The sequence below is a fragment of the Heptranchias perlo genome, chromosome 17, assembly GCF_035084215.1.
Source record: "Heptranchias perlo isolate sHepPer1 chromosome 17, sHepPer1.hap1, whole genome shotgun sequence".
In the NCBI taxonomy this organism is placed as follows: Eukaryota; Metazoa; Chordata; class Chondrichthyes; order Hexanchiformes; family Hexanchidae; genus Heptranchias; species Heptranchias perlo.
This window is the reverse complement of record NC_090341.1, coordinates 48,554,758-48,761,966: the sequence shown is the minus strand read 5'-3', so window position 1 is coordinate 48,761,966 and position 207,209 is coordinate 48,554,758. Positions and strand designations below refer to the sequence as shown.

Sequence of the window (207,209 nt, the reverse complement as noted above, 5' to 3'; positions counted from 1 at the left end):
GTGGGAGAACCTTCACCACACGGACTGCAGCAGTTCAAGAAGGCGGCTCACCATCACCTTCTCAAGGGCAATTAGGGATGGGCAATAAATGCTGGCTTTGCCAGCGACGCCCACATCCCATGAACGAATAAAAAAAATTGCTGGAGTGGAGGGAGGGGAGAATCAGAGTCAGATACCAGAGAGAGATGTAAGGTTGGAGAGGTAGCCTGAGGTCAGGCCATGGAAGCATTTGTAGATGAAGGCAATGATTTTGAATTTAATGCATTAGGAGATAGGGAGCCAATGTAAGTCAGCAAGGACGGTGGTGATGGGCAAGCAGGACTCAGTGCAGATCAAGAGGTGGAATTTTGGTCGATTTGAATTTTCTGGGGTGTGGAGATTTGGAGTCCAGCATGGAGGGGTTTGGAAAAAAATCGTGTCTAGAGGTGACAGAGGCTTGGGTAAGGGTTTTCAGTGGAAGTGAGGTAGGGGCAGGGCAGGCTATAGTGTGAAAATGGAAGAAAGCAGTATTGGTGATGGATAGGAAAACTGCTTGAAGAACACCTCAGATATGATGCCAAGGTTTGATATAGTCTAGTGCAGCCTGAGTGAGGAGCCAGGGAAGGGAATGGAAGCAGTGGCAATGTTGAGGGCTGGAAATTATGGCTTCCTTCTTCCCAATGTTCTGGTTCATTAATGGGTCAATGTCAGACAGGCCGTGAGACAGCACAGAGATGGTCGTAGCCCGGGGTGAACAGGCTCCCCTGAAAGGGTGTGAGATTCTCACAGAAGAAGGGGGAGGCGCCAATAATACAGCTCTATGGAACCATTCATGGGTAGCACTTGAGAAATCTCAGGATTTGCTGTATGGCCAGTCCGCCCCTGGTCATGGGGACTCTGGATATGTTGGCAAGGTAGAGTTGGGTGATGTCAGGATATGTATAGATGCTGACTCTGTGCCGACAGATGATGTCACCAAGGGGTGGAATGCAGAGAAGAAAGAGAAGGGGACCAAGGATAGAACGTTGGGAAACTGCGGAGGTGACTTTTTCTTTATTTGTTCATGGGATGTGGGCGTCGCTGTCAAGGTCAGCATGTATTGCCCATCCCTAATTGCCCTTGAGAAGGTGGTGGTGAGCTGCCTTCTTGAACCGCTGCAGTCCGTGTGGTGAATGTTCTCCCATAGTGCTGTTAGGAAGGGAGTTCCAGGATTTTGACCCAGCGATGATGAAGGAACGGCGATATATTTCCAAGTCAGGATAGTGTGTGACTTGGAGGGGAACGTGCAGGTGGTGGTGTTCCCATGTGCCTGCTGTCCTTGTTTGGGAGGTGCTGTTGAAGAAGCCTTGGCGAGTTGCTGCCGTGCATCCTGTGGATGGTACACACTGCAGCCACAGTGCATTGGTGGTGAAGGGAATGAATGTTTAGGATGGTGGATAGGGTGCCAATCAGTCGGGCTGCTTTGTCCCGGATGGTGTCGAGCTTCTTGAGTGTTGTTCGAGCTGCACTCATCCAGGCAAGTGGAGAGTATTCCATCACACTCCTGACTTGTGCCTTGTAGATGGTGGAAAGGCTTTGGGGAGCCAGGAGGTGAGTCACTCGCTGCAGAATACCCAGCCTCTGACCTGCTCTTGTAGCCACAGTATTTATGTGGCTGGTCCAGTTAAGTTTCTGGTCAATGGTGACCCCCAGGATGTTGATGATGGGAGATTCGGCGATGGTAATGCCGTTGAATGTCAAGGGGAGGTGGTTAGACTCTCTCTCTCTTGTTGGAGATGGTCATTGCCTGGCACTTGTCTGGCGCGAATGTTACTTGCCACTTATCAGCCCAAGCCTGGATGTTGTCCAGGTCTTGCTGCATGCAGGCTCGGACTGCTTCATTATCTGAGGGGTTGCGAATGGAACTGAACACTGTGCAATCGTCAGCGAACATCCCCATTTCTGACCTTATGATGGTGGGAAGGTCATTGATGAAGCAGCTGAAGATGATGGGGCCTAGGACATTTCCCTATGGAACTCCTGCAGCAATGTCCTGGGGCTGAGATGATTGGCCCCCAGCAACCTTTGTGCTCGAATGAAAAATGAGCTGTCATTTAACGCACATCAAACACATTAAGAGTACATTAAGCCCCTTTGAGTATTCATTTAAAAATCTCTTGGTATAATGTTTAAAAGGTACAATTATTTGATCGTTGCACTGTTTATCATATTATTAAATTGTGTGATATTATTAATTAAAGAGTCACTTTAATCTGTGTTTCATCATTTCTCCTGCAATCACCATGCAGGATCTCATGTGTATTTTACTTCGTGCTTTGAAACCACCTGTACGCTAATGTTATTTCCAATAACACTTTGTGGCAAAGTAGTTATTTAAGACAAATCTCAGAGTTCAAACCACATTTAGTTATAGCAATCCAACTCTTGGATACACATCAGTATCACACTGTTCTTAATAGCATTCAACAGTCACCACTTCACTTGATTCCCCTGTGAGTATGGTAACTGTTTCAACATCCTTTGAAGGCCTTAGTGTTCCATTCCATGAGGTACTAAAGTGACATTTTTAAAGTTCCCAGTGTGCGTTCACATGATGTAATGTCTAAAATTGCTCTGCCCCATCAATCTCCATTGATAGAACAGCTCCAATACTTCAACTGATGAACATTTATGATGTTCATTTTGAGAACTCTTAGAACCAAAGGTCAAAAGTCCACAGATTGCTGAAGCCAATTGTAGCGTGCCTATTGCTGCCCTAGCTGAGATCAGCTAGTCAGTCTCCTTTCCCCTTCTCTCTTGTGTTCCTGTCTCACTCTGTCCTGTGTGTGTCTAACTCAATGAGGGACCATTTGGCCCATCCTTCCAGAGAAATTTATGGTTCTCCCAGCACAGCATTTAACTGCTTGCTGAATGAATCCAGAGTTTTTGCTTCCACTGCTCTATCCAAAAGCATTCCAGTTATTGGTCACTCTGTATGAAGAAGTGCTTACCGGACATCAGTCCTGAACTTGTCTTTTGCCAATTTATACCCATGGTCACTTGTCCTGCAGTTATGGTCTAACTTGAAACAGTGTTCCACTTTTTATTCCATTTAATGTCTTATGCACTTCTATAAAGTCCCCATTCATTCTCCTCCATTCAAGTTTGAAGAATTTTTCTAACTTTTCCTTATAAATTAGTGCTCTGACTGGCCCTTCCCTGCACTGTTCATAAGGCTCATGTCCCGTGACCAGAAAGGTACATCCAAGAACTAAACAGTTTCAGCATGGCAGCCACAGACTTACACTCTACCGACTGGGCAACGTGGCTTGGCATTTTGTTTACTTTGTTGTTTGTGGTTCCCCAATGACTGGGCATGGTCAGTGTTGAGTTTACTAATGCCCCCAAATTTCTTAGCCTCTCCTCTAGTTAGTTCAACGCCACTCACTGAGTAGGTGTGTCCTCCATTTTTGTTCCAATGTGTAGCATCTTACATGTGTCTGTATTGAATTTCATCTGCCACAGTTCTGCCCATTTACAAGCATTGTCAAGGGCCTTCTATAGTCCTTTGGCACCACTGCCCTCTATTTTACTAACAGGTGCAGATTTGATAAATTTGCATTGCGTTTCTAAATCCAGGTTGCTTTTGTAGATCAGAATCAGTAGAGCCCAGCACCAGCATGAAAGGAGCTGTACCACTCCACTCAGTGCATCTCCCCATCCCACTGCTTCTTCACCTTCAGCCAATTCCTTATCCCCCTACTCCCAGGTTTTACCTGGGATACCTCATGCCATAAGCTTGTGTAGCAACCTTTCATGTGTAACTTTATCAAAGATTTTCTGGACGTCTGGGTACATTACATCATAAAGCTTTCCAAACGGCTATTTGGGATGAAATTCCTATCTGTGTCCTTCTTCTTGTCTCTGTCTACTTATCTCTCTTTCTTTGTATCTGCCCCTGTCTCTCAGTTGCCTTCTTGCAGTATGTCTTTCCAATATAGGTGTCTCTGTCTCTCTCTACCATACTGCTCAGCTCTTCTTCTGGCCCCTTTTATGCCTCTGTGATCTTTTGGTGCTTTTCTGGAACGTGATTCTCACAACCTGGAACTGTATCCACTCCTGTGGACATCAATCCCACAGTTTCCTTTGCCGTCCCTCATACTGGATGAAACTGAGGGCCCAGTGACTTCCCAACCTACATGGGAGTCAAGAGAAACTGGGAAGTCTTCCTTAACTCTACATGCATTCCCATATTCTACCCAAACATGGACACAGGAAAGATTTCCTACTATCTGGTAGCTGATGCAGGGTCAGAGGTTGCGGGTTCAAGTCCCATCCCAGAGGCTTGAGCACATAATCTAGGCTGACACTTCAGTGCAGTACTGAGGGAGTGCTGCACTGTCGGGGGTGTCGTTTTCGGATGAGACGTTAACTGAGGCCCCTTTGCCTTCTCAGGTGGAGGGCAAAGAGATCCCATGGCACTATTTGAACAAGAGCAGGGGAGGTCTTCCTGGTACCCTGGCCAATGTTTATCTCTTAACCAACATGACAAAAGCCAGATTATCTGGTCATTTATATCATTGCTATTTGTGAGATCTTGCTGTGCACAAATTGGCTGCCATGTTTCAATGACTATACTTCAAAAATAATTCATGGGCTGTGAAGCACTTTGGGACATCCTGAGGTCGTGAAAGTCCCTATATAAAAGCAAGTCTTTCTTTCTGATTAGGACTAACAAGGCATCTCAATGACTTTGGACAAAGAGGAGTGAATAGAAAAAAGAAAAAGGAACAGGCAGCCATGCAAAGGATAGATGAGAACCCTTAAATAGAGACATATGAAGAACCAAGAGAGACTCACAGCACTGAAAATATTTTCTTTGAAGTAAAGGCTGTTAGGGGGATAAGAACCAGGACTTTAAAATGCTGAGAAGCAAGATGTAGATGTGAGCTGGTTTTTTGACTAGACTGTGGGTGCAGAACCGGAGGACATGGCTTTAAAAGGAACAAGCCTCTGGGGATGAGAAGGACCCTTTTTCACAGAATAGCAGATACATGGAATAGAGTCAAAGCAAACCCAGCTGGTGCTGTGTCACACTAACTCTGTCAGAAAGGAGCTGGACAAGTATCTGGATGGGAATGGGATTGGAGATAAACTGAGATGATCGAATACTCCACAAGACAAAATGGTTTGTGTGCGGCTGGGGTGGAGACACATTCTTTGTGGAGTGGAGCAGGGCAAGGTTTGATGGTGGAGATGTGAAGAGAGATGGATATTCTGCAGTTTTGTTTGATTACCTTTGGGAGGCAGGGAGTATTCATGTAGAACTTTCCCTCAGGAGACTAAACACATAGGGTAGAGTTCACAATAGGGTGGATTGGACGTGGTCTTTAGAAGCAATGGAATCATTGGACCAAACAGTCCTTTTTTGTTCCATGTTTTCTTGATAGGATATTTTTATTGATGGAAGATTGAAACAAATATGAAAAAGAAAGATTGTGTTTACATAGTGCTTTCACAGCCTCAGGATGCCCCAAAGTGCTTTACAATGAAGAACATTTGAAATGTAGTCACTGTTGTAATGTGGGAAATGCGGCAGCCAATTTGCGCACAGCAAGATCCCACAAACAGCAATGTGATAATAATCTGTTTAAGTGATGTTGGTTGAGGGATAAATATTGGCCAGGACAGCAGGAAGAGGCACCAGCCCAATGAAAGATCTTCAAGTTCCTTGTACTGTTCTTCAATTTGTTTACACACAATGCAGCAACATAAATTACATCAAAATGTATTATCTCACCACCTCACAAAAAGTTACATCTAGCTTCTCAGGCTCTGCTCCTTCCCCCCAAAAAGCATTAGTCATGAAAACAGTGACCCTTTAAATGGAGAAAAGTAAACCCTTGTAAACGATTTGGGTGGGTTACATCTCGATAGCACAAATAGCCTGTAGACCCAAAGAGGGGACACAGAAGGAAAGGTAAGGAGCAAGCCAGAGAAACGAGATTAGAGCAGAACCTAAGTCTACATAAATCATTCCTAAATATAAATTAATCTTTAACAGTTAGAATAGCAAGGGGAAAATGGAAACCTGACTTCAGCACAGAATGGATAATTATAAACCACTTCAAATTCTCTCATCAGGCATTCATCAGTGCTTTATCAGTTTAGACAGGCTGGGGTTTATAGTATGTACTGGCAGTCCAACCCCCCTTTCTAATACTGAGGTTTCTAAACAGGCTTATCTTGCGGTTCAGTCGGTAGCCCACTTGCCTCTGAATCAGAAGGTTGTGGGTTCATAATCCTACTCCAGAGACTCAAGCAGAAAATCTAGGCTGACACTTCAGTGCAGTGTTGAGGGAGTGCTGCAATGTTGGAGGTGCCATCTTTCGGGTGTGATGTTAAACTGACGCCCTGTCTGCCCTCTCAGGTGGATGTTAAAGATCCCATGGCACTATTTCAAAGTAGAGTAGGGGAGTTCTCCCCTGTGCCCTGGCCAATATTTATTCCTTAACCACATTACTAAAAAACAGATGATCTGGTCATTATCACATTGCTGTTTGTGGGACCTTGCTGTGCGTAAATTGGCTGCTGCGCTTCCTACATTACAACAGCGGCTACACTTTAAAAGTACTTCATTGGCTGTAAAGTACTTTAGGACATCTTAAGGACGTGAAAGGCGCTATATAAATGCAAGTATTTCTTTTTATATCACCTAATGGGGATTGACTGTCTTTTGGAGTTTGCAAACAATGCACCCAATTTCACTTATACGTACGAACATATCAACATACAGATTAGGCCGGAGTAGGCCATTCGGCCCTTCGAGCCTGCTCTGCCATTTGATACGATCATGGCTAATCTGAATGTGACCTCAACCCTACTTTCCCGTCTACCCACTATAACCTTTGACTCCCTTGTTAATCAGGAATCTATCTAACTCAGCCTTAAAAATATTCAATGACCCTGCCTCCACCGCTCTCTGGGGAAGGGAGTTCCACAGACTCACGACCCTCTGAGAGAAACAATTTTGCCTCATCTCCGTCTTAAATGGGAGACCCCTTATTTTTAAACTGTGGCCCCTAGTTCTAGTCTCTCCCACAAGGGGAAATATTCTCTCAGCATCTACCCCTTCAAGTCCCCTCAGGATCTTGTAAGTTTCAATAAGATCACCTCTCATTCTTCTAAACTCCAAAGTATACAGGCCCAACTTGTCCAACCTTTCCTCATAAGATAACCCTCTCATCCCAGGAATCAGTCGAGTGAATCTTCTCTGAACCGCCTCTAAAGCAATTATGTCCTTTCTTAAATAAGGAGACCAAAGCTGCACACAGTATTCTAGACGTGGTCTCACCAATGCCCTGTGCAACTGTAGCAAAACATCTCTACTTTTATATTCCATTCACCTTGCAATAAATGACAACATTCCATTTGCCTTCCTAATCACTTGCTGTACCTGCATACTAACTTTTTGTGATTCATGTGCTAGGACACCCAGATCCCTCTGTACCTCAGAGTTCTGCAATCTCTCCCCATTTAAATAATATACTGCTTTTCTATTCCTCCTGCCAAAGTGGACAAGTTCACATTTTCCCACATTATACTCCATCTGCCAAACTTTTGCCCACTCATTTAACCTATCTATATCCCTTTGCAGACTCCTTGGGCGCTAAATTGGGCCGTGTAGCGCCCGTTGTTTCGGCGTTGCACGGCCTCTCCGACATGCGCACGCACGTTTCCTGCGTGACGTGTGCCAAATGCCATCTTGGTACAGGAGTTAGCGCAGGCGCAGATAACGAATGCTGGAATCATGTAAAGTAGGGAGAAAATAGCTTCAATCAGTGTGCAACGCTGATTTAAAGTGATAGATACCATTTTGGGACTTAACACTCAACTCAACGCACAGTCTTAACCCCAACCATCTGAACATGTCTTAGAGTGCCTGGAGGACCCCCCACTGGCGCCATTTAAAGGGACCATGCAGGATTTACAGGTTAGTGACTGGATTATTGTCTCTGGCTGCCGAGACATTTGTAACTGTTTTTGGAGGTCTCCTAGACTTCGATACTAGGACGCGGGGACGTGGCCTAACATTTAGAGCCAGGACGTGCAGGAGTGAAGTTAGGAAATGCTTCTACACGCAAAGGGTGGGAGACGTTTGGAACGCTCTTCTGCAGACAGCAGTTGATGCTAGCTCATTTGTGAATGTTAAATCTGAGATTGATAGATTTCTGTGAACCAAGGGTATTAAGGGATATGGGGCTAAGGTGGGTACATGGAGTTAGGTCACAGGTCCACCATGATCTCACTGAATGGTGGAACAGGCTCGAGGGACTAAATGCCACTGCCACTTGCTGCCTCTTGATATGCGCCACCTTCTCCTGCAAGAAAGCGGGATCTGTGCCTGGGTGATGTGCCTGTCATGGTTGAATAGCTGCCTGTGTGTGAGGCCTGTGAGTTGTGGGAGGGCGGCTTGAAACAGTGGTAATGTGTAAGGGTGAGAGGAAGCATCTGATTGGAAGAGTTGAGTACTGATGGAAAGAGTTTATTGGTATCTGGGGGATGGGGGGTGTAGTGCATGGTGCAGTTAGTAGGAGACGCCACTTGACAGTTGACCTCACTCACCTTGACCACTCATGTCAAAGCATTGAACTTCTTCCTGCACTGCATCCATGTTCATGATGATGTGCGCCTGGCATTGACTTTGTCCCCACTTCCTCCCACTGTCTTTTGAGTATATGTCTGGGGGGCCTCTTGCCCCCTCCCCACTGCGGATATAGGATGACCCTCCTTCTGTCCTCCTCTTGCACCCAAGGTCTCTAGTGCATGCACTCTCGCAGGCCTGGTACCAACTCAGATTGACAGATTCGTGAGGTCTGGCGTGCAGATTGGAGGATGTGGGATTTAGTAGTGTGCAACCTTTATTCAATGTTTTAACATAACTCATCAGTGTGTAAACATAGGGATGGGATCTGCATCTGTGTTTTACGTGTGCGATGTCTGATCTCTGTTCAGACTCCATGCAGACAGTAGACTGTTATTTTCAGCAAATAACAGGTACCAGCTACCTTTAAAAGATATCTGAGAAACATCCTCCTGGTAAGAGATTGAGCTCCCTCTGGTGGTGGAAAGTGTGAATTGCATTGATTCCATGTGCGAGGCCCAGAAAGGAACACTGATTGCAGGTAAGTGTTCCCTTGGGTCCAAACTTGTGTCCTGCCTGCGCAGGGTCCGTCGGGCGCTGGGTGGTAGCACATCGCGCTACCACCCCCAAAACGGACCCTTATTGAATTTTTTTCCCCTTTATGTCCTCTTCACAACTTACTTTCCTACCTACTTTTGTGTCGTCAGCAAATTTAGCAACCATACATTCGGTCCCTTCATCCAAGTCATTGATATAGATTGTAAATAGTTGAGGCCCCAGCACTGATCCCTATGGCACTCCACTCGTTACATCTTGCCAACCTGAAAATGACCCATTTATGCCTACTCTCTGTTTCCTGTTAGCTAACCAATCCTTTATCCATGCTAATATATTACCCCCTACACCATGAACTCTTATTTTGTGTAGTAGCCTTTGATGTGGCACCTTGTCAAATGCCTTCTGGAAATTCAAGTACACCACATCCACAGGATCCCCTTTATCCACGTTGCTTGTTACTTCCTCAAAGAGCTCGAATAAATTAGTCAAACACGATTTCCCTTTCACAAAGCCGTGTTGACTCTGCCTGATTGCATTGAGATGTTCTAAGTGCCCTGTTATAACCTCCTTAATAGTAGATTCTAGCATTTTCCCTATGACAGATGTTAAGCTAACTGGCCTGTAGTTTCCTGCTATCTGTCTCCCTCCTTTCTTGAACAGAGGAGTTACATTCACTATTTTCCAAACTGATGGGACCCTTCCAGAATCTAGGGAATTTTGGAAAATTAATACCAATACATCTACTATCTCTGCAGCCACTTCTTTTAAGACCCTAGGATGAAGTCTGTCAGGACCTGGGGACTTGTCAGCTTTTAGTTCTAATATTTTTTTCAAAACCCTTTCCCCAGTGATTGTAAATGTTTTAAGTTTCTCCCTCCCTTTCACCTCTTGATTCACAATTATTTCTGGCATGTTATTTGTATCCTCTACAGTGAAGACGGATGCAAAATATCTGTTCAGTTCTTCCGCCATTTCCTTATTCTCCATTATTCATTCCCCAGACTCACTCTCTAGAGGACCAACACTCACTTTACTTACTCTTTTCCTTTTTAAATATCTGTAGAAACTCTTACTATCTGTTTTTATATTTCTAGCTAGCTTTCTCTCGTACTCTAATTTCTCCCTCCTTATTATTCTTTTAGTCATTCTTTGCTGTTTTTTATATTCTGACCAATCTTCTGACCTGCCACTAATCTTCACGGAATTGTATGCTTTTTCTTAGTTAGCCAGGATGGTAAGTCCTTCCACTAGAATCTTTCTCACTGGAATGTATCTTTGTTGAGTATTATGAAATATCTCATTAAATGTCTGCCACTGAATCTCGACTGACCTATCCCTTAACCTAATTTCCCAGTTCACTTCAGCCAGCTCTGCCTTCATGCCCTCATAATTGCCCTTATTTAAGTTTAAAACACGAGTGTGCGGACAACACAGTGTGAACTGAGAGTTTGGTAAGTGTGGGAGTTCGGTGAAGTGGGGGAAGGAGGTGCTGCTTTGCCTTGCTTTTCCCAATTTTTTTCCCAGAGCGGCAGTGGACCTGAGAGTAGAAGACTGAGATTGTGGAATAAAAGCAGCAGCAGACCTGCAACAAGAGACAACGACTGTGCGACGTCACAGGTGAGGCAGGAGAGTCCAAGAAGTGAGCATAGTATAAAAGGAGAGACCTAGAGCGGGAGGAGAGTCTGAGAGTCTAAGGCAAGTCATGGCAGCACAGCTCGCACTCGTGATATGCTCCTCCTGCACTATGTGGGAAGTCATGGACACTACCAGTGTCCCTGGTGACCATGTGTGCAGGAAGTGTGTCCAGCTGCAGCTACTGGCTAACCGTCTTTCGGAGCTGGAGCTGCGGGTGGATTCACTGTGGAGCATCCGCGATGCTGAGACTATCGTGGATAGCACGTTCAGTGAGGTGGTCACACCGCAGGTAAAGAATACGCAGGCAGAAAGGAAATGGGTGACCGCCAGGCAGAGTAAAAGGACTAGGCAGGTAGAGCAGGAGTCCCCTGGGGCCATCTCCCTCTCAAATAGATATTCTGCTTTAGATACTGTTGGGGGAGATGATTATCAGGGGAAAGCAGCAAGAGCCAGGTTCGGGGCACCACGGGTGGCTCTGCTGCACAGGAGGGGAGGAAGAAGAGTGGCAGGGTTATAGTGATAGGGGATTCAATTGTAAGGGGAACAGATAGGCGTTTCTGCGGCCGCAAACGTGACTCCAGGATGGTATGTTGCCTCCCTGGTGCTAGGGTCAAGGATGTCACGGAGCGGCTGCAGGGCATTCTGGAGGGGGAGGGTGAACAGCCAGTAGTCGTGGTCCATATTGGTACCAACGACATAGGTAAGAAAAGGGATGAGGTCCTGCAAGGTGAATTTAAGGAGTTAGGAGATAAATTAAAAAGCAGGACTTCAAAGGTAGTGATCTCAGGATTACGACCGGTGCCACGTGCTAGTGAGTATAGGAACAGGAGAATAGACAGGATGAATGCGTGGCTGCAGGGATAGTGTAGGAGGGAGGGATTTAGATTCGTGGGACATTGGGACCGGTTCTGGGGAAGGTGGGACCTGTACAAGCCGGACGGGTTACACCTGAGCAGGACCGGGACCAATGTCCTCGCGGGGGTGTTTGCTAGTGCTGTTGCGGAAGGTTTAAACTAGAGTGGCAGGGGGATGGGAACCTGAGCGGGGAGTCAGAAGGGAATAAAGTTGAGAGCAGCAAGAGAGGGGAAGACCCAGGGGAAATCTACAATACAAATAGTACAAACAGTTGTTGAAGAACAAGTGAAAGGGAAAAGCGTAGAGCAGCGGAATGAAAGTGTACTTTAGGCACGACAGATAAAATAAAAACTAGAAGGCGTAAGGCGATTAACCCAGCATCAAAGCTGTGGCAGGGGGTTGGGAACCTGAGCAGGGAGACAGAGGAAAGCGTGTCAGGAAGGGACAGAAGGTATGGAGTAAAAGGTAAAGTTATAAAAAAGGAAAAAGCAGGAACTAAGTGTCACAAAACATATTGGAAAGTTCTTTATCTGAATGCACGTAGCATTCGTAACAAAATGGACGAGTTAACGGCACAAATAACTACGTATGGGTATGATCTTGTGGCCATTACAGAAACATGGCTGCAGGGTGACAACGACTGGGAATTAAATATGCCAGGGTATTTAACAATCAGGAAGGAATCACTGTAATACAGAGAAATTATATTGGGACAAAGGATCAGGACAATGAAACAGTTTGGGTAGAGATAAGGAATAATAAGGGGAAAAAAACACAAGTGGGCGTAGTATATAGGCCTCCTAATAGTTGCAACTCTGCTGGAAGAAGTATTAATCAGGAAATAGTCGGGGCATGTAATAAGGGAACAGCTATAATTATGGGGGATTTTAACTATCATATTAACTGGACAAATCAAATTGGGCAGGGCAGCCTTGAGGAAGAGTTTATTGAGTGTATTAGGGATGGATTTCTTGAGCAGTATGTAACTGATCCGGGGAACTACAGGCCAGTGAGCCTAACATCAGTGGTAGGAAAATTATTGGAAAAAATTCTGAAGGACAAAATTAGTCTCCACTTGGAGAAGCAAGGATTAATCAGGGATAGTCAACATGGCTTTGTCAAGGGAAGATCATGTCTGACTAATTTGATTGAATTTTTTGAGGGGGTGACTAGGCGTGTGGATGAGGGTAACGCAGTGGATGTGGTATACATGGATTTCAGTAAGGCCTTCGATAAAGTCCCCCACAGGAGACTGGTCAAGAAGGTACGAGCCCATGGAATCCAGGGTGCCTTGGCACTTTGGATACAAAACTGGCTTAGTGGCAGAAGGCAGAGGGTGATGGTCGAAGGTTGTTTTTGTGACTGGAAGCCTGTGGCCAGTGGGGTACCACAGGGATCGGTGCTGGGTCCCTTGCTGTTTGTGGTCTACATTAATGACTTGGATATGAATGTAAAAGGTATGATCAGTAAGTTCGCTGATGATACAAAGATTGGTAGGGTGGTAAATAGCGAGGAGGATAGCCTCAGTCTGCAGGACGATATAGATGGGTTGGTCAGATGGGCGGAACAGTGGCAAATGGAATTTAACCCGGAAAAGTGCGAGGTGATGCACTTTGGAGGGACTAACAAGGCAAGGGAATACACAATGAATGGGAGGACCCTAGGCAAGACAGAGGGTTAGAGGGATCTTGGTGTGCAAGTTCACAGATCCCTGAAGGCGGCGGAACAGGTAGATAAGGTGGTAAAGAAGGCATATGGGATACTTGCCTTTATTAGCCGAGGCATAGAATATAAGAGCAAGGAGGTTATGATGGAGCTGTATAAAACACTGGTTAGGCCACAGCTGGAGTACTGTGTGCAGTTCTGGTTGCCACACTACAGGAAGGATGTGATCGCTTTGGAGAGGGTGCAGAGGAGATTCACCAGGATGTTACCAGGGCTGGAGCGCTTCAGCTATGAAGAGAGACTGGGAAGATTGGGTTTGTTTTCCTTGGAGCAGAGGAGGCTGAGGGGGGACATGATTGAGGTGTACAAAATTATGAGGGGCACAGATAGGATGGATACTAAGGAGCTTTTTCCCTTCGTTGAGGGTTCTATAACAAGGGGACATAGATTCAAGGTAAAAGGCGGGAGGTTTAGAGGGGATTTTAGAAAGAACTTTTTCACCCAGAGGGTGGTTGGAGTCTGGAACTCACTGTCTGAAAGGGTTGTGGAGGCAGGAACCCTCACAACATTCAAGAAGCATTTGGATGAGCACTTGAAATGCCATAGCATACAAGGCGACGGACCAAATGCTGGAATATGGGATTAGAGTAGACAGGGCTGATGGCCGGCGCGGACACGATGGGCCGAAGGGCCTCTATCCGTGCTGTATAACTCTATGACTCTATGACTCTATGATCCTACAAGGGGGCAGGCAACCTTGGATCTGGTTCTGTGTAATGAGCCAGGATTAATTAATAATGTCCTAGTTAAGCATCCCCTTGGAATGAGTGACCATAACATGGTTAAATTCCATATCCAATTAGAGGGTGAGAAGGTTGGTTCTCAAACAAGCGCACTGAGCTTGAATAAAGGAGACTATGATGGTATGAGAACGGAATTGATTAAAGTGGAATGGGAAAATAGTTTAAAGGGTAAGATGGTACATGAGCAGTGGTGTTCATTTAAGGAGTTATTTTACAACTTTCAAAAAAAAAATTCCACTGAGGAAAAAAGGGTGTCAAAGAAATGACAGCCATCCGTGGCTAAGTAAAGAAATTAAGGATAGTATCCGACTAAAAACAAGGACATATAAGGTAGCCAAACTTAGTGAGAGGATAGAAGATTGGGAAGTCTTCAAAAGACAGCAAAAAGTAACTAAAGGATTGATTAAGAAAGGGAAGATAGATTATGAAAATAAATTAGCAAAAAATATAAAAACAGATAGCAAGAGTTTCTACAGTTATATAAAAAGAAAAAGGGTGGCTATGGCAAACGTAGGTCCCTTAGAGGATGAGACCGGGAAATTAATGGTGGGAAACATGGAGATGGCAAAAATGCTGAACAAATATTTTGTTTCAGTCTTTACGGTAGAGGACACTAAGAATATCCCAACACTGGACAAACAGGGGGCTCCAGGGGGAGAGGAGCTAAATACGATTAAAAATCACTAAGGAATTGGTACTCAGTAAATTAATGGGACTCAAGGCGGATAAATTCCCTGGACCTGATGGCTTACATCTGAGGGTCTTGAGGGAAGTGGCAGTCGGGATTGTGGATGCTTTGGTAGTAATTTTCCAAAATTCTCTGGACTCGGCAAAGGTCCCGGCAGATTGGAAAACTGCTAATGTAACACCCTTATTTAAAAAGGGTAGTAGGCAGAAGGCTGGAAATTATGGACCAGTTAGCCTAACATCTGTGGTGGGTAAAATTTTGGAGTCTATTATTAAGGAGACAGTAGCAGAACATTTGGATAAACATAATTTAATAGGACAAAGTCAGCATGGCTTTATGAAGGGGAAGTCATGTCTGACAAATTTGCTTGAGTTCTTTGAGGACATAACGTACAGGGTGGATAAAGGGGAACCAGTGGACGTAGTGTATTTAGACTTCCAGAAGGCATTCGACAAGGTGCCACATAAAAGATTATTGCTCAAGATAAAGAATCACTGGATTGGGGGTAATATTCTGGCATGGGTGAAGGATTGGTTATCTAACAGGAAGCAGAGAGTTGGGAACAATGGTTCATTCTCAGACTGGCAACCAGTAGCCGGTGGTGTTCCGCAGGGGTCGGTGCTGGGTCCCCAACTCTTTATAATCTATATTAACGATTTGGAGGAGGGGACCGAGTATAACATATCAAAGTTTGCAGATGATACAAAGATGGGAGGGAAAGTAGAGAGTGAGGAGGACATAAAAAACCTACAAGGGGATATAGACAGGCTGGGTGAGTGGGCGGAGATTTGGCAATACAATATTGGAAAATGTGAGGTTATGCACTTTGGCAGGAAAAATCAGAGAGCAAGTTATTATCTTAATGGCGAGAAACTGGAAAGTACTGCAGTACAAAGGGATCTGGGGGTCCTGGTGCAAGAAAATCAAAAAGTTAGTATGCAGGTGCAGCAGGTGATCAAGAAGGCCAATGGAATGTTGGCTTTTATTGCTAGGGGGATAGAATATAAAAACAGGGAGGTATTGCTGCAGTTATATAAGGTATTGGTGAGACCGCACCTGGAATACTGCATACAGTTTTGGTCTCCATACTTAAGAAAAGACATACTTGCTCTCGAGGCAGTACAAAGAAGGTTCACTCGGTTAATCCTGGGGATGAGGGGGTGGACATATGAGAAGAGGTTGAGTAGATTGGGACTCTACTCATTGGAGTTCAGAAGAATGAGAGGCGATCTTATTGAAACATATAAGATTGTGAAGGGGCTTGATCGGGTGGATGCGGTAAGGATGTTCCCAAGGATGGGTGAAACTAGAACTAGGGGGCATAATCTTAGAATAAGGGGCTGCTCTTTCAAAACTGAGATGAGGAGAAACTTCTTCACTCAGAGGGTAGTAGGTCTGTGGAATTTGCTGCCCCAGGAAGCTGTGGAAGCTACATCATTAAATAAATTTAAAACAGAAATAGACAGTTTCCTTGAAGTAAAGGGAATTAGGGGTTACGGGGAGCGGGCAGGAAACTGGACATGAATTTAGATTTGAGGTTAGGATCAGATCAGCCATGATCTTATTGAATGGCGGAGCAGGCTCGAGGGGCCGATTGGCCTACTCCTGCTCCTGCTCCTATTTCTTATGTTCTTATGTCTTAGACCTACTCTTCTCTCCCTCAAACTGAATGTGAAATTCAATCATATTGTGATCACTGCTACCTAGAGGCTCCTTTACAATGAGGTCTTTAATTAATCCTGTCTCATTACACATTACCAGATCTAGAATAGCCTGCTCTGTTTGGCTCTAGAACTTGCTGCTCTAAGAAACTGTCCTGAAAGCACTCTATAAACTCATCTTCCAGACTACCTTTGCCAATCAGATTCTTCCAATCTATGTGTCGATTAAAATCACCCATGATTATCGCTGTTCCTTTCTCACAAGCCCCCTGTATACCCTGTCCTACAGTGTGATTACTGTTAGGGGGCCTATAAACTACTCCCACAAGTGACTCTTGCCTTTACTATTTCTTATCTCAACCCAAACTCATTCTACATCTTGGTCTTTAGAACCAGGGTCATTTCTCTCTATTATACTCATGTCATCTTTAATTAACAGAGCTACCCCTCCACCTTTTCCCAGCTTCCTGTCCTTCCGAAATGTCAAGTACCCTTGAATATTCAGGTTCCAGCCTTTGTCATCTTGTAGCCATGACTCTGTAATGGTTGTCAGTTTGTACATATTTATTTCGATTTGAGTTATCAATTCATCCATTTTGTTATGAATGGTACGCGCATTCAGATACAAAGACTTTCGTGCTGTCTTTTTACTATTTTTGCAACCTCTAGCCTTATCTGCTGGCGCACTTTTAAGTTTGCATGCTCTGTCCCTTCCTGCCACTCTCTGATTATCATTATATAACCCCTCAAGATCATTTTGTGCATATTGATAATGCATAATACAATATCCTGATCGAGTGAAACTCCACTCCCATGGCTAATCTTTCATTATTTTGGGTTTCCAACATCAATAGAAACCAATGCTTCCAATCAGAAAGATCTTGAGCGGCTGAATTCTGAATTCCGGCATTCATTCCAATTCAGGAAATAAGAAATGGTCGTGATTGCAATTATTTTTTTTTGACCAAAAAAAAAGCTGTCATTTTCTGTTCAGACTCAGAACATGAAGCAGCAACATGGTGTAAAAGAAAATCACACTGTTAAGGTGGTGGCAGTGGAGGGAGATTTAACCTGAATCTTTACGCTACAAATGGCTATGGGAGTGCTGGACGCTCACAGAGGCAAAGTGTTCCATTCCCCAGCAATGATGCCCATTTCTTTAATGAGCACATTTGTTAGATTGTCAATTTAGTGCTAAATTTTGTCCTGTCTACTAAGAGCTGGATTAAGCCTACCCAAACTGATTTTACTTCTGATTCTTAAAGCCAGTATAGAGAGAGGAGTTTATCATCCGGTCAGTCTGGGCTGTTTTTTTATTCGTTCATGGGATGTGGGCGTCGCTGGCGAGGCCGGCATTTATTGCCCATCCCTAATTGCCCTCGAGAAGGTGGTGGTGAGCCGCCTTCTTGAACCGCTGCAGTCTGTGTGGTGAAGGTTCTCCCACAGTGCTGTTAGGAAGGGAGTTCCAGGATTTTGACCCAGCGACGATGAAGGAACGGCGATATATTTCCAAGTCGGGATGGTGTGTGACTTGGAGGGCAACGTGCAGGTGGTGTTGTTCCCACGTGCCTGCTGCCCTTGTCCTTCTAGGCGGTAGAGGTCGCAGATGTGGGAGGTGCTGTAGAAGAAGCCTTGGCGAGTTGCTGCATCCTGTGGATGGTACACACTGCAGACACTGTGCACCGGTGGTGAAGGGAGTGAATGTTTAGGGTGGTGGATGGGGTGCCAATCAAGCCGGCTGCTTTGTCCTGGATGATGTCGAGCTTCTTGAATGTTGTTGGAGCTGCACTCATCCAGGCAAGTGGAGAGTATTCCATCACACTCCTGACATGTGCCTTGTAGATGGTTGAAAGGCTTTGGGGAGTCAGGAGGTGAGTCACTTGCTACAGAATACCCAGCCTCTGACCTGCTCTTGTAGCCACAGTATTTATGTGGCTGCTCCAGTTAAGTTTCTGGTCAATGGTGACCCCCAGGATGTTGATGGTGGGGGATTCAGCGATGGTAATGCCGTTGAATGTCAAGGGGAGGTGGTTAGACTCTCTCTTGTTGGAGATGGTCATTGCCTGGCACTTGTCTGGCGCGAATATTACTTGCCACTTATCAGCCCAAGCCTGAATGTTGTCCAGGTCTTGCTGCATGTGGGCACGGACTGCTTCATTATCTGAGGGGTTGTGAATGGAACTGAGCACTGTGCAATCATCAGCGAACATCCCCATTTCTGACCTGATGATCGAGGGAAGGCCATTGATGAAGCAGCTGAAGATTGTTGTGCCTAGGACACTGCCCTGAGGAACTCCTGCAGCAATGTCCTGGGACTGAGATGATTGGCCTCCAACAACTACTACCACCTTCCTTTGTGCTAGGTATGACTCCAGCCACTGGAGAGTTTTCCCCCTGATTCCCATTGACTTCAATTTTGCTAGGGTTCCTTGATGCCACACTCGGTCAAATGCTGCCTTGATGTCAAGGGCAGTCACTCTCACCTCACCTCTGGAATTCAGCTCTTTTGTCCGTGTTTGGACAAAGACTGTAATTTTGCTGCTGCTGATGGCCCACAGCGCCTCATGGATGCCCAGTTTTGAGCTGCTAGATCTGTTCTGAATCTATCCCATTTAGCACAGTGATGGTTGGATGGTGTCCTCAGTGCGAAGACAGGACTTAATCTCCACGAGGACTGTGCGGTGGTCACTCCTACCAATACTGTCATGGACAGATGCATCTACGACAGGTGGATTGGTGAGGACGAGGTCAAGTAGGTTTTTACCTCGTGTTGGTTCGCTCACCACCAGCCGTAGGCCCAGTCTGGCAGCCATGTCCTTCAGGACTCGGCCAGCTCGGTCAGTAATGTTGCTATCGAGCCACTCTTGGTGATGGACATTGAAGTCCCCCACCCAGAGTACATTCTGTGCCCTTGCTACCCTCAGTGCTTCCTCCATGTGGTGCTCAACATGGAGGAGGACTGATTCATCAGCTGAGGGAGGACGTTAAGTGGTAATCAGCAGGAAGTTTACTTGCCCATGTTTGACCTGATGCCATGAGATTTCATGGGGTCCGGAGTCAATGTTGAGGACTCCCAGGGCCACTCCCTCCTGACTGTATATCACTGTACTGCCACCTCTGGTGGGTCTGTCGTGCCAGTGGGACAGGACATACCCAGGGATAGTGATGGAAGATTCTGGGACGTTGGCTGAAAGATATGATTCTGTGAGTATGGCTATGTCAGGCTGTTGCTTGACTGGTCTGTGGGACAGCTCTCCCAATTTTGGCACAAGTCCCCAGATCACCCCATTAACCAATGTCTGCAAAGTTTCTTTGTTGTGATCAATAACATTCCATAACCTCCGGTTTATCAGTGTAAAGAACATGCAGATCAGTAAGTAGGCATCACAGATAGTTACCCAGGTGGTGAATATAAACATTACCGTTGAAGTTTATCAAGATAGAATTAAGTTACGAAAAACTAGAGACTTGCAGTTTTCAAATAGAAAACGATCACTGAAAAAGATCAATCAAGATTTTTATTTCAAGTGTAAAATATTTCAAGGTTCAGTTGTGTCTATTTCTCAGTGAAAGAATAGAATTGATCGTCAGTTTCTGGGACATTCCTGAGTTACCCAGTTAGACAATAATTTAAGCTCTGGGATGGAGTCGATCTTGCTCACAGATAGCAACCAGTATCAAGGCTTTAAGAGATGTTTCATCTGCTGTAAACATTTTTTTCCCTGTACAGTTCTGATTACGTTACAGTGCAACATGATTTCTGTCCCGTGGTCCCCATTGTCGTTACTGGTTGGGGTGAAGTAGGAATAATTCACTCCTCATGGCGTCACAGGAAGAGCACAAGAGGGAAGTCCAGCACCGAATGAGATATGGCAAAAGATGGAACGTAGCGCTAAGGTAAGGAGTAGGTCTTGTCCGTGTGTCCGAGAAGATTAAAGATTCTGTCATATTAAATACCAGAAAGTTTGGGAGTAACCCAGACAATGTTGACTTAAGACCACCATCCACATATGGAATCTACACTATAGAGGCCCTCATAGAGATGTCTTATATTGGGGGGGAGAAAGACGGGGGGAGTTAAAGAGCTGAGCCACCTCACAAATATACATTCTGGGACATGGAGGGAATGACATGAAACAGAAATCACTGGTTAAATATCTATCAGTCTGTCTGCCCATCCAATTAAAAGCCTTGCATCGAGTGCACACAACTTTCAAAGGTATCACACCAGATGCCCACCGTCCACCCCCAATAATGAAGATATTCTTCTGTGCCACCACTTCCCAGTCCCACTCCTGTCACTACCTCACCAGTCTGGGTCCAATCTGTGCCCTCCCCCAACCACCAAACTGCTAGTCTTCCTGGCCTCTTGTTGCTCACCCCTGCCCTCCCTGCTGCCAGGCTCCAGCATCCCCATTGTCTCAGACTCAGCGGTAGGCCTCATCCTTCTCCCAGAATCAGTGCCTCTACTTGACACCAGGTCTGCCTCTGCTACCAGGATCTGGGCCTGCTGCACCCGGGAATGGGCCGAAGGCATTTCTGTGCTGGGGAAATGGAGCAGGGGCCATGGAGACTGGGAGATGGTGAGGACTGATGCAAAGTCCAGGAGAGAAGGGAAAATGGGTCTTGAGTCCAGGAGAGCAGAAGGCTGGGGGAGAGAATGGAGAGTGTGGCCTCTGCTCTGCTCAAGGTTAAGGGCCTGTCTCTGCTCTAGGATTCAAGATATGATTATTTAAATGTGTGCATGAGTGGCTTGACTTTATTTATTTAAATAGAGTGGGTGAGGGGCTTGAATTTATTTATTTAAATAAAAGAAAGAAAGACTTTCATTTCTATAGCGCCTTTCATAACCTCAAGACGCCCCAAAGCGCTTTACAGCCAATAAAGTACTTCTGAAGTATAGTCACTGTTGTAATGTTGGAAACACAGCAACCAGTTTGCACACAGCAAGATCCCACAAACAGTAATGAGTCAATGGTGAGATAATCTGTTTTAGTGATGGTGATTGAGGGATAAATATTGGCCAGGACACAGGGGAGAACTCCCCTGCTCTCCTTCTAGGGATCTTTTACGTCCACCTGAGAGGGCAGACAAGGCAGACGTGGATTAACGTCTCACCCGAAAGATGAAATAGAGTGAATGAGGGGCACCGATTTATTTATTTAAATAGGGTTAATGAGGGGCAGAGATGCATTGATTCACTTATTTCTTTAATTCCTATTAATGAGCAGTTCGATCCATCTTGCTATAATGAATATCCAGTCGGTAGAAGGCAGCATTTCTGAGGTTACTTTTGTTTTCTTTTACTCCACTGGTTTCTGGAAGTGAGCCAGATTGGGTTGGGACTTACACAGTGAGAACCCTCTGAAAAATTCTACACGGTTCATTATCTCTTAGCTTTATTTAATTAAAGTGTTGAATAACACAAACGCAATTTGTATTGGCCAGATTAAATAGGGTCCTCATCTAACATGACACTTGTTGCTGATATCAAGGCCCACTGTCCCTGGAGATGTTCTCTCTCTTCATCAGCTTCCAGTATTATTTCTGTTAAATTAATGGCCAAGAAAATGCAGCACAGAAGGTTTGAAGGAGCTGTCAATAAAATGGTCCACTCCTTAGTGAGGCTGTTGGTCATTGAGTATGACAAATGCATTCTACACAATGAAGTTAGATAATTGTTTGGCAAATGCTTATTTAAATACACCAAGGTCTTTCAAAGTAATGGCCCGTAATTTGCTCTAAAAATAACAGAGAGCCAAACAGCATTCACCGTTATTTAAGAGCAAATGGAACAGCAAACGCGCAGTCAAAAGCGCAAACCTGGAAGTTGGTTTACTAGATGCCCTGCTTATCCGAAAGCTGCGTGGGAAGGACAGATCGCTGGCAGGATCCCCGCTGGAATGGCTGCAACAGCGTGAAGTTATTCTCCTGTCCAGCTGGAAATTAACTAATCTACACAGAAAAAGGTACGCTGGTATTTTAGATCTAAGCTAACTTTTAACGGCGTGGTAAGTCTTAATAAATGCCGAATAAACGCTTTGGCACTGAAAATTAACTTTTAAAAATGTGGAATTTCATTCCTTCTGATTTTAATTGCTATTGGACATTTTTAAAAAATGTTTTAATTTTTATTTTTTTACTTTTTCTTTCTGTTTCTTTTATCCCTGTCTTTTAATTCAATATTTCTTATTGCGCTTTCTCTAACTGATTTTACATTGAATTAACTGTTATGGCTTTTACTTCCTGGTTCTGTGTCTGCGCGGTTCGTCAAGGATGCTTCAATCTGATTGGATGGGGGGGACGTCCTTTCCCCGCTCACGCAGCTCACAGATTTCCTGGGAGAGGACGCTGCACCTTTTCACCATTAGAGGAAGATCCCGCACTAAAGCCCCTGGATCGTTTGTGGGTAAGTTTAAATCTAAGGAACGGCGGCTGCCAGTCATTCCCGCTCAGAGCAAACTCCGGGCCACTAAATCTACAGCAACTGTAGCAAATAGACACCGGCTCTGTGCTTTTTTTTTCCTGTTAAGCCCTGATGTTATTATAAACTGTGGATCGGTCCATATAGATTATTATGGTCTGTCCAAAGCTCAATTTTACAGCACTGTAAAGTTTTTAGGAACGGGGAAACACCATTAGGGTCCAGCAAGCCTTTTCCTTGTTAATAAACCAACCCCACCTATCTGTCTTCTTTTTTTTATTCGTTCACGGGATGTGGGCATCGCTGGCGAGGCCGGCATTTATTGCCCATCCCTAATTGGCCTTGAGAAGGTGGTGGTGAGCCGTCTTCTTGAACCGCTGCAGTCCGTGTGGTGACGGTTCTCCCACAGTGCTGTTAGGAAGGGAGTTCCAGGATTTTGACCCAGCGACAATGAAGGAACGGCGATATATTTCCAAGTCGGGATGGTGTGTGACTTGGAGGGGAACGTGCAGGTGTTGTTGTTCCCATGTGCCTGCTGCTCTTGTCCTTCTAGGTGGTAGAGGTCGCGGGTTTGGGAGGTGCTGTCGAAGAAGCCTTGGCGAGTTGCTGCAGTGCATCCTGTGGATGGTACACACTGCAGCCACAGTGCGCCGGTGGTGAAGGGAGTGAATGTTTAGGGTGGTGGATGGGGTGCCAATCAAGCGGGCTGCTTTATCTTGGATGGTGTCGAGCTTCTTGAGTGTTGTTGGAGCTGCACTCATCCAAGCAAGTGGAGAGTATTCCATCACACTCCTGACTTGTGCCTTGTAGATGGTGGAAAGGCTTTGGGGAGTCAGGAGGTGAGTCACTCGCCGCAGAATACCCAGCCTCTGACCTGCTCTCGTAACCACAGTATTTATATGGCTGGTCCAGTTAAGTTTCTGGTCAATGGTGACCCCCAGGATGTTGATGGTGGGGGATTCGGCAATGGTAATGCCGTTGAATGTCAAGGGGAGGTGGTTAGACTCTCACTTGTTGGAGATGGTCATTGCATGGCACTTATCTGGCGCGAATGTTACTTGCCACTTATGAGCCCAAGCCTGGATGTTGTCCAGGTCTTGCTGCATGCAGGCTCGGACTGCTTCATTATCTGAGGGGTTGCGAATGGAACTGAACACTGTGCAGTCATCAGCGAACATCCCCATTTCTGACCTCATGATGGAGGGAAGGTCATTGATGAAGCAGCTGAAGATGGTTGGGCCTAGGACACTGCCCTGAGGAACTCCTGCAGCAATGCCCTGGGGCTGAGAAGATTGGCCTCCAACAACCACTACCATCTTCCTTTGTGCTAGGTATGACTCCAGCCACTGGAGAGTTTTCCCCCTGATTCCCATTGACTTCAATTTTACTAGGGCTCCTTGGTGCCACACTCGGTCAAATGCTGCCTTGATGTCAAGGGCAGTCACTCTCACCTCACCTCTGGAATTCAGCTCTTTTGTCCATGTTTGGACCAAGGCTGTAATGAGGTCTGGAGCCGAGTGGTCCTGGCGGAACCCAAACTGAGCATCGGTGAGCAGCTTATTGGTGAGTAAGTGCCGCTTGATAGCACTGTCGACGACACCTTCCATCACTTTGCTGATGATTGAGAGTAGACTGATGGGGTGGTAATTGGCCGGATTGGATTTGTCCTGCTTTTTGTGGACAGGACATACCTGGGCAATTTTCCACATTGTCGGGTGGATGCCAGTGTTGTAGCTGTACTGGAACAGCTTGGCTAGAGGCGCAGCTAGTTCTGGAGCACAAGTCTTCAGCACTACAGCTGGGATGTTGTCGGGGCCCATAGCCTTTTCTGTATCCAGTGCACTCAGCCGTTTCTTGATATCACATGGAGTGAATCGAATTGGCCGAAGACTGGCTTCTGTGATGGTGGGGATATCGGGAGGAGGCTGAGATGGATTATCCACTCGGCACTTCTGGCTGAGGATGGTTGCAAACGCTTCAACCTTGTCTTTTGCACTCACGTGCTGGACTCCGCCATCATTGAGAATGGGGATGTTTGCAGAGCCTCCTCCTCCCGTTAGTTGTTTAATTGTCCACCACCATTCACGACTGGATGTGGCAGGACTGCAGAGCTTTGATCTGATCCGTTGGTTGTGGAATCGCTTAGCTCTGTCTATAGCATGTTGCTTCCGCTGTTTAGCATGCATGTAGTCCTGAGTTGTAGCTTCATCAGGTTGGCACCTCATTTTTCGATACGCCTGGTGCTGCTCCTGGCATGCTCTTCTACACTCCTCATTGAACCAGGGTTGATCCCCTGGCTTGTTGGTAATGGTAGAGTGAGGAATATGCCGGGCCATGAGGTTACAGATTGTGCTGGAATACAATTCTGCTGCTGCTGATGGCCCACAGCGCCTCATGGATGCCCAGTTTTGAGCTGCTAGATCTGTTCTGAATCTATCCCATTTAGCACGGTGGTAGTGCCACACAACACGTTGGATGGTGTCCTCAGTGCGAAGACGGGATTTCATCTCCACGAGGACTGTGCGGTAGTCACTCCTACCAATACTGTCATGGACAGATGCATTTGCGACAGGTAGATTGGTGAGGACGAGGTCAAGTAAGTTTTTCCCTCGTGTTGGTTCGCTCACCACCTGCTGCAGGCCCAGTCTCGCAGCTATGTCCTTCAGGACTCGGCCAGCTCGGTCAGTAGTGGTGCTACCGAGCCACCCTTCTGACCACATCCCAGTTCTGGAGTGGCACTGAAGCCACAGCATTTTGACTCCGATGCGAGACTGCCAGATAACTGAGCCAACCTGAGGTACACCTGAGCTGGGAAAACTCAAAGCTGACACTAGGGGGCATGTTGTCCACTTTTTTATTTTAACAGCTGACTTCCAATTGCACTGGACGAGTTCATTCAGTAAGATTTTGTTACCTTCAGCACAGGAAACCTGGTCCAACAGCAATCGCCGCATAATAAACAGCCAGTTATTGGCTCAAGGCCTGTTCCAGCCTCAGTTTTCCACCTGTCTCTGTGGAGGTTGCTGTCAAACACAGGCCACAAGGTGCCAGACACAGTTAGGAGTTCCATTCCTCGCCTGAATGCGCATGGAAAAGTTTTAATAACGTAATAACGATAGCCTGGCCAACAAAATCACTTCTAAGGTAATAAAGTTATTAACATCGGTGATTCAAATATAACATCAACTTGCATTTATATAGCGCCTTTAAATGCCGCCAAGGCACTTCACAGGAGTGCAATCAGGCAAAAACAGAGTCAGAGCCAAAGAAGGAGATATTAGGAAAGGATGATCAAATGCTTGGTCAAAGAGAAGGGTTTTAAGGAGGGTCTTAAAAGGGAGTTGGAGAGTTGGAGAGTTTTGGGAAGGAATTCCAAAGTGTGGGCCAATGTTCCGTCTAATTATTTTCGACTATGCGCGGAATGAATTTGGGTTTGTGCCACCGTAAAAAAATAATCACAACTTTGAATGGAAGATCTTTCTAGAAAACATTATCAGGGTAAATAACAAACAAAACAAATGTACAAAATAATAGATAATTGTAACAAGGCAAGCTGTCGAGGATTTTTAATTAAACAAAACTGATTATAGTAATCTCAGAAGTAAACACTGTCACCAGAGGAATGGGGACATCCTGATTGAGATGCAGAGTCTGTATCAGTTAGTGTGAATTTGGAGATAGGGAACAGTTTAATTAAACATAAGAAATGGGAGCGGGAGCAGGCCATTCGACCCCTCGAGCCTGCTCTGCCATTCAATAAGATCATGGCTGATCTTTGACCTCAACTCCACTTTCCTGCCCAATCCTCATATCCCTTGATTCCCCCAGAGTCCAGGAATCTATCTATCTCAGCCTTGAATATATTCAATGACTCAGCATCCCCGGCCCTCTGGGGTAGAGAATTCCAAAGATTCACAATCCTCTGATTGAAGCAATTCCTCCTCATCTCAGTCTTAAATGGCCGACCTCTTATCCTGTGACTATGTCCCCTAGTTCTAGACTCTCCAGCCATGGAAAACAACCTCTCAGCATTTACCCTGTCAAGCCCCCCTCATAATCTTATATGTTACAATGAGATCACCTCTCATTCTTCTAAACTCCAGAGAGTATAGGCCCATTCTACTCAACTTTGCCTCATAGGACAACCCTCTCATCCCAGGAATTAATCTAATGAACCTTTGCTGCACTGCCTCTAAGGCAAGTATATCCTTCCTTAGATAAGGAGACCAAAACTGTACGCAGTACTCCAGGTGCCATTTGCCTTCCTAACTACTTGCTGTACTGGCAATGTAAACGTTTTGGCCCCGATATTACCAGGGAGGTGGGATGCCAGGGGGGGAGGTGGGGGGAGGCGACTGGGCACATGGGTAACCTGCCCAGTAAAATCCGTCCGTTCCCCATGCGATCACAGGTAAATTAAAGGCACTTACCATGGCTTCCGGGTTTCAAACCTGCGCAGCGGGCGGACTGCACATCCGCATCACAGGCTGTCAGCTGGAGGAGCCCTATTTAAAGGGGCAGTCCTCCAATGCTGCTCCTGCAGCAACCAACCAAAAGTACAGCATGGAGCAGACCAGGGGAAAGGCTGCTCTCAGATTTAACGACACCTCACTCCAGGTCCTACTGGATGGGGTGAGGAGGAGGAGGGATATTCTCTACCCAGCGGATGGGAGGAAGTGGCCTGTCTCTGCCACCAAGAAGGCCTGGCTCGAGGTGACAGAGGAGGTCACCAGCAGCAGCAACGTCTCCTGAACCTGGATACAGTGCAGAAAGTGCTTCAATGACCTAACTAGGTCAGCAAAAGTGAGCACACTTACTCATTCTCCTACACTCCGTCTTCCACATCACCGCCCCCACCCCACAACTCCTTCTGCACTGCCAACACTACTCTGTCACATCACTCCTCACACCCACTCAAACCTCATCCTCAACTTACCTGCACTTACTCACTACTTCCTCACCTCCCCAGTACTCATCCCACCACTACTACTCAACCCAATCCTCATACAATGTCATGGCTCTGTCTCATACTCACCCTCTGATGCATCTCTTTCATGGTCAGCCTCACTCAAACCAATGCATTCATCGGTTGGCCACGTCACCATCATTCACTCAAGCCTCTCTACTTTCTCCCCTTATAGGAGAAGAGAGCCCAGAATGCACGGGAGAGGGCGAGGACCGGAGGGGCGGGGCCGCAACATCAGGTTGTCCTCACGGACGCGGAGCAGGAGGCTCTTGAACTAAGCTGTACCCTCGAGTGCCTGTCCATCGGGGACGCCGAGACTGACGCCCGACAAACGGCTGGTGACAGAACTTTAACATTCAGCACTCACAACAGCAAATGATTTTAACATGCCTTGCCATCTTCAGCACCTCAACATCTGTGATCATGCTTAATATTGCCGTACGTTCTCTTACAGGGCCTTCAGTGACCGCTGTGACGGCGGAGGGCGATTCCTCAGAGGACCTGCCGGCCTCTGAGGGGGCACCGTCACATCTGAGCGAGCCATCCACCAGCGCAGATGTGAGTCACCACACACGTAAGCACGAGCAGACACTGGTGCAGGGGCAGCTGTGGAAAGTCCGTGTCGGTGGTAGCACTCTTCTCCAGGCTCTGCTCAGCTGGACACAGATGCTGAACACTGGGGACCGTCCTTTAAAAGGAGAATGATTGAGGGGCAGCAAAACATTTGCGAGGTGCTGGAACAGGTGCCACACACACTCTCCACAATCGCGCAGAGGATGGAGGAGTCCAACTCCTGCATGAGTGGAATGGTGGCACAGGTACAGGAGGGAATCTCTGAGATACTGTCACAAGGATGTGAGGGCATCTCTGAGATAGCGTCGCGGGTAAGTGCGGGAATGTCTGCAATGGAGAGAAGGCTAGCCTCCATCCAGCATCAAGCACGGCTCACCAATGAGTCCATTGAGGCCCTGACAACGGCCCTTCGGACTCAGGGTGAGCAACTTTCTGCCACCTTAAACAGGCAGGCAGATACACTGGCACTGGTCTTACAAGGCTTCACACATGTCCTCCAAACTGTCGTCCAGCAGGGTGGTAGGAGTGATGTGGGCCTGGCCCAGGAGAGGGATGACCTGAAAAGGGACATGGAAGTGGGGACACCACTCAAAGCGCTCCCACGTCTCACCCATTGCCCCCCTTCTCAACCAGTACCCGCAATGCTGCCTCCCCTCCAAGTGGTCGAGTCTGCCCCTGCACAGGTGCAGGTGGAGCAGTCTCTGGAGAGGCTCTCACGGGCACCGAAACCCAGCGGGCGTAGGCCCAAAGCATCTAATCAGTCAGGGCATGAACAAGAGCAACCTGCCACTGCCTCTGCTGCAGCCACAGGGGAAGCACCACGTAGGAGTAGTCGGAAGCGAAAGGCGAAGGTTTTGTGAGCACAAATGGGATGCACAAGGGTGTTTGACGGTTTGTCATGTTTTGTATTTATATTTGACTTTTGTTAATGGCACATTAAATATTATTATTGTCACCACTACTGCCATGTCTTGGCCATTCTTGACAGGCTTGTGTAATAAGTCCCTTTCATGAGGTTCACCATGAACACCCACACTTGATGCCACCCATTGGGTCACTACAGTGGGTGTATGTGTAGTTGAACGACTATTTTGTGCAGATGCCGGTGGCGCAGCACTGTGTTGTGGAGCTCCACGTGGCAGAGGTGGACACCGTGCCTGGCGAGGCCGGTGATGTTGCTCGTCCTCGGATGAAGTGGTGAATGCAGCCATGGCGCCCCCCCATCCTGACGGTGTGAGTTTGAGGGGGTCCGCAATGTAGATAAATGTGTTTGCACAGCAGAGTTTAGGGTATAAATTAATAATTTTGAGCGGAAAGACAGAGGTGTTGCAGCCAAAACTTTGTCTGAAGTGACGGAGTGCCCTGCTGCAATAAATGAGGTTTTCCCCCAATCTGTCAAATAATCCTTTGCATCTCCCGCTGGCTGCTGGCTGAAACACGTCTGCTCCAACAGGGAGTGTTTCCCACAGCACGGGAAACTCACTGAGGATCCTTCAAAATTGCACCCCTGCCAAAATCTCCCCTCAATGAGGTCTGTCAAATACCTCAACTATCTAAATAACTATGTAAAGCAGCATCCCGCCGGCTTTAATTGCCAGTGGGAGCTCCGCATGCGGGAGCAGCGCGCGCACCCGAACGTTTCACTGGGAAACCCGGAAGTCAGCGGGTTGGAGCCGGGCTTCGAACCCGCTCCGGGATTCCGCCATTTTAGGAGCCCCCCCGACCCCAACACACCTGCTCGGCCCACTGAAAATCAGCTCCCTTGTGTTTCTTGTACCAGGACACCCAAGTCTCTCTGAACACCAACATTTAATAGTTTCTCACCATTTAAAAAATATTCTGTTTTTCTATTCTTCCTACCAAAGTGAATAACCTCACAATTCCCCACATTTTGGTTTTATTAACTAATTAACTTATCTAGTTTAAGTTATTGATTTAAGCTTTTAGTTAAACCCCTGCCCAGAGAGAGAAAAAAAAGTGACACTGACCTACCCGCTGACCTGTGATGTCACTCTTTCAATTTCTGCCTGTGTGAGTTGACGCTAAAACTGCAAGGACCCTCCCCTCCCTCTCCTCCCACTCCCACTCCTCCCTCCCCTCCCTCCACTCCCACTCCTCCCTCCCCTCCCTCTCCTTCCCTCCCACTCCTCCCCTCCCTCTCCTCCCACTCCCACTCCTCCCTCTCCTCCCACTCCGCCCACTCCCACTCCTCCCACTCCCACTCCTCCCTCTCCTCCCACTCCCACTCCTCCCTCCCCTCCCTCTCCTCCCACTCCCACTCCTCCCTCTCCTCCCACTCCTCCCCTCCCACTCCTCCCACTCCCACTCCTCCCTCTCCTCCCTCTCCTCCCACTCCTCCCACTCCTCTCCTCCCACTCCCACTCCTCCCTCTCCTCCCACTCCTCCCCTCCCTCTTCTCCCCTCTCACTCCTCCCACTCCTCTCCTCCCACTCCTCCCCTCCCTCTCCTCCCCTCCTCCCACTCCTCGCCTCCCACTCCTCCCACTCCCACTCCTCCCTCTCCTCCCACTCCTCCCGTTCCTCTCCTCCCCTCCTCCCACTCCTCCCACTCCCACTCCTCCCGTTCCTCTCCTCCCCTCCTCCCACTCCTCCCACTCCCACTCCTCCCACTCCTCCCCTCTCACTCCTCCCACTCCTCCCGTTCCTCTCCTCTCACTCCTCCCACTCCTCACGTTCCTCTCCTCCCCTCCTCCCACTCCTCCCACTCCCACTCCTCCCACTCCTCCCCTCTCACTCCTCCCACTCCTCCCGTTCCTCTCCTCTCACTCCTCCCACTCCTCCCGTTCCTCTCCTCTCACTCCTCCCACTCCTCCCGTTCCTCTCCTCTCACTCCTCCCACTCCTCCCGTTCCTCTCCTCTCACTCCTCCCACTCCTCCCGTTCCTCTCCTCCCGCTCCTCCCGTTCCTCTCCTCTCGCTCCTCCCACTCCTCCCGTTCCTCTCCTCCCGCTCCTCCCGTTCCTCTCCTCCCGCTCCTCCCGTTCCTCTCCTCCCACTCCTCCCACTCCTCCCCTCTCACTCCTCCCACTCCTCCCGTTCCTCTCCTCTCACTCCTCCCACTCCTCCCGTTCCTCTCCTCTCACTCCTCCCACTCCTCACGTTCCTCTCCTCCCCTCCTCCCACTCCTCCCACTCCCACTCCTCCCACTCCTCCCCTCTCACTCCTCCCGCTCCTCCCGTTCCTCTCCTCTCACTCCTCCCACTCCTCCCACTCCTCTCCTCTCACTCCTCCCACTCCTCCCGTTCCTCTCCTCCCGCTCCTCCCGTTCCTCTCCTCCCACTCCTCCCACTCCTCTCCTCTCACTCCTCCCACTCCTCCCGTTCTTCTCCTCCCACTCCTCCCACTCCTCTCCTCTCACTCCTCCCACTCCTCCCGTTCTTCTCCTCCCACTCCTCCCGTTCCTCTCCTCCCACTCCTCCCGTTCCTCTCCTCCCACTCCTCCCACTCCTCTCCTCTCACTCCTCCCACTCCTCCCGTTCTTCTCCTCCCACTCCTCCCGTTCCTCTCCTCCCGCTCCTCCCGTTCCTCTCCTCCCACTCCTCCCACTCCTCTCCTCTCACTCCTCCCACTCCTCCCGTTCTTCTCCTCCCACTCCTCCCGTTCCTCTCCTCTCGCTCCTCCCGTTCCTCTCCTCCCGCTCCTCCCGTTCCTCTCCTCCCACTCCTCCCACTCCTCTCCTCTCACTCCTCCCACTCCTCCCGTTCCTCTCCTCTCGCTCCTCCCACTCCTCCCGCTCCTCTCCTCTCGCTCCTCCCACTCCTCCCACTCCTCTCCTCTCACTCCTCCCACTCCTCCCGTTCCTCTCCTCTCACTCCTCCCGTTCCTCTCTCACTCCACCCGTTCCTCTCCTCTCACTCCTCCCGTTCCTCTGCTGTCACTCCTCCCACTCCTCCCACTCCTCTCCTCTCGGGCCTTCTGCTGACCGTGCTTTTTATCCTGGCCGTGCGCGGACGGAGTGCCAAAGTGTGCGGCACTCAACGGACTGCTGTGCAGTCGTGCAGGTACGCAGCTTACAGGGAACGGTGGTGTGGGGCCTAGATGGCTGAAGAGATTTTTTTTTATTGGTTCACGGGACGTGGGCGTCGCTGGCGAGGCCAGCATTTATTGCCCATCCCTAATTGCCCTTAAGAAGGTGGTGGTGAGCCGCCTCCTTGAACCGCTGCAGTCCGTGTGCTGAAGGTTCTCCCACAGTGCTGTTAGGAAGGGAGTTCCAGGATTTTGACCCAGCGACGATGAAGGAACGGCGATATATTTCCAAGTCGGGATGGGTGTGTGACTTGGAGGGGAACGTGCAGATGGTGTTGTTCCCATGTGCCTGCTGCCCTTGTCCTTCTAGGTGGTAGAGGTCGCGGGTGTGGGAGGTGCTGTCGAAGAAGCTCTGGCGAGTTGCTGCAGTGCATCCTGTAGATGGTTCACACTGCAGCAAATGTTTAGGGTGGTGGATGGGGTGCCAATCAAGCAGGCAGCTTTGTCCTGGATGGTGTCAAGCTTCTTGAGTGTTGTTGGAGCTGCACTCATCCAGGCAAGTGGAGAATATTCCATTACACTCCTGACTTGTGCCTTGTAGATGGTAGAAAGGCTTTGGGGAGTCAGGAGGTGAGTCACTCGCCGCAGAATACCCAGCCTCTGACCTGCTCTTGTAGCCACAGTATTTATGTGGCTGGTCCAGTTAAGTTTCTGGTCAATGGTGACCCCCAGGATGTTGATGGTGGGGATTTGACGATGGTAATGCCGTTGAATGTCATGGGGAGGTGGTTAGACTCTATCTTGTTGGAGATGATCATTGCCTGGCACTTGTCTGGGGCGAATGTTGTCCAGGTCTTGCTGCATGTGGGCACGGACTGCTTCATTATCTGAGGGGTTGTGAATGGAACTGAACACTGTGCAATCATCAGCGAACATCCCCATTTCTGACCCTATGATGGAGGGAAGGTCATTGATGAAGCAGCTGAATATGGTTGGGCCTAGGACACTGCCCTGAGGAACTCCTGCAGCAATGTCCTGGGGCTGAGATGATTGGCCTCCAACAACCACTACCATCTTCCTTTGTGCTAGGTATGACTCGAGCCACTGGAGACACTCGGTCAAATGCTGCCTTGATTTCAAGGCCAGTCACTCTCATCTCACTTCTGGAATTCAGCTCTTTTGTCCATGTTTGGACCAAGGCTGTAATGAGGTCTGGAGCCGAGTGGTCCTGGCGGAACCCAAACTGAGCATCGGTGAGCAGGTTATTGGTGAGTAAGTGCCGCTTGATAGCACTGTCGACGACACCTTCCATCACTTTGCTGATGATTGAGAGTAGACTGATGGGGCGGTAATTGGCCGGATTGGATTTGTCCTGCTTTTTGTGGACAGGACATACCTGGGCAATTTTCCACATTGTCGGGTGGATGCCAGTGTTGTAGCTGTACTGGAACAGCTTGGCTAGAGGCGGGGCTAGTTCTGGAGCACAAGGCTTCAGCAATACAGCTGGGATGTTGTCGGGGCCCTTAGCCTTTGTTGTAGATAGGGAGAGATGAGGCCATGAAGTAATTTAAATACAAGATTGAGAATTTTAAATTGGAGGCACTGGGAGCCAATGTAGGTTAGCAAAAACAGGTTGGTTGTATGCCGGAGTCAGGTGTAGGGTAAGATAGGGACAATGGAGTTTTGGATAATCTGAAGTTTACAGGGCAGAGGATGTGAGGTTGGCTAGGACAGCATTAGAATCGTACTGAAATATAATTGTACAGAATGTTATAATCTTGTCAGTACTTCTAATTCGGACTCTTTTGAAGTACGACTCAAGTGTGAAATAAACAATGAGAATTTCAGAATGATTTTTTAAGCTGCTTAATTTTGGCTCAATCTGCACAGCAGCCAATTGACAAGACACAGTTCCATCTTTAAACAATCCTCTGCTCCTCCTGCTCTGTATTAGTCCTGACAGAACTAACATTAATCACATCCAATATCTCATCAATTCGTTACTAATTGATCTACTGCTGCTTCTTCCACTGCAGGTTTCATGAAACTGACTGTAAATTACGATGTCACATGAATGCAGAAATATAAAACTATTGTAGGTCACGGCCAATGACCCTGGCAGATCTGTGACCAAGTCCCAAAAACCAAATCACAGAATCGCCATAGAAAAGTCACCAGCAATGGCAATGCAAACATCCAGGACTAATGGCAATGCAAACATTCAGGTCCAATGGCAGTGCAAACATCCAGGTCCAATGGCAGTGCAAACATCCAGGGCCAATGGCAGTGCAAACATCCAGGTCCAATGGCAGTGCAAACATCCAGGGCCAATGGCAGTGCAAACATCCAGGGCCAATGACAATGCAAACATCCAGGACTAATGGCAGTGCAAACATCCAGGTCCAATGGCAGTGCAAACATCCAGGGCCAATGGCAATGCAAACATCCAGGGCCAATGGCAGTGCAAACATCCAGGGCCAATGGCAGTGCAAACATCCAGGGCCAATGGCAGTGCAAACATCCAGGTCCAATGGCAGTGCAAACATTCAAGTCCAATGGCAGTGCAAACATCCAGGGCCAATGGCAGTGCAAACATCCAGGTCCAATGGCAGTGCAAACATTCAAGTCCAATGGCAGTGCAAACATCCAAGTCCAATGGCAGTGCAAACATCCAGGGCCAATGGCAGTGCAAACATCCAGGGCCAATGGCAGTGCAAACATCCAGGACTAATGGCAGTGCAAACATCCAGGTCCAATGGCAGTGCAAACATCCAGGGCCAATGGCAGTGCAAACATCCAGGGCCAATGGAGTGGTGAGGTAATTAAATTCCAGCAAATATTTTTGATCCAATAAAATTGTACAGCAACAAGCTGTCCAATAGCAATCATGCCAACAAAATCATGAAAAACAGCTTACAACAACATCGCTAATTAATAACTCAACCAATACGGTTCAAAAGAAAATTAGATTAATTACCTGTCAAAGTCCAGTAATTTAAAACCTACACCCTCTGTTGCTCAAGGCTTGAGGTTAACTGTGGAATTGAATTAATTGAAATCCTATTAGCTTAAAACTAATTTCCCATTGAAATCTCAGTTATATTTATGCTTTTGCCGTTTACATTTTGTTTCAGTTCTATGTAGGGTCAGTTTCTCAGTCCCTTGACTGGTTTATCTCATCACTTTCCTCATGGTCTCCCGCTCTGATCCCATTTGACTCTTCGGGGGTCGGTTTTATCTCTTGAGCCGGCAGTCCAGCCGTGCCGATAGTGAGGAGGTCCAGGCCTCACTTAAATAGAACCGGCAAGCTGCAGGCACCAAACGGGCATCCAGAAGCAGTTAGTTGGATCCAGGCCAGCACAATGTAGGGTGGCCTGGAGATTGCCCAGCTGGCAGCAAGGTAAGTCCGGGGTCGGGGGGGGGGTGGTGGGATTCGCGATCATGGAGGGGTGGAGCCCAGGGCGGCAATGGCCTACATTATTATTGTGCGGTGTTTGACTACTCATGCTCCTCCTGGCCCCACAAAAATAATCTTTTTTTCTAGGGCCTCTTCGGCCCTATCGCCAGTAGAACTGGTCGGACAGCGCACGGTGCAGGCCCCAACTAGTTCTGTCCTAAAATGACTATCGGGGTCCTATCTATGTCACAGAAACTTGGTTTGCATATTAAAAGGGGCCTACTGCCTGAAACAGGCAGGTCCATGTAAAAGTGGCAGTGGGCATAGTGTCGGCATTAAAAGGGCGGTAAGTCTACCAACCCTGTTGGAGGCCATTGCTGCCACGTTAACCGTGATTTTGCCAAGTTAAAATTGACCCCTCTGTCCTTCAGATCCTCCACCTCTTCTCCCACTAGTACACATGGTCTTGGCTAACACCCCAACACAGTACTGGAAGCATTGCATTTTTTGGAGGTGCTCTCTCTTTTGGTTGAGACCTTAAGCCAAGACCCCATCTATCTGTTGTGGTGGAGGTTCAGATGAACATTAAAGACCCAATGGCACTATGCGAAGAAAAGCAAGAAGTCTCCCAATGTCCTGGCCAACATTCTTCCTTCAACCAACACCACACAAATAAAAAAACAGTTTACCGGTCATTCATCTCATTTACTGTTTGTGGGACCTTCTTGTGCCCAACTGGCATTTGTCTACATAACAACAGTGACTGCACTTCAAATGAAAATAATTGGTCAGAAAGCACTTTAGGACATCCTGAGGATGTGATAAGGTGCTCTATCGATATACGCTCTTTCGCTCTTAGTGTTATCTTTCTGTCTCTTTTGGTTCTTCTCTTGGTCATTCACCTTAAAAACAAGTTGCTGAAGATTGGCTGGCAACTAGGAAGCTCTGCTTGAGCAAAAACCTACACCTTTGAAAGAGGAGAGAGAAAACTGTAAGGGAAGAGGGAAAGAAGAAAGAAAGAGAGAAAGAATGGAAGGAAAGAAAGGACTTGTGTTTATATAAAGGAAGGAAAGACTTGAATTTCTACAGAGCCGTTCACGACCTCAGGACGTCCCAAAGCGTTTGACAGCCAATGAAGAATTTCTGACTTCAATGGAAATAAAAATGGGGAGAGATATAAAACGGGCTGCCGACTCGCTATCACCCGTTTTACACTATCGCCCAATGTTTCTAACCGCTCTTCACAAACCCTGACTCCAGCCTTTTGTGCATTCCCTCTCTCTTCGCTCCACCATTGGCGGCTGTGCCTTCAGTCATTTAGACCTCACGTCCTGTAATTCCCTCCCTAAACCTCTCCCCATCTTCCTCCCCTCCTTTAAAGACCTTTTTAGATCCCACCTCTTTGACCAAACTTTTGGCCACCTTTCCTTACATCTCCTTCTTTGGCGCGGCGCCCACTATTTCCTTCTGGCTCTGTGGCGATGGAAGCTGCCGAGTGTCATAGAAATGCAACTGGTTGACCAATGCCCTTCAGGAAAGGGAACCTGCCAACTCTTCCGAGTTTGGCCTATGTGAGACTCCAGTCCCACACTCCGTGGTTGACTAATAATGGCCTCTGGGTAACTAGGGTTGGGCAGTAAATATTGTTTTGCCAATGTTACCTACACCCCATGAACAACTTAAAAAATAACATGACCTCAAGTGCTTTTGTTGTCCCCTCAAGCTCTTGTCTAAATCAGGCAGCGCTATAGGTGCTCCTGAAAGGTCTCCCGTCCTCAGCATATTGTTTGCTGTAACTTACCTTGCAGCAGCGAGCAAAATCGAGAGAAAGTCTTGTTAAAACAGATGGAAAAATAGCTCCCTCCGCAATGCAGGGAGGGCATAAACAACTAAACATCAATAGTTTTTTTCAAACAAACCTACAAGTTAGCCAATAAAGTTAGCCATTGCAAACCTAACTTCAAGAATCCAACTTCAGCAAGGTCAGGCTTTTGGATTAGTCACATGCCCATTCTACATGGACATGGGCATGTAGGAGGAGCATGAAATTCTGGGCCGATGGGACAAGGAACAATTTTTGAGGCTGTAGTGAGGCTCACACTAGTCAGCAGCTCGGCCTCCTGAAAAGCGGCCAGTTCCTTCCTCACAAAGCGCAGCACGTGACCTTGTGGGCCCGATTTTCCAGCTCGCACTCACCCTCAGGCGCGGAGCTGCGCACTGCCAGTGGGGCTGCAATGCACGAAACAGTCTTGGTTCTACGGCAGCTAACTCTGTCAGACGCCCGGCTTTTTATTTGCATTCGCAGGTTTTTTTCAAAGAGGGAAGGAAAAAGATTGGCTTTCTTATTAAATAAAGCAGACACGTTGCAGAGGTAGCTCGGTGCTGCTAATGATTTTCCAGGGTGGTATAATGACATGTACGCTAAGTCTTCCTTGATTTCATTATATCCTTTGCAGAGTATCAGATCCCTATCCTGATCTATGTTTCACCTCCTGCCTCTTTTCTTCACTGCAGTCCCAGTGTTTGCGTTGTCAGTCCAATCATTGGCTAATCATTTATTCCCTGTCAAATGGTATGAAGCTCGGGCTAATGCTGCAGGGATCCAGCTACATTTAGATCATTCTAACAAATAAAATATGTGCTTCAGCCACACATATATGCAACGAGACTGCTTGTCAATTGTCCAGCCTGATAAGCACCTTGCAGATGAGATAGGGTCAAATATCTTGAGTTGTTAAAGCACAGTAAGGACAAAAAATGTACTTTATTTGTTTTCACCAAATAGGTGAAAAACAATATGGGGAAATCCAACGTCTTCCCGCTCTGCGCCCACTGCCAGCGTCACTCGTTCTCAGGTCTAGTACGACATATATTATATGCAAGTTAGAGCTCCTCCATGCTGTTCCCTCTCGCCTCTGAGTTAGAAGGTTGTGGGTTCAAGTCCCACTCCGGAGACTTGAGCCCATAATCCAGGCTGACGCTGCAGTGCAGTACTGAGGGAGTGCTGCACTGTCGGAGGTGCCGTCTTTCGGATGAGATGTTAAACCGAGGCTCTGTCTGCCCTCTCAGGTGGAGGTAAAAGATTCCACGGCATTATTTTGAAGAAGAGCAGGGGAGTTCTCCTGGTGTCCTGGCCAATATCTTTCCCTCAAGCAACGTCACTAAAACAGATGATCTGGTCATTTATCTCATTGCTGTTTGTGGGATCTTGCTGTGCGCAAATTGGCTGCCACGTTTCCAACAGTGACCGCACTTCAAAAGTACTTCATTGGCTGAAAAACTCTTTGGGATGTCTTGAGGTCATGAAAAGGACTATATTTAATTGATCAGCCATGATCTAATTGAATTGCAGAACAGGCTCAAGGGGCAGAATGGCCTACTCCTGTTCCTATGATCTGATATAAATGCAAGTTCTTTCTTTTTCCTCTTCAGCTCAACGCTGTACTCTTGCCTCCAGGAATCCCTACTGCAGCCGCTTTGCACTGCATTTCCCCACCATCCATTCATATAGATTATCTGAATGCGATTAACCAATTAGTACAGAATCATTATTAAATTCACACTGTGGACCAGCTGTCTGGTGCCTGGATTAATGTCATCCAAACTAGGTCCATTGAATAGCCTTACCACCGGAGATGATATAAAGGGAAATACCTCCGCAGTTATCAGTGACTCTCAATTACCCCTTGGTACTCTGTTCTACAGTTTAAAACTACTGATGAGAAAGACACTGTGGGGAAGGCATTCTGATTCGAACTCCAATTTCTGTCATACTGCGAATGAGAATTCCACTCATAATCCATCATCTCCATTCAGAAGGAGTGCAACTCAGGAGGGCTGATTCCCCGATTGTGTGTCCATGGTGAGGAGTAGCTCTCAGAGGGAGCACTGGTTGAGAAATCGCGGGTCTCCAGTCCAATTCTCAGTCGATTTAAATGAATAGCTGGGAACACCCAATCTGGGGTCACCCGATCTAAGTGCTTGCTCCCAAGCTGTCTGTAATTATGTTTTAAATCAGGGTAACTAAGATACACTAGTAACGTCTACAGATACCTCCATATCTACATTTAGCGAATTTAACCTTTCAGGAGAATACACTATTTAAGGAGAAAGGCAAAGAGAGAGAGAGAAAGAGGAGGACAGGGAGAGCGAGATAGAGAGGGAGAAAGAGAAAGACATAAACTTACATACAGTTACTATCCAATGATGTTTAGTTGCTGAACTTTGTAAACAGTTTGTTATCAGGATAAAAACAAAGCTTATGGCTTACAAACTGAACATTAGAACAACCTATCGCCCATCAATCTATAGACCCGACTGACTCGGTTGCAAAATTCACAAGGGAATTGGGTTGATTCCTGATCAATGCGCTAGATTCTGCAAAGTGAAGTAGATTTTGGACTGGCGTGCTGCATGATGTAAAAGGGGATCCTTCGAACTTTAGGCAGATTTACTGCCCATTCCCAATTTACTCTACAATTTAAATCATGGGCAATGTTAGTTTTTTCTGAGTAGTTACGGTGATGTCACTAGGATTTCTGGAAGGTGTGATGGTGAGCGTGACACTTTCCCACTGAGCCCGCCTGAACTGTGAGAAACATCCGGCCATACAAATATTGATATTTTTGCCTGGTACCTAAATATAGATAGAAATAGATTGTCTTGCAGCCAGCAAGCATCTGTTACACTTCAGATGTCGCACAGCAGATGTCACATTTTATTACAGATACAAACCAATATTTAAAAAACAAACAGAAAGAAAGCCAGTCACTGACCTTGAGACTGAAATGTGCAAGCCCTTTTCAATCTGCAAAGTTCCTTCACCAAGCAATTAAACTCTGATTGACCCGAGGCTGTGTTTACTTAATAACAATTAGATTTTATAACCTTCAAGGCATTTTAGCAGCAGAATAATACATTGTCCGTTACATAGTATGACATTCCTGTCCTTATAAAACAGCATCTCATCCGACTTAGTGAGCAATGAAACAGGAAATGAGCTAGCATGCTAAATAAAATTAATGATAATAGAGTCAAGAACCAATTTGACAAATAATTAGCAGCAGAATATCCTCCGTACCACCAATTTGCTCCACATTTTCGAGCATTAAACATGAATAAGATCAAGGGTTTGAGCTGGAGAGTGATACTTTCATTTGATTAAAAAAGTGCTTATAGAAAAATCATTTAGGCTCCTTCTGTCGCATAAAGAAAAATTTGTAGCTGCTCCTCCATGGAGAAATTATTTGAATGGTCTGTCCGTCAGGGAACAAGTAATGGGTTTTTAGGGTTTTCAATTATTTTGATTGTCACAATGCAAAAAGTACTTTGAGGTCTTAAGGTACAGCGGCCAATGGTTGATGGAAGTAAATGGTACATACCAAAAATAAACTGAATGGACTGGTATAAACCAGACCAACTTGTGCAGTGACTCAGACTCAAAGGTCCAGTGCATGTAACAGATTTCTCATGAAAGTATAGCACACAGGGCCAACTCACAGCACAGCCTCCACAACCAGGTTGCATTTTATTTTCATTTTCACATCTTAACACAGTTTTCCAGTCCCAAGGAGAAAAAAAAAAGATCTGGATAAAGTGATGAGGTCTTTTTTTTAATTTACTAATTTGTTAATCCATTTTGTAATCCTCTCTCCCTCAAACCTGTATCAGTCATAAGCTTCAAGGCGTGTATGTAGCTTATTGCTAACTAATACAAGTTGAAATGAACCATAAGTAATTTGTGAGGGAATTGACGAAACCAGATCTTATCCCCTAAATACTGGACTCAACTTCAGACCATGTGTTCGCATTGAAAAAGCTGTGTAATGAGAGCTCTGGAGTCAATATATATATTTTTGAGTTGCTTGGTGAACTTTGTGTTGGTCAAGGTGTGAGATGTCAGCATCAAGCACTCGCAGATCAGGTATGGCATGGTTAGATACAGAGTAAAGCTTTCAGTGTTCGACCCCTAAATATGCACCTCACCTTCATCCCCGCTGGGGCACCTCCTATTGCACCAGTGAAGAAAGATCTTAAGATATATAACCAGAGGGATAGAGCATGACTATCACGGACTGACAGTAAGGTTGTGCAAAGCCCTAGTCTGGCCCACGTGGACTACTGTGTGTACAAACACTGGTCACCATCCTAGTGGGGACTTCCTGACTTTATTACCTACATTACAACAGTTGACTACATTTCAAAACTATTTCATTGGTTATAAAGCACTTTAGGGGCGCCCTGAGGACGTGAAAGTGGCTATACAATTGCAAGCCTTTCTTTTTTCTTTCTTTGGCGAGTGTAAGGAAAACTAAACATACCTTGGATTAGGCACCTGAGCTAAGAATCAAGGCTATGGGACTAGAGAGAGAACTTACATTTATATAGCACCTTCCATGACCTCACAGCCAAAGAATGATTTTTGAGGTGTAGTCTTTTGTTATGTAGTCAAACATGTGAGTTAATTTGTGCACAGCAAGGTTCCACAAACAGCAATGACATGAATGATCAGTTGGTCTGTTTTAGCAATGTTGGTTGAGGAATAAATAGTAGCAAGGACACCAGGAGAGCTTCATTGCTCTTTGAATAGTGCCACCGGATCTTTTACGTCCACCTGTGAGGGCAGACGGGGACTTTGGTTTAACGTCTCATCCGAAAGACAGCACCTCCAACAGTGCAACACTGAAGTGTCTAGATTATGGACTCAAACCTCTGGAATGGGGCTTGAACCCATGATCTTCTGACTCAGAGGCAAGAGTGCTACCAACTGAGCCAAGGCTGAAGATGGGAATGCTTACAGTGGGAAACAGTGGCTCAGGAAATATTTTATTCAGGTATTCAAAATTCTACGAGGTGTAGCTAAATTGAACCCTAATACTATGTTTGACTTAATTGCAAACTCTGTAGATGGGTCAGCGATTCAAGTTCATAAGAGGGAAGGTGGACAGAAAGATGGCTTTGAATGTGCAGAGCAGATTGTCTGGGGAAGAGAGTGGAGGCGGCTTGTGTCAGCAAATTCAAGAGGGAGTTGGATAGATTGTTGGATGGGAAAGTGACTGAGGGGTGCAAGAGATAGAATGGAGGATGGTATTTTCTGAACTTTGGGGTCAGCCAGATGGAGAGCAAAGGTCTCCTCCAGTCCTAACCCTCCCCACCCCCGATGTTCAATGTATGTCATAAACATAGGCACAACCACTGGTGGGTGTGGAAGAATGAGGGAGACTTGTTCTCCCTCCCAACATTTTTGGCATGGATTATGCCCTTCCTCTGCTGCTCACACCAAATCAATTGTCCCTGGTGTCTCCCTAACTCTTTATGATTGGATGCATCTCTACACTAAGCATTGTTTACGAGGTCACTGGCTGCAGTGATATTTTCCATTTCCAACATCAGCTAAGCTGTGGCCTCTCCAAATGGCATTGCCAACATGGTGCCAATTAATGGCGGTTTATGCTCAATGGGAGGCAAGTAGAGACTGCACCAAACTCATTTCATGTAGTATCCTTACAGCCAGTAGGCAGAGGGACCTTTCATCCCATCAGCTTGGCGCAGTGGTAGCACTCCCATCTCAGTCAGAAGATTATGCACCCAAGCCCCACTCCAGGACTTCAACACAAAATCTAGACTGACACTTCAGCGCAGCACTGAGGGAATGCTGCATTATCGGAGGTGCCATCTTTTGGATGAGATGTTAAACTGAGCCCCTGTCTGTCTGTTCATGTGGGCTTAAAAGATCCCATGGCATTTTTTTAAAGAAAAGTATGGAGTTCTCGTGGTGTCCTGTCCAACATTCATCCATCGACTAACAGTTCTAAACTAGATTAACCAGTATTCATCTGTTGCTGTTTGTGGTTCCTTTCTGTGCACAAATTGACGAACGTATTTGCCTACATAACAACAGTGACTACTCTTCAAGAGTCATTCATTGGCTACAAAGCATTTTGGGACATTCCAAAGATGTGAAATCCACTACGTAGATGCAAGTTCTTTCTTTCATGCATCAGTCTTATGAATGTTCTTATGAAAGGCCAGTGTTCTAACCTAGTATATCACCCAGTTATTCCTCCGTGCCTCTCCCCTGGCCCCCTGCTCCCCCACACACCACAAGTCGACAGGTGCTTTTTTACATTGCTGCTGATTTAGTTGGATTGCAGAAGAGGGGCATCTGTCCACGGCCTCCCTCATTCTGGCGACAGAACTGTAGATCCCTGAAATTGTAAGAGTGTAAAAAGTAGGGGGCTGGTCCCTAAATGACACTGTCCCATGATTCAAACTGAACAAGCACCCAATATAACTGGAATTGACAAGCCGTGATTGAAGTGGGAGTAATTAAATTCTTGTTGCAAATTCCAGTCATCATTGCCTCTATCACAATTTGTAGAAAGCACCAAACACACAATTTTAAGAAAAGATGCAAATCTCATTAAGCAATTGAGTCATTAAGAAGACAAGACACAGGAACTGTAGCAAATCCTTTGCAACGGATCAAAAAATTAGTCAAGCGTAAATTGCGTTGCATTTATTCCACGATTCCTGTTGAAGCCGGCACAATTTGTATGCGGATTTCTGGAGAGAAGCAGAATAATTGGGCATGGAGAAACGGCTGGGTGAAATCATTTCAATGATTAAAAATTAGCATCTTCAAATTAACATAATCACTGAATTAACAGAGACAGGGTCTAATGAGGAATAATACGGTCAATTGTGGGGACGAAAATTAAAAGTATGTCCGTGGAAACAGCAAACGGCACACTGTGACCCTCAAACTATTCATAAGGGGCTTACCTCTGGCCAAATCCAAAACCGGACAGGAGTGGGAATTGTGGCTCGAGATCTGGCTCCTTTCTGAAAGTTCATTTTAAAAATGCATCCATATTGATTTTAGTTTTTAAATTTTGGTGTTCAGTTTACAAAATTCCACACAACCCATCCAAAAATTGGTTCAATTTTTAAAAAATCATTCTCGTGATGTGGGTGTTGCTGGCAAAGCTGGCATTTATTGCCTGTCCCTAGTTGCCCTGACTAGGTCCCTTCAGAAGGCAGCTAAGAGTCAACCACATTGGTGTGGGACTGGAATCACATGGGCCAGACCAGGTAATGATGGCAGGTTTCCTTCCCTAAAGGCCATTAGTGAATGAACCAGTTGGGTTTTTACAACAATCCGACAGCTTCATAGTCACTTTTACTGGTACCAGCTTTTTATTTCCAGATTTCAACTGAATTCAAATTCTCAAGTTACCATGGTGGGATTGGAACTCACAATTACTCTGGATTATTAGTTTAAGACCTCTCTTGTTTACTGGTTCAGTTACATAACCACTACACCACCGAAACCAATTGTCAGGGGAGAACACAGATAACTAGAACCACTGCATCAATGTGAAACGCCACCAAAATATCTAAAAACATAAGAACATAAGAGCAGCAGTAGACCATACGGCCCCTCAAGCCTGTTCCGCCATTCAATAAGATCATGGCTGATCTTCGACCTTAACTCCACTTTCCCGCCCGATCCCCATATCCCTTGTTTCCCCTAGAGTCTATTTAAGCTGCCTATTGAGGAGGGTAGGAATTAGAAACATGTAATCACATGAGGAAAAGGTCCTGTGAAGACCCAGATAAGTACCAGATAACATGATCTTCAACTTCTTCCAGATAAAACTGGGAACATATTATTTTTAAATGTTATATAGAGTCAGTGCCGTCGACACAAAGGGAGAAAAATGGCCCAAAATAGAAAAAGATTTACAATTATATACATCTTGTCTTGTCAGACTAGTTCATATTCAATGAATTACCTTGAAGTGCAGCAACTGTTCTTATGGGAGTCATTTTGTACACGGCGAGGTCCCACAGACAGCAACGAGATGAACGACCAGTTAACCGATTGTTGGTAGTTTGGGTTGAAGGAGGAATGTTGACCAGGACACAGAGAGAACTTCCTGCTCTTCTTCGAACAGTGCCAACCTGAACCACCAGTACAAGCTCCACTGACAGTGCAGCACTCCCTCAGCACTGCGCTGGAGTGTCAGCTTAGATTTAGGCGCTCAAATCCCGATTACGCTAACAAAAATTGCCTAAAGGTCTCACTGAAACGGAATTTTGAAGAACAATAAAACTGTAATTAAAGGCATGTCCTCGCCAGTGTGGGAATCAAAGCGAAGTATTTTCACTAAGCTTATAAATGGACTTGGAGGCTTACCACCTCCTGTCAGTGCGATTCCCAGAACAAGTTCCCCAGGCTGAATAGAATGCAGTTTTGGCGCCATCTATTGGAAAAGGAGCAATTTAAACTTTAAATAAATCTTTGCCTGCAATTGACTGGTTTAAATTATAAACAATTTTACAACACCAAGTTATAGTCCAACAATTTTTATTTGAAATCTACAAGCTTTCGGAGGCTTCCTCCTTCGTCAGGTAAATGTTCAGGAGCTCCTCGAAGCCTACGCATTTATACATATAGAACAATACATGGTGTTTACAGACTGCCCCTGCAACTGCCCGTTGCCAAGGCAATCACCGTGTTCAGACAGAGAGGTGTCACCTACAGAACCCCCGAATACACATTCAACAAAAAAACAAACAGGAAAAAAAAACAGAGAGAGGCAGAAACATCCAGAAGGCAGAGAAAGCCAGCAAATGACCCATTATATTAAAAACAGATAGCTTTTGTTCGCTGGTGGGGTAACGTGTAGCGTGACATGAACCCAAGATCCCGGTTGAGGCCGTCCTCATGGGTGCGGAACTTGGCTATCAATTTCTGCTCGACGATTTTGCGTTGTCGTGTGTCTCGAAGGCCGCCTTGGAGAACGCTTACCCGAAGATCGGTGACTGAATGTCCCTGACTGCTGAAGTGTTCCCCGACTGGGAGGGAACCCTCCTGTCTGGCGATTGTTGCGCGGTGTCCGTTCATCCGTTGTCACAGTGTCTGCATGGTCTCGCCAATGTACCATGCTCCGGGGCATCCTTTCCTGCAACGTATGAGGTAAACAACGTTGGCCGAGTCACAGGAGTATCATGGTTTAAATTAATTCATGTGTAATTATGTGTAAAGGAAAGAGCTTGCATTTCTATAGCGCCTTTCATGACTTCAGAACGTCCCAAAGCATTTTACAGCCAATGAAGTGCTTTTGAAGGGTGATCACTGTTGTAATGTAGGAAACACGGCAGCCAATTTGTGCACAGCAAGATCCCACAAACAGCAATGTGGTAATGACCAGATAATCCGTTTTAGTGACGTTGGCTGAGGGATAAATATTGGCCAGGACACCAGAGAGAACTCCCCTGCTCCAGTTCAAAATAGTTCCTAGTTCCCTCGGTATTGTACTGAAAGAAGCTGTCCTTTTATCACACAATAATGATTCCTTACAGCTGGTTAAGGCTGTGAGCCGCACATCCGGAAGCTTCCAGCTGCAGTCCTAGCCTGCGCTGAGTTAGCGGACCTCAGGGTGGCTACTGTTCGTAGAAAATGAAAAAAAAAAAACAATTTTTTAATGTCCTTATAATGTTTCTCCCCGGGTTTGCTCGCAGCAGTGTCCAGGAGGTTAATCTTTAATTCCTGGAGACTCCAGGACAATCCTGGAGGGATTGGCAACTCTGGTTCAGAAGTGAGGATGGTGGTTGGGGGAGAGACAGGTGGGAGGAGGGAGTTAGCAATCAAGAAGATAAGTTTGTGCTCATTCTTACCACTCAGGACATATCAGGAGGATGTGGTCATGCAAGGGGCAGTGGCCATACTCCCTAAGACGGTGAAGTTAGATCCGGCAGTGGACAGCCAGGCCAGTTGAACGCCACATGCACTCATGTCTGCGGTCCATGAATTTGAGTCCTTGGAGTTGGCTTGTGTACTGGGGGAAACATTGAAGGTGGCAGCCCATCCAGGAGTTAGTGGGGATGAATGTGTTGAATGTGAAGAGGCAGTTGTGGAGTAGATGGAGAGAACCATTCATGGCAGAGCAAGAGGTGAGTCAGAGGAGAGGGTGGTGAGATGCTGCAGAAGGCAGCTGTTGCGCAGTTCAAGAGTAGTTTTATTCAGGTAGCATAGTAGTTATGTTACTAGACTAGTAATCCAGAGGCCTGGACTAAAAATCCGGAGTTATGAGTTCAAATCCCAGCATGGCAGCTGGGGAATTTAAATTCAATTAATTAAATAAAATCTGGAATTAAAAAACTAGTATCAGTAATGATAGCCATGAAACTACCGGATTGTCGTAAAATCCCATCTGGTTCACTAATGCCCTTTAGGGAAGGAAACCTGCCGTCCTTACCCGGTCTGGCGTATATGTGACTCCAGACCCACAGCAATGTGGTTGATTCTTAACTGCCCTCTGAAATGGCCGAGCAAGCCACTCAGTTGTAAGATCTCGCTAAAAAAAGTCAAAATAAGAATAAAACCAGACGGACCACCTGGCCTCGGACCACAAGGCACCGGACATAACAAAGGCAAACCAAGCCCAGTCGAACCTGCAAGGTCCTCCTCACTAACAGCTGGGGACTTGTGCCAAAATTGGGAGAGCTGTCCCACAGACTAGTCAAGCAACAGCCTGACATAGCCATACTCACAGAATCATACCTTACAGCCAATGTCCCAGACTCATCCATCACCATCCCTGGGTATATCCTGTCCCACCGGCAGGACAGACCGACCAGAGGTGGTGGTACAGTGAGATACAGTCAGGAGGGAGTGGCCCTGGGAGTCCTCAACATTGACTCTGGACCCCATGAAATCTCATGACATCAGGTCAAACATGGGCAAGGAAACCTCCTGCTGATTACCACCGACCGTCCTCCCTCAGCTGATGAATCAGTCCTCCTCCATGTTGAGAACCACTGAGGGTAGCAAGGGCACAGAATGTACTCTGGGTGGGGGACTTCAATGTCCATCAACAAGAGTGGCTTGGTAGCACCACTACTGACCGAGCTGGCCGAGTCCTGAAGAACGTAGCTGCCAGACTGGCCCTGCAGCAGGTGGTGAGCGAACCAACACGAGGGAAAAACTCACTTGACCTCGTCCTCACTAATCTACCTGTCGCAAATGCATCTGTCCATGACAATATTGGTAGGAGTGACCACCGCACAGTCCTCGTGGAGACGAAGTCCCATCCTCGCACTGAGGACACCATCCAACGTGTTGTGTGGCACTCCCACCGTGCTAAATGGGATAGATTCAGAACAGACCGAGCAGCTCAAAACTGGGCATCCACGAGGCGCTGTGGGCCATCAGCAGCAGCAGAATTGTATTCCAGCACAATCTGTAACCTCATGGCCCGGCATTTCCTCACTCTATCAATACCAACAAGCCAGGGGATCAACCCTGGTTCAATGAGGAGTGTAGAAGAGCATGCCAGGAGCATCACCAGGCGTACCTAAAAATGAGGTGCCAACCTGGTGAAGCTACAACTCAGAACTACATGCATGCTAAACAGCGGAAGCAACATGCTATAGACAGAGCTAAGCGATTCAACAGCCAATGGATCAGATCAAAGCTCTTCAGTCCTACCACATCCAGTCGTGAATGATGGTGGACAATTAAAAAACTATCAGGAGGAGAAGGCTCTGTAAACACCCCCATCCTCAATGATGGCGGAGTTCAGCACGTGAGTGCAAAAGACAAAGCTGAAGCGTATGCAACCATCTTCAGCCAGAAGTGCCGAGTGGATGATCCATCTCGGCCTCCTCCTGATATCCCCACCATCACAGAAGCCAGTCTTCAGCCAATTCGATTCACTCCATGTGATATCAAGAAACGGCTGAGTGCACTGGATACAGCAAAGGCTATGGGCTTGACAACATCCCAGCTGTAGTGCTGAAGACTTGTGCTCCAGAACTAGCTGCGCCTCTAGCCAAGCTGTTCCAGTACAACTACAACACTGGCATCTACCCGACAATATGGAAAATTGCCCAGGTATGTCCTGTCCACAAAAAGCAGGACAAATCCAATCCGGCCAATTACCGCCCCATCAGTCTACTCTCAATCATCAGCAAAGTGATGGAAGGAGTCGTCGACAGTGCTATCAAGCGGCACTTACTCACCAATAACCTGCTCACCGATGCTCAGTTTGGATTCCACCAGGACCACTCAGCTCCAGACCTCATTACAGCTTTGGTCCAAACATGGACAAAAGAGCTGAATTCCAGAGGTGAGGTGAGAGTGACTGCCCTTGACATCAAGGCAGCATTTGACCGAGTGTGGCACCGAGGAGCCCTAGTAAAATTGAAGTCAATGGGTATCAGGGGGAAAACTCTCCAGTGGCTCGAGTCATACCTAGCACAAAGGAAGATGGTAGTGGTTGTTGGAGGCCAATCATCTCAGCCCCAGGGCATTGCTGCAGGAGTTCCTCAGGGCAGTGTCCTAGGCCCAATCATCTTCAGCTGCTTCATCAATGACCTTCCCTCCATCATAAGGTCAGAAATGGGGATGTTCACTGATGATTGCACAGTGTTCAGTTCCATTCGCAACCCCTCAAATAATGAAGCAGTCCGAGCCCGCATGCAGCAAGACCTGGACAACATCCAGGCTTGGGCTGATAAGTGGCAAGTAACATTCGCGCCAGACAAGTGCCAGGCAATGACCATCTCCAACAAGAGAGGGTCTAACCACCTCCCCTTGACATTCAACGGCATTACCATTGCCGAATCCCCCACCATCAACATCCTGGGGGTCACCATTGACCAGAAACTTAACTGGAGCAGCCATATAAATACTGTGGCTACAACAGCAGGTCAGAGGCTGGGTATTCTGCGGCAAGTGACTCACCTCCTGACTCCCCAAAGCCTTTCTACCATCTACAAGGCACAAGTCAGGAGTGTGATGGAATACTCTCCACTTGCCTGGATGAGTGCAGCTAACAACACTCAAGAAGCTTGACACCATCCAGGACAAAGCAGCCCGCTTGATTGGCACCCCATCCACCACCCTAAACATTCACTCCCTTCACCACCGGCGCACTGTGGCTGCAGTGTGTACCATCCCGACTTGGAAATATATCGCCGTTCCTTCATTCTCGCTGGGTCAAAATCCTGGAACTCCCTACCTAAAAGCACTGTGGGAGAACCTTCACCACACGGACTGCAGCGGTTCAAGAAGGCGGCTCACCATCACCTTCTCAAGGGCAATTAGGGATGGGCAATAAATGCTGGCCTCGCCAGCGACGCCCACGTCCCATGAACGAATAAAAAAAAAGACGTTTGAGGATGATGAGCTTTGAAGATGAAGATGATGAGAAGTCTGAAAAGACCTTTGCCAACTAGCTTTGCTTCCCCAACCCCAAAGTCTGACGATAGTGTTATTGGAGATCTGATAAATTGCTGATGTTGCATTGGCAGCAGAAAGATTCTTGAACTCGACCCCATGGCCTGTATTGATGTCAGGTGACCACAAGAGGGTGCCAGATTGTCTCTTTGGGGTCAGACAACACTGGGTCCTGCACATCACCACCAAACATCAACAGCAACAACTTGCATTTATATAGTGCCTTTAATGTAGTAAAACATCTCAAGGTGCTTCACAGCAGCGTTATCAGACAAAAATTGACACTGAGCCATGTAAGCGGCTATTAAGATAGGTGTCCAAAAGCTTGGCCAAAGAGGTAGGCTTTAAGATGCGACTTAGAGGAGGAGAGGTAGAGAGGTGGAGAGGTTTAGGGAGAGAATTCCAGACTTAGGATGTAGGCAGCACCGTCCTCTATCTCTGTATATTCACCTTGGTGGGTTTACAGTCTGTAGTGCAGTGATATTCAAACATTCTGTGTGGGAGACCCCTGCAAATGCTGTCACTCTCAGGGAGACCCTACCCTACCTTCTGAAAGAGGGTATCATCTGCTCAAACAGGGGCAGCGACCGGGGAAAAGGGACGGACACTTGTTACACCAGCTCCCTGCCCCCCACTACTCCATGCCAGGATTTCCCCGGGGTTCCCCAAAACGGAATGGACTCAGGCCCAACATCACCATTTAAATGAGGGGGGAGAGGGTGTTCACAACCTCCCAACGTTGCAATGATGAGGCGAGGAGGGGTTCCCGCAGAAAGCAGGTGTTGGGGCGTGCACCAGGACCCCCACAGATCGGTGAGACTGTGGGCGCCCCAAAGTGGGGGTGTGGGGGGGGGAGACACACACACATCGAAGGTCAACGCAGCACAACGATTCTTCTTATTTAAACTCCACCCTCCTCTCCCCCATCACCCCCCTCCCCCACTCCGATCCCGCCATGAACAATCTTAAAGCCCCAATGCTGGCAGTCAAGATGGCAGCTGCGAGCCTCTCACTCCTGCTGTCAGGTTCCAGGCCTTCTCAGGGGCCAGGCCTGCACCAGGACTGTGTCAAATGGCAGATGGTCCAGGACAGCAAACTTGGGAAGACCTCTTTCCTTGCAGGCATGGTACGCTGGAGCTGCCGGGACCCAAACAGGGAGATTGGCCCTCATGTGGCCGTAAGTCAACAAATCAGAATGTATCGGGGCTAAAAGGGTTAAATTATGAGGATAGTTTGCATGGGCTAGGCTTGTATTCCTTCGAGTATAGAAGATTACGGGGTGATCTAATTGACAAATGTGAGATGATTAAAAGATTTGATAGGGTGGATAGAGAGAAACTATTTCCTCTGATGGGAAAGTCCAGAACAAGGGGGCATGACCTTAAAATTAGAGCTAGGCCGTTCATGGGTGATGTCAGGAAGCATTTCTTCGCACAAAGGGTCATGGAAATCTGGGCCTCTCTCCCCCAAAAAGTTATTGAGGCAGGGGGTCATTTGAAAATTTCAAAACCGAGATTGATAGATTTTTGTTTGGTAAGGGTGTTAAGGGTTTCAGAACCAGATGGTGTTAAGATACAGATCAGCCATGATCTAATTGAATGGCGTAACAGGCTCGAGGGGCCGACTCCTGCTCCTAAATGTGTTGTCCTTGAGTGGTGTTGAGCCATAAGGACAAGGTGGTCAAACACTGCCCTGTGCCAGGTCCCCTGATCTCAGCTGGGGCAGAAGGTTAGAAGTTGGCCTCGACACCCATGGGTGAGGAAGGTGGGGGGGAGTGGGATAGCAGCAGCCAGGCCCTGCTCTTGATTCCTGTTAAATCAACTCTACTGGAAAATATGCAGCTGTCAAATATGTGCTGCACTTCACAGTTGAATAGCCTGTTGTCATCACTGCCTGGGCTGACACATGAAGGAGAGCGACTTGGGTGAGGTGACTGAGGTTGCTAGCGTCCAGGGAGCCTTCAGGAGAGAGAACATTGATGGGAAAAATATCCAACAGCATCCAGTAGTTCTAGAACTTTCTCTACCCCTACCCCAGAATAAACGTTTGATCTGGCCTGTGAATACCATTGCTTTTGAAAGAATGTCTGTGTAAATATAAGTACATAAATAAAGGAAAAGCTTTTAATACAGCTTTTTAATTAAAATGTCTCAGTTTTGTGAAGAGTGGATTTTGGGACACAAGAGGCAATGTCTCCCCGTAATTGAAAATTCATTAACTACGCACTCAATTCCACCGCTGAGATTGTTGTTCACAAACCATTATCGTTTAATTTAACTAAGCAATTGCAATGTTAAGTTTATTTTCTCTCTCTCTTTTTCACTGCAAAGTTGTTTCTAATGGACTCCCTCCCCCTTTCAATGAGCAGCAAGTGTCTCCAACCACTATTAATATTCAAATTTGTTCAGGGGGCCAGTCGAGTGTGTTTATTTGGGGGACTTGGTGATATTGCGGCTCTCTAAGCAACTGTTTGGGCGATGGACAGTCGAGTGGAGAGATGGGGAAGGGGCCTGGTTCTCAGTATGGGTTTGCTCCATACTCTACGCCCTCAATCTGATCATGGCAGGTAAGGCCGAGGGATCTAGAAGCATCTCTGGTGACTGGAGCTCGTTCCCGTCAAGTGTCTGCCCCTAATGTTACTTCCGCGATTGACAACCGACCTTTATTTGGGGTTTCTTCATGCACGTCTACCTGTGACTTTAACATCTCTTGGATCTGAACCCCGAAACCTGCTGACTCGTTGTGAATGTGTGTTGGTGCGCCACACATCTTGGATCACAGCCTAAAAACTCCCTAACTAAAGCTTTCAATAGAACATGGTAGTCGGACAGAGTAAAGCATTTCCCCTTCTCTTCCTTTAAGTCGCCTCCCATCCCTGGTGTCTGCCTATAAAGTGAAACACACTGCTTTTGTCTTCTATTTCCCCCCTCTCCCTCACAAGAGCCCTCCACAACAGCTCCCTTGCGATAGAGCTGCCCACTGCCGTCCATGACTGCACGAGTTGACCTGTCAGGAGTTTCTCGAAGCAGCATGTGAAGGAAGTCCCTATCCATCGATGGAGATTAAACTGCTTCCCCCTTCCTCCTGGTTGCCGGTCGTTCTGTCCTCTTGTGTTATACTTACCTGGCGCACAATTTCATGTTACATTTTTTTTGTTCACCTGTAGTTCCACAAAAATACATGCCACACTCCTACTTGTACTCAGGCCAAGAGGTGGATCAAACAGCCATGGAAGTGCCCTGAGCAATCTATCTTGTAGAGCTGTGAATGGGTCTACAGCAAATGTTCACCAGATACAGACTAAAATTTCTTTAAGACAGAAGAACCAACCTGATGTAGACATGTGCCCCTTCATTTTGGGATGGAGAGATTCCCTGTGGTTTTAACATGAACTCCAAGACGTTCGTTGTCATTCATGAGTGGAGTGTAGGTAGCCTGTGTAATTCTCTGAGTGTTAATAGTGTTGCTCTTGCACCTAAGTGGGGTTAAGAGTGTGGTTAGGCCTCAGCTAGGGTATTGTGTCCAATTCTGGGCACCGCACTATAGGAAAGTCAAGGCCTTGGAGAGGGTGCAGAGGAGATTTACCAGGATGATACCACGGATGAGGGACTTCAGTTATGTGGAGAGACTGAAGAAGCTGGGGTTGTTCTCATTAGAATAGAGAAGGTTACAGGGAGATTTAACAGAGCTCAAAATTGTGAAGGGTTTTGACGGAGTAAATAAGGAGAAACTGTTTCCACTGGGTCGGTAACCAGAGGACATTGGCAAAAGTACATGGGGGGAGATGAGAAGAATTTTTTTTACACAGCAAGTTGTTATGATCTGGGATGCACTGTCTGAAAGGGTGGAGGAAGCAGATTCAATAGGAACTTTCAAAAGAGAATTGGATAAATACTTGAATAGGAAAAAATTGCAAGGCTGTGGGGACAGAGCAGGAGAGCGGGACTAATTGGATAGCTCTTTCAAAGAGCCGGCACAGGCACGATGAGCTGAATGGCCTCCTTCTGTGCTGTAAGATTTTATGAAGAGAAGAACTGCTAGTCTAGACTTGCATGTGGAAGGTCAATACCGAGCAGGACTGTGACAAAATACAGGAACACATTAATAAACTTGCAGAATGGGCGTGTAATTGTCAAATGAATTTCAATATTTGTAAACAATTTTACAACACCAAGTTATAGTCCAGCAATTTTATTTTAAATTCACAAGCTTTCGGAGGCTTCCCCCTTCGTCAGGTGAACGTTCACCTGACGAAGGGGGAAGCCTCCGAAAGCTTGTGAATTTAAAATAAAATTGCTGGACTATAACTTGGTGTTGTAAAATTGTTTACAATTGTCAACCCCAGTCCATCACCAGCATCTCCACATCATGAATTTCAATATAGATAAGTGTGAGGTATTACATTTTGGTAGGAAGAATAAGGGGGCCACATACTGCTTGGATAATAAGAGTCTTAATTGGGCAGAGGAGCAGAGGGATCTGGGGGTACAGATACACAAATCACTAAAAGTAGTGACTCAGGTTAATAAGGTCATAAAAAAAGCAAATCAAGCACTAGGGTTCATTTCTAGAGGGACAGAATTGAAAAGCAGAGAAGTTATGTTAAACTTGTATAGAACCTTGGTTAGACCAGACTTGCAGTACTATGAACAGTTCTGGTCTCCACATTATAAAAAGGATATAGAGGCATTGGAGAAGGTACAAAACAGATTTACTAGGATGATACCAGAACTGAGAGGTTATACGTATCAGGAAAGATTGAATAGGCTGGGGTTCGTTTCTCTAGAAAAGAGAAGACTGAGGGGTGACCTCTTAGAGGTCGTTAAGATTATGAAAGGGTTTGATAGGGTAGATGTAGAGAAGATGTTTCCACTTGCGGGGGAGACCAGACCTAGGGGCCATAATATAAGATAGTCACTAATAAATCCAATAGGGAATTCAGGAGAAACTTCTTTACCCAGAGAGTGGCAAGAATGTGGAACTTGCTACCACAAGGAATAGTTGAGGCAACTGGAATAGATGCATTTAAGGGGAAGCTAGATAAACACATGATGGAGAAAGGAATAGAAGGATATGCTGATAGGGTTAGATGAAGTAGAGAGGGAAGATGCTCGTGTGGAGCATAAACACCGGCATGGACCTGTAGGGCCGAATGGCCTGTTCCTGTGCTGTACGTTTTATGTAATTCGATGTAAAATATTTTGTCAAACTTTCTTCGTTTTGACTTTACTAGTATAGTGGGGAGGTGGGAAAGAACACAATTCTATATTCAAGCAACAGAGTGCACACTGGGCTGGATATGTCAAGTACTCTCTATAACCGAGAGAGCCCAGTTGCGGTCTCAGCCAACCTTTTCCATTGAGCAACAGGGTCAAATCCATGTGCTGCTCCAGACAGTGGTCACTGGGTCCTAGCATCTACTACCCAGGAGACCATCATATGGTGAGTCCCCTTTACCCAGAGCTAATACCTACCGGGATTTTAAATTTGTAATATCCCATTGCCCTGCATCTTTTAAGACAAAAATAATTGTTCAAGCAGGATTGTATTCTCAAAACAGGGAACAATGAGATGTCCCTCCTCAAAATGACATCAAACCTCCTCTTTACCCCTTGCCTCAACTGGTGGCAAATGGACTTGAATCTCTTTTTTCTTCCAGGAGGATGCCCGTTTCTCTCCACAGAACATCCATCTCCTTGGCCACAGTCTCGGTGCCCATGAGGCTTGGTACAGAAGAGTTGGCATAATAACGGGTAAGGGATTTACCAGTACTAGAAAAATCCCAAAACCTATGGGATATGATGGAAAGAGAATATTGTCACTGAAGTGAGACTAAAATAAATTGCCTGAAATTTAAGACTTTTGCCATTAGTACTCTTGCTATTAATACTCTGCTACAAATGAAACAGGTGCTGTCACAGCACAAAAGAGCTATGGATTAATGTTGTAGCAAAGAGTTGGCACAGACACAATGAGCTGAATAGCCATCTTATGCTGTAAACTTATATGGTTTGATATCCTTCACTACTTTATTTAAGTATTAATGGGTTTGAATGGGGAAGGCACATGCATCTGATATCTCCTTTCACACTTTTAGAGCTGAATTATGATCAAGCATTTAAACTGACTCCTTTTGAAACTCTTTTTGAGGTCTTGTAATGGGTAAACTTCCTAGTACATAAGTGGAAAAGGACCACATGGCCAAACAAACCTGTCCTTTTTCTGATAGATCGCAACCCCAATGACTTGCCTGCTCACCACAGCTTTTCTCTCTGAACCAGTTAGATCCATTTCCATTTAGTACAGTTTGCATCAGTTGCTTTCCTATTTACTTATTCCACAAGTCTTGCACTGCATAGTACAAAAATTCACTAAAATATTTTTCCACTATGAATTTTTCACTCTAGCTTCTGAAATTTACCAAGAGCTTTATCAAAAAGGACAGAAACACCCTTTCAGATCAGGCAACAATTAAACCTGGGTTCAATCTCCCTCGCCTGGTGTGCACTATTTGGGGAAACATGCAGTCCTTCCCAAGTAAGGAATTTTCTTGCTTGTCCTAGCAGAGCAAAGGAGACTATTCAGAAATTTTGCTTATTATTTTACCACAAAATCTGTTCCCTTTCCACTGACTCCATCCCTCTCCCTGGCCGCTGTCTCAGGCTGAACCAGATTGTTTGCAACCTCGGCGTCCTATTTGACCCTGAGTTGAGCTTCTGACCCCATAATCCGCTCCATCACCAAGACCGCCTTCGTCCACCTCCATAACATTGCCCGTCTCCACCCCCGCCTCAGCTCATCTGCTGCTGTAAACCTCATCCATACTTTTGTTACCTACATACGCCATTAAACCAATGCTCTCCTGGAGCTAAACTTGAGCTCATCCAAAAATCTGCCGCCCCTATCCTAACTCTACCGAGTCCCATTCACCCATCACCCCTGTCCTTGCTGACCTACATTGGCTCCCGGTCCAGCAATGTCACGATTTTAAAATTCTCATCCTTGTCTTTAAATCCATCCATGGCCTCACCCCTCCCTATCTCTGTAGCCCCCTCCAGCCCTACAGCCTTCCTAAAACTTGTGTTCCTCCAATTCTGGCCTCTTACGCATCCCTGATTTCCTTCACTCCACCATTGGCGGCCGTGCCTTCAGCTGCCTAGGCCCTAAGCTCTGGAATTCACTCCCTAAACTTCTCCGCCTCTCTGTTGTCCTTTAAGAAGGTCGCTAAAGCCTATCTCTTTGACCAAGCTTTTAGTCACTCGTCCGAATATCTCCTTCCTTGACTCGGTGTCAAATTTTAGGATGTTTCACTGTGACAAAGGCACTATATAAGTACGAGTTGTTGTTGGTATTGCTAGATTTTTTTATCCCCCCACAAAGCTCTTGCAGATTATTTCTAATCAGGTGGCATCTTACTACTTCTACATGGTGGAGTTGCTAAACGTAAACCCTGCACGTGATGTGGGGAGTTTTACAACTACTCCTTTCTCCCTCCGGCCTCATCCCACCCATGTTCGGAGGCTGGTAATTCAGGTGTACATGTCGGATAATTGGACATTGGAAGACTTCTAACTAGGGTCCTATATGAGATATTTTGAGGAACCCTCTTGTAAAAATGAACACAACAATGATTCTGTACCTTAATTGCCTTTCTCTTGAGTCTGGATCCAGCTGGCCCAGCCATTGAAGGGGTAATAGAGGGTCCTAGCCTGTTGCCTGATGATGCCGAATTTGCGGATGTTTTGTACATGGCAACTCAAGGAGGTCTTGGCCTCAGTCTTGCAATCCGACAGTCAGTAGGACACATGGACATTTACCCAAATGGTGGCCTTTTGCAGCCAGGCTTTAACTTCAAGGAAGCCATTAACAACCTGCTATCCATTGGAATCTATTGTAAACCAATTTAACTTTGTCTCCATATTTCTCAGAAATAGGTTTAATTGGTGACGAAGCTATCCGATGAGGCACATTGGAAGGTGCACCTACAAGGGATATCCACTACACACTTACTTTGGTCACATTGGCTGGATGAATAGAGAAAGCACCTTTATCTAGTGTAAAGTAATGGCAGAGTTTCTGTATGTAGTCACTGCATTTAACTGTGCCTTCCTCCTGACAACTTTCGTGAGGGACTTCATTTGGTATAATTGGACTGAACCAAACATTGTTAGTTAAATGCAGCCCAATGTCCAAGTTCCCTATTCCCCAAACTGAAACTAACTAAACCCAACAGAACTAATTTAACTACCTTGATGTAGGTCACTGAGAGGTGGGGGAGGGACTTGTAATTAATCTCCTAGTTGCCTGTTAAAAGGGGTTAACTACCCCACTCTAGTGTTCTCATTAAAGTTTGTGTATTTTAAAATTAACAGTAAGGCCTAATGGGATAGGTACCTGTCTTTGTGAAATCACTCGAGTTTAAATCAATGACCAATGTTAATCTAGTTCACAAAAGGGAAGGTGTTGAATTCGAATTGGGATTGCTCATTCTTGTTCATTCTTGAACTTGAGTGGTCACAGATTCTGGAATTGTCCATGTATCACTGTGCAGTTACTTCAAATAAACAATCCCTAATCAAATTTGACTCCTAAATGTTCAACACAAGTTGTGTACATTCTCTCAGTGGATGATGGCATGTTGTTTTTGTTCGTTCATGGGATGTGGGCATTGCTGGCAAGGCCAGCATTTATTGCCCATCCCTAATTGCCCTTGAGAAGGTGGTGGTGAGCCGTCTTCTTGAACCGCTGCAATCCGTGTGGTGAAGGTTCTCCCACAGTGCTGGTAGGAAGGGAGTTCCAGGATTTCCACCCAGCGACGATGAAGGAACGGCGATATATTTCCAAGTCGGGATGGTGTGTGACTTGGAGGGGAAGGTGCAGGTGGTATTGTTCCCATGTCCTTCTAGGTGGTAGAGGTCATGGGTTTGGGAAGTGCTGTCGAAGAAATGGGCTGCTTTGTCCTGGATGGCATCGAGCTTCCTGAGTGTTTTTGGAGCTGCACTCATCCAGGCAAGTGGAGAGTATTCCATCACACTCCTGACTTTTGCCTTGTAGATGGTAGAAAGGCTTTGGGGAGTCAGGAGTTGAGTCACTCGCCGCAGAATACCCAGCCTCTGACCAGCTCCTGTAGCCATAGTATTTATGTGGCTAGTCCAGTAAAGTTTCTGGTCAATGGTGACCCCGAGGATGTTGATGGTGGGGGATTCGGCGATGGTAATGCCATTGAATGACAAGAGGACTTGGTTAGATTGTCTCTTGTTGGAGATGGTCATTGCCTGGCACTTGTCTGGCACGAATGTTACTTGCCACTTAAGAGCCCAAGCCTGGATGTTGTCCAGGTCTTGCTGCATGCGGGCACGAGCTGCTTCATTATCTGAAGGGTTGCGAATGGAACTGAACACTGTGCAATCATCAGCGAACATCCCCATTTCTGACCTTATGATGGAGGGAAGGTCATTGATGAAGCAGCTGAAGATGGTTGGGCCTAGGACACTGCATTGAGGAACTCCTGCAGCAATGTCCTGGGGCTGAGATGCTTGGCCTCCAACAACCACTACCATCTTCCGTTGTGCGAGGTATGACTCCGGCCACTGGAGAGTTTTCCCTCTGATTCCCATTGACTTCAATTTTACTAGGGCTCCTTGGTGCCACACTCGGTCAAATGCTGCCTTGATGTCAAGGGCAGTCACTCTCACCTCACCTCTGGAATTCAGCTCTTTTGTCCATGTTTGGACCAAGGCTGTAATGAGGTCTGGAGCCGAGTGGTCCTGGCGGAACCCAAACTGAGCATCGGTGAGCAGCTTATTGGTGAGTAAGTGCCACTTGATAGCACTGTCGACGGCGCCTTCCATCACTTTGCTGATGATTGAGAGTAGACTGATGGGGCGGTAATTGGCCGGATTGGATTTGTCTTGCTTTTTGTGGACAGGACATACCTGGGCAATTTTCCACATTGTCGGGTAGATGCCAGTGTTGTAGCTGTACTGGAACAGTTTGGCTAGAGGCGCGGCTAGTTCTGGAGCACAAGTCTTCAGCACTACAGCTGGGATGTTGTCGGGGCCCATAGCCTTTGCTGTATCCAGTGCACTCAGCCATTTCTTGATATCACGTGGAGTGAATCGAATTGGCTGAAGACTGGCTTCTGTGATGGTGGGGATATCGGGAGGAGGCCGAGATGGATCATCCACTCGGCACTTCTGGCGGAAGGTGGTTGCAAACGCTTCAGCCTTGTCTTTTGCACTCACGTGCTGGACTCTGCCATCATTGAGGATGGGGATGTTTACAGAGCCTCCTCCTCCCGTTAGTTGTTTAACTGTCCACCACCATTCACGACTGGATGTGGCAGGATTGCAGAGCTTTGATCTGATTCATTGCTTGGGGAATCACTTAGCTCTGACTATAGCATGTTGCTTCCGCTGTTTAGCATGCATGTAGTCCTGAGTTGCAGCTTCACCAGGTTGGCACGTCATTTTTAGGTACTCCTGGAGCTGCTCCTGGCATGCTCTTCTACATTCCTCATTGAACCAGGGTTGATCCCCTGGCTTGTTGGTAATGGTAGAGTGAGGAATATGCCGGGCCATGAGGTTACAGATTGTGCTAGAATACAAATCTGCTGCTGCTGATGGCACACAGCGCCTCATGGATGCCCAGTTTTGAGCTGCTAGATCTGTTCTCAATCTATCCCATTTAGCATGATGGTAGTGCCACACAACACGTTGGATGGTGTCCCCAGTGCGAAGATGGATCTACGTCTCCACGAGGACTGTGCGGTGGTCACTCCTACCAATACTGTCATGGACAGATGCATCTGCGACAGGTAGATTGGTGAGGACGAGGTCAAGTAAGTTTTTCCCTCGTGTTGGTTCGCAGGCCCAGTCTGGCAGCTATGTCCTTCAGGACTCGGCCAGCTCGGTCAGTAGTGGTGCTACCGAGCCACTCTTGGTGATGGACATTGAAGTCCCCCACCCAGAGTTCATTCTGTGCCCTTGTTACCCTCAGTGCTTCTTCATGGAGGACTGATCCATCAGCTGAGGGAGGGCGGTAGGTGGTAATCAGCAGGAGGTTTCCTTGCCCATGTTTGACCTGATGCCATGAGATTTCATGGGGTCCAGAGTCAATGTTGAGGTCTCCCAGGGCCACTCCCGCCTGACTGTATATCACTGTACCACCACCTCTGGTTGGTCTGTCCTGCCGGTGGGACAGGACATACCCAGGGATGGTGATGGAAGAGTCTGGGGCATTGGCTGAAAGGTATGATTCTGTGAGTATGGCTATGTCAGGCTGTTGCTTGACGAGTCTGTGGGACAGCTCTCCCAATTTTGGCACAAGTCCCCAGATGTTAGTGAGGAGGACTTTGCAGGGTTGACTGGGCTTGGTTTGCCTTTGTTGTGTCAGGTGCCTAGTGGTCCGATGCCGGGTGGACCGTCCGATTTTACTCTTATTATGACTTTTCGTAGTGAGAGTTTTACAACTGAGTGGGTTGCTAGGCCATTTCAGAATCAACCACATTGTTGTGGGTCTGGAGCCATATCTCGGCCAGACCAGGTAAGGACGGCAGGTTTCCTTCCCTGAAGTACATTAGTGAACCAGATGGGTTTTTATGTCAATCCAGTAGTTTCATGGCCACCATTACTGATACTAGTTTTTTTTTATTCCAGATATTTATTTAAGCTGTTCCTGTGCAGCTACAACACTGGCATCTACCCGACAATGTGAAAAATTGCCCAGGTATGCCCTGTCCACAAAAAGCAGGACAAATCCAATCCAGCCAATTACCGCCCCATCAGTCTACTCTCAATCATCAGCAAAGTGATGGAAGGTGTCGTCGACAGTGCTATCAAGCGGCACTTACTCACCAATAACCTGCTCACCGATGCTCAGTTTGGGTTCCGCCAGGACCACTCGGCTCCAGACCTCATTACAGTCTTGGTCCAAACATGGAAAAAAAGCTGAATTCCAGAGGTGAGGTGAGAGTGACTGCCCTTGACATCAAGGCAGCATTTGACCGAGTGTGGCACCAAGGAGCCCTAGTAAAATTGAAGTTAATGGGAATCAGGGGGAAAACTCTCCAGTGGCTGGAGTCATACCTAGCACAAAGGAAGATGGTAGTGGTTGTTGGAGGCCAATCATCTCAGCCCCAGGGCATTGCTGCAGGAGTTCCTCAGGGCAGTGTCCTAGGCCCAATCATCTTCAGCTGCTTCATCAATGACCTTCCCTCCATCATAAGGTCAGAAATGGGGATGTTCGCTGATGATTGCACAGTGTTCAGTTCCATTCGCAACCCCTCAGATAATGAAGCAGTCCGAGCCCGCATGCAGCAAGACCTGGACAACATCCAGGCTTAGGATCATAAGTGGCAGGTAACATTTGTGCCAGACAAGTGCCAGGCAATGACCATCTCCAACAAGAGAGAGTCTAACCACCTCCCCTTGACATTCAACGGCATTACCATCGCCGAATCCCCCACCATCAACATCATGGGGGTCACCATTGACCAGAAACTTAACTGGACCAGCCATATAAATACTGTGGCTACAAGAGCAGGTCAGAGGCTGGGTATTCTGTGGCGAGTGACTCACCTCCTGACTCCCCAAAGCCTTTCCACCATCTACAAGGCACAAGTCAGGAGTGTGATGGAATACTCTCCACTTGCCTGGATGAGTGCTGCTCCAACAACACTCAAGGAGCTCGACACCATCCAGGACAAAGCAGCCCGCTTGATTGGCACCCCATCCACCACCCTAAACATTCACTCCCTTCACCACTGGCGCACTGTGGCTGCAATGTGTACCATCCACAGGATGCACTGCAGCAACTTGCCAAGGCTTCTTCGACAGCACCTCCCAAACCCTCGACCTCTACCACCTAGAAGGACAAGGGCAGCAGGCACATGGGAACAACACCACCTGCACATTCCCCTCCAAGTCACACACCATCCCGACTTGGAAATATATCGCCGTTCCTTCATTGTCGCTGGGTCAAAATCCTCGAACTCCCTTCCTAACAGCACTGTGGGAGAACCTTCACCTCACGGACTGCAGCGGTTCAAGAAGGCTGCTCACCGCCACCCTCTCAAAGGCAATTAGGGATGGGCAATAAATGCCAGCCTCGTCAGCGACGCCCACATCCCATGAACGAATTAAAGAAAAAATTTAATTCCCTATCGTGGCAGGATTTGAACTCATGACTCTGGATTACTAGTCCAGTAACATAACCACCGTACTCGTCGAGGGATATCCACTGTGTTACTGTTTCTCCTTCTCTTCCATGCCATGCTCCAATCCACCTCTCTATTCCTGCTTAATCCAACGGGAGCCCACTAGCGCACCAGTCAAAATCAGAGCATTTAGAAAAGTCTTTCCTCTATGTTAAGCACATGACATTGATCATTTCAACTGGCAGGAATCATATACCAAACACCCTATTGCATTGCATGATCCAATAATTAATCTTGTAGCTCGAACATTGCCTCAATTGCCTTGTATTCAGCATCTTGCCAACATATACTATGTTCATCTATGATCATGCCACTAAATATTGGCATTTAAACCTGTGTATTACAATGAATTGTTGTGGAATGTCAGGTGAATGAGGTCGCTTTGAAGTCAAGGACTCTTCTGTCAAGTTTCCTAATAAGGAATTAATTAGCAATGTGTTCGAGATATCTCGAATAGATTGCTCTATGTATTGTTTAATGTGGTACCGCCATCTTGTTTGCTTAACATATTTCAAAATTCTGACTCTTCTAGTTGATGATGAAGCAGTAAAATGCAACCATGAGCACTCCACCCACCTCTTTATAGACTCGCTACTTAATGAAGCCCTTTGCAAAGTATATCGCTGCACAGAACTGAACTGTTTTCAGCAAGGTCGGTACCTCCATTGCCACAAACACCGTTCTACCACTCTTAGAGCTCCTCTAGTACAGAAAATCTGGTTAAGACACAGCGTCAAGCACTACACGAGCACCAGGACAGTGTTGCTATTTAAAGGTAGATGTGTGTATGTTTTCGTTCAAGATGAAAATCTGTAATAGGAACACAGAATGTCCTACTTCTCACCAAACCACATCAAACACTTCCAGGTTTGACTGCTGAGATGCAGTTCAAAGTCCTTCCCCTGTTGCTTCCTGCCCAATATGACTTTTTAGTTTCACAAGCTACGTAGCTTCTGATTTGTATTAAAGCAATACTAACTGTATCTACTTTATCTAGATGGAATAAGTAATCTGCAAGACAATCTTCCATACTGCCTCATTCAAACATCCTTGAGTACAGTGTTTTATGACCACTGTCCAGCTGAGACTCCCACACAAAGCAGTATTCTGTAACAAACAAAAAATGGTGAATTTAATGTTTCCCTGAAGTGTGCACGTGGTAACAATGTAAAAATCGTGTCTGAGATGCAGTCATATTGGCAATGACGCATGCCAATTTTTTGCAGCTTAGGATCTGAGCATGTATAGTTGAGCTATGAATCATCACCAGTTTTGCTGTTGCCTTCCATATTCCTTGCCAGAAAGGAGCTAGTTGGGGAGCAAGGTGATTGGGTTATTGTTAACTCTACCAGTGGGAGGCCCAATACAAATGGGGCAAGCTGATTGATTGGCCTATTTTCTCATGTCTGCTCTAGCTCAAATTCAATTTCTTCTTCTCCAGCCAAGAGTGAAACACACACCAGTGTTAACGTAAGGTAATGTGATCAACCCTGAGGTATACTGAGGTATCTCACTTTTTAAAAAAAATTTGGTTTTAATTCTTGGCATCTTGTAACAATGTTTTTCTATTTATTGAAATGTCATCAATCAACAATCTGAGTGTATATTAATTCTCTAATTTCCTTCCTCTAGACTATTGCTGTATATGATAAGACGGGTCTGGATAGCGTATACAGTCACTGAAATATAAAGTTTTAAATGTATTTGTTAAAAATCTGAATACTTGAGTATGCTGTGCAACTTCTCTTCAGTTAGGTGTTAGAGACTGAACTGAGGATTTTTTTAAAAATTCATTTTTGGGATGTGGGTATTGCTGGCAAGACCAGCATTTATTGCCCATCCCTTGTTGCCTGAGGAAGGTAGCAATACAACAGAGTGATTTGTTAGGCTACTTCAGAGGGCAGTTGAGAGTCAACCATGTTGGTGTGGGCCTGGAGTCATACATAGACCAGACTGGATAAGGATAACAGGTTTCCTTCCTTCCCGTAAAGGGCATTAGGGAACCAGTTGGGTTATTATGATAATCCAACAGTGTTCTCTTTCCAGATTTTTTTAACTGAATTCAAATTTCTCAAACTGCCATGGTGGGATTTGAACTCATATTCTTCTAGATTATTAGTCTAGACCTCTGGATTACTAGGCCAGTAACATAACCACTACACTACCATATCCTTCAGAGGATCTTGGCACTTTCCCAATTCAAGCTTTGCAAAATCAGCATCAAGCTCTCCCAAATCAGTTGAAGTACAGCTCACTGCAGGGTTGCTGACATTCTGCGTCGACAGTGTTCCTTAGACCCAACCTCAAAAGGACACCACTGACATTTAACACCAACCAGAATGGTGGTGGACAATTAAACAACTAACGGGAGGAGGAGGCTCTGTGAACATCCCCATCCTCAATGATGGCAGAGTCCAGCACGTGAGTGCAAAAGACAAGGCTGAAGCGTTTGCAACCATCTTCAGCCAGAAGTGCCGAGTGGATGGTCCATCTCGGCCTCCTCCTGATATCCCCACCATCACAGAAGCCAGTCTTCAGCCAATTCAATTCACTCCACAAGATATCAAGAAACGGCTGAGTGCACTGGATACAACAAAGACTATGGGCCCCGACAACATCCCGACTGTAGTGCTGAAGACTGGTGCTCCAGAACTAGCCGTGTCTCTAGCCAAACTGTTCCAATACAGATACAACACTGGCATCTACCCGACAATGTGGAAAATTGCCCAAGTATGTCCTGTCCACAAAAATCAGGATAAATCCAATCCGGCCAATTACCGCCCCATCAGTCTACTCTCAATCATCAGTAAAGTGATGGAAGGTGTCGTCGACAGTGCTATCAAGCGGCACTTACTCACCAATAACCTGCTCATCGATTGTTTGGGTTCCGCCAGGACCACTCAGCTCCAGTCCTCATTACAGCCTTGGTCCAAACATAGAAAAAAGAGCTGAATTCCAGAGGTGAGGTGAGAGTGACTGCCCTTGACATCAAGGCAGCATTTGACCAAGTGTAGCACCAAGGAGCCCTAGTAAAATTGAAGTTAATGGGAATCAGGGGGAAAACTCTCCAGTGACTGGAGTCATACCTAGCACAAAGGAAGATGGTAATGGTTGATGGAGACCAATCATCTCAGCCCCAGGACATTGCTGCAGGAGTTCCTCAGGGTAGTGTCCTAGGCCCCACCATCTTCAGCTGCTTCATCAATGACCTTCCCTCCATCATAAGGTCAGAAATGGGGATGTTTGCTGATGATTACACAGTGTTCAGTTCCATTTGCAAGCCCTCAGGTAATGAAGCAGTCTGTGCCCGCATGCAGCAAGACCTGGACAACATCCAGGCTTGGGCTGAGAAGTGGCAAGTAACATTCGTGCCAGACAACTGCCAGGCAATGATCATCTCCAACAAGATAGAGTCTAACCACCTCCCCATGACAATCAACTGCATTACCATCGCCGAATTCCCCACCATCAACATCCTGGGGGTCACCATTGACCAGAAACTGGACCAGCCACATAAATACTGTGGCTACAAGAGTAGATCAGAGGCTGGGTATTCTGTGGCGAGTGACTCACTTCCTGACTCCCCAAAACCTTTCCACCATCTACAAGGCACAAGTCAGGAGTGTGATGGAATACTCTCCACTTGCCTGGATGAGTGCAGCTCCAACAACACTCAAGAAGCTCGACACCATCCGGACAAAGCAGCCCACTTGATTGGCACCCTATCCACCACCCTAATCATTCAGTCCCTTCACCACCGGCACACTGTGGCTGCAGTGTGTACCATCTACAAGATGCACTGCAGCAACTCGCCAAGGCTTCTTCAACAGCACCTCCCAAACCCGTGACCTCTACCACCTAGAAGGACAAGGGCAGCAGGCACATGGGAACAACACCACCTGCACGTTCCCCTCCAAGTCACACACCATCCCGACTTGGAAATATATCGCCGTTCCGTCATCGTTGCTGGGTCAAAATCCTGGAACTCCCTTCCTAACAACACTGTGGGAGAATCTTCACCACACGGACTGTAGCGGTTCAAGATGGCGGCTCACCACCACCTTCTCAAGGGCAATTAGGGATGGGCAATAAATGCTGGCCTTGCCGGCGATGCCCACATCCCATGAATGAATAAAAAAAATCCTTACAGCCCTTCAGGGGGGTTACCAATAATGGTCAGTTTTGATACATTGGACCCATGCACACTAAGAAGTGGGACAATCCAAACTTGTAGGACTTTTCCTTCCTATCTTCATCGAACCTTACAGCACAGAAGGAGGCCATTCAGCCCATCATGCCTGTGCTAGCTCTTTGAAAGAGGTATCCAATTAGTCCAACACCCCTGCTCTTTCCCCATAGGCCTGCAAATTTTTGCCTTTTCAAATACATATCCAATTCCCTTTTGAAATCTGCTTCCACCACCCTATCGTGTACATTGCTGCCAGCTCTCGGTGTGGAGGCTTCACAACCGACATCACCACCATGGTAAACGTGCTGGATTAACTAAGGCTAGCGGGTGGGGACGACCCAGTTTTGAAAAAACATGGGGCTTCCTGGCTGCTGGACGTGGTGAATCTGCCAAGTCGACTTTGTTGCTGCCAGCTGTGTACCGTCCAGGCATCGGAAGCCGGAAGCACAGCCTCGCGTGGCACTTAACCCAATGTAACGACGGATTGCTTACAGGCTGCTTTTCAGCGGCTGCAGGCTTTTCCACTTTGTTTATTGATACTGTCTGTCTCGATTTAGATTCCAGGGGACTGACGCCCATTCAACAACAACAACAAAAAATGGCTTTATGAGTGTCCTGCTGGGATAAGGAAGCTGCATAAGTGTTGGGGATCAGTTTATAGATGCAGGTTGCCTAGAGTTAGAAAAGACTGTGCCAGTATAAAAGTGGCTCATATGGGATCTGGGATGAGACTGAATTCAGCATTTGAGCTGAAACACTAGTCATAAATATTACATGGGAACATCTGCATGAATTTGCTTGCACCCTTCTTAAATAAAGGTCAGATCACTTGCTTCTGCTGTTTGAAATAAGCAGAATTTCCTGTATTCAGAATGAGCTAATGGTTTATCCATTGTGTTTTGCAACATAAAGTAAATTGAGCTAGGTGGATTCAGTGGGTAATTTGTTTTTGTGTTTAGTTGTTTATAGATACCTATAACTGTATAGATATACCTAGGAAGCTTTGTATATTAGAAGTGTGATTTGGTTAAGTACTGTTAGTTTGTATTTCTGGACGTGACTGTGTTATCTGATCACCCAACTTTGTTAATTGTATCCATGAATTTTAATCTCACTGGAGACCTGATTCCTAAAGAAATGTTTAGGAGGATCTGGCTGTCGTTCATCTCTGAATTGAGATGGGAGTTGGGCTTGTGTTTAGAATCATAGAATCATAAAAAGGTTACAGCACGGAAGGAGGTTATTCGGCCCATCGAGTCCGCGCAGGCTCTATGCACGAGCAATCCAGCTAATCCCACTCCCCCATCCTATCCTCGTAGCCCTGCACATTTTTTTGTTTCAAGTACTTATCCAATTCCCTTTTGAAGGCCATGATTGTATCTGCCTCCACCACTCCCTTGGGCAGTGCATTCCTGATCCCAACATCTCGCTGTGTAAAAAAGTTTCTCCTCCTGTCACATTTGTTTCTTTTGCCAATCACCTTAATTCTATGCCCTATGGTTCTTGACCTTTCCGCCAATGGGAACAGTTTCTCTCTGTCTACTCTGTCTAGACCCTTCATGATTTTGAATACCTCTATCAAATCTCCTCTCAAACTTCTCTGTTCCAAGGAGAACAATCCCAGCTTCTCCAGTCTATCCACGTAATTTAAGTTCCTCATCCCTGGAATCATTCTAGTAAATCTCCTCTGCACCATCTCTAAGGCCTTCACATCCTTCCTAAAGTGTGGTGCCCAGAACTGGACACAATACTCCAGTTGTGGTCAAACCATCGTTTTATAAAGGTTCATCATAACTTCCTTGCTTTTATCCTCTATGCCTCTATTTATAAAGCCCAGGATCCCGTATGCTTTTTTTAACCGCTTTCTCAACCCGCCCTGCCACCTTCAATGATTTGTGCATATATATCCCCAGATCCCTCTGTTCCTCTACCGCTTTTAGAGTTGTGCCCTCTAGTTTATATTGCCTCTCCTCATTTTTCCTACCGAAATGTATCACCTCGCATTTTTCTACGTTAAACTTCATCTGCTACGTGTCTGCCCATGCTACCAGCCTGTCTATATCCTCTTGAAGTCTATCACTATCCTCCTCACTGTTCACTACCCTTCCAAGTTTTGTCTCATCTGCACATTTTGAAATTGTGCCCTGTGCTCCCAAGTCCAAGTTATTAATATATATCAAGAAAAGCAGTGGTCCCAGCACCGATCCCTGGGGAACTCCACTGCACAACTCCCTCCAGTCCAAAAAACAACCGTTCACCACCACTCTCTGTTTCCTGTCATTTAGTCAATTCTGTATCCATGTTGCTGTTGCCCCATTTATTCCATGGGCCGCAATCTTAATAGCAAGCCTACCATGTGGCACTTTATCAAACGCTTTTTGAAAATCCATAAACACCTCATCAACTGCATTGCCCTCATCTACCCTCTCTGTTGCCTCATCAAAAAACTCTATCAAGTTGGTTAAACACAATTTGCCTTTAACAAATCCATGCTGGCTTTCCCTAGTCAATCCACATTCGTCCAAGTGACTGTTAATTCTGTTCCAGATTATCGTTTCTAAAAGTTTCCCCACCACCGAGGTTAAACTGACTGACCTGTAGTTACTGGGTTTATCTTTACACCCTTTTTTGAACAAGGGTGTAACATTTGCAATTCTCCAGTCCTCTGGCACCATCCCCGTATCTAAGGCTGCCAGGAAGATTATGGCCAGTACCTCCGCAATTTCTCCCCTTACTTCCCTCAGCAACCTAGGATGCATCCCATCCGGACCAGGTGACTTATCTATCTGAAGTACAGCTAGCCTTTCTAGTATCTCTTCTTTCTCAATTTTCAGCCCATCCAGTATATCTTCCTTTACTGAAACTCTGGCAACATCTTCTTCCTTGGTAAAGACCAATGCAAAGTACTCAATTAGTACCTCAGCCATGCCCACTGCCTCCATAAGTAGATCTCCTTTATGGTCCCTAATCAGCCCCACCCCTCCTCTTACTACCTGTTTACTGTTGACAAGACTGTGGAAGACTTTTGGATTCCCTTTTATGTTGTCCGCTAGTCTATTCTCATACTCTCTCTTTGCCCCTCTTACTTCCTTTACCACTTTCCCTCTGAACTTCCAAATTCTCTCTGGTTGGCATTTGTGTTATCAACCTGACACCTGTCATATGCTGTTTCATCTTACTCTCTATCTCCTTTGTCATCCAGGAAGCTCTGGCTTCAGTTGCCCTACCTTGCTCCCTCGTTGGAATGTACCTTGTCTGTACCCGAATCATCTCCTCTTTAAAGGCCGCCTACTGTTCAATTATAGTTTTGCCTGCCAATCTTTGATTCCAATTTACCCGGGCCAGATCTGCTCTCATCCCACTGAAATTGGCCCTCCTCCAATTGAGTATTTTTACTTTAGAGTGGTCAGAGTCCTTTTCCATTGCTATTCTATCCTAAACCTTATGATTGCTGCTCCCTAAATGCTCCCCCACTGACACTTGCTCCACTTGGCCCGCCTCATTCCCTAGAATCAAGTCCAGCAATGCCTCCTTCCTCATTGGGCTGGAAACGTACTGGTTAAGAAAGTTATCCTGAACACATTTCAAAAATTCCTTCCCTTTTTTGCCCCTTATATTATTGTTATCCCAGTCTATATTAGGATAGTTGAAATCCCCGTTATCACTACTCTAAGGCTTTTGCACCTCTCTGTAATTTCCTTGCAAATTTGCTCCTATATATCTTTCCCGCTAGCTGGTGACCTATAGAATACACCCAGTAGTGTAATGGCACCTCTATTGTTCCTTAACTCTAACCAAATAGATTCTGTCCTTGACTCCTCCAGGACATCCTCTCGCTCTAGCACTGCAATATTCTCCTTAATCAATACTGCGACCCCACTCCTTTCTTTCCTTCCCTATCATTCCTGAACACCTTGTATCCAGGAATATTTAGTACCCAATCCTGCCCTTTTTTGAGCCAGGTCTCTGTTATCGCCATGATATCGTATTCCCACGTGGTTATTTGTGCCTGCAGCTCACCAACCTTGTTTGCCACGCTTCGTGCATTCACACACATGCACCGCAAACCCATCTTAGACTTTCTCGTACTCTCTCTTGGTTTGACCCCACCTAATACCTTACTATTTCTTACTCTAGCGATATCCTTCTCTCTTGATCATCTGTGCCCCTTGTTTCCCCTTTCCAATGCTACATCCTGGTGCCCATGCCCCTGCCAAATTAGTTTAACCCCCTCTGCCCCCCCCACAGTACTAGCGAACCTCCCCTGTTTACTTTAAAGGTACAAATGCACTAAAACATACCAAGGTCCTTCAGAGGATAAATACCCAAAGGGTACTGGAATAATTAGTTGTACTAAATGGACAGCCAGATGATGTTTTGCCGGGAGTATTTAAAGGTGAGGAGGAAATCGTGGGACTGAGATTTAAGGAGGGAGTTTCAGGTAGGATCAAGACAACCCAAAGTTATTCATCCAAGTGAGCAATGTTTTGGCAGAGGAATGCATGGGATAGTGTTAGAAGACCATCATGCAGGTAGGGTATAGAGCTGTGGGAGGTTGTGTATGTAACTAATGACTGTGTGTTTGTGTGTGTGTGTGTGTTTTGGAGATTGTCATGTGACTAACAGCTTAGTTGCTGGCAAGGCCAGCATTTATTGCCCATCCCTAGTTGCCTATACTGAGTGGCTTGCTAGGCCATTTCAGAGGGCAGTGAAGAATCAACCACGTTGGTGTGGGACTGGAGTCGCATATAGGACATTGGTGAAGCAGTTGGGTTGATGTATTCTTAACCTGAGTTTTGTGTGTCATGACTCATTTTCTCCCTTATGGCAAATATTTTTAGTTTACTCTGGTCTACAATTGATATTCCACCAAGTTGGCAGTGAGAATCTATCCACCAGATTACCACTATAGAGTAAGTGATCCTATGTATAATAAGAGGGGGGGGAGGGGTGGAGACAAGGCCTGCTAATTGGGAACTCTGCAAGACATACGGCTGAACTTGTTAAGTTTGAATGACCATGGTGAGCAGGATCTTATGGGTTACAGATAATCTCCCACTCCTTTAGAACTACGGATGCAACAAAATCATTATTGCAACTAGCAGTATGTCTGAGCCTAAGGTAGCACAGAAGCTAGCTGGTTTGAGTGCACTACTGTATTAAGCATTTAAATTGCCCGTGGCAGGATCTGTTCAAACTTTTTTGATTAAAAGAAAATTACAGCATACTTGTGTCAGGTGTTAAAAATGTATCTTTTGTTGCGGTTTAGAGAGGATTTGCTCCAGTCACTGTCAATGCATTAGGAAAGAATGTGTGTATGACAGCACTACACACAAGCACCAAAGGAATTTTTTCCACTCTCTCCTCTAACCTCAGAGGGAGGGAACAGACTCAAACTAGGTACTCATTACATGGCAGTACACCAACGACCTTTGTACCACCTCAGCCAATTTTGCCACAGATTTCTCACGTTTTTGTTGCATTAATATTGACATGAAGTACATCGTCATCAATTGTGCCCAGAATACTTGGCCTGAAAATAGTTCACTTCTATCCAGCCTTCATAGCTGGCTAGGAGTTTCATGGTAATTTCTCACAGCCCTTTCGATTAATTTATTGCTGCCTGCCTGCCTTTGAGACTTTCTGGACAAGCTGGAAGGTAACCAACCCTTTCAAAATGATTTGAGTGCTTGAACTCCTTAGATCTTTTGGCATTGTTCTACATTGACCTCATTATTATTCATGGTGAAATGGAGGGAAACTTATACATTACTCTTGGTGTTCAACAGCAGCCTATTGGTGCCTGGACTTGGGCATACTGTACTTTTTTGGAATGATGCAGGAAACCTAGTGCAGATGTGCTTTTGGTGCATTTAGTGAAACTGAAGCAAATATAGCAAGCATTATATGCAATGATCATGTCAATGATTGTTAATGGACTGTTGCATTCTGCACAATATTTAAATATCTTGCTGTCACAAGTAGGGCAGCAGTTTATTTTGATGCATAAAGTGTATTGCACAGGTCAGTACCAAAGAGTGCAGTGTAGAACCACAGGACAGCTAAAGCCACACTTGTGTAAAACTCCAATTTGAGCTTTTGCCCTCTTTATATGCTTATTGTAGTGTGTTTCCACCTTCATTTGCTTTCTGTATGGTGAACTATGCTTGGCTGTTGCTTTCTCCCCCTGCCCTGGAGATAAACCTGCAGACAGTTTGATGGAGTTGATTTCATTTTACTGTGTTTCTTGTACGCTTAATACAGATAGCCTTTTCTCTTGCTATTTCCTGTATGTTCAGTGACTAGTGCTGACTGGTACCAATGCCTTAAATTTCCAGGTCCCCTGCAAATGAAAGGTCCAGAAACTGGTTGGCTTTGAGAACGGAAAATATTTACCTGACTACAAATATTAAGCCAACCTACACTTTTAGAAACAGTTTGGCCCAGTTTTGGTACTGAGAAGTTCTTCAAAATGAACTTATTCTTCAGAAGGGGGAAAATTAATCTGCCTTTATAACTGTACTATGCAGGATACCTGCAGCACCATCTATTACAATACTTTCATTTGCAAGCATTTTACCTTCAGTGAGGGTAGCAGGCTTCATGAAGAATTTCACTTTAAATGTGTGACCAAAAATATTCAAGTCTTTTGTCCTTGGTTTCTCTCTTTTCAGTATGAAGTTCTTAAAATAGCAGTGACTAGAGGCTGCACATCATTAATCTAATGTATTTGTCCTTAGTCAAATTGCATGGTGTTGGCTGTAATGAGACAAAATGGCCTTAATATGCAAATATTTCAGTTGCAACCTTGTTTGCCCATATGTGCACTGAACACTTTGAGACACCAGCCATCTTTGAATCCCCACTGTGATTGACAACTTTAACTGTGAAATGTACCTTTTGCATCTGGTGCAGGGGTTGATTGACAGTTCCTTGCCCAGGCCAAGAGATGCATGGCTGCTTTCTGCTAGGTTAGCAGCTCATATTTTCATTTCCCCATCAGTGGACCAAGTAGACAATCTCACATTGTTAAGAGATGGCTTGGGGTTCAATGCTACTAGGAGGTAGCAAATTGTCACATTTAGTTTGTGAACAGGAGTTAAATGTTGTAGCCAATGCTGATTTTTGTTACTGTAGTATCTACTTTTGGTGAACCTGTCAGTGATATTTCTTCCATTATCTGAATAACTAGATGAGAAGTTGTCATTTCCAGTAAGCAGTTTACAGTGACAAGGGTTTCAGTCCTGCCCTGCTCAATGCTACATTGCCGGATATTGTGCATATTAGGTCACAGTTAGGTTCACACAAATGGTCCTTCAGGTCGAACACAAAAGAATTATCTGGTGAGCACACAGAAATCATAATGGGTTCCAGCCAATAATCATACTGCAAAGAGCTCACGTGACTAAATCATTTCCATCCCATGATTTCTAACCTATACAAGAGGAGGAAGGTCCCACATGTTTTGTACCAAACTAGTTGATCTCAGCCAGGGCAAGTGTAGAGATGCTACAATTAGCTCTGGGGAGGGGGGGGGGGGGAGAAGAGGAGGGAAGAGAGCCAGAATTTCCTCTCCTGATTACTATTCAGTGACCATGGAGAGTGCGAGGACATGATTGAGCTTGGCTGCTTTCAGGATCTTTTCTATCCTGCTTGCTCTAGATTTCCACCGTCTTGGCTCACTTATGGGGTTGTGGCCATTGATGCAAATGACTCCCTTTTAGAAGGGAAGAGGAGGCTACAGTATATACACCACTTTCCCCTCGTGGTATTCAAGAACAAGATACACAAAATTCAGAGACTCACTGGGAATTTTTATTATACGGAATGAGAAAATTAAAACACGTGAACAAAAAAAGTCATTCATAAATAACAAAACCTTGCAACTAATCAACTTTCATAGATATGCCATTATATTTACTGCTGATCACTGTGCAGATGTGTATATACAGAACACAAATGTTTAAATACCCCTGATGACTGCATTAAATTATTAAAGCTGCTATTTACATTGTTTTTAAACATAGGTCACAGTAATCTAACACAATTACTTAAAACAGCACAAGAGTTCTCCTAGTGTACATGTGTACTGTGACTGGGCTTATAAATGAATTAGGATAAATTTTCAACAGATTACTCTATAGACATTGATATAGAGGGAACGTTTGAGAGTTTGGCTTGTAGCAGAAAAACTACACGCAAATGAAACAGACACCACACGCTCATTGGGCCAGTCACCACCGACGAAATGAAGGACCAAGGAGGGTTCAGCATCTGGCAGTCACCTATAGTGCATCAGTCTTATTCTGATGGAAACGTCCATTTCGGTCACACCTCACATAAAACCACTGGGAAATCCACATGGATTCGCGGATGGTCCAGTTTAACCATCCCCTGTCAAAACAATGAACATAGATCAGCCAATTGAGGGGGAGGGGGGGGGGAAAAGAGCATCCAGTATGTTTATGGACTATTCAACACATTGCTACCAATTCTACTGTATTTAGTGTTGTACCAATGCATGTCCTGTGATGTTCTGAAATGAAGATTCCAAATTGCTCTGACCACTACCACCTGTAATCATCTACACTTGGCATTATGGAGCTCAAACTGTCTTCTTAATTGGATAGCTTTCGAAGAGCTGGCAGAGGCACAACGGCCTCCTTCTGTGCTGTATGATTCGCCACACAGCCCATATTTGGAAAGATAAGTTCCACAATTGCACTGTTGGGTGGCTTGAGCACTTCAAATGCATATAGTGCAAAACGTTTACAGAAATTCTGATAATACTGGCATGGGGGGGGGGGGGGGGGGTGGGGAAGAACAGTGAAACCATTTATGACGTTGCACTATAGAATGATGGAATGGTTACAGCACGGAGGGCGGCCATTCGGCCCGTTGAGCCTATGCTGGCTCTCTGCAAGAGCAATCCAACTAGTCCCACTCCCCCGCCCTTTCCCTGTAGCCCTGCAAATTTTTTCCCTTCAAGTACTTATCCAATTCCCTTTTGAAGGCCACAATTGAATCTGCCTCCACCAGCCCTTTTGGCAGTGTATTCCAGATCATAACCACTCGCTGTGTAAAAAAGTTTCTCATGTCACCTTTGGTTCTTTTGCCAATCACCTTAAATCTATGTCCTCTGGTTCTTGACCATTCCATCAATGGGAACAGTTTCTATCTACTCTGTCTAAACCCCTCATGATTTTGGATACCTCTATCAAATCTCCTTTCAACCTTCTCTGCTCTAAGAACAACCCCCAGCTTCTCCAGTCTATCCACGTAACTGAAGACCTTCATCCCTGGAACCATTCTAGTAAATCTCTTCTGCACCATCTCTAAGGCCTTCACATCTTTCCTGAAGTGCGGTGCCTAGAACTGGACACAATACTCCAGTTGTGGCTGAGCCAGTGATTATTATAAATGTTCATCATAACTTCCTTGCATTTGTACTCTATGCCTCTATTTATAAAGCCCAGGATTCCGTATGCTTTCTTAACCGCTTTTTCAACCTGCCCTGCCGCCTTCAATGACTTGTGCACATATACCCCCAGATCCCTCTGTTCCTGTACCCCTTTTAGAATTGTACTATTTAGTTTATATTGCCTCGCCTAGTTCTTCCTACCAAAATGTATCACTTCGCTTTTCTCTGCATTAAATTTCATCTGCCATGTGTCCGTCCATTCCACAAGCCTGTCTACGTCTTCTTGAAGTCTATTACTATCCTCCTCACTGTTTACTACCCTTCCAAGTTGTGTTATCTGCAAATTTTGAAATTGTGCCCTGTACACCCAAGTCCAAGTCATTGATATACATCAAGAAAAGCAGTGGTACCGACCCCTGGGGAACAACACCGTAAACCTCTCTCCAGTCCCGAAAACAACCATTCACCAGTATTTTCTGCGTCCTGTCACTTAGCCAATTTTGTATCCGTGCTGCCACTGCCCCTTTTATTACACCAGATCAAGAACAAAGAAAACTGTTCCTGTAATTGATCATCAGACCAACATTGGCGTACTTCGATTGCTATTATGGAAACTGGGAGAGGGAAGAGAAACAAGCTTCAGTTGTTGAGGAATGTTTCCCTTTAAGATGTAGTGCAAACTAGCCCTTTCCACATTATCACCATTTTCACTTTTAGTTAAAAATCTGAAAAATATTTTAACAAGAAGTATGCAATGTAGAAGTTCATTGAAGTTTTTTTTGGATGATTCAAAATATCCATTAAAAAGACTCCAAACAGTCATGACTAGGTGTCTACCCAAGACATTAATGAGTAGGTGTAATATATTTGAACTTTCAAAAGGCCTTCAATAAAGGTACCACATAGTAGAATCATGACTAAGGTCAGGGCATGTGGAGTCAGGGGACAAGTAGCAGAATGGATAGCAAGCTGGCTACAAAACAGAAAACAGAGAGTAGGGTTAAAGGTAGTTACTCAGACTGGCAAAAGGGAAGTAGTGTTCCACAAGGATCTGTGCTGGGACCACTGTTGTTCACTATTTACATAAACAATTTGGACTCGGAAATCAGAAGTACAATTTCAAAATTTGCAGATGACACCAAATGGGGGGGGGGGGGGTATAATTAATACCGAGAAGGACTGAAACAAAATACAGGAACACATGAATAAACTTGCAGAATGGGCGTGTAATTGGCAAATGAATTTTAATATAGGTGTGAGGTATCACATTTTGGTAGGAAGAATAAGAGTGCCACATACTGCTTGGATAATAACAGTCTGAATGGGGCAGAGGAGCAGAGGGATTGGGGGTACAGATACACAAATCACAAAGTAGCGACGCAGGTTAATAAGGCCATTAAAAAAAAGCAAACCAAGCACTGGGGTTCATTTTTAGAGGGATAGAATTGAAAAGCAGAAAAGTTATGTTAAACTTGTATAGAACCATGGTTAGACCACACTTGGAGTATTGTGAACAGTTCTGGTCTCCATATTATTACAAGGATATAGAAGCACTGGAGCAAGTGCAAAACAGATTTACTAGGATGATACCAGAACAGAGGTTATGCGTATCAGGAAAGATTGAGCAGGCTGGGGCTCTTTTCTCTAGAAGAGAAATGAGAGGTGACCTAATAGAGATCTTTACATCTACCCTTTCAAACCCTTTCATAATTTTAGAGAAGATGTTTCCACTTGCAGGGGAGACCAGAACTAGGGGCCATAATATAAGATAGTCACTAATAAATCCAATAGGGAATTAAGGAGAAACTTCTTTACCCAGAGTGGTTAGAATGTGGAACTCATTACCACAAGGAGTAGTTGAGGCGACTAGCATAGCATTTAAGGGGAAGCTAGATAAAAACATGAGGGAGAAAGGAATAGAAGGATATGTTGATAGGGTTAGACGAAGTAGGGAGGAGGCTCGTGTGGAGCATAAACACAGGCATGAACCTGATGGGCTGAATGGCCTGTTTCTGTGCTGTACATTCTAAGTAATTCGATGTAATTAATCTCCCCTTTCTTTCAGAAACTGGTGGATTTCCAGTATTTCAAGTTTTGATTGCAGTCCTCAGTCCAACCACTGGTCTTTATCAAGTTAGCTTGGCAGTGGTTGTGTGTCATAAGATTATTGGTCAGTGCTCTCACTTCTGACCAACAGCCAGTGACTCCTGTTTAAGGTGCACGAGAATAGGATAGATGAAGGGCCCATGGTGAATTTCCCTGCCAGAACTCACTGTCTAGCCTTACACATAACAAATGGACACTGGGAAGTAGTACTATCACCACAAATGGAATTATATCCCAGTCATCACATGCAACTCAGAGGGAGCATGAGAGGAAGAATGTATGTTACTGGTTGGGACTGGCATGCAGACATCACGACTTTGCCGGCAGCTACTGCAGACTCGAAGCTTATTTCTTTCATCTAGCTTCAGAATCGTAAGATAGATACTGAGGAATTAGAACCACGTGGTTGGTGTAGACTCAAGGATGAAAACTTCCACGTGGAGCACCACAATAACTTGTCTGCTCCACAAGGAACATATCAAAATGGCACGGCACTTTGTCCAGAAAGAAAGACCTGGCATTTGCAAAGTTCTATTTCACTTTCTCTCTCCTTGTCTTCCCAAGAAGTCAATGAATCTTGCCTGGTACAATTCCATGGTCCAGTAGCGTTCAGGTACCTCACTCAAATGGCCATTCTTCATACGGCCCAGGTAGGAGTTTAGTGGTCTATTTGACCACTGGAGGTAGAAGAAGGACTTCACTGCCATGCCCAATCTCACAACATTCACTCACAATAGCAAGGATCATTGGATAGTAGGCAGGAATCAGAATTTTACAGCAAAGGAAACCCCAGCCGTTCACCCCATCACAACTGTGCCAGCTGACTGAAGGAACTGTCTACTTAGTCTCGTTCCCTTCTCCATTCCTTATGCCCTTTTAAATTTTTATTTTTCAAATGGTTATCCACTTCCCTTTAAAAATATATTAAAAAATGGATTCTGTCTCTACCACTGTTTCTGATATGGCAATCCACATCCTAACTACCTTTTGTGTAAAAAGAATTTCTTGGCCCTCCCTTTGTTCTAGTTTCCGATTCACCAGGCAGCGGAGTTTCTCCCTATTCGCCTGTTTGAAACCCCCTCAATCGTGAGCACCTTTACAGATCTCCTCTTAACAGTCTCTCCTCAATCTCTCATCCCTGCTACGATCTTAGTGAATCCCTTCTGCAGCTTCCCCATGGCCTTCACATCCTTCTGGTAGAACTGGCAACCTCGGCCGATTTTTCCACCTCCAGGGGTAGTGTGACTAATTGTAGAGCCCCGACTACCACAACAGGTTAGTAGAACAGCTAACGTAGCATGTATTAGGGATCAAACTGGAGAAACTCACTGGTCTGTATGGCCCAGTACAATACAGGGCAGTGCATTCTACGGGAGAGCTTAAGTTCCAATTTAACAGGACCTCAGAAGTTTGAGAAGGACTATCAAATTTGAAAAACTGAAAAGAGTCAGTCTCCGAGGCCAATTTTAGTGCCCCAAATGCGAAACTGTCAAGATTGGACAGTTCACTAACAGGTTATTTCTACTGAAGATGGAAGACAATGACTGGGTATCACTCGCTACATTAACTAGAAAACAGAGTGCTGAAGGTGTGGAAATAGACAACAGCCTTTTGTCTCCCTCACCCTCTCAAATGGAACAAGTTGAAAAGATTTGTTTTGGAAAGATTAGTGTTAGTTTAGCTCAGTTGGTACCACTCTCTTGTGGGTCAGGAAGTTATGGGTTTAAGTATCACAGCAGGAAGGCAGCACATAATCTAGGTGGACATTCCACTGCCATACTGAAGGAATGCTGTAGTCCAATTATTGTGGAATACTACTTGCACAGAATGGTCACCGTACTTAGCTACATAACAGCAGTCAGCGCACTCGGTTAGGTGAACGGGTTTGAGGCATTTCAACATAGAAAATATAAATGCATCCATTCTTTATTCGACTGGAGGTAAGCCAGTCCTCCTCTGCCCTAAGAAAATAAAAGGGCATCCAAATTTTTAAAAGTGCAGCGCCTGTCTGTCTCTCACCTGAGGTATTAAATTTTTATGAATTCTTTTCAGTTTTGCTTTTTTCCTTCCATTCTTTGTGACAAACGTTTCTTCGTAGAATTCATGAGCCAAATCACCATCTTCATCATAGTACATCGAGCTGCAAGGGCAAAAAAAAAAATCTTAGCTAAGCTGTGAACAAATATGTAGTCTCGCTCTGTAGCTACATGCTATTAAATGAACATTTGTTAAATGACCTACAGCTGAAAATCCAAAACTCTCCCTTTCTGTATTCACAGATGATCTCCCTTTTAAATAAAAAAAAAATGCTGCTATTATTACATTTTGTTTGTTGGGCCCACTATGAAAGGCCTATGAAAGTGCCTTTGCATCTAAGCATGGCAAGCCTCTTGAGTAATTATGTGTAGCAAACAGAAACATACTACTGCTACTATGAAAACAGAAAACTCCCTCCAGAATGGGTTCGGTATGTTTGCTTTGGAAAGTGTGCAATCAGAAAAAAAAACTAAGAGGTACTGATCTTGATACAAGGTTTGGTGATCATTTCTAAAGTACTACTATAGGTGTGCTATAGTTCATGGGCTGAATGCCCAAGCTAATTGAAGTCCTGATCCCCTGGGAATATTACCAGCTCTCCTGGTGGCCTTACAGGGATGTCAGCTCAATTATAAAAGAAGAATGGTGATGCGTTTGCTAGGTTCTTTGAATTACAAATGTAATAGATCTTTGTAACCAAATCATCTATGCATTCATGTTACGCAGGTTGGTTTACTGACTGAACTTTTGTCATATGGAATATTTTCAGAAATAAGGTTACAAAATCTAGATTTTAATATACTTAGTTTCAAGTTTTGCATTTCCATACTTTGCTAAGTGACACCAAATTCCAACGACTGAACTGTTTGGAATTTCTTTTCATCATAATTAAAAAGGCAATCCCAGGGGCCTGATGAGTAATGGTACGATTCACTGTAGTATTCACGCCAACCAGAATGTCCCAGATTAGACTCCTAGTCTGTGTTGAGTTAACTGATTTTGGGGGAAAAAAAATCAGCCAGATTTCTGCTCCCAACTGCTATCCAGTTACTTATACTGACGAGTGCATGTACTGGATACCAGATGAGGACAGGATCAGGCTTGCCTGTGATACCCTCCACGGTTGAATAGCCTGGAACACTCACTGTCTAGGCTCACACATGAAGAATGGCCACTTTGGCGATGGCTGCCAGCACTCATTGAACCGCGCCCATCAAGAGTTAGCACCTTCAGGAGGGAAGAAAACTGGAAGGAAAATTAGGGAAAAGAACATTTCTTAAATAAAAATACTCAAAGATGTTGTAACAAACAGATGTTAAAAACCTAATATATAGTCAGATTCCCCAGGATTTCACTGACTTTAGGTCGTGTTGTACTTAAGTTGGTTCACGCCTCAGGATGTATTAGATTATCTATTTGACGTCAAACGTGAGACAGGTGTTTAGATGAAAGAGGGGTTGTTCTGAAATCTGACCAAACTGAGTTAATATGCACTGCTCCTATAGCTGTACAACAAATTTAAGTTAGTCTCTGCAGCACAAATATAGATGAGCTACAAGTCACTTAGCACGAAGTGACTGGATAATTAACTGAAATACACATGCAAGTAAACAAATCTCATTACTGAGGTGCACTTCATATTTGACACCTCGGTCACAATGACCCAATTTCAAACGCTGGAGTCCAAGTTACTTCATCGTCGCTGGGTCAAAATCCTGGAACTCCCTACCTAACAGCACTGTGGGAGTACATTCACCACACGGACTGCAGCGGTTCAAGGCAGCCGCTCACCACCACCTTCTCGAGGGCAATTAGCGATGGGCAATAAATGCTGGCCTTGCCAGCGACGCCCACATCCCATGAATTCATTTTAAAAAGTTGCAAATGTTGCCTAGTGTCAGGGTTCAAAATTGTTATAACAGTGACTTCGACACAAGTGATTTTAATGTACTTTGGGCAGAAGGTTGCCTGGTAGGGAGTTTACCCAGACATCTCCAAATGGGTTGGCCGTCCATAGGCAGACAGGAGGCAATTTAAATGCAGGATGGGCAGTTGTTTTGCACACATCCTAAACAATAGCCCAACTATTAGCAACATCTGGTCATTCAGGATACATCTAGCACCTTGCTTTTAAAAAAAATTTATTCATGGGATGTGGGCGTTGCTGGCAAGGCCAACATATATTGCCCATCCCTAATTGCCTTTGAGAAGGTGGTGGTGAGCCGCCTTCTTAAACTGCTGCAGTTCGTGTGAAGGTAATCCCACAGTGCTGTTAGGTAGGGAGTTCCAGGATTTTGACCCAACGACAGTGAGGTAACGACGATATATTTCCAAGTCAGGATGGTATGTGACTTGGAGGGGAACGTGCAGGTGGGGTTGTTCCCATGCGCCTGCTGCCCTTGTCCTTCTAGGCAGTACAGGGCGTGGAGTTTGGGATGTGCTGTCGAAGAAGCCATGGTGAGTTGCTGCAGTGCATCCTGTAGATGGTACATACTGCAGCCACGGTGCGCCAGTGGTGGAGGGAGTGAAAGTTCAGGGCGGTGGATGGGGTGCCAATCAAGCGGGCTGCTTTGGCCTGGATGGTGTTGAGCTTAAGTGTTGTTGGAGCTGCACTCATACAGGCAAGTGGAGAGTATTCTATCACACTCCTGACTTGTGCCTTGTAGATGGTAGTCAGGAGGTGAGTCACTCACTGCACAATACGCAGCCTCTGACCTGCTCCTGCAGCCACAGTATTTTTGCGGATGGTCCAGTTTAGTTTCTGGTCAAAGGATGTTGATGGTGGGGGATTCGGCGATCGTAATGCCGTTGAATATCAAGGGGAGGTGGCTGGACTCTTTCTTGTTGGAGATGCTCATTGCCTGGCACTTGTCTGGTGCGAATATTACTTGCCACTTATCAGTCCAATCCTGGATGTTGTCCAGGTCTTACTGCATGCAGCCACGGACTGCTTCATTATTTGAGGGGTTGCAAATGGAGCTGAACACTGCAATCATCAGCGAACATCCCCATTTCTGACCTTATGATGGAGGAAAAGTCATTGATGAAGCAGCTGAAGATGGTTGGGCCTAGGACACTGCCCTGAGGAATTCCTGCAGTAATGTCCTGGGGTTGAGATGATTGGCTTCCAACAACCACTACCATCTTCCTTTGTGCTAGGTATGACTCCAGCCATTGGAGAGTTTTCCCCGATTCCCACTGACTTCAATTTTACTAGAGCTCCTTGTTGCCACACTCGGTCAAATGCTGCCTTGATGTCAAGGGCAGTCACTCTTGCCTCACCTTTGGAATTCAGCTCTTTTGTCCATGTCTGGACCAAGGCTTGTAACGAGGTCTGGAGCCGAGCGGTCCTGGTGGAACCCAAACTGAGCACTTTGAGCAGGTTATTGGTGAGTAAGTGCCGCTTGATAGCACTGTCGACGACACCTTCCATCACTTTGCTGATGATTGAGAGTAGGCTGAAAGGGCTGTAGTTGGCCGGATTGGATTTGTCCTGCTTTTTGTGGACAGGACACACCTGGGCAATTTTCCACATTGTCGGGTAGATGCCAGTGTTGTAGCTGTATTGGAACAGTTTGGCTAGAGGGGGCGTGGCTAATTCTGGAGCACAAATCTTCAACACTACTGCCGTGTTGCTGTCGGGGCCCATACCCTTTGCTGTATCCAGTGCACTCAGCCATTTCTTGATATCATGTGGGGTGAATCGAATTGGCTGAAGACTGGCTTCTGTGATGGTGAGGGTCTCGGGAGGAGGCCAAGTGGTGTTGACAAACTTCTTTAATTGTGGCCGATCTTTAAAGAGAGACTTTTTAAGAATTAACAGACATCAGAAGTCACTCAGCTAAGGCAGCAGGTGAAGTGAAAAAGTAGGAAAGCAGGAGCAAGGCAGAAGATGGCAGAGCACATCTATCTTTCCATGTTAAGCAATCCCCCAAATCATAGAATCTTACAGCACAGGTGGCCATTCGGCCCATCATGCCCATGGCAGCTCTCTGAAAGAGCTATCCAATTAGTCCCACTCCCCTGGTCTTTCCCTACAGGCCTGCAATTTTCTCACCTTTAAGTATTTATCCAATTCCCTTTTGAAAGTTACTATTGAATCTGCTTCCATCACCCTTTCAGGCAATGCATTCCAGATCATAACCGCATGCATAAAAAAAATTCTCATCTTACCTCTGGCTCTTTTTACAAATTACCTTAAATCTGTGTTCTCTGGTTACCAGATCCTTCTGCCAGTGAAAACAGTTTCTCCTTATTTACTCAATCAAAACCCTTCATGTTTTTGAATGCCTCTATTAAATCTCCCCAAAACCATCTCTGCTCCAAGAACAATCCCAGCTTCTCCACTCTCTCTACGTATCTGTAACTGGCCAAGTATAGATGTGTGCATTTTTGTAACAGTATGTGGAACTGTACCAAGTGACTTTCAGCATACTCAGTGCGCTGCATGTTTTGGCTACCATGGAATAAAGCAGTTTACGAACTGAACTAAATGATGCCTCATTTAGCCTTAACTCATTCTGCCTTCGTAGAGATTAAAGGAGCACATGTGCTTAAGATGTGGGGATTGGGTCCAGATCACTGTTACACTCATGGGCCCTGGTACTAGACTAGCAGCTATACAGCAGTGGCAGTCAACTTCCGTAAAAAAAAATAAACAGGCAACCAGACCACTTAAGGAAACAACTGACAACTGAACTCGAGTAGATACCTGCGGCAGACCCGAATTTGCAACACCTAGCATGCAAGTCACCTATAAAAGTTGATATCACACTTTGGGAGCAGTGAAAATTGACAACTTTGTTAAATTAAGTTTTGAAAATGTTAACAAAAGGATGTAGCATGAAAATGCTTTTCAGTCATGCACAATTTGCCCATCATAGACTCCAGATCAATTTAACGTAATAATCTACAATGTGCCTCAACCTTTTGCATTCACAGATGATACAATCCCATCAAAACTTCAGCTGTATTGGTTAATTAAGTACCCGTTCATCTATGTCTATAATCATAAGCTTTAACCCATTTTTAGATATTAATCCCTCTTAACAGGTACCATTAATTGACTTATTGGGAGACTATTCATTCATCTACTACTCAGCAGGAAACAAAATTCAAAATACTTTTCATCTAACCTCATTTGAGATTTACCAGTTTTGTACTTGCATTATCGTTTTGCAGTCAACAACAACTTGCATTTATATAGCGTCTTTAACATAGTAAAACATCCCATGGCACTTTACAAGAGTGTAATCAGATAAGAACTGACACAGAGCCAAAGGAGACCTTAGGACAGGTGACCAAAAGTATGGTGAAAGAGGTAGGTTTTAAGGAGAGATGGAGAGGCAAAGAGTTGTCAAGAGGGAAATCCAGAGCTTAGGGTGTAAACGGCTGATGACACAGCCGCCAATGGTGGGGTGAAGGAAGTGGGGGATGCACACGAGGCCGGAGTTGGAGAACACAGAGCTCTCTGAGGGTTGAAGGGCTGGAGGAGGTTACAGAGATAGGGAGGGGTGAGGCCATGGAAGGATTTAACACAGGGATGAGAATTTTAAATGTGAGGAGTTGGTGGACTGAGAGCCAATATAAGTCAGCGAGTACAGGGGTGACGGGTGAACGTGACTTGGTGAGAGTTAGGCTACGGGCAGCAGAGTTTTGGATGAGCTTAAGTTTATGGAAGGTGGAAAGTGGAAGCCCAGCTGGAAGAGCATTGGGATTGTCAAGTCTGGGGGTAACAAAGGCACAGATGAGGGTTTCAGCAGCAGACAAGCTGAGGCAGGACTGGAGAAGGGCAATATTATGGAGGTGCAAGTAGATGGTCTTTGTGATGGAAAGAATATGGGGTCAGAAGCTCAGCTCAGGGTGAAAGAGGACACCGAGGTTGTGAGTAGTCTGGTTCACAGCCTGAGATAGTGGCCGGGAATGGAATCGGTGGCTAGGGAACGGACTTTGTGGCAGGGGTCGAAGACAAGTCACATTAAATGCCCTAACATCTACATTATCCATGCCTTTCAGCACGAGTTCAATTCAGTCACACTCTTCTCATAACCTAAGAGCTCCCTCCTTCTTTATGTTGCTCTTCTCTCCATCAACACAGAATGTCACATTGAAGGTGATTACACATAATATTCCAAATGTACTCAGCAAATTATAAAGGATTAAAATAACCTGTTTCAATATATATTCTAATGCAATTATGATGTAACTCAGAACTTGATACTTTGATAACCTCAGATTAGGTAGATACTGCCAAGGCACAGGGACAGTAGTTATGGTACTGGACTAACAACTCAGATGTTGAGATTTAACAATTATAGGTTAGCACCGGAAAAAAAAGACCATTAAAGCTGCCATAAAAACTCAACTGGTTCATTAATGTCCTTCAGGGGAGAGGACCTGCCACTCCTATCACGTCTGGCCTACACGTGATCCTGTCCCGCACTATGTTATTGCCCCTGAAGTGGGCAGGCAAGCCACTTTGTAAAGCAATCGCTAAGGAGGTAGCTCTCCACCACCATCTCAGGACAACTAACAATGGCCATTAAATGTGCCCTTTCCAGTGCTGCCGACATCAAATAAAATAAAACAATGTTTCACTTTTCCAGCAATCAATGCATTTCATACATCAATATGCACGGTTATATTTGCCCACACTAATCCAATTTAAAATAAAAACAATGAGAAAAATAGATCACTATTCTGGCAAAGCTAAGAGTGGTGGCAATGTGCTACAGAGCACGAATAATCAACATAAATAACTGACGCTCCAATGCTCTTATTCCTGCTGCATGGAGATTGTGCAAGGATGTGTGGAGGTCATTTTTGATTAAAAGTGAATGAAATACCTGGAACTCTCAGGTTACAAGACTTCAGACAGGAAACATTAGGGATTTTTTTTAAAGACATTTGGAATACATCTCAACATAGGATCTCCTATAAGTTGGAATCAATTTCATCTAAAGTTCCCTACCATTTCTTATACCTAAACCCAAAGTTCCCTGTTAACTTTAAGCTTCCATCCAAAACTGATTCTGTAAATAATTAACAATGGTACAAGTGGGAAAACCTGCACCACAGCAGAAATGCTCCAGAACTAGCTGCACCTCTAGCCAAGCTGTTCCAGTACAGCTACACCACTGGCATCTACCCGACAATGTGGAAAATTGCCCAGGTAGGTCCTGTCCACAAAAAGCAGGACAAATCCAATCCGGCCAATTACCGCCCCATCAGTGTCCTCTCAATCATCAGTAAAGTGATGGAAGGTGTCGTCGAGAGTGCTATCAAGCGCCACTTACTCACCAATAACCTGCTCACCGATGCTCAGTTTGGGTTCCACCAGGACCACTCGGCTCCAGACCTCATTACAGCCTTGGTCCAAACATGGACAAAAGAGCTGAATTCCAGAGGTGAGGTGAGTGACTGCCCTTGATATCAAGGCAGCATTTGACCGACTGTGGCACCAAGGAGCCCTAATAAAATTGAAGTCAATGGGAATCAGGGGGAAAACTCTCCAGTGGCTGGAGTCATACCTAGCACAAAGGAAGTTGTTGGAGGTCAATCATCTCAGCCCCAGGGCATTGTCCTAGGCCCAACCATCTTTAGCTGCTTCATCAATGACCTTCCCTCCATCATAAGGTCAGAAATGGGGATGTTTGCTGATGATTGCAGTGTTCAGTTCCATTCGCAATCCTTCAAATAATGAAGCAGTCCGTGCCCGCATGCAGCAAGACCCCGACAACATCCAGGCTTGGGCTCATAAGTGGCAAGTAACATTCGTGCCAGGCAATGACCATCTCCAACAAGAGAGTGTCTAACCACCTCCCCTTGACATTCAACGGCATTACCATCGCCGAATCCCCCACCATCAACATCCTGGGGGTCACCATTGACCAGAAGCTTAACTGGACCAGCCACATAAATACTGTGGCTACAAGAGCAGGTCAGAGGCTGGGTATTCTGCAGCAAGTGACTCATCTCCTGACTCCCCAAAGCCTTTCCACCATCTACAAGGCACATGTCAGGAGTGTGACAGAATACTATCCACTTGCCTGGATGAATGCAGCTCCAACAACGCTCAAGAAGCTTGACACCATCCAGGACAAAGCAGCCCGCTTGATTGGCACCCCATCCACCACCCTAAACATTCACTCCCTTCACCACCGGCACACAGTGGCTGCAGTGTGTACCATCTACAGGATGCACTGCAGCAACTTGCCAAGGCTTCTTCGACAGCACCACCCAAACTCGCGACCTCTACCACCTAGAAGGACAAGGGCAGCAGGCCAATGGGAACACCACCACCTGCACGTTCTCCTCCAAGTCACACACCATCCCGACTTGGAAATATATCGCCGTTCCTTCATCGTCACTGGGTCAAAATCCTCAAACTCCCTTCCTAACAGCACTGCGGGAGAACCTTCACCACACGGACTGCAGCGGTTCAAGAAAGCGGCTCACCACCACCTTCTCAAGGGCAATTAGGGATGGGCAATAAATGCTGGCCTCATTAGCGACGCCCACATCCCATGAACGAATAAAAAAAACCACAGCAGACAATGCCACTTATACCGTCTGCAACTGCATTCTAGGAAATGGCAGCTCTTAGCTTTAGAAAAGAAACAGACAGGGCATCAATCTCCCTGGCAGTCAAGTGTACCTTCACTTTAGGTCCCTGGCCAGATTATGCTCAAAAACATTTAGCACAACATTCCCTACCTCTGTCTAAAAAAATGAGAACTGTACTGTCAACTTTACTGAGGACAATCAGGCCTATCTGCTTAACATGCGGCTGGGTACAAAACAGTCACAATGGAGACCCTTAAGTTTGAGACCACTGCTTATGGTGCAAGTATCATAGGGTCAATATCTTCTGAAACCTACAAAAAGCTGAAAGGAGACATAATTGGGAAGATGTACAATATTTCATTAAAAAAGTCTGCTGCATTGATGATTTAGTGCGTAAAGGTAGCGTTAATACAGACCAGAAGCTTACAGTTTCAATTCCAAATCTTGCTGAGTTAGCCGATTTCAGCTTGGTCATAACTACTCCAAACACCATTCTAGGGAACTAAGAGCCAGGTTGGCCACTCCTGATCTCTATCCTGAGAGCATTGCTGGAAAATGTGGATATTGGACGAGATAGGGATCAGGTTCAGCTGCCCTCCATCGTCAAATAGCCTGTTCAGATATTATCTAGGTACATATATTTAGAATGGCCATTTGGGCAATGTACTGGAGGGCTGCTAATGCGAGCGGAACCCCACCTCAGCGGGGTCTGCTCTTTCAAGAAAATCTGCAAAAAGAAATTCAAAGAATATCTGTCGCTCTCTCACCTTTCTATTCAATATCATACCTGCAGTTGCAGTTCTATTTTCCAGTTTTGAACCTCTACATGAAACTTAAATTTGGATTTAAATCTGATTGCTGAAACTGTATTAAATTAGTAATAATGGACTCTATTTGCCAGGGAATGAAAGACAACAGGTTGATTAAAGATGCAGTCTCTATTTCCAAGTATAGTAAAGGAGAAATTCCCATTGTTAACTAAGCAAGCAGTGTTCTATGCAAACAAACAGATTATACAAGAATAAACTGCTGCAGTAAAACAATTGTGTAATCTTTAACAGGCGCAACATCAAAAGCAGCAGTATTTGGGCAGCTTATTTTCTAATACAACCATTGTCTGTCTAAACCAGCACCAGATAACCATTCTTGGTTTTTTTCAGTCTCTTGTTTAAAGGAAGTACTTTTCCACAGGAGTTTTTTTTAAAACATGTAATGAAAACAAAAAATCTCAAATTATGTGCACAGAAACACTCCCCTCTTTCAACTATGCCAGCTGCGTTATATAAAAACAGAGTATTGGCAGCGTGGATAACCAGCATGCTGCACCATGGAAAAGCATGATGTGGTTTGATGCTCATGATTCCCCATGGCAGTTTCTCAGTCTTGAAGTCATCAAGCACAGGGGCCAAGGGACATTAAGTATTTCTCTATGGATGCGTACAGGGGCAGAGCAGGTGGATGGGAAGGGGAGAGATCAGATAATTGGTTAACCACGCACACTGTTGATAACTGGCTCAATTATGGGATTAGCATGGCTTGGCATAGGTATGAAGCAAATCACCTGCCTAATTTATTGGGCATGGAATGGTGTAGTGTGCGTGGGAGCTAAAAGAGATAGAGAAAAACCATTTTTAAATGGCGTTTAAACAAAAGTAAAATGGCAAATCTCAAAGTTGATTAAATTCAAGTTGGAAAAATTTCTAAATAATTAGATCTCGCTCATTAGAGTACTGTCTTGGCCTACCGATATATTTCTCTTCAGATTCGGAATACAGCACCCCAGATGGGTGAACTGCTGCCTGGGTTTTCAGCCATTTGGATCAACGGGTTCAATCCCTGCTCTATGCCACTTAGCTGATCTTAGATAAGGTAGCAAAAGGGCACCACAATTGGCTTCTGTGCCAATTGACATGGGAGGGGATAAATCAGCTAGGGTTTCTGTTTGTGATCTCTGCCTTGGAAATGGATACACAGGGATGTTGACAGAGCAGGATCAAAGTCCAGCTGTGTTTCCCCTCCAAAGGCGAATACCCTGCTGACAATCACTTTCTTGGCTCACATACAAGGGCGGGCCACTTTGCTGAAGATCAGATCATAGTAAAACCATACTCCAACATGAGTCAGCATCTTTAGGAGAGAAATATAAAAGATACTGAACTATTTTTGATCAGTGCTTGTGAGGACAGTTTGAAAAATTCTACATTCAAGCCTCACACTATACGCATTTGTTACAAGACTAAAACTTCAAAGCTACTAATTTTTGTGTCTAAAAATAAGGGTTCTGCTGCTACCACAGCCCCAGATCAAATATGCACAGTATAGTACCAGAATCATACCAGCAGCATCAATAACCTAGTGATTTGTTGATAACATCTTGTAATTCTGGTTAAGATTTATGAGCATTTCTATCACAGCCAGAACTGTTAGTAAACACCAAGGCTATTTGAAGTAGCATTCCAGGGGAAAGCAAGTCTGGTGTGACTGTGTTCAAAAAACATCAATCCATGAGTGGGCTAGTCTATTTACATTAGTGAATGCAGTAGAGGAATTCTACTGCAAATAATTGGGGAGTGAACTTATAACAGCCAACCAGCCTGAGCAAACATTTCTACGGCTGTAAATTCCCAGCTAGTCTGATTTCTCAGGGTCAGGTGGTCCAAAGGCAACTCTCACGCGACTGAAGTCTCCCCTACCTACCACCACCCAACTACTCATGATGGAGCAACACCGGAACAGTCCTTTAATTGACGTCACTGTGCGGCATGGAGAGGAACAAGTACCTACTCTAGGGTCTCCATGGAAGCACTAAAATTCAGATGCTTAAAAAAAGTGGTGTTCGAAACAAAAAGACTCACCAAAAGCACTCCCCCAAGACTTTGTTTTCCCTTTAACTGTCAAGTGGGCTAGTGCTAGTGCTTTCACCTCCGAGTCAGGTCATGGGTCCAAGCTCCACTACAGGCGTCAGCCTTGGCTCTGCAGTAACACTGTTGTCTTTGAGTCAAAAGGTTGTGGAATCAAACCCCTCTACAGAGTCTAGAGCACATAGCTAGGCTGACACTTCAGTACAGTACTTAGGGAGTGCTGCACTGTCGGAGGTGCCATCTCTCAATGAGACATTAAACAGAGGCCATACCTGCCTGTTCAGGTAGTCGTAAAAGATTCTGGCACTATTTGAAAAGGAGCAAGGAGTGCTCCTGGTGTCCTGGCCAATATTTATCGCTCAACTAATCACCAAAACAAATTAACTTGTCATTTATCTGATTGCTGTTTGTGTATATAACAGTGACTACACTTCAGAAGTAATTCATTGGCTGAGAAGTGGTTTGGGACAATGAGGTCACGGGAGGCGCTACATAAATGTCCGTTCCTTAAGTTCCATGATACTTGTCAAGTTACCCAAAAATTTCACTTATTTTAGGAAGGGACTCCAAATGTAATGGAACATTTTACAGATGGCATTCATGACTTATTTGCAAGTACTACAAATCCTTCTACCACAAATGTACAACACAGTATGTGAAATAGGGAATGAACACAATAACTTGATACTATGTGCAGTTTTGAAGTACCTTGTCAGCAAGTCCCAGAGGGAGAGATGCTGAAACAACCGACATGCACCACTCTTTTCCCATTTTCCTTAGTTGGAGCCACTGCTCCAAATCAAAGGCCCTCGGAGGCCTTTTTGTGCAGCTAGGCACATGTATAGAGGTGTTGATGCAACGATTGCTAGTGATTTTGTTTTGTAGTTTTAAACAGCAAAACTATAAAACTGTCATGTGAAACTCCAGAAGAGGTGCTTTATTTCAGATAAGATGTTAACAGTGCCCTGTCTGCCTGATGGTAAATTATCCCATCGCGCTATTGAAAGAGCTGCAGAGAGTTGCAATGATAAACTTGGCAATCTCAGTAAACATACTTTTAAACAAAACACGGAACCAATCCTGTGTATCTGCACACTTGTACCGCGATGAGAGATAAAGTAAAGCATAAAGTCAGTGACCTTCGGGGCCAGTTCAACGGAAAATATCCAGGGGCATCAGGTACATCCAGTGACCATTATTCCCTTGATGGTGTTAGGGATTTTGCCCAGTTTTCCCAGAATCTTTTTGCCTCCCTGGGAGGTAGCATTACTACAGCTGGGGAGGCCGATGAATCAGGTTGCATGGTCTAACAAAGGCTTCTCTTGCCCTTTTTCACAGCACAGAACTGACTATCTGTATAATGGATCTCCTTTAATATTTCGATGTGCGACCTGAGAACTGTGCAGTTACAGGCAACGGTAACCATCAAGGGAAAGTGTCTTTACATTGAGTAGCAGTGACAGCAGTCTAAACAATCCAATGGCATCAGTCACAGATTTCATTGGTCTTGTGAACTGCTGTCGGTCTCCACTTACAGCTAAATGTGCAGAGCCGGATTCCCTCCCTTTTAACTAGGGGTTTAGTGGGTCTCCAATGGGATTTGATCAGAGAGGCAGCAAGAAGAAGGATAAACAGGAGAGTGAGGCAAGGAGTCTCAGTTTGAGCGCTGCTCCCCCGAGGACTCCTTATGACAATGTAAAAGGCTGTTTAAATATCATCGAAATGACTAAGGTTAACGGCTGCATGAAGTAGTGAGGTGTTGAGTTTCGATACCACCCAAGGCGGCCGACGCAAACAACAACCTATCAGGACAAAGGAACTCAGAGGTGCTCTGTCCCCACTGGCTGTGTTACCCCACATCCAACGTTACACCCTCATTCATACTCACTATTCTGTCTCCCATTCCCTCTTCCTTTCACTCTCCTCTTCCTTCCTATTCATTCTTCAAACTTTGCTCCACTCCCTTCCCAGTGATTCCACATTTCCTAATCTTTTTCCCCTTGTGCTCTCCTAACACCCTGTTCTGCTCTCCCCACCCCCAGCTTTCCTGCATCCATCCTGTTCCTGACAACCCCCAGCACTTCTGGGCCCTGATCTCTCCCCCCCCACCCCCCGCTCTCCCCCCTAACTCTCCTGACCGACCTCCTCCTCCTCCTCCTCCTCCCCCCCCAACTCTCCTGACCGACCTCCTCCCCCCCCTCCCCCCCAACTCTCCTGACCGACCTCCTCCCCCCCCCTCCCCCCCAACTCTCCTGACCGACCTCCTCCCCCCCCCAACTCTCCTGACCGACCTCCTCCTCCCCCCCCCCCAAACTCTCCTGACCGACCTCCTCCCCCCCCCAACTCTCCTGACCGACCTCCTCCTCCCCCCCCCCCAAACTCTCCTGACCGACCTCCTCCTCCCCCCCGCTCTCCCCCGACCGACCTCCTCCTCCTCCCCACTCTCCCCCGACCAACCTCCTCCTCCTCCCCCCCAACTCTCCTGACTGACCCCCCCCCCGCTTTCCCCAACTCTCCTGACCGACCTCCTCCTCCCCCCCCGCCCGACCTCCTCCTCCTCGCTCTCCCCCGCCCGACCCCCCCCCGCTTTCCCCAACTCTCCTGACCGACCTTCCCCCCCCCCCCTCCCCCTCAACTCTCCTGACCGACCTCACCTCCCCCAACCGACCTCCCCCTAACTCTCCTGACCTCCCCCCCGTTCTCCCCCCAACTCTCCTGACCTCCCCCCCGTTCTCCCCCCAACTCTCCTGACCGACCTCCTCCCCCTCCCCCATAACTCTCCTGACCGACCCCCCCCCTCATCCCCCATAACTCTCCTGACCGACCCCCCCCCTCATCCCCCATAACTCTCCTGATCGACCCCCCCCCCCTCATCCCCCATAACTCTCCTGACCGACCCCCCCCCCCCTCATCCCCCATAACTCTCCTGACCGACCCCCCCCCCTCATCCCCCATAACTCTCCTGACCGACCCCCCCCCCCCTCATCCCCCATAACTCTCCTGACCGACCCCCCCCCCTCATCCCCCATAACTCTCCTGACCGACCCCCCCCCCCCCTCATCCCCCATAACTCTCCTGACCGACCCCCCCCCCCTCATCCCCCATAACTCTCCTGACCGACCCCCCCTCATCCCCCATAACTCTCCTGACCGACCCCCCCCCTCATCCCCAATAACTCTCCTGACCGACCCCCCCCCTCATCCCCCATAACTCTCCTGACCGACCCCCCCCCCTCATCCCCCATAACTCTCCTGACCGACCCCCCCCTCATCCCCCATAACTCTCCTGACCGACCCCCCCCCCCCCCCTCATCCCCCATAACTCTCCTGACCGACCCCCCCCTCATCCCCCATAACTCTCCTGACCGACCCCCCCCCCCCCCTCATCCCCCATAACTCTCCTGACCGACCCCCCCCCCCCTCATCCCCCATAACTCTCCTGACCGACCCCCCCCCCCCTCATCCCCCATAACTCTCCTGACCGACCCCCCCCCCCTCATCCCCCATAACTCTCCTGACCGACCCCCCCCCCCCTCATCCCCCATAACTCTCCTGACCGACCCCCCCCCCCCCTCATCCCCCATAACTCTCCTGACCGACCCCCCCCCCCCCTCATCCCCCATAACTCTCCTGACCGACCCCCCCCCCCCTCATCCCCCATAACTCTCCTGACCGACCCCCCCCCCCCTCATCCCCCATAACTCTCCTGACCGACCCCCCCCCCCTCATCCCCCATAACTCTCCTGACCGACCCCCCCCCCCTCATCCCCCATAACTCTCCTGACCGACCCCCCCCTCATCCCCCATAACTCTCCTGACCGACCCCCCCCCCCCCCCCTCATCCCCCATAACTCTCCTGACCGACCCCCCCCCCCCTCATCCCCCATAACTCTCCTGACCGACCCCCCCCCCCCCCTCATCCCCCATAACTCTCCTGACCGACCCCCCCCCCCCCCTCATCCCCCATAACTCTCCTGACCGACCCCCCCCCCCTCATCCCCCATAACTCTCCTGACCGACCCCCCCTCATCCCCCATAACTCTCCTGACCGACCCCCCCCCTCATCCCCCATAACTCTCCTGACCGACCCCCCCCCTCATCCCCCATAACTCTCCTGACCGACCCCCCCCCTCATCCCCCATAACTCTCCTGACCGACCCCCCCCCCCTCATCCCCCATAACTCTCCTGACCGACCCCCCCCTCATCCCCCATAACTCTCCTGACCGACCCCCCCCTCATCCCCCATAACTCTCCTGACCGACCCCCCCCCCCTCATCCCCCATAACTCTCCTGACCGACCCCCCCCCTCATACCCATAACTCTCCTGACCGACCCCCCCCCTCATACCCATAACTCTCCTGACCGACCCCCCCCCCTCCCCCATAACTCTCCTGACCGACCCCCCCCTCATCCCCCATAACTCTCCTGACCGACCCCCCCCCCTCATCCCCCATAACTCTCCTGACCGACCCCCCCCTCATCCCCCATAACTCTCCTGACCGACCCCCCCCCCCTCATCCCCCATAACTCTCCTGACCGACCCCCCCCCTCATACCCATAACTCTCCTGACCGACCCCCCCCCTCATACCCATAACTCTCCTGACCGACCCCCCCCTCATCCCCCATAACTCTCCTGACCGACCCCCCCCCCTCATCCCCCATAACTCTCCTGACCGACCCCCCCCCCTCATCCCCCATAACTCTCCTGACCGACCCCCCCCCCTCATCCCCCATAACTCTCCTGACCGACCCCCCCCCCCTCATCCCCCATAACTCTCCTGACTGACCCCCCCCCCTCATCCCCCATAACTCTCCTGAATTCCCCCCCCCCCGCTCTCCACCCCCTTCTCCCGATGCCCCCTTTCCTATTCCCCCTCCCGGTCCCCAGTCTCTTACCTCCTGCGGGTGAACACGAAGGGAGTGGCCCCCAGCCGGTTGGTTCTGTAGCGGGCCAGGCTCTGCTCGGAGTCGCCGTTGGCCGAGTCGCTGACTGCGCCCGATCCGAAGGGCCAGAAGATGCGGCCTTTGGAGCTGCTGCCGCCCATATCAGCGGGAGACCATCCCCGAGCGACGGGGCTCGGGGACAGGGACAGCCGCCGAAGGTTGTCTCTCCCCTACGCGGAGAGGCCCGGGGGTGGGGGACAGACGTTGCGGGGCCGCTCTCCGCCCGGACAGGTCTTTGGGTGGGTGAGGGGCGGGGGGAGATCTGGGGCCTGGGGCCTGGGGCCGTTCGAACAGGCCCGGTGGGGGGGGGGGGGGGGGACGGAGGCCGCTCTCCCCTCTGTCAGGCCCGGTGGGGGGGGGGGGGGCCGGAGGCCGCTCTCCCCTCTGTCAGGCCCGGTGGGGGGGGGGGGGCGGAGGCCGCTCTCCCCTCTGTCAGGCCCGGTGGGGGGGGGGGGACGGAGGCCGCTCTCCCCTCTGTCAGGCCCGGTGGGGGGGGGGGGGGCCGGGGGCCGCTCTCCCCTCTGTCAGGCCCGGTGGGGTGGGGGGGGGGGACGGAGGCCGCTCTCCGCTCGGACAGGCCCGAAGCCTGCGGCTCGCGTAACCTCGCTCGCGCCGCTCCGACCGTTACAATCACCAGCGCGACAGCGAGGACCCCGCCTGCAGGACTCGGGGCTGTCTCCGCCGCTGCCTGACACCCAACAACAGCCACTTCCGCTTCAGCGAGCGGATATGACGTTTCGCGGCGGAGGGACCGGACTGACTGCCACGTCACGTGATCAGGTTGAGGTTTTGCTGTTTCTTCATTTAAAGAACGTTCTGGTACCAAGTGCTGCCTCTCCCCACTTTATAGAGAACAGTAATGTATATAATATATAGAAAATATTCATGTATATGCATAGAATTTACAAAACCAATAGAATTTTTAAGATATGGGTTTAAGTTGGAGACCCTGAGGTTGGGTTCCCATCCCTGCCAGGCCAGGCCAGGCCAGGCCATCCCATCATATCCCCAATGGGAAGCACCCCTTCCACTTTAGAGAGACTCCATTATAAATAGCAGGGTACGTTGCCTCTCCCAAAAGTGCAGTACCTTGAACAAAAAGTACTCCCAGTTGAAGCAGTCCCTGAAAATACGGAGAGGAAGAGGGACGATGAATAGTGACTGATATTCAAACGGTGAGAAAGCTTGAAACCAGAAAAGGCCATTCAGCCCATCAAGCCTACTCCTTTAGCCGAACCGTTTACAATCTCACGGACTCGTAGAAACATAAAAGCTGTCCCTTTTTAATAAATCAAACCCGTGTACCTGCTCTATCCAGAAACACAAATTGTTCAATCCATCTATACTGTCTGCTGCAATGCCCTTCCTCGTAAAGCTATTTGATGTCTATTATCATTTGTGTGAAATAGTTCTGCCTCATTTTTAAATTATATTCTCTAATGTTGCCAATGTGCACAATTTATCTGGTTCCGTTTTTATTGATTCATTTTATAATGATTGGGTACGATAGTCTAGTGGATCTGATCCTGCACTGGCGATGTAAAGCGCTTTGGGACATCCTGAGGTCATGAAATGCACTATATAAACACAAGTCTTTTATTTGCTATCTACTGGCCCCGTGTCCTTTGAAATCCAATGATTCTGAATCTCTCAGCTCCGTTCCTTATGGTGTTCCCTGCCTCCAGTGCTAATATCATCCCCAAGCTGAGGATCTTACTTTCACTAACCTCATACAAATGAATATATAGAGAAAATTGGAAGTAACAGGAGTTCCAAGACCAGCCCCCAATGTTTCCATTCACCACCCTTTTTCAACTTGAAAGGTTTATAAACTACACTCTTTTCCCCAGTTTCATGATTTCATGGCAGTAATAACTGAAAATCTGCATGGCCTCTCCTTTTTTAGAATTTTTTGAAAGAAAAGAAAAACTCGCATTTCCACAGCACCTTTCATAATCTTTACAGCCAATTAATTACTTTTGAAGTGTAGTCGCTGTTGTAATGTAGGAAAATGCAGCAGCCAATTTGCCCACGGCAAGGTCCCACAAACAGCAATGACATAATTGCCCAGATAATCTGTTTCAGTGACGTTGGTTGAGGGATAAAGACCAGCTGGGATACCAGGAGAACACCCCAGCTGTTCTTTGAATGGGATTGTTTACATCCACCTGAGCGGGCAGATGGGGCCTCAATTTAACGCCTCATCTGAAAGACGGCACCCCTGACAATGCAGCATTCCCACAGCACTGCACCGGAGTGGCAGCCTAGATTATGCCCTCGGGTCTTGAACCCTCAACCTTTGGACCCAGAGACGAAAGTGCTACCACTGAGCCAAGGCTGACACCTTTTGGTATGTGATGAGCTCCTGAAATCTTCCATCGGGCACACAATATGTGGAATACCTGGAGCACCCAATATCAGCGATGGACGCTCAGTATTGGGCATAATTCAGCACAGCCACTGCTCTGGAGACCAAGTGAAAACAATCTGACGCCAAACACAAACAAATGTGAACACTGCAGGAAGACTCTAGAATTCTTCAGCTATTTCACATCAGGAAAAGGTGCATCAGCTGACCTAAAGGAGCATGGCGGATCACCACAGAGGTACAGCATCTGTTAGGCCTCACCAACTGTTGTGGATGCTTTATCTTGGAATTCAAACCATAGTGCAGCCACTTAGAGAATTAACCAGGAACGTGGGAGCGGATGTAAACAACACCTTGGTACAGGAGGCCATTCAAGTGGGGGTAGTAAAAAGAAATGTGGTAGTGGTAGGGGATAATATAGTCAGGGGGATAGATACTGTTCTCTGCAGCTGCGACCGAGCATCCCAAAGGCTGTGATGCCTGCCTGGAGCCAGGGTTAAGGATATCTCCTCGTGGCTGGAAAATAACTTGAAGCATGAGGGGGAGGATCCAGTTATCGTGGTCCACATAGGAACCAATGACATAGGTAGAACTAGGAATGAGGTTCTGCTGAGGGAGTTTGAGGAGCTAGGATCTAAATTAATAAGCAGAACCTCAAAGGTAATAATTTCTGGATTACCACCTGAGCCACGCACAAATTGGCATAGGATCAAATAGATCAGAGAGTTAAATGCTTGGCTCAAAGAGTGGTGTGGGAGACGGGGGTTTCGATTTATGGGGCACTGGCACCAGTACTGGGGAAAGAAGGAGCTGCTCCATTGGGATGGGCTCCATTTAAACCAGGCTGGGACCAGTGTCATGATGAATCGAATAACTAGGCTTGTAGATAAGGCTTTAAACTAAAAAGGGGGGGAGGGTTCAGGTAAAGGAAAATTTATAAACCTAAAGAGAAAAGTCAAGGCCATAGTGCAGTGTAGCGTTTCATGTAAAGATAATGCAGAGTGTGACAGGAAGGGACAGAGTGCATCAACAAGTAAGGTCAAATCAGGGAAAAATAGTAAAAAGTTAAAATCAAAAGTGCTTATTCTGAATGCACGAAGCATTCGTAACAAGATAGATGAGTTAATGGCACAATTAGAGATAAATGGGTTTGTTCTAATATCCATTACTGAGTCATGTTTGCAAGGTGACCAAGGTTGGGGACTAAGTATTCCAGGGCACTTGATTTTTCGATGACAGACAAAATGGAAAAGATGGGGGTGGGTGTAGCCCTGATAATAAATGATGAGATAAAGACAGTGGTGAGAAAAGATCTTGGCTCGGAAGATCAGGAAGTACAATCAGTGTGGATGGAGATAAGAAATAACAAGGGGAAGAAAACACTGGTGGGAGTAGTTTATAGGCCCCCTAACAGTAGTTATAGAGTTGGACAGAGTATTAATAAAGAAGTAAGAGGAGCTTGTAACAAAGGTAATGCAATAATCGTGGGGTCTTTAATCTTCATATAGACTGGGCAAATCAAATTGGCAAAAGTACTTTGGAGGATGAGTTCATGGAATGCATTTGAGACAGTTTCCTAGAACAATACATCGTGGAACCAAACAGAGAACAGGCTATTTTAGATCTTGTCTTGTGTAATGAGAAAGGGTTACTTAGTAATTGCACAGTAAGGGATCCTCTGGGGAAGAGTGATCATAATATGATAGAATTTCAGATTGACTTCGACATACTTAAGTCTGAAACTAGAATCTTAAACTTAAACAAAGCCAAGTACATAGGTATGAGGGACGAATTGGCTAAAGTTGATTGGGAAATTAGATTAAAAGATATGATGGTAGATAAGCACTGGCAAATATTTAAAAAAATATTTCATAATTCTCAACAAATATACATTCCATTGAGAAATAAAAACTCCATGGGAAAAGTGATCCATTTGTGGCTAACTAAAGAAGGTAAGGATACTATTAGGTTAAAAGAGGCTTATAATGGTGCCAAGAAGAGTAGTAAGCCTGAGGATTGGAAGAGTTCTTAAATTCAGCAAAGGATGACCAAAAAATTGATAAAGAGGGAGAAAATAGAATGAGAGTAAATTAGCAAGAAATATAAAAACAGATTGTAAGAGCTTCTACAAATATATAAAAAGGAAGATTGTAGCAAATGTAAACGTGGGTCCCTTGGAGGCTGAGGCAGGAGAAATTATAATGAGGAATAAGGAAATAGCAGAGACGTTGAACAGATATTTTGTGTCTGTCTCCACAGTAGAAGACACAAAAAAATACCAGAAATAGTGGGCAACGAAGGGTCTAATAAGAGTGAGGAACTTAAAGTTATTAATATCAGTAAAGATAAAGTACTGGAGAAATTAATGGGACTAAAAGCCGACAAATCCCCTGGACCTGATGTCCTACATCCTAGGGTTCTAAAAGAGGTGGCTGCAGAGATAGTGGATGCATTGGTTGTGATCTTCCAAAATTCTCTAGGTTCTAGAACAGTCCCAGTGGATTGGAAGACAGCAAATGTGACCCTGCTATTCAAGAAAGGAGGGAGAGAGAAAACAGGAAATTATAGGCCAGTTAGTCTGACATTAATAGTCGGGAAAATGCTGGACGTGGTGACATGGCACTTAGAAAATCATAATATGATTAGGCAGAGTCAACATGGTTTTATGAAAGGGAAATCATCGGTGTGCGGATATTACACAGTGTGCTGAGAGTTCGGTACGTGTGGGAGTTGAAGGGTTGATCTCTTTAAATCTAGTGCATATTGCTTCAACTGTTTAAGGTCAATTTAAAAGTTTAAATTTCTAAGTTTCTGTCAGGTGTGGGAGTTGAAGGGTTAATCTCTTTAAATCTAGTGCATATTGCTTCAACTGTTTAAGGTCAATTTAAAAGTTTAAATTTCTAAGTTTCTGTCAGGTGTGGGAGTTGAAGGGTTAATCTCTTTAAATCTAGTGCATATTGCTTCAACTGTTTAAGGTCAATTTAAAAGTTTAAATTTCTAAGTTTCTGTCAGGCTTCAGCAGAGAGCTGCTGTAGCAAGTTAATTGGTCAGCTAGATTCAATTGGTCCCTGAAGGTGGGGCAGGCCTGACTCATCTGAGTCTCAACTGTAGAAATACAGGGGCCTGTCAGTGCGGACTGCACGGTGTGCGGATATTACACAGTGTGCTGAGAGTTCGGTACGTGTGGGAGTTGAAGGGTTGATCTCTTTAAATCTAGTGCATATTGCTTCAACTGTTTAAGGTCAATTTAAAAGTTTAAATTTCTAAGTTTCTGTCAGGTGTGGGAGTTGAAGGGTTAATCTCTTTAAATCTAGTGCATATTGCTTCAACTGTTTAAGGTCAATTTAAAAGTTTAAATTTCTAAGTTTCTGTCAGGTGTGGGAGTTGAAGGGTTAATCTCTTTAAAATCTAGTGCATATTGCTTCAACTGTTTAAGGTCAATTTAAAAGTTTAAATTTCTAAGTTTCTGTCAGGTGTGGGAGTTGAAGGGTTAATCTCTTTAAATCTAGTGCATATTGCTTCAACTGTTTAAGGTCAATTTAAAAGTTTAAATTTCTAAGTTTCTGTCAGGCTTCAGCAGAGAGCTGCTGTAGCAAGTTAATTGGTCAGCTAGATTCAATTGGTCCCTGAAGGTGGGGCAGGCCTGACTCATCTGAGTCTCAACTGTAGAAATACAGGGGCCTGTCAGTGCGGACTGCACGGTGTGCGGATATTACACAGTGTGCTGAGAGTTCGGTACGTGTGGGAGTTGAAGGGTTGATCTCTTTAAATCTAGTGCATATTGCTTCAACTGTTTAAGGTCAATTTAAAAGTTTAAATTTCTAAGTTTCTGTCAGGTGTGGGAGTTGAAGGGTTAATCTCTTTAAATCTAGTGCATATTGCTTCAACTGTTTAAGGTCAATTTAAAAGTTTAAATTTCTAAGTTTCTGTCAGGTGTGGGAGTTGAAGGGTTAATCTCTTTAAATCTAGTGCATATTGCTTCAACTGTTTAAGGTCAATTTAAAAGTTTAAATTTCTAAGTTTCTGTCAGGCTTCAGCAGAGAGCTGCTGTAGCAAGTTAATTGGTCAGCTAGATTCAATTGGTCCCTGAAGGTGGGGCAGGCCTGACTCATCTGAGTCTCAACTGTAGAAATACAGGGGCCTGTCAGTGCGGACTGCACGGTGTGCGGATATTACACAGTGTGCTGAGAGTTCGGTACGTGTGGGAGTTGAAGGGTTGATCTCTTTAAATCTAGTGCATATTGCTTCAACTGTTTAAGGTCAATTTAAAAGTTTAAATTTCTAAGTTTCTGTCAGGTGTGGGAGTTGAAGGGTTAATCTCTTTAAATCTAGTGCATATTGCTTCAACTGTTTAAGGTCAATTTAAAAGTTTAAATTTCTAAGTTTCTGTCAGGCTTCAGCAGAGAGCTGCTGTAGCAAGTTAATTGGTCAGCTAGATTCAATTGGTCCCTGAAGGTGGGGCAGGCCTGACTCATCTGAGTCTCAACTGTAGAAATACAGGGGCCTGTCAGTGCGGACTGCACGGTGTGCGGATATTACACAGTGTGCTGAGAGTTCGGTACGTGTGGGAGTTAGGTGAAGTGGGGGAAGGAGGTGCTGCTTTGCCTTGCTTTTCTTGCAGAGCGGTAGTGGACCTGAGAGCGGTGAGCGGCGGGAGAGAGCGAGACCAGAGCGGGGATATAAACAGCGCGGAGAGAGCGAGACCAGAGCTTACTCTGAGAGCGAGACTCTGAGACCAGCGGCAGTTCGGGGTGACGTCACCAGTCAGAAAGTGACGCGGCACAGGGGAGGCAGCTGATTGGTGAGTAGGTTCAGGTGAGTATTTCTACCATTTTACTGTAAGTAAAGTAATAAGAAAGGGAAGATCTGCAGGTTTTATAGCAGATAGTGTTTTTTTTAGTGAACCTAGGTCCCTAGTATAGTTAACATTTTCTAATTTCAACGTAATTTAAAAGGGGTAACTCAGCTAAGGCAAGTCATGGCAGCAGACCTCGCACCCGTGATATGCTCCTCCTGCAAGATGTGGGAAGTCATGGACACTACCAGTGTCCCTGCCGACCATGTGTGCGGGAAGTGTGTCCACCTGCAGCTACTGACCGATCGTATCTCGGAGCTGGAGCTGCGGGTGGACTCACTGTGGAGCATCCGCGATGCAGAGAAACTCGTGGATAGCACGTTTAGCGAGTTGGTCACACCGCAGGTAAAGGGTATACAGGCAGGAAGTGAATGGGTGACCACCAGGAAGAGTAAGAGATGCAGGCAGGTAGTGCAGGGGTCCCCTGTGGCCATCCCCCTCTCAAACAGATATGCCACTTTGGATGCTGTTGGGGGGGATGACTTATCAGGGGAAGGCAGCAGCAGCCAACTTCCTGGCACCACGGGTAGCTCTGCTGCACAGGCTGGGAGGAAAAAGAGTGGCAGAGCTATAGTGATAGGGGACTCAATTGTAAGGGGAATAGACAGGCGTTTCTGTGGCCGCAACCGAGACTCCAGGATGGTGTGTTGCCTCCCTGGTGCAAGGATCAAGGATGTCTCGGAGCGGCTACAGAACATTTTGGAGGGGGAGGGCGAACAGCCAGCTGTCGTGGTGCACATAGGCACCAACGATATAGGTAAAAAAGGGGATGAGGTCCTAAAAGCAGAATATAGGGAGTTAGGAGGTAAATTAAAAAATAGGACCTCAAAGGTAGTAATCTCAGGATTGCTGCCAGTGCCACGTGCTAGTCAGAGTAGAAATAGGAGGATATTTCAAATGAATACGTGGCTAGAGGAATGGTGCAAGGGGGAGGGATTCAAATTCCTGGGACACTGGAAACGGTTCTGGGGGAGGTGGGACCAGTACAAACCGGACGGTCTGCACCTGGGCAGGGCCGGGACCGCTGTCCTAGGAGGAGTGTTTGCTAGTGCTGTTGGGGAGGGTTTAAACTAAAGTGGCAGGGGGTTGGGAACCTGAGCAGGGAGAGAGAGGAAAGCGTAACAGGAAGGGACAGAAGGTATGGAGTAATAGGTAAAGTGTTAAAAAAGGAAAAAGCAGGAACTAAGCGTCACAAAACAGATTTGAAAGTTCTTTATCTGAATGCACGTAGCATTCGTAATAAAATGGACGAGTTAACGGCACAAATAACTACGTATGGGTATGATCTTGTGGCCATTACAGAAACATGGCTGCAGGGTGACAACGACTGGGAATTAAATATGCCAGGGTATTTAACAATCAGGAAGGACAGGCAGGAAGGAAGGGGAGGTGGGGTGGCTATGTTAATAAAGGAAGGAATCACTGTAATACAGAGAAATGATATTGGGACAAAGCATCAAGATAATGAAACAGTTTGGGTGGAGATAAGGAATAATAAGGGAAAAAAAACATTAGTGGGCGTAGTATATAGGCCTCCTAATAGTTGCAACTCTGCTGGAAGAAGTATTAATCAGGAGATAGTCGGGGCATGTAATAAGGGAACAGCCATAATTATGGGGGATTTTAATTATCATATTAACTGGACAAATCAAATTGGGCAGAGCAGCCTTGAGGACGAGTTCATTGAGTGCATCAGGGATGGATTTCTTGAGCAGTATGTAACTGATCCTACAAGGGGGCAGGCAACCTTGGACCTGGTCCTGTGTAATGAGTCAGGATTAATTAATAATGTCCTAGTTAAGGATCCCCTTGGAACGAGCGACCACAACATGGTTGAATTCCATATCCAATTAGAGGGTGAGAAGGTTGATTCTCAAACAAGCGTACTGAGCTTGAATAAAGGAGACTATGATGGTATGAGAGCGGAATTGATTAAAGTGGACTGGGAAAATAGATTAAAGGGTAAGACGGTACATGAGCAGTGGTGTTCATTTAGGGAGTTATTTTACAACTTTCAAAATAAATATATTCCACTGAGGAAAAAAGGGTGTAAAAGAAATGACAGCCACCCGTGGCTAAGTAAAGAAATCAAGGATAGTATCCGACTAAAAACAAGGACATATAAGGTAGCCAAACTTAGTGGGAGGATAGAAGATTGGGAATTCTTCAAAAGACAGCAAAAAGTAACTAAAGGATTGATTAAGAAAGGGAAGTTAGATTATGAAAAGAAATTAGCAAAAAATATAAAAACAGATAGCAAGAGTTTCTATAGTTATATAAAAAGAAAAAGGGTGGCTAAGGCAAACATAGGTCCCTTAGAGGATGAGACCGGGAAATTAATGGTGGGAAACATGGAGATGGCAAAAATGCTGAACAAATATTTTGTTTCAGTCTTTACAGTAGAGGACACTAAGAATATCCCAACACTGGACAAACAGGGGACTCTCGGGGGGGGAGGAGCTAAATACGATTAAAATCACTCAGGAGATGGTACTCAGTAAAATAATGGGACTCAAGGCGGATAAATCCCCTGGACCTGATGGCTTCCATCCTAGGGTCTTGAGGGAAGTGGCAGTAGGGATTGTGGATGCTTTGGTGATAGTTTTCCAAAATTCCCTGGACTCAGGAGAGGTCCCGGCAGATTGGAAAACTGCTAATGTAACACCGTTATTTAAAAAGGGTAGTAGGCAGAAGGCTGGAAATTATAGGCCAGTTAGCTTAACATCTGTGGTGGGTAAAATTTTGGAGTCTATTATTAAGGAGACAGTAACGGAACATTTAGATAAGCATAATTTAATAGGACAAAGTCAGCATGGCTTCATGAAGGGGAAGTCATGTCTGACAAATTTGCTTGAGTTCTTCGAGGATATAACGTATAGGGTGGATAAAGGGGAACCAGTGGACGTAGTGTATTTAGACTTCCAGAAGGCATTCGACAAGGTGCCACATGAAAGATTATTACTTAAGATAAAAAATCACGGGATTGGGGGTAATATTCTGGCATGGGTGGAGGATTGGTTATCAAACAGGAAGCAGAGAGTTGGGATAAATGGTTCATTTTCGGACTGGCAACCAGTAACCAGTGGTGTTCCACAGGGGTCGGTGCTGGGTCCCCAACTCTTTACAATCTATATTAACGATTTGGAGGAGGGGACCGAGTGCAACATATCAAAATTTGCAGATGATACAAAGATGGGAGGGAAAGTAGAGAGTGAGGAGGACATAAAAAACCTGCAAGGGGATATAGACAGGCTGGGTGAGTGGGCGGAGATTTGGCAGATGCAATATAATATTGGAAAATGTGAGGTTATGCACTTTGGCAGGAAAAATCAGAGAGCAAGTTATTTTCTTAATGGCGAGAGACTGGAAAGTACTGCAGTACAAAGGGATCTGGGGGTCCTAGTGCAAGAAAATCAAAAAGTTGGTATGCAGGTGCAGCAGGTGATCAAGAAAGCCAACGGAATGTTGGCTTTTATTGCTAGGAGGATAGAATATAAAAACAGGGAGGTATTGCTGCAGTTATATAAGGTATTGGTGAGACCGCACCTGGAATACTGCATACAGTTTTGGTCTCCATACTTAAGAAAAGACATACTTGCTCTCGAGGCAGTACAAAGAAGGTTCACTCGGTTAATCCCGGGGATGAGGGGGCGCACATATGAGGAGAGGTTGAGTAGATTGGGACTCTACTCATTGGAGTTCAGAAGAATGAGAGGCGATCTTATTGAAACATATAAGATTGTGAGGGGTCTTGATCGGGTGGATGCAGTAAGGATGTTCCCAAAGATGGGTGAAACTAGAACTAGGGGGCATAATCTTAGAATAAGGGGCTGCTCTTTCAAAACTGAGATGAGGAGAAACTTCTTCACTCAGAGGGTGGTAGGTCTGTGGAATATGCTGCCCCAGGAAGCTGTGGAAGCTACATCATTAGATAAATTTAAAACAGAAATAGACAGTTTCCTCGAAGTAAAGGGAATTAGGGGTTATGGGGAGCGGGCAGGAAATTGGACATGAAGCTGAGTTCGGATCGGTCAATGCCCTGTGGGTGGCGGAGAGGGCCCAGGGGCTATGTGGCCGGGTCCTGCTCCGACTTCTTGTGTTCTTTAGATTTGTGGTTGGGATCAGATCAGCCATGATCTTATTAAATGGCGGAGCAGGCTCGAGGGGCCGATTGGCCTACTCCTGCTCCAATTTCTTATGTTCTTATGTTCTTATGTTCTTATGTTTGACAAACGAGTTTTTTGAGGATGTAACTAACAGGGTAGATAAAGGGGAACCAGTGGATGTAGTATATTTGAATTTTCAAAAGGCATTTGATAAGGTGCCACACGAAAGGTTGTTACACCAGATAAGGGTTCATGGGGTTGGGGGTAATATATTAGCATGGATAGAGGATTGGTTAATGGACAGAAAACAGAGAGTAGGAATAAAAGTATCTTTTTCAGGCTGGCACACTGTAACTAGTGGGGTGCCACAAGGATCGGTGCTGGGGCCTCAGCTATTTACAATCTATATTAATGACTTAGATGAAGGGACCGAATGTAATGTACCCAAGTTTGCTGATTACACAAAGCTAGGTGGGAAAGTAAGCTGTAAGGAGGACACAAAGAGACTGCAAAGGGATAGCGACAGGTTAAGTGAGTGGGCAGGAATGTGGCAGGTGGAGTATAATGTGGGGTTATTCACTTTGGAAGGAAGAATAGAAAAACAGAATATTTTTTAAATGGTGAGAAATTATTAAATGTTGGTGTTCAGAGGGATTTGGGTGTCCTTGTACAAGAAACACAGAAAGTTAACATGCAGGTACAGCAAGCAATTAGGAAGGCAAATGGTATGTTGGCCTTTATTGCAAGGAGGTTGGAGTACAAGAGTAAGGAAGTCTTGCTGCAATCGTACAGGGCTTTGGTGAGACCACACCTGGAGTACTATGTACAGTTTTGGTCGCCTTACTTAAGGAAGGATATACTTGCCTTGAGGCGGTGCAACAAATGTTCACTAGATTAATTCCTGGGATGAGAGGGTTATCCTATGAGGAAAGAGTGAGTAGATTGGCCCTATATTCTTTGGAGTTTAGAATAATGAGAGGTGATCTCATTGAAACATATAAGATTCTGAAAGGGCTTGACAGGGTAGATGCTGAGAGGTTGTTTCCCCTGGCTGGAGGGTCTAGAACGAGGGGTCATAGTCTCAGGATAAGGGGTTGGCCATTTAGGACTGAAATGAGGAGGAATTTCTTCACTCAGAGGGTTGTGAATCTTTGGAATTCTCTACCCCAGAGGGCTGTGGATGCTGAGTTGTTGAGTATATTCAAGACTGAGATCGATAGATTTTTGGTCACTAGGGGAATCAAGGGATATGGGGATCGGGTGGGAAAGTGGAGTTGATGTCAAAGATCAGCCATGATCTTATTGAATGGCGGAGCAGGCTCGAGGGGCCGAATGGCCTACTCCTGCTCCTATTTCTTATGTTCTTATGTATGAAGGAGCCTTCAGTACTTTAAAGAGAAAAATGACAAGGGACACGGTTGAGGTTGCCGACCCTTCAGGATTGCCCTGGAGTCTCCAGGAATTAAAGACTAATCTCCAGGACACTGCTGTGAGCAACCTGGGAGAAAAATCATAAGGGCATTAAAAAAATTGTGTATTTCAAAAATTGTCATTGAACACTTTTATTTACTTGCTATGAAAATATTGGATATGGAAAAAAGGCTGTTTGATTGACAAGTCAGGAATCATCCAGTCGAGTAATAAAGAGTCTATTAACTTTCCAGTTGGTGTGGGATGGCGGTGCTCTGCGAGTATGGACATGCTGGGCGACCAATGGTGGGAAAGTGAGGGCGGGGCGGTTGAAAGCAGGAGGTCATGTGATGACACCTCCAGGAATATGTCTAACTAGAGTTGGCAACCCCAGGCTCTGTAATGCTTTACTTTGATCCTTAGAGGAAGACGAAGCCCATTGCAGATGCCAAGCCCTGTGGTTCTCAGAGCTGTCTTGATGCAGAGAGACACACAAGGCCAAATCTATACAATAACGTACACCAGCAATTCTCTCAACTGTGGTATAGAGATACACTCCGACTGAGAGAGAAACTCTTACTGTGGTGAATTTCATTTTCATTTGCACCCGTATGGTCAGAGATTCACCAATCTCACCAATCACAAGCCACTGGAACCAGTGGCGGAGTCAGTGTGAGGGGGGGTCAGGGGTCAGGGGTCAGGGGTGGCTCATGGCACCCTCCAATCATTGCGAGGTCGGCATCCATTTTGCTCCCAGGAAACTCTTCCACCCATCGTCAGCCTCCTGGTTCGGCCTGCAAGTTTGCATGGTTCCCGGCTTGGCCTTCACATTAGGTAACAACCCCAGTCCCCCTGCTGCCGAGGCAAACAATTCTTGCGTTCAACCCCCCCGGCAGTCGGCCAAACCAAGCTCCGCTACTGCTTGGAACTACTATCTAATAGTCCTTGTCAAAGCCAACCAGCTGTCATTGAAGAATGGCTGCTTAAATCCGTAGCTTATTCCTACCAAGTAGTCTAACGGTCAGGGTGGAATAACTCTGCGGATTATCACCTGAGGGACCCTGTCACTGTGAGGTTTGGGCAGGAGGTCTGCTCCCAGGCAATTGCCTGGGCCAACCAAGCAGCGCCTGTTCTGTGGGGGCACTGAGCTCCAGCAGTGCTGTTCAGGCACTGAGACTGCATTATGGGGCCATAATCTTAGTAACATTTTTTTTATTTGAGGCCTTAATGGACCTAGCGCATGCCTGGTATCACAGGCACTTTCCCACCATGTTCTAATGTTCTTGGCACGCGATCATACAGGTTGGCTGCACCCAATTCGCATTAGAAGTGGAGGCACCTAGAATCGCATTATTGACCCATTATTTTCCGTGCTTGTTTGGGTTGATTCACCAAATAAATGGTTCAGTGGCTGTGGTAATTTTTTTAAAAATTCTCGGGATGTGGGCTTTGCTGGCAAGGCCGGCATTTATTGCCCATCCCTAGTTGCCGTTGAGAAGTTGGTGCTGAGCCGCCTTCTTGAACCGCTGCAGTCCATGTGGTGAAGGTTCTCCCACAGTGCTGTTAGGAAGGGAGTTCCAAGATTTTGACCCAGCGACAATGAAGGAACGGCGATATATTTCCAAGCCGGGATGGTGTGTGACTTGGAGGGGAACGTGCAGGTGGTGTTGTTCCCATACACCTTCTGCCCATGTCTTTCTAGGAGGTGGAGGCCGCGGGTTTGGGAGGTGCTGTCGAAGAAGCCTTGGGGCAGTGCATCCTGCAGATAGTACACAGTGCAGCCACAGTATGCTGGTGGCGGAGGGAGTGGTTGTTTAAGGTGCTGGGCGGGCTGCTTCGCCCTGGATGGTGTCGAGCTTTTTGAGTGTTGTTGCAGCTGCACCAATCCAGGCAAGTGGAGAGTATTCCATCACACCTTTATACATGAGGGAATTGTATTGCCTCATCCCCATTCAAGTTTTCAGGAATATTGATCCAAGGTGTACATTGCTTCGCAAGGTGAATAGGACTCCAACAATTTGATTTTCCCCTTTCCTATATTGGATTCCTGCCGCTGGTTGGCAAGGTCATGGCTGTGGAAATTGTGGAATTGTGGATACTAATCCTGCAGTGCTGATTATTACCAGCAGATGGCAACAGCAGGCTTTGTAAACCCAGTTATCTGTTGCTGCAGGTGCTTAACACAGAGCCCAGGGGCTACGTGTAAAACAAAATACAAGCAGCTAATTCAAGTACAATAACACTGTAAAGAGGACAACAGCACTTCATTTATTATAAAGTGAAAGGTTCAGTCAACACGATGTGGAGCATGGGTCAGGTTCGTAGCTTTAACCAATCTCTCCGTGTTGGCAGTCATGTTAGAAATGGCAATAATAAAAAAGATGCAATAAAAATACTGACTGCAATTAAAAACAAAAAATGTGCAGGCTTACCTTACTATAGTGTCAGCCTTGTCAGTGATCGCACTCTCGCCTCTGAGTCAGAAGGTCGTGGGTTCAAGGCCCACTCCAGAGATTTGAGCACATAATCTAGGCTGACACTCCAATACAGTACTGAGGGAGTGCTGCACTGTCAGAGGTGCCGTCTTTCAGATGCAACATTAAACCGAGGCCCTATCTGCGCTCTCAGATCCCATGGCAGGAGAGTTCTCCCCGGTGTCCTGGTCAGCATTTATCCCTCAACCAACATCATTAAAACAGATTATCTGATCATTACCATTTGTGGGATCTTGCTGTGCGCAAATTGGCTGCTGCGTTTCCTACGTTACAACAGTGACTGCACTTCAGAAGTACTTCATTGGCTGTAAATCGTGAAAGGCGCTATATAAATGTGAGTTCTCTTTACTGCCGCTGGACCTGCTCCTCGCTCATGGTCCTGCCCTGCTCTACCGTGCTGCTGCCCGTCCTTCTTGCCACCGCTGCATAATGTTACCGCTATTGTTGCCGATACAGGAGATAACTTCGTGGCCCCAAATACCCCTCCATCTCAGGTGCTTTACATTTTGATATACAGGCCAAAATGGATTGAAAAACATCAAAACTGTTCTCTCATTTGACAGGTTTACAGCAAGCAGAAAGTAATACTTTTAAAAATCTATCTGGTAGCTGTATTTAAAAATTCAAATCTCCCCCGCTCGAGGAACAGGTGACCCGGGCTTCATGGGCCAGATCTGGATCGCTGGCCGGAATTTGGCCACCCCTGGATCACAGCGTGGCTGATGGTCTGTACTGAAATAAAACTTAGCCAGCACCCTGTCTGTGAGATTAAAAGAAGATAAAACCTGTGAATCTGAAATAAAAGCAGAAAATGGCAGTAACACGCAGCAAGCCTGTCAAACATCTGACAGGTTAACATGGAGACAATTGTGACAAAGGGTCTTTACCTGAAATGTTAACCCGCCGTTTCTTTGCTATTTAGATGCTGATGAATCTGCTGCATGTTTCCGTCATTTTCAGATTTCAATCCAAATTGCCAGGCGACACCTTTTTGCCCTGCACTGTGCACTGCTCGGAAGAGGAAACATTATTTACATCTCCCACAAGGTGGCGTCGAGTTCACTGAATGTTTAAATGTGTGTATGCTCAGTGATAAACACACATTCAAAATTGTACAAACACAGAAACAGGGCATTTGGCTCAACCAGTTTGTGTCAGAGTTTAGCCTTCACGTGAGCAAATAGTTCCAATCACCATCCAGGACAAAGCAGTCCGCTTGATTGGCAGCCCATCCACCATCTTAAACACCCACTCCCTCCATCACCGGCGCACCGTGGTTGCAGTGTGTATTATCTACAGGATGCACTGCAGCAACTCGCCAAGGCTTCTTTGACACCACCTCCCAAACCCGTGAACTCTACCACCTAGAAAGACAATAGCAGCAGGTGCATGGGAACACCACCACCTCCAAGATCCCGTCCAAGTCACACACCATCTTGAGCTGGAAATATATCGCCGTTGCTTCATCATCGCTGGGTCAAAATTCTGGAACTCCCTAACAGCACTGTGGGAGAACCTTCACCACACGGACTGCAGCGGTTCAAGAAGGCAGCTCACCACCACCTTCTCAGGGCAACTAGGTTTGGGCAATAAATGCCGGCCTCGCCAGCGACGCCCACATCCCGAGAATGAATTAAAAATATTTATCCGCCCTGTTCCTCTATCCCTTCAACCCCTTTTCCTTCATCTACCTAGCCAATGTAATCTTGAATGTTGAAATAGTCTCTGCCTCAACCACTATCCCTAACAGGTCAGCAGTCACAAAATACACAACTCACAGTCAGTGAACTGGAGACACAAAAATGGTGGCGTGAATTGTGTTTGTTAGAATTGGAGCCAGGAGACTAGGAAAATGGAGAGGGCTGGAAGTAAGAAAAGGGAGCCAGAGGGTGCGAGATCAGAGAGGAAGAACTAGGAGGAGTGAGACCATGTCAAATAATCAGACACCGGGAGAGATAACTCAATAGAGAGTGAGGGATTGGCGGAGACATCATACAGAGAGTAGAAAAAAGCAATGAGGGAGGAGACTGGAGGCAAAAGAGGGGCAAATAATAGACAGCCAACCGAAAGGAGACAACAGATTAATGATAGAGAGGCAGAGAGGGAAAAAGGCAAAAAAAAATAAAGAGCTCACAGATGTACAGGGATCGTAAGGGGCAGGAGCCAGGCTGGCACTTAGAGATTTGTGGGGATTTAAAAAGGATGAGAGGAAAGAGACAGACAGACAAAGAAAGAAAGAAAGTAGGAAGAGAAACAGAGACCAAGATAGATAGATAGATGCAGAGGGAGAGAAAAAGAAATAAGAGAGACCAAGAGACAGAGAAAGAGAAAGGGTTCAATAAATATCGATGTTGTTGATCACGGCTAATGCCTAGCAGACAGTGAGCAATCAGTGTCCCACCCACATCAAACTGTGTAAAGTGCCTTCTAGCCAACTGACTCACACCCATTTGAGTAAAGAAGTACTTCCCAATATCTGTTTTGAATTTATTTTTCATTACATTTATATCCTCTGGTTCTAATGGTTTGACTTATTTTGAAGCCTTTTCCTGCACCGTTTGACATTCTCCGTGCCTCAATGAGGCCCTCTCCCTGAACCGCCCTCTCTGTAGGCAGTAAAGCTTTCCCTTCTCTAACCTTTCCTCCTAGCTCTGTCCCCTTTAGACATGGGGGGTAATTTTCACGGTGGTGGGGGGGGGGGGTCACCTGTTCGGCTGTAACATCAGCGGAAACCTCGGAGAAATGGCAGGATTGGCCGTTTTTAGCCTTTGATGCTGTTTCACTGTGGGGTTTTACTAGAGAACCACCCCTCCCTCCCCCCAGGGAAATTCCAAGCGATTGGGCCTTATTCTTGCTGCTCTCCAATGCATAAGTGGTTCCTTTTGTAAGGTGACCAGAGTGAACACCATCAGCCATGGTACCCATTTCTGATTATCAGTATAGCCGAGCCCAATCCAATTTAGGGAGGTGGGGAACGACTGTGTCTGTGACTCATTTTTTTTAACTTACTAGTCAGAAATGCAATTAGCTACATCTGGATTCCCAATTAGCCACATGTGGCTAATGGCTAACATGATGGACAACACAGGTGTAATGGGTGAGGTGAGCACTGGCGGCTGTTTCTCGCCCTTCTTTTTGTACATTCATATGTGATCCTGCCTCCCCCTGGTGTCCTCATGAGGCACTTTCCATCAGGGAGTCACTGGATAACATCGAGGAGCAGCAAACTTCCTGATCTTCCCCTCCCTAATCCTGGAGCACCATCCCAAGTGCTGCCTCAGCTGAGAGCAGCTAATTCAGGATAGCCCAGGAGTCAAGCTTGTGGTATGACTCTTGCCTCTTTTAGATTACATAATTGACAGGTTTGGGCAGGAGATCTGCTCCCAGGCAATCCCCTGCTAATGATGCACTGGAGAAGGTTCAGAGAAGAGCAACTTAGGGCTCTAGGTTAGCAGGAGACACAGAATTGAAATTATTTTCACAGGAGGAAAGGTTAAGAGGGGACCTGATCCAGGTTTTTTTAAAGACAGAGCTAAGCGATTCCACAACCAACGGATCAGATCAAAGCTCTGCAGTGCTGCCACATCCAGTCGTGAATGGTGGTGGACAATTAAACAACTAATGGGAGGAGGAGGCTCTGTAAACATCCCCATCCTCAATGATGGCAGAGTCCAGCACGTGAGTGCAAAAGACAAGGCTGAAGCGTTTGCAAACATCTTTAGTCAGAACGGCCAAGTGGATGATCCATCTCGGCCTCCTCCCGATATCCCCACCTTCACAGAAGCCAGTATTCAGCCAATTCGATTCACTCCATGTGATAATCAAGAAACAGCTGAGTGCACTGGATACAACAAAGGCCATGGGCCCCGACAACATCCTGGCTGTAGTGCTGAAGACTTGTGCTCCAGAACTAGCCATGCCTCTTGCCAAACTGCTCCAGTACAGCTACAACACTGGCATCTACCCGACAATGTGGAAAATTGCCCAGGTATGTTCTGTCCACAAAAAGCAGGACAAATCCAATCCGGCCAATTACCACCCCATCAGTCTACTCTCAATCATCAGCAAAGTGATGGAAGGTGTTGTCGACAGTGCTATCAAGCGGCACTTACTCACCAATAACCTGCTCATCGATGCTCGGGTTCTGTCAGGACTGTTCGGCATGCAGCAAGACCTGGACAACATCCAGGCTTGGGCTGATAAGTGGCAAGTAACATTCGTGCCAGACAAGTGCCAGGAAATGACCATCTCCAACAAGAGAGAGTCTAACCACCTCCCCTTGACATTCAACGGCATTACCATCGCCGAATCCCCCACCATCAACATCCTAGGGGTCACCGTTGACCAGAAACTTAACTGGACCAGCCACATAAATACTGTGGCTACAAGAGCAGGTCAGAGGCTGTGTATTCTGCGGTGAGTGACTCACCTCCTGACTCCCCAAAGCCTTTCCACCATCTACAAGGCACAAGTCAGGAGTGTGACGGAATATTCTCCACTTGCCTGGATGAGTGCAGCTCCAACAACACTTAAGAAGCTCAACAACATCCAGGACAAAGCAGCCCGCTTGATTATAGAACAATAAGTTATCAGTGCCACCTAACTATAGTGCTCAATTTATGGGCTTCAAATTGGTAATTGGCAAACAACATCTAGTAATAAACATTCACTCCCTTCACCACCGGCAGACAGTGACTGCAATGTGTACTATCTACAGGATGCACTGCAGCAACTCGCCAAGGCTTCTTCCACAGCACCTCCTAAACCCGTGACCTCTACCACCTAGAAGGACAAGGGCAGCAGGCACATGGGAACACCACCACCTGTCCGTTCCCCTCCAAGTCACACACCATCCCGACTTGGAAATATATCGCCGTTCCTTCATCGTCACTGGGTCAAAGTCCTGGAACTCCCTACCTAACAGCACTGTGGGAGAACCTTCACCACACGGACTGCAGCGGTTCAAGAAGGCGGCTCACCACCACTTTCTCAAGGGCAATTAGGGATGGGCTATAAATGCTGCCCTTGCCAGCGACGCCCACATCCCATGAACGAATTTTTAAAAAATGCTGAGGTGAATGGGCAATGTAGATGTGAATATTTAACTCAGTCTGGGAGCAGAGAATTAGAAGGGCATAAAATGAACAAACCTCAATAAAGACGTGTGATTAGGACTTTGGTTTCTCAGAGAGATGGACTCATTTAGCGCTCTGTTAGTTCACAACTTTCAGTCAGAGCTGGAAGATTACCTAAGTTAGGAACAGGACTGAGTTATGAAGGGAAATACAGATAGCGAGACATAGAAGTCAGAAAAGGGCAGTGTATTAACACTGGATGTGCATATGGCACATACCCAGAGCTGAAAACAAGAGAACTGCACAAGCCAGTGGGCAGACTGGCCATTATTAACAGCTGTTACAGACTCAAAGGTGAACTTCAAGAAAACAGAGTTGAATGATGAAATGTGATGAGAGATTAACCAGAGTGCGTATACAAATAAATGGAGGGAGGTTGGAACAAGTCAGGGAGAATGTGCTGTTTGGGATCCTGAGTCGATGTTTCCACTTGTGGGGAAACCAAAACTAGGAGCCATAAATATAAGTAGTCACCAATAAATCCAATATGGAATTCAGGAGAAACTTCTTTACCCAGAGAGTGGTTAGAATGTGGAACTCACTACCACAAAGAGGAGTTGAGGTGAATAGCACAGGTGCATTTAGGGAGAAGCTAGATAAACACATGGAGGAGCAAGGAATAGAAGGTTATGCAGAGAGAGTGAGATGAAGTAGGGTGGGAGGAGGCTCGTATGGAGCATAAACACCGGCATGGACCTGTTGGGCCAAATGGCCTGCTTCTGTGCTGTATATTCTATGTAATCTATGTCATAGGGTATGTGTTCAGAAGAGGTAAATAGTAGACTGACTGCAGCGAGAAAACAAATGAAAGAGTTAACAAGATTTGGATAGAAGACGACTGCTGGAATGGTATGGAGCTCTCTACGGATGTTAAAAAAGTCACCGAAAAGTCATGAGCTTTTATGATGTGGACACATAGAAAGATTCTCAAGGCCCCATGGACCAGAAAAGGGAGTAAGGACTGGGTTGAGTACTTGAGAAACTAAGAACAGAGAGAAAGAAAGTGAGAATCCAACACTTTGGAAATGTGGTCACAGGGGAAGGCCGTTTTGGGCAAGATCATCATGTGGGAGAAACCAAAGGTCAAAGACCAAGGAAAAGATGATTGGATGAGTTCTAAAAAAATGGGACAGGAATGCCATCGGTCTGGCAGTAGCAACAAGTCCATGTACATGGCCTGGGATAAGAGGAGAGAGATGATCAAATGGAACATAATGCCTCCTGAACTGCTGCGCCCATGGAAAGGTTGTATGAAGGAAGGCAAACAGCCAAGGAGACAGATGAAGGATGGAAGGTCAGAGAGATGTCGGGAGTTTTACTTGATTTACTTCTTTTGGGGGGGGGGGTGGTGGGGGGGCGGGCGGGCGAAACTCTTCCAGAATCTTTCCTTAGGAGATTAAATAGGTTGGGTCCAGCAGATTATACACTGAGTGTGGAGGGAACAAATAGGCTGAATGGGGCGAGTGGCCTTTCTCATTGCATGCTTTTTTTTTATGTCCGTAATGCTGATCCATAACCAAATACTAGGAAAGTACAACCAGGCGGACAGCTGGTGACTTTATTAATGAGCATTGGCGATTCATTGAAAGCAGAGTCACTTCGAAAATCATCTGCAACTGCTGTTCATGTCCTGAATGCAAGAGTGAAATGCTCATAACTTTGGCTTTTAAATGTTAACCCAAACCTCTCTACTTCCTGCTCAACTGATCCAATTCCCATTCGGCTGCTGGTTCAAAAACCTGGATCATGTCCCCTCCCCACTTCACTTAACAACTGTAACATCCTGGGCAGTACAATGTGGTCAAATAATTAGAAACATAAAGCAAGATGGGGGGAGGGAGCTTAAGGCCAAAAATATGGTCAATCTTCAAACCAAGAGAATGATTTTGCAGTACTACCGAACCTCCCATGGCATTGCTCACGATTAGTCAGAGGAAATGGTCTGTCCTTGAGCTGCATTTGTTGTAACAGGCTCAGAGAGGTTTCAGTGCCATCTCTGGATCAAGACTTACAGGCATTACCATTAGAACACTAGCTATTGATTTAAATGGACTGGGGGCAATATGACATTATCAACTCAAAAGGTGTTATTATGTAACTAGTTTTTTTTTATTCGTTCATGGGATGTGGGTGTCGCTGGCAAGGCCAGTATTTATTGCCCATCCCTAATTGCCCTTGAGAAGGTGGTGGTGAGCCGCCTTCTTGAACCGCTGCAGTCCGTGTGGTGAAGGTTCTGCCACAGTGCTGTTAGGTAGGGAGTTCCAGGATTTTGACCCAGCGACGATGAAGGAACGGCGATATATTTCCAAGTCGGGATGGTGTGTGACTTGGAGGGGAACGTGCATGTGGTGGTGTTCCCATACGCCTGCTGCTCTTGTCCTAAGTGGTTGAGGTCGCGGGTTTGGGAGGTGCTGTGGAAGAAGCCTTGGTGAGTTGCTGCAGTGCATCCTGTGGATGGTACACACTGCAGCCACTGTGTGCCGATGGTGAAGGGAGTGAATGTTTAGGGTGGTGGATGGGGTACCAATCAAGCGGGCTGCTTTGTTCTGGATGGTGTCAAGCTTCTTGAGTGTTGTTGGAGCTGTACTCATCCAGGCAAGTGGATAGTATTCTGTCACACTCCTGATTAGTAAACTTCCCTTGGTGTTGCCCATAGTCACTTGGTGCAGTTTTTTTAAACGTCCAAGATGGCGGTTCAGAAATTCACCCACAGAATCACCTAATGACCAGAGCCTGAAACTGCATCGAGACAGATGACAGCAGAATTAAATGGGAAATGTCGACATAGCAATTTACAATGATAAATGTTAATAGAGAAACATAATTAAAATATCGTGACAACAGGAAGTCAAGTGTGTAGACAGGAAATGCAAGACCTACGCGTGGTTATTAATAATACTAAGACTGATTCGGTCTTCCTGGGTGGCCCTTAAAATATGTAAATTTAAAGAGAAATTAAAAGGGAAATCTGAACTGGAACTCTGCCTCAGAACTTCCAGATCGGGGGAGGGGCAGATTACAGTCGCATAACAAACAGGTACACTCGTAACACAAAATCACTCAAAGCAGAATGAAAGGTGCCCATGTCACATTTTATTGAATAAAACTTAAAATACAAACATAAATTACAAACTCCTTTCGCCAGGATGGAAGCTCGGTTCAGGTAGCAGCAGTGCAGGCTCAGGCCCGTTTCCCATGGCACTGCCACTGCCCATACACACTAGCCACGATGCCACTTTCCACGATTCGATTGCATTCACACGGGGCTGGGGGGAGGAGGGAGAGGGGTTGAATGGAGCACGGCAAGCAGCTTCGCATTGCCTCCTCTCCTGGGATACAGCGCCGCAGGTGCCACGAGGCCTCCTAGTACCTCACCCATTCTTCAGACCAGACAGCGAGGGCCAGCAGCCTGTTCGACTCTGGAGGGAGTCACAGCTGAATCTGAACCTGAACCTGAACCTTTCCCCACCCGATGTCCACACAGCGGTCACTTGCCAGCAGGAGTCACTGGACTGCATTCGAGCAGGGCCTCTGGTTGATTTTCACCTCCCTAACTCGGGTGCTGAAGTAATTGCAGGGTCCTACATCACTGTGTCAAGAGTTAGGCTAAATCAACTCAGACTGGGGATCAAACCTTATGATCTACGAGGCTCAGCAATCAGTGTCTTCACCAACTGAACCATTGAGGAAGGTTTTCTGTTACACAAGACAGTTCTCCAAATGACCCAAAATTTAAAAATTCACCCCTGAAATCTCTCTGACCAATCAGGTACGAACAGCACAACTCGTACCCATTCACATTTAGAGCTGTCAATCTAGTAATGGAGAGGTGTGGCTTGGTCCGTAGACTGCTGTCTGATTGGAGCCCACAATTATTGAGTGACCATCCAAAACAAATTTGGCTTTAAATGCTCCCCCACAATAACCAGGCAAAACCACAGAATATTCACCATTCCCACACTCCACTCTTCAACTCTGGCTTGCTGGCCCCCACACTGAACTGGACCCACTCTCCACCCACACTGAACTGGGCCCACTCTCCACCCACACTGAACTGGGCCCACTCTCCACCCACAGTAGATCAAATATACTTCAAAAATCTTTAAATCTGGATTCGCCCCATTTACAAAATAACTTCTCTCTTTCGATTACTTTTTGTGCTCCATTCTGACTGACAGGAAGGAGGAGTGACTGATCTGATCCCAGGATTCTGCTGATGCTGCTTTCAGCAGACTGCGAAGAGTTGGGGAGAGGGAGGTCGGGGAGGGGAGGGGAGAGGGAGGTCGGGGAGGGGAGGGGAGGAGGGGAGAGGGAGGTCGGGGGTGGGGGGAGAAGGGGAGAGGGGGGTCGGGGGGGGGAGGAGAGAGGGGGGTCGCGGGGGGGAGAGAAGAGGAGAGGAAGGTCGGGGGGGGGGAGAGGAGAGGAAGGTCGGGGGGGGAGAGAAGAGGAGAGGGAGGGGGAGAGGAGAGGGAGGGGAGAGAAGAGGAGGGGGGGGAGAGAAGAGGAGGGAGAGAAGAGGAGGGGGAGGTCGGGGGGGGGGGGGGAGAGAGGAGGGGGGGTCGGGGGGGAGAGAAGAGGAGGGGGGGAGGAGAGGAGAGGGGGGAAAAAGGGGTGAGGTGGGGAAGGGGAGGGGAGGGGAGGGGAAGAACTCGTTGCTTAGCAACTCTGCCCCTTGCCCGGCTTAGATTGGGAATTCTCTGCCGGGGGAATCCCGGAGATTCCAAAATGAAGTGTCTTTAAAATCGAAATGTGAGGCGGCCATCCCTTCTGCCCACCCACACTCATATCTATGCATTAAAAAGTCCCGAATGGTTAGTGAGAATGCAACGTAGACACCTAAAAGATTGCTATGGGTCCCCCCCACGTTGTGTAGCAGCAGTGAATGAGCCGTCCAGGTACATCAAGGAACGGGACGCTGCTCGGGTTGACGCAACAAGGGGCCACCCCTCCGCGGGCAGGACCTTCTCAGCCGTGCTCCTAACGGCTCCGATCAGCTTCAGTAAGGGTCTCTCAGTCACACTCACTAACGTCAGGAAGAGCCTGTACCCCACACAATATCTCGCTCCACTCGCAGTAACCCCACTCGCAACTTGTACTATCCTCAGTTCGTACATTTCCCCCGGTCGGGCCGGGTAATATTGGTTTTCAGACCGTCTCACCGTTCATACGTGTGTGTGTGTTCGCACGTGTGCGTGCGTGTGTGTGTGTTTTTTCTCTTTCTCTCTCTCTCTCTCATCACGGGGTGGCGAGGGCCCCCCCCGGTCAGCCTGGGGAGCGGTTGGCGAGTTCCTCCTGCATCTTCTGGCGGCAGCGGGCGTACTTCCCAAACATCTGCCTGACGTGCTCCTCCTCCTCGCGCTGGAGGATTCGCAGGAAGTTCTGCAGCTCGGGCACGGTGAAGGCATCCCACTGGGGGAAAGGCGGGAATAAAGGAAAATTAGCGGAAACGCTCAGAGACCCGAGACTCGACCCAACAATCCCACCTGACCCCCCCAACCCTCACGAGTTCAAGTTCGATCAGGTCAGAGGCAATTACAGTACTGACAGACTTTTAATGTCCGAAGGTCTTGTGCCCAGTGGTAAATGTGTGACTGCTCAAGTTCTAGGGCGGACAGACCACTAGAAGGAGCACCATGTTACGGTAGAATAAATTCTCTCACTGCCAGACTATCACAGGTTGTGGAACTGTCTTAAAGAAGAAAGACTTGCATTTATATAGTGCCTTTCACGTCCTCTGGACGTCCCAAAGCACATTACAGTCAATCAAGTACTTTCTGTAGTGTAGTCACTGTTGTAAGGTAGGAAACGTGGCAGCCAATTTGTGCACAGCAAGGTCCCACAAACAGGAATGAGATAATGACCAGATAATCTGTTTTTTTAGTGATGTTGGTTGATGGAGAACGCCCCTGCTCTTCTTCAAAATAGTGCCATGGGATCTTTTATGTCCACCTGAAAGCAGACGAGGCCTCAGTTTAACGTCTCATCCGAAAGGTGGAACCGTCGACAGTGCAGCACTCCGAATATCTGCCAAAATTTTGTGGTCAAGTCTCTGGAGTGGGGCTTGAATCATAGAAATTTACGGCACAGAAGGAGGCCATTCAGCCTATCGTGTCCATACCTGCCGAAAAAGAGCTACCCAGCCTAATCCCACTTTCCAGCGCTTGGTCCGTAGCCTTGTAGGTTACGGCACTTCAAGTGCATATCTAAGTACTTTTTAAATGAGTTGAGGGTTTCTGCCTCTACCACCCTCTCAGGCAGTGAGTTCCAGACCCTCACCACCCTCTGGGTAGAAAAAAAATTCTCCTCAAACCCCCTTTAATCCTTCTACCAATTACTTTAAATCTATGCCTCCTGGTTATTGGCCTCTTTGCTAAGGGAAATAGGTCCTTCCGATCTTGGCCCCTCATTATTTTATACACTTCAATTAAATCTCCCCTTAGCCGCCTCTGTTCCAAAGAAAATAACCCCAGCCTATCCAATCTTTCCTCATAACTAAAATTCTCCAGTCCTAGCAACATCCTTGTAAATCTCCTCTGTACCCTCTCTACTGCAATCACATCTTTCCTGTAATGTGGTGACCAGAACTGTACGCAGTACTCAAGCTGTGGCCTAACTAGTGTTTTATACGGTTCTAGCATAACCTCCCTGCTCTTATATTCTATAAAGGAAGGTATCCCATGTGTCTTCTTAACCACCTTATCTACCTGTCCTGCTACCTTCAGTGATCTGTGGATGTGCACTCCAAGGTCCCTCTGTTCATTTATTGTGTATTCCCTTGCCTTTTTTCCCCACCCCAAATGCATTACCTCACACTTCTCCAGATTGAATTCCATTTGCCACTTTTCTGCCCACCTGACCAGTCCATTGATATCTTCCTGCAGTCTACAGCTTTCCTCCTTATTATAAATCACACAGCCAATTTTTGTATCATCTGCAAACTGCTTAATCATGCCCCCTACATTTAAGTCTAAATCGTTGATTTATACCACAAAAAGCAAGGGACCTAGTACTGAGCCCTGGAGAACCCCACTGGAAACAGCCTTCCAGTCACAAATATACTCGACCATTACCCTTTGCTTTCTGCCACTGAGCCAGTTTTGGATCCAACTTGCCACTTCCCCTTGGATCCCATTGGCTTTTACTTTTTTGATCAGTCTGCCATGTGGGACCTTGTCAAAAGCCTTGCTAAAATCCATGTAGACTACATCAAATGGGCTACCCTCATCGACCCTCCTTGTCATCTCCTCAAAAAATTCAATCAAGTTAGTCAGACATGACCTTCCCTTAACAAATCCATGCTGACTGTCCTTGATTAATCCTTGCCTTTCTAAATGACGACTAATACTGTTTAATACTGACGATTAATTGAACCCATGACCTTCTGACTCAGAGGCGAGAGTGCTACCAACTGAGTCACGGCTGATCCGTCTTGTTGATGTCTCAGTCCCATGGTGCAGGGAGAACCATCAATGTGACACTATGGAAACTGTGGTAAGAAATCTCTGCGAGCTGCTTCCAGTCTGACTTAAGATGAACTCATCCGACTTAGTGCTGCTTTTTGCTGATTCTAGATATAAATGTGCTTCATTTGGGACCGTGACTAAGATAGGAGATGTCAGAATTCCAGGAGGGAGGAGGCCTGACTCTTATCCATCCCAAGCAGATTCGAATCCCGAATTTCAGAGATAATAGCCACGACTTTGATTCATTCTCGGGATGTGGGCATCATTGGCAAGGCCGGCATTTATTGCCCATCCCTAGTCACTCTGAGAAGGTGATGGTAACTGAATGGCTCGCTAGGCCACTTCAGAGTCAACCACATTGGTGTGGGACTGGAGTCACGTATAGGGCCAGACTGGGTAAGGACGGCAGGTTTCCTTCCCTAAAAGGACATCGGTGAACCAGTTGGGTTTTTACGACAATCCAACAGCTTCACGACTTTTACTGATATCAGTGTTTTATTTCCAGCTTTTTAAAAACTGAAATCAAATTCTCAAACTGCCATTACTAGTCCAGTAATATAAGCACTACACTACCGTAGTCCTACCGACCGCTTGGCGGGAATGGGGCGGGTTTGAGTCCAACACCTGTTTTACACCCTGCCTGATTTTACGCTTGGTGTAAAATCTCCTGAGTTTGAGACCGAGGTAAATTCAGGGATACAGCAGAGGGAAGCTTCACTCTGTATCTGGCACGTCACACCCAAACCGACAGAGAGCTGCTCGATTATATTGCTACTTACGTTCACTTCTCCCGTCTCATTCTCTTTGAGAACGAGGCTCAATATCTTCTCATCGGGCCCAGCCAACAGTCGCAGGTACAAGGGTTGCTCGTCGTCGGACAGCTTCCGAGTGTAAACTGTGACGGGAAAAAAAAAACAAATTTCATTACATTTAATCTCAGTTTTATAATCCCAGGATCATGGAGTGGGGCCCAAGCCTGCAATCTAACCAGGAGCTCTCGATGAGCCCGCTCTTTAACGGTGAGCAGCACTGGATTTTGAGACCATCATGTCTGATTGGGGAGTCAATGCTCTGAAGCAGCTCCTGGTTGCTATGTTTTAACCAGAATGATACTATACTGCACTTTCAGTATGAAGTCCTCCCCCTGACAAGTATTCAGAAAATTAACAGCAAATGTCCTACCAAGTCAGAGGCAGTCATATTTTCAACCTTCGCGGAGACCCGCCCCCTCGCCACGGAAACCTGCTGTGGACACTCCTGAGCACTGCTTCGCTTGTCGGTGGCGAAGACCATCACTGAACATTCAGTCCCATGGAGTTGGGAGAATGGAGGTTTGATCCCCACTTAGCTCAGTCTCATGGAGTTGGGAGGATGGAGATTCAGACCAAGTGGAAGCCGTGATGTCTCTCAGTAGTAACGAGATAAATTGAACGGGAGAGTCAGGCCTGGGTCATACCTCGGGATTTAGCCGGTTACAAGGGGCACTGGCGAATGTCACTCCGTGAGGACCTGGCTGACTTAAAAAAAAATCAAACACACTGAAATTTTTTTTAAAAAATAAATTACCGATAATTAGAATTATTTATCCGACACGTTCTTAATGCAACTTCATGAAAAGAAAACACTCAGATTCTTCTTGTAACAGAATAAAAGGAATGATTTGACAGCAATTAAAAAAAAACCTGCTGGGAAAGTACAAGGCCCACATTTCCTGAGTCCAGCTGTGCTGCTTTTAACAAAAGCCATTTACAAGGGAGGGGACAGGAAGCACGACCCAGCCGAGTCCTGAGAGAGGCAGCTGATGGGCCAAAAATCCACATCCTCACATCAGGGAGTCGACTGTGAGTTGGCAAACTACAATTTGTGTTTATACCAGGATTTCCTCACAATGGAAGTGAACGTGAACATTTCATCAGGATTGGCAAACTGGATGTGGTCTGTCATTCTCCAGATTTTAGAACACAAGCATTTTCAGGAACAGGAAAAGGCCATTAGGCCCCCAAACGGGCCTGCCCCTTTTCGACTGATCTACGCATCTAACCGCCTCCCGCTGTCCTTCCTTCCTAATTTATTCTGCAAGTTCTGCTTAAAAAAAAGTCCCACCCGACTTTTGTTCATAATGCTCAGCTAGTCCATCTGCCGCATTGCTTCTTACACCAGAGACCCGAAACCTCTACGGTCCCCAACTCCCTGCCGCAGAGTTCCAGGCGATGGAAGCACGAGTCGGAGGATCAGGCGCCGAGGTCAGCTCGCCTGATTTTCCGCCAACTCCCTGGAATATTCGGTGCGACTCGGGTGCGCTGATCTCTGCCCACAGTTTTGACTGGTGCTTCCATCCAATGAATCTCTACGCTGGGAATGGCTAATTGCATTTTCGGGCCTCTAATTCCCTAATTTCTTTTGTTTTCTTCCTTATCTCCTTGAACCTTTCACTTTAGTGAATAATTTGCCCAGATCGAGTTTCTCAGGTCCCCTTTCAAACCTCATCCCATTTTTTGGGCTTGGCCCTGAGGGTCAGCCTCGGCTCAGTCAGTAGCATTCTTGCTTCCGAGTCAGAAGATCGTGGGTTCGAGGCCCACTCCAGAGACTTGGGCACAAAATCTAGGCTGACACTTCCAGTATCGTACTGAGGGAGTGCTGCACTGTTGGAGGTGCTGTCTTTCGGATGAGACCTTAAACCAAGGTCCCGTCTGCCCTCTCAGGTGGATGTTAAAGATCACCTGGCACTATTGGATGAAGAGCAGGGGAGTTCTCCCTGGTGTCCTGGCCAATATTTAACTCTCAACCAACATCACTAAAACAGAATATCTGGTTATTATCACATTGCTGTTTGTGGGATTTGCTGTGCTCAAATTGGCTGCTGCATTTCCTACAACAGTGACTGCAATTCAAAAGTGCTTCATTGGCTGTAAAGCATTTTGGGACATCCTGAGGTCATGAAAAGCGCTATATAGAATCATAGAGAACAGAAGGAGGCCATTCAGCCCATCGTGCCTGTGCCAGCTCTCTGAAGGAGCTACCAATTAGTCTCACTCTCCCACTGCTTTCCCCATAGCCCAGCAATTTTTTCCTTTTTAATTATTTATCCAATTCCGTTTTGAAAGTTACTACTGAATCTGCTTCTACCACCCTTTCAGACAGCGCATTCCAGACCATAACAAATCGCTATGTAAAAAAAGTTCTCCTCATCTCCCCCCTGGTTCTTTTACCAATTATCTAACAAATGCAAGTATTTCATTTTCTTTCTTTCTGGCCCAAGGGCAGTCTGTATTTTTTTTTTGGACACACCTTGATCGTCTTTCTCGATCCGTTCGAATAGGGCGAACTTGCGGGGATTGTCCACCACCATGAACTTGTTGAGCAGTGCTTTGATCACCTCGCTGGCCTTTGTGTGGCTGCTGATGTGTAAGTGTTTCACGGTGTCCTTCGGGAGGTAGAAGGACGTGCGGCGTTTAATCGGCTGCGACCGCGGTGCTGCCGGCGCTTTCTTGGCATCGTAAATCGACTGAGGCTTCATGTTTGCAGACACGGAGATAGGCCGCACCAACTTCAGCTGCACCTTAATGAACCCGGTGTATGTTCCGTCACTGTTCTGTGGAGGAGGGGGGAATGGTAGGGACAGGTTGAGAGTTAGCATTGGCTGCCATTTTAATCCACATTTACACTGTACGTCCAGTCCCAGTCCATGCTGAAGTGGGGCAAAGAGAGCTAGTAGAACTTAAATCCCATTCACCCATTACCCCTGTGCTCAATGACCTACATTAGCTCCCAGCCCACCAACATCTCCAATTTAAAATTCTCATCCTCATGTTCAAATCCCTCCATGGCCTCACCCCTCCCTATCTCTATAACCTCCTCCAGCCCTACAAGATCTCTGCGTTCCTCCAATTTTGGTCTCTTGTGCATTCCCCCCTTTCTTTGCCCCACTATTGGCGGCTGTGCCTTCAGCCGTCTAGGCCCTAAGCTCTGGAATTCCCTCCCTAAACCTCTCCGCCTCTCCACCTCCTTTAAGATCCTCCTTTAAACCTACCTCTTTGACCAAGCTTTTGGTCACCTGTCCTAATGTCTTATTCTTTGGCTTGGTGTCAACTTTTGTCTGATTAAACTCCTGTGTTGCGTCTTGGGATGTTTGACCATGTTAAAGACGCTGTACAAATGCAAGTTGTTGTGCAACTTAAGCTAATTGGTTGTTATTGCTGGTTCCGGGCAAATCAAATCGAGAGAGAGATAGATTGGTTGGAAAGATGGGCTGAAGAGTGGCATTTAATGTTGTTGTTGTTAAGATTGATGGCTGAGTGTAAAAGCTCGTTTATGTTTATGCTCCACCCCCTCCCCCCCATTGGCCTTTCATTGGTGCCCCTGGGTGCCCCTGTTCTAGGGGCGCCCAACGAATGGATCCCCCGGAAAACAAGGCTGGAGACCGGGATCAGCCTTACACTCGGCTGGTGCTCACTACAGGCACAAACCCAGCTGCATCACCAGAGGGAGTACTAGGAAATCTTGGGGCCGTGCAATGAGGGCGGGGACCTGATGTAACGAGTCTTCCTGAAAGTCCAGGCCGGATCCCGAGTTTGTGCTGAATTAGCCGACTTCAGCCGGAACAGCAACAACGGTAGGGGGCTGGAATTGGGCTGGGGAGGGGGAAACTCACCCAGGGCTCCAGCTCCCCATCTCCACCCACTCACCCCTGTCGGAATATGCATTTACGCAGACGTCGAGCAAGGACATGATCGGGCATGGGTGTGATGTCGCCCACGGTCGAACAGCCAGTTGCCACTCTCTATACAAGCTCCCACGTTAAGAACGGACACTCAAACAAAGTACTGGAAGATAAAGTGCTTGTGAAACCGTAGCCCAGGATACGGCTACACTTTTAAGAGACGACGGGAAAAAGAAGGGGTAAAGCAAAATAGAAAATACAAAGGTAAGTCCGATTTTCCCCTACGGGCACCCATCGGCTGTTCGACAGGGATGCTGCACCTGTGAGGAAGCAGCTCGAGTGAGGGAGAGAGGGCCCCTAGCACCTCGAATCGTCACATAGAATTTAATACCCACCCTGTCTGCTTCCTCTTCAGCCTGCCTCCAACCCGTGAGGGTCCGGGGGTTTTTGATGGGGGGGGGGGGGGGGGGGGGAAAGGCAGGCAGGCAGTGGGCGCAGCTTTTCATGGGTGCCCCTGTGCTGGGGCGCCCAACGAGCGGATCCCTCGGAAAACGAGGCTGGAGACCGGGATCAGCCTTACACTCGGCCGGTGCTCACTACAGGCACAAACCCAGCTGCATCACCAGAGGGAGTGCTAGGAAATCTTGGGGCCGTGCAATGAGGGCGGGGACCTGATGTAACGAGTCTTCCTGTTATCTTCCACCCTGCACCTGGGGAAGGTAAGCAGAGAAGAGGAAAATCTCCCCTGATGAAGTTTTAAAGATTGTGAGAAATATTATATTTCAAAAGGATGAAGAAAAATCACAGGGGTGGGTGGAGGAAGGTGCATATGGATCATTTATACAGTAATCTAGCCTCCGATATCCCACAGCTCCCACACCCTGTGATATCCCAGAGCCTCCGCTATCCCAGACATAGTTTATCACTCTCAATAATGAAAGACCCAGTAGAATGTCAGTGCTTGCTGACCAACCAGTTGCATAAACTAGCAGCTTGGAAACTGATAAATTATTTGGAAACATGATAGTAGACTGCATCCAGTAACTTTTTTATTCAAAAAAATTGTATTAATTCTCAGGATGTGGGCATCGCTGACAAGGCTGGCATTTATTGCCCATCCTTACTTGCCCTTGAGAAGGTGGTGGTGAGCCGCCTTCTTGAACCGCTGCAGTCCGTGTGGTCAAGGTTCTCCCACAGTGCTGTTAGGTAGGGAGTTCCAGGATTTTGATCCAGTGACGATGAAGGAACGGCGATATATTTCCAAGTCGAGATGGTGTGTGACTTGGAGGGGAACGTGCAGGTGGTGTTGTTCCCATGTGCCTGCTGTTCTTGTCCTTCTAGGTGGTAGAGGTCGCGGGTTTGGGAGGTGCTGTCGAAGAAACCTTGGCGAGTTGCTGCAGTGCATCCTGTGGATGGTACACACTGCAGCCACGGTGCGCTGGTGGCGGAGGGAGTAGATATTTAAGCTGGTGGAGGGGCTGCCGATCAAGCAGACTGGTTTGTCCTGGATGCTGTTCAGCTTCATTTATAATTTTTTTTGAATAAACGCAGCTTGTGTAAGGGTCCATTACTCTACCCCTCCCCCAAAACATTATTTAGGTTTGTTACTTACCAGGGTCATTAAGAGGTCGCTGTTGATTTGTGCATTGTACTCTCGAATCTTGGGTTCAATTTCGTCTCGTGAAAGGACTTGCTTCTCCCAATTGATGTACTCATCCTGTGGAATGACACAAACTTTTGTAAGTACTGTACTCCTAGGAATAGTCCACTGGGTCTCTGTTAGCAACCCTTGAGACGGAGACAGGGAGGGGCCGCAGACGGAGATTTCTTTATTTCACTTTGCGTTTCCAATTTTCTCCCAAGGTTACTTAGTCCTGCTGGTTCCAGTTCTATATGTGCCAGTTTACCCTATGGTACTTTGCTCAAGTGGCCATTCCACATGGGGAATCAAAGCCAAATCCAATGCTGTCCGTACCTGACAACCACTGATGTACTTTCCAGCAGAGATCCCTGCACAGTGATCAGCAGCAGGAACCCTGGCTGATTTTTACCCCTCTGGATGAGATCAGTTCATTCAATACAGAGCGGGGAATCACACTGGGATCTTTTGGCCTCTGGTTCAGTAACACACCAGGCAGTGCCTTTTCATGCAGCTCCCTTTTACTCATGCAAGATTTTAGGAGGTATTCAGTGGTCAAAAGGGTGATTTATTAAAATTCAATATTTACTAAAGAATTTTAGATTTTTTATATTCGTTCATGGGATGTGGGCATCTCTGGCAAGGCCGGCATTTATTGCTCATCCCTAATTGCCCGAGAAGGTGGTGGTGAGCCGCCTTCTTGAACAGCTGCAGTCCGTGTGGTGAAGGTTCTCCCACAGTGCTGTTAGGTAGGGAGTTCCAGGATTTTGACCCAGCAACGATGAAGGAACGGCGATATATGTCCAAGTCGGGATGGTGTGTGACTTGGAGGAAAACGTGCAGGTGGTGTTGTTCCCATGTGCCTGCTGCTCTTGTCCTTCTAGGTGGTAGAGGTCGCGGGTTTGGGAGGTGCTGTCGAAGAAGCCTTGGCGGGTTGCTGCAGTGCATCCTGTGGACGGTGCACACTGCAGCCACAGTGCGCCAGTGGTGAAGGGAGTGAATGTTTAAGGTGGTGGATGGGGTGCCAAACAAGCGGGCTGCTTTGTCCTGGATGGTGTCGAGCTTCTTGAGTGTTGTTGGAGCAGCACTCATCCAGGCAAGTGGAAAGTATTCCATCGCACTCCTGACTTGTGCCTTGTAGATGGTGGAAAGGCTTTGGGGAGTCAGGAGGTGAGTCACTCGCCACAGAGTACCCAGCCTCTGACCTGCTATTGTAGCCACAGTATTTATGTGGCTGGCCCAGTTAAGTTTCTGGTCAATGGTGACCCCAAGGATGTTGATGGTGGGGGATTCGGCAATGGTAATGCCGTTGAATGTCAAGGGGAGGTGGTTATACCCTCTCTTGTTGGAGATGGTCATTGCCTGGCACGAATGTTACTTGCCACTTATCAGCCCAAACCTGGATGTTGTCCAGGTCTTGCTGCATGCGGGCTCGGACTGCTTCATTATCTGAGAGGTTGCAAATGGAACTGAACACTGTGCAATCATCAGCGAACATCCCCATTTCTGACCTTATGATGGAGGGAAGGTCATTGATGAAGCAGCTGAAGATGGTTGGGCCTAGAACATTGCCCTGAGGAACTCCTGCAGCAATGCCCTGGGGCTGAGATGATTGGCCTCCAACAACCACTACCATCTTCCTTTGTGCTAGGTATGACTCCAGCCACTGGAGAGTTTTCCCCGATTCCCAGTGACTTCAATTTTACTAGGGCTCCTTGGTGCCACACTCGGTCAAATGCTGCCTTGATGTCAAGGGCAGTCACTCTCACCTCACCTCTGGAATTCAGCTCTTTTGTCCATGTTTGGACCAAGGCTGTAATGAGGTCTGGAGCCGAGTGGTCCTGGCGGAACCCAAACTGAGCATCGGTGAGCAGGTTATTGGTGAGTAAATGCTGCTTGATAGCACTGTCGATGACACCTTCCAGCACTTTGCTGATGATTGAGAGTAGACTGATGGGGCGGTAATTGGCCGGATTGGATTTGTCCTGCTTTTTGTGGACAGGACATACCTGGGCAATTTTCCACATTATCGGGTGGATGCCAGTGTTGCAGCTGTACTGGAACAGTTGGCTAGAGGCGCGGCTAGTTCTGGAGCACAAGTCTTCAGCACTATAGCCGGGATGTTGTCGGGGGCCATAGCCTTTGCTGTATCCAGTGCACTCAGCCGTTTCTTGATATCACGTGGAGTGAATCGAATTGGCTGAAGACTGGCTTCTGTGATGGTGGGGATATCGGGAGGAGGCCGAGATGGATCATCTACTCGGCCTTTCTGGCTGAAGATGGTTGCAAATGCTTCAACCTTGTCTTTTGCACTCACGTGCTAGACTCTGCCATCCTTGAGGATGGGGATGTTTGCAGAGCCTCCTCTTCCCGTTAGTTGTTTAATTGTCCACCACCATTCACGACTGGATGTGGCAGGACTGCAGAGCTTTGATCTGATCCGTTGGTTGTGGAATCGCTTAGCTCTGTCTATAGCATGTTGCTTCCGCTGTTTAGCATGCATGTAGTCCTGAGTTGTAGCTTTACCAGGTTGGCACCTCATTTTTAGGTACGCATGGTGCTGCTCCTGGCATGCTCTTCTACACTCCTCATTGAACCAGGGTTGATCCCCTGGCTTGTTGGTAATGGTGGAGTGAGGAATATGCCGGGCCATGAGGTTACAGATTGTGCTGGAATACAATTCTGCTGCTGCTGATGGCCCATAGCGCCTCATGGATGCCCAGTTTTGAGCTGCTAGATCTGTTCTGAATCTATCCCATTTAGCACGGTGGTAGTGCCACACAACATGTTGGATGGTGTCCTCAGTGCCAAGTCGGGACTTCGTCTCCACAAGGACTGTGCGGTGGTCACTCCTACCAATACTGTCATAGACAGATGCATTTGCGACAGGTAGATTGGTGAGGACGAGGTCAAGAAAGTTTTTCCCTCGTGTTGGTTCGCTCACACCTGTTGCAGGCCCAGTCTGGCAGCTATGTCCTTCAGGACTCGGCCAGCTTGGTCAGTAGTGGTGCTACCGAGCCACTCTTGGTGATGGACATTGAAGTCCCCCACCCAGAGTACATTCTGTGCCCTTGCTACCCTCAGTGCTTCCTCCAAGTAGTGTTCAACATGGAGGAGGTCTGATTCATCAGCTGAGGGAGGGCGGTAGGTGGTAATCAGCAGGAGGTTTCCTTGCCCATGTTTGACCTGATGCCATGAGATTTCATGAGGTCCAGAGTCAATGTTGAGGACTCCCAGGGCCACTCCTTCCTGACTGTATATCACTGCACCGCCACCTCTGGTCGGTCTGTCCTGCCGGTGGGACAGGACATACCCAGGGATGGTGATGCAAGAGTCTGGGACGTTGGCTGAAAGGTATGATTCTGTGAGTATGGCTATGTCAGGCTGTTGCTCTCCCAATTTTGGCACAAGTCCCCAGATGTTAGTGAGGAGGACTTTGTAGGGGTCGACTGGACTTGGTTTGCCTTTGTCATGTCCGGTGCCTCGTGGTCCGTCCAGTTTTATTCTTATTTTGACTTTTTTTAAGCGAGATTTTACAACTGAGTGGCTTGTTAGGCCATTTCAGAGGGCAATTAAGAATCAACCACATTGCTGTGGGTCTGGAGTCACGTATAGGCCAGACCGGGTAAGGACGGCAGGTTTCCTTCCCTGAAGGTCATTAGTGAACCAGATGGGTTTTATTAACAGCAACTTGCATTTATGTAGTGCCTTAATGTAATAAGGCACTTCACAGGGACATTATCAGATAAAAATTGAGCCAAAGAAGGAGATATTAGGAGGAGTGACTAAAAGCTTGGTTAAAGAGTTAGGATTTAAGGATCGTTTTAAAGGAGGAGAGAGTGATCGAGAGGCAGAGATGGAATTCCAGAGCTGCTTCTGCCATCGACTGTCACAGAAGCCTCTGCACACGGGGCTCTCCATAGCCGCTGTCAATGCTTCTGTGTGGTATGCTCACAGGAGCTGGGGGTCCCTTTCATGAGAGGTCATCATTTTCATGAAGGACTCCATTGACCAATCCGACCCGTAACTAAGCAAAGCTCATTCATAGAAGCGGCGACAGTGACAGCAACAGTTGAGACTGGGTCACTCGATCCTTCAATTTAGTATTTTCCACTCTCCTTTCTCAGACCCTGCCCCATCACCCCCCCCCCCCCCACCCTCCAATGGAACTGTACCCCAATGAAGAGTCAGTGCCTGCAGGAAGGGAGGGCCAGCAAACTAGCAACAAAAAAAAGACATTTGGTCAAGAAATTTTTAAAAAGTTAGGATGCGTTTCTATAGCTTGGACTGTGCTGCGGGGAAACTTCGGTTTATACCGCCTGCGCTCACGGTCAAATTAACTCAACAGCTGCTGAAGGATTCAGGAAGGAAAAGGGGAGTTTGGCAGCTTCTGCCAACGCCTTCAGGATGTGTCAACCATCTCTCGGAGGGACCATCAATGACAGGAAAAGCCACGTCCTGTTCATCTCACATATTGATCAGGAGATTTCTCAGCCCGACTCCCACCACTCTTATGAAGCAGAGATACTCGGTGCTTTGTTGGTTGGGCTGTAGCACTGGAAGCCCGAAGGCACATCCCAGTACAGAAGCCGTGCTCAGAGCGCGTGAAGCCTGAATTTCCCATAACGCCAAACGTCATAAGGGGGAGCCATTCTTCCACCTCTCCCTGCCATGTAGCCTCTGGAAGAGGCTGAGCGCGGTGGATTGTGGCTGGAATCCATAATTCATGATGTCACAGGCGGATCTCCATGATATCACAGGAGGAGGAGGAGTTCAACATAAAATGTCCGCTCCCAGGCCATCTCTAACCACCAATTTTAAAGTGTAAAATACAGAAACAACTGAGATTCCAATAGGTGTGCAGTTATCATCCTGTTTTATACTTTAGATTGTGGGTTAATCCAGTAGAATATGCTTCTTTAATAAGTAACATTATAGATTCTACCATATTTCCACTCCCTTCACAACATCATCCACCATGAACCAGGAACCCACTTCCTCCACTGCAACAGGCCAAATGGTCTTTTTCATCCTTGGCTTTTCTTATATTTACCCCATACCCCATCAGTGTTGCTACCGGGCAAATTATGTTACACAAAAATCAAGAGAAGAACATCAGGAAGCCCCAGAACAAGAAAAGGCCATTCTGCCCATCGGCGTCAGTCCACCCACAGTCCAGGTACAACTTATTCCATCACGAACGACCCACACCACCACCTGTCGGCCCTATATTTTAAGGAAAGGTAAAGCTCTTTCTCTCACCTCCCCTGAAGCAGTGCTGTTAACATATGCAAATATAGCACTGAACTGTGTCATCAAAAATGGTACAAGTTGGAGGAAGTCATGCTCTGACCACAACATACTGACTAAAATAGGAATTTCCGTCCTTTGGTTTTATCGGAGTTAAATAGTAAGTGGTTAATTTCGACACGGTGTCATGCCGCTGTTTCTGCGGCCACTGAAGAAAGATTTGCACCCACTTTGACGTGTGCGAATTAGGTCAGTCGGAACTCAGCAGGCAGATCGTGGGAAGGCTCAAAAAGCAGGACGGAACTCGGGAGAAGCATTTTAACAGCATAAATCGGATGGAAATGGCTGCTAACCGATTTTCCTGCCTACAGAAATTTCCTGTACCATTTATACACTGCTAATGCACTGAAAATGGTGAGGAAAATCACCCCCCGCCCTTAGTGTCTATTATGAAGGCTGTTCCTTCACTGAGTAAAAAATGGTAAACCAGAAACACTTAATCTGTGACAGTAAGACTGGGTTGTTGACCATGACGTTTGGGGGAGCAGGGTGGGGAGCAGAAAAAGGGGGGGGGGGGTAACATGATTAAAATGTTAACGTATGCAGCATTTGTCAGATCGACAAGCAATTTGCTATTGCTGTTATGTACCATTACAGTCTGGTTAAAACGCAGGGTAGGAAGTAATCTATTTCTAGTCATTATCCCATTGTTTAACAAGGTGGGTGAAGACTGCTCGTATTTTATTTGCTTGATTTCTTCAAAAAGAAATGGAGTTAAGATACAATTCAGCCATGACCAAACTGAACAGCGGAACAGGCCCGAGGGACTGAATGGCCCACTCCTGTTCCTAAAGTTCTCAAACCTCAAACAACCTGAAAAGAAAGAACTTTTATGTACATAGCACTGTTCACATCCTCGAGACTTCCCAAAGCACTTCACAGCCAATGAATTACTTTTGGAATGTAGTCATTGTTGTTTAGTAAGCAAACGCAGCAGCCAATTTGCAAAGCAAGGTCCCACAAACGGCAATGAGTTGAATGATCAGTTAATCTTTTCTTTTTTGGTGGAGTTGGTCAAGGGATGCCTGATAGCAAGGACATAGCCAGCTCCCCAGTCTTCGAAAAATGCCATATGTCCGTCTAAACTGAGGCCCATCTGCCCGTTCAACGCTGCATCTGAAAAATGGCACACCTGACAATGTAGCACTGCCTCAGTGCTGCACCGAATTGTGAGCCTAGATTATGTGCTCAAGTCCTTGTGTATCTATAAGGGTTGAGTTATTCTGGGGTCTGTGTGCATTTCAGGTTCATGTATTCCATAAAAACCATGTCACTCCCAAAGGATACAACTTGGGAATGCAACTTTGGAAAAAGAAAGCTCATCTGATTCATTCATTCCAAGAAACTGCAGGAAAAACTGACTGCAACATTCTGAAAAGAGTAGACTAGTTGTTCCACTTCTCTTCCATAAGTGTTTTGTTGGTCAGTATTTTGCATGTTTTTGCTTCATGAATCATTTCTAATTGTAAATATATTTGATCAGTAGTTTGGCCTGTACAAAGGGCAAGTTAGTGTTTTTGGAGGAGTGGAACCGTTCTCCACCCCCACCTTGAAACATTAACTTGCCCTTTTCTCTTCAGATGCTGAGTGACCTGCTGAGTATTTGCAGCATTTTCTGGTTTAGGACTGGCCAGGAAGTTGCTCTTCACACAAAAAGGGGGTAATTTTGACTTTGCGTGATCTTGTAAAATGGGAAATATTGGATCGACCCCCCCGTTATACATCTCTCCCCATTTTCATTTCCAGTCGCTTCAATGGAAATTAAAATTGGGAGAGATGTAGAACAGGTGGTTGATCTGATATTGCCCAAAATCAAAATTACTCCCAAAGAGTAATCAACACGTGGAATGGACTTCTGGGTAGAGCAGTAGAGGTGCAAACCTTGGAAACATTTGAGAAACAACTGGATGTAAGATGCATGAGCTAAAATGGGCTGAATGGCCGTCCTCACTCGTATCTATTCTGTGATCTCTGTAACCCTCAATCCATCTTCTGAACAGATGTCTAACTTGCAATGCATTGACCTCCAGATACTTCCCAGGAACTAAACATTCTTATCGGTAGCTTCAGGAGATGGTCAAAAAACAATCTGAAATCCCAAGATATTCCCTTAAACGACACAGACATGTAGAGCCCAGATCTTTGGCTGTAGGTATTGATATTTACTCTTCAGACTTCCATTGTAATAGTGCCCCCAAATGACTTGGTGGAACAATGCACCGTGCGGTGTGGTACTGAGTCATACACACCGGAAAGGCCCAGGTTCAATCCACACAGTCTGTGGGGAGTAAGCTGATCTCAGTCAAGGCAGCAGCAGGGCTCTGAAATTGGCCTCAGTGCCCCTACTCTAAGGAGGGGAGGGGAGGAAATCAGTGCAGGTTCCTGCTCCTGACTGACAATTCAGCAACCCCTGTGGACCACTGTATGGATGTTTAGCAAGGACAGAATCAGGCTTGCAGTGATGCCCCTCATGGTAGAATTGCCTACAGGCCCTCATAGTCTTGGCTGACATGAAGAAAGGCCACTTGGTCTAGGTACCAATGGGCTCCTGAGTCTTGAGCTGTATCAGAATAAGAGTCAGCACCTAGAAGGGAGGAGGTGCAATCAGTTATTGTCGCTACAGTTAGAAAGAGAGCAAACCACCATTATATGTTTTGCAGATCCCATCAATACTACATGCATGAGAGAGATCCACATTCCATCAATACTACATGCGAGAGAGATCCACATCCCAATGCTACATGCATGTGTGACACCCAGATCCCACCAATGCTATACGCGTGAGAAATTCAGAACGCAACAACGCTACACGCATGTGAGAACTCCAAATTCCATCAATACTACAGGTACAAATGCAAGTTGTTGTTTGTGTGAGTTGAGGACAGGATCATACTTGGTTGTGATGCCCCCTGTAGTTGACTGCTCCCCCTAACATTCACTGTCCAGTCTCATATGGAGAATACGCTACTTGGATGAGGTACTGGAGCAGTACAGTCACCCACGGAAACATCGTCCTACATGAGTGGAGGGGTCAGCGGAGAGAAAAAAATCAGAGGGAGAGCTGGAGCCTCGTGCTGTGCACAAGCACTGCAACAAAACCTCAGTGTAACAAGCCTTTAACTCGTGGTGTACTGTTCCCTGACCTGACCTCAATTCATCTGGAAACAAAAACCTTAATCAGGACAGTCTGTGAATTGAGGACATTGTGTCTTCATTCAGACTGGTTACTAAGCAACTTTCTTTCTAAATCCCAAGTGAGCCCAAGAGCTCCTAGGTGAGGCCTTGGACACTCCAGTTTGGTTGTTTGAAGCAGTGCCGCACATTTTAAGGGGACAAACTGATATTAGATATCACACTGCTTGGTACAAATTTATTATACGGTACAGTAAGGAACAAATCAAAGCACCATTATATGTTTGAGATATCTAAATCCATCAACGCTACACACGTGTGAGAAATCCAGATACCATTAGTGCTACATGCGTGAGAGAGATCAGCCACCAAGAGTGGCTCGGTAGCACCACTACTGACCGAGCTGGCCAAGTCCTGAAGGACACAGCTGCCAGATTGGGCCTGCGGTAGGTGGTGACCGAACCAACATGAGGGAAAAACCTACATCCTCACCAATCTACCTGTCGCAGATGCATCTGTCCATGACAGTATTGGTAGGAGTGACCACCGCACAGTCCTTGTGGAGACGAAGTCCTGTCTTCACACTGAGGTCACCATCCAACATGTTGTGTGGCACTACCAACGTGCTAAATGGGATAGATTCAGAACAGATCTACCAACTCAAAACTGGGCATCCATGAGGCGCTGTGGGCCATCAGCAGCAGCAGAATTGTATTCCAGCACAATCTGTAACCTCATGGCCCAGCATATTCCTCACTCTACCATTACCAACAAACCAGGGGATCAACCCTGGTTCAATGAGGAGTGTAGAAGAGCATGCCAGGAGCAGCACCAGGCATACCTAAAAATGAGGTGCCAACCTGGTGAAGCCACAACACAGGACTACATGCATGCTAAATAGTGGAAGCAACATGCTATAGACAGAGCTAAGTGATTCCACAACCAAAAGATCAGATCAAAGCTCTGCAGTCCTGCCACATCCAGTCGTGAATGGTGGTGGACAATTAAACAACTAACGGGAGAAGGAGGCTCTGTAAACATCCCCAGTCTCAATGATGGCGGAGTCCAGCACGTGAGTGCAAAAGACAAGGCTGAAGCATCTGCAACCATCTTCAGCCAGAAGTGCCGAGTGGATGATCCATCTCGGCCTCCTCCCGATATCCCCACCATCACAGAAGCCAGTCTTCAGCCAATTCGATTCACTCCACGTGATATCAAGAAATGGCTGATTGCACTGGATACAGCAAAGGCTATCGGCCCCAACAACATCCCAGCTGTAGTGCTGAAGACTTGTGCTCGAGAACTAGCTGCGCCTCTAGCCAAATTGTTCCAGTACAGCTACAACACTGGCATCTACCCGACAATATGGAAAATTGCCCATGTACATCCTGTCCACAAAAAGCAGGACAAACCAATCCGGCTAATTACCGCCCCATCAGTCTACTCTCAATCATCAGCAAAGTGATGGAAGGTGTCGTTGACAGTGTTATCAAGTGGCACTTACTCACTAATAACCTGCTCACCGATGCTCAGTTTGGGTTCCGCCAGGACCACTCAGCTCCAGACATCATTACAGCCTTGGTCCAAACATGGACAAAAGAGCTGAATTCCAGAGGTGAGGTGAGAGTGACTGCCCTTGACATCAAGGCAGCATTTGACTGAGTGTGGCACCAAGGAGCCCTAGTACAATTGAAGGAAGTCAATGGGAATCAGGGGGAAAACTCTCCAATGGTTGGAGTCGTATCTAGCACAAAGGAAGATATAGTGGTTGTTGAAGGCCAATCATCTCAGCCCCAGGACATTGCTGCAGGAGTTCCTCAGGGCAGTGTCCTAGGCCCAACCATCTTCAGCTACTTCATCAATGATCTTCCCTCCATCATAAGGTCAGAATTAGGGATGTTAGCTGACGATTGCACAGTATTCAGTTGCATTCGCAACCCCTCAGATAATGAGGCAGTCCGTGCCCGCATGCAGCAATACCTGGACAACATCCATGATGTGGAGATGCCGGTGATGGACTGGGGTTGACAATTGTAAACAATTTTACAACACCAAGTTATAGTCCAGCAATTTTATTTTAAATTCACAAGCTTTCGGAGGCTACCTCCTTCCTCAGGTGAACGATGTGGAAATGAAGTCCTCGAAATGAAGTCGCATTTATAATTCACAGAACAATGCTGGTGATAACAGACAGTTTTTTCAACTGCCCGTTGCCAAGGCAATCAGTGTGCAGACAGACAGGTGTTACCTGCCAGGTCTCAGAATATACAAATCACCAAAAAAAACAACAAACAAAAAAAAAAGAGATAGAGAGGTAGAAACATAGAAAAGACAGCAACTGACCCGTTATATTAAAAACAGATAACATTTGTTCGCTGGTGGGGTAACGTGTAGCGTGACATGAACCCAAGATCCCGGTTGAGGCCGTCCTCATGGGTGTTTTCTATGTTTCTACCTCTCTATCTCTGTTTTTTTTTTGTTTGTTGTTTTTTTTGGTGATTTGTATATTCTGAGACCTGGCAGGTAACACCTGTCTGTCTGCACACTGATTGCCTTGGCAACGGGCAGTTGAAAAAACTGTCTGTTATCACCAGCATTGTTCTGTGAATTATAAATGCGACTTCATTTCGAGGACTTCATTTCCACATCGTTCACCTGAGGAAGGAGGTCGCCTCCGAAAGCTTGTGAATTTAAAATAAAATTGCTGGACTATAACTTGGTGTTGTAAAATTGTTTACAATGGACAACATCCAGGCTTGGGCTGATAAGCGGCAAGTAACATTCGCGCCAGGCAATGACCATCTCCAAAAATCACCTCCCCTTGACATTCAACGGCATTACCATCGCTGAATCCCCCACCATCAACATCCTGTGTATCATCATTGACCAGAAACTTAACTGGACCAGCCACATAAATACTGTGGCTACGAGAGCAGGTCAGAGGCTGGGTATTCTGCGGCGAGTGACTCACCTCCTGACTCCCCAAAGCCTTTCCACCATCTACAAGGCACAAGTCAGGAGTGTGATGGAATACTCTCCACTTGCCTGGATGAGTGCAGCTCCAACAACACTCAAGAAGCTCAACGCCATCCAGGACAAAGCAGCCCGCTTGATTGGCACCCCATCCACCACCCTAAACATTCACTCCCTTCACCACCGGCGCACGGTGGCTGCAGTGTGTACCATCCACAGGATGCACTGCAGCAACTCGCCAAGGCTTCTTCGACAGCACCTCTCAAACCTGCGACCTCTACCACCTAGAAGGACAAGAGCAGCAGGCACATGGGAACAACACCACCTGCACGTTCCCCTCCAAGTCACACACCATCCCGACTTGGAAATATATCGCCGTTTCCTCATCGTCGCTGGGTCAAAATGCTGGAACTCCCTACCTAACAGCACTGTGGGAGAACCTTCACCACACGGACTGCAGCGGTTCAAGAAGGCGGCTCACCACCACCTTCTCAAGGGCAATTAGGGATGGGCAATAAATGCTGGCCTTGCCAGCGACGCCCACATCCCATGAACGAATTTTTTTAAAAATCCAGATCTATTGAACGCTACACGTGTAAGATCGCCATTCCATCAATGCTACATGCGTGAGAAATCCAGATCTTACCAAAGCTACACCTGCGAGAAAGATCCAGTTACACTGGTCAGAAATCTCGGTCTCATCAGGTGTGTGTGTGTGTGTGTGTGTGTGTGTGTGTGTGTGTGTGTGTGAGAGAGAGAGAGAGATATCCAGATCTCACTCTGTTAACCTGGTGCCATCTTCCAGTGACAGCGAGACAGATTTAATCCACTGGAGACGGGCTGGATTATTGAAATCCCTAACTAATTTATTGGCAGTGCTTTAACTTTCAAATTGTAATTATCCCCATTAAAGAAAGTAAATGAAACAAAGAAGAAAACAGAACAGGTCAGAGGCAGTTCGTACGTCACTGGTGTGAAAGAGCCGTGGAATTCACTAAAAATCATCCAGAGCTGTACTATCACCTTGGGGAGTAGAGGAAATACCCAGACTATATAAAGAGCAGGCAGCTCAGGGGAGGTGCAGAAATACATCCTGGAGGAGAGAAGAGTTGCATGTCTGGATCAAGGCTTTTTAAAAAAAAGTTTAAAAAGCCTCAAGGGAGAAAAATGCCCGAGTGAAATCTTCTAAACTTTCCCAGTACACTGGGAGCAGAAAGGAAGGAAGCCAAGAGCTCGGAGATAAGGAGCGGCCATGCGGGGAGTGTCATCAATCCCTAGCACTGGCTTCAGGTCAGAAAGCTTCCCACGCTGACTATCTGCTGACTGTCTGCGTTCAGGCAGCTCCCAGACCATACTTCCGGCTCACATCATACACCACTCAGCATTAGATCATCACATTCCAATGCGGGTTGGGCAGTCTACGTGGAAGCCCCTCCTGCTGCCTGGTACCCTATCCTCTACACACTGTACAACCCTGTCGGCCTGGCTTCTCCAATTATACTGGAATTGAGCCGGGCTGTGGTCACAACAGAAGACTCTTCAGAAACAGGAAAAAGGTCATTAGGCCCGAACAAGCCTGAATCTTTCTGAGGGATCCACCCCACTGCCTCAGTGACTTTCCCCTTGTCAATTATTCTGGGACAGTGTGGAGCCTGAGCTAAGGGGCTAACAACACAAGAGAAAATACCCTCACACAATAGGACTTTACAAAAGGATTCCCCAAGTGAATTTGTCCCTGCTGTGTGTGAGAGAGAGAGAGAACGGACGGACCCACCGTTGCTGCAATCCAGCACAGTCCGTCCCTCAACTCCCAACATGAGTCTGCTCATTGCAAGTGTCTTTCTCCTTTTCATACTTTCGATGCCTTTAAGTGTGGCATAAGTGTGACAGACACACACTAGATGGAAGGCAATCTATATTATATGTCCCTATCTACTCTTCCCCTTCTCCCTGATGACACCACAATGCTCCAGAGGTTTCAACTACCCGGGATCACCTCTGTTTCTCATACTATGTGGTGTCCTAAACGAATGAGGTCAGCACTATAACATGCTATTGGTCCTCCAGTGCCTGGTGTACGAACCACGAAGATCAGTAGGTCCCAGGTTTAATCCCTGGCCTGTGCTAGGCCGGCTGAGCTTATAGTTGGCATTCTACAACTGTCCTCAGGCTTAGCTCCCTGGTTTTTGAGAGAGGTAAAGTAAAATCAATCAGCCAGGCTTCCTGCTGCAGTTACTCCCACTGGAAAGTAGGAGTGTGAATGTCAGGTGAGGACAGGATACAGCTCAGCTGTGTGACGGAGACACACCAGGAGAAACATTTACCCACCGAACCACTGCAAAAGTATCAAACCTTCTCCTAACTTTCGTTCCCCTAAAGCCCTCTGCCGCTCGCTCCGTCTCTCCCCCAAAGCCCTCTGCCGCTCGCTCCGTCTCTCCCCCAAAGCCCTCTGCCGCTCGCTCCGTCTCTCCCCCAAAGCCCTCTGCCGCTCGCTCCGTCTCTCCCCCAAAGCCCTCTGCCGCTCGCTCCGTCTCTCCCCCAAAGCCCTCTGCCTCTCGCTCCGTCTCTCCCCCAAAGCCCTCTGCCGCTCGCTCCGTCTCTCCCCCAAAGCCCTCTGCCTCTCGCTCCGTCTCTCCCCCAAAGCCCTCTGCCACTCAGCCTCTTTCTGTCTTAAACCCTCTGCTGCTTGGCCCCTCTCTGTCTTAAACCCTCTACTGCTTGTTCTCTCTCTCTCCTAAACCCTCTATCACTGTCTCTCTCCTATATGAAACACCTTGGGACACTTTATTACATTGAGGACGTTGTACAAATGCAAGATGTTGTTTGTGAGTTGAGGACAGGATCATACTTGGTTGTGATGCCCCCTGTAGTTGACTGCTCCCCCTAACATTCACTGTCCAGTCTCACGTATGGAGAATACGCTACTTGGACGAGGTACTGGAGCAGTACAGTCACCCACGGAAACATCGTCCTACATGAGTGGAGGGGTCAGTGGAGAAAAAAAAAATCAGAGGGAGAGCTGGAGCCTCGTGCTGTGCACAAGCACTGCAACAAAACCTCAGTGTAACAAGCCCTTAACTCGTGGTGTAGTGTTCCCTGACCTGACCTCAATTCATCTGGAAACAAAAACCTTAATCAGGACAGTCTGTGAATTGAGGACATTGTGTCTTCATTCAGACTGGTTACTAAGCAACTTTCTTTCTAAATCCCAAGTGAGCCCAAGAGCTCCTAGGTGAGGCCTTGGACACTCCAGTTTGGTTGTTTGAAGCAGTGCCGCACATTTTAAGGGGACAAACTGATATTAGATATCACACTGCTCGGTACAAATATTTTTGGGATACTTTGCTTGGGAGAGTCTGTGTCCCCAGACTAAACGGCTGAGAGCTTGGAGTCAGTCTCAGGTCAGCGTGACGCTGAAGTCCACTGGTCTCGGTTGGCCGAGTTTGATTCTCGGTTGTTTCGACGGGGCCTCCTCTCCTCGTCCACTCTCGTCCCTCTCCCCCATGCACCCTGCTCCCCGCCTCCCCCCCCCCCCCCCCCACATTCCCACTCCCCCCTCACCCCCCACTCCCTCACCCCCTCTCCCCCCTCCTCACCCCCCTCCTCACCCCCTACGATCCTCACCCCCCTAGCCTCCCCCCCCCCCCACCACCTTCAGATCACTTACCTTGTACTTCCTGGGTTTCTTGATGAAGGAGGTCCTGGCAGTGAAGAACTGTTCGAACTCCGAGTCTTCCTCCTGACTGCAGTAACCACTGCTGCTGGTGCTGGTCCACGTCATCTGGAACAACGAGGAGGGGAAGCGGGGGGGCTCACTCTTTACAAAATAAAATAACTTAATGGAAAAAATATAACTCACAAAGTGGAGGAAACCCAGCCTCAACTGCCTGTTAAAGCTCTCGCACTCAAAAGCCCTGGGCTCTTGGTGGATAAGTCAGCTCTCTCTGTTCCTCTCTCTCTCTGTGTCTCTGGGCTTGCACGAGCTGCCCCTGTATTGTCTCAGCTCACTCTGCCGAGGGTTTTCTGACTCTCTCTCTCAGCCAGCCGTTGAAATTGGAAAGTACACACACTGTAGAGCTCCGGAGCTGATTTGCTGATGGGGAAGGGCTGGGAATGTGTGATCTAATCCAGCTCCGCCTTCTTCCTTCCTTTTATGTACAACTCACTGATTTCATCCCCTAACTATTCCAACTGCTAAATATAGCAGCTTTAACCCCTGCCGCACCAGGCCACTGTAAAGCCATGGAACATACCTGTAAAACAGGGCTTTGAATGGAAAGGCAGTGGAAGAGAAATAGAAAAGTTTGGGGGGGCAGGGGGGGGGGGGGGGGGAAGAAGGAAGAGAGGAAAAGCAGAGGGCATCAGATTGCACGTAAACTCGTCCGTTTCCTGGTCAAACTCCCAACCTCTGGAATGACTCGGGCCCTACCTCACCCCCCAGAGGCGAGACGGGAGGAATAAAATAAACCCAGCACATGGAATCTGTGCGTGCACCCGAGACAGAAAATGGCAGCCGCGCTCTCCTCTGCGTTTCCGGTCTACCTGTTCCCTCAAACCGTGCAGTCAAACCGCTGAAGAAATCGTCAAAGAATGAGGAGAGAGGGAGAAAAAAAACTCTTGTGCGGGAACTGGTCTTAAAAAGCTACTTATTATCTTTCTTTTAGGTGAGGTGCACAGGGTGGGGTGGTGGAGAAAGAGCAAGGTACGTGAAGTCAGGATGAGTGGCAGGTAAGCTTTCTCGTTCATGAAACGCCCAGTGTTCTGGACAATATTTATCCCTCAACCAACATCACGAAAACAGATTATCTGGCCATTATCACATTGCTGTTTGTGGGAGCTTGCTGTGTGCAAATTGGCTGCTGCGTTTCCTACATTACAACAGCGACTACACTGCAAAAAAAAAAAGTACTTCATTGGCTGTAAAGCGCTTTGGAACGTCCCGAGGTCGTGAAAGGTGCTAAATAAATGCAAGTCTTTCTTTTATCCCTTGTACACATCCTCCGGAGCTTTTAGCACGGCAGAAACATCCTCAGTGACCGTGATTACAGAAGGCTGGGCCATCTCCATCAGAACCCCAACAGCGAGACCTGCAGCCCTGCTATAAAGTAGACTGAAACGGACTCAAATCATTCACACACAGTTTTGTCTGGAACGTCTGTTTGTCCGGGGGGTGGGAGCGCTTATCAGATGGAACCGCGGGAGAGACAGTTAAAAACAGCCGTCTACACTGTTTCTCCAAAGTTAAGGCGCGAGATCAGAAGGACCCCATGGAAATTCTCCCGCCCACAGCCCCCCCCCCCCACCCCCCTCCATAGCGCTGCACATTATTGGGCCTAACGAGCGCCCAAATGAGATAGAAAGGCAGGTATTTCAAGACTGCTCTCCCAGTGTGGAGCCTCCCTCGACAGGAACGCAGAACATAGAACTGGGCATCGGAGTTGGGGGCTGGGGGGGGGGGGAAGGGAAGGGAAGGGGGGTACCTCCCGTCCACGACAGCTGCAGATTTTCCGGCGACAAGTCGGGGGCACTGACCGTCCAGGCCCCGATCCACGAGCAAGGCCTCGCCGGGAGTCACAAAATTTACCCAACAAAGCCACCGTCGGTCTGCAAACAGGCTCTGCGGAGCGACCGTGCACCAGCAGAGGACCCCTGCAGCCTAGGCTGAAGAATCGGGTCTGGGTGCGTAACAGTACCGTGAGCACATTCATTGTAAACTGTTTTACTGTGTCGCCACATGCCCATGCCCGCTGCCTGCCTCCCTGGGCCAGGAGTCAGGGGCCTGCTGAGAAGATCGCCCTCTTGGAGCACGTCCCCGCTGTGTGCTCTCGCTCCACTCAAACCACATGTAGAAACCATTTCGCTCCCAGCCTGGCCCATGGAGGATTGGCACTTGACTTCCCTTAAACCCTTCCCCCTATTGGAATCGATCCGTCGTGTTCTGCCACTAAGGCAGGTCCTGACTAGAGTCTCACACATGATTCTTGAGCCACTTACTATGGATGAGTAGCTGAGGTGGTTTCCCATTGTGTTCCTAATGGTTGTTTACCTTCTTCGAGGCGGGTTGCAATCAAGGCTAAAGAGCCTCTCCCACATACCCCTTATGAGGGAGGGGCTCCTGCTCCCATCAGACACAAGTACCCCCGCTGGATGTCAATTCAGTATTCAGAGTCGGTCCTCCGGTCTCCGCTCGCTGGGGCTGTCTGGAGTGGGGTCTGAACCCTTCACCTTTTGACTCAGAGGTGGGAATGCTGGCCCTGAGCCAGTGATCACTCCGTCTGGACACGAGTCTCCCACTGGATGTCAACCCAGTATTTAGAGACCGTATTCCAGTCTCCACTCACTAGGGCTGTCTAGAGTGGGGCTCGAACCCTTCACCTTTTGACTCAGAGTCGGTAGCGCTACCACTGAGCCAAAGGCTCGCCCCCCCACCCAACATTGGGGCTGATGACCATTCGGGCGATCACTCCGTTCCTGCTGTCAAAAAAATGGAGGACTGGAGTAAGAGACCAGCAATAAGAGAATCAGGGGAGCAGCAGAGAATTCAGTAGGGAGCCCACCTCACTGCTCAGAGTCACCTGGGTGCGCATTTCTGCGTTTATCCTCACGCTGGCCTCTTCCTCCTTCTCCTGAGGCAGGTGCCCCAGAACTAGATGTTGTTCACTTCAGACCTGAAATGATGCTGTGGGATAACTGTGTTTGAACATACGGAAAACGACGGACAGGAAAAGATCTACTGGTCCATCCAGACTGTCATCACAGATGCCTTGTGCATCACAATACACCCCACTCCCGCCCGAAACCGTGAGATCTCCTGGGAGAGAAGAGAAACCAAATAAAAACCAGGCCATTTCGGTGGGAAGGGGCAATCTGGAAAATTCCTTTCCAAGCCCCTTAGGCGATGGAAACTAGTCCAAGAGACCACTCTGGCCCAAACCTAACAGATTCCACTTAACAGGTTCATCCGCATCGCCTCTCCGCACTACTTTAATGGAGATTTTAACCCATTTCAGGGCCTGTGTCTTTAACAACAAGCGGGTGTGCCTAATCCACTGAATATGGGCCTCGTCGCTCCCCCAGACACTGTGCAACCGAGCAACACAAGATCCCAGGATCGATCCTCAGTCTGTGTTGAGGTGGCTGGTCACAGCTGAGAATGGCAATGGGATGCTACGTCTGGCTTGAGCAAGCCCTGAGCTCGATAAGGAAAAAAAAACCGAATTGGCCCTCACTGCTGTCTAGTGACCCCTGCTGGAAATGTGTGGAGCTGTGATGCTCTCTGCAGTTGAATAGCCCACTGTTCGACCGTAAAGAGGCCACACACGGAGAATGGTCGCTTCAGCGAGGTACTGGAGAGTGGCTGTTCGTGAAACTGTACACCAGCGTTAGTCATCCCTGGCAACAACTTGCATTTATATAGTGCCTTTAACGTAGTAAAATGTCCCAAGGTGGTTCACAAGAGCGATTACCAAACAAAATTTGACACCGAACCACATAAGGAGATATTAGGACAGGTGACCAAAAGCTTGGTCAAAGAGGTAGGTTTTAAGGAGCGTCTTAAAAAGGAGAAAGAGGTGGAGAAGTTTAGGGAGGGAATTCCAGAGCTTAGGGCCCAGGCAGCTGAAGGCACGGCTGCCAACGGTGCAGCGAAGGAAATCGGGGATGCGCAAGAGGCCGGAGTTGGAGGAACGCAGAGATCTCGGAGGGTTATAGGGCTGGAGGAGGTCACTGTGAAAGGGAATAGAGAGAGTGCCCCGCCTAGTGCCAAATCCACAAGTGGATAGGGAAGGGGGAACGCGATGATGGGTTGAGTTCTGATGTCTGCTTTAGCGATGGTGAAAATTATTTGAAAACTGTAACAAGTTAAGTCTCCACATCGCAAGACAGAGAATTGAACTGGAACCTGGATCCTTGGTGAGTGATTTTTTTTTTGAGGCCCACTTTACACTTGATGGAAACTCAGAAGAAGTCAGGAACCAGATACTGGTTCAGGACCAGAGCCCCGAGGGGAGAGAATGTTAGAAATTTAAGAAAAAATGTTGGTTGCAGCTGTTTTCAATTAATCCACAAACAGGAAAAAACAGGAGGAAGGTACGATAACCTCACACAAGGCCGGTGTCTGGTAACTGACCCACCCCCCTATCCCCAGGGAGTCACACTCACTTATAAGCGAAGAGGCAGTTAAATCAGTGAAAGGCTGTTCCTTCCCTCGTCAGTCCTGGGCTTCTGCTGGCATTCCCAACAGACCATAAACCTGCCCCTCCCCCACAGTGCCACGTCCCCGAGAGCGAACTGTGCAATCAGAGAGTCCCAGACGCCGCATTCATTACCACATGTGCCTCGGGCAGAATGTAACAGCACCATTGTACAGATGGTATGTAGCTCAGTGCTCCCCCCTTCCCTGTCCCTGGGTGGGACTCAAACTAATTCGAGTCCCAGCTGTATGACAGCCGTTACTTCCCCCTACCCCTGCCCGTAGGCTCTGAGCCAGGCCATGCCTCCCAGGCTTCTTGCCACTGTATAGCTTATTTAAAGCAACTGTCCCTGTAGGCCTTCAGACAGAGTTGTACAGACACCGCAGCCTGATCTACCAACCTCTCCCATTAGTAGATCAAAGAAATGTTTTCAGACTCCAAATCAGAGTTCAAAGATCTGGTGATTTCATCCAAAACTCTGCTGCCCGTATCCTAACTGGCACCAAGTCCCGCTCACCCATCACTCCTGTGCTCGCTGACCTATATTGGCTTCCGGTCCGGCAAAACCTTGATTTTAAAATTCTCATCCTTGTTTTCAAATCCCTCCATAGCCTTGTTCCGCACCCACTGTATCTCTTGTTACCTCCTCCAGTCCTACAACCCTCCAAGCTCTCGGCCCTCCTCCAATTTCTGGCATCTTGTCTATACCCCCTTCCTTTGTCCCACCATTGACGACCGTGCCTTCAGCTGCCTAGGCCCAAAGCTCTGGAATTCCCTCCCTAAACCTCTCCGCCTCTCTACTTCTCTCTCTATCCTTTAAGGCGCTCCTTAAAACCTACCTCTTTGACCAAGCTTTGAGTCACCTGTCCTAATGTCATCTCCTTATGTAGCTCGGAGTCAAATTTTGTCTGATAACGCTCCTGTGAAGCATGTTGAGACGTTTTTACTATGTTATAGACACCATATAAATGCAAGTTGTTGTTGTTGATTAAATGGCAGTGGACTGTATAGGACACCCAACATGCTCCAACATGAGTTGCGGTGGTGATATCGGTCATGTTGTTGTGAGGCAAAGGTGGGGAACTAGGTCCTGGCAGGGCTGGAGGTTCTGGACAGATCTTTCCTCACAGGAGAAGGTAAGGTTTGTCTTGTAGAACACTATTGCAACCCTGCTCCACACCGTGGGGCTGTTTATACAGGGTTGTTGGCTGATGCCTGGGTATGAGTTACCTGCCTGACCCCAACTTAAGTACAGAACAAAAAGACACGTTAAAAGCAAGGCGACTGGGTTAGCACATCTTCGGGTCCTTGGTCTGAATCCAGCCCAGCCTGATGGGATGAAAATTCTCCTGTCTTACACTTCAAGGGTCCTACATCAGGCAGTCTCAAACCAATTCCTCGTGGGTACTGATCCATAAAACAATCCATAATTTGGCAATCTCACTCTCATCCCTTTTATATAATGAATATTGGAATTGGTTCTGCAATAGATGGTCCTTTCGGTTGGGTATGAACCTACCCTGTTTATATTGTGGGGGAGATTTGACAACAATGGGGAACCGTGAGCTTTCTTAATGTGCAGTCGCACACATGGTCCAGTCTGGCGGCGAACCAACACTGATGTCCATGTAGGCGCCAGTGTAGAAAGCACAGGAACAGGTGGGTGAGCAGAGAAGGCAACCCACTGCGGGCAATCAAGAATGGTGAGCCAATCCCACCATCGCATTGCTTTTCCACCACTGGCGGTTCTCATCAGAGACACCGGGCGAGAACCTCACTCCAGGATGGGGTTTAGTGCCTCAGACGGCAAGAGGGCCCGGGCCGTTTGTATACAGGGCTGTAGCTGCCGGCATCTTTGTCGTCTGTAATACAAAAGGGGGGCATCAGACAGGCCACCAGCCTGGCTGATGTGGGAAATGGGAATTTCACACTGCTGCAATAGGGGACACTGTAGTGAGGTACATAGGACCAGGAGTCGGCCATTCAGCCCCTCGAGCCTGCTCCACCATTCAATTAGTTCTTGGCTGATCTGCACCTGAACCCCATTTACCCACCTTTGCTCCATACCCCTTGATACCCTTACCCAAGATCTATTGATCTCAGTCCTGAGAGCTCCAATTGACCCCCAGCATCCACAGCCCATTGGGGAGAGAGTGTTCCAGATTTCCACTACCTTTTGTCTGAAGTGCTCCTGATTTCACTCCTGAATGGCCTGGCTCTAATTTCAAGATTGTGCCCCCTTCTTCTGCATTCCCCCACCAGAGGAAATAGATTCTCTTTATCTCCCCTTTCAAATCCCTTTATCATTTTAAACACCTCAATCAGATCACCCCTCAACCTTCTAAACTCAAGGGAATACAAACCAAGTTTATGCAACTTGACCTCATAATTTAACCCTTTAAGCCCTGATCTTAAAGGGTGGGTTTAATTACCTAATTGGTACAGAGTTCGGGCAGGTTCGTCTTGGTTTATGAAAATTCTATGAGAATGTAAAATTCTCATCCTGGTGTTCAAATCCCCCCAATGCCTCGCCCCTCCTTATCTCTGTAACCTGCTCTAGCCCTACACCCTCCAAGAATTCTGCGTTGCTCCAACTCTGGCATCTTGTCTCTCTCCCCCTTTCCTTCACCCTACTATTGGCGGCCGTGCCTTCAGCTGCCTAGGCCCTAAGCTTTGGAATTCCTTTCCTAAACCTCTCCGCCTTTCCACCTCTCTCTCTATCCTTTAAGACGCTCCTTAAAACCTACCTCTTCGACTAAGCTTTTAGTCACCTGTCCTAATGTCATCTCCTTCTGTGGCTTGGCGCAAAATTTTGTCTGATTACGTTTTTGTGAAGAACCCTGGGACGTTTTACTACGTTAAAGGCACTACATAAATGCAAGTTGTTTTAGTTGTTATTGTTGAGTTTGGTGGTGTCAACTGTAGAAATGGCAAAATCTAGATGCAACAATATTACAAATAATTGTATTTTATGTCACAGTACAGAAAAGGGACTGGGTTGGACTAAATATTGATCCTTCAACTTGGCGTGAAACAGGTTGGTAAAGAATGGATTCCTAGTGCGGGAGAATCCTGCAGCCCAGATCCCAACCCTTCATGAAGAGTCATTTAGGGAGCGGCATCTCCACAGAGCAGGGACAAGCAGCATTTCACTCAGGTGAACCTGTTGGTTCAGTGTCACATGGGGACATAGTCATTTTTCCTATGTTTGTGTTGAATGGCCTGTGCCTGACAGGAGAAGACCTACTGGTCCATCCAGCCTGGCCCACACAGTTGTGATGCCTGGTGAATAAGATTATATATGCACTCCCCATCCCATCTGGAGGCCATGTAATCTCCTGGGAGAAGCGGAAAACCAGGCCCTGGAGCCTGTTCCATCAAGAACGGGAACCTTATGGGTTCGAGGAGCGTGCTGAGAGCAGTTCAGTCTGTGTGATTTCAGTCCGACTGCACTATATAACTAATACTCCATTCCTAAGGTAGCCAACAGCTTGGTCAAAACAGGACTGCTAAAAAAACAAAACTCAGTCGTCTGTCAGGTTCCAGCAGTACAAATTATGGGACAGGATGTCAAAAACCCTGATAGATATAAATACCTAAAAAATAATAATAGTTCTTCATTTCCTTTCTCTCTGTGGCCTGCAGGGCCTTGTGGTTATGATCTTCCAAAATTCTCTAGATTCTGGAAAAGTCCCAGCGGATTGGAAGGTAGCAAATGTTACCCCGCTATTCAAGAAAGGAGGGAGAGAGTAAAGAGGGAACTACAGACCAGTTAGCCTGACATCGGTTGTCGGGAAAATGCTGGAATCCATTATTAAGGAAGTGGTAACAGAGCACTTAGAAAATCATAATATGATTAGGCAGAGTCATCATGGTTCTATGAAAGGGAAATAGTGTTTGACAAATCGATTAGTGTTTTTTGAGGATGTAACTAGCAGGGTAGATAAAGGGGAACCACTGGATGTAGTATGTACATTTTCAAAAGGCGCCACATAAAAGGTTGTTACACAAGTAAGGGCTCATGGGGTTGGGGATAATATATTAGCATGAATAGAGGATTGGTTAACGGATAGAAAATAGAGAGTAGAGATAAACAGGTCATTCTCAGGTTGGCAAGCTGTAACTAGTGGAGTGCCAGAAGGATCGATGCTTGGACCTCAGCCATTTACAATCTACATTAACGACTTAGATGAAAGGACCGAGTGTAACGTATCTAAGTTTGCTGATGATGCAAAGCTGGGTGGGAAAGTAAGCTGTGAGGAGGACACAAAGAATCTGCAAACGTATATAGACAGGTTAAATGAGTGGGCAAGAAGGTGGCAGATGGAATATAATGTGGGGAAATGTGAGGTTATCCATTTGGTAGGAAAAATAGAAAAACAGAATATTTTTAAAATGGTGACAAACTATTAAATATTGGTGTTCAGAGAGACTTGGGTGTCCTCGTACAAGAAACACAAAAAGGTTAGCATGCAGGTACAACAAGCAATTCGGAAGGCATATGGCATGTTGGTCTTTATTGCAAGGGGGTTGGAGTACAAGAATAAGGAAATCTTACTACAGTTATACAGGGCTTTGGTGAGACCTCACCTGGAGCACAGTGTACAGTTTTAGTCTCCTTATCGAAGGAAGGATATACTTGCCCTTGAGGCGGTGCAACGAAGGTTCACTAGATTAATTCCTGGGATGAGAGGGTTGTCCTATGAAGAGAGGTTGAGTAGAATGGGCCTATAGTGTCTGGAGTTTAGAAGAATGAGGTGATCTCATTGAAACATATAAGATTATGAGGGAGCTTGACAGGATAGATGCTGAGAGGTTGTTTCCCCTGGCTAGAGAGTCTAGAACTAAGGGGCATAGTCGCAGGATAAGGGGTCGGCCATTCAAGACTGAGATGAGGAGGAATTTCTTCTCGCAGAGGATTGTGAATCTTTGGAATTCTCAACCGCAGAGGGTTGTGGATGCTCAGTCGTTGAATATATTCAAGGCTGAGATGTTAGATTTTTGGACTCTAGGGGAATCAAGGGATAGTAGAGTTGAGGTCGAAGATCAGCCATGATCTGATTGAATGGCGAAGCAGGCTCGAGGGGCTGCATGGCCTACTCCTGCTCCTATTTCTTATGTTCTTATCCAGAGAGCAGCCTCAGTATGAGGTGCTCAACCCTTTAATGAAAAAAATTCTCTGTGGCGTTAAAAAAACCCCGATTTTAAACCCCCCCTCCCCCCAACATCCGATGAGAACAGGGCGGTGAAGGGTTAAAATACACGCAGCATGTCACTCACCACATCCATGCTGCACCCGTGCCCAGCGCCATTTTAACAGGCGTGTTTCCAGCAGCATGAGGCCCTCATTCCAGGCAGGCGAGGTTCAAAGGTCAGGGTCTGATGATGTTACTCAGACCCCGACCACCTCTTTACTCAGCAGGGTAAGGGTTACTCCCTGTAACTGTGCAGAGTTCCTGTTTATTCAGCAGGGTAAGGGTTACTCCCTGTAACTGTGCAGTGTTCCTGTTTATTCAGCAGGGTAAGGGTTACTCCCTGTAACTGTGCAGTGTTCCTGTTTATTCAGCAGGGTAAGGGTTACTCCCTGTAACTGTGCAGTGTTCCTGTTTATTCAGCAGGGTAAGGGTTACTCCCTGTAACTGTGCAGAGTTCCTGTTTATTCAGCAGGGTAAGGGTTACTCCCTGTAACTGTGCAGTGTTCCTGTTTATTCAGCAGGGTAAGGGTTACTCCCTGTAACTGTGCAGTGTTCCTGTTTATTCAGCAGGGTAAGGGTTACTCCCTGTAACTGTGCAGTGTTCCTGTTTATTCAGCAGGGTAAGGGTTACTCCCTGTAACTGTGCAGTGTTCCTGTTTATTCAGCAGGGTAAGGGTTACTCCCTGTAACTGTGCAGTGTTCCTGTTTATTCAGCAGGGTAAGGGTTACTCCCTGTAACTGTGCAGTGTTCCTGTTTATTCAGCAGGGTAAGGGTTACTCCCTGTAACTGTGCAGTGTTCCTGTTTATTCAGCAGGGTAAGGGTTACTCCCTGTAACTGTGCAGTGTTCCTGTTTATTCAGCAGGGTAAGGGTTACTCCCTGTAACTGTGCAGTGTTCCTGTTTACTCAGCAGCATAAGGGTTAACACTTTTAGCTTTTCTTACAATTGGTGCTCTATTAATTTTATCAGATAGGGGTGTATGATGTTTTAATTTATAAGAGTTTGGGTCCTAGTATAGTCTGCAGTCCTGAGGGTGTTGAATGTAACATGACTGATTATCCTTTGCTGACAGTCTCATTGTCTGAAATTGAGTCTCTTGAGAATTGCTGCTAAGAAATGGATTGGGGCTGAGTGCCGTCCAATCTATTAGACAGGATAAGCGCGATGGGCTGTCTGACCCTTCTCATTCCACGGGTCATTGTTTTGTGGTATTAAATGAACTCTAATCAGCTGCCGCACACTTAGTCAATTAGTATATTAGATCATCACGCTGGTGACTTTGTGTCTCGTGTAATTTGCCTAGCGTCAGCTGTCCTACCAGAGGCCCGAGTTAGGCTGTACTCCCACCTACTACATCCACCCCACCCCCCCGCCCCAATCTCCGAGTTACCGGGCAGATTCGCAGTCCCTTACCACGTTGGTGTCTTGTTCGAGTACGTTCTCTGTGAAGTCCACATGGTCTGATATTTTGGCCTTTGGCCGGTTACAGTCCAGCTGGATGAGGGGTCGGCAGCGGTAGTGACACCGGAACCTACAGTCTGAAACAGAACCAAACAGAAAGAAACTTAACCCAGTCACTGGCATGTTCTTCATACACAGCATTATAGTATAGCCACAACACCCCATGGGACAACAGATGGCGTCTGGACTGATGGTATACCTTTAATGCTGAGTTCAGTTTTTTCCCTCCTTGCCAATTATTTTCTCCCCTCCCTATCCCATTGGCACTAACCCCTTGGAGTGTACTGTCCCACAGGCACAGGTCACCCTTCACCACCTTGTCCAATTAGCCACACGTGGGTCTGGACGGTGAGTGTTGGGGGCCTATTTTCTCACAGAGATCAATCCCATCCTCATCCAATTCCCACCGATGTGCATTTCCAGCAGGGGTTGCAGGAGATCGATCACAAGTGGGAATCCCGGCCGATTCCACCCCCTCCCAACCCAGGGGACCCCAGAGAACAACTGTAGCCCCCTGGTGCCATCCTAACCAAGACCAATTAACTCACGCGGTCGAAGGTGGGATCTTCCTGGTCTGTGTAGCTCAGCTACTCACCGTGTAGACCCCGGGGAAACCCCAGTGGTGGAGAGTTTTAGACCCGAGGTTTCCATTGCGGGTTTTCCTAGCCTCATGTCTGGGTCTGTTGTAGAATAATGGATAGAGATTGATTGCTACTCCATTATTGCTGTATAATGCGACTACCAGGATGGTAGAAGGCAAACTGGATGGACCTTGATCTTTTATCATCCAGTAATTCCTATTTAAACATATTGAGGCAGTCAGAGAGCGCATTTCAACATTTATTTCTCTTTTCTTTCTATTATTTGCTGTTTTTTCAACAATGAATGATCACTGATAGGCAGGAAAATGATACCGGTCCCTGGCCTCGGTACTAATCCAGAGCAGGGGCTGATTGCTTAACCCATTCATTTGCCATTGCATTGGACAACTCGTATCTTTCACAGGGTCTGGACTCCTGCGCTTCTAAACAAGTTACCGACGTTTGGTCTCCTATACATGTTCATGGCTATTGGGCTCGCCAATTCTTGTTGGTCTGTATGATGGAAAATTTGATCACATGACCACCTTCCACCAACTGCTCCACCCCCATAATCCTGCCATTGGTCACTTGATCAATAATGGGGGCTCCAATACCCATAATCCTCTGCACTTGAGAAACTGCTCTATCCATCGAGTGGTCTTACTGGAGCAATCATGCACCTGGGCCGCATTGCATCCTGGGTGCGTTGCTGCTCTGCTGTTTGTTCGAAGTCTGGGTGGAGCAAAACAGAAGAAAATGTCCCCATGATTTGTTCTCCCAGGTTACTCGCAGAATTATAAAGGAGATTAATCTTCAATTCTAGGAGGCACCAGCACAATCCTGTGGAGTTGGCAACCCTAATGGTTATCAAAAGCTTATAGGTTCAAGTCCCACTCCACATAACCTAAGCTGACACCTCATCGCAGTACAGTGGGAGCACTGCATTGTCGGAGATGCTATCTTTCAGGTCAGCTGGTAAGCCAAGGTCCGGTCTGCCTGTTCAGGTGGATGTAAAAGATCCCACAGCACTATTCAAAGAAGAGCAGTGAATTCTCCTGGTGTCCTGACCAACATTCCTCCCTCACCGAGATCATCAAACAGATGAACTGGTTACTCATTCATTTGCTGTTTGTGGGGTCTAACCGCCGTGTTTGCGGAGAAAAGAGTGATAAAATGTGAAAAGTAATTCATTGGATGTGGAGTGTTTTGGGATGTCCCGAGGATACGATGCAACAAATATACAAACGCAGGCTGTTTCCTAGCTTCCTCTCAAACCATTTGATCTGCGCTATAGTTGATGGCTCATCCATTGCCTTGATTTCGATTAACTCAGGGGTTCCCAGAGCTCTGACCACTCTCCCATTTTGTTTAAGACGAATGACCTCCTTCATGTAACCAACAGCCAGCCAGCTGCCACTTCTCACCTTTGATGGCTCCAACCTTGGTAGTCCTAATTTATTCGACATTCTTGGCCTCACTATCGCAAAACTCCTCCATTACTAAAACTACCTTCAAGAAGATTAGTTTTCAGGAAGTTCTGTCTCTTCTTTTGCACCAAAAATGTCTTTCTCCTATAAAACCCAAGTCATCGGAACAGGAGGAGGCCGTTCATCCCCTCGGGCCTGCTCCACCATTCAATTGGCTGATCTGCACCTCAACACCATTTTCCCCATCACATTCACGACCACTCTACAGAATCCCAATGGTTCAAACCCCTTCACGTTCATTGTGCTTCCCATTCACTCCTATTGCGCAGGATCCCAATGGATCAAACACCACTATATTCACTACCATTAAACAGAACTGCAATGGATTAAACTCCTTCTCATTTGCTCCCATTGCAACATTTAAAAATAAAATCATGATCCAAGCACAAAGTGTTCCCCAATCACGGTTCAGTGAATGACCAAGTGTCACCAACCGATTAATTATTTTCATTTTCAAAAGATAAGCAGAGTTGAGGGAGGCCATTCGGCCCATCCTGCCATAGTAATATATGAAACTACCCCCTCCCCTCCCAACATTTATTTTCTGTTTTAGTTTAGACTGAATATCTGTACTGTAATTAGATGGATTGTGGTGGTACAAAAATTTGTCAACCGCCTTCAGTTTACTGAATTCCTCATCTGACCATAACATTCCTGGCGAGCTGTAGATTTATCTGGATTCAATGGGACTTTGCTCCAATTCCCTCAGTCCACACCACAACTAAAGTCTCCCTCCCTCCCTCCCTCCCTCCATTCCTGGTAGCCGTATGGTTTGCTGTAATCAAGTTAGAGACTTATCATTTGGACCGCAACATAAGCCCTAACCCTCAGCAAATGGGCAGTCACATTCCTACCCACGGTATGGACAATCCCAGGTCCGTGTAAGTCCCTTTCACCCATCACCCCTGTGCGCACAGACCTACATTGGCTCCAAATCCCCGAACGCTGCCGTTTTAAAATTCTTATCCTCTTGTTCAAACCCCTCCATGGCCTCGCCTATCTCTAATCTCCTCCAGCCCTCCCAATCTCTGCGTTCCTCCAACTCTGGCTTCCGGCGTATCCCCCATTTCCTTCACCCCACCACTGGCGGCTATGCTTTCAGCTGTCTAGGCCCTAAGCTCTGGAATTCCCTCCCTAAACTTCTCCACCTCTCTCTCTTTTAAAGACCCTCCTTAACCATGCTTTTGGTCACCTGCCCTAATGTCTCCTTCTTTGTCTGATTACGCTCCTGTAAAACTACAGGGGACGTTAAAGGCGCTTTATAAATGCAAGTTGATGATGTTCTGAGTTAGCTGATCTCAGTCAGGGGAGTTGGGGAAAGGGGCTTAGTTACAAGTTTGCTCAGTCCACGTTCAGGCAGGAAGGATGGAAGGAAAGAAAACCCAGCCAGGATTTCCGCTCCCACTCAGTGAGCCCTGGTGCAAAGTGTCGGGTGAGGACGGGCGTGGGCTCGGGTCTGACTCCCCCCCTCCAGCCCAAGGATCTGCCAACCGTCACTGGCCTGTCTCACCCACGGAGAAAGGCCGCTTGGCTGAAAAACAGAAGCCCTCCCAGTGCCTGTGGAACTGTACCCCTGGAGAGATCACTCTGGACAGGGACAGGACCGAGTCCATATTATGGTCATCCAATAAATTAAACATATAATTAAAATGTAAAAATAGGAAAATAGGAATTGCTCGATGAGAAAAAGGCCAAGATCCATCGAGTTCGCCTTCTACCGTCCTGGTCGTCACAGGATATAACGATAATGGAGTTGTTGACTAATTATAGCAATCAATCTCTATCAATTAGTCGACAACAGACTCGGACATGAGGCGAAGAAAACCCCAGTGGTGGAGAGATTTGGGAACCACAGGCCCAAAGCCACCTGTTCCTCCCAAGCATGTTACACTTAGCACATGCCACATCTCAAAATACATTAATATTTTTAGTGGGCTGTTTAACTGGAATGAGTGTGTGAGCTAAGATGTCTCTCTCAATCGGACATGACGTTGTGACCTCTTGTGGTTGGAGCTGTGGCTCACAGGATGTGCTTCGTTACTCATTCTCCTCTGCAGAGCCCGCTGACATGAACAGGCCGCTCAGAGACCTAGGGGAGCTCTTTCTCCCTGCTCATTCCTTCAACATCACACGTGGGACAAAAGGTCCAGATTTCAACTGCTGGATCAAAAATAAACCTCGTGCGTATGAGCTTAATGCTCGCAGAAGTACGTAGCCCCTCTACTCTGGGCAGATGGCAGCAGTCCTATTCTACAAGGCAGGGAGAGATCAAACCAGTACAAGTCTGGCTTGGCTGCCCCCCCAGTGGTGAGCTCCAGAACAGCACAGCTGGAGGCCTGAGAGCAGGGCACCTGCACAGGGAACGGGCTGGGGGCCTTTAAGGAAAGGATGACTGTACACAGCGAGGTGCCTGCTGCACACTGAAGCATTTATAAGCTCACCACCAGACTGTAATATTATCCTCTCCACACACGGAAATATTTTCCCTTCGCAGACAAAGGCTTCATTTGGGAGATGTGTCACATCAGGAGGCTGGGATCACGGCCAGTCCCGGCACACGGAATGTAACTTCTCATTTACGTGACATCACTGAGATACAATGTCAGCCGCACGGCCTCCTACTGTACACACTGCCTCGGGCCTGCCCTGCAGACTCACCGAGATAATCTCTCTCACAGCTGCCTCACCACAAAGTACATCAGAAAGGACACGGCTCCACCTGCTCCAATCTTTTTTCTTTAAAACACGTTGATACTCCCCCCCCACCTTCCCACAATGCTCCCTTCGCTGGAATTAAAAGATCCCATGTCCCTATTTCGAAGAAGAGCAGGGGAGTTCTCCCCAGTGTCCTGGCCAATATTTATCCCTCAACCAATATCACTAAAATTAAGATCTGGTCATTTATCTCTCTGCTGTTTGTGGGAGCTTGCTGTGTGCGAATTGGCTGCTGCGTTTCCTACATTATAACAGTGACTATGCTTCAAAAAGTACTTCATTGGCTGTAAAGCGTCCTGAGGTTGTGAAAGGCGCAATATAAATACAAGTTTTTTTTTCTTTTAAGATACATTCTTGATATCCTTGAGGGGGCTGTAATCTAATCGAGGGATTCATGTCATCGATATATGGAGTGACAGGTACTCAGATCCAGTAGTCTGCAATAAACTGATTAAACTCATCTAATCCATCATTATCCCTGCAGGTTTGGTGCAGCCCCAGGGCAGGAGGCAGAGTCACACAGGGTCATGCGGATGAACAATAAACCAACTGAATGGCGGAATAGGCTCAAAGGGCTGAATGGCCTCTTCCTGTTCCTAATGTTTCTATGTTAATGGAGTCCAGACCAGATTTTAACCAACTTCCCCCTCCCCTGATGGATGGGAGAGGGTTGAGGGGAGCAAGGGGTTAAATCATCAGGATCGAGCAACCCGACCCCTTTACATTTTGAAGTGCAGGAATCAGGCCATGGACGAGGCTCCTGCAAAAGGCAGGCAGGGTCCCAATTAACATACCAAAGTCGCAGCCTGATGACATCATCGGCGCCAAGACTTAAATTTAATAGTAAGCGAGCGGGATTCCCGGCAGCTGATCCGAGGCGGGAGCTGCCGGCTCCCCAAGGGAAGTGGTTCTTTCATCGCTCCGTGTGCTTCCCCCCCCCCAGGCCCCTTAAGGAAAACCTTCTGCCTCCCCCAGCCCTTCCGATCGGAGGCCTCCTCCCCCCTTCCCGTTCACCGCCCGATGCTCCCTTCCCAGTGCCGTCCCCAAGGGTCCCCGGCTACGGCTTCCTGCCTCTAGTTGTCCCCTCCTGCTCGCTGGCCAGGCTGTCCGTTCGTCTGGCTGCCGGGCGGGAGGAGGCCTTACAATATGCGAATGAGATCCTGCAGTTAAGATCGGCAGGACCTCCGCATCCCCGGCCTTGCCGGGTTCTTCAGGGCCGATTTCAGCCTCAACCGCTCCCTTCCCGCAAATTTGCGTCAGGGATAAAACGGGACAGTGGAGATTTTGGCTCACGACCCGGAGGGACACTGGTCAGTCCGTTACAGTGACCGGACGTTCTGAATCTGGCCCAACTCACCCACAACACCACTCGGTGTTTGGCTCCACCTGACGTCAGACATTGTTTTATTTATTTGTTCCTGAGACAGTATTTATTGCCCCTCCCTAATTGCCCTGAAGGCTTTAAGAGTTAACCCTATCGTGTGATTGCTGGGGTACAGATTCCCTTGAGCTTGGGAGATCGAGAGGTAAGCTGATCGAGGTGTTGAGAATGTTAAAAGGATTTTCTAGGCTAGATAAGGAGAAACTATTTCCTCTGGTGGAAGAATCAAGAACGAGGGGACATAAACTTAAAATTAGAGCTCGGCCCTTCAGGAGGGAAATGAGGAAGCACTTGTTCAAAGGGTAGTGGAAATCTGGAACTCTCTCACCCAAAAAAGCTGTGGATGCTGGGGATCAATTGAAGCTTTCAAGACTGAGATCGATATGATTTTTGTTGGGTAAGGGTATCAAGGGATATGGAGCAAAGGCAGTAAATGGGGTTGATCTGCAGATGAGCAATAAACCAACTGAATGGCGGAATAGGCTCAAAGGGCTGAATGGCCTCTTCCTGTTCCTAATGTTTCTATGTTAATGGAGTCCAGACCAGACTGCGTAGGAGTGACAGGTTCCTTTCCCTGACGGGCATTAATGAACCAGTTTCTTTTTAAAACAGCTTTCACGGTCATTTTTCTGGTGGTAGCCCACAAATTACTGAGATTTATTGAATTCAATTTTGTAACTTGAAATGGTGGGATTCGAACTCACGACCGTAAGGCTGCCGGAATCTTCCACCTCGGGGGGCGGTTGTACATTTTCGGCAGAGCGGGAGTTCTGCCTGCTGCGAAGGCCCACCTCCGACCCCTGCTGATTTTACAGGCCGAGGGACATTTGCATCTCTCCGATGGTCCCCTAGCGGGATTCCCCCCCTCGTCCCGAAGGAGCCCGCCTGGGGGATTTGGAGAGGGGGGGCGGGGGGAAGGGGGGTTAAGATCGCCCACGGCCGGGCTCTGGCGCATGTCAGGGCCGGCTGGAGAGTCCGCACACGATCGATCAAACACGCTGCGGACTCCTTAACAATGAAATCCCTGCAACACCACCAACCCAACCCAACCCCACCCCTCCCTCCCTCCCTCCCTCCGCATGCCACGGCAACACCGGACGCCTGGAAAACGTGCAGGCATGTCTGGCACCCGGCCCTGCGAGGGCGAAAGGGCCATGAAATCAGAGGTGTTCCCATCGTTATTGATGCCCACCAGTAGTTGGCACTTCCGGAATTTTCTGCTGGAAGTTTTGGGAGACAGTCCGGAGGAAAAGGTCCCATTCCCACCGCCGTCCGAAGAAGTTATGCCGGGGAGCTGGCGGGAAGCCTGCGGAATATTCCCGGCCATATTTTGCAGGTGGAAGCTTTCCCCTCCGTTTCCAGGAGAAAATGTCCCCAAACTATACTGAAGCAGTCGCAAGGCAGACGCTAACCGCCAATATGTGAATGGAGGCACCGCCCTCTGGTGGCCTTGCTGCTTAACTACCAAAAAATAAAACATTTACACAACAGGTAGATTTTTAATCCATTCTCGGGATGTGGGTGTCGCTGGCGAGGCCAGCATTTATTGCCCATCCCTAATTGCCCTTGAGAAGGTGGTGGTGAGCCGCCTTCTTGAACCGTTGCAGTCCACGCGGTGAAGGTTCTCCCACAGTGCTGTTAGGAAGCGAGTTCCAGGGTTTTGACCCAGTGACGATGAAGGAACGGCGATATATTTCCACGTCTGGATGACGTGTGACTTGGAGGGGAACTTATACTGACAAAGTCAAATAGGAACATGGACACAGGAGAAAAGGACACTCAGCTCACGGCCCACATTTCAGGATCCTAGCTGACCATTTTCCTACCCCAAAACTATTCTTGGCTGAATAAAACCACAAGGGTGGTGCAGTTGGGGCTGTGCATTGATAAACTGGCCCACACAGCTTGTGCAGGTGGGACAGTCTGAAATGCAGGGAGGGAATATTGCTGGAAATCAGCCCAAAGACTGGAGCGAGAGGACATAATTGCTCGGAAATCATTTTGAAACGATGCCCGGGGCGGGGTGCGGCCAGGGGGATGCAGTTGTTTGGCAGGCCTGAACCTCCTCCATGCACTTTGGATCACAGAGGTCAGTTGGGGTGGTTAATGAGTTTTCCTTTGAAATGCTACAGACTGTTTCACGATCGTTGTCTACTTACAGGATCCAGGAGTCTGGAGAAATTATCTTTTTCTTTTAAAAAGGACTATTTCACTAAAGTACAGGGTTGAAGTTTCAGGATACGTGTTTGTGTCTCTTTTCTCTGAGGGTTCATTTGGCACCCTCACTGCCACCTTCACAGCCCTCCTCAAAACCCAACTACTCACTCATCGCCCCTAAATCTTAGCAACTGGAATGCCACTCAGGGAGATGCGCCCAAACGGAGCAGGCACATCACAGGAGGCATGGCAGGGCAGAGGGGCAAGGTAAATTCTGCTCAGTGCCAACCTTCATTTATTCAATAATTTTCAGTTCCCAGTAGGCAAAAAAAGAAATCAAAATTGACGACAATATGTGGACAGCCGGCAGCCCTTCATCGGCTGCTGGTGTCTGATCTTCTGGTGCCCAGCCCCCAGCTTGTCATGAGCTCCAGAAAAAAATATTTACTCATTACATGGGGTCTAAACGTGTCTCATTGGTTCAATGATAGCACTCTCACCTCTGCGTCAGAGGGTCGTAGGTTCAAGCCCCACTCCAGAGATTTGAGCACATAATCTAGGCTGGCACGCCAGTGCAGTGCAGCTCTGTCGGAGGTGCCGTCTTTTGGATGAGATGTTAAACCAAGGCCCCGTCTGCCCTCCCAGATGGACATAACTATTCAAAGAAGAGCAGGTGAGTTCTCCCAGTGTCCTGGCCAATATTTATCCCTCGACCAACAGCTAAAAACAGATTGTCTGGTCATTTATCTTATTGCAGTTTGTGGGAGCTTGCTGTGTGCAAATTGGTTGCTGAGTTTCCTATATTACAACAGTGACTACACTTCAAAAGAACTTCGTTGGTTGTAAAGTACTTTGGGAAGTCCTGAGGTTGTGAAAGGTGCTATAGAAATGAAAATTTGCTTTTTTGTTTATTCTGCCAGCTACTTTTCTGCATGCAATCACCACTCCCTCACATCATTAACTCGACGCTCACTGTTCTACGATGTTTCCTGGAGTACTGACAGCAGTGATAAAGGATAGCGGAAATCCAGTGTTTTTTTTCCCAATGAGACAGAGGGGTATTAACATTGGAAGAGTGCTGGATATTCAGAGGCCATGGGTTGCTCCCTCAGCACTACTTTCCTGCAGCAATATAAAAGCAGCGTTATGCTCCTGATCATAGTCCGCTTCACTGGATACTGGGGCTCTGCAGACAGGCCGTGCAGTGTGGAAAGGAGAGGTTTAACTCTCTAGCTGAATGTGTTTACCACCTGATGCCTCATCCTCCTCCCACTGAAACTGAGAGCAGCCACCTCCTCACTGCTCTCAGGGTCAACCGTGTCACACAACGAGCCAGATTACACTCTGGCCACATCTCTGAACCTCGACTCGAACACAACCCAAGCAGCTCATGCAGGCAGGTACATCCTGTGAGGCGAAGAAACCAAATCCCATCGCAGGCTCTGGCAGACACGGGCCTGGACTACCTCCGGGTTTACTTCAGGCCTGTCGGCTGGAGAGATCTCCGTTCCTCTGACTCTGGCCTCTCATCCACCCTCCAATCCCTTCACTCCAACATTGGCAGCCGTGCCTTCAGCCGTCTAGGCCCCAAGCTCTCTAAATTCCCTCCTTGAATATTTCCACCTCCTTCTTTAAGACGTGCCTTAAAACTATCTCTTTGACCAAACTTTTGGACACCTGTCCTAATGTCTTTCTTTGGCTCAGTGTCAATTTTTGTCTAATCGCACGGACATTTTACTACGTTAAAGGTGCTATGGATACGAAATTGGCTAAGTGACAGGAAACAGAGTAGTGACGAACAGTTGTTTTGCAGACTAGAGGGAGGTATATAATGATGTTACCCAGGGGTCAGTACTAGGACCACTGCTTTTCTTGATATATATTAATGACTTGGACTTGGGTATAAAGGGCACACTTTCAAAATTTGCAGATGTCACAAAACTTAAAAGTGTAGTAAACAGTGAGGTGGATAATGATAGACTTCAGGAGGATATAGACAGGCTGGTGGAATGGGCAGACATGTGGCAGATGAAATTTAATGCAGAGAAGTGCGAAGTGATACATTTTGGTAGGAAGAACAAGGAGAGGCAATATAAACTGAAGGGCACAATTCTAAAAAGGGTGCAGGAACAGAGGGATCTGGGGGTATATGTGAACAAATTGTTGAAGGTGGTAGGGCAGGTTGAGAAAGCAGTTAAAAAAGCAAACGGGATCCAGTCTTTGTAAATAGAGGCACAGAGTACAAAAGCAAGAAAGTTATGATGAACCTTTATAAAAAACTGGTTCGGTCACAACTGGAGCAGTGTGTCCAGTTCTGGGCACTGCACTTTAGGAAGGATGTGAAGGCCTTAGAGGGTGCAGAAGAGATTTACTAGAATGATTCTAGGGATGAGGGACTTCAGTTACGTGGATAGACTGGAGAAGCTGAGGTTGTTCTCCTTAGAGCATAGAAGTTCGAGAGGAGATTTGATAGAGATATTCAAAATCATGAAGGGTCCAGACAGAGTGGATAGAGAGAAACTCTCCCCATTGGCAGAAGGGTCGAGAACCAGAGGATATAGATATAAGGTAATTGGCAAAAGAACCAAAGGTGACATGAGAAAAAACTTTTTTACATAGTGAGTGGTTGGGATCTGGAATGCACTGCCTGAGGGGGTGGTGGAGGCAGATTCAATCGTGGTTTTCAAAAGGGAATTGGATAAGTACTTGAAAGGAAAAAACTTGCAGAGCTACGGGGAAAGGGCAGGGGAGTGGGACTAGTTGGATTGCTCTTACATAGAGCAGGCATGGACTCGATGGGCCAAATGGCCTCCTTCCGTGCTGTAACCTTTCTATGATTCCACACAGAGATAGGGAGGGGTGAGGCCATGAAGGGATTTGAATTTTAAAATCGAGGCAGGAGCCAATGTAGGTCGGCAAGCACATGGGTGTTCGCTGAACAGGGGGAATGTTTTACTGCAAATCACACTTAAAATACTCTGAAGGGAGAGCAACTTCAGAGTCCTTGAAGGAGAAAGGAAGTAATGGAGAGATTGCCCAGCCTGTAGCATGGTGCCAGACACCTGAAGACCGACCTAGCTGGGAGGGAGACCTGGTTCAGGGGCCTCCATGGCAGTTACAAGAATGACATTTTTCAACAATGTTGAAGAAATGTCTGATAAGGCAGAGCTTGGCACCTCCAAGATTTTATTCTCCATTCAGGAGAAGGGATTAGAAATTATTGAGATGGAGAAAGCAGCTGCACATGAGCTCGGTGTGAATAAGACCCATGTGCAGGAAGGGTGAGGGATAGTCTCCTCACACACACTTATCAGGAAATGTTGAACAGGCTGGAACTCTTTTCTCTAGAATGATAGAGGTCTATAAGATAATGATAGGGTAGATCTTGTTTCCACTTGTGGGGGAGTCCAAAACTAGAGGCCATAAATATAAAATAGTCGCTAATAAATCCAATAAGGAATTCAGGAGAAGCTTCTTTACCCAAAGATTGGCAAGAATGTGGAACGCACTCCCATGTGGAGTAGTTGAGGTGAATAGCATAGATGCATTTAAGGGGAAGCTAGATAAGCACATGAGGGAGAAAGGAATAGAAGGGTATCCTGATAGGGTTAGATGAAGTAGGGAGGGAGGAGGCTCATGTGGAGCATAAACACCAGCATGGACCCATTGGGCCAAATGACCCATTTCTGTGCTGTAGTTTTGATGTAACTCGATATTTGTGACTCATACAACAATTTGCATTTATATGGCGCTTTTAATACAGAAAAGCATCCCCAAAGTGCTTCACAGAGGTGTAATAAAAAAAGTCAAAGTAGGAGAGAATAGGAGGGGTAAGCAAAAGCTTGGTCAAAACTGTGGGTTTTAATTAGGGTCCTAAAGGTGGAGAGGAGGAAGGGGCTCGGGAGGGAATTCAAGCGTGCAGCTTCGGCAGCTGAGATGAGATGTTAAATCGAGGCCCTGTCTGGCCTCTTGGGTGGACGTAAGAAGATCCCATTACACTATTTCGAAAAAGAGCAAGGGAGCAGTGTCCTGGCTAATATTTATCCCTCAACCAACATCACTAAAACAGATTATCTGGTCATTATCACATTGCTGTTTGTGGGACCTTGCTGTGCGCAAATTGGCTGCCGTGTTTCTTACAACAGTGACTACACTTCAAAAGTATTTCATTGGCTGTAAAGCACTTTAGGACGTCCTGAGGATGTGAAAGGCGCTATATAAATGCAGGTTCTCTCTTTCTTTCTTGCATGGGCAACTGAGCTATTCCCGGAGCCAGAAAAAGCAGTGGGAATTATAGAAGGATAGAAAATCCCTCGGTGAGCCCTATTCGAATTTTAAAAAGAGGAATTTCACCTGAACACACTAACCAAATAGCATACAGAGGAATTTCTCCAAGATTTCTTTACCATTGAATAATAACTGGAAATCTGCTGTGGTAGAGAGTTTAGCACAGACAAAACAATGATCATATTTGAGAACCTCACCCATTGAGTGTTGTGTACTCTCTCCAAACTTCCTGTAGGATGCTGACCTCGTACCATTCAAACTCTCAAGTCTAGATACTTCCTTTCCCAGTACAAACAAACCCTGCATCCTTCCGTCTCCTAATGCGACGCAGACCTGATTCCCACACAGTAAGCACTCGAAGAGTGGCTTGTGTACAACAGACATCGTTTAAGTTGCTGCTGCAGCCCATATGCATCAGTATAGTGGATGCAGCAGCCGAACACCATGTGACCACATATGGGAGACATACAGCATTTCAATCAGAGACCCTGTAGAGACAATTACTGGCTCCTCCAACACACCAAAGCAGAAGCTACTGTTCTCAAAACCAGTTACACTACTATGCTAAGGGTTACCAACTCTGGTTGTATGTGTTCCTGGCGGTTTCATCACATGTCCTCCCATTTCCAACCCTCCACCCACTCCCCCAGCCCCGACCCCACATGCCAGTCATTGGTTGCTTGACACGTCCATCCTCGTGCGCCCTGCCATCCCACGGCCAACTGGAAAGCGAACAGACTCTGTTACCCGATTGGATGATTCTTGACTGTCAGTCAAACAATCTTTTTTCCCCCCCATCTCCAATATTTTTATAACAAATAAAAGTGTTCACAGAAAATGTAAAAAAAATATATTTTTTTTAATGCCACTATGATTTTTCTCCTGGGTTGTTTTCAGCAGTGTCCTGGAGATTAACCTTTAATTCCTGGAGACTCCTGGACAATCCTGGAGGGTTGGTAACCCTGTACAATGCTGGTAGTGGTGAAGACACTTATACTGGCACAGTGATCCAGTTCACTACTGTTTGGTGCTGAGTGCAACGGCTCATTATTGCAAGATAGACCTTGGAATGAAGGGGCTTTTAGTGCGAGGAGAAACAGAAACAATTTGATCAAATTTGGGTAGGAAATGATGACCCAGCTGGAAACTGGGGAGGGGAGGGAAAGAGGGAGGAGTAAAGGAAAGTGAAAGGAGAAGGACCTCATGGGGAGGGGCATTCTCTGCCAGACAGAGTGGAGCAACAGGCTCCTTTCTCAGTTTGTTTTGTTATTTATTTGTTGGCATTTGGTGGATTGTTAGATGTTACAGTTCTCGATATTAATACCGTATTGAGCCGAAAGAGGGAGGCTGGAGTCCAGTGCACGGTTATTCCTGATGCAACGGAAAACCAATAAAATTTAATTAAAAAGGCAAACAGCTTTACAATCGCTGGCACAACTCCACTTTCTAGTGCCACCATTTCTGCACTGTTGGAAAGTTGGGGAAGGGGCGAGGTAGAGAGCTGAAGGAGAAGAGGGAGAAGTGGGCGTACAACCAAACAGATGGACACACACACAGACACTCTGTGGATACAGAAATTGGCAGTGAGAAAAGTGCAAACCATGTAATATCAGATGGGATCAAATGCCTACCTTAATTAGTCAGTGCGCGGCTTATAATGTTTAGCTGCGTGGTTGGTGATTCATGGCCCTTCACCTCCATAAAAAGGAAGACAGCAAGTCAATGGAGTTAGTGAGGCGACCGTCACATGGCCTGAATAACCAAACGGACACATTTTGGGAGACTGAAGCCAAAGACACCTCTCTTTTGAAGGCAAGTTTTTTTTTTGTTAGCCAGGTGCTTGACAAGCACAAGAAACCAGTCATCATATTTAAGATTCTGTGAACCAAACTGAGAAATCTACAATTGTAGAATTTCTGTTTACCTCCCGACATGAAGGGTGGCAGCAGCAGCAATCATTTATACTCTGCACGTGCAAGAAGTCTCGTAGCGTTTTACAACGGGACAAGGAATAAAAAGGTGGACGCTGAACACGGGGAAAGGGAAGGAGAATCGAGGGGTCAGGATGGGGAACGGAGGACACACAAGCGAAGAGGTGGGTTTTGTGGAGGCCTTTGAAAGCAGGGAAGGAGGTGGCAAGAAGCAAACAAGTGCGGACACATCCCACTTATCTAAGTCAAGAGATTTTAGGTGCAGGTTGACAAAACCAAGGCTCAAGGACACCATGTGTGTGCTAGAGTTTAACCAGATGAATTGTGCAGCTCACCATATCACATCACAGGTAAGCTTGGTCCAACTGGGACCTTATCCTACTCATTAGGACATTGGTTTTGAGAGTTATTTGGAACCAAATGAGAATAATCCCAGCCTCAACAACAGGTCTATCTCTCCAGGTTCTGTAGTGAGCCAGGCTGGCTGGTCAATCAACAGTACCCCGGAATATTGCAGACCAGTCTAGTTCAGGTATCAGATTACCAAGTCTATCACAGACAGTTGACTTGGTTCTGGACTTCTATTGATAAATGTGTCACTTTGGATCGCGCCTGTGATTCCTGGAGGGTAAGGCTCTGCACCGGGGTGGTACATCAATGACATTTACCCTGATTGGTCTCTCCTCTACGGTAGCATAGTGGTTATGTTACTGGGCGAGTAATCCAGAGGCCTGGACTAAAATCCAGAGTCATGAGTTCAAATCCCGCCATGGCAGCTGGCGAATTTAAATTCAATTAATTAATTAAATTCAATTAATTAAAATAAAAATCTGGAATTAAAATACTAGTATCAGTAATGATGGCCATGAAACTACCGGATTGTCGTAAAAACCCATCTGGTTCACTAATGTCCTTTAGGGAAGGAAGCCTGCCGCCCTTACCCGGTCTGGCCTATATGTGACTCCAGACCCACAGCAATGTGGTTGATTCTTAATTGCCCTCTGAAATGGCCTAGCAAGCCACTCAGTTGTAAAATCTCGCTACGAAAAGTCATAATAAGAATAAAACCGGACGGACCACCCGGCACCGGACACGACAACGGCAAAACACCAAGCCCAGTCGACCCTGCAAGGTCCTCCTTACTAACATCTGGGGACTTGTGCCAAAATTGGGAGAGCTGTCCCACAGACTAGTCAAGCAACAGCCTGACATAGCCATACTCACAGAATCATATCTTTCAGCCAACGTCCCAGACTCTTCCATCACCATCCCTGGGTATGTCCTGTCCCACCGGCAGGACAGACCCACCAGAGGTGGCGGTACAGTGATATACAGTCAGGAGGGAGTGGCCCTGGGAGTCCTCAACATTGACTCTGGACCCCATGAAATCTCATGGCATCAGGTCAAACATGGGCAAGGAAACCTCCTGCTGATTACCACCTACCGTCCTCCCTCAGCTGATGAATCAGTCCTCCTCCATGTTGAACACCACTTGGAGGAAGCACTGAGGGTAGCAAGGGCACAAAATGTACTCTGGGTGGGGGACTTCAATGTCCATCACCAAGAGTGGCTCGGTAGCACCACTACTGACCGAGCTGGCCGAGTCCTGAAGGACATAGCTGCGAGACTGGGCCTGCGGCAGGTGGTGAGCGAACCAACACGAGGGAAAAACTTACTTGACCTCGTCCTCACCAATCTACCTGTCGCAAATGCATCTGTCCATGACAGTATTGATAGGAGTGACCACCGCACAGTCCTCGTGGAGATGAAATCCCGTCTTCGCACTGAGGACACCATCCAACGTGTTGTGTGGCACTACCACCGTGCTAAATGGGATAGATTCAGAACAGATCCAGCAGCTCAAAACTGGGCATCCATGAGGCGCTGTGGGCCATCAGCAGCAGCAGAATTGTATTCCAGCACAATCTGTAACCTCATGGCCCGGCATATTCCTCACTCTACCATTACCAACAAGCCAGGGGATCAACCCTGGTTCAATGAGGAGTGTAGAAGAGCAGGCCAGGAGCAGCACCAGGCATACCTAAAAATGAGGTACCAACCTGGTGAAGCTACAACTCAGGACTACATGCATGCTAAACAGCGGAAGCAACATGCTATAGACAGAGCTAAGCGATTCCACAACCAACGGATCAGATCAAAGCTCTGCAGTCCTGCCACATCCAGTCGCGAATGGTGGTGGACAATTAAACAACTAACGGGAAGAGGAGGCTCTGCAAACATCCCCATTCTCAATGATGGCGGAGTCCAGCACGTGAGTGCAAAAGACAAGACTGAAGCGTTTGCAACCATCTTCAGCCAGAAGTGCCGAGTGGATAATCCATCTCAGCCTCCTCCCGATATCCCCACCATCACGGAAGCCAGTCTTCGGCCAATTAGATTCACTCCATGTGATATCAAGAAACGGCTGAGTGCACTGGATACAGCAAAGGCTATGGGCCCCGACAACATCCCAGCTGTAGTGCTGAAGACTTGTGCTCCAGAACTAGCTGCGCCTCTAGCCAAGCTGTTCCAGTACAGCTACAACACTGGCATCCACCCGACAATGTGGAAAATTGCCCAGGTATGTCCTGTCCACAAAAAGCAGGACAAATCCAATCCGGCCAATTACCGCCCCATCAGTATACTCACCAATAACCTGCTCACTGATGCTCAGTTTGGGTTCCGCCAGGACCACTCGGCTCCAGACCTCATTACAGCCTTGGTCCAAACATGGACAAAAGAGCTGAATTCCAGAGGTGAGGTGAGAGTGACTGCCCTTGACATCAAGGCAGCATTTCACCGAGTGTGGCACCAAGGAGCCCTAGTAAAATTGAAGTCAATGGGAATCAGGGGGAAAACTGGAGTCATACCTAGCACAAAGGAAGATGGTAGTGGTTGTTGGAGGCCAAGCATCTCAGCCCCAGGGCATTGCTGCAGGAGTTCCTCAGGGCAGTGTCCTAGGCCCAACCATCTTCAGCTGCTTCATCAATGACCTTCCCTCCATCATAAGGTCAGAAATGGGGATGTTCGCTGATGACTGCACAGTGTTCAGTTCCATTCGCAACCCCTCAGATAATGAAGCAGTCCGAGCCCGCATGCAGCAAGACCTGGACAACATCCAGGCTTGGGCTCATAAGTGGCAAGTAACATTCGCGCCAGATAAGTGCCAGGCAATGACCATCTCCAACAAGAGAGAGTCTAACCACCTCCCCTTGACATTCAACGGCATTACCATCGCCAAATCCCCCACCATCAACATCCTGGGGGTCAATATTGACCAGAAACTTAACTGGACCAGCCATATAAATACTGTGGCTACGAGAGCAGGTCAGAGGCTGGGTATTCTGCGGCGAGTGACTCACCTCCTGACTCCCCAAAGCCTTTCCACCATCTGCAAGGCACAAGTCAGGAGTGTGATGGAATACTCTCCACTTGCCTGGATGAGTGCAGCTCCAACAACACTCAAGAAGCTCGACACCATCCAAGATAAAGCAGCCCGCTTGATTGGCACCCCATCCACCACCCTAAACATTCACTCCCTTCACCACCGGCGCACTGTGGCTGCAGTATGTACCATCCACAGGATGCACTGCAGCAACTCGCCAAGGCTTCTTCGACAGCACCTCCCAAACCCGCGACCTCTACCACCTGGAAGGACAAGGGCAGCAGGCGCATGGGAACAACACCACCTGCACGTTCCCCTCCACGTCACACACCATCCCGACTTGGAAATATATCGCCGTTCCTTCATTGTCGCTGGGTCAAAATCCTGGAACTCCCTTCCTAACAGCACTGTGGGAGAACCGTCACCACACGGACTGCAGCGGTTCAAGAAGGCGGCTCACCACCACCTTCTCAAGGGCAATTAGGGATGGGCAATAAATGCCGGCCTTGCCAGCGAAGCCCACATCCCGTGAACGAATAAAAAAAAAAAAAATAGATCCTGGTGCTGAATTACACATCCTGGATAAAATCCCAGACTGGGCTACGTTCTCCATAGCTTCCAGATATGTTATGATGGTAGCACGAGGCACTAGGTCAAAAGCAAAAACAAAAGCCACCATCAGTCCTGCACGTTCCTCATGGGAACAAAATCCAACCCATTCTTTTTTGACTTCTTCAGGAACTTTCAAAGCATCCAATCTATGTGCAGCGATAACTCAGAGCCAGCTTAAGAACTCGGCGAGATTCCTTGGTACATTTTCACCCTGATGCCTACTTCTCGACTGTCAGAATGTCCATTACTCGCTATGGGGTTGGAATGTGCCAGGGTTGGAGCTTCAAAAGGCAGTTCCATCAGCTTTATTACCAAGGTTAAGTCACCGCGCTAGCCTGCAGCATGGGCCTGGCTGGGCGAGTACTGGGAAATTTAACACTGCTTTGTCCCTTCTGGTTTGACTTTTCACCACTTCCACAACCATCTGCTACATTCTGTTAGTGCTCTGTGCTAATGAACAGCATGGCTTTAGCTAGTTAAGCTCAGGCACTAGCCTGCACCCTCTCTGGTATCCCCAAGCTGTGATGCTCACCAACCTGTGAATAAAATCTCTGGCAAAAGATCCAGGGGAGAGAGGAGGAGAAATCATTTTACGCAACGAGTTGTTATGATCTGGAATGCACTGCCTGAAAGGGTGGTTGAAGCAGATTCAATAGTAACTTTCAAAAGGGACTTGGATAAATACTTGAAAAGGAAAAATTTGCAGGACTATGGGGCAAGAGCAGGGGAGTGGGACTAATTGGATAGCTCTTTCAAAGAGCCAGCAGAGGCACGATGGGCTGAATGGTCTCCTTCTGAGCTGAATGATTCTATTACTTAGGAGTGTGGGATGTGTTCCTACGGGGAGAGTGCGTGCACTCCATATTGGACAAACAGAAATTCTACCTGTATGGGTCTCTCAGTAGCTGGGTTTAGAGATTCTTAAGCAGGGTGGTAGACCTTTGTGCGTGAGAGATACCCCAGCTGAAAAGGTGCAGGGTTTGAACCGCACTTCAGGCAGTCCCCGGCGAGTGGAGTCCAGAGCTCCGGCTCTGAATTCTGGGTTGACATCCAGCGGGATTCTCGAGTCCGATGGATGTCGGTGGCTTTCCTCCCCCTTTCATCGCATGGGTTGTGGGAGCCCATAAAGCACCCCCCCCGCTAACCGTCCTATCGGCTGGTATAAACACGGCTACAGCCACGGAAGGAGCATTCACGTCGCGGCCTGTCACACGGTTAATCAGCCTGCGAGTCCTTCCACTACTTCCACACCTGTCTCCCCCGTCCTGTCAAGAACTGCTCGTCATCCTCCAAAATCAGATGGGACCCCCAAAGTAATTCCCATCCTGCTCACTTGGCTGCCTGCAAACAGCAATGACTGTTATTAGAAACAGTTGGAAGTAAAAGCCTCGATATTTAAAATAACAAACCTAAACAGCAGAATGTGATGCATCAATGAAAACGCATAAAGAACTGTTAATTCTCCAACTAACAGTGAAAAGTGTTACCCAGCTTTAGGTCGGGCGAAAGAAGCCTTTAGCCATGATGGTCCGGCCATCTCGGTGTGTGGGGCAGGCTTGATGGACCAGCTGGTCTTTTCCTGCCCGTCAAATTTTGTATGTTCGTATCTAGCCTAGCTGGTTCTCTCAGTGTCACCAGTATTCATAAGTTATTTGCATCAGAAATGATTTTGTGCTGTGGAAATGTTAATGTATATAAAGTTGCTGACTGAGAGAAAAGACAAAACTCGTTATTTTTAAGTGCTGAACCATCATAAAGGTTTCAATAACCAGTTGCATATTGCTTTATACCTTGGTTAGATGTCACGAGCAAATGACTCAATCTGACAGGGGGCTGCTGTTCATATCTTATCTACTTGAAATGATTAATTTCATGACTATCTGACTATTTCTGACATTTGACAAAGAAACATTTTGATCTTCAAAGCAAGTGTGCCTGAAGAATTGGGGTTTCTCCTGGGGACTTTAGTTCCCTGTTTGACTGTCTGATTTCATGCTGAGCTGGTGAGAAGGGGCTCTGTGGAAAGTCTTTGCTACCTAACATGCTTCAAAGAGTCAAAAGATTCTGGGACAAATGGCTAAATTTTGGACTGAATTATTTTTGGATCAATTTAAGTATTGAGTAAAGCCAAATATAAAATTGCCGGTTACTTAATGTTTTTTTGCATTCACGTAATCATTTTTCTCATAACGAAGTTCAACCATTAGTCTTAGCCTGAACACAATAGTCTTACAATGTGGTACTCAGTCTTTCAAAGTGGACAGGAGAATGTAGTGGGTGTCGATACCTACAGTACAAAATGCCAATGTAACAGGGTAATTGTTAGCTCTGTGCACATTAACCCCATTTATATCTCGCTTAAGAGAGAAAAAAAACTTGCATTTATATAGCGCTTTCCGCAACTTCAGGACCTCCCAAAGCGCTTTACAGTCAATGAAGTACTTTTTGAAGGGAAGTCACTGTTATAATGTAGCAAAAGCTGCAGCCAATTTGCACACAGCAAGGTCCCACAAACAGCAAAGAAATAATGACCAGATCATCTGTTTTAGTGATGTTGGTTGAGGGATAATTATTGGCCAGACTCTTGAATCCGCCCTGCATTACAAACAGCCTTGAATCTGCCCTCTCTAAATCAGGAGTATCCAGCTCTGTGGGAATTGAAGGCACCCACAGCAAGGGATTCATAATTGTGTGTTAATCACTACTAATGCTACTCCAGGATGTTGAGTTTAGATTTACTGATGTAAACTTCAATAAGTAGAGAGTTTGTTTGCTGTGTTCTTCAGCCAAAGCATGTGGCAGTCTAGCCGTCTGATACAGGCAGTGGTGTACTAAACGGGACGGATCATTGGGGAATCACCTCAGAACATTTCAGCCAGCCAGACTGCAATCCATTTGCTTCTGAGCTAGTTTACAGCAACACTGGGAAGCTGGGAGTTCGCAACTCTGAACTAATGTCAATGTAAGCGAAATCATGTTGACCGCACACAGCCTTCTGATTCCAAACAGCTGTCGATTTAGAAGAAACTCAGAGCTGGATTGTAAATGTCTGCCGTGTTTCCCTACACTTCAGGCTTCATTGGCTGTGTAGTACTTTGGGACATCCTGGGGTCATGAAAGGAGCTATATAAATGCATGTCTTTCTTTCTGTGATGCATTTAAGGGAAAGCTGGATAAGTACAGGAGGGAGAAAGGAATAGAAAGATATGCTGATAGGGTTAGATGAAGTAAGGTGGGAAGAGGCTCGTGTGGAGCATAAACACCAGCATAGATCAGTTGGGCCAAATGGCCTATTCCTGCACTGTAAATTCTATATGTAAAGGGGGCTGTAGACTGTCATATTGACCATATTCCCGCAACATCATCCTGTGTCTACTGCTCTCTTTAGTTCAGAGCTGTTTTAAGTAGAAGTGTTTCTGTAACATGCTGGGGCTTTATGGTTCTATGAATCTATTCTTTGGCGTCAGACATGGCTCAGTGGTAGCACTCTCGCCTCTGAGTCAGAAGATTGTGGGTTCAAGCTCCACTCCAGAGACTTGAGCACATAATCTAGGCTGACGCTCCAGCGCAGTACTGAGGGACAGCTGCACTGTTGGAGGTGCCATCTTTCAGATGAGACATTAAACTGAGATCCCATCTGCCCTTAGGTGAACGTTAAAGATCCCACGACACTATTCGAAGAAGAGCAGGGGAGTTCTCCCCGGTGTCCTGGCCAATATTTGGCCCTCAACCAATGTCACTAAAACAGATCATCTGGTCGTTATCACATTGCTGTTTGCGGGACCTTGCTGTGCGCAAACTGACTGCCGCATTTCCTACATTACAAGAGTGACTACACAGCAAAAGTACTTAATTGGCTGAGAGAGCGCAGGATTTCTTATTTATTTGTTCTTGAGATGTGGGCAACACCGGCAAGGTCACATTGATTGCCCATCCTTAGACACCCTGAGAAGGTGGGGTGGGCCATCTCCTTGTGTGGATAGTGCTTCCACAATGGTGTTAGGTAGGGAATTCCAGGATATTGACCAGCAACAATGAAGGAACAGCGATATACGTCCAAGTCAGGATAGTGTGTGACTTGGCGCTCCCACATCGTCCACTTCATGGCCGCTCCAAACAAAGCATATAGCCTTACTATACCAGTATAGATCACCTGGCCAGTATATCTCACATTAGCATACACTCCTATAGTACTGTGTCAGCAACACATAGAATTAGAACACGTGAAGCAGTGGGACATTCTGAAAAAAACATGAAAAAATTAACAAAGGGAGCCCCAATACTGAAACTCCCTCTTTTAAAACCAATTTTCACAAATCATTTCTTTCTCTGACAATGTGAATGTTAAGAGGACTCTGCTGTGTTTCCACATGAGAATTTAAACAAGATAAACAGCAGCTGTGTGCAGATTACAGCTGTAAAGCACATTTAATAAAAACACTTCTTCACCATCTATCATTTTGTAGTTTGAAACCTGTTATTTGAGCCCCCGGAGTGTGCGGCCTACTCTACGATCGCTGTCTTCACCATACTTCTAAATGTCTTCAGCTGATCAGATAATATCACAGGGCGCGTTCAAGCCACAAACCAGGGACTTTGCCTCGACAACATCACAATGCAGACGAGATCTGATCAGGACATCCTGTCTTACAAAATGCAATGCAGCTGATTCTGCAGGAATGAACAAAGCCCAAAATAGCAGGCTAATTGTTCTCTCTCTATGATTTGATTGTTTTGCTGCATGCTCAATAGGATAGTAACTCTGGGGAGGGACCACCCTGCTGCCCCCCCACTGACACATAATAAACTATCCTTTAAGCAGCCGTGTTCTGTGTTCAGGTAAAGTTAAGAGCTTGGTGCAATACACCAATGGCGTGATGCAAGCCTGGCAAGGCATGCAAAACGCTATAGTTGAATGTCTAAGAATATTGCCCGGCCACAACAATTCACAGTTCACCACCCAGTAAAGCCAAGCCCCGCCCCTCCCCTCCCCATCCCATGGTGGGAAATTGCACGTGTGCAGGCACTAGGTGAGGATAGATGGGACTCCATGGTGACGCACCCCATGGTTGATCATCACTTACTGTCGAGGCTCACACATAAAGGATGACCATGCGGCTGGGGAGGGCCTGCTGACAGACTAGGAACTGTACAGAGCCTCATTAAGACCTCGTGGGACCCTGGGCATCAAGAACATTCAGGGCCCCCTCCACACAATTCCATTAAAATACAAACATGTAGTAAAATGCATGAGGAAATAGATCCCCAGGGATGTTTACACACAGCATTAACAATGAAGCAAATCATCACAATATGCCACGACTGAATGAAACTGGTCCAACGGTTTTTTTCTGCATTATGGTGAGTTTTAAGGTGGTGGTGGGGGGGGCATAATTAGCTGGGGCCCCGGGCACCGGCCCCATAGACCCGTGCGTTAATCCACCCCTGGAACTGTATTGCCAACAGGAGACACAGAACTTTAAAATTACCCCATTGTGTCCCAAACAGTATCTCAGTCTATACCTATAACCACCAATCCCATACCAACAGGTTAACTGAATCTGTCTACATTAGGTGCAGGTGAAGGGGAGCTCTGGAAGCCTACTGCTGCTCCAAGAGAGGCAGAAGAGATCCAGTGAGTATTTGCCAATCTCAGTGACTAGACTGACTAAAGGAACGGTACTTCCTGTTTCTGTCTTCAAAAGAATTTAGAAATCCTAAGAGCCGTTCACTGCTCCCGAGAAACATTACAGGATTTGCAGATACATGAAGCACATAGTTCGCTAACAGTTCAAACTATTGCCTGATCCCTCAGTCAGACGCTCAAAGGAACTGCACCTTGGGAAATCGTGGATGGTAGATGATGGACTGTGCACAGAGATTTCCCGAGAAGCGTTCCATGCATGCACTGCTTCCTGCTGTGAGTGCCGGAACGCTGAATCACCCCTAATGTCACTTGGTAACGTGCAGTCATTTTACAATCCAGCACAAATATAAAAGGTGACTGGATCACATGGTGGGTTAGCCCACTGATCCCATCGGTATTGGCTGGATTTCTAAAGGTGAAAGGGCAAAGTGTCTTCTCTGTTACTTGTAAAGGTTTGTAGTAAAATGAATTTGGGCAGTGCCAACTGAGCTCCTAGGAAGAAAGAACTTGCATTTATATAGGGCCTGTCACAATTTCAGGACGTCCCAAAGCGATTTACAAGCCAGTGAAATCATTTTGAAGTGTAGTCACTGTTGTAATGTAGGGAAACACGGCGGCCAATTTGTGCACAGCAAGGTCCCACAAACAGCGATTAAATGAATGACCAGAAAATCTGTTTTTAGTCATGTTGGCTGAGGGATAAATATTGACCAGAACACTAGGAAGAAATCCCCTGCTCTTCTTTGGAATAGTGCCGTGGTATCTTTTACATCCACCTGAGGGGGCAGATGGGGCCTCTGTTTAACGTCTCATGTGGAAGACGGCACCTCCAACACTGCAGCACTTCCTCAGTACTGCACTGAGGTTATGTGCTCATAATCTGGAGTGGGACTTGAACTCTCAACCTTCCGACTCAGAAGCGAGCATGCTACCAACTGAGCCAAGGCTGATACCGTGACCAAAGCACAGGTTAGCCATCTCAGAGGGGCCACAAGAACATCTGTCGTGAGAAACCACATGGTTGGGTGTGCCATCATCGGGTTAGCGTTCAGGTACAGTTTTGTTCTGCAATAATCTATGATGCACCTGATCTGAGAGTGCTTTATGGGGCAGTGTAAAGGGAGCGTTAAAATGGGTGGGGTTAATGCAGGTTATTGTTCATTGACAAGTTCAGCATCAATGTTTCCTGGTCCCCCAAAATTAATCACGCGAAACATTTGAAAAATCGCTCAAAACATATCAAGAAAGGAGGGACAGACAAAAAAAACAGGGAACTACAGACCAGTTAGCTTGATGTCAGTCGTCGTGAAAATGCTGGAATCCATTAAGGAAGTTGTAACAGGGCACTTAGAAAATCATAATATGATTAAGCAGAGTCAACATGAAAGGGAAATCATTTTTGACAAATTTATTAGAGTTTTTTGAGAATGTAACAAGCAGGGTAGATAAAGAGGAACCAGTGGATGTAGTATATTTGGATTTTCAAAAAAGACATTTGATAAGGTGCCACATAACAGGTTGTTACACAAGATAAGGGCTCATGGGGTTGGGGGCAATATATTAGCATGGATAGAGGATTGGTTAACAGACAGAAAACAGAGAGTAGGGATAAACGGGTCATTTTGAAAGCTACCCAGGGTGCTTGGGCCTTAGCTATTTACAATCTATATAAATGACTTAGACGAAGAGACCGAGTGTAATGTATCCAAATTTGCGGACGATACAAAGCTAGGTGGGAAAGTAAGCTGTGAGGAGGACACAAAGAGTCTGCAAAGGGATATAGACAGGTTAAGTGAGTGGACAAGATGGTTGCAGATGGGGTATAATGTGGGAAAATGTGAGGTTATTCACTTTGGAAAGAATAGAAAAACAGAATATTTTTTAAATGGTGAGAAACTATTAAGTGTTGGTGTTCAGAAAGATTTGGGTGTCCTTGTACAAGAAACACAAAAAGTTAGCATGCAGGTATAGCAAGCAATTAGGAAGGTAAATGGTATGTTGGATTTTATTGCAAGGGGGTTGGAGTACAAGAGTAAGGAAGACTTACTACAATTGTACAGGGCTTTGGCGAGATCTCAGCTGGAGTACTGCATACAGTTTTGGTCTCTTTATTTAAAGGAAGGATATACTTACCTTAGAGGCAATGCAACGAAGGTTCACTAGATTGATTTCTGGAATGAGAGGGTTGTCCTATAAGGAGAGCTTGAGTAGAATGGGCCTATACTCTGTGGAGTTTAGAAGAATGAGAGGTGATCTCATTGAAACATGTAAGATTCTGAGGGGGTTTGACAGGGTACATGCTGAGAGGTTGTTTCCCCTGGCTGGAGAGTCTAGAAGAAGGGGGGGGCATAGTCACAGGATAAGGGGTCGGCCATTTAGGACAGAGATGAAGAGGAATTTCTTCACTCAGAGGGTTGTGAATCTTTGGAATTCTCTACCAGAGGGCTGTGGATGCTCAGTCATTGCGTATAGTCAAGCTGAAGTAGATAGATTTTTGGACTCTAGGGGAATCAAAGGATATTGGGATCGGGCAGGAAAGGAGTTGAGGTCGAAGATCAGCCATGATCTTATTGAATGGCGAAGCAGCCTCGAGGGGCCACATGGCCTACTCCTGCTCCTATTTCTCATGTTCTTATCCATCCATCTCCAGGCAACCGTTACACCCTCCATGGGTCCCAGCAGCACAGGAACCAAGGGTTGGTGGGGGGGGCGGGATTTTAAACTTCTATTGCCAAGCAAAAACCGGGTAAGGAAAGAAAAAAAAAAAATCAGGCGAGGTGTAAAACGAGCGGCTGATTTACCTGGCGATAACATTTGAAATTGTGTCAGTATCCCAGTCTAAACCTCCAACCCCCAAACAGGTTAATTGACTCATTCTACATTATTTTTGAAGGGAGCCTGGTCCAGTGCTTTGCTTGCTTTTTTATGGTCTTATTAACCTGCGTCGCTACTTTTATTGATTTGTGTATCTGTACCCCCAGATCCCTCTGCTCCTCTACCCCATTTAGACTCTTATTTATCAAGGAATATGTGGCCTCCTTATTCTTCCTAGCAAAATGTACCACCTCACATTTATCTATATTGAAATTCATTTGCTAATTACACGTCCGTTCTGCAAGTTTATTGATGTCTTCCTGTATTTTGTCTCAGACCTCCTCAGTATTAACTATACCCCCCCCAACTTGGTGTAGTCTGCAAATTTTGAAATTGTACTTCGAGTCCAGAGTCAAAATCGGCCACGTGAATGGTGAACAACAGTGGTCCCAACTCCGATCCTTGTGGAACACCACTTCCTCCCTTTTGCCAATCTGAGTAACTACCTTTAACCCCTACACTCTGTTTTGGAACCATTCTGCTACTTGTCCCTTGACTCCACATGCTCTGACCTCAGTCACTAACCTATTATGCAGTACCTTATCGAAGGCCTTTCGAAAATACAAATATATCATATCTACTGCATTACCCATGTCTACTCTTTCTGTTACTTCTTCAAAGAATTCAACAAGGTTGTTCAAGCACGACCTTCCCTTTTGAAATCCGTATTGACTATTCGTTATTATATTTTTGGTTTCTAGATGTTTTTCTATTACATCTTTGAGTAAGGATTCCATTATCTTTCCTACCACCGACGTTAAGCTAATTGGTTTATAGTTCCCGGGACTGGTTCTCTCTCTCTTTTTAAAATATAGGAATCACATTAGCTGTCCGCCAATCCTCTGGCACTATTCCCTTTTCTAGTGAATATATACACCGAACTTCTTTTAATATTCACTGATGCAATCCATCTGGACCAGGGGTTTTATCCTCTCTAAGTTTGATTAGTTTATCAATTATCTCCTCCCTTTCCATCTTAAATATCTTTTTCAATCTCTTAGTCTAATATCATACCCACCTTGTTGTTATCGTTAGTCTCCCTGGTAAATACTGAGGCAAAGTAATTATTTAATATTTCTGCCATTTCACTGTCATTACCTGTGAGTTTATCTTGTGTATCCCTTATTGGCCCGATCCCTATTCTGATTTTTCTTTTGTTATTTATATTTTTTTGTATTCCTTGATAATTTAATTTTGTAGTTTCTTTTTGCCTTCCTAATTGTTTCTTTTTTTAAAAAAAAACTTTATCCTAACCTTTTCGTATTCCCTTTTATCATCCCCTCCTTAAGGTCATACCGCATCTCTCAAACGACTCAAAAGTGTTTCACATACGATGAATTACTCTGAAGTTCAGTACTGTTACGTCGGCACAGACATCCACAATTCCGAGGGAATAGACTCTTGTAATCTCGCTTGAGGCCTGTTCACTTTATATCCGTGCGCTCTAGTTCAATGCGGACGGTCCAAGTTAAATAACCTTACATCGACATTACTATTCACATCAACCGTCCACATTCTCCGCAGCCAGTCAGTATTTTGGACACAGCGTCCATTGACCGTTCTTGCGGTTAGAGATCAGCAGGATTCCAAAGCTCCTCCGCTCCACGGAGATTGCTCCCCTAAGCCAGTGTGGCTCAGTTTTAATACAATTGGTCCAACAAGATCCCCAATCACCAAGGAAGCTCCATGCAGGTGAGTCCCCTGCTATTTCCAGAGGTCCACTGTTGTTCACAATTTACATTAACGATCGGAAGTACGATTTCAAAATTTGCGGATGGCAAGAAATTAGGGGGTGTAGTTAATACAAAGAATGCGTCAAAATGCAAGAAGACATTAATAAACTTGCAGAATGAGCATGTAATTGGCAAATGAATTTCAATATAGATAAGTGTGAGGTGGTGCATTTTGGTAGGAAGAATAAGGAGGTCACATATTGCTTGGATGATAAGAGTCTAAATGGGGTAGAGGAACAAAGGGAACTTGGGGTGAACAGACACAAATCATTAAAAGTAACGACAGAGGTTAATAAGGCCATAAAAAAAGGTGAACCAAGCACTGGGGTTCATTTCTTGAGGGGCAGAATTGAAAAGTAGAGAAGAAATGTTAAACTTGTATAGAACCTTGGTTAGACCACACTTGGAGTATTGTGAACAGTTCTGGTCCCCACCTTATAAAAAGGATATAGAAGCACTGGAGCAGGTTCATAAAAGATTCACAAGGATGATACCAGAACTGACAGAATATGCTTATCAGGAAAGATTAAACAGGCTGGGGCTCTTTTCTCTAGAAAGGGGAAGGCGGAGAGTGAACTGATAGAGGTCCTTAAGATAATGGAAGGGTTTGATAGGGTTGACGTAGAGAAAATGTTTCCACTTGTGGGGGAGTCCAAAGCTAGAGGTCATAAATATAAGATCCAATAGGGAATTCAGGAGAAACTTCTTTACCCAAAGAGTGGTACGAATGTGGAACTCGCTACTACAAGCAGTAGTTGAGGCAAATTTCATAGATACCTTTAAGGGGAAGCTAGATAAACACATGAAGGAGAAAGAAATAGAAGGATATGGTGATAGGGTTAGATGAAGTAGGGTGGGAGGTGGTTCACGTGGAGCATAAACGCCGGCGTAGGCTTGTTTCCGTGCAGTAGACTCTATGCACAGCGACTCCCCGTGAACGTCCATTCTCGCACAGCGACTCTGACTGTTCCGCTTCACACTGGACCAGGGCCATATCTCTGACTTTCAATGTGGGATCTGCTTGACTTCACACAGGAGAGCCACAGGAGATCGGGTGGGCAGCACAGCAACTATTATCTGGGCCACAGAGTTTGAACGTGCACTCTCACAACAACTGTTATCGTTGAAGGATGCCAGATCGGAGTATCAGGAAGAGGAAACCTCAGGGTCGGCTCCAGAGTTCAAAAAGCTCAAGATTGGAAGAATAATGGAAATATTTTGAGCGAGGAGCCTGTATCTCGAGACTCTGACTGTTCCGCTTCAAACTGGACCGGGGCCATATCTCTGACTTTCAACGTGGGAGCTGCTTGACCTCAGAGAGGAGAGGCACAGGAGATAGGGTGGGCGGCATAGCAACTATTATCTGGACCACAGAGTTTGGCTTTGGTCAGCCTGAGCTGCTGGCCCAGTCACAGGAAGTGCTGCAGAGCAGATTAGAGCCTGACAGCCTGTCAGCCGTGGCTCAGTGGGTAGCTCTCTCGCCTCCGAGTCAGAAGGTTGTGGGTTCAAGTTCCACTCCAGAGACTTGAGCACAAAATCCAGGCTGACGCTCCAGTGCAGTACTGAGGGAGTGCTGCACCGTCAGAGGTTTTGCCTTTCAAATGAGACATTAAACTGAGGCCCCATTTGCCCTCTCAGATAGACATAAAAGATCCCATGGCACTATTAGAAGAGGAGCAGGGGAGATTTTCCTGGTGTCCTGGCTAATATTTATCCCTCAACCACCAGCACTAAAACAGATTATCTGGTCATTATCACATTACTGTTTGTGGGACCTTCCTGTGCACAAATTGGCTGCCGCGTTTCCTACATTTACAACAGTGACTGCACTTCAAAAGTACTTCACTAGCTGTGAAGCACTTTGGGACTCCCTGAGGTCGTGAAAGGTGCTGCAGAAATCTAACTTCTTTCTTTCTTTTACTTTAGAGCCAGCGAGTAGTGGTGACATCTTCGTATCTCCTGAAGTCATTCATAAAAAAAACAAGAGCAGCCACAAAGGACCTGACGTTTTGATGTGTTTGTGTGTGAATTTTCTGCTCATCACTGAGAGCAAAGTTAACGATAGGGACTTACGGGTGCGTTAAGCTCTCGCGTGGTCGAGCACAGCGCTGTTCAGCGCAGAGCAAAGCCAGGGACCACAGGGTCAGCTCTGCACGTTGCAGAAAACACGCGTGGCTACTACAGATACATCACCTGCAAGTTCTTAACGTGTCTGGAGGAACAACAACTTGCATTTATATAGCACCTTTAACGTAGTAAAATGTCCCACGGCGCTTCAAACAAAAATTGACACCGAGCCACATAAAGAGATAGTAGGACAGGTGGTCTAAGGGATAGGTTTTAAAGGAGGGTCTTAAAGGAGACGGGCGGGGTAGAGAGGTGCAGAGGTTTAGGGAGGGAATTCCAGAGCTTAGGGCCTAGGCAACTAAAGGCATGGCTGCCAATGGTGGGACGATGGAAATCGGGGATGCACAAGAGGCCAGAGTTGGAGGAACGCAGAGATCCCGGAGGGCTGTAGGGCTGGAGCAGATTACAGAGATAGGGAGGGGCGAAGCCATGGAGGAATTTAAACTTAAGGATGAGAATTTTATAATTGAGCCGTTGCCGGACCAGGAGCCAACATAGGTCAGCGAGTTCAAGGGTGAAAGGTGAACAGGACTTGGGAGAGTTAGGCTACGGGCAGCAGAGTTTTGGATGAGCTCGAGTTTATGTCGGGTGGAAGATGGGAGGCCGGCCAGGTAGCATTGGAATAGCCAAGTCTATGAGGTTACAAAAGCATGGATGGGATGAGGCAGTCTTGATGGAGAGGACATGGGGTCAGGGTCAAATAGGATACCTATAGACCAGCAATCCCAAAATAGGTTCGTGGGGCTGTAGATATTTATACATTAAATCTGATCTAAATTTCAACTGTGTTTGAAAAGAGAATCAAATTCCCAATATCCCACCATTCTTTATACAGAAGGGCAATAATAAAGAGGCTGGTTGGTTTCTTGCATTTTATCTTCTGGCCTCTGCTCACTGGGGTACTGTTCCCTCCAGTTCCTCACAGTCAGACACTCTCCAAGCGGGAGTTTGGACCATGAATGTCAGTAGGTTATTTGAGTGAGTCAGGAGCACCAGAGCAGAGGTTGATCGAGCTCCAGCCCTCACTACGCGAGCATACTTCTTCCAGCAGGGTTAGGGTTAGGATTAGGCTGATGCCAATGTGAGCAGCCCTAATATTGCCCCAGGTGAGACTGGCTACTTCAACACAGACCAGGAATCAAATACAGCACCTTACCAATCTGCTTTGCTCAGTTGTTTAACTAAATAGGGGTAGATTTTGGCTTTGTGCATAGCACATTGGGAGGCCGTTTTACATCTCGTCCCATTTTTATTTCCATTGACGTCAACGTGAGAGATGTAAATCAGGCTGTCGATTTGCCATCACTCCTTACACTATCACACAAAGTCAAGATGTACCCCAATCATGGAGGAGAGGGTAATGTCACACTGACTCACTGTCCCCCTCTCTGTTTGGGGTGCTCCTCTCAGGCTTGCAACTGTTCACAGCTCCATGCAGCCTCCCTGTGGAACCTAACTGTAGCTGGTGTCAGTCCAATTCTTTGCATATTCAACACTGTCTCCCTCACCACTCCAAGATGACAGAGCTCCAGTGGGCAATGGGAGCCCCAGAGTGTGCAGTATCCCACAGTGCCACCAGGTGCACCTCCACAGATTCACCAACACAGTGAAAGTCCTCTCACTGTCACCTTATCATTTTAGTTGAGGGTTTTTGTTATTGTTGAGGATGCTGACATGCACACAACACCGTCCCCCACATTGGCTTCCATATTTTCCTACATAACGCCAATCTTAAAATTGGGCCATAATAAAATTAGAGTCAGGCCATTCAGGAGTTTAATCAGGAAGCACTTCCTCAGCACTTAGTAGAAATCTGTAACTCTCTCCCCCAAAAGATAGATTTTTGTTGGGTGAGGGTATCAAGGGACATGGATCATAATCAAAGGCGGGTAAATGGAGTTGAGGTGCAGATCATCCATGATGGCGGAACAGGCTCGAGGGACTGAATGGCCTACTCTTGTCCCTAGAATAACGAAACCCGATCTGGACCCTTCCTATTCACAAAAAAGGGACAAACGAGCTTCAGGGAAAACCAGAATAAGGGACAGGCCCCCCTGGCAGGGGTTTTCCACCTGTGCGCTGCTCGAGTTCCTGTTGTAAAAAGCTCAGATACGGACTCCTTCTGCCACGGTGTGGTCAAAGCCCATACTGGCCTGGACTGACTGGCAGACCAGGCACGTGCTCACAGTTCAAATGGGTGCCAACAAGGATCTGGATGTGACAAGGGCTCACTGACAGAGGAGCAAAATTTCCACTGTCTTTAAACTATTCTCTGGTCACAACTTGGAACAAAACCACTTCAGCACAAACAGGAGAGGATCGGAGAATAGAGGAAACCAAACCCTCCCCAGAAACCATGAGATTTCTATCTGTAAGTTACAGTTGTGATAGTAAAACACTCAGGCAAAGAGAGGGTGAAACAAAGTTTTTTAAAAAAAAATGTAGATTTTTTTTAGTGGAACAGTAAATAAACACCAGGACCAGATGGGACCAGTTACTTAGAGTAGATTGCAAGCCCAGAACTAGAACATCGAAGTACAAAATTAACAAACCTCAAGCAAAACAGGAGATTGGAAAGAATGTTGCCCACTGCTCCAAAGAGGTGGAATTGTGGAACGGACTTCCTTGTGAAAGTGGTTAAAATTTCACTCTGGACAGCGACTGACCATAGGAACAGGAGTAGGCCATTCAGCCCCTCGTGCCTGCTCCACCGTTTGATAAGATCATGGCTGATCTGTGATCTAACTCCATATACCCGCCTTTGGCACATATCCCTTAATACCTTTGATTACCAAAAAGCTATCTCTCCCAAATTTAAATTTAGCAATTGAGCTAGTATCAATTGCCGTTTACGGAAGAGAGTTCCAAACTTCTACCACCCTTTGTGTGTAGAAATGTTTTCTAATCTCGCTCCTGAAAGGTCTGGCTCTAATTTTTAGACTGTGCCCCCTACTCCTAGAATCCCCAACCGGCGGAAATAGTTTCTCTCTATCCACCCTATCCGTCCCCCCAGGGTTGAATAATAGGAATGTTAGTACATGTGGGTATTCTGGAGTTTTGCTGGGTTCCCTTTCATTGGGGAGGAGGAGTTGTCAGGCAGAAACACAACCTCAGGATGACCCAAAGTGCTTTACAGCCGATGAAGTATTTTTGAAGTGTAGTCACTGCTGTAATGTCTGGAAACGCAATACCAATTTGCGCACAGCAAGCTCCCACAAACAGCAACGTGATAATGACAAGATAATCTGTTTTTTAAAAAAAAAGTGACGTTGGTTGAGGGATAAATATGGGCCAGGGCACCGAGAGAACTCCCCTGCTCTTCTTCGAAATAGCGCCATGGGATCTTTTACGTCCACCTGAGAGGGCAGATGAGGCCTTGGTTTAACATTTCATCCAACAGTGCAGCACTGAAGTATCAGCATAGATTTTGTGCTCGAGTCTCTGGAGTGGGACTTGAACCCACGACCTTCTGACTCAGAGGCGAAAGAGCTACCAACTGAGTTTTGCACAGCATATTACAGGAAAAATCTACTATTTCAGACAGTTGAATCTGGTAAAGATATTTTTAAAAAATTACTGCTACTTTCCTCAATGTGTGTGTGAGGGACAATACAATTGCACTTTGAGAGTCAAGTTACCTCTTTGGAGGAAAAAAACATCCAACTTTACTGTGAAGAACTGCCACAAATATAAAGCCAGCCCTTTTGAAATATCACAACCTTACACTTGAGCCTCAGCATTGAGGGGTTTTTAACTTCAGCAACAGATGTAAATCCTCTTCGTTGAACAACTGGCTCTTATTAAGATGATGATGAGCAGTGGCCTGAATGCGAGATTACTCACAGGTACCAAAATATCAGCCATTTCTTGTGTCTGCTTATTGCCTTCCTGCATGTCACTATAGAGAAAAGGTGTCTAGGGGAAGTCCAGCCAACCTCAGATCAAGTCATGTCGGTGATGGGGGCTATATAAAAAAAAAACGACCACAGCTGTAACAGAACCGGATCTGCAATGCAGCTACATTCCCTTGCCAACCATGAGGCAAAACATATAGCCACAAACTGACATTGTATCTCGCAGGACGTCTGGAGAGCTCAGTAGTTTTAAACGTACAGCTTGCCTTTAGAGTCTCTGCAAAAAGAGAACTGCCCAGTGGCCTGCATTCACACAGTGGATCTGGAAGTACTCGTCTTATTTTCAGGCGGTCTTGTTTTTGTGGCAAGGTAATCTCAATCTACGAACCTACTGTGTGAAGTGTGTATGTGGGCGGATTTCAGAATTGGGCTTGGACTACAGTTGAATGGTCTCCCAATATTCACACGTCAATAGCAGTCACTCAGCCCAGGGACTGGCCTGTATGACTATATCCCTGTGATAGAGTCACTACCTTCAGGAGAGGGATAGGGAGAAAATTGGAAAAGGGGAGAGGAGAAAAGGGAGTTTTACCTTTCGAAACCTTGGCTGTTTTAGCATTGATGACAGTGGTAGACACAAGGTAGAAAAATCACTAACAGTGACATTTTAGAGGCTCAATTGAAAAAAAGGAGGAAGGTGAAATGTTTTTAAAAAGGATCCCCTCTTAATGGAAACACACATTTTGAAAGGCACTGGTTCCTTCTCCACAATGAACACATTCTAGAGGGAAAATTTCTCATTCAAACAGCTGTTACTTCTTAAGGGCAATTCTTTGCCAAGTCAATGGAACAATTAACAGACTGGCAGATAGCACTTAAACCAGAAAAAATAATTTCATTTGTTCACAGCCGAGTACAGTGTGCCTCTGTGATGGGACTGGCTGGGTTTTTCATAAATACATCGAGTACAGCTGGTCACTAGGCCAATATTCCACAATCGTTCATGATCACTGTACAATAGGTGCAGCCCTAAGGAGCTTACCGGGTCGGTTTTTACAACTTCTCATAATAATGCAAACCATGGGGACGGGATGGCATTAGATAGCAGGGTGGACACTGACATTTCACTTCAGTGAGCTGGGTTCAAATATAGTCCAGATGTACAGTTTGAAAGTCTTAGCTAGTTATATGCGGCCTCTGTGCAATGAGTTTGAACATTGCCAATCCAGGATCTAGTGGGCATGGGCACACAGCACTAAATGTACCCCAGTGTGGCAATCTCATGGGATGGCTGGTGTGGGAACGTCACATCGGTGCAGCTACACTGCTTTTTAGGATGTGTTATTGAAACAGTGAACCTAGGAAAGCTCAGCCCCATTGAAGCTTGTCTCTCTAGTACTCCAACTCACCCAGTCCAGACTGACCACATTTTAGGTGTCCATCAAGATCTTTGACATCACTACCTTATCTGGTAGATTCCCACCCTTTTGAGTAAAGAAATTATTTCTGATATCTGCTTTAAAATGTATTTCTCACCAATTTATATCCTCTGGTCCTACTGTCCTCACTTACTTTGAAGTGATATTCTGCATCGCTTAAACTTCCGTAACTTTTCCTCACAGCTTGTCACCTTTACACTTGGTGCCAGGCTTGTTCTTGTTGCTCCTTGCGCCTCCTACAATCCGCCCGTGTCCCCTCCGAAGTGCGATGACCAAGATCTGCATTACAAAGCCTCACAATAACCTCTGTGGATTTACGCTTCACTTGTTGGGATGGCAACAGCATCCCAAGCAGCAGTCTGGGCACCCCTGCAGTCTACTTGATGGCAGCACCATGGTGCCAAGCAGACGATGGAGGAACAGGGAAGACAAGTATGAGTAGGAATAATTATAGTACAGGAATAGAAGAGGGTGCTGGTTTAAATGAGAGGTTCCTTGCTTTAGTTCAGTTGGCATAGAGCAGGTGTAAGGTTGCGGGGGTGGGGGGGGAAAGGGTCATTACTACTCTATGGTAGGGAATTAATGACTCAGAAGAGGCGGAGGCAAATCATCAGCAAAGTGATGGAAGGTGTCGTCGGCAGTGCTATCAGGAGGCACTTACTCACCAATAACCTGCTCACCGATGCTCAGTTTGGGTTCCACCAGGACCACTGGGCTCCAGACCTCATTACAGCCTGGGTCCAAACATGGACAAAAGAGCTGAATTCCAGAGGTGACGGTAACTGCCCTTGACATCAAGGCAGCATTTGACTGAGTGTGGCACCAAGGAGCCCGAGTAAAATTGAAGCCAATGGGAATCAGGGGGAAAACTCTCCAGTGGCTGCAGTCATACCTAGCACAAAGGAAGATGGTAGTGGTTGTTGGAGGCCAATCATCTCAGCCCCAGGACATTGCTGCAGGAGTTCCTCAGAGCAGTGTCCTAGGCCCCACCACCTTCAGCTGCTTCATCAATGACCTTCCCTCCATCATAAGGTCAGAAATAGGGATGTTTGCTGATGATTGCATAGTGTTCAGTTCCATTCGCAACCTCTCAGATAACGAAGTAGTCCGTACCCGCATGCAGCAAGACCTGGATAACATCCAGGCTAGGGCTGATGTCTGGCGCGAATGTTACTTGCCACTTAAGAGCCAGACAATGACCATTTCCAACAAGAAAGAGTCTAACCACCTCCCCTTGACATTCAACAGCATTACCATCACCGAATCCTCCACCATCAACATCCTGGGGGTCACCATTGACCAGAAACTTAACTGGACCAGCCACATAAATGCTGTGGCTACAAGAGCAGGTCAGAGGTTGAGTATTCTGCAGCGAGTGACTCACCTCCTGACTCCCCGAAGCCTTTCCACCATCTACAAGGCACAAGTCAGGAGTGTGATGGAATACTCTCCACTTGCCTGGATGAGTGCAACTCCAATAACACTCAAGAAGCTCGACACCTTCCAGGACAAAGCAGCACGCTTGACTGACACCCCATCCACCACCCTAAACATTCACTCCCTTCACCACCGGCGCACCGTGGCTGCAGTGTGTACCATCAACAGGATGCAATGCAGCAACTTGCCAAGGCTTCTTCGACAGCACCTCCCAAACCCGCAACCTTTACTACCTAGAAGGACAAGGGCAGCAGGCACAAGGGAACAACACCACCTGCACGTTCCCCTCCAAGTCACACATCATCCCGATTTGGAAATATATCACCATTCCTTCATCGTCGCTGGGTCAAAATCCTGGAACTCCCTACCTAACAGCATTGTGGGAGAACCTTCACCACACGGACTGCAGCGTTTCAAGAAGGCGGCTCACCACCACCTTCTCAAGGGCAATTGGGCATGGGCAATAAATGCTGACCTTGCCAGCGACGCCCACATCCCATGAACGAATAATTTTTAAAAGGTTGATGCCGCCCCTGGCTTGCCTCCAAATAAGCCATACTGCAAAGGGGGATGGGAGCTGACTCAGTACTGAATGTGGCCTCCTTCACTAACTATAAAATATTAATAGCAATCTGCAACAAGTCAAACAGCAAAGCCATTTTTATCCATTGAGTCAAAAATGAACACCTTTGTCAATACCAGCCGGTCCCACAAGACACAAATAGCAGCTCTGAAGTCAAAAGCATGAGGTTTTTCTAAGAACAGTTTGCCCTGTTTGCTGTTAGAGGAAGTTTGAGTGCAGAGACCTCTGACGTCCAGTCACATGAAATTTACATTGCTGCACTCTCTTCAGGCGTAGACACCAGAAAGCCCAGAGAGGAAGTTTATGTGCAATGCTGTCCAGGAGCAAAATGGGAGCAAAGAAATAGCGCTTATTTTTCCTCTTCACTGTTTCTGTTTTTTGGTCACTATTTGGGATAGGGTTGCCAACCCTCCAGGACTGTCCTGGAGTCTCCAGGAATTAAAGATTAATCTCCAGGACACTGCTGTGAGCAAACCCAGGAGAAAAATCATAGGGACATTAAAAAAAGTGGTTTTTTTTCCCCCCTCATTTTCTTTGAACACTTTCATTAATTAATTATAAAAATATTGGAGACGGGATAAAAAGACTGTTTCACTGACAGTCAAGAATCATCCAGTTGGGCAATTAAGAGCCTGTTTTCTTTCCAATTGCCATGGGAAAGCAGAGCACTGCAAGGATGGACATGTCGGATGACCAATGGCTGCAGCGTGGGGGCGGGGCGGTTGGAGGCAAGAGGTCATGTTATTAAACCTCCAGGAATATGTCCAATCAGAGTTGGCAGCCATAATTTGGGAGCAGGGTAGAGGAAAATCAGCCCTATACATTTTGGGGAGAAACAACAATAGGAAGTACCCCACACCGTACCCTGATTTTAAACCTCCCCAACCGGCGAGAACAGCATGAGCGGGCAGTTAAGATGGTGGGACATCGTTCCTGATGCATTCCCATTTCCCCCACCCCGAGAGGCTGTTTCCCCGGGCTAGAGAGTCTAGAACTAGGGGTATTAGTCTCAAGATAAAAGGGGTCAGCCATTTAGGATAGAGATGAAGAAAAATTTCTTCACTCAGAGGGTTGTGAATCTTTGAAATTCTCTACCCCAGAGGGCTGTGGATGCTCAGAAGTGTGGGGCCCAATTTAAATGGTGGAGTCCCGCCCCGATCGTGTCATCAGGATGCACACGCCATTTTAATTGCGTGCCCGACTAAGGCCCATATGGTATCAAACCCACCAGTGAAAGATGGTGGCAGGCAACATCCTGGCCACAAGAGGCTCAGGTAAGTTTCTTGTGGGCCAGGAGAAGCACTCCTGATTCCCACCCCGAGTTAAAATCAGGGCTTAACAGCGTGGGTGGAAATATTACATTTCGAATCCACAGCACAGGAAGAGGCCATTCAGCTCAACTGGTCTATAAATCGGTGTTTATGCGCCACACGAGCCTCCCCCCACCCCTCAATCATCTAACCCTATCAGCATATCATTCATGTGTCATCTAGCTTCATAATATTCATAATACATTTTTCTTTAAAAAGTAGGAATCCAACTAGGCCTTAAAAAGGGATTCTGGGTTTTATACATACAGGCACCAAAGAAATAATTAAATAATACCAGGAATGAAAGGATATAGTTACAAAGCAAGGCTTCTTTCACTAGATCAGATGTCTGATAGAAGAATGGTAAGAGGTCAGCACTGTGATGCCAAGCAGTACAGGCTTTTTAAAATTATGAAAATAGTAAAAAAATTAATTCCACTGGTCAGCAAGTGAGTCAAAACTAAGCATAGACTCAGGATGATCACTAGAACAACAACTTTAATTTATATAGCGCCTTTAATGTAGTAAAACATCCCAAGATGCTTCACAGGAGCATTATCAAACAAAATTTGACACTGAGCCGCATAAGGAGATATTAGGACAGGTGACCAAAAGTTTGGTCAAAGAGGTAGGTTTTAAGGAGCATCTTAAAAGGAGAAAAGAGGTAGAGAGGCGGAGAGATCTGGAAGGGAATTCCAGAGCTTAGGGCCAAGGCAGCTAAAAGCACGGACGCCAGTGGTGGAGCAATTAAAATCGATGAAGGAGGAAGTTAGAAGTAGTTTTCTCACGTGAAGGTTTATTAGAACACAGAAAGCCACATGTGACTATTGAGGCAGAGACTAGAACATCATTTAAAAAGGGATTAGGTGAGTATTTGAAAAGGAAGAATACAAAAGGCTGCAGACAAGGGAATAGAGTAGATAGCTACAGTTGGTGAACTAGCATTGGCACAGGCACAATGGGGCGAATGACCTTCCCTTGGCAGCACCGCATAGAAATAGAAGAGTTTGGTAGCATGCAGGGGCTGTGTAACTACCGTCAGTAGAGATAGAGTCAGTGACACAGGGTCAGTGATGCAGGGAGAAGGTACTGAGCCTGACAATCAGTGGCACAGGATGCTGCTGGGAGGAGTTACCCAGCCCAACAGTAGGCACAAACTGGATAAAATCCATCACTGAAACTGACAATGCTATTGGGGATATACTTTCCATGCGAGGTGCTTTCCCAGTGAAGTCACACATTACTTGTTTAAACATAGGAACAATTCGATTCACTCTATGTAATATCAAGAAACGGTTCAGTACACTGGATACAGCAAAGGCTATGGGCCCCGACCACATCCCAGCTATAGCGCTGAAGACTTGTGCTCCAGAATTAGCCGCGCCTCTAGCCTAAATGCTGGCCTTGCCAGTAACACGCACAGCCCATGAACAAATAAAAAAAGGCCATTCAGCCCCTTGAACCTGTTCTGTGCCATTCAATTAGATCACGGTTGATCTGTACCTCAACTCCATTTACCTGCCTGAACAAGAAGTCTCCTACTTGTTGGGAGAAATGCCAATTTACCCTAATTGCCACTTCACTGATGTCAGTGATTTCCTGCACAAGTTCAAAGAGCCATGGCACCCTTTCAGCTGCTGGATGCTGGTTGGGAACTGACAATCATTCCGAGCACTAGATCCACACTACCAAGTACTGGAAGACAAAGCCTCATTATATCTTTTTAAACAAAGTTTTGAACGTTGACGCTATGGTAAGATATTTTAATTATTTAGAACTCAGTCCAACTCGGAACATTCAAAATCAGGCCAAGGACCTGGCCACACTCCTAAATCTCTGCTGAAAACGTTACAACAGTGACTACACTTCAAAAAGCACTTCACTGGCTGTGAAGCGCTTTAGGACGTCCTGAGGTTGTGAAAGGCGCTATAGAAATGCAAGTTCTTTCTTCCTGAAATGTGCTCTTCCCAGTGGCCAGCCTCCGTATGCAGAATCACGGGTGCCTTGCCCACAATTTTCCAACCGTTAATTTTAAACGGTCGGAGAATCGTGCGTCTTGTGCCCGCAAATTCCCAATGAGCAAGACGAGGCTGGTCAACAGACGAGGCTGGCCAACGGTAGAGCCAATTCATAAAATCGGTGCCACCATCTTCACTAACTGATCCATGCGGGAGCTGAACTAGCACAGTGTTCAATTAACTGATTGCATACACAACACAGTGCATGCTGGGCCAGGGCAGATTCTTATTCTAACAATCGACTGTCTTCATAGCCCGGAGGAAGAGCAGCAAGGAGATGTCACTGTTATAAATGGCATCACGCACGGGTGGCGTGATGAGATGTTTGCAATGCAATGAAGTGTTTCTATGGTGTTTTTGCAGCATCGCATTGAGTTTGGCAACCTAACTAAAAAAAGTTCCAAAGCACTTAATCATGAGGATTAATGTGTTTTCAAAATTGACATTTCATCAGTTTTCACTACATTTTCCACCCACTCGCATTTTGCAGACTAACCTGAAAGGGTTCACCAAGGAGTGAGTAGAACCTTTTCAAACACATTGTTTTCCTGCCTGATCTCACAAATCTGATTCTCTTTTGTTATTCTGAAAATTTGATAGACTGAGTAAAGCCACAATGTTAATCTAGCATATACTGTCTTACATCAAACACAATATTCAGTATACAATAGTACATTGTGTTTCATATTATACATTATATATATTAAGTTTGATATAATACATTACATGCTATATCAAACTCTTAATGTATTATATACAGGTACCACATGAACAGTTTGATAATATAGTATATTAATAGCTAGATATAATACAGCACATACATCTTGTTTGATAATACATAAAATATTTTCTGATGCCTTTTCTCCCTCTATAAATTTCAGGCTGATCCCATTAACCAGTTGCGATGAAGTGAGATGGTCACACCCCAAATCTTTAACATGTCCCCTCCAGGTGTTAACGGTGCTGCTGATTCTCAAATATTTTCTGTTTTTTAAAAAATCAGATTAACTCTACTTCGACTGGAGCCTTTTAAATGCATGTTTGTGCAATATCGAGGTACTTTTTCTTTCTGACTTACTTGCGCATTGCAGACTCTGCTTGTACAGCCCCCAGATGAAGTCCCCGCACAGGTCGCACCAGCTGGGCTGAGTCTGGGTGCAGGGGCTGAAGTCGTGTCCTTCCCCCGGTCTCTCGGTGAGTCTCGGGTCCTGGTCTCCCAGTAGCAGCAGCAGGCGGTTCTTGCCGTCGTGCCTGGCAGTCTTGCTCCGGCTCTGGCCGCTCGACCCCCGGGCCCTGGGGTTGATCCTCATGGCGTTGGTCCTCTCCAAGCCCGGGGAGCGGTGCACCGACCTGCTGCTGCTGCTGCCGCCGCCGCCGCCGCCCGGGCTCAGAGCTACCTCCGGCCGCTTGCCATCTCTCAGATCCCGCAGCTCGATCAGCTCCGCCATGGGGAAAGGGAGGGAGAGTTTAAACACCCTGGGGGAAACTGCAAGGGGAAACTCGGCTGAAGTTCAGATAAGTGACATGGAACTGGAGGAGAAAAGGGGATTAAAAAAATTAAATGATGCAAAAAATCTCACAGACCAAAAAAAAAACCAATTATAAAATCTCACAGATTAAAAAAATTTAACGCAATTCAACCGAGCTGGTAAAACTTCAGAAACCAGAGGAGAAAAAACAAAAACTGGGTCAAGGCGAAAAGCTAGGGTTAGGGGGCTGAGCCAGTCCGGGTTAAAGTCCCACCCGAATCCCGGCTCAGCTCCTCTCACTCTCCCGGTACAAGTGGGTGCTCAATTCGCCCGTTACCCCGACCGCAACTTAAGGGCGACGGCGTAAAGATCCGCCCTGAGAACAGATCCTGTCTCTCAAACCAAACAAAATAAAAATAGCACCTTACAACAGCGGGCGATTTTAAAACAATTATATAAATTCATATTCGTACGAAATGCATCCAATGGTTATATCGAAGCCAGCAATTTATTTAAAATTAAAATCGAGATTCTAGGGCTACCTTAAGTAAAATGTAAGTTGGTCGAGCGGATGGAGAATGTGGGAGGAGCTGGAGTCGAAATTTCTTCTATGAGAATATTCAGAATGCAACTTTTGTTCACACCAGGTCCAAACGACACCTTAACAGACACCAGTTAGGGTTCCCTCCCGTCTTTCACTGACTGTGGTGTTGGACCTATTTTGATGGACTACTAAGTATCACCTAACAAAAAGAAGCTCCTTTTAAGGGCCTGACTAATATAACAACCATATGGGAATGATGACTGGAATGTGGCCTTTAACAAACTCAAAGTCACTTTTTATAAGTGTAAATATAAACTGGGCTGGCTGGAAGCCATTGTAGTTCAACTGAGGGGGGGTCAAGATAGTTATGGTGAAGTACTGGAGAGAAATCGTTTAAAGACAATTAGAGACTGGGGATTACATCCCATTGTTTTGCTGCCCGTTACTCTGTGCTCTGGTTTGAGGGGAAAGGGGACGATGTTAACCAACAGCTACAGGTAGCATGGAAAGACCATTGACTGAAGATTGCGTGAAGCTAATACATGCAAACCTTACATTATCAGCTGAGATGAGGCACGATATTACGGAAGCCCAGGTGTCGTTGCCTATTTTAAATAAACCGATAAGGGGTGACGCTGGGTTTCAACTTGCATTTATATAGCGCCTATAATGTAGTAAAACGTCCCAAGGCGCTTGACATCGAGCCAAAGAAGGAGATAATAGGACAGGTGACCAAAAGCTTGGTCACAGGTAGGTTTTAAGGAGGGCCATAAAGGAGGAGAGAGATCGGTGGAGAGGCTTAGGGAGGGAATTCCAGAGCTTAGGGCCTAGACAGCTGAAGGCACGGCCGCCAATAGTGGAGTGAAGGAAGTGAGGGACGCACAAAAGGCCAGATTTGGAGGAACACAGAGTTCTTGGAGGGTTGTAGGGCTAGAGGAGGTTACAGAGATAGGGAAAACAGAAAGGCATCTGCACAAGTGCCCCTTCAAACTGAGGAGGCATCACTAATATGATTAAAGATCAAATCTAATTAAACTAAAATAAACTCACTATTTAAATCATAACATTCTTATCGGTGCTGACGAGACACTCTATGCCTTGCAGTGCTTACCGGCCACGGAAGGCCCAAAGCATATTGGTGGACTCGTCATTCCAAGGTGGTAGTTCCACTGAATGGGGGGGTGGGGTTCACATGACAACACAGACCCTGAACTGTGAAAAGAGATCCTTGCCTTGGGCTCACTCAGCTACCCATGCTCATTGCTACAAGCAGTGGTTATCTTGATGGACACTGACAGCCAGTGAGCTCGAGATGAAATGTTTTGGAGTCCACACTGAAGGATTAACAATTGTGAAGCACCTGTCCCAAATGTATCCAATGACAACCAACAGTCCAGTAGGGGGAGATTACCGGAGACAGTGCACTCATCAAACTGCTGACTCTAGTACTGCTTTGCTTAGCAAGACACAAGGATAACATTCAGGTCCTGGAAGCAGTTCAGAGAAAGGTCATGAGGCTGATCCCCAGCATCAGAGGCTGAGCTATGAGCGTAGATTACATGGAAATTACAACATGGACACGGGCCGTTGGGCCCAATCATTCCGTGTTGGTGCTTATCTTCTACATGAGCAGTAATCTTAAGCCCATGTGCCTGCGCTGCTCTCATTTCCCTTTATCCTACTTTCCTGCAACCACCTATCTAACGCAGTTAAATGTTGACACGGTCTCTACTTCAATCACTAGCTGCGGTAGTACATTCCACAGCCTCACAATCCTCTATGTAAAAAATGTTTCTCCTGCTCTCCATCCTAAATCTCTTACATTTATTCTTATATCTACGTCCCCTTGTTCTAGACCCCTTCATCTTTGGAAACAGTCTGTTTCTATCTACTGCATTCCATCCCGTCATAAGTTTAAACATTTCTAATCAATCATCCCATAATCTCCTCTGTTCCATTGAAAACAGCCTCAATTTTTTAAAAAAACCTTACTGTTTCTATTTCCTCATATCAGGCAGCATCCGTGTGAATCTGCGCTGTAACCTCTCTATTGCATCAACATCCTTCCTATAATGTGGAGCCCAAAACTGCACACAGTGCTCCAACTGTGGTCTGACATTTTATATGGGTTCACCATTTGGATCTTGATTTTTATATTCTATATTTCTTGCTATAGAACCCAGTATTCCATTAGCATTTTTATGGCCTTGTACACTTGAGGTGCTGTTCTTAAGGTCTTTGTTAACCCAAACCCCCAAATCCTTCTGCTCTTCTACACCACCAGCTTTCAAAGTATAATTGTTACTTTTATTTTTTTTAAATCAAATGTACCACCTCAGATTTACTGACATTGAATTTCACCATTTTTTCCCCATTCCACCATCTTATCAATATTCCCTTGTAGCTCACCTTTGGTCCTCAGAATTATTCACTATGCCTCCTATTTTAGTATCATTTGGAAATTTGGCCAGTCTCCCGTCTTTTGGCACATATCCACCCTCAATAGAATCCTGAAATATAAGTTCTAGGGTCTGTGCTATTTCCTCCCCTATTTCCCTCAGGATCCTTGGGTGCCTCTAGTCAGTCAGCATTTTGTCCTCCTTTAGCTTAACTAACTTCTGTAATACTTTCCTTCTATTTATTATAATATCTACTATCTCGCTTTGAACCAAATCAGGATTTACCTCCTCCCAAATATTCTCTTTTGCAAACAGTGAAGCAAAGTGCCAATTTGTACTTATCCTTCACTAACTCACTAAGCTCTCCTCTCAGGCGCCCCACCTCACATTTAACAATTCTCTTTTTACTGATATATTTGTAAAATACTTTACTGTTATTTTAAAAATATTTTATAGGTTTTCTCCTCATATTCTTTCCTTCCTTTCCTTATTCCTTTCTTAATCTCTTTCCTTGTTTTCTCATATTCTCTTATTTTTATCCTACCTGTAAGCCCGATATTCTTCAATTTTAGTTTGTTTTTGACCTCTTTTTTCATGGTATTCTGAAACTTGAGGTAGACTCCTTTTGTAATGGTATTTGCTTCTAAATCTTTGCAATCCCTTAAAAAAAATCCAATTATTGACCTAGAGTCCTGTGTGACAATTTCTCTTTCCATCTCTCCTCAGCTAGCTCGCTCCTCATCTTTTTAAGATCTGCCCTATTCCAATCTGATGCTCTTGTTTTTTGGACTAACTTTATTCCCTTTCTATTTGGACCTTAACCCTCATCATGTTATGGTCACTACTCCTGAAGTGTTCACCCACATTTAGTTCATCTACCTAATTTATTTTGCTACTCATAGCTAGATCTAGCAATGCCTCTTCCCTTGCAGGCATATGGCTTAAAGAAGGAGTCCTGCACGCAGTTTAGGAATTCCATTCCCCCTTGTCCATTTACTCCCTCACTGTCCCAATCAATGAGTGGGTAATTGAAATCTCCTAGAACAATAATTTTATTATTCCTGCTCATCTCCCTGATCTGCCTACAGGTTTCCTCTTCAGTTTCCCTCCCACAGATAAGGGGTCTGTAGTATGATCCCACTAATATAAAACTCACTTTTTAAAAATCTTTGATCTCTAACCATATTGACCATGTCTGAAGTTCGGTTTTGTGTACCTAAGTCCTCTGTACAGCATATGTTCCCTCCTTCACCAATACTGCCAGTCGTCCTCCTTTCTTACCTGTTCTGCTCCTCCTGATATGTTTCTTTTGCAGTTTGCAGCCAAGTTTGTTAGTGCTATTAAATCCATATCTTCCTGTGACATAATCGCTTCTAATTCCATCAGTTTATTTCCCACATTCTGATCACTGCTTTATCTTTCTCTTGTTCATATTTAACGCTACTTCTCTTCCCTCAGTTGTTTTTCCCAAGCTAACACCTCGTTCCTTTATCTGTGTTTTTCCTGCTTATAACTGGTCGATTTTATTTTTCTACTCCACTCCCTTTATTTCTCATACATGCTATGCTTTTTGCTAAATTCTTTCTTTGTATATTTATCTTATCTATTTCTACCTTCTCTACTTGTTCTTTCTGATTGCTTTTATTTTCCCTGCTCCCTTTCTTCCTACTTTAAATGACTCTTCACTTTCCCATTGATCCATTTTGCCAGTTCCATAGCTCCCTCCCTGTTCAGACGTAGCCCATTCTTCCATCTTCCCTAGAACTGCTGGCAATGCCCCATAAAATGGAATCCCTCTTCCTAACATCACCCCTTTAGCTATGTGCTGAGCTCCCTAATCTCCCCATCCTTCCCTGTCCGAGCAATTGGCTGGGGGAAGTGCCACCCAACAGTAAAGCTTACACACATCTTCTGACTGTACAGGACATTGTCCTTTGAACAGGTCGAGTGGCAACTCTTGCGGATAGGGACGGAGACAATAGGGTTTGTGAAGATCTTTATCAAAAGCGTCTACCTTTGATCAACAACAACTTGCATTTATATAGTGCCTTTAACATAGTAAAACGACTGAAGGTGCTTCACTTGAGCGTAATCAGACAAAAATCACTCAAAGAATGAGACATTAGGTCTTGTGACCTAAAGCTTGGTCAAAGAGGTAGGTTTTAAGGAGCATCTTAAAGGGCGAGAGAGGTGGAGAGGATTAAGAAGGGAATTCAAGAGCTTAGAGCCTAGACAGCTGAAGGCGCGGCCACCAATGGTGGGGTGAAAGAAGTGGGGGATGCGCAAGAGGCCGGAATTGGAGGAACGCAGAGTTCTCAGAAGATTGTAGGGCTAAAAGAGGTTACAGAGATAGGGAGGGGTGAGGCCATGGAGGGATTTGAACACAAGGATAAGCTTCAAGCAGGCTGAGTGAAAGGAACAATTTTATCCCACCATCACTGA

At 46.6% G+C, this 207,209-nt stretch overlaps 2 protein-coding genes and 1 long non-coding RNA gene across 8 annotated transcripts; 1 reads left to right on the top strand and 2 right to left on the bottom strand.

Moving 5' to 3' along the window:
* Positions 1-46,192: 46,192 nt before the first annotated feature.
* Positions 46,193-99,118, bottom strand: LOC137334288 (tumor suppressor candidate 2-like). 4 transcript variants are annotated; one of them, XM_067998961.1, is made up of 4 exons: positions 94,513-95,524; positions 83,177-83,276; positions 82,014-82,134; positions 46,193-46,782 (listed from the first exon to the last, which is right to left on the bottom strand). In XM_067998961.1, exons 2-4 carry the CDS (start codon positions 83,191-83,193, stop codon positions 46,543-46,545), a joined length of 378 nt encoding a protein of 125 aa, XP_067855062.1. In that variant the 5' UTR covers positions 83,194-83,276; positions 94,513-95,524; the 3' UTR covers positions 46,193-46,542. The 4 variants fall into 4 exon arrangements, with proteins under 4 accessions (XP_067855062.1, XP_067855061.1, XP_067855060.1 ...); XM_067998960.1 differs by lacking the exon at positions 94,513-95,524 and adding an exon at positions 98,355-98,441 and having other exon boundaries at positions 46,194-46,782; XM_067998959.1 differs by lacking the exons at positions 83,177-83,276; positions 94,513-95,524 and adding an exon at positions 98,355-99,118 and having other exon boundaries at positions 46,244-46,782.
* A 29-nt stretch (positions 99,119-99,147) lies between these two features.
* On the top strand, positions 99,148-148,650 carry LOC137334289 (uncharacterized). Its single transcript, XR_010966124.1, has 3 exons — positions 99,148-99,182; positions 140,504-140,689; positions 148,613-148,650. It is a non-coding gene; the product is annotated as an uncharacterized lncRNA (long non-coding RNA).
* On the bottom strand, positions 121,845-202,151 carry LOC137334287 (ras association domain-containing protein 1-like). 3 transcript variants are annotated; one of them, XM_067998955.1, is made up of 7 exons: positions 201,434-202,151; positions 158,750-158,874; positions 147,616-147,765; positions 132,507-132,611; positions 129,523-129,826; positions 127,014-127,129; positions 121,845-124,180 (listed from the first exon to the last, which is right to left on the bottom strand). In XM_067998955.1, exons 1-7 carry the CDS (start codon positions 201,801-201,803, stop codon positions 124,034-124,036), a joined length of 1,317 nt encoding a protein of 438 aa, XP_067855056.1. In that variant the 5' UTR covers positions 201,804-202,151; the 3' UTR covers positions 121,845-124,033. The 3 variants fall into 3 exon arrangements, with proteins under 3 accessions (XP_067855056.1, XP_067855057.1, XP_067855058.1); XM_067998956.1 differs by having other exon boundaries at positions 147,616-147,729; positions 201,434-202,150; XM_067998957.1 differs by lacking the exon at positions 147,616-147,765.
* Positions 202,152-207,209: the final 5,058 nt, after the last annotated feature.

Coding starts and splice junctions, on each gene's coding strand:
- LOC137334288 (XM_067998959.1), bottom strand. CDS start 98,503: ATGGGCGGCAGCAGCTCCAAAGGCCGCATCTTCTGGCCCTTCGGATCG. Junction 82,135..98,354: donor TTCGTGTTCACCCGCAGGAG/GTAAGAGACTGG, acceptor TTGCCCTTGCAG/CTCGATGTACTATGATGAAG. Junction 46,783..82,013: donor ATAAAAATTTAATACCTCAG/GTGAGAGACAGA, acceptor CATACGTTGCAG/GAAAGGATGCCCCGGAGCAT.
- LOC137334287 (XM_067998955.1), bottom strand. CDS start 201,803: ATGGCGGAGCTGATCGAGCTGCGGGATCTGAGAGATGGCAAGCGGCCG. Junction 132,612..147,615: donor AGAAACCCAGGAAGTACAAG/GTAAGTGATCTG, acceptor GTCATTCCACAG/GATGAGTACATCAATTGGGA. Junction 127,130..129,522: donor GATCGAGAAAGACGATCAAG/GTGTGTCCAAAA, acceptor TTCCCGTCACAG/TTTACACTCGGAAGCTGTCC.